We start from the raw sequence: 287,414 nt of genomic DNA on the forward strand, positions 1-287,414 counted from the left end.
GTGGCACTATCCCCAGTACTGAGCCTCTGACTGTGTGGCACTATCCCCAGTACTGAGCCTCTGACTGTGTGGCACTATCCCCAGTACTGAGCCTCTGACTGTGTGGCACTATCTCCAGTACTGAGCCTCTGACTGTGTGGCACTATCCCCGGTACTGAGCCTCTGACTGTGTGGCACTATCCCCAGTATTGAGCCTCTGACTGTGTGGCACTATCCCCAGTACTAAGCCTCTGACTGTGTGGCACTATCCCCAGTACTGAGCCTCTGACTGTGTGGCACTATCCCCAGTACAGAGCCTCTGACTGTGTGGCACTATCCCCAGTACTGAGCCTCTGACCGTGTGGCACTATCCCCAGTACTGAGCCTCTGACTGTGTGGCACTGTCCCCAGTACTGAGCCTCTGACTGTGTGGCACTATCCCCAGTACTGAGCCTCTGACTGTGTGGCACTATCACCAGTACTGAGCCTCTGACTGTGTGGCACTATCCCCAGGACTGAGCCTCTGACTGTGTGGCTCTATCCCCAGTACTGAGCCTCTGACTGTGTGGCACTATCCCCAGTACTGAGCCTCTGACTGTGTGGCACTATCCCCAGGACTGAGCCTCTGACTGTGTGGCTCTATCCCCAGTACTGAGCCTCTGACTGTGTGGCACTATCCCCAGTACTGAGCCTCTGACTGTGTGGCACTATCCCCAGTACGGAGCCTCTGACTGTGTGGCACTATCCCCAGTACTGAGCCTCTGACTGTGTGGCACTATCCCCAGTACTGAGCCTCTGCATGTGTGGCACTATCCCCAGGACTGAGCCTCTGACTGTGTGGCTCTATCCCCAGTACTGAGCCTCTGACTGTGTGGCACTATCCCCAGGACTGAGCCTCTGACTGTGTGGCTCTATCCCCAGTACTGAGCCTCTGAATGTGTGGCATTATCCCCAGTACTGAGCCTCTGACTGTGTGGCACTATCCCCAGTACTGAGCCTCTGACTGTGTGACACTATTCCCAGTACTGAGCCTCTGACTGTGTGGCACTATCCTCAGTACTGAGGCTCTGACTGTGTGGCACTATCCCCAGTACTGAGCCTCTGACTGTGTGACACTATTCCCAGTACTGAGCCTCTGACTGTGTGGCACTATCCCCAGTACTGAGCCTCTGACTGTGTGGCACTATCCCCAGTACTGAGCCTCTGACTGTGTGGCACTAACCCCAGTACTGAGCCTCTGACTGTGTGGCACTAACCCCAGTACTGAGCATTTGACTGTGTGGCACTATCCCCAGTACTGAACCTCTGACTGTGTGGCTCTATTCCCAGTACTGAGCCTGACCGTGTGGCACTATCCCCAGTACTGAGCCTCTGACTGTGTGGCTCTCCACCCACTACTGAGCCTCTGACTGTGTGGCTCTATTCCCAGTACTGAGCCTGACCGTGTGGCACTATCCCCAGTACTGAGCCTCTGACTGTGTGGCTCTCCACCCACTACTGAGCCTCTGACTGTGTGGCTCTCCACCCAGTACTGAGCCTCTGACTGTGTGGCACTATCCCCAGTACTGAGCCTCTGACTGTGTGACACTATCCCCAGTACTGAGCCTCTGACTGTGTGGCTCTATCCCCAGTACTGAGCCTCTGACTGTGTGGCTCTATCCCCAGTACTGAGCCTGAATGTGTGGCACTATCCCCAGTACTGAGCCTCTGACTGTGTGGCTCTATCCCCAGTACTGAGCCTCTGACTGTGTGGCTCTATCCCCAGTACTGAGCCTGAATGTGTGGCACTATCCCCAGTACTGAGCCTCTGACCGTGTGGCTCTATCCCCAGTACTGAGCCTCTGACTGTGTGGCACTATCCCCAGGACTGAGCCTCTGACTGTGTGGCGCTATCCCCAGTACTGAGTCTCTGACTGTGTGGCACTATCCCCAGTACTGAGCCTCTGACTGTGTGGCACTATCCCCAGTACTGAGCCTCTGACTGTGTGGCACTATCCCCAGTACTGAGCCTCTGACTGTGTGGCACTATCCCCAGTACTGAGCCTCTGACTGTGTGGCACTATCCCCAGTACTGAGCCTCTGACTGTGTGGCACTATCCCCAGTACTGAGCCTCTGACTGTGTGGCACTATCCCCAGTACTGAGCCTCTGACCGTGTGGCTCTATCCCCAGTACTGAGCCTCTGACTGTGTGGCACTATCCCCAGGACTGAGCCTCTGACTGTGTGGCACTATCCCCAGTACTGAGTCTCTGACTGTGTGGCACTATCCCCAGTACTGAGCCTCTGACTGTGTGGCACTATCCCCAGTACTGAGCCTCTGACTGTGTGGCACTATCCCCAGTACTGAGCCTCTGACTGTGTGGCACTATCCCCAGTACTGAGCCTCTGACTGTGTGGCACTATCCCCAGTACTGAGCCTCTGACTGTGTGGCACTATCCCCAGTACTGAGCCTCTGACTGTGTGGCACTATTCCCAGTACTGAGCCTCTGACTGTGTGGCACTATCCTCAGTACTGAGCCTCTGACTGTGTGGCACTAACCCCAGTACTGAGCCTCTGACTGTGTGGCACTATCCCCAGTACTGAGCCTCTGACTGTGTGGCACTATCCCCAGTACTGAGCCTCTGACTGTGTGGCTCTATCCCCAGTACTGAGCCTCTGACTGTGTGGCACTATCCCCAGTACTGAGCCTCTGACTGTGTGGCACTAACCCCAGGACTGAGCCTCTCTCTGTGTGGCACTATCCCCAGGACTGAGCCTCTGACTGTGTGGCTCTATCCCCAGTACTGAGCCTCTGACTGTGTGGCACTAACCCCAGGACTGAGCCTCTGACTGTGTGGCACTATCCCCAGTACTGAGCCTCTGACTGTGTGGCACTAACCCCAGGACTGAGCATCTGACTGTGTGGCACTATCCCCAGTACTGAACCTCTGACTGTGTGGCACTATCCCCAGTACTGAGCCTCTGACTGTGTGACACTATCCCCAGTACTGAGCCTCTGACTGTGTGACACTATTCCCAGTACTGAGCCTCTGACTGTGTGGCACTATCCCCAGTACTGAGCCTCTGACTGTGTGGCACTATCCTCAGTACTGAGTCTCTGACTGTGTGGCACTAACCCCAGTACTGAGCCTCTGACTGTGTGGCACTAACCCCAGTACTGAGCCTCTGACTGTGTGGCACTATCCTCAGTACTGAGCCTCTGACTGTGTGGCACTATCCCCAGTACTGAGCCTCTGACTGTGTGGCACTATCCTCAGTACTGAGTCTCTGACTGTGTGGCACTAACCCCAGTACTGAGCCTCTGACTGTGTGGCACTAACCCCAGGACTGAGCATCTGACTGTGTGGCACTATTCCCAGTACTGAACCTCTGACTGTGTGGCACTATCCCCAGTACTGAGCCTCTGACTGTGTGACACTATCCCCAGTACTGAGCCTCTGACTGTGTGACACTATTCCCAGTACTGAGCCTCTGACTGTGTGGCACTATCCCCAGTACTGAGCCTCTGACTGTGTGGCACTATCCTCAGTACTGAGTCTCTGACTGTGTGGCACTAACCCCAGTACTGAGCCTCTGACTGTGTGGCACTATCCCCAGGACTGAGCCTCTGACTGTGTGGCACTATCCCCAGTACTGAGCCTCTGACTGTGTGGCACTATCCCCAGTACTGAGCCTCTGACTGTGTGGCACTATCCCCAGTACTGAGCCTCTGACTGTGTGGCACTATCCCCAGTACTGAGCCTCTGACTGTGTGGCACTATCCCCAATACTGAGCCTCTGACTGTGTGACACTATCCCCAGTACTGAGCCTCTGACTGTGTGGCACTAACCCCAGTACTGAGCCTCTGACTGTGTGGCACTAACCCCAGTACTGAGCATTTGACTGTGTGGCACTATCCCCAGTACTGAGCCTCTGACTGTGTGGCTCTCCACCCAGTACTGAGCCTCTGACTGTGTGGCTGTCCACCCAGTACTGAGCCTCTGACTGTGTGGCTCTATCCCCAGTACTGAGCCTCTGACTGTGTGGCTCTATCCCCAGTACTGAGCCTGACTGTGTGGCACTATCCCCAGCACTGAGCCTCTGACTGTGTGGCTCTCCACCCAGTACTGAGCCTCTGACTGTGTGGCTCTATCCCCAGTACTGAGCCTGACTGTGTGGCACTATCCCCAGTACTGAGCCTCTGACCGTGTGGCTCTATCCCCAGTGCTGAGCCTCTGACTGTGTGGCACTATCCCCAGTACTGAGCCTCTGACTGTGTGGCACTATCCCCAGTACTGAGCCTCTGACTGTGTGGCACTATTCCCAGTACTGAGCCTCTGACTGTGTGGCACTATCCCCAGTACTGAGCCTCTGACTGTGTGGCACTATCCCCAGGACTGAGCCTCTGACTGTGTGGCTCTATCCCCAGTACTGAGCCTCTGACTGTGTGGCACTCTCCCCAGTACTGAGCCTCTGACTGTGTGGCACTAACCCCAGTACTGAGCCTCTGACTGTGTGGCACTATTCCCAGTACTGAGCCTCTGACTGTGTGGCACTATCCCCAGTACTGAGCCTCTGACTGTGTGGCACTATCCCCAGGACTGAGCCTCTGACTGTGTGGCTCTATCCCCAGTACTGAGCCTCTGACTGTGTGGCACTATCCCCAGTACTGAGCCTCTGACTGTGTGGCACTAACCCCAGGACTGAGCATCTGACTGTGTGGCACTATCCCCAGTACTGAGCCTCTGACTGTGTGACACTATTCCCAGTACTGAGCCTCTGACTGTGTGGCACTATCCCCAGTACTGAACCTCTGACTGTGTGGCACTGTCCCCAGTACTGAGCCTCTGACTGTGTGGCACTATCCCCAGTACTGAGCCTCGGAATGTGTGGCACTATCCCCAGGACTGAGCCTCTGACTGTGTGGCACTATCCCCATTACTGAGCCTCTGACTGTGTGGCACTATCCCCAGTACTGTGCCTCTGACTGTGTGGCACTATCCCCAGGACTGAGCCTCTGACTGTGTGGCTCTATCCCCAGTACTGAGCCTCTGACTGTGTGGCACTATCCCCAGTACTGAGCCTCTGACTGTGTGGCACTAACCCCAGTACTGAGCATCTGACTGTGTGGCACTATCTCCAGTACTGAACCTCTGACTGTGTGGCACTATCCCCAGTACTGAGCCTCTGACTGTGTGGCACTATCCCCAGTACTGAGCCTCTGACTGTGTGGCACTGTCCCCAGTACTGAGCCTCTGACTGTGTGGCACTAACCCCAGTACTGAGCCTCTGACTGTGTGGCACTATCCCCAGTACTGAGCCTCGGAATGTGTGGCACTATCCCCAGTGCTGAGCCTCTGAATGTGTGGCACTATCCCCCAGTACTGAGCCTCTGACTGTGTGGCACTATCCCCATTACTGTGCCTCTGACTGTGTGGCACTATCCCCAGGACTGAGCCTCTGACTGTGTGGCTCTATCCCCAGTACTGAGCCTCTGACTGTGTGGCACTATCCCCAGTACTGAGCCTCTGACTGTGTGGCACTAACCCCAGTACTGAGCATCTGACTGTGTGGCACTATCTCCAGTACTGAACCTCTGACTGTGTGGCACTAACCCCAGTACTGAGCATCTGACTGTGTGGCACTATCTCCAGTACCGAGCCTCTGACTGTGTGGCACTATCCCCAGTACTGAGCCTCTGACTGTGTGGCACTATCCCCAGTACTGAGCCTCTGACTGTGTGACACTATTCCCAGTACTGAGCCTCTGACTGTGTGGCACTATCCCCAGTACTGAACCTCTGACTGTGTGGCACTGTCCCCAGTACTGAGCCTCTGACTGTGTGGCACTAACCCCAGTACTGAGCCTCTGACTGTGTGGCACTATCCCCAGTACTGAGCCTCGGAATGTGTGGCACTATCCCCAGTACTGAGCCTCGGAATGTGTGGCACTATCCCCAGTACTGAGCCTCTGACTGTGTGGCACTATCCCCCAGTACTGAGCCTCTGACTGTGTGGCACTATCCCTCAGTACTGAGCCTCTGAATGTGTGGCACTATCCCCCAGTACTGAGCCTCTGAATGTGTGGCACTATCCCCAGTACTGAGCCTCTGACTGTGTGGCACTATCCCCAGTACTGAGCCACTGACTGTGTGGCACTATCCCCAGTACCGAGCCTCTGACTGTGTGGCACTAACCCCAGTACTGAGCCTCTGACTGTGTGGCACTATCCCCAGTACTGAGCCTCTGACTGTGTGGCACTATCCTCAGTGCTGAGCCTCTGACTGTGTGGCACTATCCCCAGTACTGAGCCTCTGACTGTGTGGCACTATCCTCAGTACTGAGCCTCTGACTGTGTGGCACTATCCCCAGTACTGAGCCTCTGACTGTGTGGCACTATCCCCAGTACTGAGCCTCTGACAGTGTGGCACTATCCCCAGTACTGAGCCTCTGACAGTGTGGCACTATCCCCAGTACTGAGCCTCTGACTGTGTGGCACTATCCCCAGTACTGAGCCTCTGACAGTGTGGCACTATCCCCAGTACTGAGCCTCTGACAGTGTGGCACTATCCCCAGTACTGAGCCTCTGACTGTGTGGTCATGTCCCCAGTACTGAGCCTCTGACTGTGTGGCACTGTTGTCAGTACTGAGCCTCTGACTGTGTGGCACTATCCCCAGTACTGAGCCTCTGACTGTGTGGCTCTATCCCCAGTACTGAGCATCTGACTGTGTGGCACTATTGTCAGTACTGAGCCTCTGACTGTGTGGCACTAACCCTAGTACTGAACCTCTGACTGTCTGGCACTATTGTCAGTACTGAGCCTCTGACTGTGTGGCACTATTCCCAGTACTGAGCCCCTGTCTGTGTGGCACTATCCCCAGTACTGAACCTCTGTCTGTGTGGCACTATCCCCAGTACTGAGCCTCTGACTGTGTGGCACTATCCCCAGTACTGAGCCTCTGACTGTGTGGCACTATCCCCAGTACTGAGCCTCTGACTGTGTGGCACTATCCCCAGTACTGAGCCTCTGACTGTGTGACACTATCCCCAGTACTGAGCCTCTGACTGTGTGGCACTATCCCCAGTACTGAGCCTCTGTCAGTGTGGCCCTGTCCCCAGCACTGAGCCTCAGACTGTGAGTTGTTATTCACAGCGCGCAACCTCTTGTTATGTGGAACTATCCCAAGTATTACGATCTGACAATGCGGCCGCTCTTCAATGCTGACTTGAACTCACACGGTTCTGATGCTAGAAACGGGCTGTGATGTGCAGATTGATTGGAATAACACAATGGTTAAAATGGCTGAACTGGGAGTATGTACTCCAACCTCGAATATTATCTTGAATAAATTAAAATAAATTAAGAATAATTGGAATCATGAATATAGTAATACACAGGATCAGCAATAGGCGATTCAGCCCATCGAGCAGCGAAACCGTGGATGGCCTGATTGTGATCTTAGTTCCACTTTCCTGTCAGTCCCTCTGGTCAGAGCTTCCACTGCTGGCTGGGAAAGGGAATGGAAATACCAGCGACCCTCAGGTTGAACCATTTCCCACTCCGCTCCATCTTAAATTTAACCTCGCCCCGCTTTTAATGTTCACGAAGCTCCAGATTACTGAAATGAGAGGAACATCTTCTCCTAATCTTGCCTGCCACGCCTCCTCGGAATGGGACATGTTTCACTAGGATCACCTCTCATTCTTCAAAGATTTAATGAGTATTGCCCAACATGGGCAAAGTCTCCTCCTAACCAACACCTTCATAACAGGAAAAAGCCAAGTGAAACGATTCTGAGTGTCATCTAATTGGAGCTGACCAACACTGTGTTCTCTCCAATGCCATGTACATCAAGAAATCTCATCTTTTATACTTGTAATAAAGTTGAGCATCCGATTTGCATTTTGTGAGTCATGTACACTGCAAACATACTGCTCACCCATGTCAATCTAGTTCTGCTCTTCTGCAATCCCTGTCCAAGTGAGCAACTCTGTGACCCTGTATGTAAGATTCTGTAGGATTTTGTGTATTCTCCTCCTCATCATGACCTCCCCTGTCGCCCCTCCGCTCTGTACAGATATTTGTTGTTCCTCGTCCCACATCTAGGGCTCCACGGCGAGCTTTACTTTGCACAGGTGGTTCCCCTGAACCAGGTTCAAGTGTAGCTGAAAGTGCATGCCTCAAATATCATGTTCATGTGTTCTCCTGTTCACGTGTCACGTGCTGTCCCAGCTGAGATTGTGATAAAAATAACATGCAGAAAAGTAAGCCATGACTAAATATATCACAGGTCAGAGAATGCTCCTTAGGTTTTATTGTTATTTATTGGAAGGGGAAGAATTTGGATGGAACGCTGAGTACAAATATGTCCGCAGTGTTGTCATTGAATACTCACGGGATGTATTTACACTCGATTATCCACAGAATAAATCTCCTTCTGCACCGCACTTATCAAATGCCCCCAAACACAGGGTTCGATACAAAGTAAAGCTAGCTCTACAATGTCCCTCCCAGGGAACATGGAGCTAGATACATCCAAAGCTCCCTCGATATTGTCCCTGTCAAGCACTTCCATCAAATGGTTCTCTCGAGATTGCAGTCCCCGAAACTGTCCAAAAACGACGTCCTGGGCAGGTGTATCAAGATGTAATTGAAGAGTAAATGCCCCTTTAGATTCTCCCATCAACATTTCCAGGGCAATTAAAGTGCCCATTAGATGCAGAATAAGGGTCTCTGCACGTTTTCGTTAGACCCATTCAGGGGCCTGCATTGGAAGAAACGCAATGGGTGTGGACAGATTGCAAGGAAGGGGAGAGACAGAGGGTGAGGCTGAGGGAAAGGGGAGCAAGCAGTATGGTTGATAAATAGAGAGTGGGAGAGCGAAATAAAATAAAATGTGTGGAAATGATTATAGGGAGGCGAGAGGGACTGATTATGCTGGAGAGTGAGGAAAGGCAGTGGGAGAAGAATTCAGTGTGATGTTGAGTGAGAGATAAAGTAGGAGAGTGAGTATTGAGCAGGAGGCAGAAAGCAAAAGTGGAGCCTGAGGGTTGAAGGTGGGAACAATGGACTGTGAAGAGACATATTGGTGTTGGCAGTGAGAAGTAGAGTGGTGGATATCTGGTTAGAAACTTGTCTGATGTCAGATATGAACAGTCTGCAAACGGGCAGCGCCAGCTGCAGACAGTTCCCTGGAAGAGGGATGGAGTCGTCAAGAAAGCCCCAAGCTAAGTCTTAGGGTTGTCAGTACCGTTTGCCAATCCATTCACTGCCCTCGCATCCCTTACTGTTCTCAGCTCCCCACTGAAGTCCTTATAACCCCCTCCACCCCCCCACCCCCCTCCACCCACTGTCTGTCTATCCAGGGGAGAGGAGGGATAGAAAGAGAGAGAGAGAGTTCGCAATGATCAGGCGGGCGAATGAAAGTGGCACATATAAATAAATAGAATAATAAATAAATAAAATGTATTCACACAAGGTTTCCACAATGGGCAGCCTGTTGTTTTTGTGAAAGCTCTATTCTTTCTTCTGAGACGACTGAAGGTGTTGAGAATCGAGACAGAGGAGGTGGAGGAGGCACGGACCTGCTGTTGTATTTCCTGATGCATCAAGAAGTCCAGGTTAAAGCCCAACAGGTTTGTTTCAAATCAGTAGCTTTCGGAGCGCAGCGCATTCCTCAGGTGAATGAAGAGGTGAGTTCCACATCCACATATACAGACAAAGTCAATGATGCAAGACGATACTTTGAATGCGAGTCTTTGCAGGTAATTATGTCTTTACAGGTTCAGACGGAGCAACTGGGGAGAAGTATCATCGCAGGTTAAACAGGTGTCAATTGTCTCAAGCCAGGACAGTTGGTAGGAGTTTGCAAGCCCAGGCCAGATGGTGGGGGATGAATGTAATGCAACATGAGTCAAGGTTTCGGTTGAGGCTGTAATGCAGAACCTGGCTATCAGTTTCTGCTCGGCGATTCTGCATTGTCGTGCATCCTGAAGGCCGCCTTGGAGAACGCTTACCCGAAGATCAAAGGTTAAATACCCTTGACTGCTGAAGTGTTCCCCGACTGGAAGGGAACATTTCTGCCTGGTGATTGTCGCACGATGTCCGATCATTATTTGTCGCAGCGTCTGCATGGTCTCGCCAATGTGCCACGCTTCGGGACATTCTTTCCTGCAGCGTACGAGGTGGACAACGTTGGCCTGTTTGAGGCTGTGTGGTTGTCTGAAGGCAAGCAGTGGGGTGTGGGGATGGCCTTGTCAAGATGTTCGTCTCCATTGATGGCATGTTAAAGGCTGCGAAGAATATGTCGTAGTTTCTCTGCCCTGGGGAAGTACTGGACGGCGAACGGTACTCTGTCGGTTGTGTCCCATGTTTGTCTTCTGTGGAGCTTGGTGCGGTTTTTTGCTGTGGCACGTTGGAACTGTTGATCGATGAGTCGTGCACCATATCCTGTTCTTACGCGTGATTCTTTCAGTGTCTATAGATGTCTGTTACGTTCCTCCTTGACTGGGCAGATCCTGTGCATATGGAGGGCTTGTCCATAGGGGATGGCTTCTTTAATGTGTTTAGGGTGGAAGCTGGAGAAGTGGAGCATCGTGAGATTGTCCTTGGGCTTGCGGGAAGTGCTGAGGTGACCGTCTGTAGAGGGTGCCATCTCCGCTACTCCACTACTGGGCCGATATCTGGGGTTTGAATATCTGTGTGTGTCTCTCTCCAGCTGGCACTGAAACTTCAGAGGCCAGGGGATGTCGCACTGGGACACTTCCACTGAAGAGAGCACTGATTCAAGCCTGCCGTTTATTCCTAACCGACAGCCTGAGACTTATATCACACAGATCTCCAGACCCCTACCAATACCCAGGTGATTCTCTCTCTTGCCGGTGGTGCAACACCCACCCGGTTCCTACTCCACTAGAGTAGCTTTCCCAAGAGAGAGAATAGGACACTGCTGTTTATTTCCTAACCAGCAGTCTGTCCTGAGTGAATCGCTCAAGATGACCCTCGATTCTTGAACCCGGAATTAAGGTGAGGAGTATTTTAACAATGACTTGGTCAGAGATCGCTGGTGAAAGATTGAAGAATTTAAACGACTCCAATTATCATCAAATCAAGGTTTATTGCAAAACCCAGGTCAAAATCACCAACAGAAGAAACACAATAAAATCTTATGCTCTAATACAAACTAAGTCTATTCAAAAGTAATATAGCGGACACAACGAAAATTCTTATGATTACACAGTTTTTAGCAATATCACAAGGCACAAAACAAGTTCCCTTCCCCAAAGCCTCAACCACTATTAAAGTCAGGGAGTTTCGCAAGCTGCTGCAGGGTACTTACGGTCACAGGCTGCAGAGGTCAAGTCAGGGGTGCAGAGGTCGAGCCAAGAACGAAGAGACCCCCAATCGAAAACACAGCCCCTTTTATATTGTTTTACCTGGCTTTGTCCTGTGATCGGCCAGCCCCTTTTGCATTGAAAAAGGTAAGATTTAAAGTTCCCGCTGGTCCCGCCCCCTTTGAGCCGGTCAGACCTGTCGAGATGGGAGTACCTCCCCTAGGTCCGCCTCCAGTCTGTTTTTTGAGATAACGAGGTTGAGCTCCCTTGAAGATTTTCAAAGACTTCCATCTGCTCCGGAGATAGCTGCTATGTTGATGGGGTGTTGATTGGATTCTGCTCTGGTGGAGGCCAGGTCATTTACATCTGCATGGGGCTATGACCATCCCATTGTCCTGCTTGCAGGCAGGCCCCCTGTGTATTCCCGTGCCCCTTGGTCTGTGTTTTGATCTTATCTCGTTGTCTGGCTCCTTCTTCCTTGTAGCTCCTAGGGGGGGGTTTGTAAATACTTATGTCCCTACTCAGCTCAGCGGACCAGGCCTGCTGGGAAAACTGGTTACGTTCTCTTGGCTGAAAAGTCAGTTTACAGTCTCTGAGTTTTATTCTTGGGCAGTTCCAAAAAAGGCCGAATTGCCCGAAAACCTTACAGATGCCCCTTCGATACGTCCCTACCTGCTTGGACCGTATCGACACAGGTGAAGGGCAATTATTTCCTTTTGTGTGGACCGTAGGCCCCCCCCTCAACAACATGCGAAACTACAAGTCCCAAGACAGTTCCCTTAATCTAGGCTACCCCTGATTTCAATGGAAGGGAAAGACAAGACCATACTTAATTCAAACACACAGTAACATATACACATTTCACCGGAACCCCAAACGTAAGGGTCCCTGTACATATATCACAATCAAGTACACATTTCACCGCAACCCCAAACGTAAGGGTCCCTGTACATATATCACAATCAAGTAACTGAAACCCGCGAATCCATACAACTATTTACAATTGCATCTGTTTATTTCACCAAGGATCCTCCTTTCTTGGCTGCACTTCGCTTCTTCCCGTTGAGGGCTCTTCATTTATCCTCCATCGTCGATACCTGCAGCTGAGAGGTTTAGTCCAACTGAGGCGACAGCATAATGTACCCCCTGTACAACATTTCCTTTGTGGGGGCAAACACTAAACCATTCTCAGGCCCCCCCTTGGTGGTGATCGGACAGTTGTGAGGGTCGATCGGTTGGGCTGTGGGCAGGGGTCGCTTTACCTGAACCAGCAGTTCGGTAGCTTTTACAGTCATCCCTTCCCTGGGCGTTACACATCCCTCCCCAGTGCGGTCAATTTATCCCGTTCCCTGGGTTCTGCCACCACCTTACAAAAGTGATTAATGCCCCTTGTGGACATGCCTTGGTAGATCCCCATAAACACAAATAAATGCCCTGGTCAGAAGCCCACCCCTTATCCCCGCAAACGGTGATCCTACCCGGTGACCCCGTGATGGTCCGGTAGGTGTTGTCCAGTCCGTTCCCAGTCCGAGGACCGATCCCTCATGTCCAGCCTCAGCTTCCTGGGCCACCACCGTCTCCCCAAAGGAACGTCCCTCTCACAGGTTAAACACACCCGCCTGCCCTCAGTCACCCTAACCCGGTCAGTCGAAGGACTCTTCTGTCTCGCCTCTGCGGATTTCTCCCGGTCCCACCATCGCCAAGATCATCAAACTCCACATCGTCGGGTGCCCCATCTGTAAAAAACAAAACACATCCTTGCCTCTACAGCCCTACCTACCTTAAAGTGCATGGGTTCTATCCAGCGGCGGCAGCAGCTCCCGCTTTGAAGTTGCCGCAGCCTGTCTGTGATTCTGTGTTTACAGCCCGGCTCCCCAGGGTCCTAGTGCCTGCCGCTATCCGGCGGCAGCAGCAGCTCCCGCTTTGAAGTTGCCGCAGCCTGTCTGTGATTCTGTGTTTACAGCCCGGCTGCACCAGGGTCCTAGTGCCTGGTGCTTCATCATTGTACCATTGCACCAGGCGCTTCCGTGTTCCCACGATCCTAAATACTTCACACACAACTACACACTAATTAGAACTAGCAGGGGAAAAGAAAAAGGAATATGATATATACAATGCCACCCGTCTCCGGGTGGCCAAATTAAAACTGTGCCCCGCTAAACTGGGGCAGTTCACCTGTTTGGTCCAACGGCTCGGGCCAGACCGTCCCCTCCCGGGGGTTCGGGCTGCCCCTTGCCTCTCCTTCCCCAACAGGGTTCGGTGATCCCTCAGCGCTCCCTTCTACTCGGGCCCCCTTACTGCGGGACCGGGTTCTAGGGAGGTGTGATGGGGACCATCTTACCGGGGGCTTGGAGGCCCGATTGCTCCTTCGTCCCCTGACTGGTTCCCAAGCCCAAGGTGATACCTCCACTTCCTCCGCCTCCTTAGCCTCTATACTAAGGCAGGCCACCTGACCCACAGGTAAGGGCTTGGGAATCATCACTGTCCCTGGGCTGGGTGCTTGCAGCACTGTCGGTCTCTTTGGGACTGCCCCTTCGGGACAGCACCTTGTCACCGGTTGTGTGACCGTGGAGTCAGGGACCTCCCCCACCGTCGTTAATTCTACGGGGGGTTTCTCCACTACCACCCCCAGTCTTCCCCCCACCTTGCTCTTTCTTGCCCTTATGGGGTGGAATAATTTAAATTGACTGATGTGGCGTTCGCATGGGTCCCACCTTAAGGGATTTAAACTGCAAATAGCCGCTGAGGCAGCCTCCAGAATGGGACTCTGCACCTGGACCGGACCAGGGTCTGGGGCTAGAACTACCCCTGCGCTCCCTTTTTCCTGAGGCTGCTCCCTGGGTAGTCATACGGGTTCTTGTGGTGTGGGTGCGGGCAGGCCCTGGCCCGTTGCCATTGCCACCTGTCCCGACCCAGCTGCTAGGCTCTGCAAAAAGGCTAAAAGTTTCTTTACCTCGAAGGTTTCCGGGGCAGCTGCTCCTGCCGCCGGGGTCTGACTCTCTACTGCGGGAGCCCTCTCCTCCTTGCTAGGGTTTTTACATTCCCTCTTGAAATGCCCGGCCTTCCCACACCCGTAGCATAAGTATTCCTCATGCTTCCACTCTCTCTTAGGGGCTGCTGGCGCGATTTCATGCACCCTACCCTTAAGGGGCTTGTCCTCACCCCTCTCTCCATTACGATATGCGAGGGTAAGTTTCCTAAGGACCTCTTCCTCATTAAGGGCCGGGGTCTGCGGGTCGAACCAGTGTTCGGCTTTTGCCCTAACGTTAGGGAGACAGTTGGCAACTAGGGTCTTCAGCCAGTGGGCGGTTCTTTCCCCTAAATTCCGTCTATCCGCGGGAACCCCGCATGCCTCCATATAGACAGTCCACAGTCTGTCTGCGAACATGGTGGGAGATTCTCCTGGTTGCTGCTTGGTTTCCCCCACCCTCATGAAAGGGCTCCCCAGATTTAAGCCCATCGCCTCCAGAACAGCAGTCTGTGCTGCCGCCCATGTGTCAGGTCTTCCCCCATTCCCAGAGGTCACTGTCCTGCATAGCTGTGCATCTAGGGTCATCAGGAGCATCTTTATTTGCTCCCCTTCGTCGCAGTCATTGATGCTGGCTGCCTGTTCCACCTCCATAAAATGAAGCGACGGATCCCCTTTTGGAGTTAGTCTGGGAACGTGGGCCACCATCCCCCTGAGCTCGGATGCCCCATGAGGAACGATAATGTCGCCCTCAACCGGTCCCCTATTTGCCATCCCCGCCGGGGGACCATACCTTCGTTGCCTGACAGGGCACATCTGCCCTACCTGGGGTTCCTGCTCCTCCTCCCCACTGTCCAGCTCTCCTGCCCCGTTGGGTAGCCCCCCTGTCCCCGGGCTAGCTACCCATATAGGAGACGCCGCTATCTGGGGATACACCACTGACCCCCCTTGGACCTGCCCCTGACCGGGCGGTCCAAACCCTACCTGCTGACCCGGCCCCATCACCGGCATCCCAGGCAGCGGTCTGTCCCCATCCCATGGGGACCCACATACGAAACCAGGCGGACACGCCTCCAGCTGGGGGTACCCTGCCGACCCCCCTTGGACTTGCCCCTGAACGTGCAGTCCGTTCCCCGCCTGCCGACCCGGGCACGATCCCGGTGCCTCAGGAGGCGGTCTATTCCCCTTGGCCTGTGGGGAATCATCCGCTGCGAGGAGCACCTTGCCCCTTTGGAACCCCCCTGGACCTACCAGGTGTACCTGTCCCCTGACCTTGGACAAGGCCTCCTCCAACTCCGTTATTCGTGCCTGGCACGGCCCATGGGCACAGTCCCCTACTTCCTCGCGAGCCACTCGGTACGCTGCCTGGATGTCCCGGAACTTCCCCTCCAGCTTCCTACACTGCTCTGTACTCCGAGCATAGAGTTCCTGGAGCCTCCGTTCCTTTTCTTTACCCTCCACTATCTGGCAGTGGAGATAGTCCTTCTCACACCGGTTAGACTCGCTTTCCTGTTTCATTTCTGCCATTTCTTCCCGCAGTCGTTCCGCTGCGCTAGCGCTGTCCCCTGCGCTGGCCCTCACTTCTCTCAACTCCTGCTCTAACTCTTCGACCCTATCCTCTGTTTTGACTACCTGCTCGGACAGGCAAACCAGCCAAACTGCCTTCTCCAAGTGCCTTTTGTGCGCCTTACTGTCTGTCCATGCAGCCGCTGCCATTACCGGTTGCTCCACATTGATTAATTCTGAAACCCAAGGTTTGGTGAGGTTGACCTTTTGCCACAAATACGAGGATATTCTCTCCTCCATTTTGCTTCGTTCCCTCACCCCCTCTGCCAAGTCACATACTCCAAACCACCGGGCTCCTGCCCCGGTCGCCATTGTAGAGGGTGCCATCTCCGCTACTCCACTACTGGGCCAATATCTGGGGTTTGAATATCTGTGTGTGTCTCTCTCCAGCTGGCACTGAAACTTCAGAGGCCAGGGGATGTCGCACTGGGACACTTCCACTGAAGAGAGCACTGATTCAAGCCTGCCGTTTATTCCTAACCGACAGCCTGAGACTTATATCACACAGATCTCCAGACCCCTACCAATACCCAGGTGATTCTCTCTCTTGCCGGTGGTGCAACACCCACCTGGTTCCTACTCCACTAGAGTAGCTTTCCCAAGAGAGAGAATAGGACACTGCTGTTTATTTCCTAACCAGCAGTCTGTCCTGAGTGAATCGCTCAAGATGACCCTCGATTCTTGAACCCGGAATTAAGGTGAGGAGTATTTTAACAATGACTTGGTCAGAGATCGCTGGTGAAAGATTGAAGAATTTAAACGACTCCAATTATCATCAAATCAAGGTTTATTGCAAAACCCAGGTCAAAATCACCAACAGAAGAAACACAATAAAATCTTATGCTCTAATACAAACTAAGTCTATTCAAAAGTAATATAGCGGACACAACGAAAATTCTTATGATTACACAGTTTTTAGCAATATCACAAGGCACAAAACAAGTTCCCTTCCCCAAAGCCTCAACCACTATTAAAGTCAGGGAGTTTCGCAAGCTGCTGCAGGGTACTTACGGTCACAGGCTGCAGAGGTCAAGTCAGGGGTGCAGAGGTCGAGCCAAGAACGAAGAGACCCCCAATCGAAAACACAGCCCCTTTTATATTGTTTTACCTGGCTTTGTCCTGTGATCGGCCAGCCCGATCAGGACAATGGGATGGTCATAGCCCCATGCAGATGTAAATGACCTGGCCTCCACCAGAGCAGAATCCAATCAACACCCCATCAACATAGCAGCTATCTCCGGAGCAGATGGAAGTCTTTGAAAATCTTCAAGGGAGCTCAACCTCGTTATCTCAAAAAACAGACTGGAGGCGGACCTAGGGGTTGCATTGAAAAAGGTAAGATTTAAAGTTCCCGCTGGTCCCGCCCCCTTTGAGCCGGTCAGACCTGTCGAGATGGGAGTACCTCCCCTAGGTCCGCCTCCAGTCTGTTTTTTGAGATAACGAGGTTGAGCTCCCTTGAAGATTTTCAAAGACTTCCATCTGCTCCGGAGATAGCTGCTATGTTGATGGGGTGTTGATTGGATTCTGCTCTGGTGGAGGCCAGGTCATTTACATCTGCATGGGGCTATGACCATCCCATTGTCCTGCTTGCAGGCAGGCCCCCTGTGTATTCCCGTGCCCCTTGGTCTGTGTTTTGATCTTATCTCGTTGTCTGGCTCCTTCTTCCTTGTAGCTCCTAGGGGGGGGTTTGTAAATACTTATGTCCCTACTCAGCTCAGCGGACCAGGCCTGCTGGGAAAACTGGTTACGTTCTCTTGGCTGAAAAGTCAGTTTCCAGTCTCTGAGTTTTATTCTTGGGCAGTTCCAAAAAAGGCCGAATTGCCCGAAAACCTTACACCGTCCTTGATGGAGATGTATGTGTCCAAGAATGCAACTGATTCTAGATAGTAGTCCATGATGAATCTGATGGTGGGATGGAACTTATTAATGTCATTGTGTTGTCATTTCAGTGATTCATCGCTGTGGGTCCAAAGGAAAAAAATGTCATCAATGTGTCTGATGTTGAAGGTCCTGTGCAGTGAGGAGGTCTTGTTCGAACTTGTGCGTGATGATGTTGGCGTATTGGGATGCAAATCTCATCCCCATGGCTGTTCCGTGAGTCTGGACGAAGAACTTGTTGTCGATGGTGAAGACGTTGTGATCCAGGATGAAGCGGATGAGTTGCAGAATTGCGTCTGGAGATTGGTAGTTGTTGGTGTTGAGGACTCAGGCTGTTGCAGCAATGCCGTCGTCATGGGGGATGCTGGTGTCGAGTGATTTTGTCAATGTATGGGTTGTGGAACCCACCTCTTCACTCACCTGCTGAAGGAGCAGTGCTCTGAAAGCTAGTGATTCGAAACAAACCTGTTGGATTTAACCTGGTGTTGTCAGACTTCTTACTGTGCCCACCCCAGCCCAACGCCAGCATTTCCACATCAGTATTTCCTGATATTCAGAGACTGCGCTGTCTGCCCTCCTGGCCCCTTTACAGCCGCTCCTCTGAATGTCAGCGCTTATCCATCGTGGCCCGATCTGTCGTATTCCCTCCTCGGGGGGTTTCCTTCCAGTCCTCCTGCATTCCTCTGTTACCCTTGAGCACTGGGCCATTGAGCTCCTCTCAGTGTTTCTGTTTCTTCATTAATTTAATAATTGACACAGCCGGATATCTCACTAACTTCACAACCTGTTCTCTAAATTTGGACTGAGTCAACACATAAATAAACGCATTGGTGCAGCAATTTAAATTCCGCAGCATGTATGAGACTTTTTCAAAGATATAAGAAGAACTATTTTCTAAATATCCATCGACATCAAAAAAAGATAAAATATACATGAACCACAGGAATATGAAGCTGCCCGATAGAGTGAAGAGTAAAATCATAGATTTCCTTCTGCTCTCCATCTCTGGGTCACTGACATTCTCTCTCTTCCTCTGACCCCTTAGTGCCTTCCGGGCTCGACTGGCCACTAAAATGTGTCTGACTGTCAGAGCGTTGAGCAGCAGAATTAAACCGAATGGCAGCAAAGGAGTTAAAACCTTATCAAACATTCTGAATCCAATCCAAACCGGGTCAGTAAAGTAGCTTGGCTTATTAGAACATCTGATTTCAACATTGTTAACTATCCTGCTGGGTTCAAATCTGAAGTACAGGGGAATGTTTTTTAAACAGAGAAAAATGCCGGTTGTTGCTAGTATCACCTCCGCAGTTGTCTTGGTGCAATATTTAGATTTCAGCTTCTGACAACAAATAAGGACAAATCGATCAAAAGTGAAGGTGACGGTGAACCATACAGAACAGTCAATGCCTATACGGAGCAGGACATATCGAACTCGACACGCAGGGGTGAATTCCATTAAAACCATTGGGAAATAATAATTATTGATTCGGTTGAGTATGACCTCAGTGATAATTGACAGGAGATCTGCCATTGCCATGGCTACCAGGTAACGAACGGTACCAGCGGAGAGGCCACACTTTCCCTGCGACACGACCACAATTACCATTAAATTCGCTGTCAGAGAAAGAGGGAAGACTGAAAATTACCAATAAACATTCCTGGTTTCTGAGCCCATGTAGTAAGGACTGCTTTTGTCACGCAAACATTGGATTTGGGATTGCTTAAGAGGTAAAATAATCGCAATAATGACCTCACCTTGTCTCCGATCTAAACCTCCAGGCTTAACAGATAAGCAGCTGGGACATGCAGCAGATCACTTGCAGGTGGCAGGGGAAGGGGACGCAGACTGTTACCAGAATAGGGACAGAGTGTATCACAGAAAAACAATCAAGTCAGAGAGAATACAGTGGCAGTAAGTTGCAGGAGAGTAAGAGAAGGCTGAATGGCCTCTGCTTTATTAACGGAGTATTACAGGTAAAACGGATGAGTTAAGGGCGAGGATTGACACGTGGAATTATGATATAGTAGCCATCGCGGACACGTGGTTGAGAGAGGGGCAGGATTGGCAGCTTAACCTCCCGGGATACAGAATCTTCAGGACGGACAGGGGAGGGGGCAAAAGAGGGGGAGGAATTGCAATATTAGTTACGAAGACAATTACTGCAGCAAGGAGAGATGAGAGAGAACATACAGTGCAGAAGGAGGCCATTCGGCCCATCGAGTCTGCACTGACCCACGTAAGCCCTCACTTCCACCCTATCCCCGTAACCCAATAACCTCCCGAACCTTTTTTGGTCACTAAGGGCAATTTATCATGGCCAATCCATCCAAGCTGCACGTCTTCGGACTGTGGGAGGAAACCGGAGCAAACCCACACGGACACGGGAAGAAGGTGCAGACTCCGTACAGAAAGTGACCCAGTGGGGAATCGAATCTGGGACCCTGGTGCTGCGAAGCCACAGAGCTATCCACTTCTGATACCGTGCTGCCGAGGGTTGCATCTTGGGGGTTGCATTAATTGAAGCTTTGTGGGTAGAGCTTAGAATAAAAAAGGGACAGCCACATTGCTAGGTGTTTATTATAGACCCTCGAATAGCCAGAGGGAAATTGAGAAGCAAATATGGGCGTAATATGCAGATGTAAAAATAACAGAGTAATTATACGGGGTGAATTCAACTTTCCCAACATTAACTGGCATAGTCATTGTGTTAAGGGCTTAGATGGAGCAGAGTTCATAAAACTTATGTGTGGAGGGTCCAACAAGTGATGTTGCAGTGCTGGACCTAATGCTGGGGAATGAAGCCAGACAGAGTGGTCGACGTGATGGCAGGGGAGCATTTTAGTGATAGCGACCTCAACATGGTGCAATGTCAATTTATTATGTACAAGGAAATAAGCAAATTGCAGAAAATTTTGTTGGATTGGGGAAGAGCAGACTTTAATAAAATAAGGCCGGATCTGGCCAAGGTAGATTGGGAAAAGTACTGGCGGGGAGATCTACGGAAGAGCAGTGGGGGGGGGGGGGGGTTCAAAGAGGAAATGGGGAGGGTACAGGCCCAACATGTTCCCTTTAGGGTAACAGGAAGGAGTAACAAGCCCAGAGAAGCATGGATGGCCAGAGATATTCAGGATACAATGAGAAGGAAGAGAGAGGCCCTTAATAAGTACAAGGGAAACAAATCAACATACACATTTGTGGAGTACAGAAAGGGCAGGATTGAGCTTAAGAAAGCAAAGAGGGGATATGAGAAATCTCGAGCTGGTAAAAGTAGGGAAAATCCCAGGATATTCTCTAAGTATATCAATGGGAAGAGGATAACTAGAGAAACAGCAGGGTCCATTCGGGACCAAGGGGGGAATCTGTGGTGGAGCCAGAGGGATTGGTAGTGTGTTAAATTAATATTTCACATTTATCTTCACCCAGGAGAATGAGGAGGCAGCTATGGAACTCTGGGAGAGAGATTGTGAGGTTATTGAGCAAGTTGTCACAGGGAGGGAAAGTTATCGGAAAGTGTGAGGCGTTACATTTTGGAAGGAGCAAGCTGACAAGGAAATATTCAATGAATGACACCACACTGGGGAGTCCTGTGGAACAAAGGGACTTTGGCGTGTTTGTAATTAGATCTCTGAAGGCAGAAGGGCAGGTTAATAGGGTGGTGAAAAAGGCATATGGTACACTTGCAATTATCAATCGAGGCATAGATAGTAAAAGCACGGAAGTCATGTTGGAGTTATGTAGAGCATTGGTGATGCCACAGCTGGAATACTGTGTGCAGTTCTAGTCATCGCATTATAGTAAGTATGTGTTTGCACTGGAGCGCCTGAAGAGGCGTTTCAACAGATGTTGCCTGGGATGGGACATTTTAGTTATGAAGAGAGGTTGGATAGGTTTGGATTGTGTTCACTAGAGCAGAGAATACTGAGGGGTGACCTAATCAAGGTGTACAAGATTATGAGGCGCATGGACAGGGTGGATGGAGAACAGCTGTTCCCCGTAGCTGAAGGCTTGGTTACGAGGGGACACAAGTTCAAGGTGAGGAGCAGATGGTTCAGGGAGGGTTTGAGGAAAAACCTTTTTACCCAGAGGGTGATGACGGTCTGGAATGCACTGCCTGGGAGAGTAGTAGAGGCAGGTTGCCTCACATCCTTCAAAACTACCGGGATGAGCACTTGGCATCTCTTAACATTCGAGGCTATGAGCCAAGTGCGGTAAATGGGATTAGGATGGGCAGACCATGCGGCGGTGCAGACTCGATGGGCCGAAGGGCCTTTTCTACACTGTATTTTTCTGTGATTCTGTGAGGCATGTTTAATATTCTAATCATGAAACAAAGAAACTGATCGGTTGGCAAACCCTTCTCTGGACTTCGGTCACTCCCGAGGTTGTAACCCATCCAGGATTCGGATCAATCCCCGGAATAGGAGACATTCCTCCCTGGCTCAAATCATTCAGTTAGACAGTGGACTCTCATTTGAATCACTGACTATTATTAGGATACCGGGGTTGCAAATGCATCAATTATTGAAATGAAAGCGAGTTTATTTTGATTATGTTAATATGTTCAAAGCACTGGGTGCATGCCTACAAGAAGACCATTAAAAGAAACAAGGTCATATTAGCTTATGTAAAACCAAGGTTATAGCACATTTAGCACAGTATATACGGTTCTAGTCTACAAATCATGTCGAGGCATTGAAGTAGGTGCACACGGTATTTTCAGTAATAACGCCACCATTGGAAATGATAGGTGTGGTGAAATATTGAACCGACTGAGGCACTATTCTAAGGATGGGAGAAGACTGCGTGATGACCCAATAGATTACCCTAAAATTATAGACTGGTTTGAGAGGGGCATATGTAGAAGTTATTTCCACATGTGAGCGTGTCTATTTAGAAAGTAAAGGCAGAACTGTTTGTTCCGAGTGGTGAGAATGGGGAATTCTTGGGAAACGGAATAGTTCAGAATCAAAACATTTAAAGGACGTGAGCTCAGTGCATGAAGGAGACAGGGATGGAAATGCATTCTGATGGGATTCGATGAGCTGGAACAGAGGAGGCAGGTGCGCAGCACAAAGTCAGATGGAACTCAGTTGGCACAAATGCCACGTTTCTCTGCTGTAACATCTGTAACTTCATAATCATCAGAGTTTTAACTTCATAATATTGAAGTCATTTAAAATTTAATACAGTTCATTCCTGACTCAGCCACTCTCTGGACTGAAGAAGGCAATTATTCAGTTGCAAAAGGTGCTGTCATTACCCCTACCCAGAGTAAGAATAAGATGGTTCCCCACACCGAACGTAATTGAACAATGGAAGATTCTGCAGGAACAATATCCTAACCGTGGTGAGGTGTTACACACCAGTTAGTGATCCACACTCTGTGCTTTGTAACATTGACAGATACTCCCGGTAGCATACACTAACTGCGGTCAGATATTCCACTCTGGTTAATGATCCACACACAGTCCAATTCTACACGGACAGATAGTCCCAATGATACATCTCCACTGGAGTCAGGTATTCCACTCTGAATAGCGACAAACACAGTTGAATTATTCCCTGACAGGAACTCCCAGTAATAAATGGTCACTACTGTCAGGTATTCATTCTGATTAGTGGCCCACATTCTAGACAGACAGTAAATCTCAGTAATACATCATCACTAGGGTCAGGTCTTCCACTATTACTCATGATTCACAGTCAAGACAATTCTACATCAACAATGGGAAATAGGAAAATATCAAGACATTTCTCTTTATACGTGCACTGCCACACATCACGAGCCAACAGAAAAGCTCTTCCTGTTTTTAAACTATTGTATTGGTGAAACACAGATGGAGCTCCATTAATTGGAGAGATACTCTCCAAATAAAGTGTCATTTCAAAATAGGGTCATCCTATTCCACTTGTATTAGTGCCTTACAGTCAGCAAAATTTAGGTGCTCCCAGTATCACATGCTAACTGGGGACCGGTATTACACTATAGTTTGTGTCTCACACTCGGTACAATTCTACACTGACAGCTGCTCCCAGTAACACATGGCAACCGGGGTCATGTAATCCACTCTTGTTCGTGACCAACACTGAGTACAATTCTACACTGACAGGTGAACCCAGAAACATATGGGGTCAAGGAGGCACTGTTGTTAGTGACCCGCAATCTGTACAATTCTGCTCCCAAAAATAGCCACAGTAACACAGGGTCATTGAGATCAGGGGCGTCATTCTCCGACCCCCCAGCGGGTCGGAGAATGGCCGTTGGCCGCCGTGAATCCCGCCCCGGCCGGTTGCCGAAGTCTCCGGTACCGGAGATTGGGCGGGGGCAGGAATCGGGCCGCGCCGGTTGGCGGGCCCCCCCGCTCGATTCTCCGGCCCGGATGGGCCGAAGTCCCGCCAAAAAATTGCCTGTCCCACCGGCGTAAATTAGAGTAGCTATTTACCGGCGGGACAAGGCGGCGTGGGCGGGCTCCGGGGTCCTGGGGGGGGTCGCGGGGCGATCTGACCCCGGGGGGTGCCCCCACGGTGGCCGGGCCCGCGATCAGGGCCCACCGATCCGCGGGCGGGCATGTGCCGTGGGGGCACTCTTTCCCTTCCGCCTCCGCAACGGTCTCCACCATGGCGGAGGCGGAAGAGACTCTCCCCACTGCGCATGCACGGGAAACTGTCAGCGGCCGCTGACACTCCCGCGCATGCGCCGCCCGGAGATGTCATTTCCGCGCCAGCTGGTGGGGCAACAAAGGCCGTTTCCGCCAGCTGGCGGGGCGGAAATCCCTCCGACGCCGGCCTGGCCCCTCAATGTTGGGGCTCGGCCCCCAAAGATGCGGAGCATTCCGCAACTTTGGGGCGGCGCGATGCCCGTCTGATTGGCGCCGTTTTGGGCGCCAGTCGGCGGACATCGCGCCGTTTGGGGAGAATTTCGCCGGGCCGCTGATAGTTTCCCACACATGCGCAGTGGGAAGAGTCTCCTCCGCCTCCGCCATGGTGGAGACCGTTGCGGAGGCGGAAGGTAAAGAGTGCCCCCACGGCACAGGCCCACCCGCGGATCGGTGGGCCCCGATCGCGGGCTAGGCCACCGTGGGGGCACCCCCCGGGGTCAGATCGCACCGCGCCCCCCCAGGACCCCGGAGCCCGCCCACGCCGCCTTGTCCCACCGGTAAATGGCTACTCTAATTTACGCCGGCGGGACAGGCAATTTATCGGCGGGACTTCGGCCCATTCGGGCCGGAGAATCGAGCGGGGGGACCCGCCAACCGGCGCGGCCCGATTCCCGCCCCCGCCGAATATCTGATACCGGAGACTTCGGCAACCGGCTGGGGCGGGATTCACGGCGGCCAACGGCCATTCTCCGACCCGCTGGGGGGTCGGAGAATGACGCCCCTGGTTAGTGACAGAAATCAGCATAATTCTGAATTCACAGATACTCTCAGTATAACACGTTTACAAGGGTGAAATGTTCCCCTGCAATAATTCACCCACTGAATCCACAATTCAACAACTATAAATAATCCCAGTAATACTTACAACTCACAGGGTTTCCTGCTTTAAATTTGTTTCAACATTAAAGAATATTTCACTGAATGCAGTTACTTTATACTGTGGAGTGCCTGTGAACTAGAAACAATTGAGACAACAGAATAAAACAGCTCAGGTAATTCAGGTCATTTAATTAACGTTATTATATTACTGAGTGTGTGCCTGTATAACTGTGAGAATTTAATCCGCTGGGACATTATCATTCACAGCGTAATAACAGAAATCATTTCAAACAAAGGTTTACACAACTTCATTATTTATAATGTGGAGATGCCGGCGTTGGACTGGGGCCAGCACAGTAAGAAGTCTGACAACACCAGGTTAGAGTCCAACAGGTTTGTTTCGAATCACGAGCTTTTGGAGCACAGCTTCTTCCTCAGGTGAATGCAATTTGTTTATTTAATTATTATTATTTAGAGACACTTACCAGGTGCACCAATTATCGCAAGAATCGTATAGTATATTTTCCTGACCGGTATCATTATACGGTGCATTTTCCTGTGCGTAGGAAATCTTCTCTTCCGTGCAGGAGACAATGGGCGAAATTCTCCGTTATCGGCGGAAAGTCCGCCGATCGACGCAAAAAACGGCGCAAATCCGACTTGCGTCTCGTCGGAAAAATGGGTCGATATTCTCCGGCCCGAAATGGGCTAGCAGCGACGTAACGGGATCCGCGCTTGCGCAGTGGTTCACGCTGTGCAGCGTCATACGCGCAGCACGGCGTGACGGCTCATAAGGCCGCGCTGCTCCCCCCCACCCGACCGGAACACCCGACCACAAATCCCGACTGGATGGCTGGCCGTCGCTCAGCCCCGAGGTTCGAGTCACGCGATGTGGAGGCGCTCATGGACGCGGTGGAGCAGAGGAGGGACGCCCTGTATCCCGGGCACGACCGCAGAGTTGCCCCACGCCACAGCCGGCGTCTATGGAGGGAAGTGGCAGAGGCCGTCACCGCTGTGGCCCTGACACCACGGACAGGCACCCAGTGCCACAAGAAGGTGAACGACCTCGTCAGAGCAGGCAGGGTGAGCCTCCCCATATCCCCACTCCCGATATCCCCCCTCCCCCATATCCCCCCTCCCCATATCCCCCCTCCCCCATATCCCCCCTCCCCATATCCCCCCTCCCCTATATCCCCCTTCCCCCATATCCCCCCCAGATCCCCCCTCCCCCATATCCCCAATATCCCCCCTCCCCCATATCCCCCATATCCCCCCTCCCCCATATCCCCCATATCCCCCTCCCCCATATCCCCCATATCCCTCCTCCCCATATCCCTCCCTCCCCCATATCCCCCATATACCGCATATTCCCCCTCCCCCATATCCCCCCTCCCCCATACCCCCTCTCCCCCATATCCCCCTCCCCCATATTCCCCCTCCCCCATATCCCCCCTCCCCCATATCCCCCCTCCCCATATCCCCCCTCCCCGATATCCCCCATATCCCCCCCACCCCCATATACCCCATATCCCCCATATCCCCCCCCTCCATATCCCCCCCTCCCCCATATGCCCCATATCCCCCCTCCCCATATCCCCCCTCCCCCATATCCCCCCTCCCCCATATCCCTCCTCCCCCATATCCCCCCTCCCCATATCCACCCCTCCCCCATATCCCCCAAATCACCCCTCCCCCATATCCCCCCTCCCCATACCCCCCCCATATCCCCCATATCCCCCCTCCCCCATATCCCCCATATCCCCCCTCCCCATATCCCCCTCCCCCATATCCCCCCTCCCCCATATCCCCGCTCCCCCATATCCCCCATATCCACCCTCCCCCATATCCCCCTCCCACATATCCCCCCTCCCCATATCCCCCTCCCCCATATCCCCCTCCCCCATATCCCCCATATCCCCCCCACCCCCATATCCCCCCTCCCCCATATACCCGCTCCCCCATATCCCCCCATATCCCCCCTCCCCAAATCCCCCCTCCCCATATCCCCCCTCCCCCATATCCCCCCCACCCCCATATACCCCATATCCCCCATATCCCCCCTCCCCCATATCTCCCATATCCCCCCTCCCCCATACCCCCTCCCCCATATCACCCATATCTCCCCTCCCCCATATCCCCCATATCCCCCCTCCCCCATATCCCCCCTCCCAAATATCCCCCATATCCCCCCTCCCCCATATCCCCCATATCCCCCATACCCCCCTCCCCCATATCCCCCTCCCCCATGTCCCCCCCACCCATATCCCCCATATCCTCCCCCTCCCCCATATCCCCCCTCCCCCATATCCCCCCTCCCCCATATCCACCCTCCCCCATATCCCCTCCTCCCCATATCCTCCCTCTCCCATATCCCCCACATCCCCCCACCCCCATATACCCCATATCCCCCATATCCCCCCTCCCCCATATCTCCCATATCCCCCCTCCCCCATACCCCCTCCCCCATATCCCCCATATCCCCCCTCCCCCATATCCCCCATATCCCCCCTCCTCCATATCCCCCATATACCCCCCACCCCCATATACCCCATATCCCCCCTCCCCCATATCCCCCCTCCACCATATCCCCGATATCCCCCCTCCCCATATACCCCATATCCCCATATACCCCCTCCCCCATATCCCCCTCCCACATATCCCCCCTCCCCATATCCCCCATATCCCCCCTCCCCCTTACCCCCCTCCCCCATATCCCCCTCCACCATATCCCCCATATCCCCCGCCCCCATATCCCCCGCCCCCATATCCCCCCTCCCCCATATCTCCCATATCCCCCATATCCCCCTCCCCATATCCCCCTCCCCCATATCCCCCCACCCCCATATCCCCCTCCCCCATATCCCCCATATCCCCCACCCCCATATACCCCATATCCCCCATATCCCCCTCCCCCATATCCCCCCTCCCCATATCCCCCCTCCCCCATATCCTCCATAACCCCCATATCCCCCCTCCCCCATATCCCCCCCTCCACATATCCCCCCTCCCCATATCCCCCCTCCACATATCCCCCCTCCCCATATCCCCCCTCCCCCATATCCCCCATATCCCCCCCACCCCCATATACCCCATATCCCCCTCCCCCATATCCCCCTCCCCCATACCCCCCTCCCCCATATCCCCCATATCCCCCCTCCCCATATCCCCCATATCCCCCCTGCCCCTTATACCCCATATCCCCCCTCCCCATATCCCCCCTCCCCCATATCCCCCCTCCCCCATATCCCCCCATATCCCCATATCCCCCCCACCCCCATATACCCCATTTCCCCCATATCCCCAAGTGAGTCCAGCCCTAACCTTAACCTCTGCAATGCACGCGCAACCGATGGTGTGCATTCATATACCTGCCTAACACTGTTGCCTTTTACCCCTGCCCCCCCCCGCAGGTGGATCGGCAATGGGAGGGGGGGTGGTGTGCATGCGGGTGGGGTGGGTGGGGTTGAGGAGGGGGGTGAGGGTGCTGGGTGGGTGGATGGGTGGGGGGTGTGGGTGGTCGGCTGTTGCCATGGTGAGCGGTCTGTGGCCATACTACCCGATTCCCACGCCCATCTAGTCAGTGAAGCGGGCATCTATCAGTCTGTCCCGTGCCCGCTGGGCCAGCCGGTAACGGTGGACAGCCACCCGCCTGTGTATACCCCGTCTGCCCTGACCATTGCCCCCATCCCCCTCATCTGGGGAGGACTGGGCCTCTTCCTGCTGCTCCTCCACTCCGCCCTACTCTGCCTGCGGCACATCGCCCCTCTGCTGGGCTATGTTGTGCAGGGCGCAGCACACCACAATGATGCGGCCGACCCTATCTGACCGATACTGGAGGGCGCCCCCAGAGAGGTCCAGGCACCTGAAATGCATCTTCAGCACGCCAAAGCACCTCTCGATCACTCCCCTTGTCGCTACATGGGCATCATTGTAGCGGTTCTCCGCCTCATTGCGTGGCCTCCGTATAGACGTCATCAGCCACGATCGCAATGGGTAGCCCCTGTCGCCCAGCAACCAGCCCCTCAGCCGGGGATGGCGTCCCTCGTACATGCCGGGGATGGGTGACCGCGACAACACGAATGAGTCGTGTACACTGCCTGGGTGATGGGCGCAGACGTGCAGGATCATCATGCGGTGGTCGCAGACACCTGTACGTTCATCGAATCGGTCCCCTTCCTATTAGTGAACACAGCCCTGTTATCTGCAGGTGGCCGCACGGCGACGTGCATCCCATCGATTGCGCCCTGGACCATGGGGAACCCGGCCACGGCAGAGAAGCCCACGGCCCGGGCATCTTGGCTGGCCCGGTCCACGGGGAAGCGGATGTAGCGGCGCGCCATGGCATATAGGGCATCTGTCACTGCCCGGATGCACCGGTGCACCGATGTCTGCGATATGCCGGACAGGTCCCCACTCGGTGCCTGGAATGACCCCATTGCATAAAAGTTCAGGGCCACCGTAACCTTGACGGACACGGGGAGAGGGTGTTCCCCGCCAGTGCCACGCGGTGACAGGTGTGCCAGCAGGTGGCAGATGTGTGCCACGGTTTCCCGGCTCATCCGGAGTCTCCTCCTGCATTCCCGGTCCGTGAGGTCCTGGTATGACTGCCGGGGCCGGTACACACGGGGCGCCCTCGGGTGCCTCCGTTGCCGTGCGGCCGCGACGTCCTCCTCCCCCTCCTCGTCCTGTCGGTCAGGTGTCCCTCCAGCCTGGGCGGCTGCCGCCTGCCCCTATGCGGCAGCCTGCGCCGCCTCTCTGGCACGCTCCTCCTCCTCCTCCTCCTCCTCATCCTCATCCAGGGCAACATAGACATGAGCAGCTGCCACCACGGCGGCCAACATCGCTGGATGATCTGAAAACATGACGGCCTGGTGGGGGGGAGGGGAACGATGACATGTCATCATTGCCCATATCCCCTCCTCCCCCCAGCCAGGTGGCATGGACTGCATGGGTTCAACTGTTGGAGGCTGGCACCTGGCCAGGTGGACCAACTCACTTGCCCTCCCATCCCCCTCCTCGGCACGGACGCCCCCCCAACCTCCACCCTGGCACGGCACGGACCCCCCCCCACACTCCACCCTAGCACGGACCCCCCCACAACCCCCAACCTCCACCCTGGCATGGCACGGACCCCCCCCCCAACCTCCACCCCAGCACGGACCCCCCCACAACCCCCAACCTCCACTCCGGCATGGCACGGACCCCCCCCAACCTCCACCCCAGCACGGACCCCCCCCAACCTCCACCCCGGCACGGACCCCCCCCCAAACTCCACCCCAGCACGGACCCCCCCCCAACCTCCACCCCGGCACGGCACGGACCCCCCCCCAACCTCCACCCCAGCACAGACCCCCCCCCCAACCTCCACCCCGGCACGGTTCTCCCCCCAACCTCCACCCCGGCACGGACCCCCTCCCGGAACCCAGCCTACTCTAACCACCCCCCCCCCCGCCGCACACACACACACACACAACCCGAGACACACCTCTCCTCACGCAATCAGACTGCGGCCACACCATTGCCTGCCCAGAGCCAACCCCCCAGGCCGTCACTCACCTCCACGCTGGTAGGCGTGAGCCTGGAGCACCGGGTCACGCCGATGAAAAGGAGGTTTGATTAACGTCAACGTGAACGGTCATCACGTCGACGGGACTTCGGCCCATCCGGAAGGGAGAATATCGGCAGGCCGAAAATCGGCTGCCTTGCGCAGACCCGTGACATTCTCCGCGGCAGCGGCGACATTAACGCCCCGCCGACTTTTCTCCCTTCGGAGACTACGGCAACCGGCGGGGGCGGGATTCACGGCGGCCAACGGCCATTCTCCGACCCTCTGGGGGGTCGGAGAATGACGCCCAATATCTCTGAAATAAACTCAGGTTAGGCATTACAAGTGCAATTACTTTATACCCCGACGATCCCCACGGGGATATTGAGGTTGAAGAATTATTCCAAATGTGTTTTTTGAAGTTTGCTTAAACAGATGACAACAACTATGTTAATTCCCTGTGGTTGAAATGTAATCAAAGCTGAGAGTTAATTGGAACCTCAAGTCAGGACAAGTCTGATTATGCAGAATAGCAAATCATCATTGGGAGATGTGCTAAACAACCAAGGAAGTCTTCCTTCAAACATTAGACATCCCATCCCTGGTTCTCATATTGGTCCAGTGAATGGCCTGCACCCTTCATGTTCCTCAGAAATTAAGTTCCTAGTCTTACTGATATTGGTGATGTTCAGTCATACTCATGGACATGATTGCTCTCTTTCACCATGGTAATTTGTTGGGAAACATCAGTGAGACCAAAATATCATAGAATGGTTGCAATCCAGCAGTTGGGTATTGGGACTCGTCTGTCCGTATCGGTGCGCTGCACGAACACCACCTCTCATTTTCAAGTCTCCTCATAATCTCCTTGTTTTATTTTCTCGTCAGTTGCTTATCCAGTTCTCTCCTGATTAAGCCTGGATTCTCCACCCTTTCAGGCAGTTCATTTCAGACCCTAACCATGGACTGTCCAAAGATGAACCAGTCCACAAACGATGGTTGAGATTTAAATTCAAGATCAAGTCTTGAATGGCGGTGGACAATTAAACACTGAACTGGAGGAGGAGGCATCGACAATATCCCCATGCGCTGTGATGTCAGAGCCAGACATTGCAAAAGACGGTACTGAACCCTTTGCAAAAAAAAATCAAACAAAGGTTTCATGTGAATAATCCAACTCGACCTCCTCCGGGGGTCCCCTTAATCACAGATGCCAGTCTACAGCCCATTCGATTCACTCTGTGTGATATCCAATCAAGGGATACTGCAAAAGTTACGGGCCCTGACACTATTCTGCGCAATTCTTGGTCTCCAGAACTAGTCGCACCACTAGTCACGTTTCTCATGCTGCAACCCTGACATCTGCCGAGCAGTTTGGGAAATTGCCCAGTTATGCACAGTCCACAGAAACTGGATAAAATCCAAGCAGGCTAATTACGCCTCATCACTCTACTCGCGATCATCAGTTAAGTGATGGAATGTGTCATCGATAGTGCCACAATAAGGCACTTACACAGCAATAACTTCCTCCCTGATCCTCAGCTGATCTCAAGGCAGTGTTTGACCATATGTGGCATCAAGGAGCCCGAGCAAACCTGAAGTCAATGAGGGTTACGAGAAACAGCAAACTCCCAGTTGGACCGGTTACAAAGGAAAATGGTGGCAGTGGTTGGACATCAAACCTCTGCGACCCGGTGCTTCACTGCAGGAGAGTCTCACTGTATTGGTCACAGTCCAACCGCCTTCAGGTGCTTCACCAATGACATTCCCTCAACCATAAGGTCAGAATAGGCATTTTCACTGATAATTGTGCAAAGTTCCACATCACCCGCGGCTCCACAGATACTCAAGCAGTGCGTGACCATCTGATGCAATACTTGGACGGTATTCAGTCTTGGGTTGACAAGTACGAACAATATTTTTGTCACCATAGACCATAAGGCCATAAGACATAGGAGCAGAATTAGGCCACTCGGCCCATCGAGTCTGCCCTGCCATTCAATCATGGCTGATATTTTCTCATCCCCATTCTCCTGCCTTCTCCCCATAACCCCTGATCCCCTTTTTAATCAAGAACCTATCTATCTCTGTCTTAAAGACATTCAGTGAATTGGCCTCCACAGCCTTCTACGGCAAAGAGTTCCATAGATTCATCACCCTCTGGCTGAAGAAATTCCTCCTCATTTCTGTTTCAAAGGATCGTCCCTTTAATCTGAGATGGTGTCCTCTGGTTCTAGTTTTTCCTACAAGTGGAAACATCCTCTCCACGTCCACTCTATTCAGGCCTCGCAGTATCTTGTACATTTCAATAAGGTCCCCTCTCATCGTTCTAGACTCCAATGAGTACAGACCCAGAGTCCTCAAACGTTCCTCATACGACAAATTCTTCATTCCAGGGATCATTCTTGTGAACCTCCTCTGGACCCTTTCCAAGGCCAGCACATCCTTCCTTAGACATGGTGCCCAAAACTGCTCACAATACTCCAAATGGGGTCTGATTAGAGCCTTATACAGCCTCAGAAGTACATCCCTGGTCTTGTATTCTAGCCCTCTTGACATGAATGCTAACATTGCATTTACCTTCTTAACTGCCGACTGAACCTGCACATTAACCTTAAGAGAATCGTGAACAAGGACTCCCAAGTCCCTTTGTGCTTCTGCTGTCCAAAGCATTTCCCCATTTAGAAAATAGTCTATGCCTAGATTCCTCCTTCCAAAGTGCATAACCTCACACTTTTCCACGTTGTATTTCATCTGCCACTTCATTGCCCACTCTCCTAGCTTGTCTAAGTCCTTCTGCAGCCCCCTTGCTGCTTCAATACTACCTGTCCCTCTACAGATCTTTGTATCATCTGCAAACTTAGCAACAGTGTCTTCAGTTCCTTCTTCCAGATCATTGATGTATATTGTAAAAAGTTGTGGTCCCAGCACAGACCCCTGAGGCACACCACTAGGCACCGGCTGCCATCCTGAAAAAGACCCCTTTATCCCCACTCTTTGTCATCTGCCAGTCAGCCAATCCTCTATCTATGCCAGGATCTTACCCTGAACACCATGAGCCCTTAACTTATTTAACAGTCTCCTGTGCGGCACCTTGTCAAAGGCCTTCTGGAAATCTAAGTAAATCACGTCCACTGGTTCTGCTTTATCTAACTTTCTTGTTACCTCCTCAAAGAACTCTAACAGATTTGTCAGACACGACCTCCCTTTGACGAAGCCGTGCTGACTCAGTCCTATTTTACCATGCACTTCCAACTGCTTCACGATCTTTTCTTTAATAACAGACTCTAAAATCTTACCAATGACCGAAGTCAGGCTATATACCCCATATACCCCCGGCCTATAATTTCCCGTCTTCTGCCTCCCTCCCTTCATAAACAATGACAATGACATAAGTGCTGGGCAATTAGTATACGGAGCGAGAGATAATCTACTCATATTACCTTGACATATAATAACGTTTCCAGCATTGAATATTTCATGATCAACAAAGTTACCATTGAACAAAAACTGAACTGGACTAATGATATAAATATTGAGTCTACAAGAACAGGTGGGATGCTGGGAATTCTGCAGTGAGTAACTCACGCCCTGAGTCCCCAAGCTCTGGCCAAAATCTGCAAAGTACACACCAGGGGTGTCTTGGCACACTCTCCACTTGCCTGGATGAGTGCAGATCCAATAACAATCAAGAAGATTGACACTGCCCAGGAAAAAGCAGCCCGCTGGACTGGCACTCCATTCACCAACTTTAACATCCGGTCCCTCCACCATCAACACTCAGTGGCAGCAGTGTGAACCATTTACAAGATGCACTGCAGAAAATCACCAAGATTCCGTCAACAGCACCGCTACATACCATGCAGTCTTGGATATCTATCGCCATTCCATCATTGTCACTGGATCAATATTCTGGAACTCCTCTGTAACTGGACTATGGGTGTCCCTGTTACACTTGTACTGCAGAGGTGCAAGAAATTGCTTCCGCACCAATATCTCAACCGCAATTCGGGATGGGCAATAATTGTTGGCCTCCCCTGCGGTGTCCAGATCCTGTGAAAGAATAACTTAGAATATAATTTCCTTAATGTCACTGTTGATTAAAAAATGAAATGAAATTTGCTTATTGTCACAAGTAGGCTTCAAATCAAATTACTGCGAAAAGCCCCTAGTCGCCCCATTCCAGCACCTGTTCGGGAGGCTGGTACGGGAATTGAACTGTGCGGCTGGCCTGCTTTAAAAGCCAGCTATTTAGCCCTGTGCTAAACCAGCCCCTGGTTACATTGTTTATCGTCTGAAACCTGTGTCCTATGGTTTTTGACATTTATTCTCTATCTGAGATCAAAGCAAATTACTGCGGCTGCTGGAATCTGAAACAAAAACAGAAAATACTGGACAATCAAAAGATTTGACAAAGTGTCATCCCGACTGGAAATGATAACTCCCTTCTCTCTCCACAGATGCTGCCAGACCTGCTGAGATTGCCCAGTATTTTCTGTTATTCTCTATCTACCCATTTTAAAGTGAGTCCTCCAACCCCGACCCCATCCTGATTTTCAGCACAATTCAATTTACTCTCAAACTTCCCTTCCCTGAGAAAACAAATGCAGTTTCTCTAATCTATCTGCAAGACGGAAGTTCCTCAAACCTGGAAAAACCTCACGCCCGTTTTGCGACTTTTGAAATGCGTTCACATTGTTCCTCAGGTGTAAATCTCTCTCTATCACTCCGTCTCTGGAATTCTCAGGCTACCTGTTTAACATCTTTATCCTACACAGCGGTGACTGCGTTTGTTTCCATTGATTCTTTCATTCTGATTTCGGAAACCTCATGAATTTTATCTCGAATACAGGCCCAATCAAACCAACTCTCCTCAAAGGACAGTTGCTGCAATCCTGATATCAGTGTACTGAGCCTGTGCTACATGCTCTCCTTGGTAGTTATATCCGTTGTCAGGTAGGGAGCCAAAAACTGAACACAGTACTCCAGCTGTGGTCTCACCAAGGCCCTGTGTTACTACACTAAGATATGTGTACTTCTGAACTCAAATCCTCTTGCGATGAAGGCTAACTTGCCATTTGTCTTTCTAATTGTTGCTGCATCTGCCTCTTCACTTTTGTTTACAAGGAAACACTTTGTACATCCACATTTCCCAAAATATCACCATAAAAACAGCGTCTTCAACGCCCACTCTTTTGTAACAGTGTTCATATCAAAGAACTAATAGAACAAAGAACAAAGAACAATACAGAACAGGAACAGGCCCTTCGGCCCTCCAAGACTGCGCCGATCACGTGTCCTATCTAGACCAACCGCCTGTATCCTACCATACCCCGTCTGTTCATGTGCCTATCCAGATAAGTCTTAAAGGTCACTAACGTATCTGCCTCAACCACCTCACATGGCAATGCATTGCAGGCCACACCGCCCTCTGTGTAAAAACCTTCCCCCCTCACCTTGAACTTGTGCCCCCTTGTAATTTTCAATTGTGCCCTGGGGAAAAGCCTCCAACTGTTCACCCTATCTATACCACTAATAATTTTATAACCTTTTTTCAGGTCACCCCTCAGCCTCCATCTCTCGAGGGAAAACAATCCCAGTTTATTCAATCTCTCCTCATGGCTAATGCCCTCCATACCAGGCAACATCCTGGTAAGCCTTTTTTCTACTCTCGCCAAAGCCTCCACGTCCTTCTGGTAGTGTGGTGATCAAAATTGGACACAGTATTCCAAATGTGGCCTCCCCAATGTTTTGTATAACTGTAACATAATTTTCGAGCTTCCCCAGCCACCACCCTGTAAAACAATGCTAATCTCTGCCTTTGTTGTCATACTCCTGTGATGATACGCTCACTATTATTGAGACTCAATTTTGTCCCCGATTTATTTCTTTAGTCAAATACATTCCCCCAGCTGGTGGAACTTTCACTCCAGGACTCCGAATTATTACCCCAGTAATTTAACCACTGTACTAGCGTTCCAGGTGGACATAAGGAATGTGTCACATCTGAATCATGTTATGTACATGATTTAGACTCTCTGAAGATGAGTCCAGAATATGGGTTGTTACAGTGTCAATTTATTGCATAAAATGTGTCTCAGGAGAACGCGAGTGGGCTCTCCTGGCAGCCAAGGTCAGTTTCAGAGTGAAATGACAAGCGATGGAATGAACAGAGGTCATTGATGTATATTTCATCAATCTTTATTCTGATCAGTGGGGAATTTGGAGAAAGGTGTTCACCAGTCAATGATTTATCGACCCGCAGCGACAATTGTGACTGACTGATTACTCATGTAATAACTGTTACATTTCCGTCTCAATCACAGCCAGATAGGGGAGAGATTTCCCATACCCTCTTTTATTTAAACAGTTGTTTTTTGCCTCGAGTCTTGAGTTTTTCTTTTCCAATTCCACGTTAAGTTTTTCTCTGACATTCTGCACCATCTACTTCTTCTTAAATACTGAATGCCTTCCCCGTCATTTACCTACAAACATTGCATACATCCTATAGTTAAACCTTCTACACAACTCTCCTCTGTCCTATTTCTTACCTAACAATCAATATGTTCCATTAAGTTCCTTTCTTCTCTATTCCTAATTAAACATCACAGCACTTCATTCAAGTTATTTTTATTCTATTCTAATAATAAGTCACTTTGTCCCATTAAATCCACTTTGCTTTGACAAATTACATTATTGTTGCATTCCTCAAAATTCCAATATCCTCCAGTTACAGTTTACGAGTTACCAATTTTGAACTTCCTTTATTCCCATTGTAATTAAGCAATTCCCCTCAATTCACTTCCCTCTCTCTTCAAGGAGCTCCTGTATTACCAGCTCTCCTCTGTTTTCTCTATTTCCGGTCTTAATTCTTTAAGCTCATTAGTGCAAATTCTATCCAACTCGTGACCTCTTAACCCGATTCACCTGTTGATCGTTCCGAACTGCAGGCTCGCTGATAATACGAATGGTTTATTATATCCGTCTCCCTTTTCAATTAGCCAAAATCTCGTAGCTCCGACCAAATACACTTTTGGGTCCTGTGGTTCTAATCTACTAGCCCAGCTCCATCCTGCATTCCCTCTCCAGAATCCTTCAATGTTTTCTCGTCTGCCCAAACCTCTCATCCGCCTGAGGTTTCAGTTTTGTGCCTTTGACACAGCAGTGAAATAACCTTTCACAAAGTTTGAAAAAGGCGATGGTGTCATTCATCCTGTCTTTGACATGGTTGGAGCGCGCCTTCCACTCTAAACTCAAGGCTCCAGTTAGCAGATGGGTGGGACTGCCCTCGCCTGGTCCCACTCTTACCTCTGTGGTCATGACGAATGTGATATAAAATAGTTACTTTAGAGATATTAGTTACTGTAATGTAGAGATAGGCCAATCTCATTCTGGTGAGTTCACAGACAAAGGATTTCAGACCGCATGGCAAAGCAAGGAGGAGGTGTGTCCACCGAAGGAGGAGAAAAGGATGCTGGGTAATAGGGGCCAGAGGAAGGGATTGGAAGTGAGCTAATCAGAATGTCTGACTAGGTCAGGAGGGGTATAGGATGACCTATGGGAATCGTGTATGTGAAACTTGATACCATTTGAATTGATTTGCAGAGATCCCTTTGTCTCTTTGTTCATTCGCTTTCCGGGGTGCAGGAGACTGGATGTGTCTTATGCCTCTGTGAAATGAATCAAGCTTGCAAGCTAAATAAAATAACTAATGCTGTACCTGCAAATCCATCTCGACTTTTATTGAGGCCAGACTGACGGGTAAAGAAATTTGGGATTTGACAATTGGTGCCGAAAACCCGGGATTTCTCAAGACGGTTCTGACCAACTGCAAAATCAGAATTAGACTGATTATGAACAGGAGGATGGGGAAAAAGGGCCCACAATGTACAGCTGGAAAATGACCGCGCGTTGATATTTCCCCTCATCTTATCATCTGATTAGTCTGGTCACTCGTGGTTGGTACGGAAAGATCGTCTCGACGAAATCAAAGGTCAGTCTGGGGATTAGAAATTTAATTGATGGGATTTCATATTGTTGATTCGGCTTGGGTTAGGTTTTGGGTTGATGGGACATCTAAAAGATGATTCAATTCCAAGTATAAGTGTTTTTATGGCTGATGTGACCTCAGGATGAGGGTTCAGTTCAATGAGTGTTTTTAAATCTGAAGATGATTCAATTCCATGTGTGAGTGTTTTAAATCTATAGTTGATTAAGCTAAAAAGAAATTGTACCCTTGGACTGTAGTGGCGAAAAACGCAGTTCTGAGGACTAGTTGAGATTGTGGGGAATTGCTTGGATAAATTTCAAGACAAGAACATCCATAGAACTGGATGTTGCATATTGGTTGAAGCAGAAGTCTCTCAAAGGGTTAACAGCAGCAACCAAAGTTAAAGACGACAGACAGTGCTTCTCACTCAGGCCTTGAGATAACAGCAGCAGCCTGTAGTGTAATCGGATACCTTTCCTTTGAGTCAGTGAACTCCAGCAAAGTTACGTTTTGAATTAATTAAAGGAAACCAGTGGGTTTCTCCACCTCTTTGATAAAAGTTATTATTTTCGAAAGCAATTGATTGAAATTGCCAGAATCTTAAGTTTTACCTACTTGAAATAATGTTTATCTCATTTTATTTGTGAATTAATAGAAACTTAAAGAAGATCACTGACACCATTTTAAAAACTGTAAATCTGGAGATGATAGTTGACTTTGCCAACATTTTTGTGAATGTAAGAAAAACTTGTTAAAAGAAAAATTGTTAAGATAAAGAATTAATTAAGTTGTAAATGTTATACAAGTTGTGTTAAGCAAATCGTAAATTTAGTTCTGAGTTGAGATCAGAGCTAAGCTTGCAAGTTGCAGTCATTCAATTTGAATTTTCAAACATTTTTAAGTTTTAAAAGAACACTGTTAGAACCTTTTCAATCGTTTTGCTTCGAAAAAAAAACTAAAACGCGCAAGTAGAGACAGGAAAGTCTCGGGTCAAACAAAAGATGAGCTACGTAGTTCAATGGCTGGCCTTGAATTGACAGAAAATGATTAATTCAATAATTAAAAAATGTCAGTAAAAGTTTTGACTGCACCTGTAGCATTGTCTGCACTAATTCCAGAACCTCCAGAGTATAATAATTTATATCCAGTCACTGCTCCCCATATTCCAATCCTGCCAGTAACTCCAGCCCTTTTGGATGATAGTGCGGGTTCCGATTTACCATCTTCACGATCAGTAGAGAAAGAGGAGCTCTGTTCCGCAAGCCCAGTTAGCTCTAGGACCAGATCTCGGACAGCAAGAGAAGCCTTGATCCTAACCAGAAACAATTAAGCATACCACCTAAAACCCTCCAAACCAAGGAGAAACCGCAAATTTCAGAACAAAGGGAGCTGCAACAGATGATTTTGAAGTGAAAGAACTCCCTCTAGTGACAGGGAGGGACGTCGAAGTCTTGGAAGAACCAGAGGAAATAGCTAGAGTGCCCCCTGGTGAGACTCGGAGACAGTTGCCGATTAGGAAGATACCAATCACCTGAATTATGCTAGCCACGCCGCACTTCAGCAAGCCCATGCGTTAGACGACGATAGACGGACACAGATCCTGAATGCGTTGAGTAGCACATTTCAAAAGCCCATAAATATTTCTGCTATCTTAGACCTAAAACCTAAGACGACTGAAGAGCCAGAGGAATTTCTGTAGCGTTTTAATGAAATCTACCGTGGGCAGTCAGGCGACTTGCCATATCAAAATGGTCAGAATTCCCCTCAATATTGTGCTATGTTAATGCATTGCCTACCACCTTCTGTGGCTACTGCTGTGAAATGCAATAACATAATTGGACAGAGAACGACCCTTCCCAGGTGGCAAGGGCAGTCAGATTTTATTGGAAGGAGGGTGTAGGCCAGGAAGGAGGCTCAGTTACAAAGGTTAAGACTGAGTATGTAATGGAAAAGGATGATCTGCGACCCCAACAAGCGGCAGAAATGGTAGTTTACCAGCAGGAGCCCCAATATTGTGACTTTGGGTGGGTGGACCAGCGAGGGGGAGGCTATCAAACGCACCCAAATGGACCCTCAGCTCCTTTTTATGGCCCACCGTATGCACCAACAGCTTTACAACCGCCGCCCCCTCTGAGGGGCCATTGGTCTACTGGGAGAAGAGGACGGGGTAGATATAGAGGGAGCAATGCATGTTTTAATTGCGGCCGTGCAGATCACTGGCAACAGGAATGCCCCTTTAAAAGACAGGCAGCAGAAGGAGATTATCCGACCCAAAGGAGGGGGTACCCACCAAGGGGAGGACAGACGAGATACACTGATTTCTCCCAGGCAAACCCTTTCCCAACACAGGATTGACTAGCTAATTTAGTCATAAGGACTCTCCAATCAGACAGGGAACCTATTATCTCTCTGCAGATAGGAGATTAACATCACTCATTTGTAAACGACACTGGAGCAGCCATGTCTTCTGTGCAATCAGAACTTCGACTACCATTATCCGACCACACCCAGCAATTGTCAGGGTTCCAAGGACAGGTGTGTGAGTATCCTATTTCTGAACCTGTGACAGTCACTTACGAGAATAAGTCTGCAGATCATCAGTTTGTAGTGACTCCTGGATTGGACTGTAACTTGTTGGCCTGAGATTTACTGTGTATCTTCCAGCTACAGCTAGAGTACGGAGACGAAGGGGTAACGGTCCAATCATGGAGGATGATACAACAGTGCTATATTTCTATCACTATCCAGTAGTGGACGTTAGACATTGAACATTCATTGCATCACGTTATCCTGGCCTATGACAGAACCGGACAAAACAGGGAGTTGGAGGACAAATACCGGCCATTAATTGGGACCGAATGGCCAGTCAAAGGTACAGCCACAGTCACGGGAAAAGAAGGTACAGCTGATTTTGTTACAATACCACCACATTTATGGCCACAGTCAGCTTCGGTAAGCCCTCATATTACACGTCAGGTCCACGACCAGTACCATGCCAGGAATCTGGGGCAAATGGTGAGGAGGGCGGTGGATCATTCAGATCCAACAGAGTACGCACTTCAAGTCATGACGGACGGCACTGCCATAAAATATTTTGAGGTCCCTGAAACGATTAACACTCGACTGCAGCATCACAGGGGACATGATGTGTTGGAATATGTCAATCCACAGGTCTGGGCGGAATACCCATCACAAGTGGGAAAGACAAATGTTACACCTATTAAGGTGATGATTAAGGATCATGTAAAGCTACCTTCCATTCGGCAACACCCCCTGAAATCCCAAGCTGCTCCGTCTATAGACAAATTAATTCAAGAGCTGTTGCAACAGGGTATTTTGGCCCCTTGCCAATCAGAATGTAACACCCCCATACTTGCTGTGCCTAAACCAGCCAAACCAGACCAGTACCGATTAGTACAGAATTTACGTTCAATCAATGCCATCGCATAGCCGTTACATGCTCTCACCCTCCAACAGGATATTACGGTGTATAGCTCCCACTCGGTCATCGCACTACTGAGGGAACTGCAGATTCAGCATCTTACCGCAGCTCGTCAGAATAGGTATGAGGTATACCTTTTGAACAATCCACGTCTGACATTTAAACACTGTACCACTATCAATCCAGCCTGTTTTCTTAGTGGTCCCCCTGTCCATGAAGACGCACCTGGCCACGACTGTTTAGCCTTGATTCAGGAAACTACCACAATAAGGGACGATTTGAGTGACATTTCGTCAGAACAACCTGACATGATTATGTGTGGTCAAATATCCCACCGGGCTTTAGTTAATGACTTACTGCAGGCCCTTCTTATGCCCGCGCAGATTTCCGTTATTAAATGCGCTGCCCACACAAATGGTTGGACCCCAGTTGACGTTGGTAATGAACAAGCAGATTGTGCAGCGCGGACAGCCGCGCAAATTCAGCAAGTGATGGTGCCTAAAATGTTAAGTCAGACTAAACGATCGACTATAAATATGTCTGCTTCTGACAAGTCAATGCCAACCATCCAAGACGTCATAAGGTTACAGGAGGACGCTCCTGAGAGTGATAAACAAATGTGGAAACGGTTAGGTTGTACATATGATTCTGTTTCCTCTTTATGGACCACGCCAGCACATCAGACTTGTATGTCTGATGTACTGGCTTTCTGGGTCATCGAATGTGTACACTTTGCAACTCATTGTGGGGCTCGGGGGACTAGTGATTTGTCACTGGACACTTGGTGGCACCCTAAAATGCAGGGGTTGGCCCAGAGTACCAGTAATCGGTGTTTGATTTGTCAGCAATATAACACCGGCAAAGGTATCCCTTGTGGGATGGGGCAAACCCCGTTGCCCAGTGGTCCCTTTGAGACGCTCCAAATGGATTACATTGAGTTGGAAAGGTGTCAATGTTATAAATATGTTTTGGTCATTGTGGATGGGTTCAGCAGGTGGGTTGAGGCGTATCCGACTATCGATAATAAAGCTGCTACTGTGGTTAAAGTTCTGATGCGGGAAATCATTCCCCGGTACAGTAGACCAGCTCAGTTGAGTTCTGATAACGGGCCTCATTTTCTTGGACAGATTAACCTGCCTCCCTTCTCCAGTGCTATTTTACAGGTGTGGAGCATGATGGGGTGGCTACGCACCATCTGTGTGATATTTGGCCTCACCTCGCTTGGAGTGTTATTGGCGACGGACATAGAAAAGGGGAATATTATCTACATTTGTAACCCCAACCAAGCTACAAGGACAGTTCAGTTATGCAAAGGTGATGTTCTTCGCTGCCCCCATATACGAAGACATGGTATCGACTCATGGAAGGTCGTCAAAGTTAAGGAGAATGCAGGAGTCATGAAGCAATTGCACCGGTCCCGGCGATGGGAAGGGAACATTATATGGACATTGCCTTGTTTTTGGAGTACATGTAAATTTGATTTTGGATGTGTTAAGATTGGTGCGATAAAGGTAACATCAGACCGTCAGGAGAGCGTAGGAAGAGATTGTGAGAGAGAGAGAGGGACGAGAGAGAGGACGGGGCGTGTGAGAAGGGAAGTACAGCTAGAACGTAGGTTATCGGGAGATACACTTAAGTTAGTTAAAAGCCAAACTGAGGAAAACCTGGGTAGTATGTATCTCTTCTACCAGATTTACCACCGCTTGTATGGCCACGGACGGGTTGTCTGCTACCCGAGCCCCGCATCAGTGTCTAGGTTATTTTCTGTTTCACCGCTTTGGGGCTCTCCCCAAACGGTGGTTCATTGTCAGCGTTCCGAGCCACCGCCCGAGCAAGTCACTCTTCCTTACGATCCGGGTTCAGCACCACCGGCTATTTGCCGTCCCCTTCCTTGGGATAATTCCCATTCACAGTATGATAGGCTGCAACGGTGGAGGACATATATGCCTAGCCACTTCCCTCCCAATAGGGATTCCCGGTCGTACGAGAATTGTTTCAGCAGTGAAGGATACGGCTGTTTGCTGGTAGAGGTGGAAACGAATATAACATGTCTGTTCCCCACATGTACGGACAGGAGGTGCCATATCACCCAGGCGTCTGGCCAATGCGTTTGTTACAACAACACTTGCATTCCATTGAACGCCGGCCTCCAGCTCCTTTGTGTCTGGGGGAATGTCTCTCATATCACTGTTGGGACGAGGGCTTTCCGCATTGCTAGGCGGCCTGAATGGGCGTTTCGAAGCTAGATAAACTGGGCTACTGGGGGGTTCCTTGGCTGTCAGCAATAGGAATTATTTTATTTGCGGCCTTACCATCTTGGGAAATGAAACCTTGGGAGCTCTCGGGGCAATAACCAAGGAATTGTCTCAGCTACGGTTGTTTGCAATGCAGAACCGGTATGCTCTTGACTATCTTCTGGCCCGTGAGGGTGGGGTATGCGCCATAGTGCAGGGCAAGTGTATCATGGGAGCTCAGGACTTGACCGCTAACATCACTAAATTTATGGATCACATACGGGATCACCTGGACGGAATGCAGGATCCTGGCGCTTGGGGTAACTGGGGATTTGGAGGTTGGAAGGACTGGTTGATAAATATGGTCATGTATTTAGTGGTGGCTATCGGCTGCATCTTTGTGGGTCCAGTCATCCTTAAATGTGTGATGGGTAGAATGCGGGTTACACTGGAACAGATCAACGCCCCTAAAATCTTAGCTGTCAAAATCCATGAGGGTGCAGCAGATGAAGGGGGGCTACGCCAGGAATTGGAAATGCAGTGACAGATCTTTTTAGATGAGGGACCGTAGCTATGGATTGGATAGTTCGGTTATCATGGAATGATAAAAGGAGGGACTGACGAATGTGATATAAAATATTTACTTTAGAGACATTAGTTACTGTAATGTAGAGATAGGCCAGTCTCATTCTGGTGAGTTCACAGACAAAGGATTTCAGACCGCATGGCAAAGCAAGGAGGAGGTGTGTCCACCAAAGGAGGAGAAAAGGATGCTGGGTAATAGGGGCCAGAGGAAGGGATTGGAAGTGAGCCAATCAGAATGTCTGACTAGGTCAGGAGGGGTATAGGATGACCTCTGGGAATCGTGTATGTGAAACTTGATACCATTTGAATTGATTTGCAGAGATCCCTTTGTCTCTTTGTTCATTCGCTTTCCGGGGTGTAGGAGACGGGATGTGTCTTATACCTCTGTGAAATGAATCAAGCTTGCAAGCTAAATAAAATAACTAATGCTGTACCTGCAAACCCATCTCGACTTTTATTGAGGCCAGACTGACGGGTAAAGAAATTTGGGATTTGACAGTCAGATACAGAGAGAATATCCTGGAATGATTCACCATCGAGTGCTGGCACTGCTACCTCCGCCCTTTCCACTGGTTGTCCCGCTCACCTTGTTATTCTTCATTGTCCAGGCTAACCTTGGCGAAGATATTGAGAAACACCTGATCAGATTTCACATACACATTCCTGACTCTGCCTCGACACCACTTTTCTCGACGCCCCCATTGCCTCTTTGTGGTCAAATTCCTTGAGCATGTTCTGCATGTTCAGAGAACATTTTTTCTGTCATGACATTAAACCAAAAATCGGAACAGATGACTCCAGTGCAGAGAACCTAGAAGTGACTGTATAACACGGTGCACACACTTCCAGTGAGAGTAACATATTACATAGAATTTACAGTGATTTGGCCCGTCGGGTCTGCACCTTGGAAAAAGCACCCTACTTAAGCCCAAACCTCTGCCGTATCTCCCTACGGCCAATCCACCTAACCTGCACATCTTTGGACTTGTGGGAAGAAACCGGAGCACCCGGAGGAAACCCACACAAACACAGAAAGACAGTATAGCCTCCACGCAGACAATGACCCAAGCCGGGAATTGAACCTGGGGCCCTGGAGCTGTGAAGCAACAGTGCTAACCACTGTGCTCCCATGCTGCCGATTAATCCGGTTCCCACCTAAACTCAGACCCTGGGTCAGTGAGGCGTAGAACAAGCCAAAAGTAGAAGGTTTCCCATGTGATGTGGCGGGCATGTAAGGTTAGGTTACTAAGGATCAATGTTTTAGACAATACAAATGTGAGGGGCCTTTCATTGTTGCAGTTAAGGGTCCATCAATATGCGATGGTTTGTGTCTCAAAGATTCATTGTTTGGTCCTCGGCTCCATTTGTGATGTCAGCTGGAGACGGGAATCAGCCCCTCGTTACAATTCATTATCTGGAGTTACCCTGGGCACGGAGTGGAATGACTATCACACCTAAATAGGAGGAGTTATGGCTGGACGAGATGTAGATCCTCACATTATTAATCTGTGTCTGTGCCTATTCCCCAGGTTTAAATGGGCGGAGAAAGGTTTGCAGCCTCGTGATCTTGTCCTTCCGTCCCAGTGACTCCCATGGCTCCCTCCCAGAGATGGAGAGAAGCATTTGTGACTGTCTCCTGCACAAACATTTTAACCGAGGGGAAATAAAGAGGAGGAGACGCAGGGTGCCACCCAGCAGATGCTTGTCTTGGTGGAGGCCCATTTAGAAGTGTGCATGAGGATGAGGCCAGGAACCCTTCCTCTGTAGCTCAGAGGGACTGCCAGCAATGTGATGGAGGCTCAATAAGTAAATAGAGCGATTTTGCACAACAGGAGACTGACAAACTGCAGCCGCAGGTTAGCTCTCCAATCCCCACACGCACTCATTCCAGCCAGGAAGACGACAGCACAGAGAGCGGAAGCCGATTCGTAGATGCAGAGCTCAGGTCCCTGCTGGACGCCATGGAAGAAAGGTGGGACACCCTGTTCCCCAAGGTGGGAAGGAGGATGCCAACTGCCATCATACAATGGGCCTGGGCGCTGGTGGCAGAGGCTGTGAGTGCCGTGGGCCCCACCATCAGGACTGGACAGCAATGCTGGAAGACGCTGCACCAGTTTCTCAGGGCCGTCAGGGTGAGTAGGCAGAATTGTGCCCCTGGCACTAACGCCCATCCAAAACACCTGTAACCCCCCCTCCCCCACACTAAACCCCACCCGCCGGCGGTGTGCACGCACCCCGCACTGCAACAAATGTCAACACCCATATCGGCCACCATGGCTGGTGCCCTGACCACGGACGCCACCAGCTGCTCCACCGAGTGTGGCACGGGTCTGACTGCCGAACACTGTCCACTTTCTGTCTCATCCCTCCCGCAGGAGAAGATGGCGAATAACCACAGTGAGAGAGGGGACCGCAGCGGGACCGCTTGACCTCAGCAGTTGCGGAACAGCGGGCACTGGACTTTGTAGGTTGGCTCGGAGAGAGGGCAGTCACCGAGACGGAGATCTGAATCGGGCAACCAAGTGAGCTCCTCGCTGCATGGTGGATTCCCATGGCACGCATGGGCACCACGCCCACCCCACCACCACCCCACCCCACACCCACACCACCCACACACCGCCTCGCCCCACACCCACACCATCCCTCCCTCACCCCACCCCACACCACCCCACCCCACCCCCACACCACCCGCATACCACCCCACACCATCACCACTCTCCCACCACCCCCACACCATCCCACCCCACCCTCACACCACCCCCACAGCACCCCGGCCCACCCCCACACCACTCCCTCATCACCCCACCCCACCCCCACCCCACCCCACTCTCCCACCACCCCCTCACCATCCTCTCACTACCCCAACACCATCCTCTCACCATCACCCTCCAATCATGGGTCACGAATTGTGTCTTGCAGGATCACCGGGCGATGATGCGGGCCCTTCTGGTGTCCCCAACCCCAATACCAGGAGAGCAGCGAGGAGGATGCAGACACGGGCACGGGTGGGCGCCCTCGACCCGCAGCCAGAGGTACCCCAGAGCACCAGTCTGGGGATGAAATTGACTTCCCATCAGAGCTGTCTCCAACACCCTCCACCATCCCAGAGACACTCACCTGGGCTGGGCAATTCAGTGAAGTGGGCCTTGTGGCAGGATCTGGTGCACATCACTCACGTGGAGCAGTACAGCAGGTGGAGGGAGGATCCCCCGAAGGGGTGGACGGTGGGACGGTGACCCTTTCCCAGGGACCAGCTGCCTTGTGGGCAAGTTTCGGCCTTCAGGAAAGGGCGGTGACATCTATTGTGGAGATGCAGTCTCAGAGCCAGGGACTACATGAGGGGAGTCGGCAACCACCCACCGCCTGAAGGTGCAGTTAGAGCTGGTGAACCAGCTGTAGGGCAGGAGATGGTGCCGACCATGCGTACTACTGAGGTCAACACCGTACGTGCAGTATCTGCAATGGAGGCCTTGAGGGCGAAGGTTTCGGCCATGGGTCAAGATGTCCAAGGCCTGGGCCACTCTGCACTGTCAGTGGCCAAGGCCCAGGACAGGGCTACCCTCTCACAGGCAGCCATGTGCCAGGGCCACCTGGATTTTGCAGCAGCACTCCTGGGCATGGCCCAGTCACAGGGGGACTATGACTGAGGGCCTCGGCAGCATTGCCCGGGTGCTGGCCGCCGTGCCACAGACCCAGAGGGAGGTGGCACAGTCACTGTCCGATGTAGCACAGACCCAGAATGTGGTGGCCCAGTCCCTGGGTGAAATGGAACAGTCCTAGAGGGATGAGTTCCACTCCCTGCCCTCCATGGCTGCGAGCATTGCGACCTTGGTCTGGGCGCCTCAAAGAGTTCATGAACCGCCAAGTGCGCCAAGGTAAAGGCGCCGCGCGCACTACCCGGGTTTCGGGCGCAGATGTGCATAATGCCCAGGTTTCGGGTGAAGAGGTGCATGATGCACATCTCATGGTCACACACCAGCTGCACGTTCATCGAGAGGAACCCCTTTCAGTTTGTGAAGACCAGCCTGTCCTATACCGGAGCTCGTAGGGTGACATGCATCCCATCAATCACCGAGCTCTGTGAGATTCCCGACAAGCCCCCTCTCAGCGCTTGGAAGTTTCCCGTTTCATAAAGGATCTGGGCGACCATCACCTTGATGGCCAATGGGAACGGGTGTACTCCCCCATTCCCCCGGGGTGCCAGATGCACCATGATCTGGTGGATATGTCTTAGACGGCATGCTCGATCCGGCAGGTCCTGGGATCACATGTGCTGCCGGTACACATGAGGCTTTATGCGGAACCTCCTTTGCACCTCCTCCTCCTCTGCCTGTTGGGCGAATGCCTTCCATCCTAAGCGACTGACTCCCGTGCCTCTGGGGCAGGCTTCGCTACTGAAACGTCCTCCTCAATCACCACCAGATAGTACAGCCTCTGCATCCCAGGGCTGCCGTGACTACGCACAAGGCCACCATTCAAGGTTGAATCCCAATGCCCATTGTCTGCAGGGTTGAAGGTCAGACATGTAGCATGGTGCATACCTCTGTGCTCAACCAGATCCAAAGGTATACACGGTGGTTCCGGCCTGCATTGAAGACCCTGCCCCCGCATGTCCCCCTCTCCCATCCTGCCCCTCGCAGTCCAACACCGTTAATGATATGGAAACATCGTTTACTGTACATGCGGAGGAGAACGCATTGATGCTGCTGTCGAGGTGCCGGACATTACAAATTGGTGCGCACCCGGCACCCACCATGATTTTGGCTTCACGACCAATTCTCCCCCCAATCTCCTTTCCCGATTTCCCAGTCGGCCTGGGGAGAATCCCGCCAATGATGAGGATAAAGGGGAGTGAGATTAGCTGAACTGATCTTCCAGAGAGTGTGAAAGAGAAACATGTGCCAAATGGCCAACAGCAGCTGTGTGTTCCCCATCGATAATCTGCCTTGGACTCGAAGATTTCTCCAATTGAATTTCAACTGGTGAAAGAGAGCAGCCATATGCGAGAGTGTAAAGGAACTGCCCAAACTGGGCACGCTGACGTTAGCATTACTGAATGGTAAATAAAGACAAAGGCCACGCAACAATCACAGATTTGTCCAGAGCAAGATAGACGGAGGGTTTCAAAGCTGGCATAGGGCAGGCATTAAAAGGATGGGGGACCTGTTCATAGACGGGACCTTTCCCAGCCTGAAAGCGCTGGAGGAGAAATTCAGTTTGCCCCCTGGAAATGCTTTCAGATACCTTCAGGTACGCGCCTTTCTAAAAAAACAGGTGGTGTCATTTCCGCTGCTACCCCCACACAGGATACAGGATAGGGCGGTCTCCGGCACCTGGGTAGGGGAGGGGAAGGTATCGGACAACTACCAGGAATTTCAGGAGGCGGAGGAAGCCCCAGTGGAGAAACTTAATGGTAAATAGGAGAAGAAGCTAGGTGGGGAGCTAGATGCCCTAAACAGGGTTAATTCTTCATCATCATGAGCCAGGCTTAGCTTAATCCAGTTTAAGGCGGTCCACCGGGCACACATGACGGCAACCAGGATGAGCAAGCTCTTTGGGGTTGAGGATAAATGTGCGAGGTGTGCGGGAAGCCCTGCAGATCATGTCCATATCTTCTGGGCATGCCCGGCTCTTGAGGGTTTCTGGCAGGGTTTTGCTCTGGCAATGTCCAAGATCTTAAACACGCGGGTGGTGCCGAGTCCAGTGATAGCGATCTTTGGTGTGTCAGACGTTCCGGGAGTTCAGGAAGCGAAACAGGCCGTCGTATTGGCCTTTGCCTCCCTGGTAGCCCAGAGACGGATCCTTTTAATGTGGGAGGACTCGAAGCCCCCGAGTGTAGAGACCTGGGTTAGTGACATGGCTGGCTTTCTCAGTCTCGAGAAAATAAAGTTTGCCTTGAGAGGGTTCTCTCGGAGGTGGCAGCCATTCCTCGACTTTCTAGGAGAGCAGTAATGTTCAGCAGCAGCGGCATCCCGGGGAGGGTGGGGGGAGGAGAATTGTTATGTTGTATTGTTCTTTTCTTTGTATATATGATTAACTTTTATTTCATTTTGTTATGTTAATGGTTGCGCACGGTTATGCAAAAATTATGTATTTGACAAAAATTTTGAATAAAAATAATGTAAAAAATAATAAAGACAAAGGCCATTGGATGAAATGATATGAAATCTAAATATGGGAATCATGCTGTTTACAGGAACGATTCTAATGCTGGTTAATACAGCTTCCAATTGTTTTTTATTACATGTGATGGGACTTGTACACTCTTGTGGTAAGGAGGTGGATGGAGTACAATTGCATCACAGAGTTTCTACAAGGGAATTCATTCAGCTGTCGAAACTTGTTTGTGGGAAATTACAAAAAAACAACTTGAACCGTTTTCTAACCTCAGCTTCCCTGGAGAGATCCTGGAGAGTATAAAATGAATGCAGTTTAATTGAGAGACATTGGTTGCTTCTCAACGGAAGAGATTCACTCCACACAGAAAATGCATCGACCAATTCAGATGGTCAGGAAAATATACTACTTGATACTTGCCATAATTGGTGTTCCAGGTAAGGGTTTATAACAAATGAAGTTCTGAAATTATGCACATGCGCTGGTTTCCGGAATTCACCTTCTCATGGCTGCTTTAGTCACAGAAAATCTTTCATCACGAAGGATTAAGAACATTATTGTTTAATTCAAGGACACTGGTTGTTGCTGTTCCTGGAAATCACAGCATTTTAAAAAGTGCCTGGAAAACGGCTTACAAGCTGTTTTTTGGTTTCGGTCTGCGTGCTGAATGCAGAAATTGTTAAATAATATATTTTATGTTCGTGGCAGTAATGGGGCTACTAATCTATGTTAAGGTGTCCAGTCTCTATATCAGCTAAAGCTGTGCTTCTGTGTTATAAAAGGCGTGGCCATTATTGATGACAACCACTTGATTATTTAAAATTCAAGCAACCAATGGAAATGTGTTTTGATTGCTGGAGATTCAGTGGAGCACGGATAATTTTACAAGGAGTGGTGGTCAGTCCTAGCTAAGCAGGTCATGGAACCTAGTGGGCTACAGATTATATAATCAATGGGAGAAGCCAGATCTGTGTGCAGTTTTTCAGTCTGCCAGAAGGTTTGAGTTGAATAGCAGGCTTGCCAAATGCAGTCTGGCTGGACACAAGAGTCTGATAAGACAGAAGGATTTTCAGACTTCCTGAAAGGGAACTCTCTCCAATGGTCTGCACAAATAAGCAGGGAAAGCGTTGTGTTAACTTTACTTCTAAGTGGCATTTGAACCATCTTGGGTTGCTTAGTTGGAATATATATGGCGATGGTGTAAGGCATCAGTTTGAGATTTCCCTTATGTTTAAGAGCTCTTTAACTGATAATTGTAAATCTATCTTCTTTGCTCTAAATGTGGGTAATTCTATTCTTAAATTAAAGTTTGTTTGAAATAAAGGATACTTATTAATCAGAGTGATCACTCAGTTGAAGTGGGAATTTACTGGTAAGATTACTCTTTCAGTGAGGACGAGTTTCCTGGGTGTGGAAGAGGTTACTCTAGTTGTTTTGCAAAGAGTGGTTAAAACAAAACTTTTGGCTTTGGCAGTCAAACTGCAATTGACTTTACCTGAAGGGGTGCAGACATTGGAGATAATTAAAGCGATAACTCAGCATTTAAATTGACCAAAGGCATCATTCGGAATCACTAGAACTAGCTAAAATTTAATTACGAGTGAAACATTTTGAAATGGAGGAAAAGCTTGAGCTACTCAAAAGAAAACTGAAATGAGGAAACTTGTTGTGGAAATGGAAAGATGAGCAAGGGATGAAAAGGAAAGAGGCAAACGAAGAAGAAAAGGTAAAGGAAAGAGCAGCAACGGTAGAGGGAAAAGACAAGCAGAGAGATTTTGAACTTCGGAAAACGAATCTGCAAATAGATTACAAACTGAAAAGTTTGCAGTTAAATGCGGACGTTGAGGCTGTTGTATTATATTACTTCACCTGGTAGCATGTTATATTACTTGAAGTAATGTGTGTTACACATTTGTTTCTGCCGAGAAGTTCTTAACTTTGATGATGATGAATACTCAAAGTCATCTCGTGATAGCGAATAATTTATTGAGTAACTAATCAATTAACTTGTGAGTTTGATTCTTCAATACTTTTATCAATACTTTTACTCGCAGTTAAATTAAACAAGATAGGATTGGATTAACTATGAATATTATACTTGTTCTCTGAGCTACCTCTACGCTTCTGTTCTCTAGTCACAACACACCCAAAGAGAACGGGGAAACAGATTGAGCCTGTATTTATACCCCCTATTAGTGTTGCCCTCTAGTGATCAGTTGACTGTACTGACTAACCATTAACCCTTTATGTATATACATATACAGAGATCACTACAGAGGCAAGTTCAGAGGAAGGCAGGACCCCTCTTTGTCAAAAGCCTCGAGTGAAAATGTTTGAATATATTCATGAACCTCCTACGGTTGACGAGAAAGATGTCGAAAAACGTCTTTTGTCTCGTTGAGAAATTAGCCAAATACCATGTGGGTATTGTTGGTTCAAACAAAATTGTTAGATGGAGCGAGTGAAGTGTTTGCATTGTTAGCAGAGGAGCTATCTAGGGATTATGATGAGGTGATAAAAGCCAATTAAATGCATATGGACTAGTGCCAGATTCCTATGGATGAAAGTTTAGAAATCTATGGAAGGAATCATGTCAGACGTATATGGAATTTGAAAGAATTAAACAAAATAATTTTGATATGTGGTTAAGAGAATTAAAAATTGACCGAACGCATGAAACCCATGGGGACATAATTATTTGTTGACCAATGTGAAGATTCAATTCCTATAGTAGTGAGAACTGCTGTGAAAGAGCAAAGGGTTAAAATTACTCGACTGGCAGCAGAGCACTGTCAATTAGTTCATAAATCAAGGTTTGTAGTTCAACATCAATTTTAAACTATGAAGGATATGAGCTGGGGAAATGAGAAGACTGCAGGTAGTGAAGGCAAAGCAAGTCTCGGAGATATTGATGACTTTTCAGCTCAGGTCAGAAAGGAATCGTCTGGGTGTGGAAGAGATTGAAGAAAAGTTCAATGTTTTCATTGTAATAAGTTTGGATCCACAAAGTCACGGTGTTGATGTCTTAAGATAAAAACTAGGAAGACAAACAGGATAAACTAACAGGGTTTATTAAAATGGGAAAAAAATGTGGTTACCTCTCAAGAGGTGCACAATACTGCACACTGGCTCAGAGGGTGCATGTTAGGAAGGTGTCTGGTTTGTTTAAATATTTTAGATGTGGGGTAGGGTTTACACATGTCGACAAGGTGGGTATGTAAAGAGATTAAGACCTTCAGGCATACAGGAGGAAGTCAATCTTTAATGGGTGAGAGACAGAGGTATGTCGTTCAGATTAAAATTGCCCGATAAAGTGGTAAAATGTGGGATCACAATGAAGTGTGTCGTATTCCATTATGTAAAACTGGTGAAGTGGCTGCAGGGTAATTATCTTTTACAGGCAGGTCCAGTCCTTCGTGGGTAATTATATAGCGAGTGATGCCTACTGTGGTTGAAAGGCAGTGGAAAGTGAAACGACTGAGGTGTTTCAAGAATCATATCCGAGTGGTGTTACTAGATTGTGTGGGAATAAAATCACAAAGTCACAGGTTGAGACATGAGGCGGAGAAAACAAGGAGTACGGATAGCGAGATTGAGGTTCATTTATCAGGTCCAGCCCTTAACCAGATGACTGATAAAGACCAAGAGCAAGTGGAGGGTGGAGTTCAGCTGTGGAATTCTCTGTCAGCGGATCCTCCGACCCGCCGGTAGCACACCCACACCACGTTTGCTGACGGCGAAGGTCGGCCCACAATCGGGTACTCCATTGGCCAGCTACGGGAATGGGGAATCCTGCTGCCGACGGGGGTGCGACGTGCAGGACTGGTGGACCGGAACATTCCGCATATCTTTAGTTCCAGAAAATTAGGAGAATTACAACAGAGGAATTCAGAGATAAAGTTGATCAGAAAGCATACACAGAGATAGAATCTGAGTAGCCAGGAGTGTTATTACACAATAAATAATATATTAATAAGGAAGTGAAGCCCTTTAAATGCTCAGGTTGATGATAAAAGGTCAGCGCTTGATCACATGGTATTAACAGTGCGTTATAGAAATGAAGTTCTGTGGGTAGCACATGAGATTCCTGTAGGGGGTCATTTAGGAGTAAGGACAACTCCAGCAAATATACAAAAACATTTTCATTGGCCTGTCCTGCAGCGGGATGTCGTTGAACTTTGCCATACATGTCATACTTGATTGGTATTGGAAAATCTTAAACAACAAGCAAGCCAGCTACCTTAATACCCATTCTTGCATTTGAGGAAACATTTGTTGAGGCCTCAATTGTTAAGATGATAAAAAGTAATCAATGTTTGTTGACAATAATGGGTGTGGTTGCTAGATTTCCGGAAGCAATTCTGTTGCAAAATATTGCAGCAAAGAAGGTTGTAGTGGACTTAACTTTGTTTTAGCCACATACGGGCTAACAAATGATATCTAGTCGGATCAGGGATCCAATTTTATCGCAACATTATTCAGGGAAGTTATTAATAGCTGAGGAATAAAGTGCATCATCCAGCATCAGAAGGAGCTTTAGAAAGGTGGCATTTGATAAGTGGAATCAGACTTTAAAGACAACATCCATATTATCATAGAATTTACAGTGCAGAAGGAGGCCATTCGGCCCATCGAGTCTGCACCGACTCTTGGAAAGAGCACCCTACCCAAGGTCTACACCGCCACCCTATCCCCATAACCCAGTAACCCCACCCAACACTAAGGGCAATTTTGGACATTAAGGGCAATTTATCATGGCCAATCCACCTAATCTGCACATCTTTGGACTGTGGGAGGAAACCAGAGCACCCGGAGGAAACCCACGCACACACGGTCTCACACAGGCTGGTCCAAAAGAGGCCGATCTTTCGGTTTGCAGTTCTTCTTATCCCCCTGGGCTTTCGCGCCCTTTGGGGTGGTTCGAACTCCAGATCCAATAGATCAATAGAGTTCCGATCACCCTCATTGATCCTGGCCAATTAGGGGGCGGATACCTCAGTGGCTGGGCGGGTCCTAGCTACCATTGTCATAGGCACGACGGCCTTTACAACTAATGGCAAGTGGCGCCGGTTCGTCTGCTACTGTTGTAACTCCTTGATTCAAACTTGATTGTCCTGGCGGAAATGGTGATTGACTCTTTATGGGTACAAGTTTCAGTCAGGCCTGGCTTCTTTGCACAATACACAGAGGCTGTGTTCCTGTCTGTGTTCAAGCTGACCACAATTCCCATGATCTTTTGCAGGTGGCCATTTTACATGGCTACAGATACAAAGATCGCGCAGATACAAAAGGAGATTGCAAGCATGCTTAAGAATATCATTGAAGTCAGTTACAATGATTGGAGATCAACTATTCTGATGGTACCAAAACCAGATGGAATGAAACGATTGTGTGTTGGACAAGCAAACTGTAATACTAAAGTTTATTTACTAAAAGTATACTGAGCAGTATCTTTAACAGAAAGGGTGAAGGAGATTCTGACTTTTGTATCACCAAATGGCCTGCATCAGTTTAAAGTGGTGCCATTTGGAATGCGTGAGCAACATTGTGAAGACTAACTGGACTACACAATTGTGCAGTGTACACTGCAGGTTTGGTGGTGTTCAGGTCACTGCGAAAGGAGCTTTTGGAACATCTGAAGGATTTGCTCGATTGTCCACAGTGGGATGATTTGGTGGTAAACCTGACTCAACGTCTGTTTACCAAAGCTAAATCACATTATGAAGCCACATTGTTGGTCATGGTCAGATTAACGCATGGAATGAGAAACTTAAAGCGATTGGGCACTTCACAATGCCATCGACGAGAAGAGAAGTTTTGAGATTTCTGATATTGTGTCCCTTTTGGCAGAAACCCCACGCCACATTTCACCATGATGGTTGTTCCACTGTGTTCCGCCACCCTGGGCTAGTGCGCGGTCAATTCCAGCCTCACTTTACCCTGAGTCGCAGCACAATTTAAATTGACAATTAATTCTTCGAAAATATCCGCGGGCTCTGGACTGTCGCTGACAAAAGACGACAGTCATCAGGTTTGTAAATGTAAACACATTTTGAAAAATTAATAACAATAACTATAATTAACTATGCAGTAGATGAAAGTGGTTAACTATTATCTAATTACTAACCCACCTCTTTTACTCACCCCCACTCTCTGTACACACAAACGCAAGACTGACAAACAAACACAGAGGGGAAAAAGGTGTAAATACAATGATGGAAGTAAAAGGATAAGGGTCTTTGTTTCAAATGGTTGTATTATAGTTCAGCTTTTTCATACGTTAGCCTTCTCGTACTCCTTTCTACAGTCTAGCCCTTCAGTTCGAGGTTTTTGTTTTCAGTCCATAATGGTTTTCAATACAGATTCATCCAAGTCTAAAGAAGCTCTCCGCAGGTACAGACATCCTCATTAGGCAGCATTAATGGAGGAAGAGAGAGCGAGAGAGAGAATGTGAAAGAGAAAGATACACATTCACAGCTGCTCAACTCAGCGTCCAGGCTCCGAATGTCCTTTCTATGGTGATCTGAAAACAATTCCACTCAGGTAGGACCCATCATTGCCTGTCACCGGGCAGAATATGGCCCTTTGCCAATTCATTGGCTACCAGCCAACCAATTGAACCGCCTACCTCCGATCTCTCGGGTTCCACAAAGTCTGAGTTCTGCTGTTCAAAAACTCCACAGTTCATTATTTTACAACGTTTGAGTTCCTTGCTTGCTCTTTCGCCTTAAAGGTATATGTTCAGAAAATATCCATGATCAAAATGATAACCACCAAGTAAAAGGAATGGGAAATAAAGGAATCACCACAAAAGGCACCTTACAACTGACTGACCTTGGAAGAAAGAACTAGAAATTCCTTTGGATGGCTGACCGTTTGGAGGTACTGACAAACTGAAAACTATGCTAGCTGTCGCATCAGTTTGAATCACACCGAATTACCACAAGCAATTTCAGGTGGCCATTGATGCCAGTGATGTGGGCCTTGGTGCTGTTATGTTACAAGAAAATGAAGAAGCTATGGAAAGACTTGTTTGCTCCCCCACCCCCCAAAAGCCAAATACTCGCCAAAGGATGTATTCGACCATTGAGAAGGAGGCGTTGGGTTTGGCATTGGCTTTGCAACCTTTTGGCATTGATGTTGCTACAAATTCATCAGCGATAATTGTTTACACAAACTATAATCCATTGAAGTATTTGGTGAAGTTTAAAGATTGAAACAAAATACTTATTAGATGGAATTTATTGCTACAACAATTTAACTTGAAAGTTATACATGTGGCAGGAAGAGAGAATGTGAATGCCGATATTTTATCATCATTTGAGATGAAAGAAGAATGGAACGTCAAAATTGGGAAAGACAGACTTAAATGTACTATACTGCTGTTTAAATGTTCATGCATAAATATGAGGGGATATGTATCATATAGAGCAATGTGAGTGTATAGTAATGAGTAGTGTTTAAAGTTGAAAATGTTATGCAAAATGAAGCCATATTTTCATATTGCTAGTTCATTCTATTAAGGGGTTAAGTGTGAGGAATGTACAGAATTGGTATATTTCCATTGCATTTCATATCTGTTGCAGGAATGCTCTTCAAAGTCTGGTTAAGGTAATATCTGTTGCAGTCATATTATTAAAGAACCTTGATTATGATATCCAGACTGTGTTTCTGTTAAAACTTATTTTAAGATGAGTAAAACATTAGGTAAACATTGTTTCTATCTATTTATGTCTTTTCATACAGAAAGTTAATGAAACATTGTTATTGTTTCTGGAAATCCCCTGGGTAATAGATCATTTATGAGAGATTGTATTTTGTGCTAGCTGATTAAGTGACGGGACATTATAGTGGGATACAATGATGAAATTAATGGGACGAGCCTTGTATTGCTGTAGTTTTGCAGTGTGTAATCAGCTTTTATGTTGAACAGCAGTTATGCAAATTCTGCCAGGGCCTATTAAGACGCAGTTTATTGGATCTGCTGTTAAAAAAGTCTCTCTTTCTCCAAAAGGTCTACACCGAGATAAGCAAGTAACCTATTTTGTCAACTTTACGTAGAAATGATATTTGAACTGTATTGGGTTGTTTAATTGGAATGAGTGAGTTAGGTGCAGACAGTAAGTACACGTTTTTAAATTTTATTTAAGACCTGTTAACAAAGTTATTTATTTGATGCTAATCTTGTTAATTCTGTGTTTAAATTAACATGTGTTTTGACATAGACTATACTTATTGGTCAGAGTTATCATTCCTGGGGTGAAGTACCCTTCCTTACAGTTTTACAAATAGAAAAAGAGCTCTGGGTTCCCGTCTGGTATTCAAAGAAAATTTGGGGCCTGTCGGTTTCCCCAATAGTATTAGTTTTAAACAACATTTTGTAAGAGCTGACTGAAAGTTCAGAAATCTGCTGATAAAGGTGTTTTTTTGGACAAACGCAGCATTTGCGTGAAATTGTTGGGAAGCGGCATATTCATTCGCATAGAGTCCTGTTAATCAGTTGAATGCAATGATTTCAACATAGGCTAGGATGATTTTTTACACTGGCAGTTGCAAGTTTGGCTTTAAAAAATAAACAATCTCCTCATATTGCTAGTTAGGGGGAAGGTCTGATGTATGTAGAAATTGTTATATATTACATATAATCATTATATTTGTGGCAGTAATGTTTTAATAGCCTGGATGAGGTATATATTTGTTGCAGTAATATTATTACAGAATCTATGTTGTGATATCCAGACTGTATGTCTGTTAAAGCTGTAATTAAGAGTGGCAAATGGTGGGGAAATGCTTGATCCCGACCATTCACTACTTTTTACAGATAAATGGGCTATTAACTTGTGATCCGATTGCTGGATATTCCCCGGATTGTCGGTAATTTATGGGAGAGTGGTGCTAAATCCAAGCTAAGCAGGCCATGGAACCTAGTGGGATACAAGGATATAATGAATGCAGGCTAGGTATATCTGTGATTTTGCTGTCTGCTAGAAATTTTAAGTTGAACAGCGCTTTTGCCAAATGTGGTCAGCTTGGGAGGAGAATTCTGACAAGACAGAAGAATTTTCAGTTTGTTCCTGAAAGGCAATCTCTCTCCAAAGGTCTGCACAAATAAGCAAGTAATCATGTTCTGCTAACTTTATTTATCAGTAGAATTTTAACTTTATTGTGTTGCTTTGTTGGAATAGAGAAATCGGGAAGGTGTGAGGCATGAGTTGAAGTTTTTCCTTGTGTTCAAACACTGTTTACCCGATAATTGCTGTTATTTTCCTTGATGTTAATGCGGTCACTTCTTTGTTTAAATTTGCCATTCTCATCCCATACCAATGCAATTTTGTGTTCTGGACCAGGATCTTGACATCTGGAAGAAAGGAGACGGATCAACTGGGTGCTTGAAGAAATCAGCTCTTTGCATTTCAGAGCATGCCCACAGCGGCACATATTTAGAAGCTGAGTGTCTGAAGATTATTCTCATGTCCGCCTGAAAAACAGTGCAAGAGTCATGGTTGGATTTATTGAGCTATGACCCAATTGTAAGCCACACATATTATCTGGCTAATGCTTCCTGCCTGGTCTCAGGAATAGGCAATATTTTCTGTAATTCCACTCTCTTTTCCTTTTTATGTGTCACAGTGAATTTGGTGTCAATTTTGATTCTTTCCCGTGGAAAGTGCAGCCTCTCCACCTGCACCACACGCTACTTGGTGGCTATGGCAACAGCGGATCTTCTGGTCATTATCACTGAGGTCATACTAAACCGAATCGATGATTATTATTTCCCATTGAATTTCCTAAGTATCACCCCTGTGTGTAGTGTTCGCTACGTCCTGCTCCGTATAGCCATAGACTGTTCTGTCTGGTTCACTGTCGCTTTCACTTTTGATCGATTTGTCGCCATTTGTTGTCAGAAGCTGAAATCTAAATATTGCACCAAGAGAACTGCAGCTGTGGTCCTAGCAATTATCGGCATTCTGTTCACTGTGAAATAATCCCCATCTACTTTCGATTTAAACCGAGATGGATTATCGACAATGTACCATGGATGTGTTCAAATAAGCGGAGCTATTTTGCTGACCCTGTTTGGATTGGATTTAGAATCTCTGAAAAGGTTCTAACGCCACTGATACCATTCGCTTTAATTTTGCTACTGAACGTACTGACAGACACATTTTGGTGACCAGCCGGGTCCGTGAGCAACTGAGAGGTCAGAGCGTGGGGGATAATCACAGTGACCCGGAGATGGAGAGCAGAAGGAAGTCGATGATTTTACTCTTCACCATATCCGGCAGCTTCATCCTCCTGTGGTTTGTTTATGTTTTGTATTTCTTTGATGTAAATGACCTCTTAGATGCTGATTCATTTTACATCTTTGAAAATGTTGCCTATATGCCATATTAAATTAACTATATTAATTAAATTAATTAATAAACAACACATCTGAGACCAATCAGATGGTGAGGCAGTGCTGAAATGCAAGAGGGTAAAGCAGGTAGCTCGGAAAGGAAAGGCCAGGAGGAGTGGGGAAAACAAAATAACTTTTAGGGATGGGCAAGGGTGAAGATGAATGTTTCAGGAGAGGAGTCAGATGATTTCCTGGTGTGCTGGAAATAAATCAGCAAACACCATCGTTCCTTTACCTCCTCTGCTTGATTTCCCATTTCCTCGCATTTTCCCAAAAGTAAAACTTAGCGAGTTCACGGAAAAACAAAATTGTTCGCATATTAGAAATATTACTGTGACAATGCATTATTCTTATTTATTTATCAATACATTCATTGAGTCAATAAACGCTTTATTAAATCTGAGTCCCGAGCTTTCTTAACGCCTGGCTGGGTAATTGGGAAGGTGGGGAATGGGAAGATGGGGAATGTGGTATATGCGAGTTTGTGGAAGGTGGGTAATGGGGAAGAGCGGGTTTGGGAAAGGTGGTGTGTGGAGTGGGAAGGTTGACTAGGTGATGTGGAAGATGGGCTCAATGAACACGCGGGATGGAGCAGGCGGGACTGGAATTTGTGGGAAATGGGAAGGTGAGAGGGTGGAGAATGTGGAGGATGGGAAATGTAGTGGATGCGGATTGTGGAGGATTGAAAATGTGGGTTGGGGCAAGTTGAGGAATGGCTAAGTTGGGGGATGGGAAAATGGGCAATGGGAAAGTTGGGTGACGAGGAAGGGGGTGGGGTTGGGAATGTTTTGTTGGGGCAGGTGGGTGCGAAATTGGTGTCATGGGGGTGGAGTGGGGTATTGGCATGGTGAGGGTGGGAAAGTTAGGGGATCGGGTGGTTGGGATGGCAAAGGTGTCCTTTGTGGAACATTCATGATTGGGAAGGTGGCGACAGGAGAAGGTATGGAATGTGGTACATCAGGGATGGGGAATGTTGGGAATGAGGAATGTGGAATACACAGAAGGTGGGGGGTGGGGAAGATGGGGATGGTGAATTTGCTGGATGTGAAAGGTGGGGTGTGGTCAAGCCTAGACTCTGGCAGAGCGGTGTGGAGGTTGGTCGTCACCACCAGGACCCATTTTCCTTGTGGGGTGGCTGTGGGAGGACGGGGTGGGGAGGTCTTGGGGAGGGGGAGCAGAGATCCTTGGCCATGTCAGTCGGGATGGTCAGTGTCTGAAGCAGCAACTCCTGCAGGTAGATCATTCTAACTGACAGGACAATGGAACAATGATAGATGATGTTGTGATGCAACAAAGATCATTGATCAAAAAGTAGGAGGGACTGGATTCCTTTCTCAAATTGTAGCTTCATATTGCCCTGGGTTTCGTGTAGTTTTGCTTATTCAGGCTTCAGACCGAGACAGAGAGCAAGGACTTTATGTCCATTGTTTCTAAGCGAGTACCCCTCATAGCAACATCGCCTACGACACAAATTGCCACCCCTGTCCCCTGTAAAATGATGGAAAGAGCTTTCCTCTTCATTTTCAAATACTCCATTGCCTGGAGCCAACCTTTGGTCGCTGAACCATTTGGAGATGGAAAGCTTGCTCCCTCTTCCTCTTCCCCTATTCAACTGGCAACAGATGTTGAAGAAGGTGGCACCATGTAAGGGTGCAGTGTAAGCACAGGAGCAGGCAGCTCGATGCCACCAGGCATAGTGATAAACCGAATCTGCCTGCAGACTCCCGCAGGTGGAGCAAAGATGCTAAATTGAGATCTGAAAGACTGATCATCATAAATCTTGCCCTACCTGGGTGTATAATCCAGGTGGCATGGTGCCTGTGTCAGCAATTCAGCTCTCTCATATAAATTTTGTTTGGCATAATTTTGAAGTATACCTGAATGGTATCGACAAGGTCTGTGTGGAAAGATGTTTCCTCTTTTGAGCTGAGATCTAGGGGGCGCTGTTTTTAACATCCAGGCACCCTTATGGGATAGAGAAGATTGATTTTTCTCTGTCCATGGGTTGTCCAACTTTGAGGCTTTACCTCAGAAAGCAATGGAAGCGGGGTCACTGAATATTGTTAAATCAGAGATAAATTGCTCTTGTTGGGCAGCAAAAGTTATTGAGAGTCGTTGGGAATTTAAAAATCGAAACACAATCAAAACATCCATAATCTTATTGAATGTTGGTGCTGTCTTGAGAGGCCCAGTCACCTTCTTCTGCTCCAGTTTTGTATGTTCAAATGGAACCAATTTGAAAGCAAACACATTCGCACAGCGAATTCCTCATTGTAACGCAAAGAAAATGGCCAAATATTTTTTCAGCGAAAGAATTTAAATGGGGAAACCTTGGCGTCCTTAAAACGGATCAGTTGAAAATGTTTGCTGGGGAAAGATGTCCGCCGACACCCTCACCCGTTTACCGCCTCTGGTTGGGGTCCCAGCTCCCAGCAGTGAACATTTTCCAGTAAAATCAAACAAAATGGGCTGATCCAGTCGTCAGTGGAACATCTGGATCTCGCGTCTCCCGTTGAGCACTCGGATCAATAGCTCAATGGTGACTCCAAATCTATGGCCTCGTCAATTTAATTGCAGCTACAATTACGAGGAGGTGGAGAGAGAGGAAGAAGCTCATGAGAGGGAAAGAGAGCGTGGGGAATGTTAAAGAGAGGGAAAGTGAGAAAGAGAAGGAAGGGAGAGGGAGGGATCAAGAAAAGGAAAGAGAATTTGCTTTTTCCGAATATTGGAAATGGAGCTGGCAACTCAAAGGTAAGGAGAGTATAGACGGCGTCGCTGCAAGTTAATATCTCTCTCGCTGAGGAAATACCCACCCCATCCCCCTCACCATCCCTCTCACGTGGGACTACTTTCTGAGACCATCAAGTTTGTGAGATTCCTTTCCAAATTTGAAGAGAATGATGTGAAGCCATTTTTGTTCTTTTAGAAAATAGGAGGGCAGCTAAAATGGCCCCCAGATATCTGGACATTTTTAGTTCATGGGGAGCTGTTTGAGAGCGTCCAAGCGGTCTACTTCATGCTGCATTGTGATGGGCACCAGGGCCATAGGTCCCCAAGGCACAGGGCACCGATGGAGCCAGGGTTGTGGAGGGCAGAGTGCTGGAGGAGTGGCCGGGGGGGAGGGAGCAGGACAAGTGGGGGCACGGTCTGCAGTACAGCCTGTTGGACCTGGCTGGGCATGCGAGTACGCACCATGCTAACATGTCTGACTTTTACCCCCTGCAGACAATGGCCTTCAGGCAGCACGTTAGCGCAGTGCTTAGCACAGTTACTTCACAGCTCCAGCGTTCCAGGTTCGATTTCTGGTTTGGGTCACTGTCTGTGCGGAGTCTGCACGTTCTCTGTGTGTGTGTGGGTTTTCTCCGGGTGCTCCGGCTTCCTCCCACAGTCCAAAGATGTGCAGGTTAGGTGGATTGGACACCCTAAATTGCCCTCAGTGTCCAAACCGTTTCGGTGGGGATACTGGGTTACGGGGATAAAGGGGATAGGGTGGAGGCGTGGGGCTTAAGTAGGGTGCTCTTTCCAAGGGCCGGTGCAGACTCACTGGGCCGAATGGCCTCCTTCTGCACTGTAACATCTATGAATCCAAGCAGGAATGGTGGCCTTTTGTGGAACATAGGAGCAGGAGGAAGTCTTTCGGCCCTTCGAGCCTGCTCCGCCATTCATCACGATCATGGCTGATCATCCACCTCAAAAGCCTAATCCTGCTGTCTCCCCATAGCCTTTGATCCCATTCACCCCAAGCGCAATATCTAGCCGCCTCTTGAATATATTCAATGTTTTAGCATCAACTACTTCCTGTGGGAATGAATTCCACAGGCTCACCACTCTTTGGGTGAAAAAATATCTCCTCATCTCTGTCCAAAATGGTTTACCCTGAATCCTCAGACTGTGACCCCTGGCTCTGGACACACCCACATTGGTAACATCTTCCCCGCATCTACCCTGTCTAGTCATGTCAGAATTTTATAAGTCTCTATGAGATCCCCCCTCATTCTTCTGAACTCCAGCGAGAATAATCCTAACCTAGTCAATCTCTCCTCATATGATAGTCCAGCCATCCCTGGAATCAGTCTGGTAAACCTTCGCTGCACTCCCTCGAGAGCAAGAACATCCTTCCACAGAGGAGGAGACCAAAACTGCGCGCAATACTCCAGGTGTGGCCTCACCATGGCCCTGTATAATTGCAGCAACACATCCCTCCTTCTATACTCGAAACACCTCGCAATGAAGGCCAACATACCACTTTACCACCTGCTGCACCTGCATGCTTACCTTCAGCGACCGGTGCACAAGGACACCCAGGTCCCGCTGCACAGCGAAAACAGCGCGGGAGCAGAGAGAGCCGGGACAGCGAAAACAGCGCGGGAGGAGAGAGCCGGGACAGCGAAAACAGCGCGGGAGCAGAGAGAGCCGGGACAGCGAAAACAGCGCCGGAGGAGAGAGCCGGGAGATTTAAAAAGGGCGGGAGGAGAGAGCCGGGAGATTTAAAAAGCACGGGAGGAGAGAGCCGGGAGATTTAAAAAGCGCTGGAGGAGAGAGCCGGGACAGTGCTGGGAGAGGTGAGTGCACAAAAGGTGTGGCAGGAGTGCCTTTAGTCACGGAGTGCTGATTGGAACAGAGTGCATCTGAGTTTAGGTGAGTGACTGAGTTCGGGTGAGTGGCCAGAGAGGGCTGTGTTTTTGTTGGTGCTCGGGTTTACCTTGAGGTTCGACAAAAAATGTTTTTTTTTTTAGTTAAATTAATTAACGAGTTGAATATGGCTGGACAGGTGATGTGCTGTTGCTGTATGATGATGGAACTGGTGGATCCCATTGAGACCGTCAGTGACCACATCTGCAGCAAGTGTTGGCTGCTCGAGGAAGTACGGCTCAGAATTGATGAGCTGGAGACCGAGCTGCACACACTGCAGCACATCAGGGAGGGGGAACATTACCTGGACGCTTTGTTTCAGGAGGCAGTCACACCCGGTAGAATAAGTTCTGTTAATTCGGACAGTGGTCAGAGACAGAGTGGTGTCACTGCAAGGGAGGCAGGTAGGGGGATCCTGAGTTTAGGAGTTGAGGAGCCTCATCCCTTGACCTTGTCCAACAGGTATGAGGTACTTGCTCCCTGTGTGGATGAGGAAGAGGGCTGTAGGGAGGATGCGTTGACTGACCACTGCACCGTGGTACAGGAAGCTATTCAAGAGGGGGGAGCAAAAAGACAAGTGGTAGTTGTAGGGGATTGTATAATCAGGGAGATTGATGGCATCCTTTGTAAGCCAGATCGAGAGTCCCGCATGGTATGTTGCCTGCCCGGTGCCAGGGTGAGGGACATCTCTGATCGGCTTGAAAGGATTTTGGAGAGGGAGGGGGAGGATCCAGTTGTTGTGGTCCACGTTGGGACTAACAACATAGGTAAGACTAGGAAAGAGGACCTGTTTGGGGATTATCAAACACTAGGGACTAAATTAAAGAGCAGGTCCTCCAGGGTTATAATCTCTGGATTACTACCCGAGCCACGTGCCAATTGGCAGAGGGTTGAGAAAATTAGAGAAGTTAACACGAGGCTAAAGGAGTGGTGCGGGAAAGAGAAATTCCATTTCATGGGGCATTGGAATCAGTACTGGGGCAGGTGGGACCTGTACCGTTGGGACGGTCTTCACCTGAACCATTCTGGGACCAGTGTTCTAGCGAATAGGATAAATAGGTTGGTCACAAGGACTTTAAACTGGCAAGTTGGGGGGAAGGGAAGTGTAAAGCTATGGACAGTATAATGGTTAATGGAGATCAAGGCAGCAGGTTACGTGACAGGTTATTTTGTAGAGATATGGGTTCAAAGACAAGGAAAATTAGGAGAAAGGGTAAGAGGAAAAATAAATTGAGAAAAGTTGCTGATCAAGGTGTTAGGATTCATAACAAAAACATAAAAAACAGCATAAGTGTACTTTACCTGAATGCTCGTAGTATACGAAATAAGGTAAATGAGTTGATGGCGCAAATCATCGTGAATGACTATGATTTAGTGGCCATTACTGAAACATGGTTAAAAGATGGTCACGACTGGGAGTTAAATATCCAAGGGTATCAGACTATACGAAAGGATAGAATGGACGGTAAGGGCGGTGGTGTAGCTTTGTTGTTTAAGGATGGCATCCGGGCAATAGTAAGGGATGATATTGGTGCTATGGAGGTCAAGGTTGAATCAATTTGGGTGGAAATCAGGAATAGTAAGGCGAAAAGGTCACTGATAGGAGTAGTCTATAGGCCACCAAATAGTAACAGAATGGTAGGGCAGGCAATAAGCAAAGAAATAACGGATGCATGTAGAAATGGTACAGCGGTTATCATGGGAGATTTTAATCTGCATATCGATTGGTTTAACCATGTTGGTAAAGGCAGCCTTGAGGAGGAGTTTATAGAATGTGCCCGGGATAATTTCCTGGAACAGTATGTAATGGAACCTACAAGTGAACAAGAGGTCCTAGATCTGGTCCTGTGTAATGAGGCAGGATTGATTAATGATCTCATAGTTCGGGATCCTCTTGGAAGGAGCGACCACAATATGGTGGAATTTAAAATACAGTTGGAGGATGACAAGGTAAAATCAAACACTAGTGTTTTGTGCTTAAACAAAGGCGATTACAATGGGATGAGAGAAGAACTAGCTAAGGTAGACTGGGAGCAAAGACTTCATGGTGAAGCAGTTGAGGAACAGTGGAGAACCTTCCGTGCGATCTTTCACAGTGTTCAGAAAAGGTTCATACCAACAATAAATAAAGACGGTAGAAAGGGGAAAAATCGACCGTGGATATCTAAGGAGGTGAGGGAGAGTATCAAATTGAAGGAAAAAACATACAAAGTGGCAAATTTTAGTGGGAGACTAGAGGACTGGGTAGTCTTTAGGGGACAACAGAAAGCTATAAAAAAGCCATAAAGAAGAGTAAGGTAGACTATGAAAGTAAACTGGCTCAGAACATAAAAGCAGATAGTAAAAGCTTCTACAAATATATAAGACAAAAAAGAGTGGCTAAGGTAAATATTGGTCCTTTGGAAGATGAGAAGGGAGATTTAATAATAGGAGACTGGGAAATGGCTGAGGAGCTGAACAGGTTTTTTGGGTCAGTCTTCACAGTGGAGGACACAAATAACATGCCAGTGACTGATGGAAATAAGGATATGATAGGTGAGGACCTTGAGAGGATTGTAATCACTAAGGAGGCAGTATTGGGCAAGCTAATGGGGCTAAAGGTAGACAAGTCTCCTGGTCCTGATGGGATGCATCCCAGAGTGTTAAAAGAGATGGCTAGGGAAATTGTAAACGCACTAGTGATAATTGATCAAAATTCACTAGACTCTGGGGTGGTCCCAGAGGATAGGAAAGTAGCAAACGTGACACCACTGTTTAAAAAAGGAGGTCGGCAGAAAGCGGGTAATTATAGGCCGGTAAGCTACACTTCGGTTGCAGGGAAAATGCTGGAATCTATCATTAAGGAGGAAATAGCGGGTCACCTGGAGGGAAATTGTCCCATTGGGCAGACGCAGCATGGGTTCACAAAAGGTAGGTCGTGTCTGACTAATTTGGTAGAAGTTTTTGAGAACGTTACCAGTGCAGTAGATAACGGGGAGCCAATGGATGTGGTATATCTGGATTTCCAGAAAGCTTTTGACAAGGTGCCACACAAAAGGTTGCTGCATAAACTAAAGATGCATGGCATTGAGGGTAAAGTGGTAGCATGGGTAGAGGATTGGTTAACTAACAGAAAGCAGAGAGTGGGGATAAATTGGTGTTTCTCTGGTTGGCAACCTGTAACTAGTGGGTTCCCTCAAGGATCAGTGTTGGGCCCGCAGTTGTTCACAATTTACATAGATAATTTAGAGTTGGGGACCAAGTGCAATGTGTCAAAGTTTGCAGACACTAAGATGAGTGGTAAAGCAAAAAGGGCAGAGGATACCGGAAGTGTGCAGAAGGATTTGGATAGGTTAGGTGAATGGGCTAGGTCTGGCAGATGGAATTCAATGTTGCCAAGTGTGAGGCAATCCATTTTGGGAGGAATAACAGCAGAATGGATTATTATTTAAACGGTAAGATGTTAAAACATGCTGCTGTGCAGAGGGACCTGGGTGTGCTGGTGCACGAGTCGCAAAAAGTTGGTGTGCAGGTGCAACAGGTGATTAAGAAGGCTAATCGAGTTTTGTCTTTCATTGCTAGAGGGATGGAGTTCAAGACTAGTGAGGTTATGCTGCAATCGTATAGGGTGCTGGTGAGGCCGCATCTGGAGTATTGTGTTCAGTTTTGTGCTCCTTATCTGAGAAAGGACATATTGGCACTGGAGGGAGTGCAGAGGAGATTCACTAGGTTGATCCCAGAGTTGAGGGGATTGGATTATGAAGAGAGGTTGAGTAGACTGGGACTGTACTCATTGGAGTTTAGAAGGATGCGGGAGGATCTTATTGAGACATATAAAATTATGAAGGGAATAGAAAGGATAGATGCGGGCAGGTTGTTTCCACTGGTCGGGTAAAATGCGAGTCCAAGGTGTAGAATTTTAGAAAGGAAGCCAAAGGGAGGCTGCCGGTCTGCTTGCGAGGGAAATGAGCTGGAGAGGCTGAATGACCAGTGAAGGAAATTCAAAAGATACAATATGAGACTTTGAAGTGAGCTATGAGAACATTTTCATGATGGACCCTAATAGCTCAGTCGGTAGAGCATTAGAATTTTAATCTGAGGGTCCAGGGTTCAAGTTCCTGTCAGGGCTTTGATTTTGGCTCAAGGCGTTTGCTTCCCAATGAACGGTAGGAAATAAAAATAAAGAATGCAGGATGCTTGATGGAAAGTGGAAGAACCGTGACAACGTCGTGTTTGCCAAATTGCAACAGCCGTCCAGAATTTTCAAGAATTTTTGCTAGATTTTCAGTGAATGGAAAAACTCTCTCCTGGTCTTATCCAGCATTATAACACTGTAGTTTTCTGGCCATGTTTAATCACTTCCCAATTCGCAAAATATTTCCTGTTTGTATACTTCTTTCCTGCAGAACTGCTTTTAAATTAATAACTTTCAGAATAACTGCAATTTTTACAGTTTCAAAAGCCCAGTGCCGATGAATATTTTAATTTGCACTCTCAAAGTCAGCAGGAGAAATCAACAATACTGATGTTTAATCAAAACAATTGAAATCTGTTCTACACTTGCAAAGCTGTTTTGCAGATTGGTGTTGTGGCTTAGATGGTTAAAGCGCCTGTCTTGTAAACAGGAGATCCGGAGTTCAAATCTCAGCAGTACCTTTATACATTCAGGTCAAAGCATGTAGCCTGTGAAGAATGCTCCTCGTTTAATGATGAACACAGATAATGTTGACAACATTTCTGTGGTACTGACCTTCAAGCTTGTTTTATGTCAAACTTCCATATCTCCCATTTTTCACGCAACTTCCATTATCCTCATCTACTCCATTGCATGTAACCTCGCTTCAGCTCTGAATAAGGATCACACGGATTTGAAACATTAACTTTATGTCTGGCTCCACAGACATCCTCAAATTTTATGAGCTTTCATCCAAGCATTTTTAGTTTCTCATGCAGATTCACAATATGTGCAGTATTTTCCTTTGAATGCACGACAGGATTGACCTCAGGAAATCCAGTAGGAATATTTTGAATGTTTGTCAGCGATGTCTGTGAGCAAAGATTGAATGACTAAATGATTTACTCTGATGAAGAGTGACCCAACTTTGAAACGTTAGCTCGGTTCTCCCTTCACAGATGCTGCCAGACCCACTGAGATTTTCCATCATTTCCTGTTTTAATTCAGATTTCACATCCGCAGTAATTTGTTTTTTATTGGACGATATATGTTGCTGCATGTTAGCAAGAACGATTCGGGCGGGATAAATTGTTGGGCATTTTCCATGAAAATGTGGTGTTGACAGATCTATTGCCACCCTGAAATTTGCGAATTGCATAATTTGTTAGTTTTCTAGATGAGATTACTTGCGTTCACTCTCTGCCACAACAAACAACAGATGACACCCTTTATTCCCTCTCTCAAAATACAATCTGTATCTCTGCAGCTTCCCACTGATATCTCAGCGAACTAAACGTAATCTTCAATGACTTGAAGTCCCAGTGCATGTCCCTGGGTAACAACAGTTGTCACATCACAGGTCATTGGTAAAATGCGAGTCCAAGTTGAAGAATTTGAGAAAGAAAGCCGAAGGGAGGCTGCCGGTCTGCTTGCGAGGGAAATGAGCTGGAGAGGCTGAATGACCAGTGAAGGAAATTCAAAAGATACAATATGAGACTTTGATGTGAGCTATGAGAACATTTTGATGATGGGCCCTGGTAGCTCAGTTGGTATAGCATCAGACTTTTAAACTGAGGGTCCAGGATTCAAGTCAATGTCAGGACTTTGATTTGGTCTCAAGGCGTTTGCTTCCCAATGAACGGCCGGAAATAAAAATAAAGAATGCAGGATGCTTTATGGAAAGTGGAAGAGCCGTGACATCTGCCTTGCAGATTGGTGCTTAGATGGCGAAAGCCCTTGTCTTGTACACAGGAAACCCTGAGTTTAAATCTCAGCAGTATGGTTATATGTTCAGGTCAAAGCATGTAGCCTGTGAAGAATGCTCCTCATTTAATGGTGAACACAGAAAATGTTGACAACATTTCTGTGGTACTGACCTTCAAGATTGCTTTCCCCTGTTTTATGTCAAACTTGATTCAAACTTCCATATCTCCCATTTTTCACGCAACTTCCATTTTCCTCATCTACTCCATTGCATGTAACCTCGCTTCAGCTCTGAATAAGGATCACACGGATTTGAAACATTAACTTTGTGTTTGGCTCCACAGACATCCACAAATTTTATGAGCTTTAATCCAATCATTTTTAGTTTCTCATGCACATTCACAACATGTGCAGTATTTTCCTTTGAATGCACGACAGGATTGACCTCAGGAAATCCAGTAGGAACATTTTGAATGTCTGTCAGCGATGTCTGTGAGCAAAGATAGAATGCGATGGAAATGAGCTTGAGAGGCTGAATTACCAGTGAAGGAAATTCAAAAGATACAATATGAGACTTTGATGTGAGCTATGAGAGGATTGTTGAAATGGGCCCTGATAGCTCAGTCGGTAAAGCATCAGACTTTTAATCTGAGGGTCCAAGGTTCAAGTCCCTGTCAGGGCTTACATTTTGGTTCAAGGCGTTTGCTTTCCAATGAACGGGAGGAATTAAAAATAAAGAATGCAGGATGCTTCATGGAAAGTGGAAGAGCCGTGACAACGTCGTGTTTGCCAAATTGCAACAGCCGTCCAGAATTTTCAAGAATTTTTGCTAGATTTTCAGTTAACGTAAAAACTCTCTCCTGTTCTTATCCAGCATTATACCACTATAGTTTTCTGGACATGTTTAATAATTTCCCAATTCGCAAAATAGTTCCTGTTTGTATGCTCCTTTCGTGCAGAACTGCTTTTAAATGAATAACTTTCAGAAATAACTGCAATCTTTACAGTTTCAAAAGCCAATGCCGATTAATATTTTAATTTGCAATCTCAAAGTCAGCAGGAGAAATCAACAATACTGATGTTTAATCAAAACAATTGAAATCCGTTCTACACTTGCAAACCTCCGCACAGATTGGTGCTGTGGCTTAGATGGTTAAAGCGCCTGTCTTGTAAACAGGAGATCCTGAGTTCAAATCTCAGCAGTACCTTTATGCAATCAGGTCAAAGCATGTAGCCTGTGAAGAATGCTCCTCACTTAATGGTGAACATTGAAAATGTTGAAAACATTTCTGTGGTACTGACCTTCAAGATTGTTTTTGCTTATTTTATGTCAAACTTGATTCAAACTTCCATATCTCCCATTTTTCACGCAACTTCCATTTTCCTCATCTACTCCATTGCATGTAACCTCGCTTCAGCTCTGAATAAGGATCACACGGATTTGAAACATTAACTTTATGTCTGGCTCCACAGACATCCTCAAATTTTATGAGCTTTAATCCAAGCATTTTTAGTTTCTCATGCAGATTCACAATATGTGCAGTATTTTCCTTTGAATGCACGACAGGATTGACCTCAGGAAATCCAGTAGGAACATTTTGAATGTTTGTCAGCGATGTCTGTGAGCAAAGATTGAATGATTAAATGATTTACTCTGATGAAGAGTGACCCAACTTCGAAACGTTAGCTCGGTTCTCCCTTCACAGATGCTGCCTGACCCACTGAGATTTTTCATCATTTCCTGTTTTAATTCAGATTTCACATACTCAGTTATTTGCTTTTTTATTGGACGATATATGTTGCTGCATGTTAGCAAGAACGATTCGGGCGGGATAAATTGTTGGGCATTTTCCATGAAGTTGTGGTGTTGACAGATCTATATACACCCTGAAATTTGCGATTTGCATAATTTGTCAGTTTTCTAGATGAGCTTACTTGCGTTCACTCTCTGCCACAACAAACAACAGATGACACCCTTTATTCCCTCTCTTAAAATACAATCTGTATCTCTGGAGCTTCCCACTAGTATCTCAGCGAACGAACAGTAATCTTCAATGTCTTGAAGTCCCAGTGCATGTCCCTGGGTAACAACAGTTGTCACATCACAGGTCATTGGTAAAATGCGAGTCCAAGTTGAAGAATTTGAGAAAGAAAGCCGAAGGGAGGCTGCCGGTCTGCTTGCGAGGGAAATGAGCTGGAGAGGCTGAATTACCAGTGAAGGAAATGCAAAAGATACAATATGAGACTTTGAAGTGAGCTATGAGAACATTTTTAAATTTGGCCCTGGTAGCTCAGTCGGTAGCGCATCAGACTTTTAATCTGATGGTCCAGGGTTCAAGGCCCTGTTGGGGGTTTGATTTTGGCTCAAGGCGTTTGCTTCCCAATGAACGGTCGGAAATAAAAATAAAGAATGCAGGATGCTTTATGGAAAGTGGAAGAACCGTGACAACGTCGTGTTTGCCAAATTGCAACAGCCGTCCAGAATTTTCAAGAATTTTTGCTAGATTTTCAGTTGATGTTTAAACTCTCTCCTGGACTTGTCCTGCATTATACCACTGTAGTTTTCTGGCCATGTTTAATCACTTACCAATTCGCAAAATATTTCCTGTTTGTATACTTCTTTCCTGCAGAACTGCTTTTAAATTAATAACTTTCAGAAATAACTGCAATCTTTACAGTTTCAAAAGGCCAGTGCTGATGAATATTTTAGTTTGCACTCTCAAAGTCAGCAGGAGAAATCAACAATACTGATGTTTAATCAAAACAATTGAAATCTGTTCTACACTTGCAAAACTGTCTTGCAGATTGGTGCTGTGGCTTAGATGGTTAAAGTGCCTGTCTTGTAAACAGGAGATCCTGAGTTCAAATCTCAGCAGTACCTTTGCACATTCAGGTCAAAGCATGTAGCCTGTGAAGAATGCCCCTCATTTAATGGTGAACACAGAAAATGCTGGCAGCATTTCTGTGGTACTGACCTTCAAGATTGCTTACCTCTGTTTTATGTCAAACTTACATATCGCCCATTTTTCACGCAATTTCCATTTTCCTCATCTACTCCATTGCATGTAACCTCGCTTCAGCTCTGAAGGATCACACGGATTTGAAACATTAACTTTGTGTTTGGCTCCACACACATCCTCAAATTTTATGAGCTTTTATCCAATCATTTTTAGTTTCTCATGCAGATTCACAACATGAGCAGTATTTTCCTTTGAATGCACGACAGGATTGACCTCAGGAAATCGAGTAGGAACATTTTGAATGTCTGTCAGCGATGTCTGTGAGCAAAGATTGAACGATTTAATGATTTAAATCTCTGATGAAGGGTGACCAAGCCTCGAAACGTTAGCTCGGTTCTCTCTTCACAGATGCTGCCAGACCCACTGAGATTTTCCATCATTTCCTGTTTTTTTTCAGATTTCACATCTGCAGTAATTTGCTTTTTTATTGGACGATATATGTTGCTGCATGTCAGCAAGAGCGATTTGGGCTAGATAAAGGATGGGGCGTTTTCCATGAAGATGTGGCGTTGACAGATCTATTTACACCCTGAAACTTTGCGATTTCCATAATTTGCTACTTTTCGATGAGCTTAATTGCGTTCACACTCTGCCACAACAAACAACAGATGACATGCTTTATTCTCTCTCTCAAAATACAATCTGTATCTCTGCAGCTTCCCACTGATATCTCAGCGAACTAAATGTAATCTTCAATGACTTGAGGTCCCAGTGCATGTCCCTGCGTAACAACAGTTGTCACATCACAGGTCACTGGTAAAATGCGAGTCCAAGTTGAAGAATTTGAGAAAGGAAGCCGAAGGGAGGCTGCCGGTCTGCTTGCGAGGGAAATGAGCTGGAGAGGCTGAATTACCAGTGAAGGAAATTCAAAAGATACAATATGAGACTTTGAAGTGAGCTGTGAGAACTTTTTTGATATGGGTCTTGGTAGCTCAGTCGGTAGAGCATCAGACTTGTAATCTGAGGGTCCAGGGTTCAAGTCCCTGTCAGGGTTTTAATTTTGGCTCAAGGCGTTTGCTTCCCAATGAACGGTAGGAAATGAAAAATAAAGAATGCAGGATGCTTTATGGAAAGTGGAAGAACCGTGACAACGTCGTGTTTGCCAAATTGCAACAGCCGTCCAGAATTTTGAAGAATTTTTGCTAGATTTTCAGTGAATGTAAAAACTCTCTCCTGGTCTTATCCAGCATTATACCACTGTAGTTTTCTGGCCATGTTTAATCACTTCCCAATTCGCAAAATATTTCCTGTTTGTATACTTCTTTCCTGCAGAACTGCTTTTAACTTAATAACTTTCAGAAATAACTGCAATTTTTACAGTTTCAAAAGGCCAGTGCTGATGAATATTTTAGTTTGCACTCTCAAAGTCAGCAGGAGAAATCAACAATACTGATGTTTAATCAAAACAATTGAAATCTGTTCTACACTTGCAAAGCTGTTATGCAGGTTGGTGCTGTAGCTTAGATGGTCAAAGTGCTTGTTTTGTAAACAGGAGATCCTGAGTTCAAATCTCAGTAATACCATTATATATTCAGGTCGAAGCATGTAGCCTGTGAAGAATGTTCCTCATTTAATAGTGAACACAGAAAATGTTGACAAAATTTCTGTGGTACTGACCTTCAAGATTGCTTTCCCTTGATTTATGTCAAACTTGATTCAAACTTCCATATCTCACATTTTTCACTCAACTTCCATTTTCCTCATCTACTCCATTGTATGTACTACTCGCTTCAGCTCTGAATAAGGATCACACGGATTTGAAACTTTAATTCTGTGTCTGGCTCCACAGACATCCTGTAATTTTCTGAGCTTTAATCCAATCATTTTTAGTTTCTCATGCAGATTCACAACATGTGCAGTATTTTCCTTTGAATGCATGACAGGACTGACCTCAGGAAATCCAGAAGGAACATTTTGAATGTTTGTCAGCGATGTCTGTGAGCCAAGATTGAATGATTAAATGATTTACTCTGATGAAGAGTGACCCAGCCTCGAAACGTTAGCTCGGTTCTCTCTTCACAGATGCTGCCAGACCCACTGAGATTTTCCATCATTTCCTGTTTTTTTTCAGATTTCACATCCGAAATAATTTGCCTTTTATTGGACGATATATGTTGCTGCATGTCAGCAAGAACTATTTGGGCGGGATAAAGGATGAGGTGTTTTCCATGAAGATGTGGCGTTGACAGATCTATTTACACCCTGAAACTTTGCGATTTGCATAATTTGCTACTTTACTCGATGAGCTTACTTGCGTTCACACTCTGCCACAACAAACAACAGATGACACGCTTTATTCCCTCTCTCAAAATACAATCTGTATCTCTGCAGCTACCCACTGATATCTCAGTGAACTAAACGTAATCTTCAATATCTTGAAGTCCCAGTGCATGTCCCTGGGTAACAACAGTTGTCACATCACAGGTCATTGGTTAAAATGAAGTGAGCTATGAGAACATTTTTGAAATGGGCCCTGTTAGCTCAGTCGGTAGAGCATCAGACTTTTAATCTGAGGGTCCAGGGTTCAAGTCCCTGTTAGGGCTTTGATTTTGCCTCAAGGCGTTTGCTTCCCAATGAACGGTAGGAAATAAAAATAAAGAATGCAGGATGCTTCATGGAAAGTGGAAGAACCGTGACAACGTCGTGTTTGCCAAATTGCAACAGCCGTCCAGAATTTTCAAGAATTTTTGCTAGATTTTCAGTTGATGTAAAAACTCTCTCCTGGTCTTATACTTCTTTCCTGCAGAACTGGTTTTAAATTCATAACTTTCAGAAATAACTGCAATTTTTACAGTTTCAAAAGCCCAGTGCCGATGAATATTTTAATTTGCACTCTCAAAGTCCGCAGGAGAAATCAACAATACTGATGTTTAGACTTCCGGGTGCAGCGATGACCAGCTAAGTCGCACGTTTCGTCAGCTCCCGTTGGAACGTACTATTGGGCTCTTTATTGGAGCCCCAATGGCAATTTAAACGGCCAAAAACACTGTGCGGTAAACCAGAAAGGAATCCCCCCGGACACGCATGGAGAAGGGAGAGGATAGCGTCCGGATTGCGGAGGATCCTCTGGAGCAGCGGCAAGGAAGGCAAGCTCAAAGCAAGATGGCGTCGGAATGTGGCCGTTTTTTATGGGGCCCGGAGCAACAAGAGTTCCTGCGGCGCTGTGTGGAAGAGCTGAAGAAGGAGTTGAAGAAGGAGCTATTGGCCCCGATATTACAGGCGATTGAAGGGCTAAAGGAGGAGCAGAGGACCCAGGAGCTGGAGCTTCGGGTCGTGAAGGCAAAGACTGCTGAAAACGAAGATGAAATACAGGGCCTGGTGGTGAAGACAGAGACGTACGAGGCACAAAAGGTGTGTGGAGAGGTTGGAAGCACTGGAGAATAATTCGAGGAGGAAGAATTTAAGAATCCTGTGTCTTCCCGAAGGTGCAGAAGGGGCGGACGTCGGGACATATGTGAGCACGATGCTTCACTCGCTAATAGGATCGGAGGCCCCGACGGGCCCTTTGTAGGTGGAGGGAGCTTATCGAGTTCTGGCGCGAAGACCAAAGGCTGGAGAAATACCCCGAGCTATAGTGGTGAGGTTTCTCCGCTACAATGACAGAGAGACGGTCCTCAGATGGGCGAAGAAAACTCGGAGCTGTAGGTGGGAGAATGCGGTGATCCGCGTATACCAGGATTGGAGTGCGGAGGTGGCGAGAAGGAGGGCAAGTTTCAATCAGGCTAAGGTGGTGCTTCACAAAAAGAAGGTCCAGTTTGGAATGTTGCAACTGGCGAGATTGTGGGTCACACACCAAGGGAAGCACCACTACTTTGAGACGGCAGAAGAGGCGTGAACATTCATTGTGGACGAGAAGCTGGAATAGTCTGGCGAGAGAAAGAGCTTTTGGGACAAAGTGGTGGGGTGATTATGTGGGGCGAGGAAGGGGAAGGGGGGAGGGGGGGGATGATTTTTCAATTTGTTAATTTGTGATCCTGTAACTTTTCTCTCTTCCCCATGTTGGGGGGGGGAGGAGTATGATGAACTGTGGGCGCTGGCCATTAGGGGCGGGGCCAAATGGGAAATGCGGGCTTTGTTCCCGCGCTATGGTAATTATGGCGGGAACAGGGACGCAGGAAGGAGGGGGCCTCGCACAGTGGGGGCCGAGGACAAGCGGGGAAGCCGAGGTCAGCCAGAGTTCGCTGACTTCTGGGAGCAACATGGGGGGTGCAACTACGCTAGAGGGGGATCTAGCGGAGGGGGGGGTTAACTGGGTTGCTGCTGCTAAGGAGAAGGGGGAGCTGTTATGGGATGGGGTGGTCGAGGCGGGAGGGCACCGTCGGGGGGATATATGGGTACGTGGGAACCGGGTGAGGAGCTGGGTTAAAAAAGGGGATGGCTAGTCGACAAGGGGGGGGGGGGTAAAGAGCCCCCCAACCCGGCTGATCACGTGCAACGTGAGAGGGCTGAACGGGCCGATTAAAAGGGCACGGGTACTCGCACACCTAAAGAAATTAAAGGCAGATGTGGTTATGTTGCAGGAGATGCATTTGAAACTGATAGACCAGGTCAGACTACGTAAAGGATGGGTGGGGCAGGTGTTTCATTCGGGTTTAGATGCGAAGAATAGGGGGGTGGCTATCTTAGTGGGGAAACGGGTACTGTTTGAGGCAAAGACCATAGTGGCGGATAGTGGGGGTAGATATGTGATGGTGAGTGGCAGATTGCAAGGGGAGGCGGTGGTGCTGGTGAACGTTTTCGCCCCGAAGTGGGATGATGCAAATTTTATGAGGCGTATGTTGGGACGTATCCCGGACCTGGAGGCGGGAAAGTTGGTAATGGGGGGAGACTTCAATACGGTGCTTGATTCAAAGCTGGACCGGTCGAGGTCCAGGACCGGGAGGAGGCCGGCAGCGGCCAGGATGCTCAAGGACTTCATGGAGCAGATGGAAGGGGTAGACCCCTGGAGATTTAGTAGGCTTAGGAGTAAGGAGTTCTCATTTTTCTCCCATGTTCACAAAGTATACTCACGGATAGACTTTTTTATCTTGGGAAGGGCACTGATTCCGAAGGTGACAGGGACGGAATATACGGCCATAGCCATTTCGGACCACGCTCCACATTGGGTAGACCTGGAGGTAGGAGAGGAAAAAGAACAGCACCCACTCTGGAGAATGGATATGGGCTTATTGGCGGATGAGGGGGTATGTTTAAGGGTAAGGGAGTGCATTGAAAGGTACTTGGAGCTTAATGACAATGGAGAGGTTCAGGTGGGAGTGGTCCGGGAGGCGTTGAAGGCGGTGGTCAGAGGGGAACTGATATCCATAAGGGCACATAAAGGGAAGCAAGAGGGTAAAGAAAGGGAGCGATTGTTGAAAGAACTTTTGAGGGTGGACAGGCAATATGCAGAGGCACCGGAGGAGGGACTGTACAGGGAAAGACAAAGGTTACATGTGGAATTTGACCTGCTGACCACGGGTAAGGCAGAGGCACAGTGGAGGAGGGCACAGGGTGTACAGTATGAGTATGGAGAGAAGGCGAGTCGGCTACTGGCCCACCAATTAAGGAAGAGGGGAGCAGCGAGGGAGATAGGTGGGGTGAGAGATGAGGAGGGAGAGATGGAACGGGGAGCGGAGAGAGTGAACGGGGTGTTCAAGGCCTTCTATGAGAGGTTATATAAGGCTCAGCCCCCGGAAGGGAAGGAGGGAATGATGTGTTTCCTGGATCAGCTGGAATTCCCGAAGGTGGAGGAGCAGGAGAGGGTGGGACTGGGAGCACAGATTGAGATGGAGGAGGTGGTAAAAGGGATTGGGAGCATGCAGGCGGGGAAGGCCCCGGGACCGGACGGATTCCCGGTGGAATTTTATAGGAAATATATGGACCTACTGGCCCCGCTTTTGACGAGAACCTTTAATGAGGCCAGCGAAAGGGGGCAGTTGCCCCCGACTATGTCGGAGGCGACGATATCGCTCCTTTTGAAGAAGGAAAAAGACCCGCTGCAGTGTGGGTCGTACAGGCCCATTTCCCTTTTAAATGTAGATGCTCAGCTCCTGGCCAAGGTGATGGCGACGAGGATAGAGGACTGTGTCCCGGGGGTGGTCCACGAGGATCAAACTGGGTTTGTTAAGGGGAGACAGCTGAACACGAACATACGGAGGCTGCTAGGGGTGATGATGATGCCCCCACCAGAGGGGGAGGCGGAGATAGTGGTGGCTATGGACGCCGAGAAAGAATTCGACAGAGTGGAGTGGGACTATCTGTGGGAAGTGCTGAGGAGATTTAGTTTTGGAGAAGGGTTTATTGGATGGGTACAGCTGCTATATAGGGCCCCGGTGGCGAGTGTGGTCACGAACAGGCAGAGGTCTGACTACTTCCGTCTTCATAGAGGGACGAGGCAGGGGTGTCCCCTGTCTCCGTTACTGTTTGCATTGGCGATTGAGCCCCTGGCCATAGCACTGAGGGGCTCCAGGAAGTGGAGGGGAGTACTCAGGGGAGGAGAAGAACACCGGGTATCTCTGTATGCGGATGATTTATTGCTGTATGTTGCGGACCCAGTGGAGGGGATGCCTGAGATAATGCAGACACTCAGGGAGTTTGGGGAATTTTCGGGGTACAAATTGAATATGGGGAAAAGTGAGTTGTTTGTGGTGCATCCGGGGGAGCAGAGCAGGGGAATAGATGATTTACCGCTGAGGAAGGTAACAAGAGATTTCCGGTACTTAGGGATTCAGATAGCCAGGAGTTGGGGAACCTTACATTGGCTTAATTTAACAAGATTGGTGGAACAGATGGAGGTGGATTTTAAGAGATGGGATATGGTGCCCCTGTCACTGGTGGGTAGGGTGCAGGCGGTCAAAATGGTAGTCCTCCCGAGATTCCTTTTTGTGTTTCAGTGCCTTCCGGTGATAGTCATAAAGGCTTTTTTCAAGAAAATTGAGAAAAGTGTCATGAGTTTTGTGTGGGCCGGGAAGACCCCGAGAGTGAGGAGGGGGTTCTTGCAGCGTAGCAGGGATAGCGGGGGGCTGGCACTACCGAGCCTAAGTGAATACTACTGGGCCGCCAATATCTCAATGGTGTGTAAGTGGATGGGAGAAGGGGAGGGAGCGGCGTGGAAAAGATTGGAGTAGGCGTCCTGCAAAGGAACCAGCCTAAAAGCACTGGTGACGGCGCCGTTGCCGTTCTCCCTGAAGAAATACACCACAAGTCCAGTGGTGGTGGCAACGCTAAAAATTTGGGGGCAGTGGAGACGACATAGGGGAAGGACGGGAGCCTCGGTGCGGTCCCCGATAAGAAATAATCATAGGTTTGTCCCGGGGAGAATAGATAGGGGATTTGGAGCATGGCAGAGAGCTGGGGTTGTGCAACTGAGAGATCTGTTCGTAGACGGGACTTTGCGAGTCTGGGAGCGCTGACGGAAAAATATGGGTTGCCCCAAGGGAATGCATTTCGGTACATGCAACTGAGGGCTTTTGCGAGGCAACAGGTGAGGGAATTCCCGCAGCTCCTGACGCAGGAGATTCAAGATAGAGTGATCTCAGGGACATGGGTAGGGGATGGTAGGGTGTCGGATATATACAGGGAAATGAGGGACGAGGGGGAGATCATGGTGGATGAGCTGAAGGGGAAATGGGAAGAAGAGCTGGGGGAAGAGATTGAGGAGGGGCTGTGGGCTGATGCCCTACGTAGGGCAAACTCGTCGTCCTCGTGCGCCAGGCTAAGCCTGATACAATTCAAGGTTTTGCACAGGGCGCATATGACCGGAGCAAGGCTCAGTACATTTTGCGGGGTAGAGGATAGGTGTGGGAGATGCCCGAGAAGCCCAGCAAACCACATGTTTTGGTCATGCCCGGCACTGCAGGGGTTCTGGGTGGGGGTGACAAAGGTGCTTTCGAAGGTGGTGGGGGTCCGGGTCGAGCCAGGCTGGGGGTTGGCTATATTCGGGGTTGCAGAAGAGCCGGGAGTGCAGGAGGCGAAAGAGGCTGATGTTTTGGCCTTTGCGTCCTTAGTAGCCCAGCGAAGGATATTGCTTATGTGGAAGGAAGCCAAGCCCCCGGGCGTGGAGACCTGGATAAATGACATGGCAGGGTTTATAAAACTAGAACGGATAAAGTTCGCACTAAGGGGTTCGGCTCAAGGGTTCACCAGGCGGTGGCAACCGTTCGTTGACTACCTCGCAGAACGATAAAGGAAATGGGAAGGCAACAGCAGCAACCCAGGGGGGAGGGGGGGAGGGCTCGGGTGGGTCCTCAGGGGTGTTTTTGTATAGATATTTGTACTTGGTTATGTATATTGGATTGTTTGATTTTATTTCTGGAGAGTTATTATTTTTGTTATGGCAGTTGCCATTTAGTTTATATATTATTTATTTATTTGTTAAAACGGTCACTGTTATTTATATTGTTTTATTGTTGTAAAAATGAAAACCTTTGTATTGTTTTGTTTGGCCGAAAAATTTGAATAAAATATATATATATTTTTTAAATGAGGCCTGTAACGATAAAACAGTGACATGTTATAAAACAGTGGTTGCAAAAGTTTGACGTGTGAACAGTCTCATAAGTCCAGTCTAGTAGGTAGGCGACGAATTCGGGTGGACCGCCTCAAGGGTGGGTCGAGAACAACCGGCTGAGGTGCGAGCCTGGCCACGGGTGGCGACAGAAGGGGCATGGTGTATGGCAGCTCCACGAAGTCGCTATCAGGAACCAGTGGAGGACACGGCATCTGTGTAGGGTCCCGTTGCGAGCGTGGAAGTAGGCGAAGGGCTCGGCGATTGCGCCTACGCACAGATCCATCCGGCATGCGTACCAGGAACGAGCGGGGAGCCACGCATCGGAGAACTTCGGCAGGTGCTGACCAGCCACCGTCTGGTAGGTGGATGCGGACGTTGTCTCCAGGGGCCAGGGAGGGAAGATCAGTTGCCCGTATGTCGTACGACCTCTTCTGGCGACCACGCTGAAGTTGCATCCTATGCAGTACCGGAGCATGGTCTATTGTTGGTGCCAGGATGGAAGGCACAGTGGTTCTGAGGGCGCGACCCATCAGCAGCTGTGCTGGTGAGAGACCAGTGGCTAGTGGGGCCAAGCGATAGGCCAGCAGGGCGAGGTAGAAGTCCGACCCGGCAGCAGCAGCCTTGCAGAGGAGCCGCTTGGCAATGTGAACGCCCTTCTCCGCCTTTCCATTGGACTGGGGATGCAGAGGGCTGGATGTCATGTGTGTGAAGCCATACGAAGCAGCAAAGGACAACCATTCATGGCTGGCAAAACAGGGCCCATTGTCCGACATGACAGTTATCGGAATGCCGTGGCGAGCAACGGTGTCTTTGCAAGCCCTGATGACAGCAGACAACGTCAAATCGTGCAGGCGTATGGCTTCTGGGTAGTTTGAGAAGTAGTCAACTATGATGACATAGTCCCTGCCGAGCGCGTGAAATAGGTCGACACCCACCTTGGCCCAGGGGGACGTCACCAGCTCATGGGGCAGAAGCTTCTCAGGAGGTTGCGCCGGCTGAAACCTTTGGCAGGTTGTACAGTTGAGAACCATGTTGGCAATATCGTCACTGATGCCCGGCCAGTATACCGCCTCTCGGGCCCCCTCCGTCTGCACTTCTCGACCCCAAGTGGCCTTCGTGTAGTTGGTCGAGAACCAGCTGGCGCATGCTGTGCGGAATCACAATCCGGTCCAGCTTCAGGAGGACACCATCAATGATGGCTAGGTCGTCTCGTACATTGTAGAACTGCGGGCACTGCCCTTTGAGTCATCCTCCCATCATGTGGCGCATCACTCGCTGCAGAAGGGGGTTGGCCGCAGTCTCTCAGCGGATACAGCCCACACTGGAGTCGTCAGCCGGCACATTTGCCGCTGTAAAAGCCACCTGTGCCTCGACCTGACATACGAAAATTCTGGACGGCTGTTGCAATTTGGCAAACACGACGTTGTCACGGTTCTTCCACTTTCCATAAAGCATCCTGCATTCTTTATTTTTATTTCCAACCGTTCATTGGGAAGCAAACGCCTTGAGCCAAAATCAAAACCCTGACAGGGACTTGAACCCTGGACCCTCAGATTAAAAGTCTGACGCTCTACCGACTGAGCTACCAGGGCCCATTTCAACAATGCTCTCATAGTTCAGTTCAAAGTCTCATATTGTATCTTTTGAATTTCCTTCACTGGTCATTCAGCCTATCCAGCTCATTTCCCTCACAAGCAGACCGGCAGCCTCCCTTCGGCTTTCTTTCTCAAATTCTTCAACTTGGACTCGCATTTTACCAATGACCTGTGATGTGACAACTGTTGTTACCCAGGGACATGCACTGGGACTTCAAGACATTGAAGATTACGGTTCGGTCGCTGAGATATCAGTGGGAAGCTGCAGAGGTACAGATTGTATTTTGAGAGAGGGAATAAAGCGTGTCATCTGTTGTCTGTTGTGGCAGAGTGTGAACGAAAGTAAGTTCATCTAGTAAAGTAACAAATTATGCAAATCGCAAAGTTTCAGGGTGTAAATAGATCTGTCAACGCCACATCTTCATGGAAAACGCCCCATCCTTTATCCCGCCCAAATCGTTCTTGCTGACATGCAGCAACATATATCGTCCAATAAAAAGGCAAATTACTGCAGATGTGAAATCTGAAAAAAAACAGGAAATGATGGAAAATCTCAGTGGGTCTGGCAGCATCTGTGAAGAGAGAACCGAGCTAACGTTTCGAGGCTGGGTCACTCTTCATCAGAGTAAATCATTCAATCATTCAATCTTTGCTCACAGACATCGCTGACAGACATTCAAAATGTTCCTATGGATTTCCTGAGGTCAATCCTGTCGTGCATTCAAAGGAAAATACTGCACATGTTGTGAATGTGCATGAGTAGCTAAAAATGATTGGATTAAAGATCATAAAATTTGAGAATGTCTGTGGAGCCAGACACAAAGTTAATGTTTCAAATCCGTGTGATCCTTATTCAGAGATGAAGCGAGGTTACATGCAATGGAGTAGATGAGGAAAATGGCAGTTGAGTGAAAAATGGGAGATATGAAGGTTTGAATCAAGTTTGGCATAAAGCAAGGGAAAGCAATCTTGAAGGTCAGTACCACAGAAATGTTGTCAACATTTTCTGTGTTCACAATTGAATGAGGAGCATTCTTCACAGGCTCCGTGCTTAAACCTGAATGTATAAAGGTATTGCTGAGATTTGAACTCAGGATCTCCTGATTACAAGACAGGCACTTTAACCATCTAAGCCACAGCACCAACCTGCAATACTACTTTGCAAGTGTAGAACAGATTTCAATTGGTTTGATGAAACATCAGTATTGTTGATTTCTCCTGCTGACTTTGAGAGTGCAAATTAAAATATGCTTCGGCACTGGGCTTTTGAAACTGAAAAATTGCAGTAATTTCTGAAAGTTATTAATTTAAAAGCAGTTCTGCAGGAAAGAAGTATACAAACAGGAAATATTTTGCGAATTGGCAAATTATTAAACATGGCCAGAAAACTACAGTGGTATAATGCAGGACAAGACCAGGAGAAAGTTTTTACACTCACTGAAAATCTCGCAAAAATTCTATAGAATTCTGGACGGCTGTTGCAATTTGGCAAACACGACGTTGTCACGGTTCTTCCACTTTCCATAAAGCATCCTGCATTCTTTATTATTATTTCCTACCGTTCATTGGGAAGCAAACGCCTTGAGCCAAAATCAAAACCCTGACAGGGACTTAAACCCTGGACCCTCAGATTAAAAGTCTGACGCTCTACCGACTGAGCTACCAGGGCCCATTTCAGGAAAATTCTCATAGCTCACATCAAAGTCTCATATTGTATCTTTTGAATTTCCTTCACTGCTAATTCAGCCTCTCCAGCTCATTTCCCTCGCAAGCAGACCGGCAGCCTCCCTTCGGCTTTCTTTCTCAAATTCTTCAACGTGGACTCGCATTTTACCAATGACCTGTGATGTGACAACTGTTGTTACCCAGGGACATGCACTGGGACTTCAAGACATTGAAGATTACGTTTAGTAGCTGAGATATTAGTGGGAAGCTGCAGAGATACAGATTGTATTTTGAGAGAGGTAATAAAGCGTGTCATCTGTTGTCTGTTGTGGCAGAGTGTGAACGCAAGTAAGCTCATCTAGTAAAGTAGCAAATTATGCAAATCGCAAAGATTCTGGGTGTAAATAGATCTGTCAACGCCACATCTTCATGGAAAATGCCTCATCCATTATCCCGCCCAAATCGTTCTTGCTGACATGCAGCAACATATATCGTCCAATAAAAAGGCAAATTACTGCAGATGGGAAATCTGAAAAAAAACAGGAAATGATGGAAAATCTCAGTGGGTCTGGCAGCATCTGTGAAGAGAGAACCGAGCTAACATTTCGAGGCTGGGTCACTCCTCATCAGAGTAAATCATTTATCATTCAATCTTTGCTCACAGACATCGCTGGCAAACATTCAAAATGTTCCTTCTGAATTTCCTGAGGGCAATCCTGTCATGCATTCAAAGGAAAATACTGCACATGTTGTGAATCTGCATGAGAAACTAAATATGATTGGATTAAAGCTCAGAAAATTAGAGGATGTCTGTGGAGCCAGACACAGAGTTAATGTTTCTAATCCGTGTGATCCTTATTCAGAGCTGAAGCGCGGAGTACATGCAATGGAGTAGATGAGGAAAATGGAAGTTGAGTGAAAAATGGGAGATATGTAAGTTTGACATAAAGCAAGGGAAAGCAATCTTGAAGGTCAGTACCACAGAAATGTTGTCAACATTTTCTGTGTTGACCATTCAATGAAGAGCATTCTTCACAGGCTACATGCTTAAACCTGAATGTATAAAGGTACTGCTGAGATTTGAACTCAGGTTCTCCTGTTTACAATACAGGCGCTTTAACCATCTAAGCCACAGCACCAATCTGCAAAATAGCTTTGCAAGTGTAGAACAGATTTCAATTGTTTTGATTAAACATCAGTATTGTTGATTTCTCCTGCTGACTTTGAGAGTGCAAATTAAAATATTCATCGGCACTGGGCTTTTGAAACTGAAAAATTGCAGTTATTTCTGAAAGTTATTAATTTAAAAGCAGTTCTCCAGGAAAGAAGTATACAAACAGGAAATATTTTGCTAATTGGCAAATTATTAAACATGGCCAGAAAACTATAGTGGTATAATGCTGGATAAGACCAGGAGAGAGTTTTTACATTAACTGAAAATCTAGCAAAAATTCTTGATAATTCTGGACGGCTGTTGTAATTTGGCAAACACGACGTTGTCACGGTTCTTCCACTTTCCATAAAGCATCCTGCATTCTTTATTTTCATTTCCAACCGTTCATTGGGAAGCAAACGCCTTGAGCCAAAATTGAAGCCTTAACAGGGATTTGAACCCTGGGCCCTCATATTAAAAGTCTGATGCTCTACCGACTGAGCTACCAGGGTCCATTTCAAGAACACTCTCATAGCTCACGTCAAAGTCTCATACTGTATCTTTTGAATTTCCTTCACTGCTCATTCAGCCTCTCCAGCTCATTTCCCTCGCAAGCAGACCGGCAGCCTCCGTTCGGCTTTCTTTCTCAAATTCTTCAACTTGGACTCGCATTTTACCAATGACCTGTGATGTGACAACTGTTGTTACCCAGGGACATGCACTGGGACTTCAAGACATTGAAGATTACGTTTAGTTCGCTGAGATATCAGTGTGAAGCTGCAGAGATACAGATTGTATTTTGAGAGAGGGAATAAAGCGTGTCATCTGTTTGTTGTGGCAGAGTGTGAACGCAAGTAAGCTCATCTAGTAAAGTAGCAAATTATGCAAGTCGCAAAGATTCTGGGTGTAAATAGATCTGTCAACGCCACATCTTCATGGAAAACGCCCCATCCTTTATCCCGCCCAAATCGTTCTTGCTGACATGCAGCAACATATATCGTCCAATAAAAAGGCAAATTACTGCAGATGTGAAATCTGAAAAAAAACAGGAAATGATGGAAAATCTCAGTGGATCTGGCAGCATCTGTGAAGAGAGAACCGAGCTAACGTTTCGAGGCTGGGTCACTCTTCATCAGAGTAAATCATTTAATCATTCAATCTTTGCTCACAGACATCGCTGACAGACATTCAAAATGTTCCTACTGGATTTCCTGAGGTCAATCCTGTCGTGCATTCAAAGGAAAATACTGCACATGTTGTGAATCTACATGAGTAGCTAAAAATGATTGGATTAAAGATCATAAAATTTGAAGATGTCTGTGGAGCCAGACATAAAGTTAATGTTTCAAATCCGTGTGAACCTTATTCAGAGCTGAAGCGAGGTTACATGCAATGGAGTAGATGAGGAAAATGGCAGTTGAGTGAAAAATGGGAGATATGAAGGTTTGAATCAAGTTTGGCATAAAGCAAGGGAAAGCAATCTTGAAGGTCAGCACCACAGAAATGTTGTCAACATTTTCTGTGTTCACAATTGAATGAGGAGCATTCTTCACAGGCTCCATGCTTTGACCTGAATGTATAAAGGTACTGTTGAGATATGAACTCAGGATCTCCTGTTTACAAGTCAGGCAGCTTAACCATCTAAGCCACAGCACCAATCCACAGAATTGCTTTGCAAGTGTAGAACAGATTTCAATTGTTTTGATTAAACATCAGTATTGTTGATTTCTCCTGCTGACTTTGAGAGTGCAAACTAAAATATTCATCAGCACTGGGCTTTGGAAACTGCAAAAATTGCAGTTATTTCTGAAAGTTATTCATTGAAAAGCAGTTCTGCAGGAAAGGAGCTTACAAACAGGAAGTATTTTGCGAATTGGGAAATCATGGCCAGAAAACTACAGTGGTATAATGCTGGATAAGACCAGGAGAGAGTATTTACATTCACTGAAAATCTAGCAAAAATTCTTGAAAATTCTGGACGGCTGTTGCAATTTGGCAAACACGACGTTGTCACGGTTCTTCCACTTTCCATAAAGCATCCTGCATTCTTTATTTTTATTTCCTACCGTTCATTGGGAAGCAAACGCCTTGAGCCAAAATTAAAACCCTGACAGGGACTTGAACCCTGGACCCTCAGATTAAAAGCCTGATGCTTTACCGACTGAACTACCAGGGCCCATTTCAACAATGCTCTCATAGCTCACGTCAAAGCCTCATCTTGTATCTTTTGAATTTCCTTCACTGGTCATTCAGCCTCTCCAGCTCATTTCCCTCGTAAGCAGACCGGCAGCCTCCCTTCGGCTTACTTTCTCAAATTCTTCAACGTGGATTCGCATTTTACCAATGACCTGTGATGTGACAACTGTTGTTACCCAGGGACATGCACTGGGACTTCAAGACATTGAAGCTTACGTTTAGTTCGCTGAGATATCAGTGGGAAGCTGTAGAGATACAGATTGTATTTTGAGAGAGGGAATAAAGCGTGTCATCTGTTGTTTGTTGTGGCAGCGAGTGAACGCAAGTAAGCTCATCGAGTAAAGTAGCAAATTATGCAAATCGCAAAGATTCAGGGTGTAAATAGATCTGTCAACGCCACATCTTCATGGAAAACGCCCCATCCTTTATCCCGCCCAAATCGTTCTTGCTGACATGCAGCAACATATATCGTCCAATAAAAAGGCAAATTACTGCAGATGTGAAATCTGAAAAAAAACAGGAAATTATGGAAAATCTCAGTGGGTCTGGCAGCATCTGTGAAGAGAGAACCGAGCTAACGTTTCGAGGCTGGGTCACTCTTCATCAGAGAAAATCATTTAATCATTCAATCTTTGCTCACAGACATCGCTGACAAACATTCAAAATGTTCCTTCTGGATTTCCTGAGGTCAATCCTGTCATGCATTCAAAGGAAAATACTGCACATGTTGTGAATCTGCATGAGAAACTAAATATGATTGGATTAAAGCTCAGAAAATTAGAGGATGTCTGTGGAGCCAGACACAAAGTTAATGTTTCTAATCCGTGTGATCCCTATTCAGAGCTGAAGCGAGGTTACATGCAATGGAGTAGATGAGGAAAATGGAAGTTGCGTGAAAAATGGGAGATATGGAAGTTTGACATAAAGCAAGGGAAAGCAATCTTGAAGGTCAGTACCACAGAAATGTTATTCACCATTAAATGAGGAGCATTCTTCACAGGTTACATGCTTAAACCTGAATATATAAAGGTACTGCTGAGATTTGAACTCAAGATCTCCTGTTTACAAGACAGGCGCTTTAACCATCTATGCCACAGCACCAACCTGCAATACTACTTTGCAAGTGTAGAACAGATTTCAATTCGTTTGATGAAACATCAGTATTGTTGATTTCTCCTGCTGACTTTGAGAGTGCAAATTAAAATATGCATCGGCACTGGGCTTTTGAAACTGAAAAATTGCAGTAATTTCAGAAAGTTATTAATTTAAAAGCAGTTCTGCAGGAAAGAAGTATACAAACAGGAAATATTTTGCGAATTGGCAAATTATTAAACATGGCCAGAAAACTACAGTGGTATAATGCAGGACAAGACCAGGAGAAAGTTTTTACATTCACTGAAAATCTCGCAAAAATTCTTTAGAATTCTGGACGGCTGTTGCAATTTGGCAAACACGACGTTGTCACGGTTCTTCCACTTTCCATAAAGCATCCTGCATTCTTTATTTTTATTTCCTACCGTTCATTGGGAAGCAAACGCCTTGAGCCATAATCAAAACCCTGACAGGGACTTGAACCCTGGACCCTCAGATTAAAAGTCTGATGCTCTACCGACTGAGCTACCAGGGCCCATTTCAAGAAAGTTCTCATAGCTCACATCAAAGTCTCTTATTGTATCTTTTGAATTTCCTTCACTGCTAATTCAGCCTCTCCAGCTCATTTCCCTCGCAAGCAGACCGGCAGCCTCCCTTCGGCTTTCTTTCTCAAATTCTTCAACTTGGACTCGCATTTTACCAATGACCTGTGATGTGACAACTGTTGTTACCCAGGGACATGCACTGGGACTTCAAGACATTGAAGATTACGTTTAGTTCGCTGAGATATCAGTGGGAAGCTGCAGAGATACAGATTGTATTTTAAGAGAGGGAATAAAGCGTGTCATCTGTTTGTTGTGGCAGAGAGTGAACGCAAGTATGCTCATCGAGTAAAGTAGCAAAGTATGCAAATCGCAAAGATTCAGGGTGTAAATAGATCTGTCAACGCCACATCTTCATGGAAAACGCCCCATCCTTTATCCCGCCCAAATCGTTCTTGCTGACATGCAGCAAAATATATCGTCCAATAAAAAGGCAAATTACTGCAGATGGGAAATCTGAAAAAAAACAGGAAATGATGGAAAATCTCAGTGGGTCTGGCAGCATTTGTGAAGAGAGAACCGAGCTAACATTTCGAGGCTGGGTCACTCTTCATCAGAGTAAATCATTTAATCATTCAATCTTTGCTCACAGACATCGCTGACAAACATTCAAAATGTTCCTTCTGGATTTCCTGAGGTCAATCCTGTCATGCATTCAAAGGAAAATACTGCACATGTTGTGAATCTGCATGAGAAACTAAATATGATTGGATTAAAGCTCAGAAAATTAGAGGATGTCTGTGGAGCCAGACACAGAGTTAATGTTTCTAATCCGTGTGATCCTTATTCAGAGCTGAAGCGCGGAGTACATGCAATGGAGTAGATGAGGAAAATGGAAGTTGAGTGAAAAATGGGAGATATGTAAGTTTGACATAAAGCAAGGGAAAGCAATCTTGAAGGTCAGTACCACAGAAATGTTGTCAACATTTTCTGTGTTGACCATTAAAAGAAGAGCATTCTTCACAGGCTATATGCTTAAACCTGAATGCATAAAGGTACTGCTGAGATTTGAACTCAGGTTCTCCTGTTTACAATACAGGCGCTTTAACCATCTAAGCCACAGCACCAATCTGCAAAATAGCTTTGCAAGTGTAGAACAGATTTCAATTGTATTGATTCAACATCAGTATTGTTGATTTCTCCTGCTGACTTTGAGAGTGCAAATTAAAATATTCATCGGCACTGGGCTTTTGAAACTGAAAAATTGCAGTTATTTCTGAAAGTTATTAATTTAAAAGCAGTTCTGCAGGAAAGAAGTATACAAACAGGAAATATTTTGCGAATTGGCAAATTATTAAACATGGCCAGAAAACTATAGTGGTATAATGCTGGATAAGACCAGGAGAGAGTTTTTACATTAACTGAAAATCTAGCAAAAATTCTTGATAATTCTGGACGGCTGTTGTAATTTGGCAAACACGACGTTGTCACGGTTCTTCCACTTTCCATAAAGCATCCTGCATTCTTTATTTTCATTTCCAACCGTTCATTGGGAAGCAAACGCCTTGAGCCAAAATTAAAGCCCTAACATGGATTTGAATCCTGGACCCTCATATTAAAAGTCTGATGCTCTACCGACTGAGCTACCAGGGTCCATTTCAATAATACTCTCATAGCTCACGTCAAAGACTCATACTGTATCTTTTGAATTTCCTTCACTGGTCATTCAGCCTCTCCAGCTTATTTCCCTCGCAAGCAGACCGGCAGCCTCCCTTCGGCTTTCTTTCTCAAATTCTTCAACTTGGACTCGCATTTTACCAATGACCTGTGATGTGACAACTGTTGTTACCCAGGGACATGCACTGGGACTTCAATACATTGAAGATTACATTTAGTTCACTGAGATATCAGTGGGAAGCTGCAGAGATACAGATTGGATTTTGAGAGAGGGAATAAAGCGTGTCACCTGTTGTTTGTTTTGGCAGAGTGTGAACGCAAGTAAGCTCATCGAGTAAAGTAGCAAATTATGCAAATCGCAAAGTTTCAGGGTGTAAATAGATCTGTCAACGCCACATCTTCATGGAAAATGCTCCATCCTTTATCCCGCCCAAATCGTTCTTGCTGACATGCAGCAACATATATCGTCCAATAAAAAGGCAAATTACTGCAGATGTGAAATCTGAAAAAAAACAGGAAATGATGGAAAATCTCAGTGGGTCTGGCAGCATCTGTGAAGAGAGAACCGAGCTAACGCTTCGAGGCTGGGTCACTCTTCATCAGAGTAAATCATTTAATCATTCAATCTTTGCCCACAGACATCGCTGACAGACATTCAGTATGTTCCTACTGGATTTCCTGAGGTCAATCCTGTCGTGCATTCAAAGGAAAATACTGCACATGTTGTGAATGTGCATGAGAAACTAAAAATGATTGGATTAAAGCTCATAAAATTTGAGGATGTCTGTGGAGCCAGACACAAAGTTAATGTTTCAAATCCGTGTGATCCTTATTCAGAGCTTAAGCGAGGTTACATGCAATGGAGGAGATGAGGAAAATGGAAGTTGCGTGAAAAGTGGGAGATATGGAAGTTTGACATAAATCAAGGGAAAGCAATGTTGAAGGTCAGTACCACAGAAACTTTGTCACCATTCCCTGCGTCCACCATTAAATGAGGAGCATTCTTCACAGGCTACATGCTTTGACCTGAATTTATAAAGGTACTGCTGAGATTTGAACTCAGGATCTCCTGTTTACAAGACAGGTGCTTTAACCATCTAAGCCACAGCACCAATCTACAAGACAGCTTTCCAAGTGTAGAACAGATTTCAATTGTTTTGATTAAACATCAGTATTGTTGATTTCTCCTGCCGACTTTGAGAATGCAAATTAAAATATTCATCGGCACTGGGCTTTTGAAACTGTAAAAACTGCAGTTATTCTGAAAGTTATTAATTTAAAAGCAGTTCTGCAGGAAAGAAGTATACAAACAGGAAATATTTTGCGAATTGGGAAGTGATTAAACATGGCCAGAAAACTACAGTGGTATAATGCAGGACAAGACCAGGAGAGAGTTATTCAATTCACTGAAAATCTAGCAAAAATTCTTGAAAATTCTGGACGGCTGTTGCAATTTGGCAAACACGACGTTGTCACGGTTCTTCCACTTTCCATAAAGCATCCTGCATTCTTTATTTTTATTTCCGTTCATTGGGAAGCAAAGGCCTTGAGCCAAAATCAAAACCCTGACAGGGACTTGAACCCTGGGCCCTCAGATTAAAAGTCTGATGCTCTACCGACTGAGCTACCAGGGCCCATTACAAAAACGTTCTCACAGTTCAGTTCAAAGTCTCATATTGTATCTTTTGAATTTCCTTCACTGGTCATTCAGCCTCTCCAGCTCATTTCCCTCGCAAGCAGACCGGCAGCCTCCCTTCGGCTTTCTTTCTCAAATTCTTCAACTTGGACTCGCATTTTACCAATGACCTGTGATGTGACAACTGTTGTTACCCAGGGACATGCACTGGGACTTCAAGACATTGAAGATTACACTAGTTCGCTGAGATATCAGTGGGAAGCTGCAGAGATACAGATTGTATTTTGAGAGAGGGAATAAAGCGTGTCATCTGTTGTCTGTTGTGGCAGAGTGTGAACGCAAGTAAGCTCATCTAGTAAAGTAACAAATTATGCAAATCGCAAAGTTTCAGGGTGTAAATAGATCTGTCAACGCCACATCTTCATGGAAAACGCCCCATCCTTTATCCCGCCCAAATCGTTCTTGCTGACATGCAGCAACATATATCGTCCAATAAAAAGGCAAATTACTGCAGATGTGAAATCTGAAAAAAAAACAGGAAATGATGGAAAATCTCAGTGGGTCTGGCAGCATCTGTGAAGAGAGAACCGAGCTAACGTTTCGAGGCTGGGTCACTCTTCATCAGAGTAAATCTGTGAATCTGCATGAGAAACTAAAAATGATTGGATTAAAGCTCATCAATTTTGAGGACGTCTGTGGAACCAGACACAAAGTTAATGTTTCAAATCCGTGTGATCCTTATTCAGAGCTGAATCGAAGTTACATGCAATGGAGTAGATGAGGAAAATGGAAGTTGCGTGATAAATGGGAGATATGGAAGTTTGAATCAAGTTTGACATAAAACAAGCGAAAACAATTTTGAAGGTCAGTACCACAGAAATGATGTCAACATTTTCTGAGTTCACCATTCAATGAGGAGCATTCTTCACAGGCTACATGCTTTGACCTGAATGTATAAAGGTACTGCTGAGAGTTGAACTCAGGATCTCCAGGTTACAAGACAGGTGTTTTAACCATCTAAGCCACAGCACCAATCTGCAAAGAAACTTTGCAAGTGTAGAACAGATTTCAATTGTTTTGATTAAACATCAGTATTGTTGATTTCTCCTGCTGACTTTGAGAGTGCAAACTAAAATATTCATCAGCACTGGCCTTTTGAAACTGTAAAAATTGCAGTTATTTCTGAAAGTTATTAATTTAAAAGCAGTTCTGCAGGAAAGAAGTATACAAACAGGAAATATTTTGCGAATTGGGAAGTGATTAAACATGGCCAGAAAACTACAGTGGTATACTGCTGGATAAGACCAGGAGAGAGTTTTTACATTCACTGAAAATCTAGCAAAAATTCTTGAAAATTCTGGACGGCTGTTGCAATTTGGCAAACACGACGTTGTCACGGTTCTTCCACTTTCCTTGAAGCATCCTGCATTCTTTATTTTTATTTCCGTTCATTGGGAAGCAAAGGCCTTGAGCCAAAATCAAAACCCTGACAGGGACTTGAACCCTGGACCCTCAGATTAAAAGTCTGATGCTCTACCGACTGAGCTACCAGGGCCCATTACAAAAATGTTCTCACAGTTCAGTTCAAAGTCTCATATTGTAACTTTTGAATTTCCTTCACTGGTCATTCAGCCTCTCCAGCTCATTTCCCTCGCAAGCAGACCGGCAGCCTCCCTTCGGCTTTCTCTCTCAAATTCTTCAACTTGGACTCGCATTTTACCAATGACCTGTGATGTGACAACTGTTGTTACCCAGGGAGAGATGGCAGATGGAGTTTAATCCGGACAAATGTGAGGTAATGCATTTTGGAAGGTCTAATGCAGGTAGGGAATATACAGTGAATGGTAGAACCCTCAAGAGTATTGAAAGTCAAAGAGATCTAGGAGTACAGGTCCACAGGTCATTGAAAGGGGCAGCACAGGTGGAGAAGGTAGTCAAGAAGGCATACGGCATGCTTGCCTTCATTGGCCGGGGCATTGAGTATAAGAATTGGCAAGTCATGTTGCAGCTGTATAGAACCTTAGTTAGGCCACACTTGGAGTATAGTGTTCAATTCTGGTCGCCACACTACCAGAAGGATGTGGAGGCTTTAGAGCGGGTGCAGAAGAGATTTACCAGAATGTTGCCTGGTCTGGAGGGCATAAGCTATGAGGAGCGATTGAATAAACTCGGTTTGTTCTCACTGGAACGAAGGAGGTTGAGGGGCGACCTGATAGAGGTATACAAAATTATGAGGGGCATAGACAGAGTGGACAGTCAGAGGCATTTCCCCAGGGTAGAGGGGTCAATTACTAGGGGGCATAGGTTTAAGGTGAGAGGGGCAAGGTTTAGAGTAGATGTACGAGGCAAGTTTTTTACGCAGAGGGTAGTGGGTACCTGGAACTCGCTACCGGAGGAGGTAGTGGAAGTAGGGACGATAGGGACATTTAAGGGGCATCTTGACAAATATATGAATAGGATGGGAATAGAAGGATACGGACCCAGGAAGTGTAGAAGATTGTAGTTTAGTCGGGCAGTATGGTCGGCACGGGCTTGGAGGGCCGAAGGGCCTGTTCCTGTACTGTATATTTCTTTGTTCTTTGTTCTTTGTTTATATCGTCGAATAAAAAGGCAAATTACTGCAGATGTGAAATCTGGAAAAAAACAGGAAATGATGGAAAATCTCAGTGAGTCTGGCAGCATCTGTGAAGAGAGAACCGAGCTCAGGTTTCGAGGCAGGGTCATTCTTCATCATAGTAAATCATTTAATCATTCAATCTTTGCTCACAGACATCGCTGACAGACAATCAAAATGTTCCTAATGGATTTCCTGAGGGCAATCCTGTCGTGCATTCAAAGGAAAATACTGCACATGTTGTGAATCTGCATGAGAAACTAAAAATGATTGGATTAAAGCTCATAAAATTTGAGGATGTCTGTGGAGCCAGACACAAAGTTAATGTTTCAAATCTGTGTGATCCTTGTTCAGAGCTGAAGCGAGGTTACATGCAATGGTGTAGATGAGGAAAATGGAAGTTGCGTCAAAAATTATGGAAGTTTGACATAAAACAAGCGAAAACAATCTAGAAGGTCAGTACCACAGAAATGCTGTTAACATTTTCTGTGTTCACCATTAAACATTGCTCACAGGCGACATGCTTTGACCTGAATGTATAAACACACTACTGAGATTCGAACTCAGGATCTCCTGTTTACAAGACAAGCGCTTTAAGCATCTAAGCCACAGCACCAATCTGCCAGACAGCTTTGCAAGTGTAGAACAGATTTCAATTGTTTTGATTAAACATCAGTATTGTTGATTTCTCCTGCTGACTTTGAGAGTGCAAACTAAAATATTCATCGGCACTGGGCTTTAGAAACTGTAAAAATTGCAGTTATTTCTGAAAGTTATTCATTTAAAAGCAGTTCTGCAGGAAAGAAGTATACAAACAGGAAATATTTTGCGAATTGGGAAGTGATTGAACATCGCCAGAAGACTACAGTGGTATAATACAGGAAAAGACCAGGAAAGAGTTTTTACATTCACTGAAAATCTAGCAAAAATTCTTGAAAATTCTGGACGGCTGTTGCAATTTGGCAAACACGACGTTGTCACGGTTCTTCCACTTTCCATAAAGCATCCTGCATTCTTTATTTTTATTTCCTACCATTCATTGGGAAGTAAACGCCTTGAGCCAAAATCAAAATCTGACAGGGACTTGAACCCTGGACCCTCAGATTAAAAGTCTGATGTTCTTCCGACTGAGCTATCAGGGCCCATTTCAGCAATGCTCTCATAGCTCACGTCAAAGTCTCATATTGTATCTTTTGAATTTCCTTCACTGGTAATTCAGCCTCTCCAGCTCATTTCCCTCGCAAGCAGACCGGCAGCCTCCCTTCGGCTTTCTTTCTCAAATTCTTCAACTTGGACTCGCATTTTACCAATGACCTGTGATGCGACAACTGTTGTTACCCACGGACATGCACTGGGACTTCAAGACATTGAAGATTACGTTTAGTTCACTGAGATATCAGTGGGAAGCTGCAGAGATACAGATTGTATTTTAAGAGAGGGAATAAAGGGTGTCATCTGTTGTTTGTTGTGGCAGAGAGTGAACGCAAGTAAGCTCATCTAGTAAAGTAACAAATTATGCAAATCGCAAAGTTTCAGGGTGTCAATAGATCTGTCACCGCCACATCTTCATGGAAAACGCATCATCCTTTATCCCGCCCAAATCATTCTTGCTGACATGCAGCAACATATATCGTCCAATAAAAAGGCAAATTACTGCAGATGTGAAATCTGAAAAAAAACAGGAAATGATGGAAAATCTCAGTGGGTCTGGCAGCATCTGTGAAGAGAGAACCGAGCTAACGTTTCGAGGCTGTGTCACTCTTCATCAGAGTAAATCATTTAATCATTCAATCTTTGCTCACAGACATTGCTGACAAACATTCAAAATGTTCCTACTGGATTTCCTGAGGTCAATCCTGTCGTGCATTCAAAGGAAAATACTGCACATGTTGTGAATCTACATGAGTAGCTAAAAATGATTGGATTAAAGATCATAAAATTTGAGGATGTCTGTGGAGCCAGACATAGAGTTAATGTTTCAAATCCGTGCGATCCTTATTCAGAGCTGAAGCGAGGTTACATGCAATGGAGTAGATGAGGAAAATGGAAGTTGAGTGAAAAATGAGAGATATGGAAGTTTGAATCAAGTTTGACATAAAGCAAGGGAAAGCAATCTTGAAGGTCAGTACCACAGAAATTTTGTCAACATTTTCTGTGTTGACCATTAAATGAGGAGCATTCTTCACAGGCTACATGCTTTGACCTGAATGTGTTAAATCCTCAGTTTCTTTACCCGTCAGTCTGGCCTCAATAAAAGTCGAAATGGATTTGCAGGTACAGCATTAGTTATTTTATTCAGCTTGCAAGCTTTCTCAGTTCACAGCAGTACAGAATGCCTCTTGCTCTCTGTACCTCCGGAATCAAGTGAGGTTATCAAACAAAGAGCTCTGTACTGATACATTCAAATGGCATCAAGTTTCACATACTCGATGCCCATAGGTCATCCTATGTCCGTCCTGATCTGCTTGATCTATTCCGATTGGCTCACTTCCAATCCCTTCCTCTGGCCCCTATTACTCAGCATCACTCTCGTAGACACACCTCTTCCTGCTTTTCCATGCGGTCTGAAATCCTTTGTCTGTGAACTAACCAGAATTAAAGTGGCCTATCTTCTACATTACATTAACTAATATCTCTAAAGTAACTATTTTATATCACATTCGTCAAATGTATAACCATACTGCAGAGATTTGAAATCAGGGTCTCCTGTTTACAAGACAAGGGCTTTAACCATCTAAGCCACAGCACCAAACTGCATGACAGCTTTGCAAGTGTAGAACAGGTTTCAATTGTTTTGATTAAACATCAGTATTGTTGATTTCTCCTGCTGACTTTGAGAGTGCAAACTAAAATATTCATCGGCACTGGGCTTTTGAAACTGTAAAAATTGCAGTTATTTCCTAAAGTTATTCATTTAAAAGCAGTTCTACAGGAAAGGAGCATACAAACAGGAAATATTTTGCAAATTGGGAAATTATTAAACACGGCCAGAAAACTACAGTGGTATAATGCTGGATAAGACCAGGAGAGAGTTTTTACATTCACTGAAAATCTAGCAAAAATTCTTGAAAATTCTGGACGGCTGTTGCAATTTGGCAAACACGACGTTGTCACGGTTCTTCCACTTTCCATAAAGCATCCTGCATTCTTTATTTTTATTTCCTACCGTTCATTGGGAAGCAAACGCCTTGAGCCAAAATCAAAACCCAGACATTGACTTGAACCCTGGATCCTCAGATTAAAAGTCTGATGCTCTACCGACTGAGCTACCAGGGCCCATTTCAACAATGCTCTCATAGCTCACGTCAAAGTCTCATATTGTATCTTTTGAATTTCCTTCACTGGTCATTCAGCCTCTCCAGCTCATTTCCCTCGCAAGCAGACCGGCAGCCTCCCTTCGGCTTTCTTTCTCAAATTCTTCAACGTGGACTCGCATTTTACCAATGACCTGTGATGTGACAACTGTTGTTACCCAGGGACATGTACTGGGACTTCAAGACATTGAAGATTACGTTTAGTTCGCTGAGCTATCAGTGGGAAGCTGCAGAGATACAGATTGTATTTTGAGAGAGGGAATAAAGCGTGTTCTCTGTTGTTTGTTGTGGCAGAGAGTGAACGCAAGTAAGCTCATCGAGTAAAGTAGCAAATTATGCAAATCGCAAAGTTTCAGGGTGTAAATAGATCTGTCACCGCCACATCTTCATGGAAAACGCATCATCCTTTATCCCGCCCAAATCATTCTTGCTGACATGCAGCAACATATATCGTCCAATAAAAAGGCAAATTACTGCAGATGTGAAATCTGAAAAAAAACAGGAAATGATGGAAAATCTCAGTGGGTCTGGCAGCATCTGTGAAGAGAGAACCGAGCTAACGTTTCGAGGCTGTGTCACTCTTCATCAGAGTAAATCATTTAATCATTCAATCTTTGCTCACAGACATTGCTGACAAACATTCAAAATGTTCCTACTGGATTTCCTGAGGTCAATCCTGTCGTGCATTCAAAGGAAAATACTGCACATGTTGTGAATCTACATGAGTAGCTAAAAATGATTGGATTAAAGATCATAAAATTTGAGGATGTCTGTGGAGCCAGACATAGAGTTAATGTTTCAAATCCGTGCGATCCTTATTCAGAGCTGAAACGAGGTTACATGCAATGGAGTAGATGAGGAAAATGGAAGTTGAGTGAAAAATGAGAGATATGGAAGTTTGAATCAAGTTTGACATAAAGCAAGGGAAAGCAATCTTGAAGGTCAGTACCACAGAAATTTTGTCAACATTTTCTGTGTTGACCATTAAATGAGGAGCATTCTTCACAGGCTACATGCTTTGACCTGAATGTGTTAAATCCTCAGTTTCTTTACCCATCAGTCTGGCCTCAATAAAAGTCGAGATGGATTTGCAGGTACAGCATTAGTTATTTTATTCAGCTTGCAAGCTTTCTCAGTTCACAGCAGTACAGAATGCCTCTTGCTCTCTGTACCTCCGGAATCAAGTGAGGTTATCAAACAAAGAGCTCTGTACTGATACATTCAAATGGCATCAAGTTTCACATACTCGATGCCCATAGGTCATCCTATGTCCGTCCTGATCTGCTTGATCTATTCCGATTGGCTCACTTCCAATCCCTTCCTCTGGCCCCTATTACTCAGCATCACTCTCGTAGACACACCTCTTCCTGCTTTTCCATGCGGTCTGAAATCCTTTGTCTGTGAACTAACCAGAATTAAAGTGGCCTATCTTCTACATTACATTAACTAATATCTCTAAAGTAACTATTTTATATCACATTCGTCAAATGTATAAACATACTGCAGAGATTTGAAATCAGGGTCTCCTGTTTACAAGACAAGGGCTTTAACCATCTAAGCCACAGCACCAAACTGCATGACAGCTTTGCAAGTGTAGAACAGGTTTCAATTGTTTTGATTAAACATCAGTATTGTTGATTTCTCCTGCTGACTTTGAGAGTGCAAACTAAAATATTCATCGGCACTGGGCTTTTGAAACTGTAAAAATTGCAGTTATTTCCTAAAGTTATTCATTTAAAAGCAGTTCTGCAGGAAAGGAGCATACAAACAGGAAATATTTTGCAAATTGGGAAATTATTAAACACGGCCAGAAAACTACAGTGGTATAATGCTGGATAAGACCAGGAGAGAGTTCTTACATTCACTGAAAATCTAGCAAAAATTCTTGAAAATTCTGGACGGCTGTTGCAATTTGGCAAACACGACGTTGTCACGGTTCTTCCACTTTCCATAAAGCATCCTGCATTCTTTATTTTTATTTCCTACCGTTCATTGGGAAGCAAACGCCTTGAGCCAAAATCAAAACCCAGACATTGACTTGAACCCTGGATCCTCAGATTAAAAGTCTGATGCTCTACCGACTGAGCTACCAGGGCCCATTTCAACAATGCTCTCATAGCTCACGTCAAAGTCTCATATTGTATCTTTTGAATTTCCTTCACTGGTCATTCAGCCTCTCCAGCTCATTTCCCTCGCAAGCAGACCGGCAGCCTCCCTTCGGCTTTCTTTCTCAAATTCTTCAACGTGGACTCGCATTTTACCAATGACCTGTGATGTGACAACTGTTGTTACCCAGGGACATGTACTGGGACTTCAAGACATTGAAGATTACGTTTAGTTCGCTGAGCTATCAGTGGGAAGCTGCAGAGATACAGATTGTATTTTGAGAGAGGGAATAAAGCGTGTTCTCTGTTGTTTGTTGTGGCAGAGAGTGAACGCAAGTAAGCTCATCGAGTAAAGTAGCAAATTATGCAAATTGCAAAGTTTCAGGGTGTAAATAGATCTGTCAACGCCACATCTTCATGGAAAACGCCCCATCCTTTATCCCGCCCAAATCGTTCTTGCTGACATGCAGCAACATATATCGTCCAATAAAAAGGCAAATTACTGCCGATGTGAAATCAGAAAAAAAACAGGAAATGATGGAAAATCTCAATGGGTCTGGCAGCATCTGTGAAGAGAGAACCGAGCTAACATTTTGAGGCTGGGTCACTCTTCATCAGAGTAAATCATTTAATCATTCAATCTTGGCTCACAGACATCGCTGACAAACATTCAAAATGTTCCTTCTGGATTTCCTGAGGTCAGTCCTGTCATGCATTCAAAGGAAAATACTGCACATGTTGTGAATCTGCATGAGAAACTAAAAATGATTGGATTAAAGCTCAGAAAATTACAGGATGTCTGTGGAGCCAGACACAGAATTAATGTTTCAAATCCGTGTGATCCTTATTCAGAGCTGAAGCGAGTAGTACATACAATGGAGTAGATGAGGAAAATGGAAGTTGAGTGAAAAATGTGAGATATGGAAGTTTGAATCAAGTTTGACCTAAATCAAGGGAAAACAATCTTGAAGGTCAGTACCACAGAAATGTTGTCAACATTTTCTGTGTTCACTATTAAATGAGGAGCATTCTTCACAGGCTACATGCTTCGACCTGAATATATAATGGTATTACTGAGATTTGAACTCAGGATCTCCTGTTTACAAAACAAGCACTTTGACCATCTAAGCCGCAGCACCAATCTGCATAACAGCTTTGCAAGTGTAGAACAGATTTCAATTGTTTTGATTAAACATCAGTATTGTTGATTTCTCCTGCTGACTTTGAGGGTGCAAATTAAAATATTCATCGGCACTGGGCTTTTGAAACTGTAAAAATTGCAGTTATTTCTGAAAGTTATTAATTTAAAAGCAGTTCTGCAGGAATGAAGTATACAAACAGGAAATATTTTGCGAATTGGGAAGTGATTAAACATGGCCAGATTACGACAGTGGTATAACGCAGGACAAGACCAGGAGAGAGTTTTTACATTCACTGAAAATCTAGCAAAAATTCTTGACAATTCTGGACGGCTGTTGCAATTTGGCAAACACGACGTTGTCACGGTTCTTCCACTTTCCATAAAGCATCTTTCATTCTTTATTTTTAGTTCCTACCGTTCATTTTGAAGCAAACGCCTTGATCCAAAATCAAATCCCTAACAGAGACTTGAACCCTGGACGCTCAGATTAAAAGTCTGATGGTCTACCGACTGAGCTACCAGGGACCATTTCAACAATATTCTCATAGCTCACTTCAAAGTCTCATATTGTATCTTTTGAATTTCCTTCACTGGTCATTCAGCCTCTCCAGCTCATTTCCCTCGCAAGCAGACCGGCAGCCTCCCTTCGGCTTTCATTCTCAAATTCTTCAACTTTGACTCGCATTTTACCAATGACCTGTGATGTGACAACTGTTGTTACCCAGGGACATGCACTGGGACTTCAAGACATTGAAGATTACGTTTAGTTCGCTGAGATATCAGTGGGAAGCTGCAGAGATACAGATTGTATTTTGAGAGAGGGAATAAAGCGTGTCGTCTGTTGTTTGTTGTGGCAGAGTGTGAACGCAAGTAAGCTCATCGAGTAAAGTAGCAAATTATGCAAATCGCAAAGATTCAGGGTGTAAATAGATCTGTCAATGCCACATCTTCATGGAAAACGCCCCATCCTTTAACCCGCCCAAATCGTTCTTGCTGACATGCAGCAACATATATCGTCCAATAAAAAGGCAAATTACTGCAGTCATGAAATCTGAAAAAAAACAGGAAATGATGGAAAATCTCAGTGGGTCTGGGAGCATCTGTGAAGAGAGAACCGAGCTAACGTTTCGAGGCTGGGTCACTCTTCATCAGAGAAAATCATTTAATCATTCAATCTTTGCTCACAGACATCGCTGACAATCATTCAAAATGTTCCTTCTGGATTTCCTGATGTCAATCCTGTCATGCATTCAAAGGAAAATACTGCACATGTTGTGAATCTGCATGAGAAACTAAATTTGATTGGATTAAAGCTCAGAAAATTAGAGGATGTCTGTGGAGCCAGACGCAGAGTTAATGTTTCTAATCCGTGTGATCCTAATTCAGAGCTGAAGCGCGGAGTACATGCAATGGTGTAGATGAGGAAAATGGAAGTTGCGTGAAAAATGGGAGATATGGAAGTTTGAATCAAGTTTGACATAAAGCAAGGGAAAGCAATCTTGAAGGTCAGTACCACAGAAATGTTGTCAACAATTTCTGTGTTCACCATTAAATGAGGACCATTCTACACAGGCTACATGCTTAAACCCAAATAAAGGCACTGCTGAGATTTGAACTCATGATCTCCTGTTTACAAGACAGGCGCTTTAACCATTGAAGCCACAGCACCAATCTGCAAGACAGCTTTGCAAGTGTAGAACAGATTTCAATTGTTTTGATTAAACATCAGTATTGTTGATTTCTCCTGCTGACTTTGAGAGTGCAAATTAAAATATTCATCGCCACTGGGCTTTTGACACTGAAAAATTGCAGTTATTTCTGAAAGTTATTAATTTAAAAGCAGTTCTGCAGGAAAGAAGTATATAAACAGGAAATATTTTGCGAATTTGCAAATTGTTAAACATGGCCAGAAAACTATAGTGGTATAATGCTGGATAAGACCAGGAGAGAGTTTTTACATTCACTGAAAATCTTCAAAAATTCTTGATAATTCTGGACGGTTGTTGTAATTTGGCAAACACGATGTTGCCACGGTTCTTCCACTTTCCATAAAGCATCCTGCATTCTTTATTTTTATTTCCTACCGTTCATTGGGAAGCAAACGCCTTGAGCCAAAATCAAAACCCAGACATTGACTTGAACCCTGGATCCTCAGATTTAAAGTCTAATGCTCTACCGACTGAGCTATCAAGGCCCATTACAAAATTATTCTCATAGTTCACTTCAAAGTCTCATATTGTATCTTTTGAATTTCCTTCACTGGTCATTCAGCCTCTCCAGCTCATTTCCCTCGCAAGCAGACCGGCAGCCTCCCTTCGGCTTTCTTTCTCAAATTCTTCAACTTGGACTCGCATTTTACCAATGACCTGTGATGTGACAACTGTTGTTACCCAGGGACATGCACTGGGACTTCAAGACATTGAAGATTACGTTTAGTTCGCTGAGATATCAGTGGGAAGCTGCAGAGATACAGATTGTATTTTGAGAGAGGGAATAAAGCGTGTCGTCTGTTGTTTGTTGTGGCAGAGTGTGAACGCAAGTAAGCTCATCGAGTAAAGTAGCAAATTATGCAAATCGCAAAGATTCAGGGTGTAAATAGATCTGTCAACGCCACATCTTCTGGAAAACGCCCCATCCTTTATCCCGCCCAAATCGTTCTTGCTGACATGCAGCAACATATATCGTCCAATAAAAAGGCAAATTACTGCATATGTGAAATCTGAAAAAAAACAGGAAATGATGGAAAATCTCAGTGGGTCTGGCAGCATCTGAGAAGAGAGAACGGAGCTAACGTTTCGAGGCTGGGTCACTCTTCATCAGAGTAAATCATTTAATCGTTCAATCTTTGCTCACAGACATCGCTGACAAATATTCAAAATGTTCCTTCTGGATTTCCTGAGGTCAATCCTGTCGTGCATTCAAAGGAAAATACTGCACATGTTGTGAATCTGCATGAGAAACTAAAAATGATTGGATTAAAGATCAGAAAATTAGAGGATGTCTGTGGAGCCAGACACAAAGTTAATGTTTCTAATCCGTGTGATCCTTATTCAGAGCTGAAGCGCGGAGTACATGCAATGGTGTAGATGAGGAAAATGGAAGTTGCGTGAAAAATGGGAGATATGGAAGTTTGAATCAAGTTTGACATAAAGCAAGGGAAAGCAATCTTGAAGGTCAGTACCACAGAAATGTTGTCAACATTTTCTGTGTTCACCATTAAATGAGGACCATTCTACACAGGCTACATGCTTAAACCCAAATAAAGGCACTGCTGAGATTTGAACTCAGGATCTCCTGTTTACAAGACAGGCGCTTTAACCATCTAAGCCACAGCACCAATCTGCAAGACAGCTTTGCAAGTGTAGAACAGATTTCAATTGTTTTGATTAAACATCAGTATTGTTGATTTCTCCTGCTGACTTTGAGAGTGCAAATTAAAATATTCATCGCCACTGGGCTTTTGAAACTGAAAATTTGCAGTTATTTCTGAAAGTCATTAATTTAAAAGGAGTTCTTCAGGAAAGAAGTATACAAACAGGAAATATTTTGCGAATTGGCAAATTATTAAACATGGCCAGAAAACTAGAGTGGTATAATGCTGGATAAGACCAGGAGAGAGTTTTTACATTAACTAAAAATCTAGCAAAAATTCTTGATAATTCTGGACGGCTGTTGCAATTTGGCAAACACGACGTTGTCACGGTCCTTCCACTTTCCATGAAGCATCCTGCATTCTTTATTTTTATTTCCTACCGTTCATTGGGAAGCAAACGCCTTGAGCCAAAATCAAAACCCAGACATTGACTTGAACCCTGGATCTTCAGATTAAAAGTATGATGCTCTACCGACTGAGCTATCAAGGACCATTACAAATATATTCTCATAGCTCACTTCAAAGTCTCATATTGTATCTTTTGAATTTCCATCACTGGTCATTCAGCCTCTCCAGCTCATTTCCCTCGCAAGCAGACCGGCAGCCTCCCTTCGGCTTTCTTTCTCAAATTCTTCAACTTGGACTCGCATTTTACCAATGACCTGTGATGTGACAACTGTTGTTACCCAGGGACATGCACTGGGACTTCAAGACATTGAAGATTACGTTTAGTTCGCTGAGATATCAGTGGGAAGCTGCAGAGATACAGATTGTATTTTGAGAGAGGGAATAAAGGGTGTCATCTGTTGTTTGTTGTGGCAGAGAGTGAACGCAAGTAAGCTCATCGAGTAAAGTAGCAAATTATGCAAATCGCAAAGATTCAGGGTGTAAATAGATCTGTCAACGCCACATCTTCATGGAAAACGCCCCATCCTTTATCCCGCCCAAATCGTTCTTGCTTACATGCAGCAACATATATCGTCCAATAAAAAGGCAAATTACTGCAGATGTGAAATGTGAAAAAAAACAGGAAATGATGGAAAATCTCAGTGGGTCTGGGAGCATCAGTGAAGAGAGAACCGAGCTAACGTTTCGAGGCTGGGTCACTCTTCATCAGAGAAAATCATTTAATCATTCAATCTTTGCTCACAGATATCGCTGATAATCATTCAAAATGTTCCTTCTGGATTTCCTGATGTCAATCCTGTCATGCATTCAAAGGAAAATACTGCACATGTTGTGAATGTGCATGAGAAACTAAATATGATTGGATTAAAGCTCATAAAATTAGAGGATGTCTGTGGAGCCAGACACAGAGTTAATGTTTCTAATCCGTGTGATCCTAATTCAGAGCTGAAGCGCGGAGTACATGCAATGGAGTAGATGAGGAAAATGGAAGTTGCGTGAAAAATGGGAGATATGGAAGTTTGAATCAAGTTTGACATAAAGCAAGGGAAAGCAATCTTGAAGGTCAGTACCACAGAAATTTTGTCAACATTTTCTGTGTTCGCCATTAAATGAGAAGCATTCTTCACAGGCTACATGCTTAAACTTGAATAAAGGTACTGCTGAGATTTGAACTCAGGATCTCCTGTTTATAAGACAGTCACTTTAACCATCTAAGCCACGGCACCTATCTGCAAGACAACTTTGCAAGTGTAGAACAGATTTCAATTGGTTTGATGAAACATCAGTATTGTTGATTTCTCCTGCTGACTTTGAGAGTGCAAATTAAAATATGCTTCGGCACTGGGCTTTTGAAACTGAAAAATTGCAGTTATTTCTGAAAGTTATTAATTTAAAAGCAGTTCTGCAGGAAAGAAGTATACAAACAGGAAATATTTTGCGAATTTGCAAATTGTTAAACATGGCCAGAAAACTATAGTGGTATAATGCTGGATAAGACCAGGAGAGAGTTTTTACATTCACTGAAAATCTAGCAAAAATTCTTGATAATTCTGGAACTTTGTTGTAATTTGGCAAACACAACGTTGTCACGGTTCTTCCACTTTCCTTGAAGCATCCTGCATTCTTTATTTTTATTTCCGTTCATTGGGAAGCAAACGCCTTGAACCAAAATCAAAACCCTGACAGGGACTTGAACCCTGGACCCTCAGATTAAAAGTCTGCTGCTCTACCGACTGAGCTACCAGGGCCCACTACAAAAATGTTCTCATAGTTCAGTTCAAAGTCTCATATTGTATCTTTTGAATTTCCTTCACTGGTGATTCAGCCTCTCCAGCTCATTTCCCTCGCAAGTAGACCGGCAGCCTCCCTTCGGCTTTCTTTCTCAAATTCTTCAACTTGGACTCGCATTTTACCAATGACCTGTGATGTGACAACTGTTGTTACCCAGGGACATGCACTGGGACTTCAAGACATTGAAGATTACACTAGTTCGCTGAGATATCAGTGGGAAGCTGCAGAGATACAGATTGTATTTTGAGAGAGGGAATAAACCGTGTCATCTGTTGTCTGTTGTGGCAGAGTGTGAACGCAAGTAAGCTCATCTAGTAAAGTAACAAATTATGCAAATCGCAAAGTTTCAGGGTGTAAATAGATCTGTCAACGCCACATCTTCATGGAAAACGCCCCATCCTTTATCCCGCCCAAATCGTTCTTGCTGACATGCAGCAACATATATCGTCCAATAAAAAGGCAAATTACTGCAGATGTGAAATCTGAAAAAAAAACAGGAAATGATGGAAAATCTCAGTGGGTCTGGCAGCATCTGTGAAGAGAGAACCGAGCTAACGTTTCGAGGCTGGGTCACTCTTCATCAGAGTAAATCTGTGAATCTGCATGAGAAATTAAAAATGATTGGATTAAAGCTCATCAAATTTGAGGACGTCTGTGGAACCAGACACAAAGTTAATGTTTCAAATCCGTGTGATCCTTATTCAGAGCTGAATCGAGGTTACATGCAATGGAGTAGATAAGGAAAATGGAGGTTGCGTGAAAAATGGGAGATATGGAAGTTTGAATCAAGTTTGACATAAAACAAGCGAAAACAATTTTGAAGGTCAGCACCACAGAAATGATGTCAACATTTTCTGTGTTCACCATTCAATGAGGAGCATTCTTCACAGGCTACATGCTTTGACCTGAATGTATAAAGGTACTGCTGAGATTTAAACTCAGGATCTCCTGTTTACAAGACAGGTGCTTTAACCATCGAGCACCAATCTGCAAAGAAACGTTGCAAGTGTAGAACAGATTTCAATTGTTTTGATTAAACATCAGTATTGTTGATTTCTCCTGCTGACTTTGAGTGTGCAAACTAAAATATTCATCAGCACTGGCCTTTTGAAACTGTAAAAATTGCAGTTATTTCTGAAAGTTATTAATTTAAAAGCAGTTCTGCAGGAAAGAAGTATACAAACAGGAAATATTTTGCGAATTGGGAAGTGAGTAAACATGGCCAGAAAACTATAGTGGTATAATGCTGGATAAGACCAGGAGAGAGTTTTTACATTCACTGAAAATCTAGCAAAAATTCTTGAAAATTCTGGACGGCTGTTGCAATTTGGCAAACACGACGTTGTCACGGTTCTTCCACTTTCCTTGAAGCATCCTGCATTCTTTATTTTTATTTCCTTTCATTGGGAAGCAAACGCCTTGAGCCAAAATCAAAACCCTGACAGGGACTTGAACCCTGGACCCGCAGATTAAAAGTCTGATGCTCTACCGACTGAGCTACCAGGGCCCATTACAAAAATGTCCTCATAGTTCAGTTCAAAGTCTCATATTGTATCTTTTGAATTTCCTTCACTGGTGATTCAGCCTCTCCAGCTCATTTCCCTCGCAAGCAGACCGGCAGCCTCCCTTCGGCTTTCTTTCTCAAATTCTTCAACTTGGACTCGCATTTTACCAATGACCTGTGATGTGACAACTGTTGTTACCCAGGGACATGCACTGGGACTTCAAGACATTGAAGATTACATTAGTTCGCTGAGATATCAGTGGGAAGCTGCAGAGATACAGATTGTATTTTGAGAGAGGGAATAAAGCGTGTCATCTGTTGTCTGTTGTGGCAGAGTGTGAACGCAAGTAAGCTCATCTAGTAAAGTAACAAATTATGCAAATCGCAAAGTTTCAGGGTGTAAATAGATCTGTCAACGCCACATCTTCATGGAAAACGCCCCATCCTTTATCCCGCCCAAATCGTTCTTGCTGACATGCAGCAACATATATCGTCCAATAAAAAGGCAAATTACTGCAGATGTGAAATCTGAAAAAAAACAGGAAACGATGGAAAATCTCAGTGGGTCTGGCAGCATCTGTGAAGAGAGAACCGAGCTAACGCTTCGAGGCTGGGTCACTCTTCATCAGACTAAATCATTCAATCATTCAATCTTTGCCCACAGACATCGCTGACAGACATTCAGAATGTTCCTACTGGATTTCCTGAGGTCAATCCTGTCGTGCATTCAAAGGAAAATACTGCACATGTTGTGAATGTTCATGAGAAACTAAAAATGATTGGATTAAAGCTCATAAAATTTGAGGATGTCTGTGGAGCCAGACACAAAGTTAATGTTTCAAATCCGTGTGATCCTTATTCAGAGCTTAACGAGGTTACATGCAATGGAGTAGATGAGGAAAATGGAAGTTGCGTGAAAAGTGTGAGATATGGAAGTTTGACATAAATCAAGGGAAAGCAATGTTGAAGGTCAGTACCACAGAAACACTGTCACCATTCCCTGTGTCCACCATTAAATGAGGAGCATTCTTCACAGGCTACATGCTTTGACCTGAACGTATAAAGGCACTGCTGAGATTTGAACTCAGGATTTCCTGTTTACAAGACAGGTGCTTTAACCATCTAAGCCACAGCACCAATCTGCAAGACAGCTTTGCAAGTGTAGAACAGATTTCAATTGTTTTGATTAAACATCAGTATTGTTGATTTCTCCTGCCGACTTTGAGAGTGCAAATTAAAATATTCATCGGCACTGGGCTTTTGAAACTGTAAAAACTGCAGTTATTCTGAAAGTTATTAATTTAAAAGCAGTTCTGCAGGAAAGAAGTATACAAACAGGAAATATTTTGCGAATTGGGAAGTGATTAAACATGGCCAGAAAACTACTGTGGTATAATGCAGGACAAGACCAGGAGAGAGTTATTCCATTCACTGAAAATCTAGCAAAAATTCTTGAAAATTCTGGACGGCTGTTGCAATTTGGCAAACACGACGTTGTCACGGTTCTTCCACTTTCCATAAAGCATCCTGCATTCTCTATTTTTATTTCCAACCGTTCATTGGGAAGCAAAGGTCTTGAGCCAAAATCAAAACCCTAACAAGGACTTGAACCCTGGACTCTCAGATTAAAAGTCTGATGCTCTACCGACTGAGCTATCAGGGCACATATCAGAAATGTTCTCACAGCTCACTTCAAAGTCTCATATTGTATCTTTTGAATTTCCTTCACTGGTCATTCAGCCTCTCCAGCTCATTTCCCTCGCAAGCAGACCGGCAGCCACCCTTCGGCTTTCTTTCTCAAATTCTTCAACTTGGACTCGCATTTTACCAATGACCTGTGATGTGACAACTGTTGTTACCCAGGGACATGCACTGGGACTTCAATACATTGAAGATTACATTTTGTTCACTGAGATATCAGTGGGAAGCTGCAGAGATACAGATTGGATTTTGAGAGAGGGAATAAAGCGTGTCACCTGTTGTTTGTTGTGGCAGAGTGTGAACGCAAGTAAGCTCATCGAGTAAAGTAGCAAATTATGCAAATCGCAAAGTTTCAGGGTGTAAATAGATCTGTCAACGCCACATCTTCATGGAAAACGCCCCATCCTTTATCCCGCCCAAATCGCTCTTGCTGCTCAGAGTAAATCTGTGAATCTGCATGAGAAATTAAAAATGATTGGATTAAAGCTCATCAAATTTGAGGACGTCTGTGGAACCAGACACAAAGTTAATGTTTCAAATCCGTGTGATCCTTATTCAGAGCTGAATCGAGGTTACATGCAATGGAGTAGATGAGGAAAATGGAGGTTGCGTGAAAAATGGGAGATATGGAAGTTTGAATCAAGTTTGACATAAAACAAGCGAAAACAATTTTGAAGGTCAGCACCACAGAAATGATGTCAACATTTTCTGTGTTCACCATTCAAAGAGGAGCATTCTTCACAGGCTACATGCTTTGACCTGAATGTATAAAGGTACTGCTGAGATTTGAACTCAGGATCTCCTGTTTACAAGACAGGTGCTTCAAACATCACAGCACCAATCTGCAAAGAAACGTTGCAAGTGTAGAACAGATTTCAATTGTTTTGATTAAACATCAGTATTGTTGATTTCTCCTGCTGACTTTGAGAGTGCAAACTAAAATATTCATCAGCACTGGCCTTTTGAAACTGTAAAAATTGCAGTTCTTTCTGAAAGTTATTAATTTAAAAGCAGTTCTGCAGGAAAGAAGTATACAAACAGGAAATATTTTGCGAATTGGGAAGTGATTAAACATGGCCAGAAAACTACAGTGGTATAATGCTGGATAAGACCAGGAGAGAGTTTTTACATTCACTGAAAATCTCGCAAAAATTCTTGAAAATTCTGGACGGCTGTTGCAATTTGGCAAACACGACGTTGTCACGGTTCTTCCACTTTCCTTGAAGCATCCTGCATTCTTTATTTTTATTTCCGTTCATTGGGAAGCAAACGCCTTGAGCCAAAATCAAAACCCTGACAGGGACTTGAACCCTGGACCCTCAGATTAAAAGTCTGATGCTCTACCGACTGAGCTACCAGGGCCCATTACAAAAATGTTCTCATAGTTCAGTTCAAAGTCTCATATTGTATCTTTTGAATTTCCTTCACTGGTCATTCAGCCTCTCCAGCTCATTTCCCTCGCAAGCAGACCGGCAGCCTCCCTTGGGCTTTCTTTCTCAAATTCTTCAACTTGGACTCGCATTTTACCAATGACCTGTGATGTGACAACTGTTGTTACCCAGGGACATGCACTGGGACTTCAAGACATTGAAGATTACATTAGTTCGCTGAGATATCAGTGGGAAGCTGCAGAGATACAGATTGTATTTTGAGAGAGGGAATAAAGCGTGTCATCTGTTGTCTGTTGTGGCAGAGTGTGAACGCAAGTAAGCTCATCTAGTAAAGTAACAAATTATGCAAATCGCAAAGTTTCAGGGTGTAAATAGATCTGTCAACGCCACATCTTCATGGAAAACGCCCCATCCTTTATCCCGCCCAAATCGTTCTTGCTGACATGCAGCAACATATATCGTCCAATAAAAAGGCAAATTACTGCAGATGTGAAATCTGAAAAAAAACAGGAAATGATGGAAAATCTCAGTGGGTCTGGCAGCATCTGTGAAGAGAGAACCGAGCTAACGCTTCGAGGCTGGGTCACTCTTCATCAGAGTAAATCATTTAATCATTCAATCTTTGCCCACAGACATCGCTGACAGACATTCAGAATGTTCCTACTGGATTTCCTGAGGTCAATCCTGTCGTGCATTCAAAGGAAAATACTGCACATGTTGTGAATGTGCATGAGAAACTAAAAATGATTGGATTAAAGCTCATAAAATTTGAGGATGTCTGTGGAGCCAGACACAAAGTTAATGTTTCAAATCCGTGTGATCCTTATTCAGAGCTTAAGCGAGGTTACATGCAATGGAGTAGATGAGGAAAATGGAAGTTGCGTGAAAAGTGGGAGATATGGAAGTTTGACATAAATCAAGGGAAAGCAATGTTGAAGGTCAGTACCACAGAAACGTTGTCACCATTCCCTGTGTCCACCATTAAATGAGGAGCATTCTTCACAGGCTACATGCTTTGACCTGAATTTATAAAGGTACTGCTGAGATTTGAACTCAGGATCTCCTGTTTACAAGACAGGTGCTTTAACCATCTAAGCCACAGCACCAATCTGCAAGACAGCTTTGCAAGTGTAGAACAGATTTCAATTGTTTTGATTAAACATCAGTATTGTTGATTTCTCCTGCCGACTTTGAGAGTGCAAATTAAAATATTCATCGGCACTGGGCTTTTGAAACTGTAAAAACTGCAGTTATTCTGAAAGTTATTAATTTAAAAGCAGTTCTGCAGGAAAGAAGTATACAAACAGGAAATATTTTGCGAATTGGGAAGTGATTAAACATGCCCAGAAAACTACAGTGGTATAATGCAGGACAAGACCAGGAGAGAGTTATTCCATTCACTGAAAATCTAGCAAAAATTCTTGAAAATTCTGGACGGCTGTTGCAATTTGGCAAACACGACGTTGTCACGGTTCTTCCACTTTCCATAAAGCATCCTGCATTCTTTATTTTTATTTCCGTTCATTGGGAAGCAAAGGCCTTGAGCCAAAATCAAAACCCTGACAGGGACTTGAACCCTGGGCCCTCAGATTAAAAGTCTGATGCTCTACCGACTGAGCTACTAGGGCCCATTACAAAAAAGTTCTCATAGTTCAGTTCAAAGTCTCATATTGTATCTTTTGAATTTCCTTCACTGGTGATTCAGCCTCTCCAGCTCATTTCCCTCGCAAGCAGACCGGCAGCCTCCCTTCGGCTTTCTTTCTCAAATTCTTCAACTTGGACTCGCATTTTACCAATGACCTGTGATGTGACAACTGTTGTTACCCAGGGACATGCACTGGGACTTCAAGACATTGAAGATTACGGTTAGTTCGCTGAGATATCAGTGGGAAGCTGCAGAGATACAGATTGTATTTTGAGAGAGGGAATAAAGCGTGTCATCTGTTGTCTGTTGTGGCAGAGTGTGAACGCAAGTAAGCTCATCTAGTAAAGTAACAAATTATGCAAATCGCAAAATTTCAGGGTGTAAATAGATCTGTCAACGCCACATCTTCATGGAAAACGCCCCATCCTTTATCCCGCCCAAATCGTTCTTGCTGACATGCAGCAACATATATCGTCCAATAAAAAGGCAAATTACTGCAGATGTGAAATCTGGAAAAAAACAGGAAATGATGGAAAATCTCAGTGAGTCTGGCAGCATCTGTGAAGAGAGAACCGAGCTAACGCTTCGAGGCTGGGTCACTCTTCATCAGAGTAAATCATTTAATCATTCAATCTTTGCCCACAGACATCGCTGACAGACATTCAGAATGTTCCTACTGGATTTCCTGAGGTCAATCCTGTCGTGCATTCAAAGGAAAATACTGCACATGTTGTGAATGTGCATGAGAAACTAAAAATGATTGGATTAAAGCTCATAAAATTTGAGGATGTCTGTGGAGCCAGACACAAAGTTAATGTTTCAAATCCGTGTGATCCTTATTCAGAGCTTAAGCGAGGTTACATGCAATGGAGTAGATGAGGAAAATGGAAGTTGCGTGAAAAGTGGGAGATATGGATGTTTGAATCAAGTTTGACCTAAATCAAGGGAAAGCAATGTTGAAGGTCAGTACCACAGAAACGTTGTCACCATTCCCTGTGTCCACCATTAAATGAGGAGCATTCTTCACAGGCTACATGCTTAAACCTGAATGTATAAAGGCACTGCTGAGATTTGAACTCAGGATCTACCTGTTTACAAGACAGGCACTTTAACCATCTAAGCCACAGCACCAATCTGTAAAGAACAGTTGCAAGTGTAGAACAGATTTCAATTGTTTTGATTAAACATCAGTATTGTTGATTTCTCCTGCTGACTTTGAGAGTGCAAACTAAAATATTCATCAGCACTGGCCTTTTGAAACTGTAAAAATTGCAGTTATTTCTGAAAGTTATTAATTTAAAAGCAGTTCTGCAGGAAAGAAGAATACAAACAGGAAATATTTTGCGAATTGGGAAGTGATTAAACATGGCCAGAAAACTACAGTGGTATAATGCTGGATAAGACCAGGAAAGAGTTTTTACATTCACTGAAAATCTAGCAAAAATTCTTGAAAATTCTGGAAGGCTGTTGCAATTTGGCAAACACGACATTGTCACGGTTCTTCCACTTTCCTTGAAGCATCCTGCATTCTTTATTTTTATTTCCGTTCATTGGGAAGCAAAGGCCTTGAGCCAAAATCAAAACCCTGACAGGGACTTGAACCCTGGACCCTCAGATTAAAAGTCTGATGCTCTACCGACTGAGCTACCAGGGCCCATTACAAAAATGTTCTCACAGTTCAGTTCAAAGTCTCATATTGTAACTTTTGAATTTCCTTCACTGGTCATTCAGCCTCTCCAGCTCATTTCCCTCGCAAGCAGACCGGCAGCCTCACTTCGGCTTTCATTCTCAAATTCTTCAACTTGGACTCGCATTTTACCAATGACCTGTGATGTGACAACTGTTGTTACCCAGGGAGAGATGGCAGATGGAGTTTAATCCGGACAAATGTGAGGTAATGCATTTTGGAAGGTCTAATGCAGGTAGGGAATATACAGTGAATGGTAGAACCCTCAAGAGTATTGAAAGTCAAAGAGATCTAGGAGTACAGGTCCACAGGTCATTGAAAGGGGCAGCACAGGTGGAGAAGGTAGTCAAGAAGGCATACGGCATGCTTGCCTTCATTGGCCGGGGCATTGAGTATAAGAATTGGCAAGTCATGTTGCAGCTGTATAGAACCTTAGTTAGGCCACACTTGGAGTATAGTGTTCAATTCTGGTCGCCACACTACCAGAAGGATGTGGAGGCTTTAGAGAGGGTGCAGAAGAGATTTACCAGAATGTTGCCTGGTCTGGAGGGCATAAGCTATGAGGAGCGATTGAATAAACTCGGTTTGTTCTCACTGGAACGAAGGAGGTTGAGGGGCGACCTGATAGAGGTATACAAAATTATGAGGGGCATAGACAGAGTGGACAGTCAGAGGCATTTCCCCAGGGTAGAGGGGTCAATTACTAGGGGGCATAGGTTTAAGGTGAGAGGGGCAAGGTTTAGAGTAGATGTACGAGGCAAGTTTTTTACGCAGAGGGTAGTGGGTACCTGGAACTCGCTACCGGAGGAGGTAGTGGAAGTAGGGACGATAGGGACATTTAAGGGGCATCTTGACAAATATATGAATAGGATGGGAATAGAAGGATACGGACCCAGGAAGTGTAGAAGATTGTAGTTTAGTCGGGCAGTATGGTCGGCACGGGCTTGGAGGGCCGAAGGGCCTGTTCCTGTGCTGTATATTTCTTTGTTCTTTGTTCTTTGTTTATATCGTCGAATAAAAAGGCAAATTACTGCAGATGTGAAATCTGGAAAAAAACAGGAAATGATGGAAAATCTCAGTGAGTCTGGCAGCATCTGTGAAGAGAGAACCGAGCTCAGGTTTCGAGGCAGGGTCATTCTTCATCATAGTAAATCATTTAATCATTCAATCTTTGCTCACAGACATCGCTGACAGACAATCAAAATGTTCCTAATGGATTTCCTGAGGGCAATCCTGTCGTGCATTCAAAGGAAAATACTGCACATGTTGTGAATCTGCATGAGAAACTAAAAATGATTGGATTAAAGCTCATAAAATTTGAGGATGTCTGTGGAGCCAGACACAAAGTTAATGTTTCAAATCTGTGTGATCCTTGTTCAGAGCTGAAGCGAGGTTACATGCAATGGTGTAGATGAGGAAAATGGAAGTTGCGTCAAAAATTATGGAAGTTTGAATCAAGTTTGACATAAAACAAGCGAAAACAATCTAGAAGGTCAGTACCACAGAAATGCTGTTAACATTTTCTGTGTTCACCATTAAACATTGCTCACAGGCGACATGCTTTGACCTGAATGTATAAACACACTACTGAGATTCGAACTCAGGATCTCCTGTTTACAAGACAAGCGCTTTAAGCATCTAAGCCACAGCACCAATCTGCCAGACAGCTTTGCAAGTGTAGAACAGATTTCAATTGTTTTGATTAAACATCAGTATTGTTGATTTCTCCTGCTGACTTTGAGACTGCAAACTAAAATATTCATCGGCACTGGGCTTTAGAAACTGTAAAAATTGCAGTTATTTCTGAAAGTTATTCATTTAAAAGCAGTTCTGCAGGAAAGAAGTATACAAACAGGAAATATTTTGCGAATTGGGAAGTGATTGAACATCGCCAGAAGACTACAGTGGTATAATACAGGAAAAGACCAGGAAAGAGTTTTTACATTCACTGAAAATCTAGCAAAAATTCTTGAAAATTCTGGACGGCTGTTGCAATTTGGCAAACACGACGTTGTCACGGTTCTTCCACTTTCCATAAAGCATCCTGCATTCTTTATTTTTATTTCCTACCATTCATTGGGAAGTAAACGCCTTGAGCCAAAATCAAAATCTGACAGGGACTTGAACCCTGGACCCTCAGATTAAAAGTCTGATGTTCTTCCGACTGAGCTATCAGGGCCCATTTCAGCAATGCTCTCATAGCTCACGTCAAAGTCTCATATTGTATCTTTTGAATTTCCTTCACTGGTAATTCAGCCTCTCCAGCTCATTTCCCTCGCAAGCAGACTGGCAGCCTCCCTTCGGCTTTCTTTCTCAAATTCTTCAACTTGGACTCGCATTTTACCAATGACCTGTGATGCGACAACTGTTGTTACCCACGGACATGCACTGGGACTTCAAGACATTGAAGATTACGTTTAGTTCACTGAGATATCAGTGGGAAGCTGCAGAGATACAGATTGTATTTTAAGAGAGGGAATAAAGGGTGTCATCTGTTGTTTGTTGTGGCAGAGAGTGAACGCAAGTAAGCTCATCTAGTAAAGTAACAAATTATGCAAATCGCAAAGTTTCAGGGTGTAAATAGATCTGTCACCGCCACATCTTCATGGAAAACGCATCATCCTTTATCCCGCCCAAATCGTTCTTGCTGACATGCAGCAACATATATCGTCCAATAAAAAGGCAAATTACTGCAGATGTGAAATCTGAAAAAAAACAGGAAATGATGGAAAATCTCAGTGGGTCTGGCAGCATCTGTGAAGAGAGAACCGAGCTAACGTTTCGAGGCTGTGTCACTCTTCATCAGAGTAAATCATTTAATCATTCAATCTTTGCTCACAGACATTGCTGACAAACATTCAAAATGTTCCTACTGGATTTCCTGAGGTCAACCCTGTCGTGCATTCAAAGGAAAATACTGCACATGTTGTGAATCTACATGAGTAGCTAAAAATGATTGGATTAAAGATCATAAAATTTGAGGATGTCTGTGGAGCCAGACATAGAGTTAATGTTTCAAATCCGTGCGATCCTTATTCAGAGCTGAAGCGAGGTTACATGCAATGGAGTAGATGAGGAAAATGGAAGTTGAGTGAAAAATGAGAGATATGGAAGTTTGAATCAAGTTTGACATAAAGCAAGGGAAAGCAATCTTGAAGGTCAGTACCACAGAAATTTTGTCAACATTTTCTGTGTTGACCATTAAATGAGGAGCATTCTTCACAGGCTACATGCTTTGACCTGAATGTGTTAAATCCTCAGTTTCTTTACCCGTCAGTCTGGCCTCAATAAAAGTCGAGATGGATTTGCAGGTACAGCATTAGTTATTTTATTCAGCTTGCAAGCTTTCTCAGTTCACAGCAGTACAGAATGCCTCTTGCTCTCTGTACCTCCGGAATCAAGTGAGGTTATCAAACAAAGAGCTCTGTACTGATACATTCAAATGGCATCAAGTTTCACATACTCGATGCCCATAGGTCATCCTATGTCCGTCCTGATCTGCTTGATCTATTCCGATTGGCTCACTTCCAATCCCTTCCTCTGGCCCCTATTACTCAGCATCACTCTCGTAGACACACCTCTTCCTGCTTTTCCATGCGGTCTGAAATCCTTTGTCTGTGAACTAACCAGAATTAAAGTGGCCTATCTTCTACATTACATTAACTAATATCTCTAAAGTAACTATTTTATATCACATTCGTCAAATGTATAACCATACTGCAGAGATTTGAAATCAGGGTCTCCTGTTTACAAGACAAGGGCTTTAACCATCTAAGCCACAGCACCAAACTGCATGACAGCTTTGCAAGTGTAGAACAGGTTTCAATTGTTTTGATTAAACATCAGTATTGTTGATTTCTCCTGCTGACTTTGAGAGTGCAAACTAAAATATTCATCGGCACTGGGCTTTTGAAACTGTAAAAATTGCAGTTATTTCCTAAAGTTATTCATTTAAAAGCAGTTCTGCAGGAAAGGAGCATACAAACAGGAAATATTTTGCAAATTGGGAAATTATTAAACACGGCCAGAAAACTACAGTGGTATAATGCTGGATAAGACCAGGAGAGAGTTTTTACATTCACTGAAAATCTAGCAAAAATTCTTGAAAATTCTGGACGGCTGTTGCAATTTGGCAAACACGACGTTGTCACGGTTCTTCCACTTTCCATAAAGCATCCTGCATTCTTTATTTTTATTTCCTACCGTTCATTGGGAAGCAAACGCCTTGAGCCAAAATCAAAACCCAGACATTGACTTGAACCCTGGATCCTCAGATTAAAAGTCTGATGCTCTACCGACTGAGCTACCAGGGCCCATTTCAACAATGCTCTCATAGCTCACGTCAAAGTCTCATATTGTATCTTTTGAATTTCCTTCACTGGTCATTCAGCCTCTCCAGCTCATTTCCCTCGCAAGCAGACCGGCAGCCTCCCTTCGGCTTTCTTTCTCAAATTCTTCAACGTGGACTCGCATTTTACCAATGACCTGTGATGTGACAACTATTGTTACCCAGGGACATGTACTGGGACTTCAAGACATTGAAGATTACGTTTAGTTCGCTGAGCTATCAGTGGGAAGCTGCAGAGATACAGATTGTATTTTGAGAGAGGGAATAAAGCGTGTTCTCTGTTGTTTGTTGTGGCAGAGAGTGAACGCAAGTAAGCTCATCGAGTAAAGTAGCAAATTATGCAAATCGCAAAGTTTCAGGGTGTAAATAGATCTGTCACCGCCACATCTTCATGGAAAACGCATCATCCTTTATCCCGCCCAAATCATTCTTGCTGACATGCAGCAACATATATCGTCCAATAAAAAGGCAAATTACTGCAGATGTGAAATCTGAAAAAAAACAGGAAATGATGGAAAATCTCAGTGGGTCTGGCAGCATCTGTGAAGAGAGAACCGAGCTAACGTTTCGAGGCTGTGTCACTCTTCATCAGAGTAAATCATTTAATCATTCAATCTTTGCTCACAGACATTGCTGACAAACATTCAAAATGTTCCTACTGGATTTCCTGAGGTCAATCCTGTCGTGCATTCAAAGGAAAATACTGCACATGTTGTGAATCTACATGAGTAGCTAAAAATAATTGGATTAAAGATCATAAAATTTGAGGATGTCTGTGGAGCCAGACATAGAGTTAATGTTTCAAATCCGTGCGATCCTTATTCAGAGCTGAAGCGAGGTTACATGCAATGGAGTAGATGAGGAAAATGGAAGTTGAGTGAAAAATGAGAGATATGGAAGTTTGAATCAAGTTTGACATAAAGCAAGGGAAAGCAATCTTGAAGGTCAGTACCACAGAAATTTTGTCAACATTTTCTGTGTTGACCATTAAATGAGGAGCATTCTTCACAGGCTACATGCTTTGACCTGAATGTGTTAAATCCTCAGTTTCTTTACCCGTCAGTCTGGCCTCAATAAAAGTCGAGATGGATTTGCAGGTACAGCATTAGTTATTTTATTCAGCTTGCAAGCTTTCTCAGTTCACAGCAGTACAGAATGCCTCTTGCTCTCTGTACCTCCGGAATCAAGTGAGGTTATCAAACAAAGAGCTCTGTACTGATACATTCAAATGGCATCAAGTTTCACATACTCGATGCCCATAGGTCATCCTATGTCCGTCCTGATCTGCTTGATCTATTCCGATTGGCTCACTTCCAATCCCTTCCTCTGGCCCCTATTACTCAGCATCACTCTCGTAGACACACCTCTTCCTGCTTTTCCATGCGGTCTGAAATCCTTTGTCTGTGAACTAACCAGAATTAAAGTGGCCTATCTTCTACATTACATTAACTAATATCTCTAAAGTAACTATTTTATATCACATTCGTCAAATGTATAACCATACTGCAGAGATTTGAAATCAGGGTCTCCTGTTTACAAGACAAGGGCTTTAACCATCTAAGCCACAGCACCAAACTGCATGACAGCTTTGCAAGTGTAGAACAGGTTTCAATTGTTTTGATTAAACATCAGTATTGTTGATTTCTCCTGCTGACTTTGAGAGTGCAAACTAAAATATTCATCGGCACTGGGCTTTTGAAACTGTAAAAATTGCAGTTATTTCCTAAAGTTATTCATTTAAAAGCAGTTCTGCAGGAAAGGAGCATACAAACAGGAAATATTTTGCAAATTGGGAAATTATTAAACACGGCCAGAAAACTACAGTGGTATAATGCTGGATAAGACCAGGAGAGAGTTTTTACATTCACTGAAAATCTAGCAAAAATTCTTGAAAATTCTGGACGGCTGTTGCAATTTGGCAAACACGACGTTGTCACGGTTCTTCCACTTTCCATAAAGCATCCTGCATTCTTTATTTTTATTTCCTACCGTTCATTGGGAAGCAAACGCCTTGAGCCAAAATCAAAACCCAGACATTGACTTGAACCCTGGATCCTCAGATTAAAAGTCTGATGCTCTACCGACTGAGCTACCAGGGCCCATTTCAACAATGCTCTCATAGCTCACGTCAAAGTCTCATATTGTATCTTTTGAATTTCCTTCACTGGTCATTCAGCCTCTCCAGCTCATTTCCCTCGCAAGCAGACCGGCAGCCTCCCTTCATCTTTCTTTCTCAAATTCTTCAACGTGGACTCGCATTTTACCAATGACCTGTGATGTGACAACTGTTGTTACCCAGGGACATGTACTGGGACTTCAAGACATTGAAGATTATGTTTAGTTCGCTGAGCTATCAGTGGGAAGCTGCAGAGATACAGATTGTATTTTGAGAGAGGGAATAAAGCGTGTTCTCTGTTGTTTGTTGTGGCAGAGAGTGAACGCAAGTAAGCTCATCGAGTAAAGTAGCAAATTATGCAAATCGCAAAGTTTCAGGGTGTAAATAGATCTGTCACCGCCACATCTTCATGGAAAACGCATCATCCTTTATCCCGCCCAAATCATTCTTGCTGACATGCAGCAACATATATCGTCCAATAAAAAGGCAAATTACTGCAGATGTGAAATCTGAAAAAAAACAGGAAATGATGGAAAATCTCAGTGGGTCTGGCAGCATCTGTGAAGAGAGAACCGAGCTAACGTTTCGAGGCTGTGTCACTCTTCATCAGAGTAAATCATTTAATCATTCAATCTTTGCTCACAGACATTGCTGACAAACATTCAAAATGTTCCTACTGGATTTCCTGAGGTCAATCCTGTCGTGCATTCAAAGGAAAATACTGCACATGTTGTGAATCTACATGAGTAGCTAAAAATGATTGGATTAAAGATCATAAAATTTGAGGATGTCTGTGGAGCCAGACATAGAGTTAATGTTTCAAATCCGTGCGATCCTTATTCAGAGCTGAAGCGAGGTTACATGCAATGGAGTAGATGAGGAAAATGGAAGTTGAGTGAAAAATGAGAGATATGGAAGTTTGAATCAAGTTTGACATAAAGCAAGGGAAAGCAATCTTGAAGGTCAGTACCACAGAAATTTTGTCAACATTTTCTGTGTTGACCATTAAATGAGGAGCATTCTTCACAGGCTACATGCTTTGACCTGAATGTGTTAAATCCTCAGTTTCTTTACCCGTCAGTCTGGCCTCAATAAAAGTCGAGATGGATTTGCAGGTACAGCATTAGTTATTTTATTCAGCTTGCAAGCTTTCTCAGTTCACAGCAGTACAGAATGCCTCTTGCTCTCTGTACCTCCGGAATCAAGTGAGGTTATCAAACAAAGAGCTCTGTACTGATACATTCAAATGGCATCAAGTTTCACATACTCGATGCCCATAGGTCATCCTATGTCCGTCCTGATCTGCTTGATCTATTCCGATTGGCTCACTTCCAATCCCTTCCTCTGGCCCCTATTACTCAGCATCACTCTCGTAGACACACCTCTTCCTGCTTTTCCATGCGGTCTGAAATCCTTTGTCTGTGAACTAACCAGAATTAAAGTGGCCTATCTTCTACATTACATTAACTAATATCTCTAAAGTAACTATTTTATATCACATTCGTCAAATGTATAACCATACTGCAGAGATTTGAAATCAGGGTCTCCTGTTTACAAGACAAGGGCTTTAACCATCTAAGCCACAGCACCAAACTGCATGACAGCTTTGCAAGTGTAGAACAGGTTTCAATTGTTTTGATTAAACATCAGTATTGTTGATTTCTCCTGCTGACTTTGAGAGTGCAAACTAAAATATTCATCGGCACTGGGCTTTTGAAACTGTAAAAATTGCAGTTATTTCCTAAAGTTATTCATTTAAAAGCAGTTCTGCAGGAAAGGAGCATACAAACAGGAAATATTTTGCAAATTGGGAAATTATTAAACACGGCCAGAAAACTACAGTGGTATAATGCTGGATAAGACCAGGAGAGAGTTTTTACATTCACTGAAAATCTAGCAAAAATTCTTGAAAATTCTGGACGGCTGTTGCAATTTGGCAAACACGACGTTGTCACGGTTCTTCCACTTTCCATAAAGCATCCTGCATTCTTTATTTTTATTTCCTACCGTTCATTGGGAAGCAAACGCCTTGAGCCAAAATCAAAACCCAGACATTGACTTGAACCCTGGATCCTCAGATTAAAAGTCTGATGCTCTACCGACTGAGCTACCAGGGCCCATTTCAACAATGCTCTCATAGCTCACGTCAAAGTCTCATATTGTATCTTTTGAATTTCCTTCACTGGTCATTCAGCCTCTCCAGCTCATTTCCCTCGCAAGCAGACCGGCAGCCTCCCTTCATCTTTCTTTCTCAAATTCTTCAACGTGGACTCGCATTTTACCAATGACCTGTGATGTGACAACTGTTGTTACCCAGGGACATGTACTGGGACTTCAAGACATTGAAGATTATGTTTAGTTCGCTGAGCTATCAGTGGGAAGCTGCAGAGATACAGATTGTATTTTGAGAGAGGGAATAAAGCGTGTTCTCTGTTGTTTGTTGTGGCAGAGAGTGAACGCAAGTAAGCTCATCGAGTAAAGTAGCAAATTATGCAAATCGCAAAGTTTCAGGGTGTAAATAGATCTGTCACCGCCACATCTTCATGGAAAACGCATCATCCTTTATCCCGCCCAAATCATTCTTGCTGACATGCAGCAACATATATCGTCCAATAAAAAGGCAAATTACTGCAGATGTGAAATCTGAAAAAAAACAGGAAATGATGGAAAATCTCAGTGGGTCTGGCAGCATCTGTGAAGAGAGAACCGAGCTAACGTTTCGAGGCTGTGTCACTCTTCATCAGAGTAAATCATTTAATCATTCAATCTTTGCTCACAGACATTGCTGACAAACATTCAAAATGTTCCTACTGGATTTCCTGAGGTCAATCCTGTCGTGCATTCAAAGGAAAATACTGCACATGTTGTGAATCTACATGAGTAGCTAAAAATGATTGGATTAAAGATCATAAAATTTGAGGATGTCTGTGGAGCCAGACATAGAGTTAATGTTTCAAATCCGTGCGATCCTTATTCAGAGCTGAAGCGAGGTTACATGCAATGGAGTAGATGAGGAAAATGGAAGTTGAGTGAAAAATGAGAGATATGGAAGTTTGAATCAAGTTTGACATAAAGCAAGGGAAAGCAATCTTGAAGGTCAGTACCACAGAAATTTTGTCAACATTTTCTGTGTTGACCATTAAATGAGGAGCATTCTTCACAGGCTACATGCTTTGACCTGAATGTGTTAAATCCTCAGTTTCTTTACCCATCAGTCTGGCCTCAATAAAAGTCGAGATGGATTTGCAGGTACAGCATTAGTTATTTTATTCAGCTTGCAAGCTTTCTCAGTTCACAGCAGTACAGAATGCCTCTTGCTCTCTGTACCTCCGGAATCAAGTGAGGTTATCAAACAAAGAGCTCTGTACTGATACATTCAAATGGCATCAAGTTTCACATACTCGATGCCCATAGGTCATCCTATGTCCGTCCTGATCTGCTTGATCTATTCCGATTGGCTCACTTCCAATCCCTTCCTCTGGCCCCTATTACTCAGCATCACTCTCGTAGACACACCTCTTCCTGCTTTTCCATGCGGTCTGAAATCCTTTGTCTGTGAACTAACCAGAATTAAAGTGGCCTATCTTCTACATTACATTAACTAATATCTCTAAAGTAACTATTTTATATCACATTCGTCAAATGTATAACCATACTGCAGAGATTTGAAATCAGGGTCTCCTGTTTACAAGACAAGGGCTTTAACCATCTAAGCCACAGCACCAAACTGCATGACAGCTTTGCAAGTGTAGAACAGGTTTCAATTGTTTTGATTAAACATCAGTATTGTTGATTTCTCCTGCTGACTTTGAGAGTGCAAACTAAAATATTCATCGGCACTGGGCTTTTGAAACTGTAAAAATTGCAGTTATTTCCTAAAGTTATTCATTTAAAAGCAGTTCTGCAGGAAAGGAGCATACAAACAGGAAATATTTTGCAAATTGGGAAATTATTAAACACGGCCAGAAAACTACAGTGGTATAATGCTGGATAAGACCAGGAGAGAGTTTTTACATTCACTGAAAATCTAGCAAAAATTCTTGAAAATTCTGGACGGCTGTTGCAATTTGGCAAACACGACGTTGTCACGGTTCTTCCACTTTCCATAAAGCATCCTGCATTCTTTATTTTTATTTCCTACCGTTCATTGGGAAGCAAACGCCTTGAGCCAAAATCAAAACCCAGACATTGACTTGAACCCTGGATCCTCAGATTAAAAGTCTGATGCTCTACCGACTGAGCTACCAGGGCCCATTTCAACAATGCTCTCATAGCTCACGTCAAAGTCTCATATTGTATCTTTTGAATGTCCTTCACTGGTCATTCAGCCTCTCCAGCTCATTTCCCTCGCAAGCAGACCGGCAGCCTCCCTTCGGCTTTCTTTCTCAAATTCTTCAACGTGGACTCGCATTTTACCAATGACCTGTGATGTGACAACTGTTGTTACCCAGGGACATGCACTGGGACTTCAAGACATTGAAGATTACACTAGTTCGCTGAGATATCAGTGGGAAGCTGCAGAGATACAGATTGTATTTTGAGAGAGGGAATAAACCGTGTCATCTGTTGTCTGTTGTGGCAGAGTGTGAACGCAAGTAAGCTCATCTAGTAAAGTAACAAATTATGCAAATCGCAAAGTTTCAGGGTGTAAATAGATCTGTCAACGCCACATCTTCATAGAAAACGCCCCATCCTTTATCCCGCCCAAATCGTTCTTGCTGACATGCAGCAACATATATCGTCCAATAAAAAGGCAAATTACTGCAGATGTGAAATCTGAAAAAAAAACAGGAAATGATGGAAAATCTCAGTGGGTCTGGCAGCATCTGTGAAGAGAGAACCGAGCTAACGTTTCGAGGCTGGGTCACTCTTCATCAGAGTAAATCTGTGAATCTGCATGAGAAATTAAAAATGATTGGATTAAAGCTCATCAAATTTGAGGACGTCTGTGGAACCAGACACAAAGTTAATGTTTCAAATCCGTGTGATCCTTATTCAGAGCTGAATCGAGGTTACATGCAATGGAGTAGATAAGGAAAATGGAGGTTGCGTGAAAAATGGGAGATATGGAAGTTTGAATCAAGTTTGACATAAAACAAGCGAAAACAATTTTGAAGGTCAGCACCACAGAAATGATGTCAACATTTTCTGTGTTCACCATTCAATGAGGAGCATTCTTCACAGGCTACATGCTTTGACCTGAATGTATAAAGGTACTGCTGAGATTTAAACTCAGGATCTCCTGTTTACAAGACAGGTGCTTTAACCATCGAGCACCAATCTGCAAAGAAACGTTGCAAGTGTAGAACAGATTTCAATTGTTTTGATTAAACATCAGTATTGTTGATTTCTCCTGCTGACTTTGAGTGTGCAAACTAAAATATTCATCAGCACTGGCCTTTTGAAACTGTAAAAATTGCAGTTATTTCTGAAAGTTATTAATTTAAAAGCAGTTCTGCAGGAAAGAAGTATACAAACAGGAAATATTTTGCGAATTGGGAAGTGATTAAACATGGCCAGAAAACTATAGTGGTATAATGCTGGATAAGACCAGGAGAGAGTTTTTACATTCACTGAAAATCTAGCAAAAATTCTTGAAAATTCTGGACGGCTGTTGCAATTTGGCAAACACGACGTTGTCACGGTTCTTCCACTTTCCTTGAAGCATCCTGCATTCTTTATTTTTATTTCCTTTCATTGGGAAGCAAACGCCTTGAGCCAAAATCAAAACCCTGACAGGGACTTGAACCCTGGACCCGCAGATTAAAAGTCTGATGCTCTACCGACTGAGCTACCAGGGCCCATTACAAAAATGTCCTCATAGTTCAGTTCAAAGTCTCATATTGTATCTTTTGAATTTCCTTCACTGGTGATTCAGCCTCTCCAGCTCATTTCCCTCGCAAGCAGACCGGCAGCCTCCCTTCGGCTTTCTTTCTCAAATTCTTCAACTTGGACTCGCATTTTACCAATGACCTGTGATGTGACAACTGTTGTTACCCAGGGACATGCACTGGGACTTCAAGACATTGAAGATTACATTAGTTCGCTGAGATATCAGTGGGAAGCTGCAGAGATACAGATTGTATTTTGAGAGAGGGAATAAAGCGTGTCATCTGTTGTCTGTTGTGGCAGAGTGTGAACGCAAGTAAGCTCATCTAGTAAAGTAACAAATTATGCAAATCGCAAAGTTTCAGGGTGTAAATAGATCTGTCAACGCCACATCTTCATGGAAAACGCCCCATCCTTTATCCCGCCCAAATCGTTCTTGCTGACATGCAGCAACATATATCGTCCAATAAAAAGGCAAATTACTGCAGATGTGAAATCTGAAAAAAAACAGGAAACGATGGAAAATCTCAGTGGGTCTGGCAGCATCTGTGAAGAGAGAACCGAGCTAACGCTTCGAGGCTGGGTCACTCTTCATCAGACTAAATCATTCAATCATTCAATCTTTGCCCACAGACATCGCTGACAGACATTCAGAATGTTCCTACTGGATTTCCTGAGGTCAATCCTGTCGTGCATTCAAAGGAAAATACTGCACATGTTGTGAATGTTCATGAGAAACTAAAAATGATTGGATTAAAGCTCATAAAATTTGAGGATGTCTGTGGAGCCAGACACAAAGTTAATGTTTCAAATCCGTGTGATCCTTATTCAGAGCTTAAGCGAGGTTACATGCAATGGAGTAGATGAGGAAAATGGAAGTTGCGTGAAAAGTGTGAGATATGGAAGTTTGACATAAATCAAGGGAAAGCAATGTTGAAGGTCAGTACCACAGAAACACTGTCACCATTCCCTGTGTCCACCATTAAATGAGGAGCATTCTTCACAGGCTACATGCTTTGACCTGAACGTATAAAGGCACTGCTGAGATTTGAACTCAGGATTTCCTGTTTACAAGACAGGTGCTTTAACCATCTAAGCCACAGCACCAATCTGCAAGACAGCTTTGCAAGTGTAGAACAGATTTCAATTGTTTTGATTAAACATCAGTATTGTTGATTTCTCCTGCCGACTTTGAGAGTGCAAATTAAAATATTCATCGGCACTGGGCTTTTGAAACTGTAAAAACTGCAGTTATTCTGAAAGTTATTAATTTAAAAGCAGTTCTGCAGGAAAGAAGTATACAAACAGGAAATATTTTGCGAATTGGGAAGTGATTAAACATGGCCAGAAAACTACTGTGGTATAATGCAGGACAAGACCAGGAGAGAGTTATTCCATTCACTGAAAATCTAGCAAAAATTCTTGAAAATTCTGGACGGCTGTTGCAATTTGGCAAACACGACGTTGTCACGGTTCTTCCACTTTCCATAAAGCATCCTGCATTCTCTATTTTTATTTCCAACCGTTCATTGGGAAGCAAAGGTCTTGAGCCAAAATCAAAACCCTAACAAGGACTTGAACCCTGGACCCTCAGATTAAAAGTCTGATGCTCGACCGACTGAGCTATCAGGGCACATTTCAGAAATGTTCTCACAGCTCACTTCAAAGTCTCATATTGTATCTTTTGAATTTCCTTCACTGGTCATTCAGCCTCTCCAGCTCATTTCCCTCGCAAGCAGACCGGCAGCCACCCTTCGGCTTTCTTTCTCAAATTCTTCAACTTGGACTCGCATTTTACCAATGACCTGTGATGTGACAACTGTTGTTACCCAGGGACATGCACTGGGACTTCAATACATTGAAGATTACATTTTGTTCACTGAGATATCAGTGGGAAGCTGCAGAGATACAGATTGTATTTTGAGAGAGGGAATAAAGGGTGTCATCTGTTGTTTGTTGTGGCAGAGAGTGAACGCAAGTAAGCTCATCGAGTAAAGTAGCAAATTATGCAAATCGCAAAGATTCAGGGTGTAAATAGATCTGTCAACGCCACATCTTCATGGAAAACGCCCCATCCTTTATCCCGCCCAAATCGTTCTTGCTTACATGCAGCAACATATATCGTCCAATAAAAAGGCAAATTACTGCAGATGTGAAATGTGAAAAAAAACAGGAAATGATGGAAAATCTCAGTGGGTCTGGGAGCATCAGTGAAGAGAGAACCGAGCTAACGCTTCGAGGCTGGGTCACTCTTCATCAGACTAAATCATTCAATCATTCAATCTTTGCCCACAGACATCGCTGACAGACATTCAGAATGTTCCTACTGGATTTCCTGATGTCAATCCTGTCATGCATTCAAAGGAAAATACTGCACATGTTGTGAATGTGCATGAGAAACTAAATATGATTGGATTAAAGCTCATAAAATTAGAGGATGTCTGTGGAGCCAGACACAGAGTTAATGTTTCTAATCCGTGTGATCCTAATTCAGAGCTGAAGCGCGGAGTACATGCAATGGAGTAGATGAGGAAAATGGAAGTTGCGTGAAAAGTGTGAGATATGGAAGTTTGACATAAATCAAGGGAAAGCAATGTTGAAGGTCAGTACCACAGAAACACTGTCACCATTCCCTGTGTCCACCATTAAATGAGGAGCATTCTTCACAGGCTACATGCTTTGACCTGAATGTATAAAGGCACTGCGGAGATTTGAACTCAGGATTTCCTGTTTACAAGACAGGTGCTTTAACCATCTAAGCCACAGCACCAATCTGCAAGACAGCTTTGCAAGTGTAGAACAGATTTCAATTGTTTTGATTAAACATCAGTATTGTTGATTTCTCCTGCCGACTTTGAGAGTGCAAATTAAAATATTCATCGGCACTGGGCTTTTGAAACTGTAAAAACTGCAGTTATTCTGAAAGTTATTAATTTAAAAGCAGTTCTGCAGGAAAGAAGTATACAAACAGGAAATATTTTGCGAATTGGGAAGTGATTAAACATGGCCAGAAAACTACTGTGGTATAATGCAGGACAAGACCAGGAGAGAGTTATTCCATTCACTGAAAATCTAGCAAAAATTCTTGAAAATTCTGGACGGCTGTTGCAATTTGGCAAACACGACGTTGTCACGGTTCTTCCACTTTCCATAAAGCATCCTGCATTCTCTATTTTTATTTCCAACCGTTCATTGGGAAGCAAAGGTCTTGAGCCAAAATCAAAACCCTAACAAGGACTTGAACCCTGGACCCTCAGATTAAAAGTCTGATGCTCGACCGACTGAGCTATCAGGGCACATTTCAGAAATGTTCTCACAGCTCACTTCAAAGTCTCATATTGTATCTTTTGAATTTCCTTCACTGGTCATTCAGCCTCTCCAGCTCATTTCCCTCGCAAGCAGACCGGCAGCCACCCTTCGGCTTTCTTTCTCAAATTCTTCAACTTGGACTCGCATTTTACCAATGACCTGTGATGTGACAACTGTTGTTACCCAGGGACATGCACTGGGACTTCAATACATTGAAGATTACATTTTGTTCACTGAGATATCAGTGGGAAGCTGCAGAGATACAGATTGGATTTTGAGAGAGGGAATAAAGCGTGTCACCTGTTGTTTGTTGTGGCAGAGTGTGAACGCAAGTAAGCTCATCGAGTAAAGTAGCAAATTATGCAAATCGCAAAGTTTCAGGGTGTAAATAGATCTGTCAACGCCACATCTTCATGGAAAACGCCCCATCCTTTATCCCGCCCAAATCGCTCTTGCTGCTCAGAGTAAATCTGTGAATCTGCATGAGAAATTAAAAATGATTGGATTAAAGCTCATCAAATTTGAGGACGTCTGTGGAACCAGACACAAAGTTAATGTTTCAAATCCGTGTGATCCTTATTCAGAGCTGAATCGAGGTTACATGCAATGGAGTAGATGAGGAAAATGGAGGTTGCGTGAAAAATGGGAGATATGGAAGTTTGAATCAAGTTTGACATAAAACAAGCGAAAACAATTTTGAAGGTCAGCACCACAGAAATGATGTCAACATTTTCTGTGTTCACCATTCAAAGAGGAGCATTCTTCACAGGCTACATGCTTTGACCTGAATGTATAAAGGTACTGCTGAGATTTGAACTCAGGATCTCCTGTTTACAAGACAGGTGCTTTAAACATCACAGCACCAATCTGCAAAGAAACGTTGCAAGTGTAGAACAGATTTCAATTGTTTTGATTAAACATCAGTATTGTTGATTTCTCCTGCTGACTTTGAGAGTGCAAACTAAAATATTCATCAGCACTGGCCTTTTGAAACTGTAAAAATTGCAGTTATTTCTGAAAGTTATTAATTTAAAAGCAGTTCTGCAGGAAAGAAGTATACAAACAGGAAATATTTTGCGAATTGGGAAGTGATTAAACATGGCCAGAAAACTACAGTGGTATAATGCTGGATAAGACCAGGAGAGAGTTTTTACATTCACTGAAAATCTCGCAAAAATTCTTGAAAATTCTGGACGGCTGTTGCAATTTGGCAAACACGACGTTGTCACGGTTCTTCCACTTTCCTTGAAGCATCCTGCATTCTTTATTTTTATTTCCGTTCATTGGGAAGCAAACGCCTTGAGCCAAAATCAAAACCCTGACAGGGACTTGAACCCTGGACCCTCAGATTAAAAGTCTGATGCTCTACCGACTGAGCTACCAGGGCCCATTACAAAAATGTTCTCATAGTTCAGTTCAAAGTCTCATATTGTATCTTTTGAATTTCCTTCACTGGTCATTCAGCCTCTCCAGCTCATTTCCCTCGCAAGCAGACCGGCAGCCTCCCTTGGGCTTTCTTTCTCAAATTCTTCAACTTGGACTCGCATTTTACCAATGACCTGTGATGTGACAACTGTTGTTACCCAGGGACATGCACTGGGACTTCAAGACATTGAAGATTACACTAGTTCGCTGAGATATCAGTGGGAAGCTGCAGAGATACAGATTGTATTTTGAGAGAGGGAATAAAGCGTGTCATCTGTTGTCTGTTGTGGCAGAGTGTGAACGCAAGTAAGCTCATCTAGTAAAGTAACAAATTATGCAAATCGCAAAATTTCAGGGTGTAAATAGATCTGTCAACGCCACATCTTCATGGAAAACGCCCCATCCTTTATCCCGCCCAAATCGTTCTTGCTGACATGCAGCAACATATATCGTCCAATAAAAAGGCAAATTACTGCAGATGTGAAATCTGGAAAAAAACAGGAAATGATGGAAAATCTCAGTGAGTCTGGCAGCATCTGTGAAGAGAGAACCGAGCTAACGCTTCGAGGCTGGGTCACTCTTCATCAGAGTAAATCATTTAATCATTCAATCTTTGCCCACAGACATCGCTGACAGACATTCAGAATGTTCCTACTGGATTTCCTGAGGTCAATCCTGTCGTGCATTCAAAGGAAAATACTGCACATGTTGTGAATGTGCATGAGAAACTAAAAATGATTGGATTAAAGCTCATAAAATTTGAGGATGTCTGTGGAGCCAGACACAAAGTTAATGTTTCAAATCCGTGTGATCCTTATTCAGAGCTTAAGCGAGGTTACATGCAATGGAGTAGATGAGGAAAATGGAAGTTGCGTGAAAAGTGGGAGATATGGATGTTTGAATCAAGTTTGACCTAAATCAAGGGAAAGCAATGTTGAAGGTCAGTACCACAGAAACGTTGTCACCATTCCCTGTGTCCACCATTGAATGAGGAGCATTCTTCACAGGCTACATGCTTAAACCTGAATGTATAAAGGCACTGCTGAGATTTGAACTCAGGATCTACCTGTTTACAAGACAGGCACTTTAACCATCTAAGCCACAGCACCAATCTGTAAAGAACAGTTGCAAGTGTAGAACAGATTTCAATTGTTTTGATTAAACATCAGTATTGTTGATTTCTCCTGCTGACTTTGAGAGTGCAAACTAAAATATTCATCAGCACTGGCCTTTTGAAACTGTAAAAATTGCAGTTATTTCTGAAAGTTATTAATTTAAAAGCAGTTCTGCAGGAAAGAAGTATACAAACAGGAAATATTTTGCGAATTGGGAAGTGATTAAACATGGCCAGAAAACTACAGTGGTATAATGCTGGATAAGACCAGGAAAGAGTTTTTACATTCACTGAAAATCTAGCAAAAATTCTTGAAAATTCTGGAAGGCTGTTGCAATTTGGCAAACACGACATTGTCACGGTTCTTCCACTTTCCTTGAAGCATCCTGCATTCTTTATTTTTATTTCCGTTCATTGGGAAGCAAAGGCCTTGAGCCAAAATCAAAACCCTGACAGGGACTTGAACCCTGGACCCTCAGATTAAAAGTCTGATGCTCTACCGACTGAGCTACCAGGGCCCATTACAAAAATGTTCTCACAGTTCAGTTCAAAGTCTCATATTGTAACTTTTGAATTTCCTTCACTGGTCATTCAGCCTCTCCAGCTCATTTCCCTCGCAAGCAGACCGGCAGCCTCCCTTCGGCTTTCTTTCTCAAATTCTTCAACGTGGACTCGCATTTTACCAATGACCTGTGATGTGACAACTGTTGTTACCCAGGGAGAGATGGCAGATGGAGTTTAATCCGGACAAATGTGAGGTAATGCATTTTGGAAGGTCTAATGCAGGTAGGGAATATACAGTGAATGGTAGAACCCTCAAGAGTATTGAAAGTCAAAGAGATCTAGGAGTACAGGTCCACAGGTCATTGAAAGGGGCAGCACAGGTGGAGAAGGTAGTCAAGAAGGCATACGGCATGCTTGCCTTCATTGGCCGGGGCATTGAGTATAAGAATTGGCAAGTCATGTTGCAGCTGTATAGAACCTTAGTTAGGCCACACTTGGAGTATAGTGTTCAATTCTGGTCGCCACACTACCAGAAGGATGTGGAGGCTTTAGAGAGGGTGCAGAAGAGATTTACCAGAATGTTGCCTGGTCTGGAGGGCATAAGCTATGAGGAGCGATTGAATAAACTCGGTTTGTTCTCACTGGAACGAAGGAGGTTGAGGGGCGACCTGATAGAGGTATACAAAATTATGAGGGGCATAGACAGAGTGGACAGTCAGAGGCATTTCCCCAGGGTAGAGGGGTCAATTACTAGGGGGCATAGGTTTAAGGTGAGAGGGGCAAGGTTTAGAGTAGATGTACGAGGCAAGTTTTTTACGCAGAGGGTAGTGGGTACCTGGAACTCGCTACCGGAGGAGGTAGTGGAAGTAGGGACGATAGGGACATTTAAGGGGCATCTTGACAAATATATGAATAGGATGGGAATAGAAGGATACGGACCCAGGAAGTGTAGAAGATTGTAGTTTAGTCGGGCAGTATGGTCGGCACGGGCTTGGAGGGCCGAAGGGCCTGTTCCTGTGCTGTATATTTCTTTGTTCTTTGTTCTTTGTTTATATCGTCGAATAAAAAGGCAAATTACTGCAGATGTGAAATCTGGAAAAAAACAGGAAATGATGGAAAATCTCAGTGAGTCTGGCAGCATCTGTGAAGAGAGAACCGAGCTCAGGTTTCGAGGCAGGGTCATTCTTCATCATAGTAAATCATTTAATCATTCAATCTTTGCTCACAGACATCGCTGACAGACAATCAAAATGTTCCTAATGGATTTCCTGAGGGCAATCCTGTCGTGCATTCAAAGGAAAATACTGCACATGTTGTGAATCTGCATGAGAAACTAAAAATGATTGGATTAAAGCTCATAAAATTTGAGGATGTCTGTGGAGCCAGACACAAAGTTAATGTTTCAAATCTGTGTGATCCTTGTTCAGAGCTGAAGCGAGGTTACATGCAATGGTGTAGATGAGGAAAATGGAAGTTGCGTCAAAAATTATGGAAGTTTGAATCAAGTTTGACATAAAACAAGCGAAAACAATCTAGAAGGTCAGTACCACAGAAATGCTGTTAACATTTTCTGTGTTCACCATTAAACATTGCTCACAGGTGACATGCTTTGACCTGAATGTATAAACACACTACTGAGATTCGAACTCAGGATCTCCTGTTTACAAGACAAGCGCTTTAAGCATCTAAGCCACAGCACCAATCTGCCAGACAGCTTTGCAAGTGTAGAACAGATTTCAATTGTTTTGATTAAACATCAGTATTGTTGATTTCTCCTGCTGACTTTGAGACTGCAAACTAAAATATTCATCGGCACTGGGCTTTAGAAACTGTAAAAATTGCAGTTATTTCTGAAAGTTATTCATTTAAAAGCAGTTCTGCAGGAAAGAAGTATACAAACAGGAAATATTTTGCGAATTGGGAAGTGATTGAACATCGCCAGAAGACTACAGTGGTATAATACAGGAAAAGACCAGGAAAGAGTTTTTACATTCACTGAAAATCTAGCAAAAATTCTTGAAAATTCTGGACGGCTGTTGCAATTTGGCAAACACGACGTTGTCACGGTTCTTCCACTTTCCATAAAGCATCCTGCATTCTTTATTTTTATTTCCTACCATTCATTGGGAAGTAAACGCCTTGAGCCAAAATCAAAATCTGACAGGGACTTGAACCCTGGACCCTCAGATTAAAAGTCTGATGTTCTTCCGACTGAGCTATCAGGGCCCATTTCAGCAATGCTCTCATAGCTCACGTCAAAGTCTCATATTGTATCTTTTGAATTTCCTTCACTGGTAATTCAGCCTCTCCAGCTCATTTCCCTCGCAAGCAGACCGGCAGCCTCCCTTCGGCTTTCTTTCTCAAATTCTTCAACTTGGACTCGCATTTTACCAATGACCTGTGATGCGACAACTGTTGTTACCCACGGACATGCACTGGGACTTCAAGACATTGAAGATTACGTTTAGTTCACTGAGATATCAGTGGGAAGCTGCAGAGATACAGATTGTATTTTAAGAGAGGGAATAAAGGGTGTCATCTGTTGTTTGTTGTGGCAGAGAGTGAACGCAAGTAAGCTCATCTAGTAAAGTAACAAATTATGCAAATCGCAAAGTTTCAGGGTGTAAATAGATCTGTCACCGCCACATCTTCATGGAAAACGCATCATCCTTTATCCCGCCCAAATCATTCTTGCTGACATGCAGCAACATATATCGTCCAATAAAAAGGCAAATTACTGCAGATGTGAAATCTGAAAAAAAACAGGAAATGATGGAAAATCTCAGTGGGTCTGGCAGCATCTGTGAAGAGAGAACCGAGCTAACGTTTCGAGGCTGTGTCACTCTTCATCAGAGTAAATCATTTAATCATTCAATCTTTGCTCACAGACATTGCTGACAAACATTCAAAATGTTCCTACTGGATTTCCTGAGGTCAATCCTGTCGTGCATTCAAAGGAAAATACTGCACATGTTGTGAATCTACATGAGTAGCTAAAAATGATTGGATTAAAGATCATAACATTTGAGGATGTCTGTGGAGCCAGACATAGAGTTAATGTTTCAAATCCGTGCGATCCTTATTCAGAGCTGAAGCGAGGTTACATGCAATGGAGTAGATGAGGAAAATGGAAGTTGAGTGAAAAATGAGAGATATGGAAGTTTGAATCAAGTTTGACATAAAGCAAGGGAAAGCAATCTTGAAGGTCAGTACCACAGAAATTTTGTCAACATTTTCTGTGTTGACCATTAAATGAGGAGCATTCTTCACAGGCTACATGCTTTGACCTGAATGTGTTAAATCCTCAGTTTCTTTACCCGTCAGTCTGGCCTCAATAAAAGTCGAGATGGATTTGCAGGTACAGCATTAGTTATTTTATTCAGCTTGCAAGCTTTCTCAGTTCACAGCAGTACAGAATGCCTCTTGCTCTCTGTACCTCCGGAATCAAGTGAGGTTATCAAACAAAGAGCTCTGTACTGATACATTCAAATGGCATCAAGTTTCACATACTCGATGCCCATAGGTCATCCTATGTCCGTCCTGATCTGCTTGATCTATTCCGATTGGCTCACTTCCAATCCCTTCCTCTGGCCCCTATTACTCAGCATCACTCTCGTAGACACACCTCTTCCTGCTTTTCCATGCGGTCTGAAATCCTTTGTCTGTGAACTAACCAGAATTAAAGTGGCCTATCTTCTACATTACATTAACTAATATCTCTAAAGTAACTATTTTATATCACATTCGTCAAATGTATAACCATACTGCAGAGATTTGAAATCAGGGTCTCCTGTTTACAAGACAAGGGCTTTAACCATCTAAGCCACAGCACCAAACTGCATGACAGCTTTGCAAGTGTAGAACAGGTTTCAATTGTTTTGATTAAACATCAGTATTGTTGATTTCTCCTGCTGACTTTGAGAGTGCAAACTAAAATATTCATCGGCACTGGGCTTTTGAAACTGTAAAAATTGCAGTTATTTCCTAAAGTTATTCATTTAAAAGCAGTTCTGCAGGAAAGGAGCATACAAACAGGAAATATTTTGCGAATTGGGAAATTATTAAACACGGCCAGAAAACTACAGTGGTATAATGCTGGATAAGACCAGGAGAGAGTTTTTACATTCACTGAAAATCTAGCAAAAATTCTTGAAAATTCTGGACGGCTGTTGCAATTTGGCAAACACGACGTTGTCACGGTTCTTCCACTTTCCATAAAGCATCCTGCATTCTTTATTTTTATTTCCTACCGTTCATTGGGAAGCAAACGCCTTGAGCCAAAATCAAAACCCAGACATTGACTTGAACCCTGGATCCTCAGATTAAAAGTCTGATGCTCTACCGACTGAGCTACCAGGGCCCATTTCAACAATGCTCTCATAGCTCACGTCAAAGTCTCATATTGTATCTTTTGAATTTCCTTCACTGGTCATTCAGCCTCTCCAGCTCATTTCCCTCGCAAGCAGACCGGCAGCCTCCCTTCGGCTTTCTTTCTCAAATTCTTCAACGTGGACTCGCATTTTACCAATGACCTGTGATGTGACAACTGTTGTTACCCAGGGACATGTACTGGGACTTCAAGACATTGAAGATTACGTTTAGTTCGCTGAGCTATCAGTGGGAAGCTGCAGAGATACAGATTGTATTTTGAGAGAGGGAATAAAGCGTGTTCTCTGTTGTTTGTTGTGGCAGAGAGTGAACGCAAGTAAGCTCATCGAGTAAAGTAGCAAATTATGCAAATTGCAAAGTTTCAGGGTGTAAATAGATCTGTCAACGCCACATCTTCATGGAAAACGCCCCATCCTTTATCCCGCCCAAATCGTTCTTGCTGACATGCAGCAACATATATCGTCCAATAAAAAGGCAAATTACTGCCGATGTGAAATCAGAAAAAAAACAGGAAATGATGGAAAATCTCAATGGGTCTGGCAGCATCTGTGAAGAGAGAACCGAGCTAACATTTTGAGGCTGGGTCACTCTTCATCAGAGTAAATCATTTAATCATTCAATCTTTACTCACAGACATCGCTGACAAACATTCAAAATGTTCCTACTGGATTTCCTGAGGTCAATCCTGTCGTGCATTCAAAGGTAAATATTGCACATCTTGTGAATCTGCATGAGAAACTATAAATGATTGGATTAAAGATCATAAAATTTGAGGATGTCTGTGGAGCCAGACACAAAGGTAATGTTTCAAATCCGTGTGATCCTTATTCAGAGCTGAAGCGAGGTTACATGCAATGGAGTAGATGAGGAAAATGGAAGTTGAGTGAAAAATGGGAGATCTGTAAGTTTGACATAAAGCAAGGGAAAGCAATCTTGATGGTCAGGACCACAGAAATGTTTTCACCATCTGCTGTGTTCACCATTGAATAAGGAGCATTCTTCACAGGCTACATGCTTTGACCTGAATGTATAAAGGTACTGCTGAAATTTGAACTCAGGATCTCCTGTTTACAAGACTGGCGCTTTAACCATCTAAGCCACAGCACCAATCTGCAAGACAGCTTTGCAAGTGTAGAACAGATTTCAATTGTTTTGATTAAACATCAGTACTGTTGATTTCTCCTGCTGACTTTCAGAGTGCAAATTAAAATATTCATCGACACTGGGCTTTTGAAACTGTAAAAATTGCAGTTATTTCAGAAAGTTATTAATTTAAAAGCAGTTCTGCAGGAAAGGAGCATACAAACAGGAAATATTTTGCGAATTGGGAAGTGATTAAACATGGCCAGATTACTACAGTGGTATAACGCAGGACAAGACCAGGAGAGGGTTTTTACATTCACTGAAAATCTAGCAAAAATTCTTGAAAATTCTAGACGGCTGTTGCAATTTGGCAAACACGACGTTGTCACGGTTCTTCCACTTTCCATAAAGCATCCTGCGTTCTCTATTTTTATTTCCAAAGGTTCATTGGGAAGCAAACACCTTGAGCCAAAATCAAAGCCCTGACAGGGACTAGAACCCTGGACCCTCAGATTAAAATTCTGATGCTCTACCGACTGAGCTACCAGAGCCCATTTCAACAATGCTCTCATAGCTCACGTCAAAGTCTCATACTGTATCTTTTGAATTTGCTTCACTGGTCATTCAGCCTCTCCAGCTCATTTCCCTCGCAAGCAGACCGGCAGCCTCCCTTCGGCTTTCTTTCTCAAATTCTTCAACTTGGACTCACATTTTACTCTTGATCTGTGATGTGACAACTGTTGTTACCCAGGGACATGCACTGGGACTTCAAGACATTGAACATTACGTTTAGTTCGCTGAGATATCAGTGGGAAGCTGCAGAGATACAGATTGTATTTTGAGAGAGGGAATAAAGCGTGTCATCTGTTGTTTGTTGTGGCAGAGTGTGAACGCAAGTAAGCTCATCTAGTAAAGTAGCAAATTATGCAAATCGCAAAGTTTCAGGGTGTAAATAGATCTGTCAATGCCACATCTTCATGGAAAACGCCCCATCCTTTATCCCGCCCAAATCGTTCTTGCTGACATGCAGCAACATATATCGTCCAATAAAAAGGCAAATTACTGCAGATGTGAAATATGAAAAAAAACAGGATATGATGGAAAATCTCAGTGGGTCTGGCAACATCTGAGAAGAGAGAACCGAGCTAACGTTTCGAGGCTGGGTCGCTCTTCATCAGAGTAAATCATTCAATCATTCAATCTTTGCTCACAGACATCGCTGACAGACATTCAAAATGTTCCTACTGGATTTCCTGAGGTCAATCCTGTCGTGCATTCAAAGGAAAATACTGCTCATGTTGTGAATCTGCATGAGAAACTAAAAATGATTGGATTAAAGCTCATAAAATTTGAGGATGTCTGTGTAGCCAGACACAAAGTTAATGTTTCTAATCCGTGTGATCCTAATTCAGAGCTGAAGCGCGGAGTACATGCAATGGAGTAGATGAGGAAAATGGGTTGCGTGAAAAATGGGAGATATGGAAGTTTGAATCAAGTTTGACATAAAGCAAGGGAAAGCAATCTTGAAGGTCAGTACCACAGAAATTTTGTCAACATTTTCTGTGCTCACCATTAAATGAGGAGCATTCTTCACAGGCTACATGCTTAAACTTGAATAAAGGTACTGCTGAGATTTGAACTCAGGATCTCCTGTTTACAAGACAGGCGCTTTAACCATCTAAGCCACGGCACCAATCAGCAAGACAGCTTTGCAAGTGTAGAACAGATTTCAATTGTTTTGATTAAACATCAGTATTGTTGATTTCTCCTGCTGACTTTGAGAGTGCAAATTAAAATATTCATCGGCACTGGGCTTTTGAAACTGAAAAATTGCAGTTATTTCTGAAAGTTATTAATTTAAAAGCAGTTCTGCAGGAAAGAAGTATACAAACAGGAAATATTTTGCGAATTTGCAAATTATTAAACATGGCCAGAAAACTATAGTGGTATAATGCTGGATAAGACCAGGATAGAGTTTTTACATTAACTGAAAATCTAGCAAAAATTCTTGAAAATTCTGGACAGCTGTTGCAATTTGGCAAACACGACGTTGTCACGGTTCTTCCACTTTCCATAAAGCATCCTGCATTCTTTATTTTTATTTCCTACCGTTCATTGGGAAGCAAACGCCTTGAGCCAAAATCAAAACCCAGACATTGACTTGAACCCTGGATCCTCAGATTTAAAGTCTGATGCTCTACCGACTGAGCTATCAAGGCCCAATACAAAAATATTCTCATAGCTCACTTCAAAGTCTCATATTGTATCTTTTGAATTTCCTTCACTGGTCATTCAGCCTCTCCAGCTCATTTCCCTCGCAAGCAGACCGGCAGCCTCCCTTCGGCTTTCTTTCTCAAATTCTTCAACTTAGACTCGCATTTTACCAATGACCTGTGATGTGACAACTGTTGTTACCCAGGGACATGCACTGGGACTTCAATACATTGAACATTACGTTTAGTTCGCTGAGATATCAGTGGGAAGCTGCAGAGATACAGATTGTATTTTGAGAGAGGGAATAAAGCGTGTCATCTGTTGTCTGTTGTGGCAGAGTGTGAACGCAAGTAAGCTCATCTAGTAAAGTAACAAATTATGCAAATCGCAAAGTTTCAGGGTGTAAATAGATCTGTCAACGCCACATCTTCATGGAAAACGCCCCATCCTTTTTACCGCCCAAATCGTTCTTGCTGACATGCAGCAACATATATCGTCCAATAAAAAGGCAAATTACTGCAGATGTGAAATATGAAAAAAAACAGGAAATGATGGAAAATCTCAGTGGGTCTGGCAGCATCTGTGAAGAGAGAACCAAGCTAACGTTTCGAGGCTGGGTCACTCTTCATCAGAGTCAATCATTCAATCATTCAATCTTTGCTCACAGACATCGCTGACAGACATTCAAAATGTTCCTACTGGATTTCATGAGGTCAATCCTGTCGTGCATTCAAAGGAAAATACTGCACATGTTGTGAATCTACATGAGTAGCTAAAAATGATTGGATTAAAGATCATAAAATTTGAGGATGTCTGTGGAGCCAGACATAAAGTTAATGTTTCAAATCCGTGTGAACCTTATTCAGAGCTGAAGCGAGGAGTACATGCAATGGAGTAGATGAGGAAAATGGAAGTTGAGTGAAAAATGGGAGATATGGAAGTTTGAATCAAGTTTGACATAAAACAAGGGAAAGCAATTTTGAAGGTCAGGACCACAGAAATGTTGTCAACATTTTCTGTGTTCACCATTAAATGAGGAGCATTCTTCACAGGCTACATGCTTAAACCGGTATTGTGAGATTGTGCCGGTATTTGTCCTCCAACTCCCTGTTTCGTCCAGTTCTGTCATAGGCCAGGGTAACGTGATGCAGTGACTGTTCAATGTCTAATGTCCACCACTGGGGGGTGATAGAAATATAGCAGTGTTGTCTCACCCTCCATGATGTAACCGTTACTCCCTCATCTCCACACTCTAGCTGTAGCTGGAAGCTACACAGTTAATCTCGGGCCAGCAAGTTACAGTCCAATCCAGTAGTCACAACAAACTGATGATCTGCAGACTTATTCTCGTAAGTGACTGTCACAGGTTCAGAAATAGGATACTCTCACACCTGTCCTTGGAACCCCGACAATTGCTGCGTGTGGTCGGATAATTGTAGTCGAAGTGCTGATTGCACAGAAGACATGGCTTCTCCAGTGTTGATTACAAATGGGTGATGTTGATCTCCTATCTGCAGAGAGATAATAGGTTCCCTGTCCGATTGGAGAGTCCTTATGGCTAAATTAGCTAGTCAATCCTGTGTTGGGAAAGGGTTTTCCTGGGAGAAGTCAGTGTATCTCGTCTGTCCTCCCCTCGGTGGGTACCCTCTCCATTGGGTCGGATAATCTCCTTCTACTGCCTGTCTTTTAAAGGGGCATTCCTGTTGCCAGTGATCTGCACGGCCGCAATTAAAACATGCATTGCTCCCTCTGTATCTGCCTCGTCCTCTTCTCCCAGTAGACCAATGGCCCCTCAGAGGGGGCTTCGGTTGTAAAGCTGTTGATGCATTCGGTGGGCCATAAAAAGGAGCTGAGGGTCCCTTTGGGTGGGTTTGGTATCTTCCTAATCGGCAACTGTCTCCAAATCTCACCAGGGGGCACTCTAGCTATTTCCCCTTTGTTCCAAGACTTCAACGTCTCTCCCTGTCACTAGGGGGAGTTCTTTCTCTTCAAAATCATCTATTGCAGGTTCCTTTGTTCCCGAGCCTTGTGGTTTCTCCTTAGTTTGGAGAGACTTAGGTGGTATACTTAATTGTTTCTGGTGAGGGTCAAGCCCCTCTCTCGCTGTCCGAGATCTTGTCCTAGAGCTAACTGGGCTTGTGGAACAGAGCTCCTCTTCCTCTACTGATCGTGAAGATGGTAAATCAGGACCCACACTATCACCCAAAAGGGCTTGAGTCACTGGCATAATTGGAATCTGGGAGCAGTGACTGGATATCAATTATCATACTCTGGTGGTTCTGGAATTAGTGCAGACAATGCTACAGGTGCAGTCGGAACTTTTAGTGAACATTTTCTAAATTATTGAATTGATCATTGTCTGTTAATTCAAGGCCAGCCATTGAACTACGTAGCTCATCTTTTGTTTCACCCGTGCCTTTCCTGTCTCTACTTGGTTGAAAAGGTTCTAACAGTGTTTTTTTTTAAACTTAAAAATGTTTGAAAATTCAAATTGAATTACTGCAACTTGCAAGCTTAGCTCTGATCTCAACTCAGAACTAAATTTACGATTTGCTTAACACAAACTTGTATAACATTTACAACTTAATTATTTCTTTATCTTAACAATTTTTCTTTTAACAAGTTTTTTTTTCTTTTACATTCACATAAATGTTGGCAAAATCAACTATCATCTCCAGATTTACACTTTTTAAAATGGTGTCCGTGACCTCCTTTAAGTTTCTATTAATCTCCTGATAAAATGAGATAAACATTATTTCAAGTAAGTAAAACTTAAGATTCTGGCAATTTCAATCAATTGCTTTCAAAAATAATAACTTTTATCAAAGAGGTGGAGAAACCCACTGGTTTCCTTTAATTAATTCAAAACGTAACTTTGCTGGTGTTCACTGACTCAAAGGAAAGGTATCCAATTACACTACAGGCTGCTGCTGTTATCTCAAAGCCTGAGTGAGAAGCACTGTCTGTCTTTTAATTTTGCCTGCTGCTGTTAACCCTTTGAGAGACTTCTGCTTCAACCAATATGCAGCATTCCCCACAATCTCAACTAGTCCTCAGAACTGCGCCCTTCGCCACCACAGTCCAAGGGTACAATTTTAGCTTAATCAACTATATATTTAACACACTCACACATAGAGTTGAACCATTTTCAATTTCAAATGTTGCATCAACCACATAACCTAACCCAAGCCGAATTAACTCACACATGAAGTTGAACCATTTACAATTTCAAATGTTGCATCAACCACATAACCTAACCCAAGCCGAATTAACAATATGAAATCCCATCAATTAAATTGCTAATCCCCAGACTGACCTTTGATTTCGTCGAGACGATCTTTCTGTACCAACCGTGAGTGACCAGACTAATCAGACGATAAGAAGAGGGGAAAAATCAATGCGCGGTCATTTTCCAGCTGTACATTGAGGGCCCTTTTTTCCCCATCCTCCTGTTCATAATCAGTCTAATTCTGATTTCGCAGTTGGTCAGGACTGTCCTGAGAACTCCCGGGTTTACGGCACCAAATGTTAAATCCTCAGTTTCTTTACCCGTCAGTCTGGCCTCAATAAAAGTCGAGATGGATTTGCAGGTACAGCATTAGTTATTTTATTCAGCTTGCAAGCTTTCTCAGTTAACAGCAGTACAGAATGCCTCTTGCTCTCTGAACCTCCGGAATCAAGTGAGGCTATCAAACAAAGAGCTCTGTACTGATACATTCAAATGGCATCAAGTTTCACATACTCGACACCCATTGGTCATCCTATGTCCCTCCTGACCTGTTTGATCTATTCCGATTGGCTCACTTCCAATTACTTCCTCTGGCCCCTATTACACAGCATCACTCTCGTAGACACACCTCTTCCTGCTTTTCCATGCGGTCTGAAATCCTTTGTCTGTGAACTAACCAGAATTAAAGAGGCCTATCTTCTACATTACATTAACTAATATCTCTAAAGTAACTATTTTATATCACATTCGTCAAATGTATAACCATACTGCTGAGATTTGAACTCAGAGTCACCTGTTTACAAGACAAGGGCTTTAACCATCTAAGCCACATCACCAAACTGCATGACAACTTTGCAAGTGTAGAACAGATTTCAATTGTTTTGATTAAACATCAGTATTGTTGATTTCTCCTGCTGACTTTGAGAGTGCAAATTAAAATATTCATCGGCACTGGGCTTTTGAAACTGAAAAATTGCAGTTATTTCCGAAAGTTATTAATTTAAAAGCAGTTCTGCAGGAAAGAAGTGTACAAACAGGAAATATTTTGCGAATTGGCAAATTATTAAACATGGCCAGAAAACTACAGTGGTATAATGCTGGATAAGACCAGGAGAGAGTTTTTACATTCACTGAAAATCTAGCAAAAATTCTTGAAAATTCTGGACGGCTGTTGCAATTTGGCAAACACGACGTTGTCACGGTTCTTCCACTTTCCATAAAGCATCCTGCATTCTTTATTTTTATTTCCTACCGTTCATTGGGAAGCAAACGCCTTGAGCCAAAATCAAAACCCTGACAGGGACTTAAACCCTGGACCCTCAGATTAAAAGTCTGATGCTCTACCGACTGAGCGACCAGGGCCCATTATAAAAATATTCTCATAGCTCCCTTCAAAGTCTCATATTGTATCTTTTGAATTTCCTTCACTGGTCATTCAGCCTCTCCAGCTCATTTCCCTCGCAAGCAGACCGGCAGCCTCCCTTCGGCTTTCTTTCCCAAATTCTTCAACTTGGACTCGCATTTTACCAATGACCTGTGATGTGACAACTGTTGTTACCCAGGGACATGCACTGGGACTTCAAGACATTGAAGATTACGTTTAGTTCGCTGAGATATCAGTGGGAAGCTGCAGAGATACAGATTGTATTTTGAGAGAGGGAATAAAGCATGTCATCTGTTGTTTGTTGTGGCAGAGTGTGAATGCAAGTAAGCTCAACTAGTAAAGTAACAAATTATGCAAATCGCAAAGTTTCAGGGTGTAAATAGATCTGTCAACGCCACATCTTCATGGAAAACGCCCCATCCTTTATCCCGCCCAAATCGTTCTTGCTGACATGCAGCAACATATATCGTCCAATAAAAAGGCAAATTACTGCAGATGTGAAATCTGAAAAAAAACAGGAAATGATGGAAAATCTCAGTGGGTCTGGGAGCATCTGTGAAGAGAGAACCGAGCTAACGTTTCGAGGCTGGGTCACTCTTCATCAGAGAAAATCATTTAATCATTCAATCTTTGCTCACAGACATCGCTGACAATCATTCAAAATGTTCCTTCTGGATTTCCTGAGGTCAATCCTGTCATTCATTCAAAGGAAAATACTGCACATGTTGTGAATCTGCATGAGAAGCTAAATATGATTGGATTAAAGCTCAGAAAATTAGAGGATGTCTGTGGAGCCAGACACAAAGTTAATGTTTCTAATCCGTGTGATCCTTATTCAGAGCTGAAGCGCGGAGTACATGCAATGGAGTAGATGAGGAAAATGGAAGTTGCGTGAAAAATGGGAGATATGGAAGTTTGAATAAAGTTTGACATAAAGCAAGGGAAAGCAATTTTGAAGGTCAGTACCACAGAAATGTTGTCAACATTTTCTCTGTTGACCATTAAATGAGGAGCATTCTTCACAGGCTACATGCTTAAACCTGAACGTATAAAGGTTCTGCTGAGATTTGAATCCTCGATCTCCTGGTTACAAGACAGGCGCTTTAACCTTCTAAGCCACAGCACCAATCTGCAAGATAGGACGGCTGTTGCAGTTTGGCAAACACGACGTTGTCACGGTTCTTCCACTTTCCATAAAGCATCCTGCATTCTTTATTTTTATTTCCAACCGTTCATTGGGAAGCAAACGCCTTGAGCCAAAATAAAAGCCCTGACAGGGACTTGAATCCTGGGTCCTCAGATTAAAAGTCTAATGCTCTACCGACTGAGCTACCAGGGTCCATTGCTACAATGCTCTCATAGCTCACGTCAAAGTCTCATATTGTATCTTTTGAATTTCCTTCACTGGTCATTCAGCCTCTCCAGCTCATTTCCCTCGCAAGCAGACCGGCAGCCTCCCTTCGGCTTTCTTTCTCAAATTCTTCAACTTGGTCTCGCATTTTACCAATGACCTGTGATGTGACAACTGTTGTTACCCAGGGACATGCACTGGGACTTCAATACATTGAAGATTACGTTTAGTTCGCTGAGATATTAGTGGGGAGCTGCAGAGATTCAGATTGTTTTTTGAGAGAGGGAATAAAGCGTGTCATCTGTTGTTTGTTGTGGCAGAGTGTGAACGCAAGTAAGCTCATTGAGTAAAGTAGCAAATTATGCAAATCGCAAAGTTTCAGGGTGTAAATAGATCTATCAACGCCACATCTTCATGGAAAACGCCCCATCCTTTATCCCGCCCAAATCGTTCTTGCTGACATGCAGCAACATATATCGTCCAATAAAAAGGCAAATTACTGCAGATGTGAAATCTGAAAAAAAACAGGAAATGATGGAAAATCTCAGTGGGTCTGGCAGCATCTGTGAAGAGAGAACCGAGCTAACGTTTCGAGGCAGGGTCATTCTTCATCAGAGTAAATCATTTAATCATTCAATCTTTGCTCACAGACATCGCTGACAGACATTCAACATGTTCCTACTGGATTTCCTGAGGTCAATCCTGTCGTGCATTCAAAGGAAAATACTGCACATGTTGTGAATGTGCATGAGAAACTAAAAATGATTGGATTAAAGCTCATAAAATTTGAGGATGTCTGTGGAGCCAGACACAAAGTTAATGTTTCAAATCCGTGTGATCCTTATTCAGAGATGAAGCGAGGTTTCATGCAATGGAGTAGATGAGGAAAATGGAAGTTGAGTGAAAAGTGTGAGATATGGAAATTTGAATCAAGTTTGACATAAATCAAGGGAAAGCAATCTTGAAGGTCAGTACCACAGAAATATTGTCAACATTTTCTGTGTCCACCATTAAATGAGGAGCATTCTTCACAGACGACATGCTTTGACCTGGTTGTATAAAGGGACTGCTGAGATTTGAACTCAGGATCTCCTGATTACAAGACATGCACTTTAACCATCTAAGCCACAGCACCAATCTGCAAAGCAGCTTTGCAAGTGTAGAACAGATTTCAATTGTTTTGATTAAACATCAGTATTGTTGATTTCTCCTGCTGACTTTGAGAGTGCAAACTAAAATATTCATCAGCACTGGGCTTTTGAACTGTAAAAATTGCAGTTATTTCTGAAAGTTATTAATTTAAAAGCAGTTCTGCAGGAAAGAAGTATACAAACAGGAAATATTTTGCAAATTGGGAAATTATTAAACATGGCCAGAAAATTATAGTGGTATAATGCAGGACAAGACCAGGACAGAGTTTTTACATCAACTGAAAATCTCGCAAAAATTCTTGAAAACTCTGGACAGCTGTTGCAATTTGGCAAACACGACGTTGTCACGGTTCTTCCACTTTCCATGAAGCATCCTGCATTCTTTATTTTTATTTCCGACCGTTCATTGGGAAGCAAACGCCTTGAGCCAAAATCAAATCCTTGACAGGGAATTGAATGCTGGACCCTCAGATTAAAACTCTGAGGCTCTACCGACTGAGCTACCAGGGCCCATTATAAAAATGTCCTCATAGCTCACTTCAAAGTCTCATATTGTATCTTTTGAATTTCCTTCACTGGTAATTCGGCCTCTCCAGCTCATTTGCCTCGCAAGCAGACCGGCAGCCTCCCTTCGGCTTTCTTTCTCAAACTCTTCAACTTGGACTCGCATTTTACCAATGACCTGTGATGTGACAACTGTTGTTACCCAGGGACATGCACTGGGACTTCAAGACTTTGAAGATTATACTAGTTCGCTGAGATATCAGTGGGAAGCTGCAGAGATACAGATTGTATTTTGAGAGAGGGAATAAAGCGTGTCATCTGTTGTCTGTTGTGGCAGAGTGTGAACGCAAGTAAGCTCATCTAGTAAAGTAACAAATTATGCAAATCGCAAAGTTTCAGGGTGTAAATAGATCTGTCAACGCCACATCTTCATGGAAAACGCCCCATCCTTTATCCCGCCCAAATCGTTCTTGCTGACATGCAGCAACATATATCGTCCAATAAAAAGGCAAATTACTGCAGATGTGAAATCTGAAAAAAACCAGGAAATGATGGAAAATCTCAGTGGGTCTGGCAGCATCTGTGAAGAGAGAACCGAGCTAACGTTTCGAGGCTGGGTCACTCTTCATCAGAGTAAATCTGTGAATCTGCATGAGAAACTAAAAATGATTGGATTAAAGCTCATCAAATTTGAGGACGTCTGTGGAACCAGACACAAAGTTAATGTTTCAAATCCGTGTGATCCTTATTCAGAGCTGAAGCGAGGTTACATGCAATGGAGTAGATGAGGAAAATGGAAGTTGCGTGAAAAATGGGAGATATGGAAGTTTGAATCAAGTTTGACATAAAACAAGCGAAAACAATTTTGAAGGTCAGTACCACAGAATTGATGTCAACATTTTCTGTGTTCACCATTAAATGAGGAGCATTCTTCACAGGCTACATGCTTTGACCTGAATGTATAAATGTACTTCTGAGATTTGAACTCAGGATCTACTGTTTACAAGACAGGCACTTTAACCATCTAAGCCACAGCACCAATCTGCAAAGAAACTTTGCAAGTATAGAACAGATTTCAATTGTTTTGATTAAACATCAGTATTGTTAATTTCTCCTGCTGACTTTGAGAGTGCAAATTAAAATATTCATCGGCATTGGGCTTTTGAAACTGTAAAAATTGCAGTTATTCTGAAAGTTATTAATTTAAAAGCAGTTATGCTGGAAAGAAGTATACAAACAGGATATATTTTGCGAATTGGGAAGTGATTAAACATTGCCAGATTACTACAGTGGTATAATGCAGGATAAGACCAGGAGAGAGTTTTTACATCAACTGAAAATCTAGCAAAAATTCTTGAAAATTCTGGACGGCTGTTGCAATTTGGCAAACACGACGTTGTCACGGTTCTTCCACTTTCCATAAAGCATCCTGCATTCTTTATTTTTATTTCCTGCCGTTCATTGGGAAGCAAACGCCTTGAGCCAAAATCAAAGCCTTGTCAGGGACTTGAACCCTGGACCCTCAGATTAAAAGTCTGATGCTCTACCGACTGAGCTATCAGGGCCCATTATAGAAATGTTCTCATAGCTCACTTCAAAGTCTCATATTGTATCTTTTGAATTTCCTTCACTGGTAATTCAGCCTCTCCAGCTCATTTCCCTCGCAAGCAGACTGGCAGCCTCCCTTTGGTTTCCTTTCTCAAATTCTTCAAATTGCACTCGCATTTTACCCGACCAGTGGAAACAACCTGCCCACATCTATCCTTTCTATTCCCTTCATAATTTTATATGTCTCAATAAGATCCCCCCCGCATCCTTCTAAACTCCAATGATTACATTCCCAGTCTACACAACCTTTCATCATAATCCAATCCCCTCAACTCTGGGATCAACCTAGTGAATCTCCTCTGCACTCCCTCCAGTGCCAATATGTCCTTTCTCAGGTAAGGAGCACAAAACTGAACACAATACTCCAGATGCGGCCTCGCCAGCACCCTATACAATTGCAGCATAACCTCACTAGTCTTGAACTCCATCCCTCTAGCAATGAAAGACAAAACTCGATTAGCCTTCTTAATCACCTGTTGCACCTGCACACCAGCTTTTTGCGACTCGTGCACCAGCACACCCAGGTCCCTCTGCACAGCAGCATGTTTTAACATCTTACCGTTTAAATAATAATCCATTCTGCTGTTATTCCTCCCAAAATGGATTGCCTCACACTTGTCAACATTGAATTCCATCTGCCAAACCTAGCTCAGTCACCTAACCTATCCAAATCCTTCTGCAGACTTCCGGTATCCTCTGCCCTTTTTGCTTTACCACTCATCTTAGTGTCTGCAAACTTTGACACATTGCACTTGGTCCCCAACTCTAAATTGTCTATGTAAATTGTGAACAACTGCGGGCCCAACACTGATCCTTGAGGGAACCCACTAGTTACAGGTTGCCAACCAGAGAAACACCAATTTATCCCCACTCTCTGCTTTCTGTTAGTTAACCAATCCGCTACCCATGCTACCACTTTACCCTCAATGCCATGCACCTTTAGTTTATGCAGCAACCTTTTGTGTGGCACCTTGTCAAAAGTTTTCTGGAAATCCAGATATACCACATCCATTGGCTCCCCGTTATCTACTGCACTGGTAATGTCCTCAAAAAATTCTACCAAATTAGTCAGACACGACCTACCCTTTGTGAACCCATGCTGCGTCTGCCCAATGGGACAATTTCCCTCCAGGTGCCCCGCTATTTCCTCCTTAATGATAGATTCCAGCATTTTCCCTGCAACCGAAGTTTAGCTTACCGGCCTATAATTACCCACTTTCTGCCGACCTCCTTTTTTAAACAGTGGTGTCACGTTTGCTACTTTCCTATCCTCTGGGACCACCCCAGAGTCTAGTGAATTTTGATAAATTATCACTAGTGCGTTTACGATTTCCCTAGCCATCTCTTTTAACACTCTGGGATGCATCCCATCAGGGCCAGGAGACTTGTCTACCTTTAGCCCCATTAGCTTGCCCAATACTGCCTCCTTAGTGATTACAATCCTCTCAAGGTCCTCACCTATCATATCCTTATTTCCATCAGTCACTGGCATGTTATTTGTGTCCTCCACTGTGAAGACTGACCCAAAAAACCTGTTCAGCTCCTCAGCCATTTCCCCGTCTCCTATTATTAAATCTCCCTTCTCATCTTCCAAAGGACCAATATTTACCTTAGCGACTCTTTTTTGTTTTAGATATTTGTAGAAGCTTTTACTATCTGCTTTTATGTTCTGAGCCAGTTTACTTTCACAGTCTACCTTACTCTTCTTTATGGCTTTTTTATAGCTTTCTGTTGTCCCCTAAAGACTACCCAGTCCTCTAGTCTCCCACTAAATTTTGCCACTTTGTATGTTTTTTCCTTCAATTTGATACTCTCCCTCACCTCCTTAGATATCCACGGTCGATTTTTCCCCTTTCTACCGTCTTTCTTTCTTGTTGCTATGAACCTTTTCTGAACACTGTGAAAGATTGCACGGAAGGTTCTCCACTGTTCCTCAACTGCTTCACCATGAAGCCTTTGCTCCCAGTCTACCTTAGCTAGTTCTTCTCTCATCCCATTGTAATCGCCTTTGTTTAAGCACAAAACACTAGTGTTTGATTTTACCTTGTCATCCTCCAACTGTATTTTAAATTCCACCATATTGTGGTCGCTCCTTCCAAGAGGATCCTGAACTATAAGATCATTAATCAATCCTGCCTCATTACACATGTCCAGATCTAGGACCGCTTGTTCCCTTGTAGGTTCCATTACATACTGTTCCAGGAAATTATCCCGGGCACATTCTTTAAATTCCTCCTCAAGGCTGCCTTTACCAACCTGGTTAAACCAATCGATATGCAGATTAAAATCTCCCATGATAACCACTGTACCATTTCTACATGCATCCGTTATTTCTTTGCTTATTGCCTGCCCTACCATTCTGTTACTATTTGGTGGCCTGTAGACTACTCCTATCAGTGACCTTTTCGCCTTACTATTCCTGATTTCCACCCAAATCGATTCAACCTTGTCCTCCATAGCACCAATATCATCCCTTACTATTGCCCGGATATCATCCTTAAGCAACAAAGCTACACCACCGCCCTTACCGTCCATTCTATCCTTTCGTATAGTCTGATACCCTTGGATATTTAACTCCCAGTCGTGACCATCTTTTAACCATGTTTCAGTAATGGCCACTAAATCATAGTCATTCACGATGATTTGTGCCATCAACTCATTTACCTTATTTCGTATACTACGAGCATTCAGATAAAGTACACTTATGCTGTTTTTTATGTTTTTGTTATGAATCCTAACACCTTGATCAGCAACTTTTCGCAATTTATTTTTCCTCTTACCCTTTCTCCTAATTTTCCTTGTCTTTGAACCCATATCTCTACAAAATAACCTGTCACGTAACCTGCTGCCTTGATCTCCATTAACCATTATACTGTCCATAGCTTTACACTTCCCTTCCCCCCAACTTGCTAGTTTAAAGTCCTTGTGACCAACCTATTTATCCTATTCGCTAGAACACTGGTCCCAGAATGGTTCAGGTGAAGACCGTCCCAACGGTACAGGTCCCTCCTGCCCCAGTACTGATTCCAATGCCCCATGAAATGGAATCCCTCTTTCCCGCACCACTTCTTTAGCCACGTGTTAACTTCTCTAATTTTCTCAACCCTCTGCCAATTGGCACGTGGCTCGGGTAGTAATCCAGAGATTATAACCCTGGAGGACCTGCTCTTTAATTTAGTCCCTAGTGTTTGATAATCCCCAAACAGGTCCTCTTTCCTAGTCTTACCTATGTTGTTAGTCCCAACGTGGACCACAGCAACTGGATCCTCCCCCTCCCTCTCCAAAATCCTTTCAAGCCGATCAGAGATGTCCCTCACCCTGGCACCGGGCAGGCAACATACCATGCGGGACTCTCGATCTGGCTTACAAAGGATGCCATCAATCTCCCTAATTATAGAATCCCCTACAACTACCACTTGTCTTTTTGCTCCCCCCTCTTGAATTGCTTCCTGTACCAAAGTGCAGTGGTCAGTCAACGCATCCTCCCTACAGCCCTCTTCCTCATCCACACAGGGAGCAAGTACCTTATACCTGTTGGACAAAGTCAAGGGATGAGGCTCCTCAACTCCTAAACTCAGGATCCCCCTACCTGCCTCCCTTGCAGTCATACCACTCTGTCCCTGACCACTGTCCGAATTAACAGAACTTATTCTACCGGGTGTGACTGCCTCCTGAAACAAAGCGTCCAGGTAATGTTCCCCCTCCCTGATGTGCCGCAGTGTGTGCAGCTCGGTCTCCAGCTCATCAATTCTGAGTCGTAATTCCTCGAGCAGCCAACACTGCAGATGTGGTCACTGACGGTCTCAATGGGATCCACCAGTTCCATCATCATACAGCAACAGCACATCACCTGTCCAGCCATATTCAACTAGTTAATTAATTTAAATATTTAAAAAAAAAAACATTTTTTGTCGAACCTCAAGGATAAACCCGAACACCAACAAAAACACAGCCCTCTCTGGCCACTCACCCGAACTCAGTCACTCACCTAATCTCAGATGGACTCTGTTCCAATCAGCACTCCGTGACTAAAGGCACTCCTGCCACACCTTTTGTGCACTCACCTCTCCCAGCACTGTCCCGGCTCTCTCCTCCAGCGCTTTTTAAATCTCCCGGCTCTCTCCTCCCGTGCTTTTTAAATCTCCCGGCTCTCTCCTCCCGCCCTTTTTAAATCTCCCGGCTCTCTCCTCCCGCCCTTTTTAAATCTCCCGGCTCTCTCCTCCGGCGCTGTTTTCGCTGTCCCGGCTCTCTCCTCCCGCGCTTTTTAAATCTCCCGGCTGTCTCCTCCGGCGCTATTTTCGCTGTCCCGGCTCTCTCTGCTCCCGCGCTGTTTTCGCTGTCCCGGCTCTCTCCTCCCGTGCTTTTTAAATCTCCCGGCTCTCTCCTCCCGCCCTTTTTAAATCTCCCGGCTCTCTCCTCCGGCGCTATTTTGGCTGTCCCGGCTCTCTCTGCTCCCGCGCTGTTTTCGCTGTGCAGCGGGACCTGGGTGTCCTTGTGCACCAGTCGCTGAAGGAAAGCATGCAGGTGCAGCAGGTGGTAAAGTGGTATGTTGGCCTTCATTGCGAGGTGTTTCGAGTATAGAAGGAGGGATGTGTTGCTGCAATTATAAAGGGCCATGGTGAGGCAGTTTTGGTCTCCTCCTCTGTGGAAGGATGTTTTTGCTCTCGAGGGAGAGCAGCGAAGGTTTACCAGACTGATTCCAGGGATGGCTGGACTATCATATGAGGAGAGATTGACTAGGTTAGGATTATTCTCGCTGGAGTTCAGAAGAATGAGGGGGGGATCTCATAGAGACTTATAAAATTCTGACAGGACTAGACAGGGTAAATGCGGGGAAGATGTTACCAATGTGGGTGTGTCCAGAGCCAGGGGTCGCAGTCTGAGGATTCAGGGTAAACCATTTTGGACAGAGATGAGGAGATATTTTTTCACCCAAAGAGTGGTGAGCCTGTGGAATTCATTACCACAGGAAGTAGTTGATGCTAAAACATGGAATATATTCAAGAGGCGGCTAGATATAGCACTTGGGGTGAATGGGATCAAAGGCTATGGGGAGACAGCAGGATTAGGCTTTTGAGGTGGATGATCAGCCATGATCGTGATGAATGGCGGAGCAGGCTCGAAGGGCCGAAAGACTTCCTCCTCGTCCTATGTTCCACAAAAGGCCACCATTCCTGGTTGGATTCATAGATGTTACAGTGCAGAAGGAGGCCATTCGGCCCAGTGAGTCTGCACCGGCCCTTGGAAAGAGCACCCTACTTAAGCCCCACGCCTCCATCCTATCCCCTTTATCCCCGTAACCCAGTATCCCCACCGAAACGGTTTGGACACTGAGGGCAATTTAGGGTGTCCAATCCACCTAACCTGCACATCTTTGGACTGTGGGAGGAAGCCGGAGCACCCGGAGAAAACCCCCACACACACACAGAACGTGCAGACTCCGCACAGACAGTGAGCCAAACCAGAAATCGAACCTGGAATGCTGGAGCTGTGAAGTAACTGTGCTAAGCACTGCGCTAACGTGCTGCCTGAAGGCCATTGTCTGCAGGGGGTAAAAGTCAGACATGTTAGCATGGTGCGTACTCGCATGCCCAGCCAGGTCCAACAGGCTGTACTGCAGACCGTGCCCCCACTTGTCCTGCTCCCTCCCCCCCGGCCACTCCTCCAGCACTCTGCGCTCCACAACCCTGGCTCCATCGGTGCCCTGTGCCTTGGGGACCTATGGCCCTGGTGCCCATCACAATGCAGCATGAAGTCGACCGCTTGGACACTCTCAAACAGCTCCCCATGAACTAAAAATGTCCAGATATCTGGGGGCCATTTTAGCTGCCCTCCTATTTTCTAAAAGAACAAAAATGGCTTCACATCATTCTCTTCAAATTTGGAAAGGAATCTCACAAACTTGATGGTCTCAGAAAGTAGTCCCACGTGAGAGGGATGGTGAGGGGGATGGGGTGGGTATTTCCTCATCGAGAGAGATATTAACTTGCAGCGACGCCGTCTATACTCTCCTTACCTTTGAGTTGCCAGCTCCATTTCCAATATTCGGAAAAAGCAAATTCTCTTTCCTTTTCTTGATCCCTCCCTCTCCCTTCCTTCTCTTTCTCACTTTCCCTCTTTAACATTCCCCACGCTCTCTTTCCCTCTCATGAGCTTCTTCCTCTCTCTCCACCTCCTCGTAATTGTAGCTGCAATTAAATTGACGAGGCCATAGATTTGGAGTCACCATTGAGCTATTGATCCGAGTGCTCAACAGGAGACGCGAGATCCAGATGTTCCACTGACGACTGGATCAGCCCATTTTGTTTGATTTTACTGGAAAATGTTCACTGCTGGGAGCTGGGACCCCAACCAGAGGCGGTCAACGGGTGAGGGTGTCGGCGGACATCTTTCCCCAGCAAACATTTTCAACTGATCCGTTTTAAGGACGCCAAGGTTTTCCCATTTAAATTCTTTCGCTGAAAAAATATTTGGCCATTTTCTTTGCGTTGCAATGAGGAATTCGCTGTGCAAATGTGTTTGCTTTGAAATTGGTTCCATTTGAACATACAAAACTGGAGCAGAAGAAGGTGACTGGGCCTCTCAAGACAGCACCAACATTCAATAAGATTATGGATGTTTTGATTGTGTTTCGATTTTTAAATTCCCAACGACTCTCAAAAACCTTTGCTGCCCAACAAGAGCAATTTATCTCTGATTTAACAATATTCAGTGACCCCGCTTCCATTGCTTTCTGAGGTAAAGCCTCAAAGTTGGACAACCCATGGACAGAGAAAAATCAATCTTCTCTATCCCATAAGGGTGCCTGGATGTTAAAAACAGCGCCCCCTAGATCTCAGCTCAAAAGAGGAAACATCTTTCCACACAGACCTTGTCGATACCATTCAGGCTTTTATATACTTCAAAATTATGCCAAACTAAATTTATATGAGAGAGCTGAATTGCTGACACAGGCACCATGCCACCTGGATTATACACCCAGGTAGGGCAAGATTTATGATGATCAGTCTTTCAGATCTCAATTTAGCATCTTTGCTCCACCTGCGGGAGTCTGCAGGCAGATTCGGTTTATCACTATGCCTGGTGGCATCGAGCTGCCTGCTCCTGTGCTTACACTGCACCCTTACATGGTGCCACCTTCTTCAACATCTGTTGCCAGTTGCATAGGGGAAGAGGAAGAGGGAGCAAGCTTTCCATCTCCAAATGGTTCAGCGACCAGAGGTTGGCTCCAGGCAATGGAGTATTTGAAAATGAAGAGGAAAGCTCTTTCCATCATTTTACAGGGGACAGGGGTGGCAATTTGTGTCGTAGGCGAGGTTGCTATGAGGGGTACTCACTTAGAAAGAATGGACATAAAGTCCTTGCTCTCTGTCTCGGTCTGAAGCCTGAATAAGCAAAACTACACGAAACCCAGGGCAATATGAAGCTACAATTTGAGAAAGGAATCCAGTCCCTCCTACTTTTTGATCAATGATCTTTGTTGCATCACAACATCATCTATCATTGTTCCATTGTCCTGTCAGTTAGAATGATCTACCTGCAGGAGTTGCTGCTTCAGACACTGACCATCCCGACTGACATGGCCAAGGATCTCTGCTCCCCCTCCCCAAGACCTCCCCACCCCGTCCTCCCACAGCCACCCCACAAGGAAAATGGGTCCTGGTGGTGACGACCAACCTCCACACCGCTCTGCCAGAGTCTAGGGTTGACCACACCCCACCTTTCACGTCCAGCAAATTCACCATCCCCATCTTCCCCACCCCCCATCTTCTGTGTATTCCACATTCCTCATTCACAACATTCCCCATCCCTGATGTACCACATTCCATACCTTCTCCTGTCGCCACCTTCCCAATCATGAATGTTCCACATTGGACACCTTTGCCATCCCAACCACCCCATCCCCTAACTTTCCCACCCTCACCATGCCAATACCCCACTCCACCCCCATGACACCAATTTCGCACCCACCTGCCCCAACAAAACATTCCCAACCCCACCCACTTCCTCGTCACCCAACTTTCCCAATGCCCATTTTCCCATCCCCCAACTTAGCCACTCCTCAACTTGCCCCAACCCACATTTTCAATCCTCCACAATCCGCATCCAATACATTTTTCATCCTCCACATTCTCCACCCTCTCACCTTCCCATTTCCCACAAATTCCAGTCCCGCCTGCTCCATCCCGCATGTTCATTGAGCCCATCGTCCACATCACCTAGTCAACCTTCCCACTCCACACACCACCTTTCCCAAACCCGCTCTTCCCCATTACCCACCTTCCACAAACTCCCATATGCCACATTCCCCATCTTCCCATTCCCCACCTTCCCAATTACCCAGCCAGGCGTTAAGAAAGCTCGGGACTCAGATTTAATAAAGCGTTTATTGACTCAATGAATGTATTGATAAATAAATAAGAATAATGCATTGTCACAGTAATATTTCTAATATGCGAACAATTTTGTTTTTCTGTGAACCCGCTAAGTTTCACTTTTGGGAAAATGCGAGGAAATGGGAAATCAAGCAGAGGAGGTAATGGAACGATGGTGTTTGCTGATTTATTTCCAGCACACCAGGAAATCATCTGACTCCTCTCCTGAAACATTCATATTCATCCTTGCCCATCCCTAACAGTTATTTTGTTTCCCCCACTCCTCCTGGCCTTTCCTTTCCGAGCTACCTGCTTTACCCTCTTGCATTTCAGCACTGCCTCACCATCTGATTGGTCTCAGATGTGTTGTTTATTAATTAATTTAATAATTGATATAACTGGGTATTTCAGCATGCTCTTCAATTGCTCTCTGAAGTTAGACTGAGTCAGGACGTAAATCAGGGTGTTTGTGCAGCAACTTAAGTTCCGCAGCATATAGGCAACATTTTCAAAGATGTAAAATGAATCTGCATCAAAGAGGTAATTTACATCAAAGAAATACAAAACATAAACAAACCACAGGAGGATGAAACTGCAGGATATGGAGAAGAGTAAAATCATCGACTTCCTTCTGCTCTCCATCTCCGGGTCACTGTGATTATCCCCCACGCTCTGACCTCTCAGTTGCTTACGGACCCGGCTGGTCACCAAAATGTGTCTGACTGTCAGTACGTTCAGCAGCAAAATTAAAGCGAATGGTATCAGTGGCGTTAGAACTTTTTCAAATTTTCTGAATCCAATCCAAACAGGGTCAGTAAAATAGCTCCGCTTATTTAAACACATCCAAGGTACATTGTCGATAATCCTTCGAGGTTTAAATCGAAAGTAGATGGGGATGTTTTTCACAGTGAACAGAATGTCGATAATTGCTAGGACCACAGCTGCAGTTCTCTTGGTGCAATATTTAGATTTCAGCTTCTGACAACAAATGACGACAAATCGATCAAAAGTGAAAGCGACAGTGAACCAGACAGAACAGTCTGTGGCTATACGGAGCAGGACGTAGCAAACACTACACACAGGGGTGATACTTAGGAAATTCAATGGGAAATAATAATCATCGATTCGGTTTAGTATGATCTCAGTGATAATGACCAGAAGATCCGCTGTTGCCATAGCCACCAAGTAGCGTGTGGTGCAGGTGGAGAGGCTGCACTTTCCACGGGAAAGAATCAAAATTGACACCAAATTCACTGTAACACATAAAAAGGAAAAGAGAGTGTAATTACAGAAAATATTGCCTATTCCTGAGACCAGGCAGGAAGCATTAGCCAGATAATATGTGTGGCTTACAATTGGGTCATAGCTCAATAAATCCAACCATGACTCTTGCACTGTTTTTCAGGCGGACATGAGAATAATCTTCAGACACTCAGCTTCTAATTATGTGCCGCTGTGGGCACGCTCTGAAATGCAAAGAGCTGATATCTTCAAGCGCCCAGTTGATCCTTCTCCTTTCTTCCAGATGTCAAGATCCCGGTCCAGAACACAACATTGTATTGGTACGGGATGAGAATGGCAAATTTAAACAAAGAAGTAACCGCATTAACATCAAGGAAAATAACAGCAATTATCGGGTAAACAGTGTTTGAACACAAGGAAAAACTTCAACTCATGCCTCACACCTTCCCGATTTCTCTATTCCAACAAAGCAACACAATAAAGTTAAAATTCTACTGATAAATAAAGTTAGCAGAACATGATTACTTGCTTATTTGTGCAGACCTTTGGAGAGAGATTGCCTTTCAGGAACAAACTGAAAATTCTTCTGTCTTGTCAGAATTCTCCTCCCAAGCTGACCACATTTGGCAAAAGCGCTGTTCAACTTAAAATTTCTAGCAGACAGCAAAACATACAGATATACCTAGCCTGCATTCATTATATCCTTGTATCCCACTAAGTTCCATGGCCTGCTTAGCTTGGATTTAGCACCAATCTCCCATAAATTACCAACACTCCGGGGAATCTCCAGCAATCGGAACACAAGTTAATAGCCCATTTATCTGTAAAAAGAGAATGGTCGGGATCAAGCATTTCCCCACCATTAGCCACTCTTAATTACAGCTTTAACAGACATACAGTCTGGATATCACAACATAGATTCTGTAATAATATTACTGCAACAAATATATACCTCATCCAGGCTATTAAAACATTACTGCCACAAGTATAATTATTATATGTAATATATAACAATTTCTACATACATCAGACCTTCCTCCTAACTAGCAATATGAAGAGATTGTTTATTTTTTAAAGCCAAACTTGCAACTGCCAGTGTAAAAAATCATTCTAGCCTATGTTGAAATCATTGCATTCAACTGATCAACAGGACTCTATGCGAATGAATATGCCGCTTCCCAACAATTTCACGCAAATGCTGCATTTGTCCAAAAAAACACCTTTTATCAGCAAATTTCTGAACTTTCAGTCAGCTCTTACAAAATGTCGTTTAAAACTAATACTATTGGGGAAACGGACAGGCCCCAAATTTTCTTTGAATACCAGACGGGAACCCAGAGCTCTTTTTCTATTTGTAAAACTGTAAGGAAGGGTACTTCACCCCAGGAATGATAACTCTGACCAATAAGTATAGTCTATGTCAAAACACATGTTAATTTAAACACAGAATTAACAAGATTAGCATCAAATAAATAACTTTGTTAACAGGTCTTAAATAAAATTTTTAAACGTGTACTTACTGTCTGCACCTCACTCACTCATTCCAATTAAACAACCCAATACAGTTCAAATATCATTTCTACGTAAAGTTGACAAAATAGGTTACTTGCTTATCTCGGTGTAGACCTTTTGGAGAAAGAGAGACTTTTTTAACAGCAGATCCAATACACTACGTCTTAATAGGCCCTGGCAGAATTTGCATAACTGCGGTTCAACATAAAAGCTGATTACACACTGCAAAACTACAGCAATACAAGGCTCCTCCCATTAATTTCATAATTTGTATCCCACTATAATGTCCCGCCACTTAATCAGCTAGCACAAAATACAATCTCTCATAAATGATCTATTACCCAGGGGATTTCCAGAAACAATAACAATGTTTCATTAGCTTTCTGTATGAAAAGACATAAATAGATAGAAACAATGGTTACCTAATGTTTTACTCATCTTAAAATAAGTTTTAACAGAAACACAGTCTGGATATCATAATCAAGGTTCTTTAATAATATGACTGCAACAGATATTACCTTAACCAGACTTTGAAGAGCATTCCTGCAACAGATATGAAATGCAATGGAAATATACCAATTCTGTCCATTCCTCACACTTAACCTCTTAACAGAATGAACTAGCAATATGAAAATATGGCTTCATTTTGCATAACATTTTGAACTTTAAACACTACTCATTACTATGCATTCACATTGCTCTATATGATACATATCCCCTCATATTTATGCATGAACATTTAAACAGCAGTATAGTACATTTAAGTCTGTCTTTCCCAATTTTGACGTTCCATTCTTCTTTCATCTCAAATGATGATAAAATATCGGCATTCACATTCTCTCTTCCTGCCACATGTATAACTTTCAAGTTAAATTGTTGTCGCAATAAATTCCATCGAATAAGTATTTTGTTTCAATCTTTAAACTTCACCAAATACTTCAATGGATTATGGTTTGTGTCAACAATTATCGCCGATGAATTTGTAGCAACATCAATGCCAAAAGGTTGCAAAGCCAATGCCAAACCCAACGCCTCCTTCTCAATGGTCGAATACATCCTTTGACGAGTATTTGGCTTTTGGGGGGGTGGGGGAGCAAACAAGTCTTTCCATAGCTTCTTCATTTTCTTGTAACATAACAGCACCAAGGCCCACATCACTGGCATCATTGGCCACCTGAAATTGCTTGTGGTAATTCGGTGTGATTCAAACTGATGCGACAGCTAGCATAGTTTTCAGTTTGTCAGTACCTCCAAACGGTCAGCCATCCAAAGGAATTTCTAGTTCTGTCTTCCAAGGTCAGTCAGTTGTAAGGTGCCTTTTGTGGTGATTCCTTTATTTCCCATTCCTTTTACTTGGTGGTTATCATTTTGATCATGGATATTTTCTGAACATATACCTTTAAGGCGAAAGAGCAAGCAAGGAACTCAAACGTTGTAAAATAATGAACTGTGGAGTTTTTGAACAGCAGAACTCAGACTTTGTGGCACCCGAGAGATCGGAGGTAGGCGGTTCAATTGGTTGGCTGGTAGCCAATGAATTGGCAAAGGGCCATATTCTGCCCGGTGACAGGCAATGATGGGTCCTACCTGAGTGGAATTGTTTTCAGATCACCATAGAAAGGACATTCGGAGCCTGGACGCTGAGTTGAGCAGCTGTGAATGTGTATCTTTCTCTTTCACATTCTCTCTCTCGCTCTCTCTTCCTCCATTAATGCTGCCTAATGAGGATGTCTGTACCTGCGGAGAGCTTCTTTAGACTTGGATGAATCTGTATTGAAAACCATTATGGACTGAAAACAAAAACCTCGAACTGAAGGGCTAGACTGTAGAAAGGAGTACGAGAAGGCTAACGTATGAAAAAGCTGAACTATAATACAACCATTTGAAACAAAGACCCTTATCCTTTTACTTCCATCATTGTATTTACACCTTTTTCCCCTCTGTGTTTGTTTGTCAGTCTTGCGTTTGTGTGTACAGAGAGTGGGGGTGAGTAAAAGAGGTGGATTAGTAATTAGATAATAGTTAACCACGTTCATCTACTGCATAGTTAATTATAGTTACTGTTATTAATTTTTCAAAATGTGTTTGCATTTACATACCTGATGACTGTCGTCTTTTGTCAGCGACAGTCCAGAGCCCGCGGATATTTTCGAAGAATTAATTGTCAATTTAAATTGTGCTGCGACTCAGGGTAAAGTGAGGCTGGAATTGACCGCGCACTAGCCCAGGGTGGCGGAACACAGTGGAACAACCATCATGGTGAAATGTGGCGTGGGGTTTCTGCCAAAAGGGACACAATATCAGAAATCTCAAAACTTCTCTTCTCGTCGATGGCATTGTGAAGTGCCCAATCGCTTTAAGTTTCTCATTCCATGCGTTAATCTGACCATGACCAACAATGTGGCTTCATAATGTGATTTAGCTTTGGTAAACAGACGTTGAGTCAGGTTTACCACCAAATCATCCCACTGTGGACAATCGAGCAAATCCTTCAGATGTTCCAAAAGCTCCTTTCGCAGTGACCTGAACACCACCAAACCTGCAGTGTACACTGCACAATTGTGTAGTCCAGTTAGTCTTCGCAATGTTGCTCACGCATTATTCATTCCAAATGGCACCACTTTAAACTGATGCATGCCATTTGGGGCAGCACGCTAGCCTTGTGGATAGCACAATTGCTTTACAGCTCCAGGGTCCCAGGTTCGATTCCGGCTTGGGTTACTGTCTGTGTGGAGTCTGCACGTCCTCCCCGTGTGTGCGTGGGTTTCCTCCGGGTGCTCTGGTTTCCTTCCACAGTCCAAAGATGTGCAGGTTAGGTGGACTGGCCATGACAAATTGCCCTTATTGTCCAAAATTGCCCTTAGTGTTGGGTGGGGTTACTGGGTTATGGGGATAGGATGGCGGTGTTGACCTTGGGTAGGGTGCTCTTTCCAAGAGTCGGTGCAGACTCGATGGGCCGAATGGCCTCCTTCTGCACTGTAAATTCTATGATAATATGGATGTTGTCTTTAAAGTCTGATTCCACTTATCAAATGCCACCTTTCTAAAGCTCCTTCTGATGCTGGATGATGCACTTTATTCCTCAGCTATTAATAACTTCCCTGAATAACGTTGCGATAAAATTGGATCCCTGATCCGACTAGATATCTTTTGTTAGCCCGTATGTGGCTAAAACAAAGTTAAGTCCACTACAACCTTCTTTGCTGCAATATTTTGCAACAGAATTGCTTCCGGAAATCTAGCAACCACACCCATTATTGTCAACAAACATTGATTACTTTTTATCATCTTAACAATTGAGGCCTCAACAAATTTTCCTCAAATGCAAGAATGGGTATTAAGGTAGCTGGCTTGCTTGTTGTTTAAGATTTTCCAATACCAATCAAGTATGACATGTATGGCAAAGTTCAACTACATCCCGCTGCAGGACAGGCCAATGAAAATGTTTTTGTATATTTACTGGAGTTGTCCTTACTCCTAAATGACCCCCTACAGGAATCTCATGTGCTACCCACAGAACTTCATTTCTATAACGCACTGTTAATACCATGTGATCAAGTGCTGACCTTCTATCATCAACCTGAACATTTAAAGGGCTTCACTTCCTTATTAATATATTATTTATTGTGTAATAACACTCCTGGCTACTCAGATTCTATCTCTGTGTATGCTTTCTGATCAACTTTATCTCTGAATTCCTCTGTTGTAATTCTCCTAATTTTCTGGAACTAAAGATATGCGGAATTTTCCGGTCCACCAGTCCTGCACGTCGCACCCCCGTCGGCAGCAGGATTCCCCATTCCCGTAGCTGGCCAATGGAGTACCCGATTGTGGGCCGACCCTTGCCGTCAGCAAACGTGCGGGTGTGGGTGTGCTACCGGCGGGCCGGAGGATCCGCTGACAGAGAATTCCACAGCTGACCTCCACCCTCCACTTGCTCTTGTTCTTTATCAGTCATCTGGTTAAAGGCTGGACCTGATAAATGAACCTCAATCTCGCTATCCGTACTCCTTGTTTTCTCCGCCTCATGTCTCAACCTGTGACTTTGTGATTTTATTCCCACACAATCTAGTAACACCACTCGGATATGATTCTTGAAACACCTCAGTCGCTTCACTTTCCACTGCCTTTCAACCACAGTAGGCATCACTCGCTATATAATTACCCACAAAGGACTGGACCTGCCTGTAAAAGATAATTACCCTGCAGCCACTTCACCAGTTTTACATAATGGAATACGACACACTTCATTGTGATCCCACATTTTACCACTTTATCGGGCAATTTTAATCTGAACTACATACCTCTGTCTCTCACCCATTAAAAATTGACTTCCTCCTGTATGCCTGAAGGTCTTAATCTCTTTACATACCCACCTTGTAGACATGTGTAAACTCGACCCCACATCTAAAATATTTAAACAAACCAGACACCTTCCTAACATGCACCCTCTGAGCCAGTGTGCAGTATTGTGCACCTCTTGAGAGGTAACCACATTTTTTTCCCATTTTAATAAACCCTGTTAGTTTATCCTGTTTGTCTTCCTAGTTTTTATCTTAAGACATCAACACCGTGATTTTGTGGATCCAAACTTATTACAATGAAAACATTGAACTTTTCTTCAATCTCTTCCACACCCAGACGATTCCTTTCTGACCTGAGCTGAAAAGTCATCAATATCTCCGAGACTTGCTTTGCCTTCACTACCTGCAGTCTTCTCATTTCCCCAGCTCATATCCTTCACAGTTTAAAATTGATGTTGAACTACAAACCTTGATTTATGAACTAATTGACAGTGCTCTGCTGCCAGTCGAGTAATTTTAACCCTTTGCTCTTTCACAGCAGTTCTCACTACTATAGGAAGTGAATCTTCACATTGGTCAACAAATAACTATGTCCCCATGGGTTTCATGCGTTCGGTCAATTTTTAATTCTCTTAACCACATATCAAAATTATTTTGTTTAATTCTTTCAAATTCCATATACATCTGACGTGATTCCTTCCATAGATTTCTAAACTTTCATCCATCGGAATCTGGCACTAGTCCATATGCATTTAATTGGCTTTTATCACCTCATCATAATCCCTAGATAACTCCTCTGCTAACAATGCAAACACTTCACTCGCTCCATCTAACAATTTTGTTTGAACCAACAATACCCACATGGTTTGTGGCTAATTTCTCAACGAGACAAAAGACGTTTTTCGACATCTTTCTCGTCAACCGTAGGAAGTTCATGAATATATTCAAACATTTTCACTCGAGGCTTTTGACAAAGAGGGGTCCTGCCTTCCTCTGAACTTGCCTCTGTAGTGATCTCTGTATATGTATATACATAAAGGGTTAATGGTTAGTCAGTACAGTCAAATGATCACTAGAGGGCAACACTAATAGGGGGTATAAATACAGGCTCAATCTGTTTCCCCGTTCTCTTTGGGTGTGTTGTGACTAGAGAACAGAAGCGTAGAGGTAGCTCAGAGAACAAGTATAATATTCATAGTTAATCCAATCCTATCTTGTTTAATTTAACTGCTAGTAAAAATATTGATAAAAGTATTGAAGAATCAAACTCACAAGTTAATTGATTAGTTACTCAATAAATTATTCGCTATCACGAGATGACTTTGAGTATTCATCATCATCAAACTTAAGAACTTCTCGGCATAAACAAATGTGTAACATACATTACTTCAAGTAATATAACATGCTACCTGGAGAAGTAATATAATACAACAGCCTCAACGTCCGCATTTAACTGCAAACTTTTCAGTTTGTAATCTATTTGCAGATTCATTTTCCGAAGTTCAAAATCTCTCTGCTTGTCTTTTCCCTCTACCGCTGCTGCTCTTTCCTTTACCTTTTCTTCTTTGTTTGCTTCTTTCCTTTTCATCCCTTGCTCATCTTTCCATTTCCACAACAAGTTTCCTCATTTCAATTTTCTTTTGAGGAGCTCAAGCTTTTCCTCTATTTCAAAATGTTTCACTCGTAATTAAATTTTAGCTAGTTCTAGTGATTCCGAATGATGCCTTTGGTGAATTTAAATGCTGAGCTATCGCTTTAATTATCTCCAACATCTGCACTCCTTCAGGTAAAGTCAATTGCAGTTTAATCGCCAAATCCAAAAGTTTTGTTTTAACCACTCCTTGCAAAACAACTAGAGTAACCTCTTCCACACCCAGGAAACTCGTCCTCACTGAAAGAGTAATCTTACCAGTAAATTCCCACTTAAACTGAGTGATCACTCTGATTAATAAGCATCCTTTATTTCAAACAAACTTTCATTTAAGAATAGAATTACCCACATTTAGAGCAAAGAAGATAGTTTTACAATTATCAGTTAAAGAGCTCTTAAACATGAGGAAAATCTCAAACTGATGCCTTACACCATCGCCATATATATTCCAACTAAGCAACCCAAGATGGTTCAAATGCCACTTAGAAGTAAAGTTAACACAACGCTTTCCCTGCTTATTTGTGCAGACCATTGGAGAGAGTTCCCTTTCAGGAAGTCTGAAAATCCTTCTGTCTTATCAGACTCTTGTGCCCAGCCAGACTGCATTTGGCAAGCCTGCTATTCAACTCAAACCTTCTGGCAGACTGAAAAACTGCACACAGATCTGGCTTCTCCCATTGATTATATAATCTGTAGCCCACTAGGTTCCATGACCTGCTTAGCTAGGACTGACCACCACTCCTTGTAAAATTATCTGTACTCCAGTGAATCTCCAGCAATCAAAACACATTTCCATTGGTTGCTTGAATTTTAAATAATCAAGTGGTTGTCATCAATAATGGCCACGCCTTTTACAACACAGAAGCACAGCTTTAGCTGATATAGAGACTGGACACCTTAACATAGATTAGTTAGTCACATTACTGCCACGAACATAAAATATATTATGTAACAATTTCTGCATTCAGCACGCAGACCAAAACCAAAAAACAGCTTGGAAGCCGTTTTCCAGGCACTTTTTAAAATGCTGTGATTTCCAGGAACAGCAACAACCAGTGTCCTTGAATTAAACAATAATGTTCTTAATCCTTCGTGATGAAAGATTTTCTGTGACTAAAGCAGCCATGAAGAGGTGAATTCCGGAAACCAGCGCATGTGCATAATTTCAGAACTTCATTTGTTATAAACCCTTACCTGGAACACCAATTATGGCAAGTATCAAGTAGTATATTTTCCTGACCATCTGAATTGGTCGATGCATTTTCTGTGTGGAGTGAATCTCTTCCGTTGAGAAGCAACCAATGTCTCTCAATTAAACTGCATTCATTTTATACTCTCCAGGATCTCTCCAGGGAAGCTGAGGTTAGAAAACGGTTCAAGTTGTTTTTTTGTAATTTCCCACAAACGAGTTTCGACAGCTGAATGAATTCTTGTAGAAACTCTGTGATGCAATTGTACTCCATCCACCTCCTTACCACAAGAGTGTACAAGTCCCATCACATGTAATAAAAAACAATTGGAAGCTGATTTAACCAGCATTAGAATCGTTCCTGTAAACAGCATGATTCCCATATTTAGATTTCATATCATTTCACCCAATGGCCTTTGTCTTTATTATTTTTTACATTATTTTTATTCAAAATTTTTGTCAAATACATAACTTTTACATAACCGTGCGCAACCATTAACATAACAAAATGAAGTAAAAGTTAATCATATATACAAAGAAAAGAACAATACAACATAACAATTCTCCCCCCCCCCCCTCCCTGGGATGCCGCTGCTGCTGAACATTACTGCTCTCCTAGAAAGTCGAGGAATGGCTGCCACCTCCGAGAGAACCCTCTCAAGACAAACTTTATTTTCTCGAGGCTGAGACAGCCAGCCATGTCACTAACCCAGGTCTCTACACTCGGGGGCTTCGAGTCCTCCCACATTAAAAGGATCCGTCTCTGGGCTACCAGGGAGGCAAAGGCCAATACGACGGCCTGTTTCGCTTCCTGAACTCCCGGAACGTCTGACACACCAAAGATCGCTATCTCTGGACTCGGCACCACCCGCGTGTTTAAGATCTTGGGCATTGCCAGAGCAAAACCCTGCCAGAAACCCTCAAGAGCCGGGCATGCCCAGAAGATATGGACATGATCTGCAGGGCTTCCCGCACACCTCGCACATTTATCCTCAACCCCAAAGAGCTTGCTCATTCTGGTTGCCGTCATGTGTGCCCGGTGGACCACCTTAAACTGGATTAAGATAAGCCTGGCACATGATGATGAAAAATTAACCCTGTTTAGGGCATCCATCCACAGGCCCGCATCTAGCTCCCCACCTAGCTTCTTCTCCTATTTACCGTTAAGTTCCTCCACTGGGGCTTCCTCCGCCTCCTGAAATTCCTGGTAGATGTCCGACACCTTCCCCTCCCCTGCCCAGGTGCTGGAGACCGCCCTATCCTGTATCCTGTGTGGGGGTAGCAGCGGAAATGACACCACCTGTTTTTTGAGAAATGCGCGTACCTGAAGGTATCTGAAAGCGTTTCCAGGGGGCAAACTGAATTTCTCCTCCAGCGCTTTCAGGCTGGGAAAGGTCCCGTCTATGAACAGGTCCCCCATCCTTTTAATGCCTGCCCTATGCCAGCTTTGAAACCCTCCGTCTATCTTGCTCTGGACAAATCTGTGATTGTTGCGTGGCCTTTGTCTTTATTTACCATTCAGTAATGCTAACGTCAGCGTGCCCAGTTTGGGCAGTTCCTTTACACTCTCGCATATGGCTCCTCTCTTTCACCAGTTGAAATTCAATTGGAGAAATCTTCGAGTCCAAGGCAGATTATCGATGGGTAACACACAGCTGCTGTTGGCCATTTGGCACATGTTTCTCTTTCACACTCTCTGGAAGATCAGTTCAGCTAATCTCACTCCCCTTTATCCTCATCATTGGCGGGATTCTCCCCAGGCCGACTGGGAAATCGGGAAAGGAGATTGGGGGGAGAATTGGTCGTGAAGCCAAAATCATGGTGGGTGCCGGGCGTGCACCAATTTGTAATGTCCGGCACCTCGACAGCAGCATCAATGCGTTCTCCTCCGCATGTACAGTAAACGATGTTTCCATATCATTAACGGTGTGGGACTGCGAGCGGCAGGATGGGAGAGGGGGACATGCGGGGGCAGGGTCTTCAATGCAGGCCGGAACCACCGTGTATCCCTTTGGATCTGGTTGAGCACAGAGGTATGCACCATGCTACATGTCTGACCTTCACCCCTGCAGACAATGGGCATTGGGATTCAACCTTGAATGGTGGTCTTGTGCGTAGTCACGGCAGCCCTGGGATGCACAGGCTGTGCTATCTGGTGGTGATTGAGGAGGACGTTTCAGTAGCGAAGCCTGCCCCAGAGGCACGGGAGTCAGTCGCTTAGGATGGAAGGCAGTCGCCCAACAGGCCGAGGGGGAGGAGGTGCAAAGGAGATTCCGCATAAAGCCTCATGTGTACCGGCAGCACATGTGATCCCAGGACCTGCCGGATCGAGCATGCCGTCTAAGACATATCTACCAGATTATGGTGCATCTGGCACCCCGGGGGAATGGGGGAGTACACCCGCTCCCATTGGCCATCAAGGTGATGGTCGCTCGGATCCTTTATGAAACGGGGAACTTCCAAGCGCTGAGTGGGGTCTTGTCAGGAATCTCACAGAGCTCGGTGATTGATGGGATACATGTCACCCTACGAGCTCCGGTACAGGACAGGCTGGTCTTCACAAACTGAAAGGGGTTCCTCTCGATGAACGTGCAGCTGGTGTGTGACCATGAGATGTGCATCATGCACCTCTTCACCCGAAACCTGGGCATTATGCACGTCTGCGCCCGAAACCCGGGTAGTGCGCGCGGCGCCTTTACCTTGGCGCACTTGGCGGTTCATGAACTCTTTGAGGCGCCCAGACCAAGGTCGCAATGCTCGTAGCCATGGAGGGCAGGGAGTGGAACTCATCCCTCTAGGACTGCGCCATTTCACCCAGAGACTGGGCCACCACATTCTGGGTCTGTGCTACATCGGACAGTGACGGTGCCACCTCCCTCTGGGTCTGTGGCACGGCGGCCAGCACCCGGGCAATGCTGCCGAGGCCCTCAGTCATGGTCCCCCTGTGACTGGGCCGTGCCCAGGAGTGCTGCTGCAAAATCCAGGTGGCCCTGGCACATGGCTGCCTGTGAGAGGGTAGCCCTGTCCTGGGCCTTGGCCACTGAGAGTGCAGAGTGGCCCAGGCCTTGGACATCTTGACCCATGGCCGAAACCTTCGCCCTCAAGGCCTCCATTGCAGATACTGCACGTACGGTGTTGACCTCAGAAGTACGCATGGTCGGCACCATCTCCTGCCCTACAGCTGGTTCACCAGCTCTAACTGCACCTTCAGGCGATGGGTGGTTGCCGACTCCCCTCATGTAGTCCCTGGCTCTGAGACTGCATCTCCACAATAGATGGGACCGCCCTTTCCTGAAGCCCGAAACTTGCCCACAAGGCAGCTGGTCCCTGGGAAAGGGTCACCGTCCCACCATCCACCCCTTCGGGGGATCCTCCCTCCACCTGCTGTACTGCTCCACGTGAGTGATGTGCACCAGATCCTGCCACAAGGCCCACTTCACTGAATTGCCCAGCCCAGGTGAGTGTCTCTGGGATGGTGGAGGGTGTTGGAGACAGCTCTGATGGGAAGTCAATTTCATCCCCAGACTGGTGCTCTGGGGTACCTCTGGCTGCGGGTCGAGGGCGCCCACCCGTGCCCGTGTCTGCGTCCTCCTCGCTGCTCTCCTGGTATTGGGGTTGGGGACACCAGAAGGGCCCGCATCATCGCCCGGTGATCCTGCAAGACACAATTCGTGACCCATGATTGGAGGGTGATGGTGAGAGGATGGTGCTGGGGTGGTGAGAGGATGGTGAGGGGGTGGTGGGAGAGTGGGGTGGGGTGGGGGTGGGGTGGAGTGATGAGGGGGTGGTGTGGGGGTGGGCCGGGGTGCTGTGGGGGTGGTGTGAGGGTGGGGTGGGATGGTGTGGGGGTGGTATGCGGGTGGTGTGGGGGTGGGGTGGGGTGGTGTGGTGTGGGGTGGGGTGGGGAGGGATGGTGTGGGTGTGGGGCGAGGCGGTGTGTGGGTGGTGTGGGTGTGGGGTGGGTGGTGGTGGGGTGGGCGTGGTGCCCATGCGTGCCATGGGAATCCACCATGCAGCGAGGAGCTCACTTGGTTTCCCGATTCAGATCTCCGTCTCGGTGACTGCCCTCTCTCCGAGCCAACCTACAAAGTCCAGTGCCCGCTGTTCCGCAACTGCTGAGGTCAAGCGGTCCCGCTGCGGTCCCCTCTCTCACTGTGGTTATTCGCCATCTTCTCCTGCGGGAGGGAGGAGACAGAAAGTGGACAGTGTTCGGCAGTCAGACCCGTGCCACACTCGGTGGAGCAGCTGGTGGCGTCCGTGGTCAGGGCACCAGCCATGGTGGCCGATATGGGTGTTGACATTTGTTGCAGTGCGGGGTGCGTGCACACCGCCGGCGGGTGGGATTTGGTGTGGGGGAGGGGGGCTACAGGTGTTTTGGATGGGCGTTAGTGCCAGGGGCACAATTCTGCCTACTCACCCTGACGGCCCTGAGAAACTGGTGCAGCGTCTTCCAGCATTGCTGTCCAGTCCTGATGGTGGGGCCCACGGCACTCACAGCCTCTGCCACCAGCGCCCAGGCCCATTGTATGATGGCAGTTGGAATGCTCCTTCCCACCTTGGGGAACAGGGTGTCCCACCTTTCTTCCATGGCGTCCAGCAGGGACCTGAGCTCTGCATCTACGAATCGGCTTCCGCTATCTGTGCTGTCGTCTTCCTGGCTGGAATGAGTGCGTGTGGGGATTGGAGAGCTAACCTGCGGCTGCAGTTTGTCAGTCTCCTGTTGTGCAAAATCGCTCTATTTACTTATTGAGCCTCCATCACATTGCTGGCAGTCCCTCTGAGCTACAGAGGAAGGGTTCCTGGCCTCATCCTCATGCACACTTCTAAATGGGCCTCCACCAAGATAAGCATCTGCTGGGTGGCACCCTGCGTCTCCTCTTTATTTCCCCTCGGTTAAAATGTTTGTGCAGGAGACAGTCACAAATGCTTCTCTCCTTCTCTGGGAGGAAGCCATGGGAGTCACTGGGACGGAAGGACAAGATCACGAGGCTGCAAACCTTTCTCTGCCCATTTAAACCTGGGGAATAGGCACAGACACAGATTAATAATGTGAGGATCTACATCTCGTCCAGCCATAACTCCTCTTATTTAGGTGTGATAGTAATTCCACTCCGTGCCCAGGGTAACTCCCGGTAATGAATTCTAACTAGGGGCTGATTCCCGTCTCCAGCTGACATCACAAATGGAGCCGAGGACCAAACAATGAATCTTTGAGACACAAACCCTCGCATATTGATGGACCCTTAACTGCAACAAAGAAAGGCCCCTCACATTTGTATTGTCTAAAACATTGATCCAGAGTAACCTAACCTGACATGCCCGCCACATCACATGGGAAACTTTATACTTTTGGCTTGTTCTACGCCTCACTCACCCAGGGTTTGAGTATAGGTGGGAACCGGATTAATCGGCAGCACGGGAGCACAGTGGTTAGCACTGTTGCTTCACAGCTCCATGGTCCCAGGTTCAATTCCCGGCTTGGGTCATTGTCTGCGTGGAGGCTGCACAGTCTTTCTGTGTTTGTGTGGGTTTCCTCCGGGTGCTCCGGTTTCTTCCCACAAGTCCAAAGATGTGCAGGTTAGGTGGATTGGCCGTAGGGAGATACGGCGGAGGTGTGGGCTTAAGTAGGGTGCTTTTTCCAAGGTGCAGACCCGACGGGCCAAATCACTGTAAATTCTATGTAATATGTTACTCTCACTGGAAGTGTGTGCACCGTGTTATACAGTCACTTCTAGGTTCTCTGCACTAGAGTCATCTGTTCCGATTTTTGGTTTAATGTCATGACAGAAAAAATGCTCTCTGAACATGCAGAAAATGCTCAAGGAATTTGACCACAAAGAGGCAATGGAGTAGTCGAGAAAAGTGGCGCCGAGGAGTGCCTGCTTTGTGTCCCTGAAATCTGATCAGGTGTTTCTCAATAACTTCGCCAAAGTTAGCCTGGACAATGAAGAATAACAAGGTGAGCGGGACAAGCAGTGGAAAGGGCGGAGGTAGCAGTGCCAGCACTCGATGGTGAATCATTCCAGGATATTCTCTCTGTATCTGACCACAGAGGTAAGAGTGGGACCAGGCGAGGGCAGTTCCACCCATCTGCGAACTGGAGCCTTGAGTTTAGAGTGGAAGGCGCGCTCCAACCATGTCAAAGACAGGATGAATGACACCATCGCCTTTTCCAAACTTTGTGAAAGGTTATTTCACTGCTGTGTCAAAGGCACAAAACTGAAACCTCAGGCGGATGAGAGGTTTGGGCAGACGAGAAAACATTGAAGGATTCTGGAGAGGGAATGCAGGATGGAGCTGGGCTAGTAGATTAGAACCACAGGACCCAAAAGTGTATTTGGTCGGAGCTACGAGATTTTGGCTAATTAAAAAGGGAGACGGATATAATAAACCATTCGTATTATCAGCTAGCCTGCAGTTCGGAACGATCAACAGGTGAATCGGGTTAAGAGGTCACGAGTTGGATAGAATTCGCAGTAATGAGCTTAAAGAATTAAGACCGGAAATAGAGAAAACAGAGGGGAGCTGGTAATACAGGAGCTCCTTGAAGAGAGAGGTAAGTGAATTGAGGGGAATTGCTTAATTACAATGGGAATAAAGGAAGTTCAAAATTGGTAACTCGTAAACTGTAACTGGAGGATATTGGAATTTTGAGGAATGCAACAATAATGTAATTTGTCAAAGCAAAGTGGATTTAATGGGACAAAGTGACTTATTATTAGAATAGAATAAAAATAACTTGAATGAAGTGCTGTGATGTTTAATTAGGAATAGAGAAGAAGGGAACTTAATGGAACATATTGATTGTTAGGTAAGAAATAGGACAGAGGAGAGTTGTGTAGAAGGTTAAACTATAGGATGTATGCAATGTTTGTAGGTAAATGACGGGGAAGGCATTCAGTGTTTAAGAAGAAATAGATGGTGCAGAATGCCAGAGAAAAACTTACCGTGGAATTGGAAAAGAAAAACTCAAGACTCGAGGCAAAAAACAATAAAAGAGGGTATGGGAAATCTCTCCCCTATCTGGCTGTGATTGAGACGGAAATGTAACAGTTATTACATGAGTAATCAGTCAGTCACAATTGTCGCTGCGGGTCGATAAATCATTGACTGGTGAACACCTTTCTCCAAATTCCCCACTGATCCGAATAAAGATTGATGAAATATACATCAATGACCTCTGTTCATTCCATCGCTTGTCATTTCACTCTGAAACTGACCTTGGCTGCCAGGAGAGCCCACTCGCGTTCTCCTGAGACACATTTTATGCAATAAATTGACACTGTAACAACCCATATTCTGGACTCATCTTCAGAGAGTCTAAATCATGTACATAACATGATTCAGATGTGACACATTCCTTATGTCCACCTGGAACGCTAGTACAGTGGTTAAATTACTGGGGTAATAATTCGGAGTCCTGGAGTGAAAGTTCCACCAGCTGGGGGAATATATTTGACTAAAGAAATTAATCGGGAACAAAATTGAGTCTCAATAATAGTGAGCGTATCATCACAGGAGTATGACAACAAAGGCAGAGATTAGCATTGTTTTACAGGGTGGTGGCTGGGGAAGCTCGAAAATTATGTTACAGTTATACAAAACATTGGGGAGGCCACATTTGGAATACTGTGTCCAATTTTGATCACCACACTACCAGAAGAACGTGGAGGCTTTGGCGAGAGTAGAAAAAAGGCTTACCAGGATGTTGCCTGGTATGGAGGGCATTAGCTATGAGGAGAGATTGAATAAACTGGGATTGTTTTCCCTCGAGAGATGGAGGCTGAGGGGTGACCTGAAAAAAGTTTATAAAATTATTAGTGGTATAGATAGGGTGAACAGTTGGAGACTTTTCCCCAGGGCACAATTGAAAATTACAAGGGGGCACAAGTTCAAGGTGAGGGGGGAAGGTTTTTACACAGAGGGCGGTGTGGCCTGCAATGCATTGCCAAGTGAGGTGGTTGAGGCAGATACGTTAGTGACCTTTAAGACTTATCTGGATAGGCACATGAACAGACGGGGTATAGAAGGATACAGGCGGTTGGTCTAGATAGGACACGTGATCGGCGCAGTCTTGGAGGGCCGAAGGGCCTGTTCCTGTGCTGTATTGTTCTTTGTTCTTTGTTCTATTAGTTCTTTGATATGAACACTGTTACAAAAGAGTGGGCGTTGAAGATGCTGTTTTTATGGTGATATTTTGGGAAATGTGGATGTACAAAGTGTTTCCTTGTAAACAAAAGTGACGAGGCAGATGCAGCAACAATTAGAAAGACAAATGGCAAGTTAGCCTTCATCGCAAGAGGATTTGAGTTCAGAAATACACATATCTTAGTGTAGTAACACAGGGCCTTGGTGAGACCACAGCGGGAGTACTGTGTTCAGTTTTTGGCTCCCTACCAGACAACGGATATAACTACCAAGGAGAGCATGTAGCACAGGCTCAGTACACTGATATCAGGATTGCAGCAACTGTCCTTTGAGGAGAATTGGTTTGATTGGGCCTGTATTCGAGATAAAATTAATGAGGTTTCCGAAATCAGAACGAAAGAATGAATTGAAACAAACGCAGTCATCGCTGTATAGGATAAAGATGTTAAACAGGTACCCTGAGAATTCCAGAGACGGAGTGATATAGATTTAAACCTGAGGAACAATGTGAACGCATTTCAAAAGTCGCAAAACGGGCGTGAGATTTTTCCAGGTTTGAGGAACTTCCGTCTTGCAGATAGATTAGAGAAACTGCATTTGTTTTCTCAGGGAAGGGAAGTTGAGAGTAAATTGAATTGTGCTGAAAATCAGGATGGGGTCGGGGTTGGAGGACTCACTTTAAAATGGGTAGATAGAGAATAACAGAAAATACTGGGCAATCTCAGCAGGTCTGGCAGCATCTGTGGAGAGAGAAGGGAGTTAACATTTCCAGTCGGGATGACACTTTGTCAAATCTTTTGATTGTCCAGTATTTTCTGTTTTTGTTTCAGATTCCAGCAGCCGCAGTAATTTGCTTTGATCTCAGATAGAGAATAAATGTCAAAAACCATAGGACACAGGTTTCAGACGATTGACAATGTAACCAGGGGCTGGTTTAGCACAGGGCTAAATAGCTGGCTTTTAAAGCAGGCCAGCAGCACGGTTCAATTCCCATACCAGCCTCCCGAACAGGTGCTGGAATGGGGCGACTAGGGGCTTTTCACAGTAACTTGATTTGAAGCCTACTTGTGACAATAAGCAAATTTCATTTCATTTTTTAATCAACAGTGACATTAAGGAAATTATATTCTAAGTTATTCTTTCACAGGATCTGGACACCGCAGGGGAGGCCAACAATTATTGCCCATCCCGAATTGCGGTTGAGATATTGGTGCGGAAGCAATTTCTTGCACCTCTGCTGTACAAGTGTAACAGGGACACCCATAGTCCAGTTACAGAGGAGTTCCAGAATATTGATCCAGTGACAATGATGGAATGGCGATAGATATCCAAGACAGCATGGTATGTAGCGGTGCTGTTGACGGAGTCTTGGTGATTTTCTGCAGTGCATCTTGTAAATGGTTCACACTGCTGCCACTGAGTGTTGATGGTGGAGGGACCGGATGGTAAAGTTGGTGAATGGAGTGCCAGTCCAGCGGGCTGCTTTTTCCTGGGCAGTGTCAATCTTCTTGATTGTTATTGGATCTGCACTCATCCAGGCAAGTGGAGAGTGTGCAAAGACACCCCTGGTGTGTACTTTGCAGATTTTGGCCAGAGCTTGGGGACTCAGGGCGTGAGTTACTCACTGCAGAATTCCCAGCATCCCACCTGTTCTTGTAGACTTGATATTTATATCATTAGTCCAGTTCAGTTTTTGGTCTATGGCAACTATCAGGATGTTGATCATGAAATATTCAACGATGGAAACGTTATTATATGTCAAGGTAATATGAGGAGATTATCTCTCGCTCCGTATACTAATTGCCCAGCACTTATGTCATTGTCATTGTTTTAGAAGAGAGGGAGGCAGAGGACGGGAAATTATAGGCCGGTTAGCCTGACTTCGGTCATTGGTAAGATTTTAGAGTCTATTATTAAAGATAAGATCGCGAAGCACTTGGAAGTGCATGGTAAAATAGGACTGAGTCGGCACGGCTTTGTCAAAGGGAGGTCGTGTCTGACAAATCTGTTAGAGTTCTTTGAGGTGGTAACAAGGAAGTTAGACAAAGGAGAACCAGTGGACGTGATATATTTAGATTTCCAGAAGGCCTTTGACAAGGTGCCGCACAGGAGACTGTTAAATAAGTTAAGAGCTCATGGTGTTCAGGGTAAGATCCTGGCATAGATAGAGGATTGGCTGACTGGCAGAAGGCAAAGAGTGGGGATAAAGGGGTCTTTTTCAGGGTGGCAGCCGGTGACTAGTGGTGTGCCTCAGGGGTCTGTGCTGGGACCACAACTTTTTACAATATACATTAATGATCTGGAAGAAGGTACTGAAGGCACTTTTGCTAAGTTTGCAGATGAGACAAAGATCTGTAGAGGGACAGGTAGTATTGAGGAAGCAAGGGGGCAGCAGAAGGATTTGGACAAGCTAGGAGAGTGGGCAATGAAGTGGCAAATGAAATACAATGTGGAAAATTGTGAGGTTATGCACTTTGGAAGGAGGAATCTAGGCATAGACTATTTTCTAAATGAGAAAAGCTTCGGAAAGCACAAAGGGACTTGGGAGTCCTTGTTCATGACTCTCTTAAGGTTAATGTGCAGGTTCAGTCGGCAGTTAAGAAGGCAAATGCAATGTTAGCATTCATGTTGAGAGGGCTAGAATACAAGACCAGGGATGTACTTCTGAGGCTGTATAAGGCTCTAATCAGACCCCATTTAGAGTATTGTGAGCAGTTCTGGACCCCATATATAAGGAAGGATGTGCTGGCCTTGGAAAGGGTCCAGAGGAGGTTCACAAGAATGATCCCTGGAATGAACAACTTGTCGTATGAGGAACGTTTGGGGACTCTGGGTCTGTACTCATTGGGAGTTTAGAAGGATGTGAGGGGACCTTATTGAAACGTACAAGATACTGCAAGGCCTGAATAGAATGGACATGGAGAGGATGTTTCCACTTGTAAGAAAAACTAGAACCAGAGGACACCATCTCATCATCCTTTGAAACAGAGATGAGGAGGAATTTCTTCTACCAGAGGGTAGTGAATCTGTGGAACTCTTTGCCGTAGAAGGTTGTGGAGGCCAATTCACTGAATGTCTTTAAGAAAGAGATAGATAGGTTCTTGATTAAAAGGGGATCAGGGGTTATGGGGAGAAGGCAGGAGAATGGGGATGAGAAAATATCAGCCATGATTGAATGGCGGAGCAGACTCGATGGGCCGAGTGGCCTAATTCTGCTTCTATGTCTTATGGTCTTATGGTCTATGGTGACAAAAATATTGTTCGTACTTGTCAACCCAAGACTGAATACCGTCCAAGTATTGCATCAGATGGTCACGCACTGCTTGCGTATCTGTGGAGCCGCGGGTGATGTGGAACATTGCACAATTATCAGTGAAAATGCCAATTCTGACCTTATGGTTGAGGGAATGTCATTGGTGAAGCACCTGAAGACGGTTGGACTGTGACCAATACAGTGAGACTCTCCTGCAGTGAAGCACCGGGTCGCAGAGGTTTGATGTCCAACCACTGCCACCATTTTCCTTTGTAACAGGTCCAACTGGGAGTTTGCTGTTTCTCGTAACCCTCATTGACTTCAGGTTTGCTCGGGCTCCTTGATGCTACATATGGTCAAACACTGCCTTGAGATCAGCTGAGGATCAGGGAGGAAGTTATTGCTGTGTAAGTGCCTTATTGTGGCACTATCGATGACACATTCCATCACTTAACTGATGATCGCGAGTAGAGTGATGAGGCGTAATTAGCCTGCTTGGATTTTATCCAGTTTCTGTGGACTGTGCATAACTGGGCAATTTCCCAAACTGCTCGGCAGATGTCAGGGTTGTCGCGTGAGAAACGTGACTAGTGGTGCGACTAGTTCTGGAGACCAAGAATTGCGCAGAATAGTGTCAGGGCCCGTAACTTTTGCAGTATCCCTTGATTGGATATCACACAGAGTGAATCAAATGGGCTGTGGACTGGCATCTGTGATTAAGGGGACCCCCGGAGGAGGTCGAGTTGGATTATTCACATGAAACCTTTGTTTGATTTTTTTTTGCAAAGGGTTCAGTACCGTCTTTTGCAATGACTGGCTCTGACATCACAGCGCATGGGGATATTGTCGATGCCTCCTCCTCCAGTTCAGTGTTTAATTGTCCACCGCCATTCAAGACTTGATCTTGAATTTAAATCTCAACCATCGTTTGTGGACTGGTTCATCTTTGGACAGTCCATGGTTAGGGTCTGAAATGAACTGCCTGAAAGGGTGGAGAATCCAGGCTTAATCAGGAGAGAACTGGATAAGCAACTGACGAGAAAATAAAACAAGGAGATTATGAGGAGACTTGAAAATGAGAGGTGGTGTTCGTGCAGCGCGCAGATACGGACAGACGAGTCCCAATACCCAACTGCTGGATTGCAACCATTCTATGATATTTTGGTCTCACTGATGTTTCCCAACAAATTACCATGGTGAAAGAGAGCAATCATGTCCATGAGTATGACTGAACATCACCAATATCAGTAAGACTAGGAACTTAATTTCTGAGGAACATGAAGGGTGCAGGCCATTCACTGGACCAATATGAGAACCAGGGATGGGATGTCTAATGTTTGAAGGAAGACTTCCTTGGTTGTTTAGCACATCTTCCAATGATGATTTGCTATTCTGCATAATCAGACTTGTCCTGACTTGAGGTTCCAATTAACTCTCAGCTTTGATTACATTTCAACCACAGGGAATTAACATAGTTGTCGTCATCTGTTTAAGCAAACTTCAAAAAACACATTTGGAATTATTCTTCAACCTCAATATCCCCGTGGGGATCGTCGGGGTATAAAGTAAGTGGACTTGTAATGCCTAACCTGAGTTTATTTCAGAGATATTGTCTCCTGCACGGAAGAGAAGATTTCCTACGCACAGGAAAATGCACCGTATAATGATACCGGTCAGGAAAATATACTATACGATTCTTGCGATAATTGGTGCACCTGGTAAGTGTCTCTAAATAATAATAATTAAATAAACAAATTGCATTCACCTGAGGAAGAAGCTGTGCTCCAAAAGCTCGTGATTCGAAACAAACCTGTTGGACTTTAACCTGGTGTTGTCAGACTTCTTACTGTGCTGGCCCCAGTCCAAAACCGGCATCTCCACATTATAAATAATGAAGTTGTGTAAACCTTTGTTTGAAATGATTTCTGTTATTACGCTGTGAATGATAATGTCCCAGCGGATTAAATTCTCACAGTTATACAGGCACACACTCAGTAATATAATAACGTTAATTAAATGACCTGAATTACCTGAGCTGTTTTATTCTGTTGTCTCAATTGTTTCTAGTTCACAGGCACTCCACAGGATAAAGTAACTGCATTCAGTGAAATAGTCTTTAATGTTGAAACAAATTTAAAGCAGGAAACCCTGTGAGTTGTAAGTATTACTGGGATTATTTATAGTTGTTGAATTGTGGATTCAGTGGGTGAACTATTGCAGTGGAACATTTCACCCTTGTAAACGTGTTATACTGAGAGTATCTGTGAATGCAGAATTATGCTGATTTCTGTCACTAACCAGGGGCGTCATTCTCCGACCCCCCAGCGGGTCGGAGAATGGCCGTTGGCCGCCGTGAATCCCACCCCCGCCGGTTGCCGAAGTCTCCGGTATCGGATATTCGGCGGGGGCAGTAATCGGGCCGCGCCGGTTGGCGGGCTCCCCCGCTCGATTCTCCGGCCCGGATGGGCCGAAGTCCCGCCGATAAATTGCCTGTCCCGCCGGCGTAAATTAGAGTAGCTATTTACCTGCGGGACAAGGCGGCGTGGGCGGGCTCCGGGGTCCTGGAGGGGGCGCGGGGCGATCTGACCCCGGGGGGTGCCCCCACGGTGGCCTAGCCCGCGATCAGGGCCCACCGATCCGCGGGCGGGCCTGTGCCGTGGGGGCACTCTTTCCCTTCCGCCTCCGCAACGGTCTCCACCATGGCGGAGGCGGAAGAGACTCTCCCCACTGCGCATGCGCGGGAAACTGTCAGCGGCAAATTTATTGGCGGGACTTCGGCCCATCCGGGCCGGAGAATCGAGCGGGGGGGCCCGCCGACAGGCGCGGCCCGATTCCCGCCCCCGCCCAATCTCCGGTACCGGAGACTTCGGCAACCGGCGGGGGCGGGATTCACGGCGGCCAACGGCCATTCTCCGACCCGCTGGGGGGTCAGAGAATGACGCCCCTCATCTCAATGACCCTGTGTTACTGTGGCTATTTTTGGGAGCAGAATTGTACAGATTGCGGGTCACTAACACAGTGCCTCCCTGACCCCATATGTTTCTGGGTTCACCTGTCAGTGCAGAATTGTACTCAGTGTGGGTCACAAACAAGAGTGGATTACATGACCCCGGTTGCCATGTGTTACTGGGAGCAGCTGTCAGTGTAGAATTGTACCGAGTGTGAGACACGAACTATAGTGTAATACCGGTCCCCAGTTAGCATGTGTTACTGGGAGCACCTAAATTTTGCTGACTGTAAGGCACTAATACAAGTGGAATAGGGTGACCCTATTTTGAAATGACACTTTATTTGGAGAGTATCTCTCCAATTAATGGAGCTCCATCTGTGTTTCACCAATACAATAGTTTAAAAACAGGAAGAGCTTTTCTGTTGGCTCGTGATGTGTGGCAGCGCACGTATAAAGAGAAATGTCTTGATATTTTCCTACTTCCCATTGTTGATGTAGAATTGTCTTGACTGTGAATCATGAGTAATAGTGGAAGACCTGACCCTACTGATGATGTATTACTGAGATTTACTGTCTGTCTAGAATGTGGGCCACTAATCAGAATGAATACCTGACAGTAGTGACCATTTATTACTGGGAGTTCCTTCAGGGAATAATTCAACTGTGTTTGTCGCTATTCAGAGTGGAATACCTGACTCCAGTGAAAATGTATCATTGGGACTATCTGTCCATGTAGAATTGGACTGTGTGTGGATCATTAACCAGAGTGGAATATCTGACCGCAGTTAGTGTATGCTACCGGGAGTATCTATCAATGTTACAAAGCACAGAGTGTGGATCACTAACTGGTGTGTAACACCTCACCACGGTTAGGATATTGTTCCTGCAGAATCTTCCATTGTTCAATTACGTTCGGTGTGGGGAACCATCTTATTCTTACTCTGGGTAGGGGTAATGACAGCACCTTTTGCAACTGAATAATTGCCTTCTTCAGTCCAGAGAGTGGCTGAGTCAGGAATGAACTGTATTAAATTTTAAATGACTTCAACATTATGAAGTTAAAACTCTGATGATTATGAAGTTACAGATGTTACAGCAGAGAAACGTGGCATTTGTGCCAACTGAGTTCCATCTGACTTTGTGCTGCGCACCTGCCTCCTCTGTTCCAGCTCATCGAATCCCATCAGAATGCATTTCCATCCCTGTCTCCTTCATGCACTGAGCTCACGTCCTTTAAATGTTTCGATTCTGAACTATTCCGTTTCCAAGAATTCCCCATTCTCACCACTCGGAACAAACAGTTCTGCCTTTACTTTCTAAATAGTCACGCTCACATGTGGAAATAATTTCTACATATGCACCTCTCAAACCAGTCTATAATTTTAGGGTAATCTATTGGGTCATCACGCAGTCGTCTCCCATCCTTAGAATAGTGCCTCAGTCGGTTCAATATTTCACCACACCTATCATTTCCAATGGTGGCATTATTACTGAAAATACCGTGTGCACCTACTTCAATGCCTCGACATGATTTGTAGACTAGGACCGTATATACTGTGCTAAATGTGCTATAACCTTGGTTTTACATAAGCTAATATGACCTTGTTTCTTTTAATGGTCTTCTTGTAGGCATGCACCCAATGCTTTGAGCATATTAACATAATCAAAATAAACTCGCTTTCATTTCAATAATTGATGCATTTGCAACCCCGGTATCCTAATAATAGTCAGTGATTCAAATGAGAGTCCACTGTCTAACTGAATGATTTGAGCCAGGGAGGAATGTCTCCTATTCCGGGGACTGATCCGAATCCTGGATGGGTTACAACCTCGGGAGTGACCGAAGTCCAGAGAAGGGTTTGCCAACCGATCAGTTTCTTTGTTTCATGATTAGAATATTAAACATGCCTCACAGAATCACAGAAAAATACAGTGTAGAAAAGGCCCTTCGGCCCATCAAGTCTGCACCGCCGCATGGTCTGCCCATCCTAATCCCATTTACCAGCACTTGGCTCATAGCCTCGAATGTTAAGAGATGCCAAGTGCTCATCCCGGTAGTATTGAAGGATGTGAGGCAACCTGCCTCTACTACTCTCCCAGGCAGTGCATTCCAGACCGTCATCACCCTCTGGGTAAAAAGGTTTTTCCTCAAACCCTCCCTGAACCATCTGCTCCTCACCTTGAACTTGTGTCCCCTCGTAACCAAGCCTTCAGCTACGGGGAACAGCTGTTCTCCATCCACCCTGTCCATGCGCCTCATAATCTTGTACACCTTGATTAGGTCACCCCTCAGTATTCTCTGCTCTAGTGAACACAATCCAAACCTATCCAACCTCTCTTCATAACTAAAATGTCCCATCCCAGGCAACATCTGTTGAAACGCCTCTTCAGGCGCTCCAGTGCAAACACATACTTACTATAATACGATTACTAGAACTGCACACAGTATTCCAGCTGTGGCATCACCAATGCTCTACATAACTCCAACATGACTTCCGTGCTTTTACTATCTATGCCTCGATTGATAATTGCAAGTGTACCATATGCCTTTTTCACCACCCTATTAACCTGCCCTTCTGCCTTCAGAGATCTAATTACAAACACGCCAAGGTCCCTTTGTTCCACAGGACTTCCCAGTGTGGTGTCATTCATTGAATATTTCCTTGTCAATTTGCTCCTTCCAAAATGTAACGCCTCACACTTTCCGATAACTTTCCCTCCCTGGGACAACTTGCTCAATAACCTCACAATCTCTCTCCCAGAGTTCCATAGCTGCCTCCTCATTCTCCTGGGTGAAGATAAATGTGAAATATTAATTTAACACACTACCAATCCCTCTGGCTCCACCACAGATTCCCCCCTTGGTCCCGAATGGACCCTACTGTTTCTCTAGTTATCCTCTTCCCATTGATATACTGAGAGAATATCCTGGGATTTTCCCTACTTTTACCAGCTAGAGATTTCTCATATCCCCTCTTTGCTTTCTCAAGCTCAATCCTGCCCTTTCTGTACTCCACGAATGTATATGTTGATTTGTTTCCCTTGTACTTATGAAGGGCCTCTCTCTTCCTTCTCATTGTATCCTGAATATCTCTGGCCATCCATGCTTCTCTGGGCTTGTTACTCCTTCCTGTTACCCTAAAGGGAACATGTTGGGCCTGTACCCTCCCCATTTCCTCTTTGAACCCACCACCCCCCCCACCCCCCCACTGCTCTTCCGTAGATCTCCCCGCCAGTAACTTTTCCCAATCTACCTTGGCCAGATCCGGCCTTATTTTATTAAAGTCTGCTCTTCCCCAATCCAACAAAACTTTCTGCAATTTGCTTATTTCCTTGTACATAATAAATTGACATTGCACCATGTTGAGGTCGCTATCACTAAAATGCTCCCCCGCCATCACGTCTACCACTCTGTCTGGCTTCATTCCCCAGCATTAGGTCCAGCACTGCAACATCACTTGTTGGACCCTCCACACATAAGTTTTATGAACTCTGCTCCATCTAAGCCCTTAACACAATGACTACGCCAGTTAATATTGGGAAAGTTGAATTCACCCCCGTATAATTACTCTGTTATTTTTACATCTGCAAATTACGCCCATATTTGCTTCTCAATTTCCCTCTAGCTATTCGGGGGTCTATAATAAACACCTAGCAATGTGGCTGTCCCTTTTTTATTCTAAGCTCTACCCACAAAGCTTCAATTAATGCAACCCCCAAGATGCAACACTAGGCAGCACGGTATCAGAAGTGGATAGCTCTGTGGCTTCACAGCACCAGGGTCCCAGATTCGATTCCCCACTGGGTCACTTTCTGTATGGAGTCTGCACCTTCTTCCCGTGTCCGTGTGGGTTTGCTCCGGTTTCCTCCCACAGTCCGAAGACATGCAGCTTGAATGGATTGGCCATGATAAATTGCCCTTAGTGACCAAAAAAGGTTCGGGAGGTTATTGGGTTACGGGGATAGGGTGGAAGTGAGGGCTTACGTGGGTCAGTGCAGACTCGATGGGCCGAATGGCCTCCTTCTGCACTGTATGTTCTCTCTCATCTCTCCTTACTGCAGTAATTGTCTTCGTAACTAATAGTGCAATTCCTCCCCCTCTTTTGCCCCCTCCCCTGTCCGTCCTGAAGATTCTGTATCCCGGGGAGGTTAAGCTGCCAATCCTGCCCCTCTCTCAACCACGTGTCCGCGATGGCTACTATATCATAATTCCACGTGTCAATCCTCGCCCTTAACTCATCCGTTTTACCTGTAATACTCCGTTAATAAAGCAGAGGCCATTCAGCCTTCTCTTACTCTCCTGCAACTTACTGCCACTGTATTCCCTCTGACTTGATTGTTTTTCTGTGATACACTCTGTCCCTATTCTGGTAACAGTCTGCGTCCCCTTCCCCTGCCACCTGCAAGTGATCTGCTGCATGTCCCAGCTGCTTATCTGTTAAGCCTGGAGGTTTAGATCGGAGACAAGGTGAGGTCATTATTGCGATTTTTTACCTCTTAAGCAATCCCAAATCCAATGTTTGCGTGACAAAAGCAGTCCTTACTACATGGGCTCAGAAACCAGGAATGTTTATTGGTAATTTTCAGTCTTCTCTCTTTCTCTGACAGCGAATTTAATGGTAATTGTGGTCGTGTCGCAGGGAAAGTGTGGCCTCTCCGCTGGTACCGTTCGTTACCTGGTAGCCATGGCAATGGCAGATCTCCTGTCAATTATCACTGAGGTCATACTCAACCGAATCAATAATTATTATTTCCCAATGGTTTTAATGGAATTCACCCCTGCGTGTCGGGTTCGATATGTCCTGCTCCGTATAGGCATCGACTGTTCTGTATGGTTCACCGTCACCTTCACTTTTGATCGATTTGTCCTTATTTGTTGTCAGAAGCTGAAATCTAAATATTGCACCAAGACAACTGCGGAGGTGATACTAGCAACAACCGGCATTTTTCTCTGTTTAAAAAACATTCCCCTGTACTTCAGATTTGAACCCAGCAGGATAGTTAACAATGTTGAAATCAGATGTTCTAATAAGCCAAGCTACTTTACTGACCCGGTTTGGATTGGATTCAGAATGTTTGATAAGGTTTTAACTCCTTTGCTGCCATTCGGTTTAATTCTGCTGCTCAACGCTCTGACAGTCAGACACATTTTAGTGGCCAGTCGAGCCCGGAAGGCACTAAGGGGTCAGAGGAAGAGAGAGAATGTCAGTGACCCAGAGATGGAGAGCAGAAGGAAATCTATGATTTTACTCTTCACTCTATCGGGCAGCTTCATATTCCTGTGGTTTATGTATATTTTATATTTTTTTGATGTCGATGGATATTTAGATAATAGTTCTTCTTATATCCTTGAAAAAGTCTCATACATGCTGCGGAATTTAAATTGCTGCACCAATGCGTTTATTTATGTGTTGACTCAGTCCAAATTTAGAGAACAGGTTGTGAAGTTAGTGAGATATCCGGCTGTGTCAATTATTAAATTAATGAAGAAACAGAAACACTGAGAGGAGCTCAATGGCCCAGTGCTCAAGGGTAACAGAGGAATGCAGGAGGACTGGAAGGAAACCCCCCGAGGAGGGAATACGACAGATCGGGCCACGATGGATAAGCGCTGACATTCAGAGGAGTGGCTGTAAAGGGGCCAGGAGGACAGGCAGCACAGTCTCTGAATATCAGGAAATACTGATGTGGAAATGCTGGCGTTGGGCTGGGGTGGGCACAGTAAGAAGTCTGACAACACCAGGTTAAATCCAACAGGTTTGTTTCGAATCACTAGCTTTCAGAGCACTGCTCCTTCAGCAGGTGAGTGAAGAGGTGGGTTCCACAACCCATACATTGACAAAATCACTCGACACCAGCATCCCCCATGACGACGGCATTGCTGCAACAGCCTCAGTCCTCAACACCAACAACTGCCAATCTCCAGACGCAATTCTGCAACTCATCCGCTTCATCCTGGATCACAACGTCTTCACCATCGACAACAAGTTCTTCGTCCAGACTCACGGAACAGCCATGGGGATCAGATTTGCATCCAATACGCCAACATCATCACGCACAAGTTCGAACAAGACCTCCTCACTGCACAGGACCTTCAACACCAGACACATTGATGACATTTTTTTCCTTTGGACCCACAGCGATGAATCACTGAAATGACAACACAATGACATTAATAAGTTCCATCCCACCATCAGACTCATCATGGACTACTCTCCAGAATCAGTTGCATTCTTGGACACATGCATCTCCATCAAGGACGGTCACCTCAGCACTTCCCGCAAGCCCAAGGACAATCTCACGATGCTCCACTTCTCCAGCTTCCACCCTAAACACATTAAAGAAGCCATCCCCGATGGACAAGCCCTCCATATGTACAGTATCTGTTCAGTAAAGGAGGAACGTAACAGACATCTATAGACACTGAAAGACGCACTCGTAAGAACAGGATATGGTGCACGACTCATCGATCAACAGTTCCAACGTGCCACAGCAAAAAACCGCACCAAGCTCCACAGAAGACAAACATGGGACACAACCGACAGAGTACCGTTCGCCGTCCAGTACTTCCCCAGGGCAGAGAAACTACGACATATTCTTCGCAGCCTTTAACATGCCATCAATGGAGACGAACATCTTGACAAGGCCATCCCCACACCCCACTGCTTGCCTTCAGACAAGCACACAGCCTCAAACAGGCCAACGTTGTCTACCTCGTACGCTGCAGGAAAGGATGTCCCGAAGCGTGGCACATTGGCGAGACCATGCAGACGCTGCGACAACGAATGATCGGACATCGTGCGACAATCGCCAGGCAGAAATGTTCCCTTCCAGTCGGGGAACACTTCAGCAGTCAAGGGTATTTAACCTTTGATCTTCGGGTAAGCGTTCTCCAAGGCGGTCTTCAGGATGCACGACAATGCAGAATCGCCGAGCAGAAACTGATAGCCAGGTTCTGCACTACAGCCTCAACCGAAACCTTGGACTCATGTTGCATTACATTCATCCCCCACCATCTGGCCTGGGCTTGCAAACTCCTACCAACTGTCCTGGCTTGAGACAATTGACACCTGTTTAACCTGCGATGATACTTCTCTCCAGTTGCTCCGTCTGAACCTGTAAAGACATAATTACAAAGAACAAAGAACAAAGAAATGTACAGCACAGGAACAGGCCCTTCGGCCCTCCAAGCCCGCGCCGACCATACTGCCCGACTAAACTACAATCTTCTACACTTCCTGGGTCCGTATCCTTCTATTCCCATCCTATTCATATATTTGTCAAGATGCCCCTTAAATGTCCCTATCGTCCCTGCTTCCACTACCTCCTCCGGTAGCGAGTTCCAGGCACCCACTACCCTCTGCGTAAAAAACTTGCCTCGTACATCTACTCTAAACCTTGCCCCTCTCACCTTAAACCTATGCCCCCTAGTAATTGACCCCTCTACCCTGGGGAAAAGCCTCTGACTATCCACTCTGTCTATGCCCCTCATAATTTTGTAGACCTCTATCAGGTCGCCCCTCAACCTCCTTCGTTCCAGAGAGAACAAACCGAGTTTATTCAATCGCTCCTCATAGCTTATGCCCTCCATACCAGGCAACATTCTGGTAAATCTCTTCTGCACCCTCTCTAAAGCCTCCACATCCTTCTGGTAGTGTGGCGACCAGAATTGAACACTATACTCCAAGTGTGGCCTAACTAAGGTTCTATACACCTGCAAAGACTCGCATTCAAAGTATCGTCTTGCATCATTGACTTTGTCTGTATATGTGGATGTGGAACTCACCTCTTCATTCACCTGAGGAATGCGCTGCGCTCCGAAAGCTACTGATTTGAAACAAACCTGTTGGGCTTTAACCTGGACTTCTTGATGCATCAGGAAATACAACAGCAGGCCCGTGCCTCCTCCACCTCCTCTGTCTCGATTCTCAACACCTTCAGTCGTCTCAGAAGAAAGAATAGAGCTTTCACAAATACAACAGGCTGCCCATTGTGGAAACCTTGTGTGAATACATTTTATTTATTTATTATTCTATTTATTTATATGTGCCACTTTCATTCGCCCGCCTGATCATTGCGAACTCTCTCTCTCTCTTTCTATCCCTCCTCTCCCCTGGATAGACAGACAGTGGGTGGAGGGGGGGTGTGGTTATAAGGACCTCAGTGGGGAGCTGAGAACAGTAAGGGATGCGAGGGCAGTGAATGGATTGGCAAACGGTACTGACAACCCTTAGACTTAGCTTGGGGCTTTCTTGACGACTCCATCCCTCTTCCAGGGAACTGTCTGCAGCTGGCGCTGCCTGTTTGCAGACTGTTCATATCTGACATCAGACAAGTTTCTAACCAGATATCCACCACTCTCCTTCTCACTGCCAACACCAATATGTCTCTTCACAGTCCATTGTTCCCACCTTCAACCCTCAGGCTCCACTTTTGCTTTCTGCCTCCTGCTCAATACTCACTCTCCTACTTTATCTCTCACTCAACATCACACTGAATTCCTCTCCCACTACCTTTCCTCACTCTCCAGCATAATCAGTCCCTCTCGCCTCCCTATAATCATTTCCACACATTTTATTTTATTTCGCTCTCCCACTCTCTATTTATCAACCATACTGCTTGCTCCCCTTTCTCTCAGTCTCACCCTCTGTCTCTCCCCTTCCTTGCAATCTGTCCACACCCATTGCGTTTCTTCCAATGCAGGCCCCTGAATGGGTCTAACAAAAACGTGTAGAGACCCTTATTTTGCATCTAATGGGCACTTTAATTGCCCTGGAAATGTTGATGGGACAATCTAAAGGGGCATTTACTCTTCAATTACCTCTTGATATACCTGCCCAGGACGTCGTTTTTGGACAGTTTCGGGGACTGCAATCTCGAGAGAACCATTTGATGGAAGTGCTTGACAGGGACAATATCGAGGGAGCTTTGGATGTATCTAGCTCCATGTTCCCTGGGAGGGACATTGTAGAGCTAGCTTTACTTTGTATCGAACCCTGTGTTTGGGGGCATTTGATAAGTGCGGTGCAGAAGGAGATTTATTCTGTGGATAATCGAGTGTAAATACATCCCGTGAGTATTCAATGTCAACACTGCGGACATATTTGTACTCAGCGTTCCATCCAAATTCTTCCCCTTCCAATAAATAACAATAAAAGCTAAGGAGCATTCTCTGACCTGTGATATATTTAGTCATGGCTTACTTTTCTGCATGTTATTTTTATCACAATCTCAGCTGGGACAGCACGTGACACGTGAACAGGAGAACACATGAACATGATATTTGAGGCATGCACTTTCAGCCACACTCGAGCCTGGTTCAGGGGAACCACCTGTGCAAAGTAAAGCTCGCTGAGGACCCCTAGATGTGGGACGAGGAACAACAAATATCTGTACAGAGTGGAGGGGCGACAGGGAAGGTCATGATGAGGAGGAGAATACACCAAATCCTACAGAATCTTACATACAGGGTCACAGAGTTGCTCACTTGGACAGGGATTGCAGAAGAGCAGAACTAGATTGACATGGGTGAGCAGTATGTTTGCAGTGTACATGACTCACAAAATGCAAATCGGATGCTCAACTTTATTACAAGTATAAAAGATGAGATTCCTTGATGTACATGGCATTGGAGAGAACACAGTGTTGGTCAGCTCCAATTAGATGACACTCAGAATCGTTTCACTTGGCTTTTTCCTGTTATGAAGGTGTTGGTTAGGAGGAGACTTTGCCTATGTTGGGCAATACTCATTAAATCTTTGAAGAATGAGAGGTGCTCCTAGTGAAACATGTCCCATTCCGAGGAGGCGTGGCAGGCAAGATTAGGAGAAGATGTTCCTCTCATTTCAGTAATCTGGAGCTTCGTGAACATTAAAAGTGGGGCGAGGTTAAATTTAAGATGGAGCGGAGCGGGAATTGGTTCAACCTGAGGGTCGCTGGTATTTCCATTCCCTTTCCCAGCCAGCAGTGGAAGCTCTGACCAGAGGGACTGTCAGGAAAGTGGAACTAAGATCACAATCAGGCCATCCACGGTTTCGCTGCTCGATGGGCCGAATCGCCTATTGCTGATCCTGTGTATTACTATATTCATGATTCCAATTATTCTGAATTTATTTTAATTTATTCAAGATAATATTCGAGGTTGGAGTACATACTCCCAGTTCAGCCATTTTAACCATTGTGTTATTCCAATCAATCTGCACATCACAGCCCGTTTCTAGCATCAGAACCGTGTGAGTTCAAGTGAGCATTGAAGAGCGGCCGCATTGTCAGATCGTAAGACTTGGGATAGTTCCACATAACAAGAGGTTTAGTGCTGTGAATAACAACTCACAGTCTGAGGCTCAGTGCTGGGGACAGGGCCACACAGTCAGAGCCTCAGTACTGGGGACAGTGCCACACAGTCAGAGGCTCAGTACTGGGGATAGTGCCACACAGACAGAGGCTCAGTGCTGGGGATAGTGTCACACAGTCAGAGGCTCAGTACTGAGGATAGTGCCTCACAGTCAGAGACACAGTGCTGGGGTCAGGGCCACACAGACAGAGGCTCAGTACTGGGGATAGTGCCACACAGTCAGAGGTTCAGTACTGGGGATAGTGTCACACAGTCAGAGGCTCAGTACTGGGGATAGTGCCACACAGTCAGAGGCTCAGTACTAGGGATAGTGTCACACAGTCAGAGGCTCAGTACTGGGGATAGTGCCACACAGTCAGAGGCTCAGTACTGGGGATAGAGCCACACAGTCAGAGCCTCAGTACTGGGGACAGTGCCACACAGTCAGAGGATCAGTACTGGGGATAGTGTCACACAGACAGAGGTTCAGTACTGGGGATAGTGCCACACAGACAGAGGTTCAGTATTGGGGATAGTGTCACACAGACAGAGGCTCAGTACTGGGGATACTGCCACACAGTCAGAGGCTCAGTACTGGGGATAGTGCCACACAGTCAGAGGCTCAGTACTGAGGATAGTGCCACACAGTCAGAGGCTCAGTCCTGGGGATAGTGCGACACTGTCAGAGGCTCAGTACTGGGGATAGTGCCACACAGTCAGAGGCTCAGTACTGGGGAGAGTACCACACAGTCAGAGGCTCAGTACTGGGGATAGTGCCACACTGTCAGAGGCTCAGTACTGGGGATCGTGCCACACAGTCAGAGGCTCAGTACTGGGGATAGTGCCACACAGTCAGAGGCTCAGCACTGGGGATAGTGCCACACAGTCAGAGGCTCAGTACTGGGGATAGTGCCACTCTGTCAGAGGCTCAGTACTAGGGATAGTGTCACACAGTCAGAGGCTCAGTACTGGGGATAGTGCCACACAGTCAGAGGCTCAGTACTGGGGATAGAGCCACACAGTCAGAGCCTCAGTACTGGGGACAGTGCCACACAGTCAGAGGATCAGTACTGGGGATAGTGTCACACTGACAGAGGTTCAGTACTGGGGATAGTGCCACACAGACAGAGGTTCAGTATTGGGGATAGTGTCACACAGACAGAGGCTCAGAACTGGGGATAGTGCCACACAGTCAGAGGCTCAGTACTGGGGATAGTGCAACACAGTCAGAGGCTCAGTACTGGGGATAGTGCCACACAGTCAGAGGCTCAGTACAGGGGATAGTGCCACACAGTCAGAGGCTCAGTACTGGGGATAGTGCCACACAGTCAGAGGCTCAGTACTGGGGATAGTGCCACACAGTCAGAGGCTCAGTACTGGGGATAGTGCCACACAGTCAGAGGCTCAGTACTGGGGATAGTGCCACACAGTCAGAGGCTCAGTACTGGGGATAGTGCCACACAGTCAGAGGCTCAGTACTGGGGATAGTGCCACGCAGTCAGAGGCTCAGTACTGGGGATAGTGCCACACAGTCAGAGGCTCAGTACTGGGGATAGTGCCACACAGTCAGAGGCTCAGTACTGGGGATAGTGCCACACAGTCAGAGGCTCAGTACTGGGGATAGTGCCACAGTCAGAGGCTCAGTACTAGGGATAGTGCCACACAGCCAGAGGCTCAGTACTGGTGTTAGTGCCACACAGTCAGAGGCTCAGTACTGACAATAGTGCCAGACAATCAGAGGTTCAGTACTAGGGTTAGTGCCACACAGTCAGAGGCTCAGTACTGAGGATAGTGCCACACAGTCAGAGGCTCAGTACTGGGGATAGTGCCACACAGTCAGAGGCTCAGTACTGGGGATAGTGCCACACAGTCAGAGGCTCAGTACTGGTGTTAGTGCCACACAGTCAGAGGCTCAGTACTGGGGATAGTGCCACACAGTCAGAGGCTCAGTCCTGGGGTTAGTGCCACACAGTCAGAGGCTCAGTACTGGGGATAGTTCCACACAGTCAGAGGCTCAGTACTGGTGTTAGTGCCACACAGTCAGAGGCTCAGTACTGGGGATAGTGCCACACAGTCAGAGGCTCAGTGCTGGGTATAGTGCCACACAGTAAGAGGCTCAGTACTGATAATAATGCCAGACAGTCAGAGGCTCAGTACTAGGGATAGTGCCATACAGTCAAAGGCTCAGTACTGGGGGATAGTGCCACACATTCAGAGGCTCAGGACTGGGGATAGTGCCACACATTCAGAGGCTCAGTACTGGGGATAGTGCCACACAGCCAGAGGCTCAGTACAGGGGATAGGTCCACACAGTCAGAGGCTCAGGACTGGGGATAGTGCCACACAGTCAGAGGCTCAGTACTGGCGATAGTGCCACACAGTCAGGCTCAGCACTGGGGATAGTTCCACACATTCAGTGGCTCAGTACTGGGGATAGTGCCACACAGTCAGGCTCAGTACTGAGGATAGTTCCACACATTCAGAGGCTCAGTACTGGGGATAGTGCCACACAGTCAGAGACTCAGTACTGAGGATAGTGCCACACAGTCAGAGGCTCAGGACTGTGGATAGTTCCACACTGTCAGAGGCTCAGTACTGGGGATAGTGCCACACAGTCAGAGGCTCAGAACTGGGGATAGTGACACACAGTCAGAGGCTCAGTACTGGGGATAGTGCCACACAGTCAGAGGCTCAGTACTAGGGATAGTGCCACACAGTCAGATGCTCAGTACTGGGGATAGTGCCACACAGTCAGAGGCTCAGTACTGGGGATAGTGACACACAGTCAGAGGCTCAGTACTGGGGATAGAGCCACACAGTCAGAGGCTCAGTACTGGGGAGAGAGCCACACAGTCAGAGGCTCAGTACTAGGGTTAGTGCCACACAGTCAGATGCTCAGTACTGGGGATAGTGCCACACAGACTGAGGCTCAGTACTGGGGATAGTGCCACACAGTCAGAGGCTCAGTACTGGCGATAGTGCCACACAGTCAGAGGCTCAGTACTGGTGTTAGTGCCACACAGTCAGAGGCTCAGTACTGGGGATAGTGCCACACAGTCAGAGGCTCAGTGCTGGGTATAGTGCCACACAGTCAGAGGCTCAGTACTGATAATAGTGCCAGACAGTCAGAGGTTCAGTACTAGGGATAGTGCCACACAGTCAGATGCTCAGTACTGGGGATAGTGCACACAGTCAGAGGCTCAGTACTAGGGATAGTGTCACACAGTCAGAGGCTCAGTACTGAGGATAGTGCCACACAGTCAGAGGCTCAGTACTGGGGATAGTGTCACACAGTCAGATGCTCAGTACTGAGGATAGTGCCACACAGTCAGAGGCTCAGTACTGGGGGATAGTGCCACACAGTCAGATGCTCAGTACTGGGGATAGTGCCACACAGTCAGAGGCTCAGTACTGGGAACATTGCCACACAGTCAGAGGCTCAGTACTGGGGATAGTGCCACACAGTCAGAGGCTCAGTGCTGGGGATAGTGCCACACAGTCAGAGGCTCAGTACTGGGGTTAGTGCCAGTCAGAGGCTCAGTACTGGGGTTAGTGCCACACAGTCAGAGGCTCAGCACTGGGGACAGTGCCACACAGTCAGAGGCTCAGTACTGGGGATAGGGCCACACAGTCAGAGGCTCAGTACTGGGGATAGTGCCACACAGTCAGAGGCTCAGTACTGGGGATAGTGCCACACAGTCAGAGGCTCAGTACTGGGGATAGTGCCACAGTCAGAGGCTCAGTACTGGGGATAGTGCCACACAGTCAGAGGCTCAGTACTGGGGATAGAGCCACACAGTCAGAGGCTCAGTACTGGGGATAGAGCCACACAGTCAGAGGCTCAGTACTGGGGATAGAGCCACACAGTCAGAGGCTCAGTACTGGGGATAGAGCCACACAGTCAGAGGCTCAGTACTGAGGATAGGGCCACACAGTTAGAGGCTCAGTACTGGGGATAGAGCCACACAGTCAGAGGCTCAGTACTGGGGATAGTGCCACACAGTCAGAGGCTCACTACTGGGGATAGAGCCACACAGTCAGAGGCTCAGTACTGGGGATAGTGCCACACAGTCAGAGGCTCAGTACTGGGGATAGTGCCACACAGTCAGAGGCTCAGTACTGGTTTTATTGAAATTTTTTTTCCCTGAGCAACATTTTTCCCGCTTACAAAACAAACGAAACGATAACAATAACAAAACAGAATTTTTAAAAACTTTTTAACAATAATAATAATAATAATATACAAGTAACAAAACCTCATACTCTATTGACCTATACTCAACTAAGCCTCCTCCCCCCCTCCCGCCCCCCCCGCCCCTCCCTCCTGGGTTGCTGCTGCTGGCCATCTGTCTTCCCTCTAACGTTCCCCTAGGTAGTCGAGAAATGGCTGTCACCGCCTGGTGAACCCTTGAGCCGATCCTCTCAGGGCAAACTTTATCTGCTCCAGTTTAATAAACCCCGCCATATCGTTTACCCAGGCCTCCAGTCCGGGGGGTTTCGCCTCCTTCCACATGAGTAGGATCCTGCGCCAGGCTACGAGGGACGCAAAGGCCACGACATCGGCCTCTTTCGCCTCCTGCACTCCCGTCTCTTCCGCAACTCCAAATAGAGCTAACCCCCAGCCTGGTTTGACCCGGGCCTTCACCACCTGCGAAACACGCCCGTCACTCCCTTCCAGTTCCCTTCCAGTGCCGGGCACGCCCAAAACATATGTGCGTGGTTTGCCGGGCTCCCGCCACACCTCCCACATTTGTCCTCCATTCCAAAGAACCTGCTCAATCTTGCCCCCGTTATGTGTGCTCTATGTAGCACCTTAAATTGAATCAGGCTAAGCCTGGCGCATGAGGAAGAGGAATTTACCCTGCTTAGGGCATCAGCCCACATACCCTCCTCCATCTCCTCCCTTAATTCTTCTTCCCACTTTCTTTTTAGTTCGCCCACCGACTCCTCCCCCTCTTCCCTCATCTCTCTATAAATCTCTGACACCTTGCCCTCTCCGACCCACACCCCTGAAAGCACCCTGTCCTGTATCCCCTGTGTCGGGAGCCGCGGAAATTCCCTCACCTGTTGTCTAGTAAACGCCCTCACCTGCATATATCTCAAGAAATTCCCCCGGGGTAACTTATACTTTTCCTCCAGTGCTCCCAAGCTCGCAAAAGTCCCATCTATGAATAAATCTCCCACCTTCCTAATTACCAACTGGTACCAGCTCTGAAATCCTCAGTCCATTCTTCCTGGGGCGAACCTATGGTTGTTCCTGATAGGGGACCCCACCAGGGCTCCCCGCACCCCTCTCTGTCGCCTCCACTGTCCCCATATGTTCAGTGTTGCCGCCACCACCGGGTTCGTGGTGTACCTTTTTGGTGAGAACGGTAGCGGCGCCGTCACCAGCGCCTCGAGACTCGTCCCTTCACAGGACCTTTTCTCCAGCCTTTTCCATGCCGCTCCCTCACCCTCCATCATCCATCTACGTATCATTGCCACATTGGCGGCCCAATAATAATCTCCCAAGTTCGGTAGTGCCAGTCCTCCTCTGTCCCTACTGCGCTGCAGGAACCCCCTCCTTACTCTCGGAACTTTCCCTGCCCACACAAAGCTCGTAATGCTCCTATCTATTTTATTAAAAAAGGTCCTGGTGATTAAAATAGGGAGACATTGAAATACAAATAAGAACCTCGGGAGGACCATCATCTTAATTGCCTGCACCCTGCCCGCCAGCGATAAAGGCTGCATGTCCCACCTCTTAAAGTCCTCCTCCATTTGTCCTACTAGCCGTGTCAGATTAAGTCTGTGCAAGGTTCCCCAGCTCCTAGCGATCTGAATCCCCAAGTATCGGAAGTTTCTTTCCACTTTCCTTAGCGGCAAGCCTTCTATCTCTCTACTCTGGTCCCCTGGATTTATCACATATAATTCACTCTTCCCCATGTTTAACCTATACCCCGAAAATTCCCCGAACCTCCTCAAGATTCGCATAACCTCTATCATCCCCCCCGCTGGGTCCGACACGTATAACAATAGGTCATCCACGTATAACGAGACTCGGTGTTCTTCTCCCCCTCTAGTCACCCCTCTCCATTTCCTGGAGTCTCTCAGCGCCATGGCCAGAGGTTCAATTGCCAGCGCAAACAACAATTGAGACAGCGGGCATCCCTGTCTTGTTCCCCTATATAATCGGAAATACTCCGATCTATGTCGACCTGTAACTACGCTTGCCGTTGGTGCCCCATAAAGTAGTCTAACCCAGCGAATAAATCCGTTCCCAAACCCAAACCTCCTTAACACTTCCCATAAATACTCCCACTCCACCCTATCAAATGCCTTCTCTGCGTCCATTGCCGCCACTATCTCTGCCTCCCCCTCCACTGGGGGCATCATTATCACCCCTAATAGCCGTCGCACGTTAACATTCAATTGTCTCCCTTTTACGAACCCTGTCTGGTCTTCGTGCACCACCCCTGGGACACAGTCCTCTATCCTCGATGCCAGCACCTTTGCTAGCAGTTTGGCGTCCACGTTCAATAGTGAAATAGGTCTATAGGACCCACACTGCATCGGATCTTTGTCCCTCTTCAAAATTAGCGATATCGTCGCCTCCGACATTGTCGGGGGTAGTGTCCCCCCTTCCCTGGCCTCATTGAACGTCCTCGCCAACAACAGGGCCAACAAGTCAACATATTTTCTGTAGAATTCCACCGGGAACCCGTCCGGCCCCGGGGCCTTCCCTGCTTGCATGCTTCCCAGTCCCTTAATAACCTCGTCCACCTCAATCGGCGCCCCCAGGCCTGCCACCGCCTGCTCCTCCACTTTCGGGAACCTCAACTGGTCCAGGAACTGCCGCATCCCCTCCTCTCTCTCTGGGGGCTGAGACCTATACAGTTCTTCATAAAAGGTCTTAAACACCTCATTTATCTTTCCTGCCCTTCGCACAGTGTCTCCCCTTTCATCCCTAATTCCTCCTATCTCCCTCGCTGCTGCCCTCTTTCGCAGTTGGTGCACCAACAGGCGACTAGCCTTTTCCCCATATTCATACCTCCTCCCCTGTGCCTTCCTCCACAGTACCTCCGCCTTTCTGGTGGTCAGAAGGTCAAACTCGGTCTGGAGTCGTCTCCTCTCCCTGTGTAGCTCCTCCTCCGGGGTCTCTGCAAATTCCCTGTCCACCCTTAAAATCTCCCCCAGTAATCTATCCCTTTCCTTGGCCTCTGTTTTCCTTTTGTGGGCCCCAATAGAAATCAGCTCTCCTCTGACCACCGCTTTTAGTGCTTCCCAGACCACACCCACAGGGACCTCGCCGTCGTCATTGACCTCCAGGTATCTCTCGATACACCCCCTCACACTTGCACACACTCCCTCATCCGCCAACAGTCCCACATCTAATCGCCAGAGTGTTCTCTGCTCCCTGTCCCCTCCTACTTCCAGGTCCACCCAATGTGGGGCATGATCCGAAACCGCTATGGCTGAGTATTCATCTTCTTCCACCCTAGAGATCAACGACCTTCCTAAAACAAAAAAATCTATCCGGGAGTACACTTTATGGATGTGGGAGAAGAAGGAATACTCCCTAGCCCTGGGTCTAAGAAATCGCCATGGATTCACTCCCCCCATTTGGTCCATAAACCCCTTAAGTACCTTGGCCGCTGCCGGCCTTCTTCCAGTCCTTGAGCTGGATCTATCTAGCCCCGGGTCCAGCACCATATTAAAGTCCCCTCCTAAAATCAAATTTCCTACCTCCAGGTCCGGTATACGCCACAGCATCCATCTCATGAACCCCGCATCGTCCCAATTTGGGGCATACACATTAACCAACACGACCTCCATTCCCTCCAGCATACCACTCACCATTACATATCTACCTCCACTATCTGCTACGATGTTCTTTGCTTCAAATGCTACCCGTTTCCCCACCAAAATGGCCACCCCTCTGTTCTTTGTGTCCAGTCCTGAGTGGAACACCTGTCCCACCCATCCTTTCCTTAGCCTAACTTGGTCTGCCACCTTGAGGTGCGTCTCTTGGAGCATAGCCACGTCTGCCCTCAGTCCTTTCAAATGCGCGAGCACTCGGGCCCTTTTTATCGGTCCATTCAGGCCTCTCACATTCCACGTGATCAGCCTCACTGGGGGGCTACCTGCCTCCCTCCCGTGTCGACTAGCCATTACCTTCTCTAGGCCAGTCCCATATCCCGCCTCCGCGCTCCCGCTCGCTCCCCCAGCGTCGCATTCCGCCCCCGACCACCCTCTCTTTAGCCATTTCCTTTTGGATTTCACAGCAGCAACCCGGTTGTCCCCTCCCACACCCCCCCCCCCCCGCCCCGCTAGATCCCTATCTAGCTTGATTGCTCCCCTCATATCACTTCCGTAAGTCAGCTGACTTCAACTGACCCCGGCTACTCCTGCTCGCTCCTCGACCCCCCCCCGGTGTGAGGGAACTCCCATCCGCCTTGCGCCTATTTTCCCGCCTTATTCTTTCTGGCGATACTCACCTTCTGGGAGGTGAGTAGTGTATTTAAAACCACTTGCCTTTCCAGGAGCAGCCCTTTGGATTTCGGCGGCAGCGGTGCGCAGGGGCCTTCTGGGAGGTGAGTAGTTAGTTTAAAAAGCCTTGCCTGGTCCCGTGTCTGTTCTTCTTTTCAGTTTTATTTGTTTTTATATAAGGCGGGAACCGGAAGTTCTACCTCTGGCAAGTCCCCCCCCCCAACCAATAAATTCTGGTGGAGAGGAAACCCGAGACACTACACGTGTAGTGTCTCCCACCCGCCCTCCTCCTCTAACCTAATAATAAGACCCATTGGTGTAAGGTAAGTGCCATATTATATTATTATATTATTAGCATTGTGCAGGTCAAGGATCAGAGGTGGAGGAGCAGTCTCTGTCAGCGAGAGAACCTGAGAACATCTCAGACACTCAGAAGGCAAGTAAGTGATTTTTACTTTTATACCTTTTTTCAAATTGTGTGTGTCGGGGGGAAACTGAAGCGACATCACAGAAAAGCTGTGACCTGAGTGGCTGGTTGGGATTCTAACCTAAATTTAAAAAAAAAAATTTGAGTATTTGGGAACTAATTAAACATAATAACTTAATTATAATTTAGAGGATATCTAAGCCAGAGATCGGAGAGTATTATAGTTAGCTATCGCATTTCTATTAGAAATCTAGTGCTAGGAAACAGATAGTTGACAGTAACTTTGCAATTTAAAAAAAAAGTATTAAAAAAAAAAAAAAGACAAATTTTAATTTTAATTAATTGACGCAATGTCAGTTAGAGGGGTGCTGTGCTCTGACTGTGAGATGTGGCAGGTCCGGGAGGCTTCCAGCGTCCCGGATGGCTTCATCTGCAGAAAGTGCACCCAACTGCAGCTCCTCACAGACCGCATGGTTCGGTTGGAGCAGCAATTGGATGCACTTAGGAGCATGCAGGTGGCGGAAAGCGTCATAGATCGCAGTTATGTAAATGTGGTCACACCCAAGGTGCAGGCAGAGAAATGGGTGACCACCAGAAAGGGCAGGCAGTCAGTGCAGGAATCCCCTGTGGTTGTCCCCCTCTCGAACAGATATACCCCTTTGGATACTGTCGGGGGGGATAGCCTATCAGGGGAAAACAGCAGCAGCCAGAGCAGTGGCACCACGGCTGGCTCTGATGTTCAGAAGGGAGGGTCAAAGCGCAGAAGAGTAATAGTAATAGGGGACTTTATAGTCAGGGGCACAGATAGGCGCTTCTGTGGACGTGAAAGAGACTCCAGGATGGTATGTTGCCTCCCTGGTGCCAGGGTCCAGGATGTCTCCGAATGGGTAGAGGGAATCCTGAAGGGGAGGGCAAACAGGCAGAGGTCGTTCTACATATTGGTACTAACGACATAGGCAGGAAGGGGCATGTGGTCCTGCAGCAGGAGTTCAGGGAGCTAGGCAGAAAGTTAAAAGACAGGACCTCGAGGGTTGTAATCTCGGGATTACTCCCTGTGCCACGTGCCAGTGAGGCTAGAAATAGGAAGACAGAGCAGACACACACGTGGCTAAACAGCTGGTGTAGGAGGGAGGGTTTCCGTTTTCTGGACCACTGGGAGCTCTTCCGGGGCAGGTGTGACCTGTATAAGATGGACGGGTTGCATCTAAACCGGAGAGGCATAAATATCCTGGCCGCGAGGTTTGCTAGTGTCACACGGGAGGGTTTAAACTAGTATGGCAGGGGGGTGGGTACGGGAGCAATAGGTCAGAAGGTGAGAGCATTGAGGGAGAACTAGGGAATAGGGACAGTGTGGCTCTGAGGCAGAGCAGACGGGGAAAAGTTGCTGAACACAGCGGGTCTGGTGGCCTGAAGTGCATATGTTTTAATGCAAGGAGCATTACGGGTAAGGCAGATGAACTTAGAGCTTGGATTACTACTTGGAACTATGATGTTATTGCCATTACAGAGACCTGGTTGAGGGAAGGGCAGGATTGGCAGCTAAACGTTCCAGGATTTAGATGTTTCAGGCAGGATAGAGGATGATGTAAAAGGGGAGGCGGAGTTGCGCTACTTGTTCCCACAGCTATACTGCGAGAGGACACCTCAGAGGGCAGTGAGGCTATATGGGTAGAGATCAGGAATAAGAAGGGTGCAGTCACAATGTTGGGGGTATACTACAGGCCTCCCAACAGCCAGCGGGAGATAGAGGAGCAGATAGGTAGACAGATTTTGGAAAACAGTAAAAACAACAGGGTTGTGGTGATGGGAGACTTCAACTTCCCCAATATTGACTGGGACTCACTTAGTGCCAGGGGCTTAGACGGGGCGGAGTTTGTAAGGAGCATCCAGGAGGGCTTCTTAAAACAATATGTAAACAGTCCAACTAGGGAAGGGGCAGTACTGGACCTGGTATTGGGGAATGAGCCCGGCCAGGTGGTAGATGTTTCAGTAGGGGAGCATTTTGGTAACAATGACCACAATTCAGTAAGTTTTAAAGTACTGGTGGACAAGGATAAGAGTGGTCCGAGGATGAATGTGCTAAATTGGGGGAAGGCTAATTATAACAATATTAGGCGAGAACTGAAGAACATATATTGGGGGCGGATGTTTGAGGGCAAATCAACATCTGACATGTGGGAGGCTTTCAAGTGTCAGTTGAAAGGAATACAGGACAGGCATGTTCCTGTGAGGAAGAAAGATAAATACGGCAATTTTCGGGAACCTTGGATGACGAGTGATATTGTAGGCCTCGTCAAAAAGAAAAAGGAGGCATTTGTCAGGGCTAAAAGGCTGGGAACAGACGAAGCCTGTGTGGCATATAAGGAAAGTAGGAAGGAACTTAAGCAAGGAGTCAGGAGGGCTAGAAGGGGTCACGAAAAGTCATTGGCAAATAGGGTTAAGGAAAATCCCAAGGCTTTTTACACGTACATAAAAAGCAAGAGGGTAGCCAGGGAAAGGGTTGGCCCACTGAAGGATAGGCAAGGGAATCTATGTGTGGAGCCAGAGGAAATGGGCGAGGTACTAAATGAATACTTTGCATCAGTATTCACCAAAGAGAAGGAATTGGTAGATGTTGAGTCTGGAGAAGGGGGTGTAGATAGCCTGGGTCACATTGTCATCCAAAAAGACGAGGTGTTGGGTGTCTTAAAAAATATTAAGGTAGATAAGTCCCCAGGGCCTGATGGGATCTACCCCAGAATACTGAAGGAGGCTGGAGAGGAAATTGCTGAGGCCTTGACAGAAATCTTTGGATCCTCGCTGTCTTCAGGGGATGTCCCGGAGGACTGGAGAATAGCCAATGTTGTTCCTCTGTTTAAGAAGGGTAGCAAGGATAATCCCGGGAACTACAGGCCGGTGAGCCTTACTTCAGTGGTAGGGAAATTACTGGAGAGAATTCTTCGAGACAGGATCTACTCCCATTTGGAAGCAAATGGACGTATTAGTGAGAGGCAGCACGGTTTTGTGAAGGGGAGGTCGTGTCTCACTAACTTGATAGAGTTTTTCGAGGAGGTCACTAAGATGATTGATGCAGGTAGGGCAGTAGATGTTGTCTATATGGACTTCAGTAAGGCCTTTGACAAGGTCCCTCATGGTAGACTAGTACAAAAGGTGAAGTCACACGGGATCAGGGGTGAACCGGCAAAGTGGATACAGAACTGGCTAGGCCATAGAAGGCAGAGGGTAGCAATGGAGGGATGCTTTTCTAATTGGAGGGCTGTGACCAGTGGTGTTCCACAGGGATCAGTGCTGGGACCTTTGCTCTTTGTAGTATATATAAATGATTTGGAGGAAAATGTAACTGGTCTGATTAGTAAGTTTGCAGACGACACAAAGGTTGGTGGAATTGCGGATAGCGATGAGGACTGTCTGAGGATACAGCAGGATTTAGATTGTCTGGAGACTTGGGCGGAGAGATGGCAGATGGAGTTTAATCCGGACAAATGTGAGGTAATGCATTTTGGAAGGGCTAATGCAGGTAGGGAATATACAGTGAATGGTAGAACCCTCAAGAGTATTGAAAGTCAAAGAGATCTAGGAGTACAGGTCCACAGGTCATTGAAAGGGGCAACACAGGTGGAGAAGGTAGTCAAGAAGGCATACGGCATGCTTGCCTTCATTGGCCGGGGCATTGAGTATAAGAATTGGCAAGTCATGTTGCAGCTGTATAGAACCTTAGTTAGGCCACACTTGGAGTATAGTGTTCAATTCTGGTCACCACACTACCAGAAGGATGTGGAGGCTTTAGAGAGGGTGCAGAAGAGATTTACCAGAATGTTGCCTGGTATGGAGGGCATAAGCTATGAGGAGCGATTGAATAAACTCGGTTTGTTCTCACTGGAACGAAGGAGGTTGAGGGGCGACCTGATAGAGGTATACAAAATTATGAGGGGCATAGACAGAGTGGATAGTCAGAGGCTTTTCCCCAGGGTAGAGGGGTCAATTACTAGGGGGCATAGGTTTAAGGTGAGAGGGGCAAGGTTTAGAGTAGATGTACGAGGCAAGTTTTTTACGCAGAGGGTAGTGGGTGCCTGGAACTCACTACCGGAGGAGGTAGTGGAAGCAGGGACGATAGGGACATTTAAGGGGCATCTTGACAAATATATGAATAGGATGGGAATAGAAGGATACGGACCCAGGAAGTGTAGAAGATTGTAGTTTAGTCGGGCAGTATGGTCGGCACGGGCTTGGAGGGCCGAAGGGCCTGTTCCTGTGCTGTACATTTCTTTGTTCTTTGTTCTTTATTCACTCAGGAAAAAGATAATGTTGTGGAGGAGAATGCTGAGACCCAGGCTAATAGAATAGATGGCATTGAGGTACGTAGGGAAGAGGTGTTGGCAATTCTGGACAGGCTGAAAATAGATAAGTCCCCGGGTCCTGATGGGATTTATCCTAGGATTCTCTGGGAGGCCAGGGAAGAGATTGCTGGACCTTTGGCTTTGATTTTTATGTCATCATTGGCTACAGGAATAGTGCCAGAGGACTGGAGGACAGCAAATGTGGTCCCTTTGTTCAAAAAGGGGAGCAGAGACAACCCCGGCAACTATAGACCAGTGAGCCTCACGTCTGTAGTGGGTAAAGTCTTGGAGGGGATTATAAGAGACAAGATTTATAATCATCTAGATAGGAATAATATGATCAGGGATAGTCAGCATGGCTTTGTGAAGGGTAGGTCATGCCTCACAAACCTTATCGAGTTCTTTGAGAAGGTGACTGAACAGGTAGACGAGGGTAGAGCAGTTGATGTGGTGTATATGGATTTCAGCAAAGCGTTTGATAATGTTCCCCACGGTAGGCTCTTGCAGAAAATACAGAGGCTGGGGATTGAGGGTGATTTAGAGATGTGGATCAGAAATTGGCTAGCTGAAAGAAGACAGACGGTGGTGGTTGATGGGAAATGTTCAGAATGGAGTTCAGTTACAAGTGGAGTACCACAAGGATCTGTTCTGGGGCCGTTGCTGTTTGTCATTTTTATCAATGACCTCGAGGAAGGCGCAGAAGGGTGGGTGAGTAAATTTGCAGACGATACTAAAGTTGGTGGTGTTGTCGATAGTGTGGAAGGATGTAGCAGGTTACAGAAGGATTTAAATAAGCTGCAGAGCTGGGCTGAGAGGTGGCAAATGGAGTTTAATGTAGAGGAGTATGAGGTGATTCACTTTGGAAGGAATAACAGGAATGCGGAATATTTGGCTAATGGTAAAGTTCTTGGAAGTGTGGATGAGCAGAGGGATCTAGGTGTCCATGTACATAGATCCCTGAAAGTTGCCACCCAGGTTGATAGGGTTGTGAAGAAGGCCTATGGAGTGTTGGCCTTTATTGGTAGAGGGATTGAGTTCCGGAGTCAGGAGGTCATGTTGCAGCTGTACAGAACTCTGATACGGCCGCATTTGGAGTATTGCGTACAGTTCTGGTCACCGCATTATAGGAAGGACGTGGAGGCTTTGGAGCGGGTGCAGAGGAGATTTACCAGGATGTTGCCTGGTATGGAGGGAAAATCTTATGAGGAAAGGCTGATGGACTTGAGGTTGTTTTCGTTGGAGAGAAGAAGGTTAAGAGGAGACTTAATAGAGGCATACAAAATGATCAGGGGGTTAGATAGGGTGGACAGTGAGAGCCTTCTCCCGCGGATGGAAATGGCTGGCACGAGGGGACATAGCTTTACACTGAGGGGTAATAGATATAGGACAGAGGTCAGAGGTAGGTTCTTTACGCAAAGAGTAGTGAGGCCGTGGAATGCCCTACCTGCTACAGTAGTGAACTCGCCAACATTGAGGGCATTTAAAAGTTTATTGGATAAACATATGGATGATAATGGCATAGTGTAGGTTAGATGGCTTTTGTTTAGGTGCAACATCGTGGGCCGAAGGGCCTGTACTGCGCTGTATCGTTCTATGTTCTATGTTCGATGTAATCATTCAATCTTTGCTCACAGACATCGCTGACAAACATTCAAAATGTTCCTACTGGATTTCCTGAGGTCAAACCTGTCGTGCATTCAAAGGAAAATACTGCACATGTTGTGAATCTGCATGAGAAACTAAAAATGATTGGATTAAAGCTCATAAAATTTGAGGATGTCTGCGGAGCCAGACACAAAGCTAATGTTTCAAATCCATGTGATCCTTATTCCGAGCTGAAGCGAGGTTACATGCAATGGAGTCGATGAGGAAAATGGAAGTTGCGTGAAAAGTGGGAGATATGGAAGTTTGAATCAAGTTCGACATAAATCAAGGGAAAGCAATCTTGAAGGTCAGTACCACAGAAATTTTGCCAACGTTTTCAGTGTTCACCATTAAATGAGGAGCATTCTTCACAGGCTACATGCTTAAACCTGAATGTATAAAGGTACTGCTGAGATTTGAACTCAGGATCTCCTGTTTACAAGACAGGCGCTTTAACCATCTAAGCCACAGCACCAATCTGTAAGACAATTTTGCAAATGTAGAACAGATTTCAATTGTTTTGATTAAACATCAGTATTGTTGATTTCTCCTGCTGACTTTGAGAGTGCAAATTAAAATATTCATCGCCACTGGGCTTTTGACACTGTAAAAATTGCAGTTATTCTGAAAGTTAATAATTTAAAAGCAGTTCTGCAGGAAAGGAGCATACAAACAGGAAATATTTTGCGAATTGGTAAATGATTAAACATGGCCAGAAAACTATAGTGGTATAATGCAGGACAAGACCAGGAGAGAGTTTAAACGTCAACTGAAAATCTAGCAAAAATCCTTGAAAATTCTGGACGGCTGTTGCAATTTGGCAAACACGACGTTGTCACGGTTCTTCCACTTTCCATAAAGCATCCTGCATTCTTTATTTTTATTTCCGACCGTTCATTGGGAAGCAAACGCCTTGAGCCAAAATCAAAGCCCTGACATGGACTTGAACCCTGGACCATCAGATTAAAAGTCTGATACTCTACCAACTGAGCTACCAGGGCCCAATGTAAAAATGTTCTCATAGCTCACTTCAAAGTCTCATATTGTATCTTTTGAATTTCCTTCACTGGTCATTCAGCCTCTCCAGCTCATTTCCCTCGCAAGCAGACCGGCAGCCTCCCTTTGGTTTCCTTTCTCAAATTCTTCAACTTGGACTCGCATTTTACCAATGATCAGTGATGTGACAACTGTTGTTACCCAGGGACATGCACTGGGACTTCAAGACATTGAAGATTACGGTTAGTTCGCTGAGATATCAGTGGGAAGCTGCAGAGATACGGATTGTATTTTAAGAGGGGGAATAAAGGGTGTCATCTGTTGTTTGTTGTGGCAGAGTGTGAACGCAAGTAAGCTCATCTAGAAAACTAACAAATTATGCAAATCGCAAATTTCAGGGTGTCAATAGATCTGTCAACACCACATCTTCATGGAAAATGCCCAACAATTTATCCCGCCCGAATCGTTCTTGCTAACATGCAGCAACATATATCGTCCAATAAAAAAGCAAATTACTGCGGATGTGAAATCTGAATTAAAACAGGAAATGATGGAAAATCTCAGTGGGTCTGGCAGCATCTGTGAAGAGAGAACCGAGCTAACGTTTCGAAGTTGGGTCACTCTTCATCTGAGTAAATCATTTAATCATTCAATCTTTGCTCACAGACATCGCTGACAAACATTCAAAATGTTCCTACTGGATTTCCTGAGGTCAATCCTGTCGTGCATTCAAAGGAAAATACTGCACATATTGTGAATCTGCATGAGAAACTAAAAATGCTTGGGTGAAAGCTCATAAAATTTGAGGATGTCTGTGGAGCCAAACACAAAGTTAATGTTTCAAATCCGTGTGATCCTTATTCAGAGCTGAAGCGAGGTTACATGCAATGGAGTAGATGAGGAAAATGGAAGTTGCGTGAAAAATGGGAGATAGAACATAGAAAATACAGCACAGAACAGGCCCTTCGGCCCACGATGTTGTGCCGAACCTTTGTCCTAGATTAATCATAGATTATCATTGAATTTACAGTGCAGAAGGAGGCCATTCGGCCCTTTGAGTCTGCACCGGCTCTTGGAAAGAGCACCCTACCCAAACTCAACACCTTCACCCAACACCAAGGTCAATTTGGACATTAAGGGCAATTTATCATTGGCCAATTCACCTAACCGGCACATTTTTGGATTGTGGGAGGAAACCGGAGCAAACCCACGCAGACACGGGGAGGACGTGCAGACTCCGCACAGTCAGTGACCCAAGCCGGAATCGAACCTGGGACCCAGGAGCTGTGAAGCAATTGTGCTATCCACAATGCTACCGTGCTGCCCTTGAGAACAAATAAATCTACACTATATCATTTAACCGTAATCCATGTACCTATCCAATAGCTGCTTGAAGGTCCCTAATGTTTCCGACTCAACTACTTCCACAGGCAGTGCATTCCAAGCCCCCACTACTCTCTGGGTAAAGAACCTACCTCTGATATCCCTCCTATATCTTCCACCTTTCACCTTAAATTTATGTCCCCTTGTAATGGTTTGTTCCACCCGGGGAAAAAGTCTCTGACTGTCTACTCTATCTATTCCCCTGATCATCTTATAAACCTCTATCAAGTCGCCCCTCATCCTTCTCCGTTCTAATGAGAAAAGGCCTAGCACCCTCAACCTTTCCTCGTAAGACCTACTCTCCATTCCAGGCAACATCCTGGTAAATCTTCTTTGCACCTTTTCCAAAGCTTCCACATCCTTCCTAAAATGAGGCGACCAGAACTGTACACAGTACTCCAAATGTGGCCTTACCAAAGTTTTGTACAGCTGCATCATCACCTCACGGCTCTTAAATTCAATCCCTCTGTTAATGAACGCGAGCACACCATAGGCCTTCTTCACAGCTCTATCCACTTGAGTGGCAACTTTCAAAGATGTATGAACATAGACCCCAAGATCTCTCTGCTCCTCCACATTGCCAAGAACTCTACCATTAACCCTGTATTCCGCATTCATATTTGTCCTTCCAAAATGGACAACCTCACACTTTTCAGGGTTAAACTCCATCTGCCACTTCTCAGCCCAGCTCTGCATCCTATCTATGTCTCTTTGCAGCCGACAACAGCCCTCCTTACTATCCACAACTCCACCAATCTTCGTATCATCTGCAAATTTACTGACCCACCCTTCAACTCCCTCATCCAAGTCATTAATGAAAATCACAAACAGCAGAGGACCCAGAACTGATCCCTGCGGTACGCCACTGGTAACTGGGATCCAGGCTGAATATTTTCCATCCACCACCACTCTCTGACTTCTATCGGTTAGCCAGTTCGTTATCCAACTGGCCAAATTTCCCACTATCCCATGCCTCCTTACTTTCTGCATAAGCCTACCATGGGGAACTTTATCAAATGCCTTACTAAAATCCATGTACACTACATCCACTGCTTTACCTTCATCCACATGCTTGGTCACCTCCTCAAAGAATTCAATAAGATTTGTAAGGCAAGACCTACCCCTCACAAATCCGTGCTGACTATCCCTAATCAAGCAGTGTCTTTCCAGATGCTCAGAAATCCTATCCTTCAGTACCCTTTCCATTACTTTGCCTACCACCGAAGTAAGACTAACTGGCCTGTAATTCCCAGGGTTGTCCCTAGTCCCTTTTTTGAACAGGGGCACGACATTCGCCACTCTCCAATCCCCTGGTACCACCCCTGTTGACAGTGAGGACGAAAAGATCATTGCCAACGGCTCTGCAATTTCATCTCTTGCTTCCCATAGAATCCTTGGATATATCCCGTCAGGCCCGGGGGACTTGTCTATCCTCAAGTTTTTCAAAATGCCCAACACATCTTCCTTCCTAACAAGTATTTCCTCGAGCTTACCAATCTGTTTCACACTGTCCTCTCCAACAATATCGCCCCTCTCATTTGTAAATACAGAAGAAAAGTACTCGTTCAAGACCTCTCCTATCTCTTCAGACTCAATACACAATCTCCCGCTACTGTCCTTGATCGGACCTACCCTCGCTCTAGTCATTCTCATATTTCTCACATATGTGTAAAAGGCCTTGGGGTTTTCCTTGATCCTACCCGCCAAAGATTGTTCATGCCCTCTCTTAGCTCTCCTAATCCCTTTCTTCAGTTCCCTCCTGGCTATCTTGTATCCCTCCAATGCCCTGTCTGAACCTTGTTTCCTCAGCCTTACATAAGTCACCTTTTTCCTCTTAACAAGACATTCAACCTCTCTTGTCAACCATGGTTCCCTCACTCGACCATCTCTTCCCTGCCTGACAGGGACATACATATCAAGGACACGTAGCACCTGTTCCTTGAACAAGTTCCACATTTCATTTGTGTCCTTCCCTGCCAGCCTATGTTCCCAACTTATGCACTTCAATTCTTGTCTGACAACATCGTATTTACCCTTCCCCCAATTGTAAACCTTGCCCTGTTGCACGTACCTATCCCTCTCCATTACTAAAGTGAAAGTCACAGAATTGTGGTCACTATCTCCAAAATGCTCCCCCACTAACAAATCTATCACTTGCCCTGGCTCATTACCCAGTACTAAATCCAATATTGCCCCTCCTCTGGTCGGACAATCTACATACTGCGTTAGAAAAGCTTCCTGGACACACTGCACAAACACCACCCCATCCAAACTATTTGATCTAAAGAGTTTCCACTCAATATTTGGGAAGTTAAAGTCGCCCATGACTACTACCCTATGACTTCTGCACCTTTCCAAAATCTGTTTCCCAATCTGTTCCTCCACATCTCTGCTACTATTGGGGGGCCTATAGAAAACTCCTAACAAGGTGACTGCTCCTTTCCTATTTCTGACTTCAACCCATACTACCTCAGTAGGCTGATACTCCTCGAACTGCCTTTCTGCAGCTGTTATACTATCTCTAATTAATAATGCCACCCCCCCACCTCTTTTACCACCCTCCCTAATCTTATTGAAACATCTATAACCAGGGACCTCCAACAACCATTTCTGCCCCTCTTCTATCCAAGTTTCCGTGATGGCCACCACATCGTAGTCCCAAGTACCGATCCATGCCTTAAGTTCACCCACCTTATTCCTGATGCTTCTTGCGTTGAAGTATACACACTTCAACCCCTCTCCGTGCCTGCAAGTACTCTCCTTTGTCAGTGTTCCCTTCCCCACTGCCTCATTACACGCTTTGGCGTCCTGAATATCGGCTACCTTAGTTGCTGGACTACAAATCCGGTTCCCATTCCCCTGCCAAATTAGTTTAAACCCTCCCGAAGAGTACTAGAAAACCTCCCTCCCAGGATATTGGTGCCCCTCTGGTTCAGATGCAACCCGTCCTGCTTGTACAGGTCCCACCTTCCCCAGAATGCGCTCCAATTATCCAAATACCTGAAGCCCTCCCTCCTACACCATTCCTGCAGCCACGTGTTCAACTGCACTCTCTCCCTATTTCTAGCCTCGCTATCACGTGGCACCGGCAACAAACCAGAGATGACAACTCTGTCTGTCCTGGCTTTTAACTTCCAGCCTAACTCCCTAAACTTGTTTATTACCTCCGCACCCCTTTTCCTACCTATGTCGTTGGTACCAATGTGCACCACGACTTCTGGCTGCTCCCCCTCCCCCTTAAGGATCCTGAAGACACGATCCGAGACATCCCTGGCCCTGGCACCCGGGAGGCAACATACCTTCCGGGAGTCTCGCTCGCGACCACAGAATCTCCTATCTATTCCCCTAACCATTGAATCTCCTACAACTATTGCTTTACTATTCTCCCCCCTTCCCTTCTGAGCCCCAGAGCCAGACTCAGTGCCAGAGACCTGGCCGCTAGGGCCTTCCCCCGGTAGGTCATCCCCCCCAACAGCATCCAAAATGGTATACTTGTTTTGAAGGGGAACGGCCACGAGGGATCCCTGCACTGTCAGCCTGTTTGTTTGTTTGTTTTTTCCCCCTGACTGTAACCCAGCTATTCTTGTCCTGTACCTTGGGTGTGGTTACCTCCTTGTAACTCTTCTCAATCACCCCCTCTGCCTCCCGGATGATCCGAAGTTCATCCAGCTTCAGCTCCAGTTCCCTAACACGGTCTTTGAGGAGCTGAAGTTGGGTGCACTTCCCGCAGGTATAGTCAGTGGGGACACCGGTGGTATCCCTCACCACCCACATCCTACAGGAGGAGATATGGAAGTTAGAATCAAGTTTGACATGAAACAGGGGAAAGCAATCTTGAAGGTCAGTACCACAGAAATGTTGTCAACATTTTCTGTGTTCACCATTAAATGAGGAGAATTCTTCACAGGCTACATGCTTTAACCTGAATGTATAAAGGTCCTGCCGAGATTTGAACTCAGGATCTCCTGTTTACAAAACAGGCACTTTCACCATCTAAGTCACAGCACCAATCTGCAAGACAGGCTTGCAAGTGTGGAACAGATTTCAATTGTTTTGATTAAACATCAGTATTGTTGATTTCTCCTGCTGACTTTGAGAGTGCAAATTAAAATATTCATCGGCACTGGGCTTTTGACACTGTAAAAATTGCAGTTATTCTGAAAGTTATTAATTTAAAAGCAGTTCTGCAAGAAAGAAGTATACAAATAGGAAATATTTGGCGAATTGGTAAGTGATTAAACATGGCCTGAAAACGAGAGTGGTATAATGCAGGACAAGACCAGGAGAGAGTTTAAACATCAACTGAAAATCTAGCAAAAATTCTTGAAAATTCTGGACGGCTGTTGCAATTTGGCAAACACGACGTTGTCACGGTTCTTCCACTTTCCATAAAGCATCATGCATTCTTTATTTTTATTTCCTACCGTTCATTGGGAAGCAAACGCCTTGAGCCAAAATCAAAACCCTGACAGGGACCTGAACCCTGGACCATTAGATTAACAGCCTGATGCTCTACCAACTGAGCTACCAGGGCCCAAGATAAAAATGTTCTCATAGCTCACTTCAAAGTCTCATATTGTATCTTTTGAATTTCCTTCACTGGTAATTCAGCCTCTCCAGCTCATTTCCCTCGCAAGCAGACCGGCAGCCTCCCTTCGGCTTTCTTTCTCAAATTCTTCAACTTGGACTCGCATTTTACCAATGACTTGAGATGTGGCAACTGTTGATGCCCACGGACATGCACTGGGACTTCAAGACATTGAAGATTACGGTTAGTTCGCTGAGATATGAGTGGGAAGCGACAGAGCTACAGATTGTATTTTAAGAGGGGGAATAAAGGGTGTCATCTGTTGTTTGTTGTGGCAGAGTGTGAACGCAAGTAAGCTCATCTAGAAAACTAACAAATTATGCAAATCGCAAATTTCAGGGTGTCAATAGATCTGTCAACACCACATCTTCATGGAAAATGCCCAACAATTTATCCCGCCCGAATCGTTCTTGCTAACATGCAGCAACATATATCGTCCAATAAAAAAGCAAATTACTGCGGATGTGAAATCTGAATTAAAACAGGAAATGATGGAAAATCTCAGTGGGTCTGGCAGCATCTGTGAAGAGAGAACCGAGCTAACGTTTCGAGGTTGGGTCACTCTTCATCAGAGTAAATCATTTAATCATTCAATCTTTGCTCACAGACATCGCTGACAAGCATTCAAAATGTTCCTACTGGATTTCCTGAGGTCAATCCTGTCGTGCATTCAAAGGAAAATACTGCACATATTGTGAATCTGCATGAGAAACTAAAAATGCTTGGGTGAAAGCTCATAAAATTTGAGGATGTCTGTGGAGCCAAACACAAAGTTAATGTTTCAAATCCGTGTGATCCTTATTCAGAGCTGAAGCGAGGTTACATGCAATGGAGTAGATGAGGAAAATGGAAGTTGCGTGAAAAATGGGAGATATGGAAGTTTGACATAAAACAGGGGAAAGCAATCTTGAAGGTCAGTACCACAGAAATGTTGTCAACATTTTCTGTGTTCACCATTAAATGACAAGCATTTTTCACAGGCTACATGCTGTGACCTGAAAGTGTAAATGTATTGTTGAGATTTGATCTCAGGATCACCTGTTTACAAGACAGGCGCTTTAACCATCTAAACCACAGCACCAACCTGCATAGCATGTTTGCAAGTGTAGAACAGATTTCAATTGTTTTGAATAAACATCAGTATTGTTGATTTTTTCTGCTGATTTTGAGAGTGCAAACTAAAATATTCATCGGCACTGGGCTTTTCAAACTGTAAAAATTGCAGTTATTTCTGAAAGTTATTAATTTAAAAGCAGTTCTGCAGGAAAGAAGTATACAAACAGGAAATATTTTGTGAATTGGGAAGTGATTAAACATGGCCAGAAAACTATGTGGTATAATGCTGGATAAGACCAGGAGAGAGTTTTTACATTCACTGAAAATCTAGCAAAAATTCTTCAAAATTCTGGACGGCTGTTGCAATTTGGCCAACACGACGTTGTCATGGTTCTTCCACTTTCCATAAAACATCCTGCATTCTTTATTTTTATTCCCAACCGTTCATTCGGAAGCAAACGCCTTGAACCAAAATCAATGCTCTGACAGGGACTTGAATCCTGGACCCTCAGATTAAAAGTCTGATGCTCTCCCGACTGAGCTATCAGGGCCCATTTCAACAGTTCTCTCATAGCTCACGTCAAAGTCTCATATTGTATCTTTTGAATTTCCTTCACTGGCAATTCAGCCTCTCCAGCTCATTTCCCTCGCAAATGTTGAATCCCAAATTTCTTTATCCGTCAGTCTGGCCTCAATAAAAGTCGAGATGGATTTGCAGGTATAACATTAGTTATTTTATTCAGCTTGCAAGCTACCTAGTCCACAGTGATACAGATAACATGTTGCTCTCTGCAGCCCCGGGAACTAAGTGAATGTCCCAGACAAAGAGATCAGTACTGATACATTCAAATGGCATCAAGTTTCACATACTCGACCCCATAGGTCATCCTATGTCCCTCCTGACTTGTTTGATCTATTCTGATTGGCTCACTTCCAATCCCTTTCTCCGGCCCCTATCAATTCAACATCACTCTCATAGACACACCTCTTCCTGCTTTTTTCCATGCGGTCTAAAATCCTTTGTCTCTACTTGCCAGAATCAAAGTGGCTTATTTCTACATTACATTAGCTAATATCTCTAAAGTAACTATTTTATATCACATTCGTCATTCCCTCCTTTTATCATTCCATGATAACCGAACTATCCAATCCATAGCTACGGTTCCTCATCTAAAAAGACCTGTCGCTGCATTTCCAATTCCTGTCTTAGCCCCCCTTCATCTGCTTCACCCTCATGGATTTTAACAGTTAAATTTTTTGGGGCGGTGATCTGATCCAGTGCACCCCGCATTCTACCCATCACACATTTAAGGATGGCCAGGCCCACAAAGATGCAGCCGATAGCTACCACTCGATACATGGCCATATTTATCAACCAGTCCTTCCAACCTCCAAATCCCCAGTTACCCCAAGAGCCAGGATCCTGCATCCCATCCAAGTGATCCCGTATGCGATCCATAAATTTAGTGATGTTAGCGGTCAAGTCTTGAACTCCCACGATACACTTGCCCTGCACTATGGCGCATACCCCACCCTCACGGGCCAGAAGATAGTCAAGTGCATACCGGTTCTGCATTGCAAACAACCGTAGCTGAGACAACTCCTTGGTTATTGCCCCGAGGGCTCCCAAGGTTTCATTTCCCAAGATGGTAAGGCCGCAAATAAAATAATTCCGATCACTGACAGCCAAGGAACCCCCCACACCTCCCAGTGTCAATACGCTCAGAATGCCCCACCCGGCTGAGTGGCCCCGGTTGGGTGCAAGAACCTGAGGTTTTTTCCAGTTCTCGCAAAATTCAGCAGAGACTGCCCGGCGTGCTAACTGATTATGCAGGTTCCACGCCGAAGGTCAGTGGACTGTGGTGGGGACTAGAGTCCCTATAGCAATTCGGCGGGGAAATGGGGGTGACAAAACGTTGGTCGCTGTACCATTAAACAAAAAGTAGTATCCTTGTTCCGTGTGGAGGCTAGCATCACAATCAGCATGTCGGTTGCGTAAGGACCTCCCAGTAGCCCAGTTTATCCAACTTTGAAATGCCCATTCGGGCCGCCCAGCAATGCGGAAAGCCCTAGTCCCAACAGTGATATGAGAGACATTTGCACAGCCACAGAGGAGCTGGAGGCCGGCGTTCAATGGAACGCAAGTGGTGTTGTAACAAACGCATTGGCCAGACGCCTGGGTGATATGGCACCTCCTGTCCGTACAGGTGGGAACCAGACATGTTATATTTGTGTCCACCTCTACCAGCAAACAGCCATATCCTTCACTGCTGAAGCAATTCTCGAACGACCGTGAATCCCTATTGGGAGTGAAGTGGCTAGGTATGTACGCCCTCCACCGTCGCAGCCTATCGTACTGTGAATGGGAATTATCCCGAGGAAGGGGAAGGCAAATAGCCGGTGGTGCTGAACCCGGATCGTAAGGAAGAGTGACCTGATCGGGCAGTGGTTCGGAATGCTGACAATGAACCACCGTTTGGGGAGTGCCCCAAAGCGGTGAAACAGAAAATAACCTAGACACCGCTGCGGGGTTTGGGTAGCAGACAACCCGTCCCTGGCCATACAGACGGTGGTAAATCTGGTAGAAGAGATTCATACTACCCGGGTTTACCTCAGTTTGGCCTTTAATTAACTTAAGTGTATCTCCCGGTAACCTACGTTCTAGCTGTACTTCCCTTCTCATACGCCCCGTCCTCTCTCTAGTCCCTTTCTCTTTCTCATAGCCTCTTCCTACACTCTTCTGACAGCCTGATTTTACCTTTATTGTACCACTCTTAACACATCCAAAATCAAATTTACATGTATTCCAAAAACAAGGCAATGTCCATATAATGTTCCCTTCACATCGCCGGGACCGGTGCAACTGCTTCATGACTCCTGCATTCTCCTTAACTTTGATGACCTTCCGTGAGTCGATACCATGTCCTCGTATATGGGGGCAGCGAAGAACATCACCTTTGCATAGGTGATGTATCCTTGTAGATTGGTTGGGGCTACACAGATACATAATATTCCCCTTTTCCATGTCCATCGCCAATAACACGCCAAACGAAGTGAGGCCAAATATCAGACAGACGATGCGTAGCCACTCCATCATGCTCCACACCTGTAAAATAGCACTGGAGAAGGGAGGCAGTTTAGTATCCGATCTTTTACAGTAGTGGAGATGGACTCAATTTACAGTGATGTAGGTGGACCCAAGCACTTCGCCCCTCCACTTTAACTGCTGTGGGGGTGGTAAGGAGAACTTGGAAGGGCCTGTCCCATCGCGGCTCCGACCCCTTCCTAGTCCAATTTTTGACCATGACATAACTACCGGGCTGGACTGAAAGTGAGCTAGGTACTGGGGGCGATGGCTTGTGAGCCGCGTGGACCTGGCCATGGAGTTCCTTGAGCACTTGCGTGAGGGCTAGAACATAGGTGGTCATCTCTTCAGTCATCTGATGAAACTGAACCAGTCTGGGAACCTGCAGGCTCCAGGGAGTTCTAAGAGGCCTGCCATAAAGAATCTCAGCGGGAGAGAGCCGGGCCGGTCCCGCAGGTGTAACCCGCAGCTGGAAGAGGGCAACGGGGAGCAACTTAAGCCATGTCAGTCCCCTGTCTGCTCTTAATTTAGCCAATTTAGTTTTGAGGGTCTGATTGTGTCTCTCAACCAACCCGGCCGCCTGCGGTCTATAAGCACAGTGTAACTGCTGGCGTATGCCCAACTGTGAGCAAAACTCCTTGTTAATTTGTCCAATTAAATGAGGCCCATTATCAGAACTTAACTGAGCTGGTATACCGTACCGGGGAATGAATTCCCTCATCAAGACTTTAACCACAGTAGCAACTTTATTATCGATAGTCGGATACGCCTCGACCCATCTGCTGAACACATCCACAATGACCAAAACATATTTATAACATTGACACCTTTCCAACTCAATGTAATCCATTTGGAGCGTCTCAAAGGGACCACTGGGCAACGGGGTTTGCCCCATCCCACAAGAGATACCTTTTCCGGTGTTATATTGCTGACAAATCAAACACCGATTACTGATACTTTGGGCCAACCCCTGCATTTTAGGGTGCCACCAAGTGTCCAGCAACAAATCACTCGTCCCTTGAGCCCCACAATGAGTGCAAAGTGTACACATTCAATTACCCATAAAGCCAGCACATGAGACATATAAGTCTGATGTGCAGGCGTGGTCCATAAAGAGGAAACAGAATCATATGTACAACCTAACCGTTTCCACATTTGTTTATCACTCTCAGGAGCGTCCTCCTGTAATCTTATGACGTCTTGGATGGTTGGCATTGACTTGTCAGAAGCAGACATATTTATAGTAGATCGTTTAGTCTGACTTAACATCTTAGGCATCTTAACATCTGAAGGAATCTTTAATTTATAGGATCTTAACCTGTCAAACCACGCCAAGTTTGGGGGAAGCTTAGTTGATGAATCAAGTCCTGGCGCAATACGACAAGTTGTAAGATTTATAATATTTGTAGACTGTGTTAAGTTGTTCGATTCCTTGTATTATTCGACTGTGTATAGTTGAAGGAATTTATATCATCTCTGCTCTTCGGTTATCAGTAGCACTTTGCGAATACTGGAACTCAGCAGAAATTTGCAGTCTCAACTCCTCAGGTGCCAAAAAGAATTGTTTTATTTGTCGTCGCTTGATTACAATTTGAAAGTCATTTAAAAGGCAATTCGTAGACAATTCGAAGCTTTCAGAGAATTACAGACATTATCTTTCTTTGCTTAGGCAGACAGCTCGAAAGTAACTTTTTAAAGGCCAAAGTCTGGCAATGAAACATGAAGAGAGAGAGAGAGCTAATCTTCAGCTAAACTCAAACTCAAAGTCAAAAGTGGACTAACATCACTGACACAGACTGTTTGACTGACAGAACGCTCAAAAGACATCTCTAAAATGGAGACTATAAAGGACAAAACTGACTAAACTAAACACTAAAACCAAACCTAACCTAAAATGGCCGGGAGAAACTTTTCAGTTATACACTTTCATATCTGTCTTAAGTCGTCTAATTACACCCCAATATAATCCTAATTGGTTTGGGTTAGACTCAAACACATTTGATTTGATGGCAAGCCGTCCATCTTCAATGTGCAACATCAGCTTTTCTGACCTAACTGTTATCGGCATTGTGAACAATGGTGCTGTGTATTCAGTCCCTGTCCTTGACAATTAGCACAAGCAGTGTCAAATTATCTTGCTGTTTTAATGTCACACTGTCTTTGAAAATATGCATTTGCCAGAACAACGGACTTCAGTAAAAGTGAATTATGCTGTATAAATGGGTATTAAAACTGGGGCTCAACATTTATGCTTAAACAGCTATCTTTTACCTATACTAGTTGTATTCGAAATACCTGGCTTCTACAGTCGGCCCTTTGATAAATCGAAAAATTGAGATATATCAGAAAAGATTAAAATACATCATTAATGCGATAGGATAGGTAAAAGCGCAAAGAATCATTGTAGTTTTAAACAATAAAATTGACACTTAAAATACAACAGACATTTCAAAATAATTATTATAATTAATAGATTAATCAAATTTGACCCTACTGATTCAGTATTAATAAATTATACAATGTTAATAATACAGTCAAAATAATTATTATAATTAATGAATTAATCAAATTTGATCCTACTGATTCAGTATTAATAAATGATACAATATGTTAATAATAGTCAAATAGTTGATTGATCAGTAATATTTCAATAATAGTATTTCAGCTCAAGTTCATCAATTACGAGTACCGTTGGGTTAGTTTGAATCATTCTGATAGTTGGTCCCCTGCGTTTAGCGAATAGGTTTTTTATGCACTTAGCACATTGGTATGTTATGTAAATGGTGAATACAGCTACACAGGAGAATGAGATTATTCTTATTGTGGACATTCCAGTGGGTCCAAGCCACCCACAAATTTTATCCCAGAGAGAGATAAATTGGGGTGGATCAAGTTTTTTGATTTCGTTTTGGATATGTAATGCCAAATCTTTAACTTCTTTCGAGTTATCGGGAATGAAAGTGCAACATTCTGCACCAATCAGGGCGCAGGTGCCACCTTTTTCAGCTAGCACATAGTCAAGTGCCATTCGATTTTGTAACACCATGGTTCGAATTGCTCGCATTTCGTCAGAAATTTTATCTAGGGCAGTGGCGGTGTAATCTGCTACGTTTTGTATGATGGTTGTTATTTTATTCAATTTATTCTCCATCCTCATTTCCTGATAGAAAGGAATCATTCTATCAAAAATTGCATCTTTTAAGAAAATGGAACGTTTGTTCCTTCGAGCAACTGCTTCTGAAGCATGAGGAAGATTAATCACATGACGAATGGCCGGTACAATGTATCCTAAATAGCAAGATCCTGACCAGGATGTTGGGAGCCAGGGATATGCTTTGTTACCACAAATAAAATAAGTTCCATTATAAGCAGAATATAAGTAAATATTTTCTAAGAACCATCGGTCTTCGAATGTTTTATTATTTTTGAGATTAGGTATGCCTGTTATCTTTGAGGACAGCAGAACTCTTTGTAAGAGATTGTTTGTACATTTATAAGCTGTGTTAACATCTACATAATTAGTACAAATACTATTACCCATTTGTATCCCTTTAGGGTTCTTACTCATGAAGCAAATTGATCCGTTTTGTTTACCATTAGTTGGGAGGTTGAGATGTTGAGGTTTTTGGTTAGGGTTATATTTAAGTTGGTGCCATCCTAAAAAGGTATTTAGTGGATAACCTGCAGATTTCCATAGTTTAATATATTTTTGGATGCGAACCTGGAACCTTCCTTTTTCACATGAATATGCTCCAGAACGGATCACCACAGAGTGAGGGACACTTTGATAGATGTACCATTCTGCCGTTTCTGAAGCATTAAAGGGAATAGTTAGAAAGGGAATACCCTCCCCTGAGTTAGTAGGGGTTGCAATGCATACCCAACAGTTGGAAATATTAAAGTTTTTAGCATATATCGTAGATGTGTAAAGGAATGTGTTCTTATTCAGTTCTGATACAACGTTCACAAAGCCAATCACAGAACTGAAAATTAAAATTGCGGCAAACATTTTACTTGTATGCGCGCTTCACGTGTGATGCGTGAATCCAACTTTTCTTTCCTTTTAACTTCACAGTGGATTGGGTGGTGAGAAGGATTACGAAAGGACCTTCCCACTTTGATCCTAAGGGTTCCTTTTGCAGCTTTTTAACGTACACTTCTTCACCAGGCACCAGGTCGTGCCCACCTTCTGGAGGATCTCCCCAAGCAGCTAACACCTGTTGAGAAGCAGAGCTAACTGCATTTGTTAGATCTTGACAGTAAGACAACAAAGTATCACTCATTAAATGACAGTCTGCTTTCCACAAGTCAATAGTTCCTGGCAGAGACATTGGTCTGCCTGTGATGATTTCAAATGGACTCAGGCCTGTTGTTCTGTTTGGTGTAGCTCTAATACTGCATAACACTATTGGCAAAGCTTGGACCCAATTCATGCCTTCCTGGCTGTATTTAGACAGTCTTTCTTTCAAAGTTCGATTCATACGTTCCACTTGTCCTGGTGATTGTGGATGTAAGGACAGTGTAAATTCCAGTTAATGTTTAGTAGTTTACAGACTTCCTTACAAACAGCACCTGTGAAGTGGGATCCATTGTCTGAGTCAATGCTAGCTGGAACTCCCCATCGAGGGATAAAGTCTTTGCATAGCACTTTGGCTGTATGGGCAGCTGTCCCTCTTCTAGCTGGAGCAGCTTCCACCCATCTGGAGAATTTATCCACTATTACAAGGACGTCATTGTACTTTTGACATTTAGGAAGGCTGATGTAATCTACCTGTATATCCTGGAATGGACCTGCAGGAGCAGGAGCTCTTAATTGAGGCATTGATGTTATGGGTCCCAAGTTATTCTTTTGACAGGTTACACAGCGGTTTGCTACCAATTGTGCATGTTTTTTGAATCCTTTACCACACCAACTTCTATGGAATCGATCCATCATTTGTTGAGGTGATATGTGTCCCCATGAATGAATTTGTTGAGCTAAAAAAGGCATTAGCGATTGTGGTGCAACTGGTTTACAAGTTTGAACTTCTCTCCAAATGTCATCATCATCACCTGGTTGAATACCTGATTCTAACCATGTCCATTTTTCTTCCTTTGTACAATCATTCTGCATTTCACGTAAATCATGTAATAAGGTAGTTACTCCCAATTTGTAAATGTGACTGGATTCCTGATGCCACTGAGAGGCACAAAGGGAGGCAGCTTCCCTTGCTGCTTGGTCAGCAAGAGCATTTCCTCTTGCTTCCATAGAGTCCCCATGAGTATGGGCTTTGCATTTTAGAACTGATACTTCTTTTGGTAAAACCATTTCGGATAGGTGTACCTGCCGTTGTGAAAAATCCTCTTTTTCTCCACAGATGGCCAAAATCATGTGCTACTCCAAAACCATATCTGGAGTCAGTATAGATGTTAGCAGTTTTATCTCTTGCCACATGACATGCTTCTGTTAGTGCCTTTAATTCGGCCTGCTGAGCTGATGTACCTGGGGGCAAGCTTCCTTCAGCTAATACTTCGTATGGGCTTGTGACTGCCCACCCAGCTTTTCTGATACCCTTGTCAATAAAAGAGGAACCATCAGTGAATAGGATTAAATCTGGGTTCTGTAGTGGCTCTTCTTCTACTAAGCGTACTTCTTCCATTTCCTCTATTATTTTCACACAGTCATGCCCTTCTCCCTCCCCTCCCTTTTGTTCCTCGGGAAGCGGGAGCAAGGATGATGGGTTTATCGGACTAGCTTTGTGAAAAAATAGGTTGGGAGCTTCCAGTACTGCTGTCCACCTAGTCCATCTAGCTGATGTAACTTGTGACACTCTGTTCATGGATAGTAGAGAATGGACTGAGTGTGGACATTTAATGGTTAATTTTTGGTCTAGAACAAGGCCTGATGTCATCATTACAGCTCGACATGTGGCTTCCATGGCTCGTAAACAACTGCCAAATGCTAGTGCCTCATTGTCAAGTTTAAGGGAATAGTACCCAACTGGTCTTAACTGATCACCATGTTCTTGAGCTAGAAATGCAGTCACGTAACCATCTCTTTCATGAACAAACATGGTAAAAGGTTTTCCGTTGTTTGGAATACCTAAGGCTGGTGCCGAACACAAGACCTTTTTCAAATTCAGAAATGATTGTTTTTGTTCTGAATTGAGTTTAACTTGATCTTTTGATTTTCTGTTTCCTTTTAAAAGATCATTTAATGGCTGACATAACTGAGTATAAGAATCAATCCAATTTCTGTTAAAATTACAGAGGCCCAAGAAAGATCTGACTTCCTGTACAGTTGAGGGTTCTTTAGCTGCTTTGATGGCAATTGTTCTGTTCTGAGTAAGTTCCCTTTTGCCTTTGGAAATTTTCTGACCCAAGTAAACAACTTCTTCCTGGGCAATTTGTGCTTTTGTGCTTTGGCAAAGCTAGCTTTGTGACCATTTGTACTGAGGTGGTTCAAGACCACCCGTAAGTCTTTGTCATGATCATCTTTATTGATGGAGGCTATTAGAACATCATCTACATACTGAATAATGGTGGAAGGCAGATCAGGCAGTTGCCTGAGATGATTCTGCAGAGCCATGTGGTAAACAGTTGGGCTATTATGAAAACCTTACGGTAGTCTAGTCCATGTGTGCTGTTGCTGATTGACTGTAAAAGCAAACCATGGTTGTACATGTTTAGCCAGTGGTACTGACCAGAAACCATTTGCCATGTCAATAACTGAAAACCATTGAAGGTCAGGAGTTAAAGAGTTAAAGATTGTAGATGGATCTGCCACTAAAGGAGCTTTTCTGACAATGAATTGATTTGCCTTTCTATAGTCAATAGTGAGGCGCCATGTGCCATTAGCCTTTTTTACAGGCCATACAGGGCTGTTTGATGAACTGTGAATGCGCATTAAAATACCCCTCTCTTCAAGTTGTTTTATTATAGGTAGAATGCCTTGAATTGAAGTTTTATTAATAGGGTATTGTTTGGTACAAGGTGGAGCGGATCCCATAAAAGTGACTGGTTCCATTTTTAAAAGACCACAATCATTTTTGTCAATTGCCCAAATTGGATGGCTTTTGTATTTCATCTTTTTTGATGTGTCTAATGGACCAGGTGATTTTTCCATTATTGAAATTGAGTGAAGAATTTAGTTGTGATAAGATGTCCATACCTAGAAGTGCTTGTGTTACCGGACCTACCCATATTGATGTCATCAGTTGATGTGGTCCAAATTCTAAAAGCAGTGGTTTAGTCTTCCGAAGAGTGACCGAGCCTCCTCCTGCAGCAAAAGCTTCAATTGTTTCTACAGTTAGGGGAAAGAAAGCAGCACTCTGTTCAGTAACACAGGTAAGTTCAGCTCCAGTGTCGAATAAAAAATCGATATAAATGCCTCCCACTCTTAATGAAATATATAGTCCATCATTTTTTTGTTCCACAAGTGCATGTAGAGAGAAATGGAGAGAATCATCAAGAGTGGGTTCTGGTAGTTTTTTGAATTATCATACAGAGAACTTCTTTGAGCTGGAGGACAGCTGTTTAACATTTCATTCATAGCATTATCATCATCGTATGGATTCCTACGTGGGTACAGCTCGTCCCTACGTGGGTACGGTTCCTCCCTACGTGGGTACAGCTCATCCCTACATGGGTACGGTTCCTCCCTACGTCGGTACGGCTGGGAGGGTCTAGAATCCCTGTACGCAAGTCTGGGTGTGTCTTGTTGGAACGTAACCCTAGGTGCGTCTTGTTTGTGTGAGTTACGTAATTGACCACGAGGTGGGTATGTATTGTAATTAATATTTTCTACTTCATTATCATCTCTTGAATCCATCCGTTGTTTTTGATAGCATTTTGCCATCCAGTGTCCTACTCTACCACAGAAAAGACATTGTGGTATTTCCTTACGTGATTTTAATGGAGCAAGGGTACATGTTTGCCCTGGCGCCGGTGGTGAAATTGTAGTTACTGCTGATATTCCTGCAGGTGCTGCAACAGCCGCCGCTGGAGCAGCAGGTAACATGGGCTGGATTTGAGCAATAGGCTGCATTTGAGCAGCTGCAGTGTTAAAAGTTGCCTGATTGTACAAACCACGATCTATCTGAATGCATCGGTCAACTATGTCTCGGTATGTGCCAGCTGTGGCCCAAGCTGGTAAAACCAAATTCAAGGCAGCAGAAATTCCAGGTTTAACACCGGCTATAAAAGCCGTTTTTAATGGACTTAAAGTGCTTGCATCCCATGTGTCATTTTCCTGGTCGAGTGTCATCCCTGAATATTCCATCCAAGTATGTAAAAATCTTTCCTCAAAATCCTGAATATCTTCATCATTTTTTTGAATGCAAGCTGTGATCTTAGACCAATTGGTCCTCGGGGGATGGAATTTTAATAGCCAATTCTTGACTGCTTGCCAACCAGCTTCTAAATTTTGCAAATCGTCTCCAAAGGGAACTTCTACTTCATTTTTAAGGGTTAAACTTATACGAGTACCTAGCATGATAGTCAGAATTTGTACTCCATCAAGTGGGTGGAGACTGTAAATGGCTTGTAATCTGTGAATTCCATCCCATGTGGTCATACCACCCTTTTTAGGGTGTGGAAGACCCTTGGACCATTCGTCAATTTTAGAAGGATCAATTTGTTCATGAACCCATTGGTGGTCAAATATGTTTCTAGTGATAGTTTCACCATCTTCTTCTATTCTTTTGCTTCCAACCCTAACCCGTTTGCGTTTTAAAGGGGCTAGTCGAATTGCTTTAGTATTTTGTATTGTAGGAACACTATCTTCGTCTGATTCATCCGACAGAGAAAATGATTTATGTTTAACAATTGATCTCGGCTGTGCAATTGCCGATTGTGCCACTAGGTGGGTGGCTTGGACTGTTTTCTGAGTTTGTTCAATCTTTTGTACAGAAAGCATGTTTGTCAAAGAATTGCAATGTTCAGTCACACTGGTTATATTCCTTTCTAAAACACATCTTTCTTTCACTAACTTGCAATTTTCAAGTTCAATTCGCTCAGTTTTTAATTGCAATTGTCGGTATTTTGACTCCACTTCAAAGACTTGATTTTGGAATTCTGTTATTTGAAAAGATAACTGCTGGAGTTCAGAGGTTTTGTTTCGCAAATCTGTTTTAATTTCATCATAATGCTCAAGTTTGGATTTTGCATCTTGCAATTCTTCAACAGCTGCAATTAGTTGCTTTTTAGTGGACCTATACTCATCATCGCTTCGCTCAGTAGTTAATTGCAACTGTTGGTATTTTGACTCCACTTTAAAAACTTGGATTTGAAATTGCTGGAGTTCAGAGGTTTTGTTTTGCAAATCTGTTCTAATTTCATCATAAAACTCAAGTTTGGATTTTGCATCTTGCAAATCTGTTTCAAGTTTGGATTTTGCATCTTGCAATTCTGTTTTAATTTCATCATAAGCTCAAGTTTGGATTTTGCAACTTGCAATTCTGTTTCAAGTTTGGATTTTGCATCTTGCAATCTATTTTAATTTCATCATAATGCTCAAGTTTGGACTTTGCATCTTGCAATTCTGTTTTAATTTCATCATAATGCTCAAGTTTGGATTTTGCAACTTGCAAACCTGTTTTAATTTCATCAGAATGCTCAAGTTTGGATTTTGCATCTTGCAAATCTGTTTCAAGTTTAGATTTTGCATCTTGCAATTCTGTTTTAATTTCATCATAATTCTCAAGTTTGGATTTTGCATCTTGCAATTCTGTTTCAAGTTTGGATTTTGCATCTTGCAATTCTGTTTTAATTTCATCATAATGCTCAAATTTGGATTTTGCAACTTGCAATTCTGTTTCAAGTTTGGATTTTGCATCTTGCAAATCTGTTTTAATTTCATCATAATGCTCAAGTTTGGATTTTGCAACTTGCAATTCTGTTTCAAGTTTGGATTTTGCATCTTGCAAATCTGTTTTAATTTCATCATAATGCTCAAGTTTGGATTTTGCAACTTGCAAATCTGTTTTAATTTCATCAGAATGCTCAAGTTTGGATTTTGCATCTTGCAAATCTGTTTCAAGTTTGGATTTTGCATCTTGCAATTCTTCAACAACTGTAATTAGTTGCCTTTTAGTAGACCTATACTCATCATCACTTCGTTCAGTATTTAATTGTAACTGTTGGTATTTTGACTCCACTTTAAAAACTTGATTTTGAAATTCTGCGATTTGAACAGATAACTGCTGGAGTTCAGAGGTTTTATTTTGCAAATCTGTTCTAATTTCATCATAATGCTCAAGTTTGGATTTTGGATCTTGCAAATCTTCAAGAACTGCACTTAGTTGGTCTTTAGTGGACTGAAGCTGATGATCACTTTTATTTTTAACAATGATCTCTTGCTGACTGTGTATCTGTCCCGTAATTACCAAGGACCATTTTACACGTTCTGCACCGTGTAATCGTGTGCATTTTCCCCATGCTCTCTTGATATTATTGAAGGACCACTGTCCTCTGGGGATATCATACATTGATTCAATTTTCTTTGAGGTTTCACATAGGTTAAAATGTCTACGAGTGAAAGATCTACAATCCCCCAACATATCTTCAACAGAAACATCTGGTATTCCAGCACCCCCCTTGGATGTAGTGGGGAGTAATTTTCTGCCTTCTAAAGGCTCTGAATCTACACTTTGATTAGGATCAGCCATAACTTTTCTTGATCGCTGACTGCCGTTTTATTTTAGTTACTGCAGTGACTCATCTTCCAGTCACGTCTGATAGTCTGACCGACTGGCACTTGATTTATTTAACACAGTTTATAAAAAATGTTCTTTTCAAGGGTCGAAGTACTGATTGATGCGGCTTTAAGACTTTTAATGGGTGAAAAAGATATTTCTTACCCTAGTCTAGCCGTGGGTTCCGGCTGTCTTCTGGGCCTCCTCCGATTATCTCCGAAGCTTCCCGAAGGTTCCCGACCTCCTCCGATTATGTTCGAAGCTTTCCGTCGTCACATGGGCCTCCGAAGGTCGTCCTCAGTACTCCCCCCCACTGCCTGACTACGCCAAAATGAATGACTTGTAATCAGAAGATTCTAGGTTCGACTCCTGGCTGGCTCGCCAATTAAAGGAAACTATAATTTATAGAGATTCTTAACCTGTCGAACTACGCCAAGTTTGGGGGAAGCTTAGTTGATGAATCAAGTCCTGGCGCAATACGACAAGTTGTAAGATTTATAATATTTGTAGACTGTGTTAAGTTGTTCGATTCCTTGTATTATTCGACTGTGTATAGTTGAAGGAATTTATATCATCTCTGCTATTCGGTTATCAGTAGCACTTTGCGAATACTGGAACTCAGCAGAAATTTGCAGTATAAACTCCTCAGGTGCCAAAAAGAATTGTTTTATTTGTAGTCGCTTGATTACAATTTGAAAGTCATTTAAAAGGCAATTTGTAGACAATTCGAAGCTTTCAGAGAATTACAGACATTATCTTTCTTTGCTTAGGCAGACAGCTCGAAAGTAACTTTTTAAAGGTCAAAGTCTGGCAATGAAACATGAAGAGAGAGAGAGAGCTAATCTTCAGCGAAACTCAAACTCAAAGTCAAAAGTGGACTAACATCACTGACACAGACTGTTAGACTGACAGAACGCCCAAAAGACATCTCTAAAATGGAGACTATAAAGGACAAAACTGACTAAACTAAACACTAAAACCAAACCTCACCTAAAATGGCCGGGAGAAACTTTTCAGTTATACACTTTCATATCTGTCTTCTACACCATCACTTGCTGAATTTGCGCGGCTGTTCGCGCTGCACAATCTGCTCGTTCATTACCAACGTCAACTGGGGTTGTACCATTCGTGTGGGCAGCGCATTTAATAACGGAAATCTGCGCGGGCATAAGGAGGGCCTGCAGTAGGTCATTAACTAAACCCCAGTTGGATATTTCTGTGTCTGCCGAGGTAAGGAATCCCCTATTCTTCCAGAGTTGTCCGAAGTCATGAACTACCCCGAAAGCATATCGGGAGTCAGTGTAGATATTTACCCGGCGATCTCCCCCAAGTATACATGCACGGGTGAGGGCAAAAGGTTCGGCTTGTTGTGCTGAGTAAGGGGTCTGGAAAGCTGCCGCTTCTAGAATCAGACCATCCTGATCTATGATTGCATAACCCGACAGTCTCCGGCCAGTGGGGCTTACTAATGCACTGCCATCAACATACATAATCATGTCAGGTTGTTCTAACGGAATATCACTCAGATCGTCCCTTATTGTTGTAGTTTCCTGAATCAAGGCTAAACAGTCGTGACCAGGCGCGTCCTCATTGACAGGGGGACCACTAAGAAAACAGGCTGGATTGATAGTGGTGCAGTATTTAAATGTCAGACGTGGATTGTTCAAAAGGTATATCTCATACCTATTCTGACGAGCTGCGGTAAGATGCTGAGTCTGCAGTTGCCCCAATAGTGCGATTACCGAGTGGGAGCTATACACCGTAATATCCTGTTGGAGAGTGATGTTGGCAGCAGCCTGCAAACTATTGTATATCGCTGCCAAGATCTGGGTGCAAACAGGGTGGCCCAACGCCACTGGGTCGAGTTTGGAAGAGTAATATGCTACGGGCCGGTGCTTGTCCCCATGTTGCTGGGTGAGTACCGCTGTTGAACATCCTTCCAGAACAGTACAGTATATCTGGAATGGTCGGTCGTATAGGGGCCTACCGAGGGCCGGTGCTTGTAGCAAGGCCTGCTTCAGGCAATGGAAGGCCTCGAGTGCCTCGGTGGTGAGAGTAAAATTCCCCCCTTCACTAGTGTAAGGCGTCAGCAGCTTTGTATAGACAGCGATGTTTGGTATCCACTGCCGACAATAATTCATCATACCCAGCCAATGACGAACCTCCTTGGCTATTGTAGGGGCGGGGAATTGGCATATTGGTTCAATCCTACTGGGTTCGAGACTTCTTTCTGTGGCTGTAAGTAAAACTCCTAAGAACTTAACTTTTCTCTGAGCCACCAACACCTTTGCTTGTGAAACAACATAACCCAACGAGGATAGGTGTTTCAATAATTGGATCACATCATCCCTATTACTGGGCTCGTCAGGACTTGCCACCAATATGTCATCTACATACTGCACCAGAGTGGAACCATGCTCCAATGTCAAGGCCTGGAGTTGGGTCTGCAGACATCTGGAGAAGAGTGTAGGTGAATTGACGAACCCCTGTGGCAGTCGGGTCCAGGTATACTGCTGTCCATTGTAAGTGAAGGCAAACAAATATTGACTTTCAGTCGCAAGTGGGAGGGCAAAGAAGGCGTGCTGAAGGTCAATTACGGCGAAGACCCGGGCTTGAGCTGGAATTTGAGCCAGTATGTGGGCAGGGTTAGGGACGAGAGCATGTAACGGCTGTGCGATGGCATTAATTGAACGTAAATCCTGTACTAATCGGTACTGGTCTGGTTTGGCTGGTTTAGGCACAGCAAGTATGGGGGTGTTACATTCTGATTGGCAAGGGACCAAAATACCCTGTTTCAACAGCTCTCGGATTAATTTATCTATTGATGGAGCAGCTTGAGATTTCAGGGGGTATAGTCGAATGGAAGGTAGCTTTACATGATCCTTAATCATCACCTTAATAGGTGTAACATTTGTCTTTCCCACTTGTGATGGGTATTCCGCCCAGACCTGTGGATTGACATATTCCAACACATCATGTCCCCTGTGATGCTGCAGTCGAGTGTTAATCGTTTCAGGGACCTCAAAATATTTTATGGTAGTGCCGTCCGGCATGACTTGAAGTGCGTAGTCTGTTGGATCCGAATGATCCACCGCCCTCCTGACCATTCGCCCCATATCCCTGGCATGGTACTGGTCGTGGACCTGACGTGTAATATGAGGGCTTACCGAATCTGACTGTGGCCATAAATGTGGTGATATTGTAACAAAATCGGCTGTACCTTCTTTTCCCGTGACTGTGGGTGTAACCTTGACTGGCCATTCGGTCTCAAGTAATGGCCGGTATTTGTCCTCCAACTCCCTGTTTCGTCCAGTTCTGTCATAGGCCAGGGTAACGTGATACAGTGACTGTTCAACGTCTAACGTCCACCACTGGGGGGTGATAGAAATATAGCACTGTTGTCTCATCCTCCATGATGTAACCGTTACCCCCTCATCTCCGCATTCTAGCTGTAGCTGCAAGATACACAGTAAATCTCGGGCCAACAAGTTACAGTCCAATCCAGTAGTCACTACAAACTGATGCTCTGCAGACTTATTCTCGTAAGTGACTGTCACAGGTTCAGAAATAGGATACTCACACACCTGTCCTTGGAACCCTGACAATTGCTGCGTGTGGTCGGATAATGGTAATTTAAGTGCTGATTGCACAGAAGACATGGCTGCCCCGGTGTCGATTACAAATGAGTGATGTTGATCTCCTATCTGCAGAGAGATAATAGGTTCCCTGTCCGATTGGAGAGTCCTTATGGCTCAATTAGCTAGTCAATCCTGTGTTGGGAAAGGGTTTTCCTGGGAGAAGTCAGTGTATCTCGTCTGTCCTCCCCTTGGTGGGTACCCTCTCCTTTGGGTCGGATAATCTCCGTCTACTGCCTGTCTTTTAAAGGGGCATTCCTGTTGCCAGTGATCTACATGGCCGCAATTAAAACATGCATTGCTCCCTCTATTTCTGCCCCGTCCTCTTCTTCCAGTAGACCAATGGCCCCTGAGGGTCCCTTTGGGTGGGTTTGGTATCCTCCTCTTCGCTGATCCACCCACCCAAAGTCACTATATTGGGGCTCCTGCTGGTAAACTGCCATTTCTGCCGCTTGTTGGGATCGCCAATCATCCTTTTTCATTACATACTCAGTCTTAACCTTTGTAACTGAGCCACCTTTTTGGCCTACACCCTCCTTCCAATAAAATCTGACTACCCTTGCCATCTGGGAAGGGTCGTTCTCTGTCCAATTCATGTTATTACATTTCACAGCAGTAACCACAGAAGGTGGTAGGCAATGCATTAACATAGCACAATATTGAGGGGAATTCTGACCATTTTGATACAGCAAATCGCCTGACTGCCCCCGGTAGATTTCATTAAAACGCTCCAGAAATTCCTCTGGCTCTTCAGTCTTCTTAGGTTTTAGGTCTAAGATAACAGAAAGATTTATGGGCCTTTGAAATGTGTATTCAACGCATTCAAGATCTGTGTCCTTCCATCGTCGTCTAACGCATAGGCCTGCTGAAGTGCGGCATGACTAGCATAATTCAGGTGGTTAAGATAATTGCGGTACTCTGCTGGGGTTAAAATCTGCTGGACTAGGGCCAGAGGTCCCTTAAATCAGCTTGATAAATTGAGATGGTAGTTCTCAAGGAATCCACGAAGGCAGCAGGAGATTTTTTTCTATCTGGGATTGTAGCCATAATAGCCATCACCTCACTGGGTGTCCATGGGAAGTAAACGTCTATCGTGGGGTTTGCTCCCGCAGTCACTGCGTCGGGGTTTCGCATCTTCCTAATCAGTAACTGTCTCCGAATGTCACCAGGGGGCACTCTAGCTATTTCCCCTGGCTGTTCCAAGACTTCAACGTCTCTCCCTGTCACTAGGGGGAGTTCTTTCTCTTCAAAATAAGTTGTTTCAGCTTCCTTTGTTCCCGAATCTTGTGGTTTCTCCTTAGTTTGGGGAGACTTAGGTGATACGCTTAATTGTTTCTGGTGAGGGTCAAGCCCCTCTCTCGCTGTCCGAGATCTTGTCCTAGAGCTAACTGGGCTTGTGGGACAGAGTTCCTTTTGCTCTTCTGGTCGTGAAGTTGGTAAATCAGGACCCACACTATCACCCACACTATCATCCAAAAGGGCTTGAGTTTCTGGCATATTTGGAATCTGGGCAGCAATGACTGGGTATATATTATTGTACTCTGGTGGTTCTGGAATGAGCGCAGACCATGCTACGGGTGTAGACAGAACTTTTACTGACTTTTCCAAATTATTGAATTTTTCTTTTTCTGTCAATTCAAGGCCAGCCATTGAACTACGTAGCTCATCTCTTGTTTGACCCGCGTCTTTCCTGTCTCTACTTGCTCTTTTTTTAAATGCACATTCCTTTTTCAAGATCTGTAATGTTTTTAGGTTGCCCTGTTCACTAATTGGAATCCCCATTTTAAGGGCATTGTCCTGCCAGCTAGACAACATAATCTTATCTCTTTCCTCTTGACAATATTGCCTCCATAATCCAATTAATTCTTTAGCTTTCATACTTTGATTTTTTCTCCAAATTTGTCCCTGGATTTTCTTAACCATTTCTAGGTCTTTGGTGCCCCCTAGTGGCCACTCATCTCCCATTTTAGTTCTTAACTGTGCTGACAATTTTCTAAAATCCTTCGCTTTGTCCGGATACTTATCACATAATATTTGCAGTGGCATGCCTGGATCATTTGTGCTATCCAAGGAATTCCCCATAATCTCAACTAGTCCTCGGAACTGCGTTTTTCGCCACTACAGTCCAAGGAGACAATTTTAGCTTAATCAACTATATTTTTAACACACACACACATGGAGGTGAACCATTTTCAATTTCAAATGTCGCATCGACCTCCCATAACCTAACCCAACCGAATTAACTCACAAATGAAGTTGAACCATTTATAGTTTTAAATGTCCCATCAACAATATAGCCTTCCCCAGCCGAATTAACTCACAAATTAAGTTGAACCATTTATAGTTTTAAATGTCCCATCAACAATATAGCCTACCCCAGCCGAATTAACTCACAAATGAAATCCCATCAATTAAAATGCTAATCCCCAGACTGACCTGTGATTTCGTCGAGGCGGTCTTTCTGTGCCAACCGCGAGTGACCAGACTAATCAGACGATAAGAAGAGCGGAACAATCAATGCGCGTTCATTTTCCAGTTCTACATTGAGGGCCCTCGTTCCCCATCCTCCTGTTCATAATCAGTCTAATTCTGATTTCGCAGTTGGACCAGGATCGCCCTGAGAAATCCCGGTTTTCGGCGCCAAATGTTGAATCCCAAATTTTTTTATCCGTCAGTCTGGCCTCAATAAAAGTCGAGATGGATTTGCAGGTATAACATTAGTTATTTTATTCAGCTTGCAAGCTACCTAGTCCACAGTGATACAGATAACATGTTGCTCTCTGCAGCCCCGGGAGCTAAGTGAATGTCCCAGACAAAGAGATCAGTACTGATACATTCAAATGGCATCAAGTTTCACATACTCGACACCCATAGGTCATCCTATGTCGCTCCTGACTTGTTTGATCTATTCTGATTGGCTCACTTCCAATCCCTTTCTCCGGCCCCTATCAATGCAGCATCACTCTCATAGACACACCTCTTCCTGCTTTTTTCCATGCGGTCTAAAATCCTTTGTCTCTACTTGCCAGAATCAAAGTGGCTTATTTCTACATTACATTAACTAATATCTCTAAATTAACTATTTTATATCACATTCGTCACAAGCAGACCGGCAGCCTCCCTTTGATTTCCTTTCCCAAATTCTTCAACTTGGACTCGCACTTTACCAATGACCTGCGATGTGGCAACTGTTGTTGCACAGGGACAATGCACTGGGACTTCAAGACATTGACGATTAAGGTTGTTCGCTGAGATATGAGTGGGAAGCTACAGAGATACAGATTGTATTTTAAAAGAGGGAATAAAGGGTGTCATCTTGTGTTTGTTGTGGCAGAGTGTGAACGCAAGTAAGCTCATCTAGTAAAGTAACAAATTATGCAAATCGCAAATTTCAGGGTGTAAATAGATCTGTCAACGCCACATCTTCATGGAAAACGCCCCATCCTTTATCCCGCCCAAATCGTTCTTGCTGACATGCAGCAACATATATCGTCCAATAAAAAGGCAAATTACTGCAGATGTGAAATCTGAAAAAAAACAGGAAATGATGGAAAATCTCAGTGGGTCTGGCAGCATCTGTGAAGAGAGAACCGAGCTAACGTTTCGAGGCTGCGTCACTCTTCATCAGAGTAAATCATTTAATCATTCAATCTTTGCTCACAGACATCGCTGACAGACATTCAAAATGGTCCTACTGGATTTCCTGAGGTCAATCCTGTCGTGCATTCAAAGGAAAATACTGCACATGTTGTGAACCTGCATGAGAAGCTAAATATGATTGGATTAAAGCTCAGAAAATTAGAGGATGCTGTGGAGCCAGACACAAAGTTAATGTTTCAAATCCGTGTGATCCTTATTCAGAGCTGAAGCGAGGTTACATGCAATGGAGTAGATGAGGAAAATGGAAGTTGCGTGAAAAGTGGGAGATATGGAAGTTTGAATCAAGTTTGACATAAATCACGGTAAAGCAATGTTGAAGGTCAGTACCTCAGAAATGTTGTCAACATTTTCTGTGTCCACCATTAAATGAGAAGCATTTTTCACAGACTACATTCTTTGACCTGAATGTAGAAAGGTACTGCTGAGATTTGAACGCAGGATCTCCTGTTTACAAGACAGGCACTTTAACCATCTAAGCCACAGCACCAATCTGCAAGACAACTTTGCAAGTGTAGAACAGATTTCAATTGTTTTGATTAAGTTTTGTATTGTTGATTTCTCCTGCTGACTTTGAGAGTGCAAACTAAAATATTCATCGGCACTGGGCTTTTGAAACTGTAAAAATTGCAGTTATTTCTGAAAGTTATTAATTTAAAAGAAGTTCTGCAGGAAAGAAGTATACAAACAGGAAATATTTTGCGAATTGGGAAGTGATTAAACATGGCCAGAAAACTACAGTGGTATAATGCAGGACAAGACCAGGAGAGAGTTTATACATTCACTGAAAATCTAGCAAAAATTCTTGAAAATTCTGGACGGCTGTTGCAATTTGGCAAACACGACGTTGTCACGGTTCTTCCACTTTCCATAAAGCATCCTGCATTCTTTATTTTTAATTCCTACCGTTCATTGGGAAGCAAACGCCTTGAGCCAAAATCAAAACCCTGACAGGGACTTGAACCCTGGACCCTCAGATTAAAAGTCTGACGCTCTTCCGACTGAGGTACCAGGGCCCAATATAAAAATGTTCTCATAGCTCACTTCAAAATCTCATATTGTATCTTTTGAATTTCCATCACTGGTCATTCAGCCTCTCCAGCTCATTTCCCTCGCAAGCAGACCGGCAGCCTCCCTTCGGCTTTCTTTCTCAAATTCTTCACTTGGACTCGCATTTTACCAATGACCTGTGATGTGACAACTGTTGTTACCCAGGGACAAGCACTGGGACTTCAAGACATTGAAGATTACGTTTAGTTCGCTGAGATATCAGTGGGAAGCTGCAGAAATACAGATTGTATTTTAAGAGAGGGAATAAAGGATGTCATCTGTTGTTTGTTGTGGCAGAGAGTGAACGCAAGTAAGCTCATCGAGTAAAGTAACAAATTATGCAAATCGCAAAGTGTCAGGGTGTAAATAGATCTGTCAACGCCACATCTTCATGGAAAACGCCCCATCCTTTATCCCGCCCAAATCGTTCTTGCTGACATGCAGCAACATATATCGTCCAATAAAAAAGCAAATTACTGCGGATGTGAAATCTGAATTAAAACAGGAAATGATGGAAAATCTCAGTGGGTCTGGCAGCATCTGTGAAGAGAGAACCGAGCTAACGTTTCGAGGCAGGGTCATTCTTCATCAGAGTAAATAATTTAATCATTCAATCTTTACTCACAGACATCGCTGACAAACATTCAAATTGTTCCTTCTGGATTTCCTGAGGTCAATCCTGTCGTGCATTCAAAGGAAAACACTGCACATGTTGTGAATCTGCATGAGAAACTAAATATGATTGGATTAAAGCTCAGAAAATGAGAGGATGTCTGTGGAGCCAGACACAGAGTTAATGTTTCAAATCCGTGTGATCCTTATTCAGAGCTGAAGCGAGGAGACAATACAACGGAGTAGATGAGGAAAATGGAAGTTGCGTGAAAAATGGGAGATATGGAAGTTTGACATAAAGCAAAGGAAAGCAATCTTGTACCACAGAAACGTTGTCAACATTTTCTGTGTTCACCATTATATGAGGAGCATTTTTCACAGGCTACATGCTTTGACCTGAATGTATAAAGGTACTACTGAGATTTGAACTCAGGATCTCCTGTTTACAAGACAGGCGCTTTACCCATCTAAGCCACAGCACCAACCTGGATGACGCATTTGCAAGTGTAGAACAGATTTCAATTGCACTAATTAAACATCAGTATTGTTGATTTCTCCTGCTGACTTTGAGAGTGCAGACTAAAATATTCATCGGCACTGGGCTTTTGAAACTGTAAAAATTGCAGTTATTTCTGAAAGTTATTAATTTAAAAGCAGTTCTGCAGGAAAGAAGTATACAAACTGGAAATATTTTGCGAATTGGGAAGTGATTAAACATGGCCAGAAAACTATAGTGATATAATGCAGGACAACACCAGGAGAGAGTTTTTACATTCACTGAAAATCTAGCAAAAATTCTTGAAAATTTTGGACGGCTGTTGCAATTTGGCAAACACGACGTTGTCACGGTTCTTCCACTTTCCATAAAGCATCCTGCATTCTTTATTTTCATTTCCGTTCATTGGGAAGCAAACGCCTTGAGCCAAAATCAAAGCCCTGACAGGGACTTGAACCCTGGACCCTCAGATTAAAAATCTGATGCTTTACCGACTGAGCTACCATGGCCGAATACAAAACTGCACTCATAGCTCACTTCAAAGTCTCATATTGTATCTTTTGAATTTCCTTCACTGGTCATTCAGCCTCTCCAGCTCATTTCCCTCGCAAGCAGACCGGCAGCCTCCCTTCGGCTTTCTTTCTCAAATTCTTCAACGTGGACTCGCATTTTACCAATGATCTGTGATGTGACAACTGTTGTGACCCAGGGACATGCACTGGGACTTCAAGACATTGAAGATTACGTTTAGTTCGCTGAGATATCAGTGGGAAGCTGCAGAGATACAGATTGTATTTTAAGAGAGGGAATAAAGGGTGTCATCTGTTGTTTGTTGTGGCAGAGTGTGAACGCAAGTAAGCTCATCGGGTAAAGTAACAAATTATGCAAATCGCAAATTTCAGGGTGTAAATAGATCTGTCAACGCCACATCGTCATGGAAAACGCCCCATCCTTTATCCTACCCGAATCGTTCTTGCTGACATGCAGCAACATATATCGTCCAATAAAAAGGCAAATTACTGCGGATGTGAAATCTGAAAAAAACCAGGAAATGATGGAAAATCTCAGTGGGTCTGGCAGCATCTGTGAAGAGAGAACCGAGCTAACGTTTCGAGGTTGGGTCACTCTTCATCAGAGTAAATCATTTAATCATTCAATCTTTGCTCACAGCCAGCGCTGACAGACATTCAAAATGTTCCTACTGGATTTCCTGAGGCCAATCCTGTCGTGCATTCAAAGGAAAATACTGCACATGTTGTGAATGTGCATCAGAAACTAAAAATGATTGGATTAAAGCTCATAAAATTTGAGGATGTCTGTGGAGCCAGACACAGAGTTAATGTTTCAAATCCGTGTGATCCTTATTCAGAGCTGAAGCGAGGTTACATGCAATGGAGTAGATGAGGAAAATGGAAGTTGCGTGAAAAGTGGGAGATATGGAAGTTTGAATCAAGTTTGACATAAATCAAGGGGAAACAATCTTGAAGGTTGTAGCACACAAAGACTCCATGAGACGAATAGAGTGAAGTCGATGAGGCTTTATTAAGCGTGTCTGTTCCCCAGCAGCCCGATAGTAAACTGGCATGCGGGGGAAGACACCGGCTTCTTATACTTCGCCTTCAGGGCGGAGCTTGAGGTCAACGGCCAACCAGGACCCGGGATCTGTCAGCCAATGACATGAGGGCTTCCAGTCCCACATGACCCCCAATACATACTACCACATTCACCCCTTGTCAAAATTGAACCCGGCGGGGTGATGCTTCGTATGGTGGTAAGGGTTTACAGGGCTGGTCCTGGGAGGATAGAACAGTTACATGGTAGTACAGTATTGGACAGTTTCGTCCTGTTACAACTATTTACAGAGGGTATAGGAAAACAAAATGTTCTTTGAACAGTCCATCTTTGTTTTACATCGACGCCACGAGTCGGTCGGGCGGTCTGGTCGTCCGTGTCGATCGCCTCGGCCCCGGCGGTGGTGGTGGTGCTTGTACCAGTGTTGTCGCCTCCGGGAGCCGCACGGTTTCAGCTGTCGGTGCAAAAGGGAGGGGAACTGATCCTCCTGGGAAGGGGACAGTTGCGGGGTGCGGCGGTGGCAGGAAGGGGGGCGGTTGGGTTGATGGTGTCGGGGGGGTGTGCGTGGTGCCGGCGGGCGCCAGATCCCGCAGGGAGACCGTGTCCTGTCGGCCGTTGGGGTACTCCACGTAGGCGTACTGGGGGTTTGCGTGGAGGAGGTGAACCCTTTCGACCAACGGGTCCGCCTTATGTGCCCGCACATGCTTTCGGAGCAGGATGGGTCCTGGGGCCGCCAGCCAGGTCGGCAGCGATGTTCCAGAGGAGGACCTCCTAGGGAAGATAAGGAGACGCTCGTGCGGCGTTTGATTAGTGCTTGTACATAATAACGACCGGATGGAATGGAGAGCGTCCGGGAGGACCTCCTGCCACCGTGAAACTGGGAGATCCCTGGACCGTAGGGCCAGTAGGACGGCCTTCCAGACCGTGCCGTTCTCCCTTTCTACTTGCCCGTTCCCCCGGGGGTTGTAGCTGGTCGTCCTGCTTGAGGCTATGCCCTTGCTGAGCAGGAACTGGCGCAGCTCGTCACTCATGAAAGAGGACCCCCTGTCGCTGTGGACGTATGCGGGGTAACCGAACAGTGTGAAGATGCTGTTCAGGACTTTAATGACTGTGGCCGCGGTCATGTCGGAGCAGGGAATGGCAAAAGGGAAGCGGGAGTATTCGTCCACTACATTAAGGAAATATGCGTTGCGGTCGGTGGAGGGGAGGGGCCCTTTGAAATCGAGACTGAGGCGTTCAAAGGGCGGGAAGCCTTAATCAGGTGCACTCCATCTGGCCTGAAAAAATGCGTCTTGCATTCCGCGCAGATGTGGCAGTCCCTTGTGACTGTACGGACCTCTTCTAAAGAGTATGGGAGATTGCGGGACTTGATGAAGTGGTAAAACCGAGTGACCCCCGGGTGGCAGAGGTCCTCGTGGAGGGTTTGGAGGCGCTTAATAAATTGTAGCGCACAAAGACTCCATGAGACGAAGAGTGAAGTCGATGAGGCTTTATTAAGCGTGTCTGTTCCCCAGCAGCCCGATAGTAAACTGGCATGCGGGGGAAGACACCGGCTTCTTATACTTCGACTTCAGGGCAGAGCTTGAGGTCGACAACCAACCAGGACCCGGGATCTGTCAGCCAATGACATTCGGGCTTCCAGTCCCACATGACCCCCCAATACATACTACCACAAAGGTCAGTACCACAGAAATGTTGTCAACGTTTTCTGTGTTCACCATTAAATGAGGAGCATTCTTCACAGGCTACATGCTTCGACCTGACTGTATAAAGGTACTGCTGAGATTTGAACTCAGGATCTCTTGTTTACAAGACTGGTGCTTTACCCATCTAAGCCACAGCACCAATCTGCTAAACACCTTTGCAAATGTAGAACAGATTTCAATTGTTTTAATTAAACATCAGTATTGTTGATTTCTCCTGCTGACTTTGAGTATTCAGACTAAAATATTTATAGGCACTGGGCTTTTGAAACTGTAAAAATTGCAGTTATTTCTGAAAGTTATTAATTTAAAAGCAGTTCTGCAGGAAAGAAGTATACAAACAGGAAATATTTTGCGAATTGGGAAGTGATTAAACATGGTCAGAAAACTACAGTGGTATAATGCAGGACAAGACCAGGAGAGAGTTTATACATTCACTGAAAATCTAGCAAAAATTCTTGAAAATTCTGGACGGCTGTTGCAATTTGGCAAACACGACGTGGTCACGGTTCTTCCACTTTCCATAAAGCATCCTGCATTCTTTATTTTTAATTCCTACCGTTCATTGGGAAGCAAACGCCTTGAGCCAAAATCAAAACCCTGACAGGGACTTGAACCCTGGACCCTCAGATTAAAAGTCTGACGCTCTTCCGACTGAGGTACCAGGGCCCAATATAAAAATGTTCTCATAGCTCACTTCAAAGTCTCATATTGTATCTTTTGAATTTCCATCACTGGTCATTCAGCCTCTCCAGCTCATTTCCCTCGCAAGCAGACCGGCAGCCTCCCTTCGCCTTTCTTTCTCAAATTCTTCAACTTGGACTCGCATTTTACCAATGACCTGTGATGTGACAACTGTTGTTACCCAGGGCCATGCACTGGGACTTAAAGACATTGAAGATTACGTTTAGTTCGCTGAGCTATCAGTGGGAAGCTGCAGAAATACAGATTGGATTATGAGAGAGGGAATAAAGCGTGTCATCTGTTGTCTGTTGTGGCAGAGTGTGAACGCAAGTAAGCTCATCGAGTAAAGTAACAAATTATGCAAATCGCAAAGTGTCAGGGTGTAAATAGATCTGTCAACGCCACATCTTCATGGAAAACGCCCCATCCTTTATCCCGCCCAAATCGTTCTTGCTGACATGCAGCAACATATATCGTCCAATAAAAAAGCAAATTACTGCAGATGTGAAATCTGAAAAAAAACAGGAAATGATGGAAAATCTCAGTGGGACTGGCAGCATCTGTGAAGTGAGAACCGAGCGAACGTTTCGAGGCTGGGTCATTCTTCATCAGAGTAAATAATTTAATCATTCAATCTTTGCTCACAGACATCGCTGACAAACATTCAAAATGTTCCTTCTGGATTTCCTGAGGTCAATCCTGTCGTGCATTCAAAGGAAAATACTGCACATGTTGTGAATCTGCATGAGAAACTAAATATGATTGGATTAAAGCTCAGAAAATGAGAGGAGGTCTGTGGAGCCAGACACAGAGTTAATGTTTCAAATCCGTGTGATCCTTATTCAGAGCTGAAGCGAGGTTACATACAACGGAGTAGATGAGGAAAATGGAAGTTGCGTGAAAAATGGGAGATATGGAAGTTTGACATAAAGCAAAGGAAAGCAATCTTGAAGGTCAGTACCACAGAAATGTTGTCAACATTTTCTGCGTTCACCATTATATGAGGAGCATTTTTCACAGGCTACATGCTTTGACCTGAATGTATAAAGGTACTACTGAGACATGAACTCAGGATCTCCTGTTTACAAGGCAGGCGCTTTACCCATCTAAGCCACAGCACCAACCTGCACGACATGTTTGCAAGTGTAGAACAGATTTCAATTGTTCTAATTAAACATCAGTATTGTTGATTTCTCCTGCTGACTTTGAGAGTCCTGACTAAAATATTCATCGGCACTGGGCTTTTGAAACTGTAAAAATTGCAGTTATTTCTGAAAGTTATTAATTTAAAAGCAGTTCTGCAGGAAAGAAGTATACAAACTGGAAATATTTTGCGAATTGGGAAGTGATTAAACATGGCCAGAAAACTACAGTGGTATAATGCAGGACAAGACCAGGAGAGAGTTTATACATTCACTGAAAATCTAGCAAAAATTCTTGAAAATTCTGGACGGCTGTTGCAATTTGGCAAACACGACGTTGTCACGGTTCTTCCACTTTCCATAAAGCATCCTGCATTCTTTATTTTTATTTCCGTTCATTGGGAAGCAAACGCCTTGAGCCAAAATCAAAACCCTGACAGGGACTTGAACCCTGGACCCTCAGATTAAAAATCTGATGCTTTACCGACTGAGCTACCATGGCCCAATCCAAAACTGCTCTCATAGCTCACTTCAAAGTCTCATATTGTATCTTTTGAATTTCCTTCACTGGTCATTCAGCCTCTCCAGCTCATTTCCCTCGCAAGCAGACCGGCAGCCTCCCTTCGGCTTTCTTTCTCAAATTCTTCAACTTGGACTCGCATTTTGCCAATGACTTGTGATGTGACAACTGATGTGACCCAGGGACATGCACTGGGACTTCAAGACATTGAAGATTACGTTTAGTTCGCTGAGATATCAGTGGGAAGCTACAGAGATACAGATTGTATTTTGAGAGAGGGAATAAAGCGTGTCATCTGTTGTTTGTTGCGGCAGCGAGTGAACGCAAGTAAGCTCATCTAGTAAAGTAGCAAATTATGCAAATCGCAAAGTTTCAGGGTGAAAATAGATCTGTCAACGCCACATCTTCATGGAAAACGCCCCATCCTTTATCCCGCCCAAATCGTTCTTGCTGACATGCAGCAACATATATCGTCCAATAAAAAGGCAAATTACTGCAGATGTGAAATCTGAAAAAAAACAGGAAATGATGGAAAATCTCAGTGGGTCTGGCAGCATCTGTGAAGAGAGAACCGAGCTAACGTTTCGAGGCAGGATCATTCTTCATCAGAGTAAATCATTTAATCATTCAATCTTTGCTCACAGGCATCGCTGACAGACATTCAAAATGTTCCTACTGGATTTCCTGAGGTCAATCCTGTCGTGCATTCAAAGGAAAATACTGCACATGTTGTGAATCTGCATGAGAAACTAAAAATGATTGGATTAAAGCTCATGAAATTTGAGGATTTCTGTGGAGCCAAACACAAAGTTAATGTTTCAAATCTGTGTGATCCTTATTCAGAGCTGAAGCGAGGTTACATGCAATGGAGTAGATGAGGAAAACGGAAGTTGCGTGAATAATGGGAGATATGGAAGTTTGAATCAAGTTTGACATAAATCAAGGGAAAGCAATCTTGAAGGTCACTACCACAGAAATGTTGTCAACATTTTCTGTGTTTACCATTAAATGAGGAGCTTTCTTCACAGGCGACATGCTTTGACCTGAATGTAGAAAAGTACTGCTGAGATTTGAACTCAGGATCGCTTATTTACAAGACTGGCGCTTTAACCATCTAAGCCACAGCACCAATGTGCAAAACATCTTTGCAAGTGTAGAACAGATTTCAATTGTTTTGATTAAACATCAGTATTGTTGATTTCTCCTGCTGACTTTGAGAGTGCAAATTAAAATATTCATCGGCACTGGGCTTTTGAAACTGTAAAAATTACAGTTATTCTGAAAGTTATTAATTTAAATGCAGTTCTGCAGGAAAGAAGTATACAAACAGGAAATATTTTGCGAATTGGGAAGTGATTAAACATGGCCAGAAAACTACAGTGGTATAATGCAGGACAAGACCAGGAGAGAGTTTATACATTCACTGAAAATCTAGCAAAAATTCTTGAAAATTCTGGACGGCTGTTGCAATTTGGCAAACACGACGTTGTCACGGTTCTTCCACTTTCCATAAAGCATCCTGCATTCTTTATTTTCATTTCCTACCGTTCATTGGGAAGCAAACGCCTTGAGCCAAAATCAAAGCGCTGACGGGGACTTGAACCCTGGACCCTCAGATTAAAAGTCTGAGGTTTTACCGACTGAGCTACCAAGGCCCAATATAAAAATATTCTCATAGCTCACTTCAAAGTCTCATATTGTATCTTTTGAATTTCCTTCACTGGTCATTCAGCCTCTCCAGCTCATTTCCCTCGCAAGCAGACCGGCAGCCTCCCTTCGGCTTTCTTTCTCAAATTCTTCAACGTGGGCTCGCATTTTACCAATCACCTGTGATGTGACAACTGTTGTTACGCAGGGACATGCACTGGGACTTCAAGACATTGAAGATTATGTTTAGTTCGCTGAGATGTGAGTGGGAAGCTGCAGAGATACAGATTGTATTTTGAGTGAGGGAATAAAGGGTGTCATCTGTTGTTTGTTGTGGCAGAGAGTGAACGCAAGTAAGCTCATCGAGTAAAGTAACAAATTATGCAAATCGCAAAGTTTCAGGGTGTGAATAGATCTGTCAACACCACATCTTCATGGAAAATGCCCAACAATTAATCCCGCCCGAATCGTTCTTGCTAACATGCAGCAACATATGTCGTCCAATAAAAAGGCAAATTACTGCGGATGTGAAATCTGGAAAAAAACAGGAAATGATGGAAAATCTCAGTGGGTCTGGCAGCATCTGTGAAGAGAGAACCGAGCTAACGTTTCGAAGTTGGGTCACTCTTCATCAGAGTAAATCATTTAATCATTCAATCTTTGCTCACAGACATTGCTGACAAACATTCAAAATGTTCCTACTGGATTTCCTGAGGTCAATCCTGTCGTGCATTCAAAGGAAAATACTGCACATGTTGTGAATCTGCATGAGAAACTAAAAATGCTTGAATGAAAGCTCATAAAATTTGAGGATGTCTGTGGAGCCAGAAACAAAGTTAATGTTTCTAATCCGTGTGATCCTTATTCCGAGTTGAAGCGAGGTTACATGCAATGGAGTAGATGAGGAAAATGGAAGTTGCGTGAAAAATGGGAGATATGGAAGTTTGAATCAAGTTTGGCATAAAGCAAGGGAAAGCAATGTTGAAGGTCAGTACCTCAGAAATGTTGTCAACATTTTCTGTGTCCACCATTAAATGAGAAGCATTTTTCACAGACTACATTCTTTGACCTGAATGTAGAAAGGTACTGCTGAGATTTGAACGCAGGATCTCCTGTTTACAAGACAGGCACTTTAACCATCTAAGCCACAGCACCAATCTGCAAGACAACTTTGCAAGTGTAGAACAGATTTCAATTGTTTTGATTAAGTTTTGTATTGTTGATTTCTCCTGCTGACTTTGAGAGTGCAAACTAAAATATTCATCGGCACTGGGCTTTTGAAACTGTAAAAATTGCAGTTATTTCTGAAAGTTATTAATTTAAAAGAAGTTCTGCAGGAAAGAAGTATACAAACAGGAAATATTTTGCGAATTGGGAAGTGATTAAACATGGCCAGAAAACTACAGTGGTATAATGCAGGACAAGACCAGGAGAGAGTTTATACATTCACTGAAAATCTAGCAAAAATTCTTGAAAATTCTGGACGGCTGTTGCAATTTGGCAAACACGACGTGGTCACGGTTCTTCCACTTTCCATAAAGCATCCTGCATTCTTTATTTTTAATTCCTACCGCTCATTGGGAAGCAAACGCCTTGAGCCAAAATCAAAACCCTGAGAGGGACTTGAACCCTGGACCCACAGATTAAAAGTCTGACGCTCTTCCGACTGAGGTACCAGGGCCCAATATAAAAATGTTCTCATAGCTCACTTCAAAATCTCATATTGTATCTTTTGAATTTCCATCACTGGTCATTCAGCCTCTCCAGCTCATTTCCCTCGCAAGCAGACCGGCAGCCTCCCTTCGGCTTTCTTTCTCAAATTCTTCACTTGGACTCGCATTTTACCAATGACCTGTGATGTGACAACTGTTGTTACCCAGGGACAAGCACTGGGACTTCAAGACATTGAAGATTACGTTTAGTTCGCTGAGATATCAGTGGGAAGCTGCAGAAATACAGATTGTATTTTAAGAGAGGGAATAAAGGATGTCATCTGTTGTTTGTTGTGGCAGAGAGTGAACGCAAGTAAGCTCATCGAGTAAAGTAACAAATTATGCAAATCGCAAAGTGTCAGGGTGTAAATAGATCTGTCAACGCCACATCTTCATGGAAAACGCCCCATCCTTTATCCCGCCCAAATCGTTCTTGCTGACATGCAGCAACATATATCGTCCAATAAAAAAGCAAATTACTGCGGATGTGAAATCTGAATTAAAACAGGAAATGATGGAAAATCTCAGTGGGTCTGGCAGCATCTGTGAAGAGAGAACCGAGCTAACGTTTCGAGGCAGGGTCATTCTTCATCAGAGTAAATAATTTAATCATTCAATCTTTACTCACAGACATCGCTGACAAACATTCAAATTGTTCCTTCTGGATTTCCTGAGGTCAATCCTGTCGTGCATTCAAAGGAAAACACTGCACATGTTGTGAATCTGCATGAGAAACTAAATATGATTGGATTAAAGCTCAGAAAATGAGAGGATGTCTGTGGAGCCAGACACAGAGTTAATGTTTCAAATCCGTGTGATCCTTATTCAGAGCTGAAGCGAGGAGACAATACAACGGAGTAGATGAGGAAAATGGAAGTTGCGTGAAAAATGGGAGATATGGAAGTTTGACATAAAGCAAAGGAAAGCAATCTTGTACCACAGAAACGTTGTCAACATTTTCTGTGTTCACCATTATATGAGGAGCATTTTTCACAGGCTACATGCTTTGACCTGAATGTATAAAGGTACTACTGAGATTTGAACTCAGGATCTCCTGTTTACAAGACAGGCGCTTTACCCATCTAAGCCACAGCACCAACCTGGATGACGCATTTGCAAGTGTAGAACAGATTTCAATTGCACTAATTAAACATCAGTATTGTTGATTTCTCCTGCTGACTTTGAGAGTGCAGACTAAAATATTCATCGGCACTGGGCTTTTGAAACTGTAAAAATTGCAGTTATTTCTGAAAGTTATTAATTTAAAAGCAGTTCTGCAGGAAAGAAGTATACAAACTGGAAATATTTTGCGAATTGGGAAGTGATTAAACATGGCCAGAAAACTATAGTGATATAATGCAGGACAACACCAGGAGAGAGTTTTTACATTCACTGAAAATCTAGCAAAAATTCTTGAAAATTTTGGACGGCTGTTGCAATTTGGCAAACACGACGTTGTCACGGTTCTTCCACTTTCCATAAAGCATCCTGCATTCTTTATTTTCATTTCCGTTCATTGGGAAGCAAACGCCTTGAGCCAAAATCAAAGCCCTGACAGGGACTTGAACCCTGGACCCTCAGATTAAAAATCTGATGCTTTACCGACTGAGCTACCATGGCCGAATACAAAACTGCACTCATAGCTCACTTCAAAGTCTCATATTGTATCTTTTGAATTTCCTTCACTGGTCATTCAGCCTCTCCAGCTCATTTCCCTCGCAAGCAGACCGGCAGCCTCCCTTCGGCTTTCTTTCTCAAATTCTTCAACGTGGACTCGCATTTTACCAATGATCTGTGATGTGACAACTGTTGTGACCCAGGGACATGCACTGGGACTTCAAGACATTGAAGATTACGTTTAGTTCGCTGAGATATCAGTGGGAAGCTGCAGAGATACAGATTGTATTTTAAGAGAGGGAATAAAGGGTGTCATCTGTTGTTTGTTGTGGCAGAGTGTGAACGCAAGTAAGCTCATCGGGTAAAGTAACAAATTATGCAAATCGCAAATTTCAGGGTGTAAATAGATCTGTCAACGCCACATCGTCATGGAAAACGCCCCATCCTTTATCCTACCCGAATCGTTCTTGCTGACATGCAGCAACATATATCGTCCAATAAAAAGGCAAATTACTGCGGATGTGAAATCTGAAAAAAACCAGGAAATGATGGAAAATCTCAGTGGGTCTGGCAGCATCTGTGAAGAGAGAACCGAGCTAACGTTTCGAGGTTGGGTCACTCTTCATCAGAGTAAATCATTTAATCATTCAATCTTTGCTCACAGCCAGCGCTGACAGACATTCAAAATGTTCCTACTGGATTTCCTGAGGCCAATCCTGTCGTGCATTCAAAGGAAAATACTGCACATGTTGTGAATGTGCATCAGAAACTAAAAATGATTGGATTAAAGCTCATAAAATTTGAGGATGTCTGTGGAGCCAGACACAGAGTTAATGTTTCAAATCCGTGTGATCCTTATTCAGAGCTGAAGCGAGGTTACATGCAATGGAGTAGATGAGGAAAATGGAAGTTGCGTGAAAAGTGGGAGATATGGAAGTTTGAATCAAGTTTGACATAAATCAAGGGGAAACAATCTTGAAGGTTGTAGCACACAAAGACTCCATGAGACGAATAGAGTGAAGTCGATGAGGCTTTATTAAGCGTGTCTGTTCCCCAGCAGCCCGATAGTAAACTGGCATGCGGGGGAAGACACCGGCTTCTTATACTTCGCCTTCAGGGCGGAGCTTGAGGTCAACGGCCAACCAGGACCCGGGATCTGTCAGCCAATGACATGAGGGCTTCCAGTCCCACATGACCCCCAATACATACTACCACATTCACCCCTTGTCAAAATTGAACCCGGCGGGGTGATGCTTCGTATGGTGGTAAGGGTTTACAGGGCTGGTCCTGGGAGGATAGAACAGTTACATGGTAGTACAGTATTGGACAGTTTCGTCCTGTTACAACTATTTACAGAGGGTATAGGAAAACAAAATGTTCTTTGAACAGTCCATCTTTGTTTTACATCGACGCCACGAGTCGGTCGGGCGGTCTGGTCGTCCGTGTCGATCGCCTCGGCCCCGGCGGTGGTGGTGGTGCTTGTACCAGTGTTGTCGCCTCCGGGAGCCGCACGGTTTCAGCTGTCGGTGCAAAAGGGAGGGGAACTGATCCTCCTGGGAAGGGGACAGTTGCGGGGTGCGGCGGTGGCAGGAAGGGGGGCGGTTGGGTTGATGGTGTCGGGGGGGTGTGCGTGGTGCCGGCGGGCGCCAGATCCCGCAGGGAGACCGTGTCCTGTCGGCCGTTGGGGTACTCCACGTAGGCGTACTGGGGGTTTGCGTGGAGGAGGTGAACCCTTTCGACCAACGGGTCCGCCTTATGTGCCCGCACATGCTTTCGGAGCAGGATGGGTCCTGGGGCCGCCAGCCAGGTCGGCAGCGATGTTCCAGAGGAGGACCTCCTAGGGAAGATAAGGAGACGCTCGTGCGGCGTTTGATTAGTGCTTGTACATAATAACGACCGGATGGAATGGAGAGCGTCCGGGAGGACCTCCTGCCACCGTGAAACTGGGAGATCCCTGGACCGTAGGGCCAGTAGGACGGCCTTCCAGACCGTGCCGTTCTCCCTTTCTACTTGCCCGTTCCCCCGGGGGTTGTAGCTGGTCGTCCTGCTTGAGGCTATGCCCTTGCTGAGCAGGAACTGGCGCAGCTCGTCACTCATGAAAGAGGACCCCCTGTCGCTGTGGACGTATGCGGGGTAACCGAACAGTGTGAAGATGCTGTTCAGGACTTTAATGACTGTGGCCGCGGTCATGTCGGAGCAGGGAATGGCAAAAGGGAAGCGGGAGTATTCGTCCACTACATTAAGGAAATATGCGTTGCGGTCGGTGGAGGGGAGGGGCCCTTTGAAATCGAGACTGAGGCGTTCAAAGGGCGGGAAGCCTTAATCAGGTGCACTCCATCTGGCCTGAAAAAATGCGTCTTGCATTCCGCGCAGATGTGGCAGTCCCTTGTGACTGTACGGACCTCTTCTAAAGAGTATGGGAGATTGCGGGACTTGATGAAGTGGTAAAACCGAGTGACCCCCGGGTGGCAGAGGTCCTCGTGGAGGGTTTGGAGGCGCTTAATAAATTGTAGCGCACAAAGACTCCATGAGACGAAGAGTGAAGTCGATGAGGCTTTATTAAGCGTGTCTGTTCCCCAGCAGCCCGATAGTAAACTGGCATGCGGGGGAAGACACCGGCTTCTTATACTTCGACTTCAGGGCAGAGCTTGAGGTCGACAACCAACCAGGACCCGGGATCTGTCAGCCAATGACATTCGGGCTTCCAGTCCCACATGACCCCCCAATACATACTACCACAAAGGTCAGTACCACAGAAATGTTGTCAACGTTTTCTGTGTTCACCATTAAATGAGGAGCATTCTTCACAGGCTACATGCTTCGACCTGACTGTATAAAGGTACTGCTGAGATTTGAACTCAGGATCTCTTGTTTACAAGACTGGTGCTTTACCCATCTAAGCCACAGCACCAATCTGCTAAACACCTTTGCAAATGTAGAACAGATTTCAATTGTTTTAATTAAACATCAGTATTGTTGATTTCTCCTGCTGACTTTGAGTATTCAGACTAAAATATTTATAGGCACTGGGCTTTTGAAACTGTAAAAATTGCAGTTATTTCTGAAAGTTATTAATTTAAAAGCAGTTCTGCAGGAAAGAAGTATACAAACAGGAAATATTTTGCGAATTGGGAAGTGATTAAACATGGTCAGAAAACTACAGTGGTATAATGCAGGACAAGACCAGGAGAGAGTTTATACATTCACTGAAAATCTAGCAAAAATTCTTGAAAATTCTGGACGGCTGTTGCAATTTGGCAAACACGACGTGGTCACGGTTCTTCCACTTTCCATAAAGCATCCTGCATTCTTTATTTTTAATTCCTACCGTTCATTGGGAAGCAAACGCCTTGAGCCAAAATCAAAACCCTGACAGGGACTTGAACCCTGGACCCTCAGATTAAAAGTCTGACGCTCTTCCGACTGAGGTACCAGGGCCCAATATAAAAATGTTCTCATAGCTCACTTCAAAGTCTCATATTGTATCTTTTGAATTTCCATCACTGGTCATTCAGCCTCTCCAGCTCATTTCCCTCGCAAGCAGACCGGCAGCCTCCCTTCGCCTTTCTTTCTCAAATTCTTCAACTTGGACTCGCATTTTACCAATGACCTGTGATGTGACAACTGTTGTTACCCAGGGCCATGCACTGGGACTTAAAGACATTGAAGATTACGTTTAGTTCGCTGAGCTATCAGTGGGAAGCTGCAGAAATACAGATTGGATTATGAGAGAGGGAATAAAGCGTGTCATCTGTTGTCTGTTGTGGCAGAGTGTGAACGCAAGTAAGCTCATCGAGTAAAGTAACAAATTATGCAAATCGCAAAGTGTCAGGGTGTAAATAGATCTGTCAACGCCACATCTTCATGGAAAACGCCCCATCCTTTATCCCGCCCAAATCGTTCTTGCTGACATGCAGCAACATATATCGTCCAATAAAAAAGCAAATTACTGCAGATGTGAAATCTGAAAAAAAACAGGAAATGATGGAAAATCTCAGTGGGACTGGCAGCATCTGTGAAGAGAGAACCGAGCTAACGTTTCGAAGTTGGGTCATTCTTCATCAGAGTAAATAATTTAATCATTCAATCTTTGCTCACAGACATCGCTGACAAACATTCAAAATGTTCCTTCTGGATTTCCTGAGGTCAATCCTGTCGTGCATTCAAAGGAAAATACTGCACATGTTGTGAATCTGCATGAGAAACTAAATATGATTGGATTAAAGCTCAGAAAATGAGAGGAGGTCTGTGGAGCCAGACACAGAGTTAATGTTTCAAATCCGTGTGATCCTTATTCAGAGCTGAAGCGAGGTTACATACAACGGAGTAGATGAGGAAAATGGAAGTTGCGTGAAAAATGGGAGATATGGAAGTTTGACATAAAGCAAAGGAAAGCAATCTTGAAGGTCAGTACCACAGAAATGTTGTCAACATTTTCTGCGTTCACCATTATATGAGGAGCATTTTTCACAGGCTACATGCTTTGACCTGAATGTATAAAGGTACTACTGAGACATGAACTCAGGATCTCCTGTTTACAAGGCAGGCGCTTTACCCATCTAAGCCACAGCACCAACCTGCACGACATGTTTGCAAGTGTAGAACAGATTTCAATTGTTCTAATTAAACATCAGTATTGTTGATTTCTCCTGCTGACTTTGAGAGTCCTGACTAAAATATTCATCGGCACTGGGCTTTTGAAACTGTAAAAATTGCAGTTATTTCTGAAAGTTATTAATTTAAAAGCAGTTCTGCAGGAAAGAAGTATACAAACTGGAAATATTTTGCGAATTGGGAAGTGATTAAACATGGCCAGAAAACTACAGTGGTATAATGCAGGACAAGACCAGGAGAGAGTTTATACATTCACTGAAAATCTAGCAAAAATTCTTGAAAATTCTGGACGGCTGTTGCAATTTGGCAAACACGACGTTGTCACGGTTCTTCCACTTTCCATAAAGCATCCTGCATTCTTTATTTTTATTTCCGTTCATTGGGAAGCAAACGCCTTGAGCCAAAATCAAAACCCTGACAGGGACTTGAACCCTGGACCCTCAGATTAAAAATCTGATGCTTTACCGACTGAGCTACCATGGCCCAATCCAAAACTGCTCTCATAGCTCACTTCAAAGTCTCATATTGTATCTTTTGAATTTCCTTCACTGGTCATTCAGCCTCTCCAGCTCATTTCCCTCGCAAGCAGACCGGCAGCCTCCCTTCGGCTTTCTTTCTCAAATTCTTCAACTTGGACTCGCATTTTGCCAATGACTTGTGATGTGACAACTGATGTGACCCAGGGACATGCACTGGGACTTCAAGACATTGAAGATTACGTTTAGTTCGCTGAGATATCAGTGGGAAGCTACAGAGATACAGATTGTATTTTGAGAGAGGGAATAAAGCGTGTCATCTGTTGTTTGTTGCGGCAGCGAGTGAACGCAAGTAAGCTCATCTAGTAAAGTAGCAAATTATGCAAATCGCAAAGTTTCAGGGTGAAAATAGATCTGTCAACGCCACATCTTCATGGAAAACGCCCCATCCTTTATCCCGCCCAAATCGTTCTTGCTGACATGCAGCAACATATATCGTCCAATAAAAAGGCAAATTACTGCAGATGTGAAATCTGAAAAAAAACAGGAAATGATGGAAAATCTCAGTGGGTCTGGCAGCATCTGTGAAGAGAGAACCGAGCTAACGTTTCGAGGCAGGATCATTCTTCATCAGAGTAAATCATTTAATCATTCAATCTTTGCTCACAGGCATCGCTGACAGACATTCAAAATGTTCCTACTGGATTTCCTGAGGTCAATCCTGTCGTGCATTCAAAGGAAAATACTGCACATGTTGTGAATCTGCATGAGAAACTAAAAATGATTGGATTAAAGCTCATGAAATTTGAGGATTTCTGTGGAGCCAAACACAAAGTTAATGTTTCAAATCTGTGTGATCCTTATTCAGAGCTGAAGCGAGGTTACATGCAATGGAGTAGATGAGGAAAACGGAAGTTGCGTGAATAATGGGAGATATGGAAGTTTGAATCAAGTTTGACATAAATCAAGGGAAAGCAATCTTGAAGGTCACTACCACAGAAATGTTGTCAACATTTTCTGTGTTTACCATTAAATGAGGAGCTTTCTTCACAGGCGACATGCTTTGACCTGAATGTAGAAAAGTACTGCTGAGATTTGAACTCAGGATCGCTTATTTACAAGACTGGCGCTTTAACCATCTAAGCCACAGCACCAATGTGCAAAACATCTTTGCAAGTGTAGAACAGATTTCAATTGTTTTGATTAAACATCAGTATTGTTGATTTCTCCTGCTGACTTTGAGAGTGCAAATTAAAATATTCATCGGCACTGGGCTTTTGAAACTGTAAAAATTACAGTTATTCTGAAAGTTATTAATTTAAATGCAGTTCTGCAGGAAAGAAGTATACAAACAGGAAATATTTTGCGAATTGGGAAGTGATTAAACATGGCCAGAAAACTACAGTGGTATAATGCAGGACAAGACCAGGAGAGAGTTTATACATTCACTGAAAATCTAGCAAAAATTCTTGAAAATTCTGGACGGCTGTTGCAATTTGGCAAACACGACGTTGTCACGGTTCTTCCACTTTCCATAAAGCATCCTGCATTCTTTATTTTCATTTCCTACCGTTCATTGGGAAGCAAACGCCTTGAGCCAAAATCAAAGCGCTGACGGGGACTTGAACCCTGGACCCTCAGATTAAAAGTCTGAGGTTTTACCGACTGAGCTACCAAGGCCCAATATAAAAATATTCTCATAGCTCACTTCAAAGTCTCATATTGTATCTTTTGAATTTCCTTCACTGGTCATTCAGCCTCTCCAGCTCATTTCCCTCGCAAGCAGACCGGCAGCCTCCCTTCGGCTTTCTTTCTCAAATTCTTCAACGTGGGCTCGCATTTTACCAATCACCTGTGATGTGACAACTGTTGTTACGCAGGGACATGCACTGGGACTTCAAGACATTGAAGATTATGTTTAGTTCGCTGAGATGTGAGTGGGAAGCTGCAGAGATACAGATTGTATTTTGAGTGAGGGAATAAAGGGTGTCATCTGTTGTTTGTTGTGGCAGAGAGTGAACGCAAGTAAGCTCATCGAGTAAAGTAACAAATTATGCAAATCGCAAAGTTTCAGGGTGTGAATAGATCTGTCAACACCACATCTTCATGGAAAATGCCCAACAATTAATCCCGCCCGAATCGTTCTTGCTAACATGCAGCAACATATGTCGTCCAATAAAAAGGCAAATTACTGCGGATGTGAAATCTGGAAAAAAACAGGAAATGATGGAAAATCTCAGTGGGTCTGGCAGCATCTGTGAAGAGAGAACCGAGCTAACGTTTCGAAGTTGGGTCACTCTTCATCAGAGTAAATCATTTAATCATTCAATCTTTGCTCACAGACATTGCTGACAAACATTCAAAATGTTCCTACTGGATTTCCTGAGGTCAATCCTGTCGTGCATTCAAAGGAAAATACTGCACATGTTGTGAATCTGCATGAGAAACTAAAAATGCTTGAATGAAAGCTCATAAAATTTGAGGATGTCTGTGGAGCCAGAAACAAAGTTAATGTTTCTAATCCGTGTGATCCTTATTCCGAGTTGAAGCGAGGTTACATGCAATGGAGTAGATGAGGAAAATGGAAGTTGCGTGAAAAATGGGAGATATGGAAGTTTGAATCAAGTTTGGCATAAAGCAAGGGAAAGCGATCTTGAAGGTCAGTACCACAGAAATGTCGTCAACATTTTCTGTGTTCACCATTGAATGAGGAGCATCCTTCACAGGATACATGCTTTGACCTGAATGTATAAAGGTACTGCTGAGATTTGAACTCAGGATCTCCTGTTTACAAGACATGCGCTTTAACCATCTAAGCCACAGCACCAATCTGCAAGACAACATGGCAAGTGTAGAACAGATTTCAATTGTTTTGATTAAATTTTGTATTGTTGATATCTCCTGCTGACTTTGAGTGTGCAAACTAAAATATTCATCGGCACTGGGCTTTTGAAACTGAAAAATTGCAGTTATTTCTGAAAGTTATTAATTTAAAAGAAGTTCTGCAGGAAAGGAGCATACAAACAGGAAATATTTTGCGAATTGGGAAGTGATTAAACATGGCCAGAAAACTACAGTGGTATAATGCAGGACAAGACCAGGAGAGAGTTTATACATTCACTGAAAATCTAGCAAAAATTCTTGAAAATTCTGGACGGCTGTTGCAATTTGGCAAACACGACGTGGTCACGGTTCTTCCACTTTCCATAAAGCATCCTGCATTCTTTATTTTTAATTCCTACCGCTCATTGGGAAGCAAACGCCTTGAGCCAAAATCAAAACCCTGAGAGGGACTTGAACCCTGGACCCACAGATTAAAAGTCTGACGCTCTTCCGACTGAGGTACCAGGGCCCAATATAAAAATGTTCTCATAGCTCACTTCAAAGTCTCATATTGTATCTTTTGAATTTCCTTCACTGGTCATTCAGCCTCTCCAGCTCATTTCCCTCGCAAGCAGACCGGCAGCCTCCCTTCGGCATTCTTTCTCAAATTCTTCAACTTGGACTCGCATTTTACCAATGACCTGTGATGTGACAACTGTTGTTACCCAGGGACATGCACTGGGACTTCAAGACATTGAAGATTACGTTTAGTTCGCTGAGATATCAGTGGGAAGCTGCAGAGATACAGATTGTATTTTGAGAGAGGGAATAAAGGGTGTCATCTGTTGTTTGTTGTGGCAGAGAGTGAACGCAAGTAAGCTCATCTAGTAAAGTAGCAAATTATGCAAATCGCAAAGTTTCAGGGTGTAAATAGATCTGTCAACGCCACATCTTCATGGAAAACGCCCAATAATTTATCCCGCCCGAATCGTTCTTGCTAACATGCAGCAACATATATCGTCCAATAAAAAAGCAAATTACTGCGGATGTGAAATCTGAATTCAAACAGGAAATGATGGAAAATCTCAGTGGGTCTGGCAGCATCTGCGAAGAGAGAGCCGAGCTAGCGTTTCGAGGCTGGGTCACTCTTCATCAGAGTAAATCATTTAATCGTTCAATCTTTGCTCACAGACATCGCTGACAGACATTCAAAATGTTCCTACTGGATTTCCTGAGGTCAATCCTGTCGTGCATTCAAAGGAAAATACTGCACATATTGTGAATCTGCATGACAAACTGAAAATGATTGGATTAAAGCTCAGAAAATTTCAGGATGTCTGTGGAGCCAGACACAGAGTTAATGTTTCAAATCCGTGCGATCCTTATTCAGAGCTGAAGCGAGGTTACATGCAATGGAGTAGATGAGGAAAATGGAAGTTGCGTGAATAATGGGAGATATGGAAGTTTGACATAAAGCAAAGGAAAGCAATCTTGTAGGTCAGTACCACAGAAATGTCGTCAACATTTTCTGTGATCACCATTAGATGAGGAGGATTTTTCACAGGCTACATGCTTTCACCTGACCAGGTAAAGGTACAGTTGAAATTTGAACTCAGGATCTCCTGTTTACAAGACAGGCGCTTTAACCATCTAAGCCACAGCACCAACCTGCATGACACATTTGCATGTGTAGAACAGATTTCAATTGTTTTGATTAAACATCAGTATTGTTGATTTCTCCTGCTGACTTTGAGAGTGCAGACTAAAATATTCATCGGCACTGGGCTTTTGAAACTGTAAAAATTGCAGTTATTTCTGAAAGTTATTAATTTAAAAGCAGTTCTGCAGGAAAGAAGTATACAAACAGGAAATATTTTGCGAATTGGGAAGTGATTAAACATGGCCAGAAAACTACAGTGGTATAATGCAGGACAAGACCAGGAGAGAGTTTATACATTCACTGAAAATCTAGCAAAAATTCTTGAAAATTCTGGACGGCTGTTGCAATTTGGCAAACACGACGTTGTCACGGTTCTTCCACTTTCCATAAAGCATCCTGCATTCTTTATTTTTATTTCCGTTCATTGGGAAGCAAACGCCTTGAGCCAAAATCAAAGCGGTGACAGGGACTTGAACCCTGGACCCTCAGATTAAAAGTCTGATGCTCCACCGACTGAGCTACCAGGGCCCATTGCACAAATGTTTTCATAGCTCACTTCAAAGTCTCATATTGTATCTTTTGAATTTCCTTCGCTGGTCATTCAGCCTCTCCAGCTCATTTCCCTCGCAAGCAGACCGGCAGCCTCCCTTCGGCTTTCTTTCTCAAATTCTTCAACTTGGACTCGCATTTTACCAATGACCTGAGATGTGACAACTGTTGTTACCCACGGACATGCACTGGGACTTCAAGACATTGAAGATTACGGTTAGTTCGCTGAGATATCAGTGGGAAGCTGCAGAGATACAGATTGTATTTTGAGAGAGGGAATAAAACGTGTCATGTGTTGTTTGTTGTGGCAGAGTGTGAACGCAAGTAAGCTCATCTAGTAAAGTAACAAATTATGCAAATCGCAAAGTTTCAGGGTGTAAATAGATCTGTCAACACCACATCTTCATGGAAAATGCCCAACAATTTATCCCGCCCAAATCGTTCTTGCTAACATGCAGCAACATATATCGTCCAATAAAAAACAAATTACTGCGGATGTGAAATCTGAATTAAAACAGGAAATGATGGAAAATCTCAGTGGGTCTGGGAGCATCTGTGAAGAGAGAACCGAGCTAACGTTTCGAAGTTGGGTCACTCTTCATCAGAGTAAATCATTTAATCATTCAATCTTTGCTCACAGACATCGCTGCAAACATTCAAAATGTTGGTACTGGTTTCCCTGAGGTCAATCCTGTCGTCCATTCAAAGGAAAATACTGCACATGTTGTGAATTGCATGAGAAACTAAAAATGCTTGAATGAAAGCTCATAAAATTGAGGATGTCTGTGGAGCCAGAAACAAAGTTAATGTTTCAAATCCGTGTGATCCTTATTCAGAGCTGAAGCGAGGTTACATGCAATGGAGTAGATGAGGAAAATGGAAGTTGTGTGAAAAATGGGAGATATGGACGTTTGAATCAAGTTTGACATAAAGCAAGCGAAAACAATCTTGAATGTCAGTACCACAGTAATGTTGTCAACATTATCTGTGTTCACCATTAAATGAGGAGCATTCTTCACAGGATACATGCTTTGACCTCTATGTATACAGGTACTGCTGAGATTTGAACTCAGGATCTCCTATTTACAAGACAGGCGCTTTAACCATCTAAGCCACAGCACCAATCTGCACGACAGCTTTGCAAGCGTAGAACAGATTTCAATTGTTTTGATTGAACATCAGTATTGTTGATTTCTCCTGCTGACTTTGAGAGTGCAAATTAAAATATTCATCGGCTTTTGAAACTGTAAAAATTGCAGTTATTCTGAAAGTTATTAATTTAAAAGCAGTTCTGCAGGAAAGAAGTATACAAACAGGAAGTATTTTGCGAATTGGGAAGTGATTAAACATGGCCAGAAAACTACAGTGGTATAATGCAGGGCAAGATCAGGAGAGGGTTTATACATTCACTGAAAATCTAGCAAAAATTCTTGAAAATTCTGGAAGGCTGTTGCAATTTGGCAAATACGACGTTGTCACGGTTCTTCCACTTTCCATTAAATTCTTTCTTTTTATTTCCTACCGTTCATTGGGAAGCAAATGCCTTGAGCCAAAATCAAAACCCTAACAGGGACTTGAACCCTGGACCCTCAGATTAAACATCTGATGCTCGACCGACTGAGCTACCAGAGCCCATTATAAAAATGTTCTCATAGCTCACTTCAAAGTCTCATATTGTATCTTTTGAATTTCCTTCACTGGTCATTCAGCCTCTCCAGCTCATTTCCCTCGCAAGCAGACCGGCAGCCTCCCTTCGGCTTTCTTTCACAAATTCTTCAACTTGGACTCACGTTTTACCAATGACCTGTGATGTGACAACTGTTGTTACCCAGGGACATGCACTGGGACTTCAAGACATTGAAGATTACGGTTAGTTCGCTGAGATATCAGTGGGAAGCTGCAGAGATACAGATTGTATTTTGAGAGAGGGAATAAAGCGTGTCATCTGTTGTTTGTTGTGGCAGAGAGTGAACGCAAGTAAGCTCATCTAGTAAAGTAGCAAATTATGCAAATCGCAAAGTTTCAGGGTGTAAATAGATCTGTCAACGCCACATCTTCATGGAAAACGCCCCATCCTTTATCCCGCCCAAATCGTTCTTGCTGACATGCAGCAACATATATCGTCCAATAAAAAGGCAAAATACTGCAGATGTGAAATCTGGAAAAAAACAGGAAATGATGGAAAATCTCAGTGGGTCTGGCAGCATCTGTGCAGAGAGAACCGAGCTAAAGTTTCGAGGCAGGGTCATTCTTCATCAGAGTAAATCATTTAATCATTCAATCTTTGCTCACAGACATCGCTGACAGACATTCAAAATGTTCCTACTGAATTTCCTGAGGGCAATCCTGTCGTGCATTCAAAGGAAAATACTGCACATGTTGTGAATCTGCATGAGAAACTAAAAATGATTGGATTAAAGCTCATAAAATTTGAGGATGTTGTGGAGCCAAACACAAAGTTAATGTTTCAAATCCGTGTGATCCTTATTCAGAGCTGAAGCGAGGTTACATGCAATGGAGTAGATGAGGAAAATGGAAGTTGCGTGAAAAATGGGAGATTATGGAAATTTGAATCCAGTTTGACATAAAACAAGCGAAAACAATCTTGAAGGTCAGTACCATAGAAATGTTGTCAACATTATCTGTGTTCACCATTAAACATGCTTCACAGGAAACATGCTTGGACCTGAAATTATAAAGGTACTGCTGAGATTTGAACTCAGGATCTCCTGTTTCCAAGACAGGCACTTTAACGATCTAAGCCACAGCACCAATCTGCAAGACAGCTTTGCAAGTTTAGAACAGATTTCAATTCTTTTGATTAAACATCAGTATTGTTGATTTCTCCTGCTGACATTGAGAGTGCAAATTAAAATATTCATCGGCACTGGGCTTTTGAAACTGTAAAAATTGCAGTGATTCTGAAAGTTATTAATTTAAAAGCAGTTCTGCAGGAAAGAAGTATACAAACAGGAAATATTTTGCGAATTGGGAAATGATTAAACATGGCCAGAAAACTACAGTGGTATAATGCAGGACAAGACCAGGAGAGAGTTTTTACATTCACTGAAAATCTAGCAAAAATTCTTGAAAATTCTGGACTGCTGTTGCAATTTGGCAAACACGACGTTGTCACGGTTCTTCCACTTTCCATAAAGCATCCTGCATTCTTTATTTTTATTTCCGACCGTTCATTGGGAAGCAGACTCCTTGAGCCAAAATCAAAACCCTGACAGGGACTTAAACCCTGGACCCTCAGATTAAAAGTCTGATGCTCTACCGACTGAGCTACCAGGGCCCATTTCAACAATGCTCTCATAGCTCACGTCAAAGTCTCATATTGTATCTTTTGAATTTCCTTCACTGGTCATTCAGCCTCTCCAGCTCATTTCCCTCGCAAGCAGACCGGCAGCCTCCCTTCGGCTTTCTTTCTCAAATTCTTCAACGTGGACTCGCATTTTACCAATGACCTGTTGTGTGACAACTGTTGTTACCCAGGGACATGCACTGGGACTTCAAGACATTGAAGATTACGTTTAGTTCACTGAGATATCAGTGGGAAGCTGCAGAGATACAGATTGGATTTTGAGAGAGGGAATAAAGCGTGTCATCTGTTGTTTGTTGTGGCAGAGTGTGAACGCAAGTAAGCTCATCGGGTAAAGTGGCAAATTATGCAAATCGCAAAGTTTCAGGGTGTAAATAGTTCTGTCAATGCCACATCTTCATGGAAAACGCCCCATCCTTTATCCCGCCCAAATCGTTCTTGCTGACATGCAGCAACATATATCGTCCAATAAAAAGGCAAATTACTGCAGATGTGAAATCTGAATTAAAACAGGAAATGATGGAAAATCTCAGTGGGTCTGGCAGCATCTGTGAAGAGCGAACCGAGCTAACGTTTCGAGGCTGGGTTACCCTTCATCAGAGTGAATCATTTAATCATTCAATCTTTGCTCACAGACATCGCTGACAGACATTCAAAATGTTCCTTCTGGATTTCCTGAGGTCAATCCTGTCGTGCATTCAAAGGAAAATACAGCACATGTTGTGAATCTGCATGAGAAACTAAAAATGCTTGGATGAAAGCTCATCAAATTTGAGGACGTCTGTGGAACCAGATACAAAGTTAATGTTTCAAATCCGTGTGATCCTTATTCAGAGCTGAATCGAGGTTACATGCAATGGAGTAGATGAGGAAAATGGAAGTTGCGTGAAAAATGGGAGATATGGAAGTTTGAATCAAGTTTGACATAAAGCAAGCTTGAAGGTCAGTACCACAGAAATGATGTCAACATTTTCTGTGTTCACCATTAAACAAGATCATTCTTCACAGGATACATGCTTTGACCTGAATGTATAAAGGTACTGCTGAGATTTGAACTCAGGATCTCCTGTTTACAAGACAGGCACTTTAACCATCTAAACCACAGCACCAATCTGCAAATAAGCTTTGCAAGTGTAGAACAGATTTCAATTGTTTTGATTAAACATCAGTATTGTTGATTTCTCCTTCTGACTTTGAGAGTGGAAATTAAAATATTCATCGGCACTGGGCTTTTGAAACTGTAAAAATTGCAGTTATTCTGAAAGTTATTCATTTAAAAGCAGTTCTGCAGGAAAGAAGTATACAAACAGGAAATATTTTACGAATTGGGAAGTGATTAAACATGGCCAGAAAACTACAGTGGTATAATGCAGGACAAGACCAGGAGAGAGTTTTTACATTCACTGAAAATCTAGCAAAAATTCTTGAAAATTCTGGACGGCTGTTGCAATTTGGCAAACACGATGTTGTCACGGTTCTTCCACTTGCCATAAAGCATCCTGCATTCTTTATTTTTATTTCCTACCGTTCATTGGGAAGCAAACGCCTTGAGCCAAAATCAAAGCCCAGACAGGGATTTGAACCCTGGACCCTCAAATTCAAAGTCTGATGCCCTACCGACTGAGCTATCAGGGTCCATTATGAAAACACTCCCATAGCTCACTTCAAAGTCTCATATTGTATCTTTTGAATTTCCTTCACTGGTCATTCAGCCTCTCCAGCTCATTTCCCTCGCAAGCAGACCGGCAGCCTCCCTTTGGTTTCCTTTCTCAAATTCTTCAAATTGCACTCGCATTTTACCCGACCAGTGGAAACAACCTGCCCGCATCTATCCTTTCTATTCCCTTCATAATTTTATATGTCTCAATAAGATCCCCCCGCATCCTTCTGAACTCCAATGAGTACATTCCCAGTCTACTCAACCTCTCATCATAATCCAATCCCCTCAACTCTGGGATCAACCTAGTGAATCTCCTCTGCACTCCCTCCAGTGCCAATATGTCCTTTCTCAGGTAAGGAGCACAAAACTGAACACAATACTCCAGATGCGGCCTCACCAGCACCCTCTACAATTGCAGCATAACCTCACTAGTCTTGAACTCCATCCCTCTAGCAATGAAAGACAAAACTCGATTAGCCTTCTTAATCACCTGTTGCACCTGCACACCAACTTTTTGCGACTCGTGCACCAGCACACCCAGGTCCCTCTGCACAGCAGCATGTTTTAACATCTTACCGTTTAAATAATAATCCATTCTGCTGTTATTCCTCCCAAAATGGATTGCCTCACACTTGGCAACATTGAATTCCATCTGCCAGACCTAGCCCATTCACCTAACCTATCCAAATCCTTCTGCACACTTCCGGTATCCTCTGCCCTTTTTGCTTTACCACTCATCTTAGTGTCTGCAAACTTTGACACATTGCACTTGGTCCCCAACTCTAAATTGTCTATGTAAATTGTGAACAACTGCGGGCCCAACACTGATCCTTGAGGGAACCCACTAGTTACAGGTTGCCAACCAGAGAAACACCAATTTATCCCCACTCTCTGCTTTCTGTTAGTTAACCAATCCTCTACCCATGCTACCACTTTACCCTCAATGCCATGCATCTTTCGTTTATGCAGCAACCTTTTGTGTGGCACCTTGTCAAAATCTTTCTGGAAATCCAGATATACCACATCCATTGGCTCCCCGTTATCTACTGCACTGGTAACGTCCTCAAAAATTTCTACCAAATTAGTCAGACACGGCCTACCCTTTGTGAACCCATGCTGCGTCTGCCCAATGGGACAATTTCCCTCCAGGTGCCCCGCTATTTCCTCCTTAATGATAGATTCCAGCATTTTCCCTGCAACCGAAGTTTAGCTTACCGGCCTATAATTACCCACTTTCTGCCGACCTCCTTTTTTAAACAGTGGTGTCACGTTTGCTACTTTCCTATCCTCTAGGACCACCCCAGAGTCTAGTGAATTTTGATAAATTATCACTAGTGCGTTTACGATTTCCCTAGCCATCTCTTTTAACACTCTGGGATGCATCCCATCAGGGCCAGGAGACTTGTCTACCTTTAGCCCCATTAGCTTGCCCAATACTGCCTCCTTAGTGATTACAATCCTCTCAAGGTCCTCACCTATCATATCCTTATTTCCATCAGTCACTGGCATGTTATTTGTGTCCTCCACTGTGAAGACTGACCCAAAAAACCTGTTCAGCTCCTCAGCCATTTCCCCGTCTCCTATTATTAAATCTCCCTTCTCATCTTCCAAAGGACCAATATTTACCTTAGCCACTCTTTTTTGTCTTATATATTTGTAGAAGCTTTTACTATCTGCTTTTATGTTCTGAGCCAGTTTACTTTCACAGTCTACCTTACTCTTCTTTATGGCTTTTTTATAGCTTTCTGTTGTCCCCTAAAGACTACCCAGTCCTCTAGTCTCCCACTAATTTTTGCCACTTTGTATTTTTTTTCCTTCAATTTGATACTCTCCCTCACCTCCTTAGATATCCACGGTCGATTTTTCCCCTTTCTACCGTCTTTCTTTCTTGTTGGTATGAACCTTTTCTGAACACTGTGAAAGATTGCACGGAAGGTTCTCCACTGTTCCTCAACTGCTTCACCATGAAGTCTTTGCTCCCAGTCTACCTTAGCTAGTTCTTCTCTCATCCCATTGTAATCGCCTTTGTTTAAGCACAAAACACTAGTGTTTGATTTTACCTTGTCATCCTCCAACTGTATTTTAAATTCCACCATATTGTGGTCGCTCCTTCCAAGAGGATCCCGAACGATGAGATCATTAATCAATCCTGCCTCATTACACAGGACCAGATCTAGGACCGCTTGTTCCCTTGTAGGTTCCATTACATACTGTTCCAGGAAATTATCCCGGGCACATTCTATAAACTCCTCCTCAAGGCTGCCTTTACCAACCTGGTTAAACCAATCGATATGCAGATTAAAATCTCCCATGATAACCGCTGTACCATTTCTACATGCATCCGTTATTTCTTTGCTTATTGCCTGCCCTACCATTCTGTTACTATTTGGTGGCCTATAGACTACACTTATCAGTGACCTTTTTGCCTTACTATTCCTGATTTCCACCCAAATTGATTCAACCTTGTCCTCCATAGCACCAATATCATCCCTTACTATTGCCCGGATGCCATCCTTAAACAACAAAGCTACACCACCGCCCTTACCGTCCATTCTATCCTTTCGTATAGTTAGATACCCTTGGATATTTAACTCCCAGTCGTGACCATCTTTTAACCATGTTTCAGTAATGGCCACTAAATCATAGTCATTCACGATGATTTGCGCCATCAACTCATTTACCTTATTTCGTATACTACGAGCATTCAGGTAAAGTACACTTATGCTGTTTTTTATGTTTTTGTTATGAATCCTAACACCTTGATCAGCAACTTATCGCAATTTATTTTTCCTCTTACCCTTTCTCCTAATTCTCCTTGTCTTTGAACCCATATCTCTACAAAATAACCTGTCACGTAACCTGCTGCCTTGATCTCCATTAACCATTATACTGTCCATAGCTTTACACTTCCCTGCCCCCAACTTGCTAGTTTAAAGTCCTTGTGACCAACCTATTTATCCTATTCGCTAGAACACTGGTCCCAGAATGGTTCAGGTGAAGACCGTCCCAACGGTACAGGTCCCTCCTGTCCCAATACTGATTCCAATGCCCCATGAATTGGAATCTCTCTTTCCCGCACCACTCCTTTAGCCACGTGTTAACTTCTCTAATTTTCTCAACCCTCTGCCAATTGGCACGTGGCTCGGGTAGTAATCCAGAGATTATAACCCTGGAGGACCTGCTCTTTAATTTAGTCCCTAGTGTTTGATAATCCCCAAACAGGTCCTCTTTCCTAGTCTTACCTATGTTGTTAGTCCCAACGTGGACCACAGCAACTGGATCCTCCCCCTCCCTCTCCAAAATCCTTTCAAGCCAATCAGAGATGTCCCTCACCCTGGCACCGGGCAGGCAACATACCATGCGGGACTCTCGATCTGGCTTACAAAGGATGCCATCAATCTCCCTAATTATAGAATCCCCTACAACTACCACTTGTCTTTTTGCTCCCCCCTCTTGAATGGCTTCCTGTACCACGGTGCAGTGGTCAGTCAACGCATCCTCCCTACAGCCCTCTTCCTCATCCACACAGGGAGAAAGTACCTCATACCTGTTGGACAAGGTCAAGGGCTGAGGCTCCTCAACTCCTAAACTCAGGATCCCCCTACCTGCCTCCCTTGCAGTCACACCACTCTGTCCCTGACCACTGTCCGAATTAACAGAACTTATTCTACCGGGTGTGACTGCCTCCTGAAACAAAGCGTCCAGGTAATGTTCCCCCTCCCTGATGTGCCGCAGTGTGTGCAGCTCGGTCTCCAGCTCATCAATTCTGAGTCGTAATTCCTCGAGCAGCCAACACTGCAGATGTGGTCACTGACGGTCTCAATGGGATCCACCAGTTCCATCATCATACAGCAACAGCACACCACCTGTCCAGCCATACTCAACTAGTTAATTAATTTAAATATTTAAAAAAAAAACATTTTTTGTCGAACCTCAAGGATAAACCCGAACACCAACAAAAACACAGCCCTCTCTGGCCACTCACCCGAACTCAGTCACTCACCTAAACTCAGATGTACTCTGTTCCAATCAGCACTCCGTGACTAAAGGCACTCCTGTCACACCTTTTGTGCACTCACCTCTCCCAGCACTGTCCCGGCTCTCTCCTCCAGCGCTTTTTAAATCTCCCGGCTCTCTCCTCCCGTGCTTTTTAAATCTCCCGGCTCTCTCCTCCGGCGCTGTTTTCGCTGTCCCGGCTCTCTCTGCTCCCGCGCTGTTTTCGCTGTCACGGCTCTCTCTGCTCCCGCGCTGTTTTCGCTGTGCAGCGGGACCTGGGTGTCCTTGTGCACCAGTCGCTGAAGGTAAGCATGCAGGTGCAGCAGGTGGTAAAGTGGTACGTTGGCCTTCATTGCGAATTCATTACCACAGGAAGTAGTTGATGCTAAAACTTTGAACATAATCAAGAGGCGGCTAGATATAGCACTTGGGGTGAATGGGATCAAAGGCTATGGGAAGACAGCAGGATTAGGCTTTTGAGGTGGATGATCAGCCATGATCGCGATGAATGGCGGAGCAGGCTCGAAGGGCCGAAAGACTTCCTCCTGCTCCTATGTTCCACAAAAGGCCACCAGTGAGTCTGCACCGGCCCTTGGAAAGAGCACCCTACTTAAGCCCCACGCCTCCACCCTATCCCCTTTATCCCCGTAACCCAGTATCCCCACCGAAACGTTTTGGACACTGAAGGCAATTTAGGGTGTCCAATCCACCTAACCTGCACATCTTTGGACTGTGGGAGGAAGCCGGAGCACCCGGAGAAAACCCACACACACACAGAGAACGTGCAGACTCCGCACAGACAGTGACCCAAACCAGAAATCGAACCTGGAACGCTGGAGCCGTGAAGTAACTGTGCTAAGCACTGCGCTAACGTGCTGCCTGAAGGCCATTGTCTGCAGGGGGTAAAAGTCAGACATGTTAGCATGGTGCGTACTCGCATGCCCAGCCAGGTCCAACAGGCTGTACTGCAGACCGTGCCCCCACTTGTCCTGCTCCCCCCCCCCCCCCCCGGCCACTCCTCCAGCACTCTGCCCTCCACAACCCTGGCTCCATCGGTGCCCTGTGCCTTGGGGACCTATGGCCCTGGTGCCCATCACAATGCAGCATGAAGTAGACCGCTTGGACGCTCTCAAACAGCTCCCCATGAACTAAAAATGTCCAGATATCTTGGGGCCATTTTAGCTGCCCTCCTATTTTCTAAAAGAACAAAAATGGCTTCACATCATTCTCTTCAAATTTGGAAAGGAATCTCACAAACTTGATGGTCTCAGAAAGTAGTCCCACGTGAGAGGGATGGTGAGGGGGATGGGGTGTGTATTTCCTCATCGAGAGAGATATTAACTTGCAGCAACGCCGTCTATACTCTCCTTACCTTTGAGTTGCCAGCTCCATTTCCAATATTCGGAAAAAGCAAATTCTCTTTCCTTTTCTTGATCCCTCCCTCTCCCTTCCTTCTCTTTCTCACTTTCCCTCTCTTTAACATTCCCCACGCTCTCTTTCCCTCTCATGAGCTTCTTCCTCTCTCTCCATCTCCTCGTAATTGTAGCTGCAATTAAATTGACGAGGCCATAGATTTGGAGTCACCATTGAGCTATTGATCCGAGTGCTCAACGGGAGACGCGAGATCCAGATGTTCCACTGACGACTGGATCAGCCCATTTTGTTTGATTTTACTGGAAAATGTTCACTGCTGGGAGCTGGGACCTTTTGTAAGGGCCCCGAAGAATCCAGCACGAATTTTAAGGATACAAAATAATAAAGTTTATTTACTATAACAATATATACATAGCAGTAACTTCCCTTACTACCTTCTCCTTCCTCCTGGTTCCTGGACTGGCCAGCTTATTTATAGTAGGAGTTTCTCCGCCCCCCTCATTGGGGAAGTTCATACTCCCATAGGATTGTTGGATAATCATTAGTCCCCAGCCAATCGTCAGTAGGCAGGTTATAACATCCCTCCCCCCCAAAGTCCAAGGAATCCACCGTAGGCCCTGGCGAAGGGAGGCGTCGAACTCGTTTGGCCGCAGGCCGGACGCCATTTGCACGCGGTGCTGGATCAGGCGGCGTATAACGAGACGGAGACCGGCGCTTCCGTGATGAACGGCGCGGTTGTACATCCACGGCCTGTGGACCCGAGGATTCCCCCTCTGATTCATCCTGTGTCTCCATCTCGGAGTCAGAGTCTGCTGCCTCCGTCATGTCAGCGTCTCTGTCCCCATTCGGTCCCGTCATGACCTGCGCAGGCTTTGAGTGAGGCACCAGTGGAAGATTTGGAGGACTACCTTCCCTTGTTTCTGGTCTTTGCCGCTGTTGAACTGAGCTCCGGGGGCGGGGAATCTTTTGTGGGGATGATCTTCTGGACCGGACGTGGTCTACATGTTTTCGCTGGAGACGACCCTGGGCTTGCACTTGGTACGATATAGGGCCCGTTTGGCGAAAGATTACCCCAGGAACCCATTGGGCACCACCAGCAAAATTCCGCACGAATACTGGGTCACCGGGCGCAAACTGCCGAATCGGACGATGCTGAGACAATCCCGGTCCCTGCCGTTCTTGTGTGCGGCGTACTTTTGCGCCAATGTCCGGGAAGACCATACTAAGGCGGGTGCGAAGTCTACGGCCCATTAGGAGTTCTGCGGGAGCTACCCCAGTCACTGTATGGGGGGTGGTCCTGTACGTAAACAAAAACCGAGCCAGTCTCGTGTCCATTGATCCGGAAGACTGCTTCTTTAGGCCTCTTTTGAATGTTTGCACTGCACGCTCTGCCAACCCATTTGAAGCCGGGTGGTAAGGGGCAGTGCGGATATGGCGGATGCCGTTCATCTTTGTAAACCTAGCAAACTCCTCACTCGTGAATGGAGTGCCATTATCCGTGACCAGCACCTCGGGGAGGCCATGCGTGCTAAATGATAAACGCATTTTCTCAATTGTTGCACAGGACGTTGTCCCCTGCATCTTATGCACCTCCAGCCATTTGGACTGGGCGTCAATTAGTAGAAGGAACATGGATCCCTGAAAAGGGCCTGCGAAATCTGCATGTAGCGTGCCCAAGGCCGCCCTGGCCATTCCCAGTGATGTAGGGGCGCGGCCGGTGGAAGCTTCTGATGCTCCTGGCAAATGGAGCAGTTTTGGGCCACCTTCTCAATGTCGGTGTCGAGGCCTGGCCACCAGACATAACTCCGGGCCAACATTTTCATCTTGGTCACGCCCGGATGCCCATTGTGCAAGTCTGATAATATCAGCTCCTGGCCTTTTTCCGGGACAACCACACGCGTCGCCCACAAGAGGATGCCGTCTTCCACGCTGAACTCTGACAGCTTGGAGGAAAATGCCCGTAACTCGCCTGGGAGCTGTCTATGCTGCCCACCATACAGGACTATGTGCCGAACCTTTGACAGGACTGGCTCCGTCTGGGTCCACTCACGGATCTGTGATGCCGTGTCAGGCAAGGTGTCCATAAAATTTAGGGTTGCGACCACCTCACCGGTCGTGGGGGTCGACATGGGGCCGGTCGATAAAGGCAATCGGCTCAGTGCGTCGGCATTTGCTATCTGCGTACCTGGTTTGTGCTCCAGAGAATACTCATATGCAGCAAGCAACAAAGCCCAGCTCTGGATCCGTGCAGAAGCAATGGGCGGTATCGGCTTATCCTCTCTGAAGAGTCCCAGCAGGGGCTTATGATCAGTCACGATAGTGAAATGGCGGCCGTACACATACTGGTGGAAGCGTTTCACCGCGAAAACCACTGCCAGGCCCTCCTTCTCGATCTGCGCGTACTTCTTCTCCGCTGCAGTCAATGTGCGGGAGGCGAAAGCTATCGGTCGCTCGGCCCCGTTCTCCATCTTGTGGGACAGGACAGCCCCAATACCATACGGGGATGCATCACATGTGACGAGCAAAGGCTTTCCCGGATCATAGTGGGTTAGTAACCCAGACGACGACAATTGTTGCTTTACCCGCCGGAAAGCGGTTTCTTGCGGCTGACCCCAAACCCAGGTGTGATTTTTCTTTAGCAGCAGGTGTAAGGGGGCCAGCGTAGTTGCCAGATTGGGGAGGAACTTCCCGTAATAGTTTACGAGACCGAGAAAAGAACGAAGATGCGAAGTGTCAGTCGGGGTGGGGGCATGTTGAATTGCACGCACCTTCTCTGCGACGGGGTGCAGACCCTCGCGGTCCACCCGATAACCTAGGTAGACTACTTCTTTTGCCTGAAATACGCACTTTGTGTGACGTAAACGGACTCCAGCCTCCGAAAGGCGTTTAAGGACAGCCTCCAGATTTTCCAAATGCTCTTGCTCCGACGTCCCTGTAATCAACACGTCATCTAGGTAGACAGCCACACGTGGTAAACCTCTCAAAATGCCCTCCATAACACGTTGAAAAATTGCGCAGGCAGAGGATACTCCAAAGGGCAACCGTGTATATTCATACAGGCCCCGGTGTGTGTTAATTGTTACATATGGTCGGGAGGCAGGGTCCAGCTCCAACTGCAGGTAGGCGTGACTCATATCTAATTTTGTGAATGAGAGTCCGCCAGCAAGTTTCGCGTAGAGATCCTCTATGCGAGGCATTGGGTATCGGTCGAGTCGGGAAACTGTATTCACTGTAAGTTTATAGTCGCCACACAAGCGAACTGTGGCATCTGGCTTCATTACTGGCACAATTGGTGCTGCCCAGTCAGCAAAACGGACAGGCCTGATAATACCCAAACTCTCCAAACGAGTGAGCTCCCCTTCTACCTTCTCGAGCAAAGCGTAAGGCACTGGGCGCGCCCGGAAATAGCGCGGTGTGGCTCCTGGTTCAACTTGGATACGGGCTACGGCCCCTTTTATTTTCCCCAGACCAGGCTGGAATACCTCTGGGTATCGTCCTAGCACCTCAGTCAACCCTCCAGAAACTGTTTGGAGGATGTGCTGCCATTGCAACCGCAAATGGCGCAACCAGTCCCGACCCAACAGGCTGGGCCCATGGCCACGCACTACGATAAGTGGGAAACGCCCCTCCTGGCGTCCATAGACAACAGGGGTCATTGTAGTTCCTGAAATGTCCAGTGGTTCCCCCGTGTAGGTGGCCAACCTGGCCTGTGAGTCAGTTAGTGTAAGGGTCTGTATACCCTGCTTGATGCGGTCGAATGTCCTCTGGGCGATCACGGAGACTGCTGCGCCAGTATCCAACTCCATCTCCAGCGGGTGGCCATTGACCCGTACTGTCACCTTAATGGGGGCCACACGGGGAGCTGCCACACAATGCAGCTGCAGGCAGTCGTCCTCCGTCTCCACGTCCTCAGGAGTGGTCGCCGCAGGTTCATCCACATGGAAGGTACGGCCTCTGGGCTGGTCCCAGTTACGGCCCCTGGGCTGGTCCCAGTTTCGGTCGGAACGATGGCGCCTCTGGCGTCCCCAGGACCGCCGTCCACGACGGGGTCGGCGCCTACAAGTCTGACACGGACATGGCTCCTCATCCATTGGCTCTGGAGAAGGCTCCCTTCGGGGAGGAATGTCCGATGGCCACTGGCGTCGGTCTGGTCGTTGCCTCGCCCAAGGTACCGCAGGAGTGCGGGGGGACGTTTTTGGGCGGAAAGGGTTTCGCCCCAAGGCATGCACTTCCATTCCCTGTAGCTCCTGTACTCCTCGCTCTGCCCTCTCTCGGGACAAGACTATTTGTATTGCCTGTTGAAAAGTCAATGTTGGCTCCGCTAACAACTTTCTCTGGGTGGCCGCATTGTTAATACCGCAAACCAAACGGTCGCGTAACATTTCTGACAAGGTCTCACCATAGTCACAGTATTCCGCAATCCCGCGTAGCCTGGATAAAAAATCGGCAAGGGATTCTCCAGGGGTCCTCTCAGCGGTATTAAACCAGTAACGCTGGACTATCGTGGACGGGGTTGGGTTAAAGTGTTGCCCCACTATATTCACAAGTTCGTCAAACGTTTTGGTGTCCGGCGCAGCTGGGTACGTAAGGCTCCTAATCACCCCAAACGTATGCGGTCCGCAGGCGGTGAGCAATATGACCACCTGGCGCTCATTTTCAGTGATATTGTTTGCCCAGAAATAGTAACGCATCCGTTGCGTGTACTGGTTCCAGCTTTCCAGCGCAGCATCAAAAACATCCAAACGTCCGTACAGAGGCATGGTATAATAGAAAACAACTTCCAAGCTGTATCCAACAAAAATCCAGGGAGGTGGCTTCAGCAGTGTAGACAGCTATTCACTTTTACCTTCGTCGCCAGTTTTGTAAGGGCCCCGAAGAACCCAGCACGAGTTTTAAGGATACAAAATAATAAAGTTTATTTACTATAACAATATATACATAGCAGTAGCAGTAACTTCCCTTGCTACCTTCTCCTTCCTCCTGGTTCCTGGACTGGCCAGCTTATTTATAGTAGGAGTTTCTCCGCCCCCCTCATTGGGGAAGTTCATACTCCCATAGGATTGTGGGATAATCATTAGTCCCCAGCCAATCGTCAGTAGGCAGGTTATAACAGGACCCCAACCAGAGGCGGTAAACGGGTGAGGGTGTCGGCGGACATCTTTCCCCAGCAAACATTTTCAACTGATCCGTTTTAAGGACGCCAAGGTTTCCCCATTTAAATTCTTTCGCTGAAAAAATATTTGGCCATTTTCTTTGCGTTACAATGAGGATATTCGCTGTGCAAATGTCAGCTTTCAAATTGGTTCCATTTGAACATACAAAACTGGAGCAGAAGAAGGTGACTGGGCCTCTCAAGACAGCACCAACATTCAATAAGATTATGGATGTTTTGATTGTGTTTCGATTTTTAAATTCCCAACGACTCTCAAAAACTTTTGCTGCCCAACAAGAGCAATTTATCTCTGATTTAACAATATTCAGTGACCCCGCTTCCATTGCTTTCTGAGGTAAAGCCTCAAAGTTGGACAACCCATGGACAGAGAAAAATCAATCTTCTCTATCCCATAAGGGTGCCTGGATGTTAAAAACAGCGCCCCCTAGATCTCAGCTCAAAAGAGGAAACATCTTTCCACACAGACCTTGTCGATACCATTCAGGCTTTTATATACTTCAAAATTATGCCAAGCTAAATCTATATGAGAGAGCTGAATTGCTGACACAGGCACCATGCCACCTGGATTATACACCCAGGTAGGGCAAGATTTATGATGATCAGTCTTTCAGATCTCAATTTAGCATCTTTGCTCCACCTGCGGGAGTCTGCAGGCAGATTCGGTTTATCACGATGCCTGGTGGCATCGAGCTGCCTGCTCCTGTGCTTACACTGCACCCTTACATGGTGCCACCTTCTTCAACATCTGTTGCCAGTTGAATAGGGGAAGAGGAAGAGGGAGCAAGCTTTCCATCTCCAAATGGTTCAGCGACCAGAGGTTGGCTCCAGGCAATGGAGTATTTGAAAATGAAGAGGAAAGCTCTTTCCATCATTTTACAGGGGACAGGGGTGGCAATTTGTGTCGTAGGCGATGTTGCTATGAGGGGTACTCACTTAGAAAGAATGGACATAAAGTCCTTGCTCTCTGTCTCGGTCTGAAGCCTGAATAAGCAAAACTACACGAAACCCAGGGCAATATGAAGCTACAATTTGAGAAAGGAATCCAGTCCCTCCTACTTTTTGATCAATGATCTTTGTTGCATCACAACATCATCTATCATTGTTCCATTGTCCTGTCAGTTAGAATGATCTACCTGCAGGAGTTGCTGCTTCAGACACTGACCATCCCGACTGACATGGCCAAGGATCTCTGCTCCCCCTCCCCAAGACCTCCCCACCCCGTCCTCCCACAGCCACCCCACAAGGAAAATGGGTCCTGGTGGTGACGACCAACCTCCACACCGCTCTGCCAGAGTCTAGGCTTGACCACACCCCACCTTTCACATCCGGCAAATTCACCATCCCCATCTTCCCCACCCCCCACATTCTGTGTATTCCACATTCCTCATTCCCAACATTCCCCATCCCTGATGTACCACATTCCATACCTTCTCCTGTCGCCACCTTCTCAATCATGAATGTTCCACAAAGGACACCTTTGCCATCCCAACCACCCCATCCCCAAACTTTCCCACCCTCACCTTGCCAATACCCCACTCCACCCCCATGACACCAATTTCGCACCCACCTGTCCCAACAAAACATTCCCAACCCAACCCCCTTCCTCGTCACCCAACTTTCCCATTGCCCATTTTCCCATCCCCCAACTTAGCCATTCCTCAACTTGCCCCAACCCACATTTTCAATCCTCCACAATCCGCATCCGCTACATTTCCCATCCTCCACATTCTCCACCCTCTCACCTTCCCATTTCCCACATATTCCAGTCCCGCCTGCTCCATCCCGCGTGTTCATTGAGCCCATCTTCCACATCACCTAGTCAACCTTCCCACTCCACACACCACCTTTCCCAAACCCGCACTTCCCCATTACCCACCTTCCACAAACTCGCATAGACCACATTCCCCATCTTTCCATTCCCCACCTTCCCAATTACCCAGCTAGGCGTTAAGAAAGCTCGGGACTCAGATTTAATAAAGCGTTTATTGACTCAATGAATGTATTGATAAATAAATAAGAATAATGCATTGTCACAGTAATATTTCTAATATGCGAACAATTTTGTTTTTCCGTGAACTCGCTAAGTTTTACTTTTGGGAAAATGCGAGGAAATGGGAAATCAAGCAGAGGAGGTAAAGGAACGATGGTGTTTGCTGATTTATTTCCAGCACACCAGGAAATCATCTGACTCCTCTCCTGAAACATTCATATTCACCCTTGCCCATCCCTAACAGTTATTTTGTTTTCCCCACTCCTCCTGGCCTTTCCTTTCCGAGCTACCTGCTTTACCCTCTTGCATTTCAGCACTGCCTCACCATCTGATTGGTCTCAGATGTGTTGTTTATTAATTAATTTAATAATTGATATAACTGGGTATTTCAGCATGCTCTTCAATTGCTCTCTGAAGTTAGACTGAGTCAGGACATAAATCAGGGTGTTTGTGCAGCAACTTAAGTTCCGCAGCATATAGGCAACATTTTCAAAGATGTAAAATGAATCATCATCTAAGAAGTCATTCACATCAAAGAAATACAAAACATAAACAAACCACAGGAGGATGAAGCTGCCGGATATGGAGAAGAGTAAAATCATCGACTTCCTTCTGCTCTCCATCTCCGGGTCACTGTGATTATCCCCCATGCTCTGACCTCTCAGTTGCTCACGGACCCGGCTGGTCACCAAAATGTGTCTGACTGTCAGTACGTTCAGCAGCAAAATTAAACCGAATGGTATCAGTGGCGTTAGAACTTTTTCAAATTTTCTGAATCCAATCCAAACAGGGTCAGTAAAATAGCTCCGCTTATTTGAACACATCCATGGTACATTGTCGATAATCCATCTCGGTTTAAATCGAAAGTATATGGGGATGTTTTTCACAGTGAACAGAATGCCGATAATTGCTAGGACCACAGCTGCAGTTCTCTTGGTGCAATATTTAGATTTCAGCTTCTGACAACAAATGACGACAAATCGATCAAAAGTGAAAGCGACAGTGAACCAGACAGAACAGTCTGTGGCTATACGGAGCAGGACGTAGTGAACACTACACACAGGGATGATACTTAGGAAATTCAATGGGAAATAATAATTATTGATTCGGTTTAGTATGACCTCAGTGATAATGACCAGAAGATCCGCTGTTGCCATAGCCACCAAGTAGCGTGTGGTGCAGGTGGAGAGGCTGCACTTTCCACGGGAAAGAATCAAAATTGACACCAAATTCACTGTAACACATAAAAAGGAAAAGAGAGTGGAATTACAGAAAATATTGCCTATTCCTGAGACCAGGCAGGAAGCATTAGCCAGATAATATGTGTGGCTTACAATTGGGTCACAGCTCAATAAATCCAACCATGACTCTTGCACTGTTTTTCAGGTGGACATGAGAATAATCTTCAGACACTCAGCTTCTAATTATGTGCCTCTGTGGGCACGCTCTGAAATGCAAAGAGCTGATATCTTCAAGCGCCCAGTTGATCCTTCTCCTTTCTTCCAGATGTCAAGATCCTGGTCCAGAACACAAAATTGCATTGGTACGGGATGAGAATGGCAAATTTAAACAAAGAAGTGACCGCATTAACATCAAGGAAAATAACAGCAATTATCGGGTAAACAGTGTTTGAACACAAGGAAAAACTTCAACTCATGCCTCATACCTCCACGATTTCTCTATTCCAACAAAGCAACACAATAAAGTTAAAATTCTACTGATAAATAAAGTTAGCAGAACATGATTACTTGCTTATTTGTGCAGACCTTTGGAGAGAGATTGCCTTTCAGGAACAAACTGAAAATTCTTCTGTCTTGTCAGAATTCTCCTCCCAAGCTGACCACATTTGGCAAAAGTGCTGTTCAACTTAAAATTTCTAGCAGACAGCAAAACTACAGATATACCTAGCCTGCATTCATTATATCCTTGTATCCCACTAAGTTCCATGGCCTGCTTAGCTTGGATTTAGCACCACTCTCCCATAAATTACCGACACTCCGGGGAATCTCCAGCAATCGGATCACAAGTTAATAGCCCATTTATCTGTAAAAAGAAGTGAATGGTCGGGATCAAGCATCTCCCCACCATTTGCCACTCTTAATTACAGCTTTAACAGACATACAGTCTGGATATCACAACATAGATTCTGTAATAATATTACTGCAACAAATATATACCTCATCCAGGCTATTAAAACATTACTGCCACAAATATAATTATTATATGTAATATATAACAATTTCTACATACATCAGACCTTCCCCCTAACTAGGAATATGAAGAGATTGTTTATTTTTTAAAGCCAAACTTGCAACTGCCAGCGTAAAAAATCATCCTAGCCTATGTTGAAATCATTGCATTCAACTGATCAACAGGACTCTATGCGAATGAATATGCTGCTTCCCAACAATTTCACGCAAATGCTGCGTTTGTCCAAAAAAACACCTTTTATCAGCAGATTTCTGAACTTTCAGTCAGCTCTTACAAAATGTTGTTTAAAACTAATACTATTGGGCAATACAAGGCTCGTCCCATTAATTTCATCATTGTATCCCACTATAATGTCCCGTCACTTCATCAGCTAGCACAAAATACAATCTCTCATAAATGATCTATTACCCAGGGGATTTCCAGAAACAATAACAATGTTTCATTAGCTTTCTGTATGAAAAGACATAAATAGATAGAAACAATGTTTACCTAATGTTTTACTCATCTTAAAATAAGTTTTAACAGAAACACAGTCTGGATATCATAATCAAGGTTCTTTAATAATATGACTGCAACAGATATTACCTTAACCAGGCTTTGAAGAGCATTCCTGCAACAGATATGAAATGCAATGGAAATATACCAATTCTGTACATTCCTCACACTTAATCCCTTAACAGAATGAACTAGCAATATGAAAATATGGTTTCATTTTGCATAACATTTTCAATTTTAAACACGACTCATTACTATACACTCACATTGCTCTATATGATACATATCCCCTCATATTTATGCATGAACATTTAAACAGCAGTATAGTACATTTAAGTCTGTCTTTCCCAATTTTGACGTTCCATTCTTCTTTCATCTCAAATGATGATAAAATATCGGCATTCACATTCTCTCTTCCTGCCACATGTATAACTTTCAAGTTAAATTGTTGTAGCAATAAATTCCATCTAATAAGTATTTTGTTTCAATCTTTAAACTTCACCAAATACTTCAATGGATTATGGTTTGTGTAAACAATTATCGCTGATGAATTTGTAGCAACATCAATGCCAAAAGGTTGCAAAGCCAATGCCAAACCCAACGCCTCCTTCTCAATGGTCGAATACATCCTTTGACGAGTATTTGGCTTTTGGGGGATGGGGGAGCAAACAAGTCTTTCCATAGCTTCTTCATTTTCTTGTAACATAACAGCACCAAGGCCCACATCACTGGCATCAATGGCCACCTGAAATTGCTTGTGGTAATTCGGTGTGATTCAAACTGATGCGACAGCTAGCATAGTTTTCAGTTTGTCAGTACCTCCAAACGGTCAGCCATCCAAAGGAATTTCTAGTTCTGTCTTCCAAGGTCAGTCAGTTGTAAGGTGCCTTTTGTGGTGATTCCTTTATTTCCCATTCCTTTTACTTGGTGGTTATCATTTTGATCATGGATATTTTCTGGACATATACCTTTAAGGCGAAAGAGCAAGCAAGGAACTCAAACGTTGTAAAATAATGAACTGTGGAGTTTTTGAACAGCAGAACTCAGACTTTGTGGCACCCGAGAGATCGGAGGTAGGCGGTTCAATTGGTTGGCTGGTAGCCAATGAATTGGCAAAGGGCCATATTCTGCCCGGTGACAGGCAATGGTGGGTTCTACCTGAGTGGAATTGTTTTCAGATCACCATAGAAAGGACATTCGGAGCCTGGACGCTGAGTTGAGCAGCTGTGAATGTGTATCTTTCTCTTTCACGTTCTCCCTCTCGCTCTCTCTTCCTCCATTAATGCTGCCTAATGAGGATGTCTGTACCTGCGGAGAGCTTCTTTAGACTTGGATGAATCTGTATTGAAAACCATTATGGACTGAAAACAAAAACCTCGAACTGAAGGGCTAGACTGTAGAAAGGAGTACGAGAAGGCTAACGTATGAAAAAGCTGAACTATAATACAACCATTTGAAACAAAGACCCTTATCCTTTTACTTCCATCATTGTATTTACACCTTTTTCCCCTCTGTGTTTGTTTGTCAGTCTTGCGTTTGTGTGTACAGAGAGTGGGGGTGAGTAAAAGAGGTGGGTTAGTATTTAGATAATAGTTAACCACTTTCATCTACTGCATAGTTAATTATAGTTATTGTTATTAATTTTTCAAAATGTGTTTACATTTACATACCTGATGACTGTCGTCTTTTGTCAGCGACAGTCCAGAGCCCGCGGATATTTTCGAAGAATTAATTGTCAATTTAAATTGTGCTGTGACTCAGGGTAAAGTGAGGCTGGAATTGACCGCGCACTAGCCCAGGGTGGCGGAACACAGTGGAACAACCATCATGGTGAAATGTGGCGTGGGGTTTCTGCCAAAAGGGACACAATATCAGAAATCTCAGAACTTCTCTTCTCGTCGATGGCATTGTGAAGTGCCCAATCGCTTTAAGTTTCTCATTCCATGCGTTAATCTGACCATGACCAACAATGTGGCTTCATAATGTGATTTAGCTTTGGTAAACAGACGTTGAGTCAGGTTTACCACCAAATCATCCCACTGTGGACAATCGAGCAAATCCTTCAGATGTTCCAAAAGCTCCTTTCGCAGTGACCTGAACACCACCAAACCTGCAGTGTACACTGCACAATTGTGTAGTCCAGTTAGTCTTCGCAATGTTGCTCACGCATTATTCATTCCAAATGGCACCACTTTAAACTGATGCATGCCATTTGGGGCAGCACGCTAGCCTTGTGGATAGCACAATTGCTTTACAGCTCCAGAGTCCCAGGTTCGATTCCGGCTTGGGTCACTGTCTGTGTGGAGTCTGCACGTCCTCCCCGTGTGTGCGTGGGTTTCCTCCGGGTGCTCTGGTTTCCTTCCACAGTCCAAAGATGTGCAGGTTAGGTGGACTGGCCATGACAAATTGCCCTTATTGTCCAAAATTGCCCTTAGTGTTGGGTGGGGTTACTGGGTTATGGGGATAGGATGGCGGTGTTGACCTTGGGTAGGGTGCTCTTTCCAAGAGTCGGTGCAGACTCGATGGGCCGAATGGCCTCCTTCTGCACTGTAAATTCTATGATAATATGGATGTTGTCTTTAAAGTCTGATTCCACTTATCAAATGCCACCTTCCTAAAGCTCCTTCTGATGCTGGATGATGCACTTTATTCATCAGCTATTAATAACTTCCCTGAATAACGTTGCGATAAAATTGGATCCCTGATCCGACTAGATATCTTTTGTTAGCCCGTATGTGGCTAAAACAAAGTTAAGTCCACTACAACCTTCTTTGCTGCAATATTTTGCAACAGAATTGCTTCCGGAAATCTAGCAACCACACCCATTATTGTCAACAAACATTGATTACTTTTTATCATCTTAACAATTGAGGCCTCAACAAATGTTTCCTCAAATGCAAGAATGGGTATTAAGGTAGCTGGCTTGATTGTTGTTTAAGATTTTCCAATACCAATCAAGTATGACATGTATGGCAAAGTTCAACTACATCCCGCTGCAGGACAGGCCAATGAAAATGTTTTTGTATATTTGCTGGAGTTGTCCTTACTCCTAAATGACCCCCTACAGGAATCTCATGTGCTACCCACAGAACTTCATTTCTATAACGCACTGTTAATACCATGTGATCAAGTGCTGACCTTTTATCATCAACCTGAACATTTAAAGGGCTTCACTTCCTTATTAATATATTATTTATTGTGTAATAACACTCCTGGCTACTCAGATTCTATCTCTGTGTATGCTTTCTGATCAACTTTATCTCTGAATTCCTCTGTTGTAATTCTCCTAATTTTCTGGAACTAAAGATATGCGGAATTTTGCGGTCCACCAGTCCTGCACGTCGCACCCCCGTCGGCAGCAGGATTCCCCATTCCCGTAGCTGGCCAATGGAGTACCCGATTGTGGGCCGACCCTCGCCGTCAGCAAACGTGGTGTGGGTGTGCTACCGGCGGGCCGGAGGATCCGCTGACAGAGAATTCCACAGCTGACCTCCACCCTCCACTTGCTCTTGTTCTTTATCAGTCATCTGGTTAAAGGCTGGACCTGATAAATGAACCTCAATCTCGCTATCCGTACTCCTTGTTTTCTCCGCCTCATGTCTCAACCTGTGATTTTGTGATTTTATTCCCACACAATCTAGTAACACCACTCGGATATGATTCTTGAACACCTCAGTCGTTTCACTTTCCACTGCCTTTCAACCACAGTAGGCATCACTCGCTATATAATTACCCACGAAGGACTGGACCTGCCTGTAAAAGATAATTACCCTGCAGCCACTTCACCAGTTTTACATAATGGAATACGACACACTTCATTGTGATCCCACATTTTACCACTTTATCGGGCAATTTTAATCTGAACTACATACCTCTGTCTCTCACCCATTAAAGATTGACTTCCTCCTGTATGCCTGAAGGTCTTAATCTCTTTACATACCCGCCTTGTCGACATGTGTAAACCCTACCCCACATCTAAAATATTTAAACAAACCAGACACCTTCCTAACATGCACCCTCTGAGCCAGTGTGCAGTATTGTGCACCTCTTGAGAGGTAACCACATTTTTTTCCCATTTTAATAAACCCTGTTAGTTTATCCTGTTTGTCTTCCTAGTTTTTAT

The 287,414-nt window shown here is 45.0% G+C and overlaps 2 protein-coding genes and 57 non-coding genes across 59 annotated transcripts; 6 read left to right on the forward strand and 53 right to left on the reverse strand.

The window, feature by feature from the left end:
* The first annotated feature begins 70,691 nt into the window (after positions 1-70,691).
* trnat-ugu (transfer RNA threonine (anticodon UGU)) lies at positions 70,692-70,765 on the forward strand. The gene has a single exon. It is a non-coding gene; the product is annotated as a tRNA-Thr (tRNA).
* Positions 70,766-72,596: 1,831 nt separating this feature from the next.
* trnak-uuu (transfer RNA lysine (anticodon UUU)) lies at positions 72,597-72,669 on the forward strand. The gene has a single exon. It is a non-coding gene; the product is annotated as a tRNA-Lys (tRNA).
* A 452-nt stretch (positions 72,670-73,121) lies between these two features.
* Positions 73,122-73,195, forward strand: trnat-ugu (transfer RNA threonine (anticodon UGU)). Its single transcript has one exon. It is a non-coding gene; the product is annotated as a tRNA-Thr (tRNA).
* A 1,599-nt stretch (positions 73,196-74,794) lies between these two features.
* On the forward strand, positions 74,795-74,868 carry trnat-ugu (transfer RNA threonine (anticodon UGU)). The gene has a single exon. It is a non-coding gene; the product is annotated as a tRNA-Thr (tRNA).
* Positions 74,869-75,928: 1,060 nt separating this feature from the next.
* Positions 75,929-76,001, forward strand: trnat-ugu (transfer RNA threonine (anticodon UGU)). Its single transcript has one exon. It is a non-coding gene; the product is annotated as a tRNA-Thr (tRNA).
* A 1,476-nt stretch (positions 76,002-77,477) lies between these two features.
* On the forward strand, positions 77,478-77,550 carry trnak-uuu (transfer RNA lysine (anticodon UUU)). The gene has a single exon. It is a non-coding gene; the product is annotated as a tRNA-Lys (tRNA).
* Positions 77,551-85,014: 7,464 nt separating this feature from the next.
* On the reverse strand, positions 85,015-85,087 carry trnak-uuu (transfer RNA lysine (anticodon UUU)). The gene has a single exon. It is a non-coding gene; the product is annotated as a tRNA-Lys (tRNA).
* Positions 85,088-86,159: 1,072 nt separating this feature from the next.
* trnat-ugu (transfer RNA threonine (anticodon UGU)) lies at positions 86,160-86,233 on the reverse strand. The gene has a single exon. It is a non-coding gene; the product is annotated as a tRNA-Thr (tRNA).
* Positions 86,234-86,686: 453 nt separating this feature from the next.
* trnak-uuu (transfer RNA lysine (anticodon UUU)) lies at positions 86,687-86,759 on the reverse strand. Its single transcript has one exon. It is a non-coding gene; the product is annotated as a tRNA-Lys (tRNA).
* Positions 86,760-87,820: 1,061 nt separating this feature from the next.
* trnat-ugu (transfer RNA threonine (anticodon UGU)) lies at positions 87,821-87,894 on the reverse strand. Its single transcript has one exon. It is a non-coding gene; the product is annotated as a tRNA-Thr (tRNA).
* A 3,764-nt stretch (positions 87,895-91,658) lies between these two features.
* trnak-uuu (transfer RNA lysine (anticodon UUU)) lies at positions 91,659-91,731 on the reverse strand. Its single transcript has one exon. It is a non-coding gene; the product is annotated as a tRNA-Lys (tRNA).
* Positions 91,732-92,791: 1,060 nt separating this feature from the next.
* On the reverse strand, positions 92,792-92,865 carry trnat-ugu (transfer RNA threonine (anticodon UGU)). The gene has a single exon. It is a non-coding gene; the product is annotated as a tRNA-Thr (tRNA).
* A 1,588-nt stretch (positions 92,866-94,453) lies between these two features.
* Positions 94,454-94,527, reverse strand: trnat-ugu (transfer RNA threonine (anticodon UGU)). The gene has a single exon. It is a non-coding gene; the product is annotated as a tRNA-Thr (tRNA).
* A 449-nt stretch (positions 94,528-94,976) lies between these two features.
* Positions 94,977-95,049, reverse strand: trnak-uuu (transfer RNA lysine (anticodon UUU)). Its single transcript has one exon. It is a non-coding gene; the product is annotated as a tRNA-Lys (tRNA).
* A 1,484-nt stretch (positions 95,050-96,533) lies between these two features.
* Positions 96,534-96,606, reverse strand: trnak-uuu (transfer RNA lysine (anticodon UUU)). Its single transcript has one exon. It is a non-coding gene; the product is annotated as a tRNA-Lys (tRNA).
* Positions 96,607-107,488: 10,882 nt separating this feature from the next.
* Positions 107,489-107,562, reverse strand: trnat-ugu (transfer RNA threonine (anticodon UGU)). The gene has a single exon. It is a non-coding gene; the product is annotated as a tRNA-Thr (tRNA).
* Positions 107,563-109,158: 1,596 nt separating this feature from the next.
* Positions 109,159-109,232, reverse strand: trnai-uau (transfer RNA isoleucine (anticodon UAU)). Its single transcript has one exon. It is a non-coding gene; the product is annotated as a tRNA-Ile (tRNA).
* A 449-nt stretch (positions 109,233-109,681) lies between these two features.
* trnak-uuu (transfer RNA lysine (anticodon UUU)) lies at positions 109,682-109,754 on the reverse strand. Its single transcript has one exon. It is a non-coding gene; the product is annotated as a tRNA-Lys (tRNA).
* Positions 109,755-111,231: 1,477 nt separating this feature from the next.
* trnak-uuu (transfer RNA lysine (anticodon UUU)) lies at positions 111,232-111,304 on the reverse strand. The gene has a single exon. It is a non-coding gene; the product is annotated as a tRNA-Lys (tRNA).
* Positions 111,305-112,364: 1,060 nt separating this feature from the next.
* Positions 112,365-112,438, reverse strand: trnat-ugu (transfer RNA threonine (anticodon UGU)). Its single transcript has one exon. It is a non-coding gene; the product is annotated as a tRNA-Thr (tRNA).
* Positions 112,439-112,891: 453 nt separating this feature from the next.
* Positions 112,892-112,964, reverse strand: trnak-uuu (transfer RNA lysine (anticodon UUU)). The gene has a single exon. It is a non-coding gene; the product is annotated as a tRNA-Lys (tRNA).
* A 1,327-nt stretch (positions 112,965-114,291) lies between these two features.
* On the reverse strand, positions 114,292-114,364 carry trnak-uuu (transfer RNA lysine (anticodon UUU)). The gene has a single exon. It is a non-coding gene; the product is annotated as a tRNA-Lys (tRNA).
* A 1,061-nt stretch (positions 114,365-115,425) lies between these two features.
* trnat-ugu (transfer RNA threonine (anticodon UGU)) lies at positions 115,426-115,499 on the reverse strand. The gene has a single exon. It is a non-coding gene; the product is annotated as a tRNA-Thr (tRNA).
* A 449-nt stretch (positions 115,500-115,948) lies between these two features.
* On the reverse strand, positions 115,949-116,021 carry trnak-uuu (transfer RNA lysine (anticodon UUU)). The gene has a single exon. It is a non-coding gene; the product is annotated as a tRNA-Lys (tRNA).
* Positions 116,022-117,094: 1,073 nt separating this feature from the next.
* On the reverse strand, positions 117,095-117,169 carry trnat-ugu (transfer RNA threonine (anticodon UGU)). Its single transcript has one exon. It is a non-coding gene; the product is annotated as a tRNA-Thr (tRNA).
* A 450-nt stretch (positions 117,170-117,619) lies between these two features.
* trnak-uuu (transfer RNA lysine (anticodon UUU)) lies at positions 117,620-117,692 on the reverse strand. The gene has a single exon. It is a non-coding gene; the product is annotated as a tRNA-Lys (tRNA).
* A 12,225-nt stretch (positions 117,693-129,917) lies between these two features.
* Positions 129,918-129,990, reverse strand: trnak-uuu (transfer RNA lysine (anticodon UUU)). Its single transcript has one exon. It is a non-coding gene; the product is annotated as a tRNA-Lys (tRNA).
* A 1,061-nt stretch (positions 129,991-131,051) lies between these two features.
* On the reverse strand, positions 131,052-131,125 carry trnat-ugu (transfer RNA threonine (anticodon UGU)). Its single transcript has one exon. It is a non-coding gene; the product is annotated as a tRNA-Thr (tRNA).
* A 453-nt stretch (positions 131,126-131,578) lies between these two features.
* trnak-uuu (transfer RNA lysine (anticodon UUU)) lies at positions 131,579-131,651 on the reverse strand. The gene has a single exon. It is a non-coding gene; the product is annotated as a tRNA-Lys (tRNA).
* A 1,590-nt stretch (positions 131,652-133,241) lies between these two features.
* On the reverse strand, positions 133,242-133,314 carry trnak-uuu (transfer RNA lysine (anticodon UUU)). Its single transcript has one exon. It is a non-coding gene; the product is annotated as a tRNA-Lys (tRNA).
* A 1,327-nt stretch (positions 133,315-134,641) lies between these two features.
* On the reverse strand, positions 134,642-134,714 carry trnak-uuu (transfer RNA lysine (anticodon UUU)). The gene has a single exon. It is a non-coding gene; the product is annotated as a tRNA-Lys (tRNA).
* Positions 134,715-135,786: 1,072 nt separating this feature from the next.
* Positions 135,787-135,861, reverse strand: trnat-ugu (transfer RNA threonine (anticodon UGU)). Its single transcript has one exon. It is a non-coding gene; the product is annotated as a tRNA-Thr (tRNA).
* Positions 135,862-136,311: 450 nt separating this feature from the next.
* trnak-uuu (transfer RNA lysine (anticodon UUU)) lies at positions 136,312-136,384 on the reverse strand. The gene has a single exon. It is a non-coding gene; the product is annotated as a tRNA-Lys (tRNA).
* Positions 136,385-141,792: 5,408 nt separating this feature from the next.
* Positions 141,793-141,866, reverse strand: trnat-ugu (transfer RNA threonine (anticodon UGU)). The gene has a single exon. It is a non-coding gene; the product is annotated as a tRNA-Thr (tRNA).
* Positions 141,867-143,461: 1,595 nt separating this feature from the next.
* Positions 143,462-143,535, reverse strand: trnat-ugu (transfer RNA threonine (anticodon UGU)). The gene has a single exon. It is a non-coding gene; the product is annotated as a tRNA-Thr (tRNA).
* A 5,039-nt stretch (positions 143,536-148,574) lies between these two features.
* Positions 148,575-148,647, reverse strand: trnak-uuu (transfer RNA lysine (anticodon UUU)). The gene has a single exon. It is a non-coding gene; the product is annotated as a tRNA-Lys (tRNA).
* Positions 148,648-153,167: 4,520 nt separating this feature from the next.
* trnak-uuu (transfer RNA lysine (anticodon UUU)) lies at positions 153,168-153,240 on the reverse strand. Its single transcript has one exon. It is a non-coding gene; the product is annotated as a tRNA-Lys (tRNA).
* Positions 153,241-161,908: 8,668 nt separating this feature from the next.
* On the reverse strand, positions 161,909-174,346 carry LOC140411329 (probable G-protein coupled receptor 139). The gene is made up of 2 exons (XM_072500451.1): positions 174,256-174,346; positions 161,909-162,911 (listed from the first exon to the last, which is right to left on the reverse strand). The coding sequence occupies exons 1-2, from the start codon at positions 174,344-174,346 to the stop codon at positions 162,016-162,018; spliced, it is 987 nt and encodes a 328-aa protein (XP_072356552.1). The 3' UTR covers positions 161,909-162,015.
* A 37,172-nt stretch (positions 174,347-211,518) lies between these two features.
* On the reverse strand, positions 211,519-211,592 carry trnat-ugu (transfer RNA threonine (anticodon UGU)). The gene has a single exon. It is a non-coding gene; the product is annotated as a tRNA-Thr (tRNA).
* Positions 211,593-212,045: 453 nt separating this feature from the next.
* On the reverse strand, positions 212,046-212,118 carry trnak-uuu (transfer RNA lysine (anticodon UUU)). Its single transcript has one exon. It is a non-coding gene; the product is annotated as a tRNA-Lys (tRNA).
* A 5,312-nt stretch (positions 212,119-217,430) lies between these two features.
* trnat-ugu (transfer RNA threonine (anticodon UGU)) lies at positions 217,431-217,504 on the reverse strand. The gene has a single exon. It is a non-coding gene; the product is annotated as a tRNA-Thr (tRNA).
* Positions 217,505-217,957: 453 nt separating this feature from the next.
* On the reverse strand, positions 217,958-218,030 carry trnan-guu (transfer RNA asparagine (anticodon GUU)). The gene has a single exon. It is a non-coding gene; the product is annotated as a tRNA-Asn (tRNA).
* A 1,588-nt stretch (positions 218,031-219,618) lies between these two features.
* trnak-uuu (transfer RNA lysine (anticodon UUU)) lies at positions 219,619-219,691 on the reverse strand. The gene has a single exon. It is a non-coding gene; the product is annotated as a tRNA-Lys (tRNA).
* Positions 219,692-240,606: 20,915 nt separating this feature from the next.
* On the reverse strand, positions 240,607-240,680 carry trnat-ugu (transfer RNA threonine (anticodon UGU)). The gene has a single exon. It is a non-coding gene; the product is annotated as a tRNA-Thr (tRNA).
* Positions 240,681-241,133: 453 nt separating this feature from the next.
* Positions 241,134-241,206, reverse strand: trnak-uuu (transfer RNA lysine (anticodon UUU)). Its single transcript has one exon. It is a non-coding gene; the product is annotated as a tRNA-Lys (tRNA).
* A 1,054-nt stretch (positions 241,207-242,260) lies between these two features.
* Positions 242,261-242,334, reverse strand: trnat-ugu (transfer RNA threonine (anticodon UGU)). Its single transcript has one exon. It is a non-coding gene; the product is annotated as a tRNA-Thr (tRNA).
* A 450-nt stretch (positions 242,335-242,784) lies between these two features.
* trnak-uuu (transfer RNA lysine (anticodon UUU)) lies at positions 242,785-242,857 on the reverse strand. Its single transcript has one exon. It is a non-coding gene; the product is annotated as a tRNA-Lys (tRNA).
* A 3,362-nt stretch (positions 242,858-246,219) lies between these two features.
* Positions 246,220-246,292, reverse strand: trnak-uuu (transfer RNA lysine (anticodon UUU)). Its single transcript has one exon. It is a non-coding gene; the product is annotated as a tRNA-Lys (tRNA).
* Positions 246,293-250,697: 4,405 nt separating this feature from the next.
* trnat-ugu (transfer RNA threonine (anticodon UGU)) lies at positions 250,698-250,771 on the reverse strand. Its single transcript has one exon. It is a non-coding gene; the product is annotated as a tRNA-Thr (tRNA).
* Positions 250,772-252,351: 1,580 nt separating this feature from the next.
* Positions 252,352-252,425, reverse strand: trnat-ugu (transfer RNA threonine (anticodon UGU)). The gene has a single exon. It is a non-coding gene; the product is annotated as a tRNA-Thr (tRNA).
* Positions 252,426-252,875: 450 nt separating this feature from the next.
* Positions 252,876-252,948, reverse strand: trnak-uuu (transfer RNA lysine (anticodon UUU)). Its single transcript has one exon. It is a non-coding gene; the product is annotated as a tRNA-Lys (tRNA).
* A 3,362-nt stretch (positions 252,949-256,310) lies between these two features.
* trnak-uuu (transfer RNA lysine (anticodon UUU)) lies at positions 256,311-256,383 on the reverse strand. Its single transcript has one exon. It is a non-coding gene; the product is annotated as a tRNA-Lys (tRNA).
* A 4,405-nt stretch (positions 256,384-260,788) lies between these two features.
* On the reverse strand, positions 260,789-260,862 carry trnat-ugu (transfer RNA threonine (anticodon UGU)). The gene has a single exon. It is a non-coding gene; the product is annotated as a tRNA-Thr (tRNA).
* Positions 260,863-264,115: 3,253 nt separating this feature from the next.
* On the reverse strand, positions 264,116-264,189 carry trnat-ugu (transfer RNA threonine (anticodon UGU)). The gene has a single exon. It is a non-coding gene; the product is annotated as a tRNA-Thr (tRNA).
* A 1,576-nt stretch (positions 264,190-265,765) lies between these two features.
* trnap-ugg (transfer RNA proline (anticodon UGG)) lies at positions 265,766-265,839 on the reverse strand. Its single transcript has one exon. It is a non-coding gene; the product is annotated as a tRNA-Pro (tRNA).
* A 453-nt stretch (positions 265,840-266,292) lies between these two features.
* trnak-uuu (transfer RNA lysine (anticodon UUU)) lies at positions 266,293-266,365 on the reverse strand. The gene has a single exon. It is a non-coding gene; the product is annotated as a tRNA-Lys (tRNA).
* A 1,062-nt stretch (positions 266,366-267,427) lies between these two features.
* trnat-ugu (transfer RNA threonine (anticodon UGU)) lies at positions 267,428-267,501 on the reverse strand. Its single transcript has one exon. It is a non-coding gene; the product is annotated as a tRNA-Thr (tRNA).
* Positions 267,502-267,954: 453 nt separating this feature from the next.
* On the reverse strand, positions 267,955-268,027 carry trnaq-uug (transfer RNA glutamine (anticodon UUG)). Its single transcript has one exon. It is a non-coding gene; the product is annotated as a tRNA-Gln (tRNA).
* A 12,623-nt stretch (positions 268,028-280,650) lies between these two features.
* LOC140411330 (probable G-protein coupled receptor 139) lies at positions 280,651-281,910 on the reverse strand (the record flags this gene model as incomplete). Its single annotated transcript, XM_072500452.1, has 1 exon — positions 280,651-281,910. A coding segment is annotated over one exon (987 nt), but the record flags the coding sequence as incomplete, so codon positions are not given.
* Between the last annotated feature and the right edge of the window lie 5,504 nt (positions 281,911-287,414).

The sequence above is a fragment of the Scyliorhinus torazame genome, chromosome 4, assembly GCF_047496885.1.
Source record: "Scyliorhinus torazame isolate Kashiwa2021f chromosome 4, sScyTor2.1, whole genome shotgun sequence".
Classification (NCBI taxonomy): Eukaryota; Metazoa; Chordata; class Chondrichthyes; order Carcharhiniformes; family Scyliorhinidae; genus Scyliorhinus; species Scyliorhinus torazame.

Coding starts and splice junctions, on each gene's coding strand:
- LOC140411329 (XM_072500451.1), bottom strand. CDS start 174,346: ATGAGTTCCACTCCCTGCCCTCCATGGCTACGAGCATTGCGACCTTGG. Junction 162,912..174,255: donor GAACCGCCAAGTGCGCCAAG/GTAAAGGCGCCG, acceptor TATGTGTTACAG/TGAATTTGGTGTCAATTTTG.